This window comes from Balaenoptera musculus, chromosome 11 (assembly GCF_009873245.2).
Source record: "Balaenoptera musculus isolate JJ_BM4_2016_0621 chromosome 11, mBalMus1.pri.v3, whole genome shotgun sequence".
NCBI classification, from domain to species: domain Eukaryota; kingdom Metazoa; phylum Chordata; class Mammalia; order Artiodactyla; family Balaenopteridae; genus Balaenoptera; species Balaenoptera musculus.
In genome coordinates, this window is record NC_045795.1 from 99,652,637 (window position 1) to 99,940,994 (window position 288,358).

Consider the following 288,358-nt stretch of genomic DNA (forward strand, 5'->3'; position numbering starts at 1 on the left):
GGGCTGGGCATCTGGGAAGGACCTGAGCATAAAAAGCTTCCTGCCAGCTCAGTCCTAGGGACCGATGGGGCCAGGCATCTGTCCACCCAGAGTGTGCACATGGACTGACTCTGGCTCCTCCCTGCACCTAAATACTGCCTGGAAGTGGGGTGAGGAAAGGCTGGGAAACTGCTGGGACTTTCTGAAGGCTGGCGTGCTCTGGGTGTTTGTTCATTTGTTGAGTCAATAATCACTCTCTTGAGACATCTCCATACCCACTCAAATGGCTGAAATTTAAGACTGACAATAGCAAGTGTTGACAAGGATGAGGAGCGACAGGAACTTGTACACACTGCTGGGGCATGTGTATGTGTGTGAAATGGTGCAGACATTGCAAAACAACTTAGTAGTTTCTTACAAAGTCAAACGTAGAGTTAGGCAAAACATCAATCCCACTCCTAGGTATTGACATGAAATGAGAACACACTTGCACACAGAAACCTGTACACAAATGTGTATAGCAGCTCTATAACTGCCCTAAGCCGGAAACAACCGTAAATTCCCACAACCGATAGATTAACAAATAAGATGCAGCCCTACGGTGGAATCAAAAGGAATGAGCTATGGACACACAACACGGATGAATCTCAAAGCCAGATTCAAAGGTCTCCATACTGCAGGATTCCAGTTATGGGACATTCTGGAGAAGGCCAAGCTGTACCGACAAATGAGGGATCAGTGGTTGCCACGGGCTGGGATTGGGGGCAGGGATTGACTGGGGAGGGGCACCAGGGAATTATCTGGGGAGCTGGAATGTTCCGTCTTGTTCTGAGAGTTAGTTACAGGGTATAAACATGTGTAAAAATTAATTAAACTTCACATATTTGAGATCTGTCCATTTCCCTCGATGCAAATTATACCTCAATAGAAAACAAAAAACAAAAAACATTTTTTTAACCACCACTCCCTTTGCCGACCGCCTGCGGGGCTGGGTGGACGCTGGCCCCTAGGGCGCCGCAGTCTGGGGCCTAGCTGGGGGGGGGGGTGCGGGGGCGCGGCGCCCCGGCTCCGGCTCCACACGGGGGCGCTGCCTAGTCCCGCCCGGGCCGGGACATGCGGCACCCAAAGCAGCGCCGGCCTCCGCGGTCCCGCGTCCCGCCAGCCAGGCTGGGAAAGGCCGGAGGCTGCGCGCGGGGTGAGCGGGGCCCATTGTCCGGTTGTCCGCTCCGGCCCCGCCCCGCATTGTCCCGGGGGTGGGACCCTCCCCGGGCCTGGGCGGGGCTGGGGTCCCTGGGTCGCGGGGCGGAGCCTCCCCCGGCCCACACCGCCCCTCCTCGGTTGCTAGGGGGAGGCCAGGGCTGGGGACTTGAGTCCAGCGTCCCCCGCCGTGCCCCGTGCTCCGCACTGTAGAGCGACTGCGCTCCTGGTTCCGGCCAGCACGCTGTCCCCAGTGGCCAGGGTCACCTGAGCCATCACCCCTCATTTCCCCCTTGGGGCTTTGAGCCCCTCAGAAACCACAGACGCCGCTGGATGGGGGCGGCGGACATTCCCTCGCCGATGGTCACGTGGGCGCAATACTGGGGAATCGAGGAGGGGGACGAACATTCTTGCCCTTGCCAGAGCCCCCGCTTTGTACCAGGCGCTGGGGACACACCGGGAAACCAGACAGGGTCCCGTCTGCAGGGGCCCCCATTCCAGTGGGGGCAGAGAGGCAGAGAGCAACAAGTAGACGCCAAATAAGTGACTGCACAGTTGCACAAACGGGGAGGCCAGTGAAGGAGGGCTCAGGTAGTTGGGTGGTCGCCGAAGGCTCTTGGCAGGTGATATGCTGGCAGAAAGCACGGGAGGAAGAGGCAGCCCCGGGGGATTTCGGAGACGAGAATGTGCTGCGTGGGTGCGAGGCCGGCGGGTGGAGGCGCGTGGCGGGCGTGAGTGAAGTCATAGAGCGGCCTCGTGGGAGCCCAGACTTAAAGGGAGAGGCCGCATCTGAGTCAAATCCAGGGAGGAGACGGTGGGGTTCGGGCCAGCAGCTTGCAGAGAACAAAGAAGTCAGGAAAACTTCGGTTCTAGCCATGATCGGCGACTTGCCCTCTCCGGGCCTCAGTTTCCCTAGTCGTAGAAAGCATCCGGGTTGGAAACTCTGAAATTACGACTCTCAAACCAAGATTAACGCGACCTAACCTTGGTTGCACAAGAAAGGCGCCTGCGGTGGTTCACAGACGCGGACGGTCCTATGAAAGGAAAATCAAACCGGCACAGCCAGAGACGCCGTGGGCGGGAGGGGCTGATCCGCGGGGTGGCTGGACAGAGGGACGTCGGGAACCGCTGCCCGAGGCGGGTAGTTTAAAGGTTTCCGACACGGAGGGTGCGCTCCCCGCAGTAGCCACCAGGCGGCGCCAGAGACCGGGCTTGCGGCGCCAGAGTTTGTTTTGAAATCGTTTCGAAGTTACAGAAAAATTGTGAGAATAATTTCCAAGAGAACTCTTGGACCCCTTTCTTAACTCAGATTCATCAAGTTTTAGCATTCTGACCCCCTCTTTGCATATTCAAGTCCCCCTCCAAGCATCGGGAGAGTAAATTGCAGACGTGATGCCCCTTGAACCCTAAATCCTTCAGTGTGTATTTCCTAAGAACAAGGATATCCTATTACACAGCCACAGCAGAGTTTTCAAGATCAGGCGATTTAATCATGATGCAATACTGTTATTTACGCTGCAAAATATTATTCAAATATTGCCGGTTGTCCCAACGAGGTCTTTTATAGCATTCACCCACTCCCAGCCCCCATTCCAAATCTAGGATCCACTCCAGGATCACATTTAGTTGTTCATTTTTATTTTAAATGAAATTTATTCACTAGGCTTTCCCGGGCTGAAGTAATTGGAAAAGATGGATGTAAAGAGTTCCAGCTTCACCCTTCTAAACCGCATGAACCTGGGTAGGTCCCATTCAGGGCTTCTCCACTGAAAGGTGCCAGGTTCTGAGCAAGGGGTGTGGGAGAGGCTGGAAGGGGCAAAGAATGCACTTACATTCTGAGATGGAGTCTTTCTTTCATTCTTCCTGGTCTGACCCACTTCCCCAGGTCCTTGGCCAAGGGATCCATCACAGTCATCCACCACAGTCTTCTAATGGGGCACTGACTCCCTGAGAAAGCAGCTTCTTGCTTTGGGAAAGAAAGACAAATGCTCCCAACCGGCAAGGCCAGTTGGAAGTCCTGCTCTGGGACTGGAGAGGAAGAAGGGCTCAAGGGCTCCAAATACTGGGAGACAAATCTTTTGGCCAGTCGAGTAGTTTCTATTTTTTGCTTGCAACAAAATTGCAGGAGGGCCAAATCCTTTTGTCAGCCAATAGAGAGAAATCATAGCGTCTTTTAACTTATATTATCAAAAATGGAAACATACACAAATAGTATAAGGAACTCTCATTTACCTATCACCAAGTTGCAACAAAAAATAATTCTTGATGATGGATTACTATTGATTTTTGGCGTAAAACTCAAAGGGAGTTAAAATAACTGAGTAACATTGCTCCAATACTCCTTCCTTTCGTTTCTGTTCCTTATTTATGTGACAAGATTTGAGTGCTTATACCTGTAAAAATGAGAATGAGGAAGAAATGAAGCTGTAGAAATAAGCTTCGTATTTATCCATGGGTACACACAATGGGGGAAATCCAATCAACTCATAAAAAAATGAAATATATAGTAACATTTTGTTTAATCTGTATCTATCAATATTTGTAATATTTATAGTTTTGATCAATCACATACTAATATTTGTAATCATACCTTTCCAGAATAACATTTTAAAAACACTTAGTGACTTATGATCACAGAAAATTTAAAAATTTTAAAACCAGTTTACATCCATAGTTTTTGGTACAGAGAAGATGGTGTGATCAATAAGAGACTTTCAGGCATAAGAATATAGTACATTAGGCTAAAACTTTGTGGGGAGAGGAACTGAATACAATTTTCAGAGATAAAAAAGTGAGGTGAAACCTCATTAATAAAGAAGAGCTTGCTTGCATGCTGTTTACACAGGTGATGATGCGGACGCAATCACTATGCTCTTTAGCGTCACTGGATGCGTTACAGAGTGACGAAACAGTTCAACCTTACAGCGTCAATATTTAAAATACCCTGGAAAGTACATCCTTTGCACCCATTTAAGCTTTTTTTAAAAATTTCAATAAATTTACTTATTTATTTTTGGGTGTGTTGGGTCTTCATTGTTGCACGTGGGCTTTCTCTAGTTGCGGCGAGCAGGGGCTACTCTTCGTTGTGGCTTCTCTTGTTGAGGAGCACAGGCTCTAGGCGTGTGGGCTTCAGTAGTTGCAGCACGCGGGCTCCGTAATTGTGGTGCAGGGGCTTAGTTGCTCCGCAGCATGTGGCATCTTCCCGGACCAGGGCTCAAACCCGTGTCCCCTGCATTGGCAGGTGGATTCTTAACCACTGCGCCACCAGGGAAGTCCTCCCCATTTAAGCCTTAATATTGTAGATGTCAACTGTAGAATGTGTGAGAGGGCACAGTGTTTCCAAGTTCTTTCGGGGGAGCCACTAGCTAAACAGTTTGCAGTTCTCCAATGGGTGGATCCAGGGAGCTGGGTCTGAAGTGTGAGAACCCACCACATGCCGGCCTCCCTCCAGACTCAAGTTCCTCTGTGTACTTGTCCCGTAGCTGGGAGATTTCTATCTCAATCACTGACTGTTTCACACTTGAAACCATTGAGAGTCTGAGGTCCCCCAGGAGAGAAACTGGCCCCTCCCCAGCTCCCCTCAGAGTCCAGCGGGGCTGACAGTCATGTAAACGCACAACCACCACTCACTGTGTAGCTGTCATAGAGCCCAACTCAGCTGGCACTGGACCAGAGACACAGAGAAGGGAGCGAAGATGGCTTTCTGGTCTGTTTGGGGGATGTGGGGAGAAGGGCTGGTCAAGGAAGACTTCTGAGAAGGGGGAGCTCTTTGAAGGAAGAAGAGAAATTCCCTAAGCAGACAGAGGGAGGGCAGGGCAGTGAGAACAGCATGTGTTGAAGGTATGGCAGTGACAGTAAACATGGGAACGGCAGCATTGTGTCAGGTGTGGCGAAGGGTGTACAAGGGAGCCTGGCTTCTGATAACAGCAAGGCTGGTTGACTTTCACTGAGCATTTACTGCCTGTCAGGGGCTGCTCTGGGTACCTGACAACAGTTAACTCACGACACCCTCCTAACAACCTCCTGAGACTGGTGCCCTTGTTACCTCTGTTCCTCAGTGGAGTTAAGGAGGCGGGGACATGTGGAAGGATTTGCCTGAGGTCACGGGCGGTTGACTTGGGCAGAGACCTTCCCCAGAGGCGTGCTGCCCTTCCTGCCTGACCAGAGGGCCTTTGCAGGACGAACCGGGCGCTGAGTGAGCCCTGCCGTTCTGTCCATGGGCTGGGCTCCCAGGAGCCGCGGGGCGGGCCTGCAGCACCTGCGGGCCCTCAGCCTCCTCTCACTGCCCAGGGAGCCGAGGGCAGACGGGCAGGGCGGAGGCTCTGTTACGAGACCTCCGCTCCCTGTCTCCCCTCTCTCACTCACCCACGCCACTGAAAGTCAAGGCCTCCCCTTGCTGTCAGCTCCGCCGTTTTCTACCCGGCTTCCCTCGGGCAAGACACCAACCTCTCTGGCCTCATCAGCAAAATACCATTCGTATGACACTGGGCCATGTGAAATGGCTGTTTTTATAGCTCAAAAAACAGTTGACTATTGGAAATTTCACACAGTTCCACCTACTAGCATCCAGTAGGATCAAATAAGACACCCATACAACAACTAAGCATGGCTCCTGGGATGCACAAGCACTTGACATAAAGTCAGCGGTGTGTCCACAGAGGCAGGAGCCCTGGCAGAGCTCCTCACAGGTATGAATGATGCAGAAGTGAATAAGAAGCGGTTTGTGGCTTAAAGAGCTTGTGGGAGACATGTGACTAGGCATATTACAGAAATATGGCCTGAATTAGATTGGGCCCCCAAAGGGTGACTAGTTAGAGGCACAAGGGCATGTCTTACACGACCGAACCATGGCGAGGTCTGTAGGACCAGCATTGGCAGCTGGGCCAGGGCCTGGGGTGCTGGGGTGCGCCCTGCCTCACCTCTCTTTGCCTGCCTGAGGTCTCTCCCTGCCAACAGCTCTCACGAACTTCACACTTACCTGCTCCTATGACCCAAGAACTAGGACTGACCCTCTTTCTGGTCCCAAACTCGACAGTACCAGGCTGTGAGAATACGGTCCCTCCCATGCAGACAGCTCAGCTGAAGTGTGGGGAGGTGTGGTCCTGGAAGGGAGGGTATTGTCAGACAGTCCCTTATGAGTCCACCATCATGTGTGTCTCCTGGCTGCAAGTGACAAAACCCAACTCAAACTACCTTAGCAATAAAGGAAATTTACTGGCTCACAACACTGGGAGGTTCAAGAGATGAATCTGGCTTCAAGCATGGCTGCATCCAGGAGTCAAACTGGTTCATCAAGAACCTGTTTCTCTTGTCCATGTCTTGGCTTTGCCTCCCTCCCTCTTGACCTCATACTTGGGTAGGCTGTGCTCCTGGCAGCTCTGGGGACAAAGGGTCCTTGTAGGTAGCAAACTGAAGGAGAAGAGTCCCTCTTTCCCAACTCAGCCAGCAAGAGCCTCAGGACCAACTGTGACTGGCCTGACTTGAATTACTTGTCCAGCTCTTGAGCCAGGATCATGGGATTAGTTCACTTGAATGATGGGGAGCGAGAATGGGGGAGGGTGTTTCGTGAAAAAGAGCTCAGTTACCACGGGAAGCGATGTAGTGTGGCAAAACCACACATAAACCAAAGAAGTCATAGTGAGGTAGGTGCTGTAACAGAGAGGGTGGCAAAGCTGGGGTCACCTGAATGTATGTGGGGAAGTCGGGGCAGGCTTCACAGGGGAGAGGCTGCCTACGTCCTCAAAAGGTTACACACAGAATGACCACGCGACCCAGCAAGTTCACTCGTAGGTGTACACCTCAAAAGAAATGAAAACAGGTACTCGGACAAGTACATGTACACTATGTTCACAGCAGAATTATTCATAGTACCCAAAAGGTGGAAACAACCCAAATGGCCATCAACTGAGAAAGGATAAACAAAACCCTTCTTCTGTGGTCTGCCCCTACAGAAGGATATTATTCAGCTATGGAAAGGAATGAAGTAATGATCCATGCTACAACATGGATGAACATTGAAAACATTATGCTGAGTGAAAGAAGCCAGACAAAAGGTCACATTTTGGATGATTCCATTTATATGAAACATCCAGAATAGGCAAATTCATAGACAGAGCCCAGAATGGTGGTTGGTGTGTGTGGAAGGGGGAAATGGGGAGCGTCCGCTTATCAGGTATGGGGTTTCCTTTTGGGATGATGAAGCTGTTTACAAACTAGATAGAGGCAGTGGTTGTACAATATTGTAAATCTACCAGATGCCACTGAGTTGTTCACTTTAAAATGGTTAATTTTATGTTATGTGAATTTCACCTTAATAAAAAAAATTTGACCAGAAAAAAACCCCAAAAAGGACAAATAATGTATGTTACCTGGCATTTGTTCCAAATGGATCCAGTTTGAGGGGAGAGGGGAGAGGAGGGCAAGATTGACCACAAGTTGGTAACTGTTGATTGGGGTTTATTACCCTATTCATTTATGGCCTATGTTTGAAAAATTCCTGAATAAAGAGTAAAATAAAAGAGTAAGAGGGCTTCCCTGGTGGCACAGTGGTTAAGAATCTGCCTGCCAATGCAGGGGACACAGGTTCGAGCCCTGGCCCAGGAAGATCCCACATGCCGCAGAGCAACTAAGCCCGTGTGCCACAACTACTGAGCCTGTGCTCTAGAGCCCGCGAGCCACAACTACTGAGCCCGCGTTTTACAACTACTGAAGCCCGCGCATCTAGAGCCCGTGCTCTGCAACAAGAGAAGTCACCGCGATGAGAAGCCCGCACACCGCAACGAAGAGTAGCTCTCACTCGCCGCAAGTAGAGAAAGCCTGCGCGCAGCAACGAAGACCCAATACAGCCAAAAAAAAAAAAAAAAAAGAGTAAAAGCTTGTCAGGCAGATAAATAGGGTGGGGGGGTGTCACTGCAAGAAGAGGGAAGAGCACATGCAAAGGAGCAGAGAAGTGAAGCAGTACAAGGCACCTGCGTGAGGACTTGGGCTGAGTCCAGGGTCACATGACTAGTGGGAGGCCAGGCTTCCTTTCTTCCTTCCTCGCTTCCTTCCCTCTCTCTCTCCTTCCTCACTCTCTTTTTTTAAAAATAAAATCTTGGTTTTAAGCAGAAATAGTCTCAAAGCTGCTAGATCAGCAGTCACAAAGTCCAAGCACACATCTTACTTATTGGTGGGGACTCATTCAGAATCCAGTTAACCTTACTTTGGATATAATTCTGATGAGTTAGTTTATACGGAATCCCAGCCCACAGTAGATGAAAAGCAGTTTTTAGTGGGGAAATGAAAGGCTTTTAGGTAAGGCAAGCACAGTGGCAATAATGAAATGTGACAGCCACAGCCTGGGTTGGGAAGATATGGATAGGAAAGCTTATGAAAAGAGATATTAGCATAAAAACACATAAAATGCAAATCAAGACCATGAGATACCACTCCACACCCATGGGATGGGTATAATTAAGAAGTCAGATGATGACAAGTGCTGGTGAGGATGTGCAGACAGCTGGTAGAAATGTAAGATGCTTCAGCCACTTTGGAAACAGTCTGGTAGTTTCTCAAAAGGTTAAACATCGTTACTGTATGACCCAGCAATTCCACTCCCAGGTATATACCCAAGAGAAATGAGACAAAGGTCCATTCAAAAACTTGTACATGAATGTTCACAGCAACACTATTCATAATAGCTAAAAAAATGGAAACAACCCAAATATCCATCAACTGATGAATGGATAAAAATGTGTATCCATACAATGCAATATTATTTAGCAGTAAAAAAGAATGAGGTACTGAAACATGCTACCACATAGATGAACCTTGATAACATCCTAAGTGAAAAAGCCAGTCACAAAGGACCACATATCATGTGATTCCATTTACATAAAACGTCCAGAATCGGCAAACCTATAGATAGAAAGTAGATTAGTGGTTTCTTAGGGCTGGGAGAATAGGAGGGTGACAGCTAATGGGTGGAGGGTTCCATTTTTAGGTGATGAAAATGGTCTGGAATTAGTGATGCTGGATGCACAACTGTCAAGAAACTAAAAACCACTGAATAGAACACTTTAAACGACCGAATTGAATGGTATCTCATTAAAGCTGGTATTTTCAAAAAAGAGTAAGTACAGTAGTCTGGGTTGTTTTAATGCAGGGGCAAACAGCATAACATTCCAATTTTCCAAGTCAGTGTCTCTGGGCTGGCAACCTGGTCGTGACGATTAAATGAATTTCAGCAGGAAGTGTTTCATTTATGTTCTGGAAGATACCTAATGAAAACACGTAAGAGAGAAAAAAATGCTTCCAGTGCATAAAGAAGTGTGATTCAGGGTCTCTGAGTCCAAATCCTGACTTTGCCATTTACTAGTGAAACGACTTGCCCATAGGATAAAACCCAAACACCTATCTGAGTTTGTTTTCATCTGCAACATGGAAATTACACCATCTCCTCTTCAGAGCAACTGTAATAATTAGCAGTAAAACAAGTGGCACTGTGCCTGGCACAGACTAGGAATTCAATATGTAGCAATTTTAAAATTCCACTTTTCAAAGAGCACCCATCATGCACCAGGCACCATTCCAGGCACTGAGGACACAGCCATGAACACAACAACGTCCTTACCTGTGGTTAAGAAGTCACCAGTAAAATCTATTGTTAGCCCCTCAGCCCAGTGTATATGCATCCGTTAGCCAGCTTTTGTTCTCTATGGCTGGGATGCTCTCTTCTGTTGTTTCTATGGTCAGAGTATTCTTGACACATACTGATTACTTTTTGGTTTTCCAAACCAACTCAAGAGCCAGAGCTGGCTACAGACAGCCCAAACTCTGGCTACTGGGTCCTTCATCAGGTAAGAATGAGAGACATGATATAGTCTGAAGAGATTCAGATGAGCGAGACAGGTCCCTGTCCTCAAGGAATTCTCAGTCTATTAATAACAATAATTGAGACCATTTGTGGAGCTGGGTGAGGCACTGCACAATTATTTCATTTAATCCTCAGAACCGCTCTCTAAGGTATAGTGGTTATTATAATTTATTTTCATCATGGTTTGCTGTACATTTTAATAGAGTCTCAATAACTACTGAAATGAAGTCTTCTAAAAGAATATTCCTTTGGACAGTTTAAGCATTCATTAAGACAGAAGCCTGAATAAATTTGTAAGTACTCTCGTTGTAGAATTTAATGATTCTAATTCCAGAAGTGACATACGTTTATATATATGAAGTGAATTCTGAGCTTCCTATACCCTCACTATACCCTCACCTCCCAGATCAAACAAAAAGTTTAAGCTCCTTCCATTACAGGATCAAAAGGCAAAAGATCAAATACCTTGGACAGCATTTCTCAACCAGCCAAGTGACTTGGATGACATGAAAAGGAGGCTACTGGTTCCTTCCAAAAGGGCTATAATTGTCTTTAAACACAGGATGGGTCACTACACCACTCGACACCTTCTTGCAGCCACAGGGTAAACCTTCAGCATGGCGTTCAGAATTTTTCGCAACTATTTTTAACTTTGTCCCCGATTCACATGTTCTTCCAGGCACCCTCCCAGCCATCTGAGGCTCTGATCCATTGCTTGAACCACTCACCTCGGCCTTTGTCACCTCCGTGGTTTTGCCAATACTGTTCCTTCAACTTGGAAGGCCCTCCTCACTCATCTTCACTCGCCATAAACCCATCATCTCTCAGCCCAGACACCCCCCCCACCTCCTCCATCCAGCTTTTCCCAACTGCCCGGTCAGAACTGCTCCCTCCTCTTCGCTCCCACACATGGCTTCCAGCTCTATTACAACACAGGTTCCTCTCCCCTTGACTGAGCACGTCTCCACAGCCTGGTCTGGTACACAGAGTGGCTCTCAAATGCTGCAGGATGAATGAAGGGCTGAACTGAACAGGTGGTACCAGCTGCTGCAAGCCTACCGCCCCACGTCCTGTCTGGCACCGGGATGGCCATCTGACCACAACGCCTAGAAATCCAGGGCGGCAAGAAAGCCCACCGGGTGGTCCAAAGTTGGTCCAGAGCTCCTTCTAAGGCAATCCTAAAGCAAAAGATGTTCCATTACAGTCTGGCACGAGTAACACTGTCATCTCTTTTCCACCTCTCAAGGGACCTGTTATTTTCTTTTTAAAAAGTTTTGATTTTTTAAAGATACACAAATACATTTGTATTAAGAGATTCATACTTTATAGGAGTCAAGCATGAAAGTCCTATTTCACCACCATTCCTCCCACTCCCTTTCCCAGAAGTAATTACTGGGGACAGTTTAATGTGGTTTCATTTCTATATACTTACATACATATATTTATGCAAAAAAAAACTATTCTGAACACAAATAGACAATATACTATTTCATCACTTTTTTTTTTTTCCATTTAACGCACTGATTTACATATGAGGCCGAACATTTTCTACTGAATGCTTATTGGTGATTAATTTCTTTTTCTGTGAATCTTTTGCCTATTTTCTACTTAGTTGACAGTTTTCTCGGTTTGTATTAACTCTTTGTGGACACCCAATCTTTTGTTACGTACATTGCACAGACCTATTTTCCATCACATTCATTTACTATTTCCTAACAGTATAACTTTGGGCAAGCCACTTAAGTTTCGTTTCCTCAGCTAGACAATAAGGATGACAAGGCCTGTGTAAGACCCTGGGGAGAATTAAGTGAGAATTGCATTACGAGTACCAAACATTAAGCCCAGCATTCAGTAAGTACTCAATAAATGTTAGCTACTCTTCATTACCTAGATTTGGGGTCACAAGTTGGCTAGTTTAGTTTAGCTCACGGAGTTTTAAAACACTACAGTTGCACACTTCAGGTGAGGCCGACATTTTCTAGTTGGCCACACACCCATCCCCTGCCTCCCCAGTCTGTTGTCTACACCACAGCTTCTCAGATTTATGTTTCCAGCCTTCCACTCTCCAAAGTTTTTAATGGATGACAATAAATCAGGCTTTCAAATTATCAGCTGCGGTCAGGGCTGTTCTGGGTGCCCACTGTGCACTGTGAAACTCTAGGACGTGTCATTCACAGTGTAGTTTTCTTACGGCCCCTTGGGATTGGCTGGCGTACGACCTGCACATCTGTACGTGGCAGCCTGGTCCATATTTCAAGAAGTTTAGGGCATTCTCACAGCGAGTTTAAAAGTTTTCACAAGCGGCATCTCTTATTTTCACATCACCCACAAGGTAGGATCAAGATGGGTGTGATATCTCTAGTTTATAGATGGGGTAGGAGGCACAGAACTAGTAAGCCAGAAGTGCGGCCTAAGTAAACATCTCGACATTCAGATTGAGGGTGTGAAGGACCAAGCCATGAGGACCCTGTTTGGTACCCTGTCAAAGGCAAGATTAGGGACTTCCCTGGCGGTCCAGTGGTTGAGACTCTGCGCTTCCACTGCAGGGGCCGCGGGTTCAATCCCTGGTCAGGGAACTGAGATCTTGCGTGCCGCAGCGTGGCCAAAAAAAAAAAAAAAAATTACAAAAAGGCAAGATTAGAGCTTCTCGATTTCCAGAGACCTCCCAGAGATCATCAAAGAAAAGCCGTAATAGAAACTACTACATCTATACCAAAACCATAGCTGGAGTTAGGCTAGAAGATAACCCCTTTCATGAATGTAGAACTTCAAACCTCAAATGTTTTTATAAAGTAAGTTTTTACTCCCATCATAACACTGGTTTATTAACAAAGCCTTGTAACAATGGACAGGGATTATTATACCCATTGCGGGCATCAGATGCTGAATTTGGGGGGGTACTGCCTCTCAAGAACTCCCTCCCAAGAACTCCCTCCAAAGCACTAAAAGGCAGTCCTACCTACCAGTCTAAAGGAACTGTGGCAAAATGCCAGTCTGAAATGAAGTGTATACAATCCAGGGAGACGGTGACAGCTACCCAGCTATCAGCTATCGGTTACAGTTTTAAGATACTGGCTAAACACACACACACACACACACACACACACACACACACACTCACAAAGTTTCTAATGCACAAGCTAGTGGAAAGTTTTCAGACTGACAAACTTGTCACCGGAACTGAATATGCAAAAATAAAGAGCAAAACAAACCCGAGTCCAACCACCTCGTTAATAGCTGAGGTCTTTATTTCAATTTGTATGTACAGTAAAAGTGCTGCTGAGAATCTGCAGCAACCAGACAAAACAAAAATGTAATTCTCTCTCAACAATTAGCAGCTTAAGATCTATCAACTACAGTGTTAATGTTCACACGTTCACAAGTGTCATTTCTGTACTTTTCAATTCGTGCAAGTGAGTTTTTATTCTTACATACTTTGATAAAACACACTTACAGTCTAGTAGTCAATCCTACTGAGGGCATCACCCAGCATACACGACACACAGACAGAAATGTTAACTCTTAGAGCCACGTTCAAAATCCCCAGCTTCACGTGGGGGTGGGAACCATAATTTTACCTGTGTCAGTTTTTTGATAATATTTGGTTTTGTTTTGGATGCACATTTTCCGAGGCTGAAAGGCAGCTCCTCACTGGAACTCACTTGGAATTCAGCATTTCATCTGACTGTACCTCAAAGGAATATGAAATCAGAAACAAAACCAAATACAGCGAAGACCACACGAAAATTATGCTCATTGTTACGACATGGCTAGCAAGGAAGGCTTGATCTGAGTTTTTCTTCGTATCAGATTTTTACCTCAGTTGGGTGGAGGGGGTACAGGGGAGAGGGAAAACCCCACCCGGTCAGGGAAGTGTAAAATTTAACCTACTTTTGCTTCTTAAGGAGCCAGTGGAATAGAAAGCCTTCCTTGCTAGGATGCACTGAATATCTTTCCAAAGAACTGAAATTGGAGCAGACAGAAGTGCCGTTCAACTATCATAAAAAAGGTAAATGTTAGTCACTCTACAACCTGAACAGAGTCACCCAGGCTACCACAGTCAGCCTCATACACCAGCACTAACCAGTAATCCAGGAATGCTTCATTTCAAATGGAATGCATGTAGTCTTTAAAAGAGAAGAAGCATTAGAGTGATAAGTTTCCATCCACAGAACTGTTAAAACCATTAGAGCGAGGTTATAGAAGAGCTTTGAATAGATAAGAGAACCCAAGAACAGCCACAATGCAAAGAAGCTCAAAGGCAACAGGTATAGGCAGCACAAAGTGGAAGGAAGGCAAGAAAATAGACGCATGGTTACAAACAGCATTAAAATGCAGACAACTGTTGGGCCTGGTGAATAATCAAGGGACAAGAGATCTAGAAAGCCATTACCGTGCCTGACCTAGCCTGGAGGTCCTTCCGGGGACATTTTGAGAATGGAGGATGGACAGTCAGCGCGGGCCTGTTTGGCTGGGAGCTCAGGGGGCTTTCCAGAGGTGAAAACCTTCCTTTGACAGAAACTGTCCCGAGGCAAATGGGAACAATTTCAATCCATCTAGCCAGTGACTTCCAGTGCCCACAATACTTCGTAGCCTCTACACGGTTCAGGGGACTCAGAAGTTCTGTCTTAGAAGAACTGGAGGATTGTGGCTACAGCATCTTTCCAATAACTTTGTGGGACTGTCTTTCCCTCACTAAAGCAAAAAATTAGGAAAAACTGTGCTAGTTTGACAAGGTCATGGTGTCCTTTGGCACTTCTGCCTAAAGTCACTGCAATATCTTTAGGCAAAGTTAACATTGCAAATACATAGGCTTGCGAACAATTTGTTTTTGGCCTGAACATAAATTGGTTCCAATTATTTTTTAAAAGAAAAATCACCCCTGTGGTGCCTGCTCTGGGCACTGATTTTGAGAGGTCAACAGAGCTAACAGGTGTACTACAATCATTGGGGGATGGAGTGAAGATTGGGGTACCTGAGTTAAAATATGAAAATGATTATGGAAACAACATGCTGTTTCTGAGAAGGCCAGCCTGCCAAGCCACATGAGGCTGGAGCTGTCATGTAAGCCATCCTCTCAGACAGACAGGCAGTGTTAACCTATTCCAGAAGAATTTCCTGGTATAGGGGAGATAGGCAGAGCATGCTTTGCTACTCTTTTCAGGGCAAAGTATGTGCCCCTTGCCCACCACCTGGTTGCACAGAACAGAGGCCAAGAGGGAACAGCATTTGTGATTCAATACTATGAATACGAAAAGGTTGGCCAAGCTTTCTAGATAGGCTCTAAAAGCCCAAAGTTCCACCAGGATGGTAGAACTGGTTATAGGATGGGGAAGAAGGCTCAGTCCATTTTTCTAAACTGTCTATAAAGGTCCACTAAGCATAGTTATGTTAATAAGTCAGTCTAGATGAAGAGGACGCTGACAACATTTTATACCCCAAACTTGAGTCCTTCTAACCTGACATTTCCTTTTCTGCTCTTTAGAGAGAAATCACCTTCAGTTGATTCTCTCAGGCAGACAGAATAAAGCTTTGAAATTAAAGATGCTGGGGCCAAAATGCAGACAGAAGATTCCACATCACTTTGGTTTCAGTTATTAGGGGGTGTAAAAAAATAAACTAAGAAAACACAAGGAATTATTTATGACTCTCATAGTACAGTCTCAATTTTTCCTACAGATAATCCCAGCCCAAAGTCACTGGGTAAACATACTGTTGGGGCAAAAAAAATCTCTACCCTATCATGCTGGTTTGTGGAAACAGCCTCCCCCTCTCCCTGCGCACCCCTTTCCTCTCCAACCAAGCCAAGCCCATAAAGTGGTGGTGTGGGGTGGCAGGACACCAAAAAGCAGTAGCAGCAGCCAGAGGATGGAGTTTAAGCTGGGTCTCAAAACAAGGGTGTCAGAGGGTGGCATTTACAGCAAGTGTTCCTTTACTCAAATTGTTTCAAGACCAGAGGGAGCAGCACACTTAAATATCCACACATTTCTTCATTTAAAAACATCACTTCTTTATTTCAAAGGAAAAAATAAAAGACCCTCCCAACCCTTTCCAAAAAAACCCAATAATAATAATAACAATAATAAAAAATCCTATTAGAAACCATAAGGAAGCACTGAGAGTTTGAGTATTACATTCTTCAAGTATGCTGTTCAGATTTTTTGTTTTTTAAATTGGTGACTATACACATATTTAAAAAAACCTTAAAAGTGCGGCCACGGGATTCGCTTAAAGTTAAGTATTTAGAGGGCTACTTCAAAATACTGTAGTAGGACTGTGCAGTGATCCTTTGGGGCATGATGCTCTCACTTGTGTATCCTAGCAAAGGTTAAGGGACCAGGTTCAAAAGTGATCATACTTCCAGGGTTACCATGAGTGGCCAACTTGGGTGAGAAAGCCAGGGAGATCCATGTGTTCTTCCACGGACAAGGAAAGTCCACCCTGAATCCAGAAATTCAGACATGGAATGTGGTAGGACTTCACAGTAAAGTTAGTCTGGGAGGGGGAGAGGTGGTGAGCCCAGACAAGGCAGGGTGTTAGGTTTAACTGGTTTCCCTAATCAGGTTTTCGCATCTTTTTAGCGGATTTTAGTGCAGTCCTTCAAGCCACAATTTAAAATGCCCTTCAGTGTGCTCCAGATTGTTGGTTCATGTTAAAGGACTGTTTAAGATCTGCATCCCAAGGAAAATCATGCTACATAAAAATGATCCAAGATTTTTGCCCAAAAAACTTCTTGGATAAAATCTAAAAAATACTATTGCAATTGCGTCTTTTGAAGAAAAAAACATTATTCTAAATGTAAACAGATTCACTCAACTCTTTTGTTGTTGTAGAAAACTTCAGAGTAGGTAAGTTGCTGTCTAATTCTTCGCCGCATGCACTCGCCAGAGGGTAGGGGAGCACTGCCTTCTTGTGCCAGCATCATCTGGAGGAGGAAAAGAACCGTTCCACGTAGCTGAAGAGGGCATCCCAGTGCTTCCAGAGAAAGGCAATGAAAACCACAAGGAATAAAGTGCTGAACGTCCTGTTGCGAGTCTTCATGAGGGGAACCACGCAGTTGGCTACCGTGGAGACAAAGACCAGAAGGACTGCCATGACCGCCAGGAGGATGTTGATGAGTTTGCCCAGGAGGTTCCGGGCGGTGGCATTCTCCAGCCCCTCCAGCTGTACCACCTGCTGCTGCTGCTGCTGCAACTCCATCTTGGAGATGCGGGTCTGGCACGCCTCCAGGGCCTCCTGTGGGCCAGACAGGGAAGAGTTAAGCTTTCTGCTCACAAGCACTGAGTAGCTGACATGCCCCTTGGGCGAGCCAGATGCATCTTGAGCCACGCCCATGATTTAAAATATGCTAGAGTCTTGAATGTGAGAGGCCAAATGCATAACTCACAATTCAAGTGACTATTATTCACCTAAACTGCCTTCCATTGCATTCCTGTGGGACAGCTCACAGGAAGCAGTTGCCACAATTAGATTTGGTCTTGAATATTTTAGTAACAAGATCTCAAATATATGATTTTGTTTCTTTTTCCATTTAAAAATTATTAAGTTGCACAGGACACACGTAATTGTTCAACATAAAAACATTTCAAATAGGACACAAAGGCAGTCTCTCTTGGTATTTTCCTCAGTTCCAGTCCCTGCCCTTGACGTAACTCTGTCAATTTGGTGTGTGCTCGTCCTTTCACCCGTGTTTAAGTCTATACACATATGTCCCTAGGGATATGCATGGAATTATTTAAAAATTGTCTGCCTTAATGAAAATAGTATCATACCCTAGGACTGATCCACAGCTTGCTTTTTTCACTTGACAGCGGGTCCTGGAGATCTCTCCGTGTCAACGCGTAGAGGCCCACCTAGTTCTTTTTAACGGCTACCTAGCATTTATAGCTTGGATATGTCACAGTTTATTCAGCCAGTTCCCTACTGGAGAGACATAGGTTATTTCCAACTTTCCCACTACAACAATGGAGAGGTGAACATCCTTTGGACATCCCTGTACACGCTACCTGGTGTTTTTCAAGTTAAATAACTCCCTGACATCAGGGGAAAGGGCTCCCTGCTCTGTCTTCTTAAGAAGAGCTATCTCTGTGAAGAGGACAGACACTATGCCCAAACACTTGACCAAACATTTCAAGCGATCTGCTCCTCTCAAGGCCATAATCTTCACCCATGAGTTTATATAAAATTTACCATAACACTCAGAGGACAGAACCTAGTTCCTTAGCAATGGTCAGATACCCTCCAAAGCTCAGCAGTGGTGGGAGCCCTGGGTTTTTCTGACCTTGGTTTCAGTGGGCCCTGGTTTCCTGGGATTTGAGGTGAAGGCTAGGCAGCTTCAGACTGAAGCTAAGCTAGAGAATGGACATACAACAGATACATACCAGCCCAGAATGACCTTGGGGAAAAAAACTAAAACGTAAGCAGAATTCCAGGGCATGGAGAAGATGGCATCTGGGCAAATGATCTAGACATTCCCTTGATTCTTTGTAATACAAGTTTCCCGGACCACTTCCCTTCTCTAAGACTAGTTTATTTCAAGATGCTTTCATATGAAACCACCAACTGTTTTCTTAGAAATATCATCCCAAATGGCATGAGAAAAAGTTAAATATTGTATTTTCCCAGAGATTAAACTAGAGGAGTATTAGCCTTAAACATTATTGCCTCATGTGTTATTCTTGTAAACTGCCTGGCAATGCACCTGTAAAAGGTTTGGATTTGGCAGCTAGCACAAAAGCCCCCTTTACCATAGAAGAAGATGGGTAAGGTAGCCCTGAGACATGTCACAGCAGCTCCTGAAGCAGCAACGAACAGATGTAACACATGTGTTTTTCCATATACTGAGACAATTGTGATCCTAAGAAACATTTCCTAAGAACGCAAGCAAGCATACCACCTCCAAAAGGCACAGACTTTTGAGAAATGCACCTCATCTGAAGAGCAGGTGTATTACAGTTGGTATAAGCTTCTCAATATTCTACCCTCTCCATCCTTTTTTCCCCCTAAACATTTTTTTTTATTGTGGTAAAATACACATAACATAAAATTTACCACTTTAATCATCTTAAAGTGTTTAATTCAGAAGCATTTAGTAAATTCACAATGTTATGCAACCATCACTACTATTAAATTCCAGAACATTTTCATCATCCCCAAAATAAACCCCCTACCTTTTACCTATCACTCCCTTCCCCCTTCCCTTAGTTTCTGGCAACCACTAATCTACTTTCTCTCTCCAGAGATTTGCTTATTCTAGACATTTCCTATAAATGGAATCATACACTATGTGGCCTTTTGTGACTGGCTTCTTTCACTGAGCATAATGTTTCAAGGTGTATCCATACTGTAGTATGTATCAGGACTTCATTCTTTTTTTTTCTTTTTTTATTGTGGTAAAATACATATAACATAAAATTTACCATCTTAACTATTTTTAAGTGTACAGTTCAGTGGTATTAAACATTCATAATGTTGTGCAACCATCACCACCATTTATCTCCATAGCTCTTTCATCTTATAAAATTGAAACTCTGGACCCATTAAACAATAACCCACCCCCCATCCCCCTAATCCCTTAGCCCCTGGAAACCACCATTCTACTTTGTTAGCCTTTTGCTTTTACACCTGATCCTTCATGCTAACCTGGATGTCCCGAGCCCGTTCATAGGACTGATATGCAATTTTCTCTTCCATGCTGGCCAATTCCTGCTTCAAGTTCAAGATTTCATTCTGGTGGAGCTCTGTTAGGTCATTTAGTTGTTCTTCTAATCGTTCACATCTAAGAAGGGGGAAAAGTTAAATTTTTTATGCATTCTGTATTTTTCTTGGTATTATTCACATCCAATCCCCAAAATCCATTCTGCAAAGGAAGAAAATAAAAGCACAAAGAAATTAAGTGAGTGGCCTGAGGTAACAGGGCATGCTAGTGGGTACAGCTCTTAGTCCCTGGAATGGACAGCTTGTCACAAGGCCATATCATAGCAGCAACATGGCTCTTCCACATCTCTCAACACACGGTATTTGTAGCGAGGCCAGCAGCCCTGATTAGTTTTGAGCATATCCATTATAAACGAGGCAGTTCTTATTCTGCTCTGAGCAGTATATGGGAGAGGCAAAAACTACAGCAACATTAAGCAGGTCTTATCAGAAGATAAACAGCACATAAATGGAAACTGACCTTCTGGCAATCACCAGTGGCTTATTCCAACACCGGGCAGGTCACTCACCTGGATGTTCATTATTCAGAGCCCATCATCACTACAGCCAAGCACAGTGTCTGTGACAGTGTCAACAGATATTTACTGAGAGCCTGCTGTGTGCCCGGTATGTTCAAAGTGCTGCGAACACTGCGGTAATAAGCAAGACAGAACGCCTGCCCTCAGTTTACGTTCTGCAGTGGGGGTGGAAGGCAGGAAAACCAAGACGACCGCAGGCATGGATAAGTAAACCAGGAAAGATCAGTACGGGCATATGGCGCAGTGCCCAGCGGCTGATGAAGCTGGAATGGTCAGGGAAGGCCTCTCCCCCATTCAGTGCTCTAAACAATGAGAGCTGAAACCTGAGTGATGACATGAATAAGCCCCGTGAAGTTGTGAGGGGAAGAGTATCTTAAAGCAGAAGGAATTGCAAGTATAAAGTTCTCAAGATGGGAATTACCTTGGCAGGTTTCAGGGACAGGAAGTAGGGACAGTGTGGCTGCAGCTGAGTAAAAAACTGTGACAATGCAGGGAGATAAGGTTCCTCAGGAGGAGGGATCATTTTGTTCATCTTGCACCTCTAGCATTTAGGACTACATATGAAAAGGTTTATTCTACATAAAGATGGGACCTGGGCAGGGCATCTCAGGACCAGTAGGACTGGAACAGTTTTAAAGAACGAGATCAGAGATTCCTGGTGGAAAAAGAACACAGGTAAAGGACAGGAGGTGGAAATGTATAGGCTAACTGGAACAGTAGACCTAAGTTGGAGAAAAAAAAGGAAATCTGCCCGTAAAAGGTAGGTAGGGGAGTGGGGATTCTGGAATAGACAGTACAAGGGCCCAAAGCACACTGCTGGCGGGGGTGGGGGGGCGGTGTGGTGACATGATGAACACGGTGTTTTAAGGAACTGGGCTGTCTGCTAGCAGTGAAGCTTGGGGCAGGTTGTGGGTGGAGTTCAAGGAACCAAAAAAGGAGCTAAGTAGGTAGGAGAAAGGTTGACAACTACACATTAAGAAGCCTAGAAAGGGAAGAATAAACACAGGTCTAGCTTAGGGTGACTAGAATGGAAGAGTCTCAGTCAGACAGAGGGCTCATCCCAACAGGAGAATATATACAGTTGGGGTTCCACATCCTGCAGGTTCCACCAACCTCGGAATGAAAATATTTGGAAAAAAAAAAATTCCACCAAGTTCCAAAATGCAAAACTTGAGTTTGCTGTGTACCAGCAAATATTTACACAGCATTTCCACTGTATTAGGTATTATATGTGCTCTAGAGGTGATTTAAAGTATGTGGGAGGATGTGCATAGGTTATATAAGGGACTTGAGCATCTGCAGATTTTGGTATCCGTGGGGGTGGAGTAGGGGGAATGTGTGTCCCGGAACCAATGCCCCGCAGGTGCTACTGCTGAGCGCTGCTCAGGCAAGCACACACCTAACACTAGCGTGTGAGTCTCAGCAGACTTCGTATTAAAAAAATAAAAATGTCAGAACAAACTCAAACATTTAAAACTACCCTCCCTTTTCCTCTTGTTTTTAGCCACATGTATAGTACACAAACTTTTAAGAAATACATGGAAGTTCTCTGTTCAAGGTAATTTTTATGTGGCGGCATCACCAACATTCTCCCTTCTAATAATTGTATAATGAATAATTATATTCATTTATATCCTAAACTCCATTCCTCCTCTATGAAACAAGGATTAAAAAAAGGTGCAGCTGACCCTTTTTACTATGTTACTGAATCCTATTTAGTTCTCCTGTGTCCTCGATAAGAATCTTTGTGCTGCTTTCTTTCCCACTGAAACTGTCACTAAAGTGACTGAACAATTGATCAGAAAGGTTTCTACTTTTTGTCCGTAACTAGGGCGGATTCTCTGTGACTCTGCCTTTTCACTTTATCTGTGACCCTCGGCATGCTCAGAAACAGATGCCACCTCTGGAGTTGATTTTCCACCAAATTTTAAGTTCAACAAATGCCACAAGATTATGTTAATATATTGTCTTTTTATGATTGTCCTATTAAGCTGTTTGTGGTGTTTTCAGTGTTTGATGATTTCACTATTCTTTCTCCTCACCACAGAGGGGCTAGAGACTTTTTAAAAGTGGTGTTCCACTGTGTCAGTCCCCTGGGATTTAAGGGAAGGGCTGAGCCTGGCAGCAAAGAACTATCCTAAGCTAAGGATTGATGTGGCGTGGCAGGGAGGGGAGCCTGGTGGTAGTGGCAACCAGCCTGCATGCTGATGAAAGCAGACCCAGGTGACATCTTTAGCATGCGTTCCATAGGCTACCACCTCAACCCCTTAGCCCACAAATTGTATAGTCTTTCAGGCCTTTCAGGAATATTGGAGAATCTTATTTGATATTAAACATGGCTCACAAATACCATTAGAACAGATTAAAAAGTAATAGCAGCAGCTACCATTTATTCAGTGCCTACTATGTAAATTAACTTCCACAACCCCAAGAAGGTAGTAGGTATTATCTTCACTTTACAGATGAGGAAGCTGTAGCTCAGAGAGGTAAAGAGACTTGCTCAAGGGCACACAGAAATTAAGCAGGGGAGCAAAGATTTGAATCCAGGTTGGTTTGACCTTAAAGCTAAAGTTCTTAACCTCTGTGCTATGATGCCACTTTGAAACAATTCAAGAAGCCCAGATAAACTAATTCCCTTCATAAGTAAGAAATGTGAGTCAGGTCTAAAGCTGATCCAAATCACCTGGCCACAAAGGGGCCTGGACAGCACTACACTGACGTGATGGTTTGAAGCTTTATGTCAAGGTGGAGTCAATGGGAGGAGGAGTGTAATAAAAAGATTATGGACCTAGAATAAGAAAAAAGATAATAACAAGTGTCGGTGAGGACGTGGAGATTTTCGAACCCTGGTATACTGCTGGTGCAACTGTTTTGGAAAACAAACTTGGTAGCTCCTCAAAGAGCTAAACACAGAGTTACCATACGCTTCAGAAATCCCACTCCAGGTATACACCAAAGAGAAAGGAAGACTTCTTTCCACTCAAAATTTGTACACAAATGTTCATAAGAGCATTATTTATAATGGCCCCAAAGTGGAAACAACTATCAACTGGTGAGTGTGGTCTATTCATACAATGCAGTATCATTTGGAAAGAAAAAGAAATGAAGTAATGACACATGCTACAATATGGATGAGCCTTGAAAATACTATGTTAAGTGAAGGATGCCAGTAAGAAAGGCCTGAAAATTGTATGATTCCATGTATATGAAATATTCAAAATAGGCAAATCTACAGAGACAGAAAGATTAATGGTTGCCAGGGGCTGGGGCAGGACTGAGAAGACTGGAGACTGATGAAAATGTCCTAAATAGATTATGGTAATGGTTGCACATATCTACGAATATACTAAAACTATTGATTTGCATATCTCAATAAAGCTGTTAAGAAAGATTATGGATGCCTGTAGTTTACTTTGAAATGCATAAAAAAAATAAAACAGATAAAGGATGGATAGATGGAAAGATATACAATAAGACAATATTGTAAAATGTAGACTCTAAGAGGTGGGTGTATGGATGTTCACTGTACAATCTTTTTCAAGTCTGCAGTGTGTTTGAAAATTTCATAATAAACATTGGGAAAAAATGATTATAGGTGTTATAGCCAGGAGCACTTGGGTTTGATTCCTGGTTCTACCTCTCAAAGTTGCATAGCAAGTTCCTTCATCTATAAACTGAGGGTAATAATCTCTACCTTGTATATTGAGTATACAGGAGGTGTTAAAAAATGTCTCTCTCCTTTCCATCTTCACAGTCTACTAAGAACACACTGGCCCTTTCGAAAATGTTTCTACTTCATAATGAAGAAGGCATCGCGTGAGTACGTGCTCCCTGAAAGGAATTCATGGGCAATTTGAAAACCTTTTTAACTAACCAAATATTTCCTGTGGTGACTGACTCATGGCCTTAGTCTCATCTTAGGCTCATCGGCAGTCCACATCACTGTGCTAACTACAAAATAAATCCAATATCTCACACCCTGTTTTACATGTCTCTAAGGTGATCACTATTTCACGTACCTCCCTTCCCCTTTAGAGGTGTTAAAATCAGTAGGTTACAAAGAGAAATACACCACAAACAGTTAAAGTATTGTTTGAAAGATAAAAATAAGTTCCCTGACTATAAAGAATCTTAAATTCTAGGGATTAGAAAAAGCCTACTTAAATCTCTTTCCATCAAGGAACTATTTCTACAACATCCCTGACAAGCAATCTCTCTGTGAACACGTCTAGTGGCAGGGTATCGTTTTTCTTAAGGCAGTTGTTTTCACTGCTAGATAGATACAGCTATCCATCTAAAACTGAACTAAAACCTAGCGACTCATAACTCTCACCTCAAGCCCCCTCTCTCATCTACATTACCTGTGATACCTGCATTCAGCAATAGGAGATAGTTCCCTATGGATTTCCACAGAACTAATCCCTAAAGTCCTGACCGCACACGCATCTGTCAGTATCATTTTTGAACTCAGTCTGCTGACTGGTTTCTTTCAACTCACTCTCTCTCTTGCCTCATGTTATTTGTAAAGATAAGCCTGCCTCCTATTCCACTGTCTTCATCCTGGGTGGAAGACACCGAAGGCAGGAGGTAAGGGCAAGGCCACTCAGAGCTTAGAGTCTGCTGCTAGAGAGTATCTCAGCCCCTAAGCCTGGTAACTGTCCTTGCTAGGGTGATATACATTTTATTGTATATCATAAAAGGTCAGGTGAGAAGAAGAAAGAATAAGTCAGCCTATTTTGTAATTTTTGCCTAGGGCTCAGGAGTTTCATACATAAACCTCTAATTGAAAAGCAAAATCGCATTTGCATTTGTGTTTTATTTATCCTAATGCTCTTGTGAGCATCCATCAATTTAAGGGGACAGGAATAAAGTGAACAGAAACTTGCCAGGTGGCAAGTGACAGGCAGATTAGGGTATAAGAAATGTTTTTTCTCCCAAACTTTTAACACTTCAACATTCCTTTGAAATGCAACCCTTGAATCCTATATTCTCTTCCAGAATTTTAGATCCAAATTGATGTAGACATTAAGAATTTTCAATATATATAATTTTAAGTCCCCACTTAATTAGATTTACCAACACGCTTTATTGATTTCTTTCACCAATGGTGTGAGTTCATGTTTTTTCTTCTCGAAATATATCCTGTAGTATTTCTTTCAGCAAGGTTTTATATGAGGTAATTTTTATCTACATAAGTCTGAAAGTGTCTTGATTTTATCCTCTTCCTTGAATAATAAATCAGGTGGACAGAGCAGCCTACATGTAGTTATTCTTCCCTAGCACTTGGAAGGTATCATTCTGTTGTCCTCTGGCAGTATAATGTCTCATTTACTTCGTCTGTTTCACACTGGGTTTCTTTTATCAACTAGATTTCCTTGCGACATTTGCAGCTTTTGTTTGAGAGTATTTTATGGAGCTCCCTCCTGCATGTATCTCTTTCAGGTTCCTTTTTGGGCTGTTTCATGGCTTTGGGTTGTGACAAAACATGTTTTGGATACTTACACCTATGAACAGCTAAGATGATTTATTAAATAATACCTGAGGCTGCCCCTCAGATTTTTTAACCCATTTGTGAAAGGAGAAATTCTATAATTATTTAACACTATGCATGAGTATGTAATACTATATATAAATAATAGAGTACTTGCAAAAGTCCTCAGCACTTGTTTCTAACTCTTGAAGCTTATAAACCAATGTTTGTCATATAATGGTCATTAACATGTCACAGGTTCTGGAAACCATTTTAGGACCGAATTTTGTTCACTCCACATGATATCTAAAGGCTCTCCACCTTCACTGCTTCTGCTTTGCACCTTCTTTTGACTTAGAGATGTTTTTATGCTGTGTTATGCAGTTTGTGCCAGCCGATGTATCAGCTCATCCAGGTTTTGGACTCAAATCCTGGCTCTGCGACACACTGGTGTGAGTGACCCTGTTCATCTGTTAAGAAGAAATCTATCTACTCCAAAGGGCAACTGTGTGGATTACATAGGAGGTAGATGTCTGGCAAAAAAGGGTACAACCCCTAGGTGAGGTGGTTCAAAGGCACTGCTTGTCGACTGCCATGTGATCCCAAGTACTACTATATGGCTCCACCGTTCACGGCTTCCTACTTCTGATTTTTTCCTCTAATCCTTCATTTCTTCATCTATCTCCACATTCTCAATTTCATATATTCTGGAATTTTCATTGTTTCCAGTATATTCACGTTGTTTTTTCTATGACATCACACAAATGGGTTTACTGGGCACACATTCTGTCCTTCTCAACTCTGGGCACAAGCCTCTTCTTACTTCCTCACGAGGAGGGCCAGCACAAGCATACAAATGGCTCCTGCCATTATCTGGCTCAAGTCTGCCAGATAATTCAACTAGTTCCATTCACTGGCCTGTTCCAAGCTGTCCTTTAAATTGATAAAAACCTCCTATCTACCTTCCCTTCATGGCACGTGTTTTGTACGTGTGTGAGGGAAAAGTCTCTTAAAATAAATTTTATCTGATCTTTGTAAATCTTCAGAAAGGGTTGAGTAGAAAGTGCTAATCCTTACCATGGATTACCATGCCCTTGTAGAAAATGAAGTCTTTCAGAAGCTGAACAATTTACTCACAGTTACATGGGAATTAACAGCAAGATCTCCTCAAGCTGAGTCTTCCTAAATGGGAAAAACATAACTATCGCTCCCCAAAATAGCACTTTATTAGCAAATAGTTAAATAGCACAGTAGCATTTCGGTAAGTAAAATGAGCTCCATTTTCCCACAGATGAAACACAAACAAGTTAGGAGACTTGCTGAGGTGACACAAAGCTGCAGAACTCAGGGGTGAAGCAAAACCCACAAAGGGTCCAGATGAAACAGCCCCATTAATTCATCCACTAGTGACTACCAGCATTTACTTCCCTCTTCAAGTCATAAGAATTACCTGGAGAGTGATGGCTTTCTGAAAGAACAGAAAAGTTGAAGCTGTTATTGTGCAGCTGAAACCCTATTACACTCACACAAACAGTTGTGTTTGGGTTACCATAGTAAGCACCTCCAATCTGCAGGAAACAACAGGGAGGAGACTGAGGAAGCCATAAAATTTGAGGCTTTTGCAAAACACGCTGAACAAAGAGGTGGGCAAGATGCCCCTGGTGTCCTGCAATGCAGTCTTCTGGGTTGCCTCAGTACCCTGAAAAAACTGTACTGGCTTGTCATTATTAAAACACTTGCCCTAATTTTTTCACCTGGTTCACGGAAGTTTGTTCCTCAGCTCTTTTCACAACCTCACGACCTGCAAACTGAAAGCACAAACCTGACCATGCTTAGCAATTTCCAATCAAACATTTTTTCAGTGTTATCAGCCTGAGTGGCTTATATAATCCACGTGTGAAATTACGGTCCGCAAACAGGCTAACACAAAGAGCTCAGTGAAAATGACGTGGTGTTATTTGGGGTGGAGGGGTGTGTGTGGTGGACGAATTTAGGGTTCAATCTAACCTATTTAATCATTGTAAGCATCAAAACATCAGCACCAAAAATAACAAGAACAATGACAGCTACCCGGCCCACTACACCTTTTTATGTGAAGCGTCTGCCTCGGAGGAACTCAAATTCATGAAGACGTTTCTCCATTAATCCTCACCTCCTTCCTCTCTGGGACGTACTTCAAATTATAATTAAGAAATGGGAGACTGAGAAAAATGCTGCAACTTTCCCCTGTTAGTGAGGTGTAGGGAGGGTCTGAACTGCTTGGTTCACACTACCTGTTTTTTAGATTTGTTTTATTGTTGTCTTTTAACATCCCCCCGCCATGAGTCAAACGCAAAATCTGAACAACAAAAGGAAGAAAATACTTGCCACCAACTTCCTACTCCTCCCGTTTTTAATATTATAAACTCCTTTGCTCACTTTACTTTCTAGGGTTTACTTCCTGTCTAAATTCTAAAATGGAGAAGCCAGATACCTAGGGAATTCATAGAAAGAACACCTCCATTCTCTCATTAAATATTAACACCAAACCAGCAAAGGGAAAAAAGGGAAAGCAAATTGTGTAACAGCCTTTCATATGTGATTTTTTAAAATCAAGAACTCCCTGTAAGGGATTTTAACCCCTTCATAAGACACTAATTAAAACTCTCTGGACATGAAGCAGGGGTGTTCTTGATCCTACTAGTATATGATTTTGACTGGCACATGCTTTTCATGTCATTCCATCTGGAACAAAAAGTAGCATGAGATTAATAATCTCATTTTGAGACTTTTTACTTAAAGGTCCTTCCTCAATCATTACAACTCAAAGGGAACGAAGAGGGCTAAATATGATTTGAGCTTAACTATTAGTAAACAGAAAGCTTGAACACTGTGAGATGTTTTTAAAAGAAGTAGGTTATATTATATTTGGGCAGGTGAAATTCTTCCCCCAGAAGCAAAACCTGCTCTATCTACAAAGTATTAAAACACATCTAGATTTTGTTGTAGGTTTACCATTCATAAGTGAATATGGGTCTTGGAAAGTGAAAATTCCAAATGGTCTTAGAAATTGATCCAATTTCATCTACTGGATTAGTCAACACAGTAGTCACCTTCCTAGATCAAAGATAAGCCAGGGCTCTTTTGGGTCAAATTCCTGACAAATGAGAAATTTTGGTGAGTGCACAGGTTGGGAATGCTTCACTTAATGCACCACCTTTTGGGTGTGGCTCAAAAGTTTGCAGCCACCTCTGAGAGCCAGTGGTGCTTCCCTAGTTGGGCAATAGGTCACTAGGACAGGATGGCTGAAGAATCTTGTAGAACAGGTATTGAGAGAAACAGGAAGAACTAGGTCCCAGGGCTGACTGACACCAATAGGCAACTATGAAAGCAGTCCACTGTATTATTTCCCAAGTGCATACCGGAGACGTGAGGTAGTTTCTGCCAGTGTTTGACTAGAATGGACAGACATAACTGGGGCAGGAGATTATGACATGCAATGGGAGCTTGAATACACTCCTGGCTGAATTGGGGAAAGAAAGTGTATTTTCCCTCCTTACCTTTTGTTACCATATTTGTGCTTAAGCCCAAAAAGAGGCTAGGAAACACTGAACTAGCTAGCTTTCAGTTGAAAAGGAAAAAGCACAGAATCAGTCCCCAATTAACAATCAGTCCCCCAAACTTTCAGGAGAGGCAGGGCATTATCTTAAAGTCAAAAAGCAGCAGATGCCTAAAGCATATAGGAAATAAATGAAGGCTATAGGGGCTTTCTGGGCAATTTGGAGACTTGGTAATGACAGCTTTCTAATATTCTGCCACTTCTCAGACCATATCAGGTGCTTCCACAAACATTATCTCATTTAATAATCTCAACAACCCTGTACAATAGATACCATTACCTTGTTTTTACAGAGGAAACTGAGACTCGGGTGAGTTACATAAGGTCTCACTGCTAATCAGTATCAGAACTGGCAAGAAAATTCAGGCTTGTCCAACCTTAATTAATTAACGGAGTAATTAATTTATTTGCTCTCCTTCTCGTCCCCTGTTCCTCCTTCCTCCCTCCCATTCTCCCTCCATTACCTCTTCAGTGGCTAAAGTGGGAAGAGCCTATCTGTATGAAAGATCTCTTTGATGGAAGGTCTTACCCTTCTTATGAAGCATCTCTTATGAGCACCTCTCAACTGGGCTTTTTTTCCTCTTATAAATGAAGAACTGATTTGATCCAATATTTTCAGTTTCCATTTCAAACTTATGGCCAAACCTAGTCTACGTATCCTCTGGAGAGTCTCAGATCAACTTACAGTTGACAAACAGGTCTAACACATGGAATACGGGGCTAACATAGCTATATCTGACCATGTCTCTGTCTTATGCCCAGTGACAGTAAAAGTTCATACTTAAACAACAATTTCTTTAGTTAGAACTCCAATGGCCTGTGCCTAACTGGGTGAGCCTAGTTACTGACTGTTCTACTGCATGTGATGACTGCTCATGGTGACTGCCTCCTTCTGTATTTTTGCTCTTATGACTCAGTGCAATTTAAAATATCCCTGGGCTTAATACAAACAGTCTCAGAAGCCGATTTCCAAAGAACAGTACTCCCCTTAAAACAGAAGCTTTCAAATGGCATTACTGTTCATCAACACTAGGAGTGTTTTCAGCCTGCGTGACATGACACTGCTCTCTATACAGGCAGTAGCTGAGTAAAATTCCGGGCCAGATTCCCTAAGGGAAAAACTACAAAAGGAACCTGTAAAACTATTGATGAATTGTTTTCCTAGTTCTCTCCTACTTTCAATGCATTTTGCCACAGCTGAACTTTTTCCTACTGTAGCTCAATACAGGATACCCATTTTGGGAACAGACTAATCCTCCAGCTTTTAGCAGCAAGTTAAATATATGTTAAACCATTTTACTGTGTGACCTGGCAAAAGTCACTTTATCTTTCTGGGGCTCAGTGTACTCATCTATAGAATGAGATTAAACTAGATATCTATCTCTGAAGGGCCCCTTCTATCTCTGAAGTACTAAAGTGAACCCAGTTGCCACTAACAAATCTGTAATAATGCTCTAATGGGATGAATTTAGCTGGACAAGGAGAAACTGAAGTCAGCACAGATCCCATCACTAAAAAAAAATGTCTAATTCTTGTCTCCTACCTTCTCAAATTCGTGATCCCACTCATATCTAAGAGTCCAATACAAAGCTCAAAGACTAAGTACCTAGTTACTGCCCCAAGGTTGAGGTGGAGTTCAGATCCAAGCTCTGCTACAATGACTTCCTGGGCTAAATGCATGTGGGTGCTGAAGAAACACTCTTCCGTCATGGCGCAATCACGTGGGTGCTGAGAGGTTTCTGAATGCTTCTGATTATTCCAAAGTAGATGGTCTTGGGCAAAACTCTTTACCCTGGTGCTACTCACTGGGGTAGAGACCAATGGGAAGCACATTAAGTGAGTGACAGTGTTGAGAAGGGCCTCTGAAAAGGGGGAAATCAGGACGGGGGTGGAGGTTTACTTAAATAGGGGTCCCCTATTACTTACCTACACCTGAGAAAACTAGTGCAGATACTAGCTTGAGAAAACTTTCTAGAACTTGTGCATTCACAGAATTTTACAGAATATGTTAAAACAAGGACAACTTTTAGGAAAATATACACTGTGACCTGGAAAAGGCCCAATACCTCTTGCTATCAAAGTCAATGCTTCTTAGAGCTAGACTATAGATTAGTTTTTCAGTCATACAGATGTCAGGTTTGAGTTTGGGAAAAAACTTGTCCTGGTATGAAAAGAACACAGGCTTTGGAGTCAGATAAAACTGAGTTTGATTCCTGGCTTTACCACTTACAGAGTAATCTTTGGCAAAACTTAAAAACCTCACTGGGCCTCAATTTCCTCATCTGTAAAATGGGGTAATACAATGCACCTGCAGGGACATTGTGAGGATTAGCAAATATACATGAAGCATCTAGCACTATGCACATCATAGGAGTTTAATGAGAGAAGCTGCCAGAGGTAGAGTCCTCTATCCTCCTCATTTAATACTGTGCATTGCCTCCCTCCTGTCAACTCAGATATTAGTAAAATAAACTACAGCAGAGAAAATAAGCAGAAATGCATCTAGAGCAGCCATGTACACATTAACTGGTTTCTTGGTCACAGAAAAGTCCCTTAAGTCCATCCCTCCCTACTTCCTTCCTAGACAAAAAGCCAAGCCTGTAACAGAGTAGAAATAGAAATTAGCAAAGAGAGGCTGCTGCAGGCAGCTCACTAAGAGTGTGCAGAATATGTGGAAAGGAGAAAGAACAAACTAAAAAGGCAGACAGCAGAAGTTTAAAAAGCAAGCTGCCTAGGACCATTTATTGCAGAGGCATGTAAGCTGACACCCTCACTGAGCTGAGAGTATAAGCTCTAAGCTAGAACACTACTGTTTTAAGCTATTTCCAATCATGTTAGGTTCAATGTAACTACTCTTTTAAAAGAAGGTAGAGAAATTCTGCAAAAATGCTTAAAATGTTAAAAGTTTTGGTGCTTAAAAGAATAAACTACAATCTGTGGGGAAAATCTCACTTATGTAGAACAGTTCAAAGACCAACAAAATTAGATAAATATATTTACCGTGTAAAGACATATGGAACGGAGGAGAAATCCCTTACTGCTCTATACATGGAAATACTGGTGCGACGAAATAGCTGAGTAAAACAGTTGTGACTTTTCCACTGCTTTTCTTGGGAAAAAAAAGATTCAAGATTCTGTTTTAAGGAAAGACCATTCTCAAGCTGCAGTGATTTGACAGTCAGATTACACATTATATTATGTATTCCTCTTGCCCCCCTCTGTTTTTGAAAATTCACAAGTTTCCTTTATTCTCTCTTCATTCCATAAAACAAGTCATTCACTTACTACCAAGAACCCAAAATGCAATGAAAGAAATGCACTTCTCCTTAATGTCATAAGTGGCTTGGACATGATTCTTTTAATGAGGTAATAATGAGGACCTAAAGTTCTGTCCTGTCTGTGAATTATTTTAAATGGATACAAAGGAGGCCTTGGGAGACTCGTTTTTCCTCCCTGATTTTCTCACGCTGGCCTACACCTGACTTGAAGACGTAACAAACTATATGAATTTTAAGCTCTGGAAGAATTTAAAAACTGGAATGTTTTGCTATCCTTTCACAATAAAGGGGTCAAAGCAACTGACCGTGGAACGCCCAGGTCTCCATGTTCAGAGGGGTGTATTTTAATAGCAGCAGTAGCAGCTGCTACCTAACATCAATCAAGCACTTATGGGGCCAGGCACTGAGCTATGTGCTTTACATAAATTATTTCATTTAAATGGCACAATAATCTTATGAAGGACTATTATTATTTCTATGTTAGAGATGAGGAAATCAAGACTTAGAGAAGTTAAGAATCTTGCCCAGTTTTCAAGATTAGTAAGTGGCAGAACTAGAATTTGAACCCGGGAGTTAGGTTTAATGTGGTACAAAGGACCAGGTGTTTTATTTTTAGAGTCCATCTGAGTATTTGTTAGATTGCTCGCTGCTTTAGAAATTGTCTTCTGAGTATATTAAAGAATATATAAAACAATGAAATAAGAATAGTCATATACTTGCTTTTAGAACTTCATTTCTCTCTCCCACACTTCTCTTTTCTTCTCCCTTAAGTCTTAAGTCAGAATTGAAGGACAGAAGAGTGAAGATAAGAGGTAGGACTGAGTGATTGATTAGCATTTTCTCCACCTGAAAAGAGCCTGCTGCGGTAACTCCTTTCAGAGCTAATTGATACACACGAACAATTTATTTCAGGCCCTGAAATTATCTCATAGAAGTAAACTTAAAAAAAAAAATCACTTTTATTATATTTTTTTTCACAAGAGGTAAAGGGACCTTAAGAGACTGTCTGTTCAATCCTTGACATTATAGTAAAAGTACTGAGGATTCCCTGTAGATTGTAACTGGGACAAAAGCACAATCCAGGCCTTTCAGGGCCTAACCTGTGGCTGTTAACAGGCTGTGTGGCTCTTGTAATATTGGCCCTTAATCTGTATCAGTGAGGTGGCCTGGCTCTGGCTGGCAAAGTTTGGATCTGAATGAGTACTCCACATGGATATTATTTCTATCTGCACATGATGGAAGCAAGGGGAAGGGACACACATTTGGAGAACAGCTAAGAGTGGTCTAATATGAATACAGTTTGTAATGTGAAACACAAAAAAGAGACCAGTTTCTACCTTTAGCAGATTATGACTCAAAGCACTTAGTCCTTTGCGAATTCTCTAACTATTGTAGAACGACTTCATGTTTAAGTCCACTCTCATTCAAACATTTGCCAATTCATAAAAGTAACAGACGGGCTTATCTGGATTTATTTCCAGTCTAATCTTTCTATACCAGTTGCCCAGATAAGTGTGTTTAAAGTCAAATATCTACAAGGTTCATTACATTTTGGCTGGGCTATATCTTTGATTTCTACAGAGTTCAGAGGGTTATAGATCTTTTAAATTCAATGTATTATAACTATAGGCTGCAATTGTTTGTGGTTCTGTGATTATAAATAAGTAGGTGGAATGCCTTAGAAAGCGTGGGCTTCATTTGAAATTTGAAGACTAGAGGGCTACAGTAATCATCACCTCCTGACTGAAACACTCCACTGGTGTGTGATCTTGGGAGTCATTTAACTCTGCTTGCCTCTCTTTTGCTCTCTATGATAAGAACTCATGCAAACATCACGTAACGTATCTAAAGTGCTGTGAATACTCCAGAGAAAGACACTGTACCAATACCTTTTAAAGCTACTCCCCAGTATCCAAAGGGAGGGGAACCTAAACATAAATAATTTAGGATTTTAATTCCACGTAACTTACCTATATCGCTCCTCCTGTAAGGCCTGCATTATTAATGAATAGTCCCTCTGATAATGTTCCTTGAGGGTCTCAAAGGATTCCTCTAGTCTGGCCTGGGTTTCCCGGATCTCCTGGATCTCATGTAGTAGTGCATCAAATCCTGAGCTCTGCATGTCCAGGGTGTTTGTTTTGGAGCTGGATGCTCCTACAGCAATGCCTCCAGCGGTGCTGTTGGCTCCCACTGAGCCTGACGTGGCACTAGAACAATCTTCCTCACTACCATATTTGGGGCTGGACTGAAAGTTTGAAATTACTCCCAAAGCCTTTCCCCCATCATCCACTTGCCCTTCCTCTAAAGAGTCCTTCAGGTTAGGGATATTGTCTGCACTGCCAAACTTATTCCGAATTAGTGAAGCGATCTCTCTGGGCTTAGAGACCACGGCCCCTGCTGCTGAATGGGTTGCCTGGGAGAAGCTGGAGAGTCCACCTTTAACACTGTCCACTACACCTTCACTGAAGCCGGTCACCTTTGCTCCCACATCCTTCAGACCCTGGTGCATGTCCCTGAAGACGTCCTTTGGCTGCCGGGGGATCCCATTCTGCTCCACCTCTCGGAGCTTCCTATGGTAGTGCTCAAGCTTCTTTTGTAGTTGGAGGATGGTCTGGGCAGATTTCTGGTTCTTCTTCTCAAAGACCTGCTTGATACGGGCGGCCTGCTGCTTGTCCGCACTGTTGGCAAGCTTCAGGTACTCGGCAACGTTGTCGTCCCGGGCTGTTTGTGCAATCTTGATTTGTTCTGTGAGCTTCAGGATCTTCTGCTGCAAGTGAGCAATAGCAGCCTTTGTGCGCTGAGGGTCTGGTGTTCCATCCACAGCGTCTGTGTGGAGGCTGCCATCAGTGCTGGAGGCCACCGCACTGGAAGTCTGGGCGAGGCTGCTTACTTCCAACCGCTCGATCTAGCATAAAAGCAAGAGGCGGATGTTAGAAGGAGCCCAAAAGGAGTAGCTCTCCAGAATCAATGGGCCCAAATGTATTGAAAATTTACTTACTCAGCACAGATAGCTGACCTAATTCCTTCTGTCCTGTACAAGCCCCATCTCCCTCTTGGATACTGTCCTCGTATAAGTACACTTTGCTTTAAGCAAAACATATATATGAAAAAAGATTTGCACAAGATGTAAACTGGGGGTATTCTTCCTTTGCTAGAGGATTTATTACTGTATTTCTTTAAATAATAAACCTCTCCTAGTGGGTTTAAAGCATGAATTAATTCACAAACATTCTACACACATATTTTTGTTTAGAAGCATATCTATGTACAACAAAGTACATCTGTATTTCAATTTAATTATATGAATATCATCTTAGTATTCAGACATCACTGTATTCCAATTCATGCTTTCAGATTACGGTCATCTGAAAATGCTGGCGAGAAAAGGTAATTTAAGTGGCTAGATATAAAAATCCAATTGTTATCACAGTGTCTTTTTATCAAATCATGTCAAGGTTGATGCAATTATTCTCTCTGTTCTATCAGGGGCACTTAATGGGTAGCTGCAGACAGGTGAAGGAGGGAATGGGAGGGTATGGCTGAAAGGGCAAGGATGAACGTGGTATGCTCTTGAGAGTTAAAAACCCAAACCACAAGTAAATGTGATAAACTTAGGCAAGATAACATGGACAGTCAGGGACACAGACAGTAAGAGGTAAGTAATTAACAAGTCAATGACGAAGTTCAGGCCTTTTGAAGCTCAAATTTTGTGAGTGCTATCTAGCAAAAGGTTTTTATTAGGCAAGGGACTCCAAAACACATATAATGACTATCCTCTGGTATGCATGAGTGATCATTCAAGGAAGTTGAAGAAAAAGACAAAATTGTTCAGATTTGAGAACTTACACTATCATGCTTCAAAGCCATTAGCCAAAGCTAAGGGGTGGTCATGTTTCTCTAACTCAGGAGAAAAAAGTCCTTCAAGAAGGCGCCCCTGGGTGTGGCTTGTGGTGGTAAATTAGGGAAGGGCCCATGGAAAAAGGCTTTAGAAACTTACTCTCTATTGAGTAGTAACCGAAATAAATAATAAAATAACAATCGCAGGGAAACAAAACTTCCCAGTAGGAGTGACAGTGTACAAGTTTACCATCCTGGAGACTAAGAGCACACTCTTTTCCTTGGTTCCCACCCCTAATCTGTCACCAGTAAACAATCTGCTAGGAAGGACTATACGTAGGTTACTCTCACGTTTTAAAAAGTTGAATTAATTCTATAATGACAATAATAAAACAAATCTGAAATATTCATGAAATGCTGATAATTAACTTGTCAGTCTAGAGATGCATTCTCTGTTTTTCATCTTGGCCGTATCTCCTCAGTTTTACTGTCTGAGCAGGGACTATGCCGATCTCTAAAACACATTTAGTTCATTACTGGATTCAATATATTACTACTAATGTGAACAGAAACAATATTATTTTCCTTCTAGATGAACAAACGTGAAATACTGTACATTTAAATAAAAGCAAAAAAATAATTTAAAACTGAAATGAATAAAAAAAATGACATTATGTTCCACTAATAAAAAGAATATGCAGAATAGTTAGGGACTAGCACAGTAACTGTTTTGTGTCACTTCTCCATCTGCCCTGTTCATCTTTAGGTGCGTGCTAATAAGCAGTGAAAGGGCCAGAGGGAAGGCAGCAGAAGAGAGGATGAGCCAGAGATCCAGATAAACCAAGTCGCCAAGACTTGCAAGAGAAGCTCCTGGAAACCCACTCTCTTCAGTTCCTTCGGTTCATTCTCTTAAGCTGTACAGAGTTCCCATTGTGTGATTTTCTTTCTGAACGGAATTTCAGACCCCATAACTATAGTACGTAATATGACCCTGATTGTGTACTTATGTTTAATAGCTCAAAATCTACCACGGTACAAAAGGAAAGCAATGCGAAATGTCTCTAGATCTAAGACTACAAGCTTATGCATGGTCTAGTTTTCTTAGGTTCTTTCTTATTACTTGAATATCAACTTATATGCATTCTTGGTGTCTAAAGAATTGTAGACATAGAAATCAAGTTTAACTGTTACTCTGGGAGGACAGAAATTGATCATATTGCTCAAAAGATGGCTTTGGGACTAGAATTAAGGTTTGTTGTTGTTGTTTTTTAAATTATTATTTATTTATGTGTTTATTGAAAAATAGTTGATTTACAATGTTGTGCTAATTTCTGCTGTATAGCAAAATGATTCAGTTACACATATATAATACATTCTTTTTTTTTATTATATTCTTTTCCATTATGGTTTATCACAGAATACTGAATGTGGTTCCCTGTGCCATACAGTAGGACCCTGTTGTTAGAATCAAGGTTTGATTACATCTCTAAAATTGAAAAAACCTGAATAAAGTTTCAATATAATTATTTACAAGTCATCAGTTTAGATGTGTCTTTATTTCCCTGCACAGTAACTAAAGAAATAAACCAGACTGTCTTTACTCTGACTTCTGTCCTACCTGGCTGTTCGGAGCCCCACTATGTCCTTCCAGTGTGTGACTCCCACTTAGAATCATCAATATGGCTGCAAGAGTACAGCTGACAGAATCCACTGTCCTCGGCCTTGAGAAAGAAAGCTAACCCACAGCTTCAGCAGGAGGGTAGTTTACACTTGAAACCATGAATCACTCGATTACTCAGTAACTCCTCCCAATCTTGGCAGGTACTGTTCTTAAAAAGGAAGCAGAGAGAGCAGGAAATCGGGAGAGGAGGGGAGGGGAGGGGAGAGAAAGAGGAGGAAAGAGAAAGATATATTGAACTACAGAATTATAGGACAGGGGTTGTGCATATTCTCTCGGTATCTTTTGAACTATGAATCAAGTCCTTGGTGGCCTGAATACTTAGCACTGGAAGGGCCTGACTTAGCCTTGAGTTGTGAACGTACCAAGTGAAAAGTTCTCTTTTCCAATAGTCTTTGCTAGCATACTAGGCTATCCACATAAAACAACATAAATTTAGATTCCTACTTCACTCCAGACAAACAACTATTGCAAATTTGAAATGTGTAATTGCAAATGTGAAAAGCAAATTTAAAACCTTTTAGAAGGCAGTACTGGAAAACAGGAAAGGGTTTTCTTATACAGGAAAAGGCACAGATCAGAAAAACAAGACTATTAAGTCTGGTTACATTTAGTGTAGCAGTGAAGCATGGATTCTGGCATAAACTGCTTGGGTTCGAAACTGGCTTTGCTACTTACTAGCCATGTGACATTGGGCAAGTTATTTAACCTCTGTCTATATCCATTTCATCAACTGTAAAATATGGATAATACTAATGCCCATTTTCAGAAGACTGTTGTGAGGATGAAGTGAGTCAATTAACATAAAAGCTCTCAAAACAGTACCAGGCACAGTGTAAGCTGTTAGCACTAGCTATTATTTTTGTACCATGTAAGTGGTTCTTTTCGAAAAATTCAAATATTAAAAGATTCCAGAATATACTTCCTTCTAAGATCTTTCACATTTCAGGCATAAACTTGGGGATATGAAGAGCCTGAACCAAAGGAATAATGTAATTCAACGTTACATAAAGTAACAATAGTCATCTTTCTTGACAGTTGGTCTCGTGGCTAGGCAGCTGGTTGCCTAATCTTCCAGTTCTTACAATAACCCTACAAAGTAGACAGTGTTATCACTAATTTACAAGTGAATTGACAGTGAGGTGCCTCCTACTACCTTATCACTTGGCAATTTGACAACAGCAGCAGCAATATCACCTTCACAACAGGGTTTCCTATGACCATACCCTCTGAAGGGCTTTCAAATCTAATCATAGCCACCAAATAGCAAGCAGCAGCTCACTTATTGCTGAGGTTAGAATTAATTTGTATAGAAAAAGCTAGGCCCAAAAGTCAGTCAGTTAAACATATTTTGACTACTTATTATAAGTTAGGCAATATGCTACAAGGCTAGAGATATGGTCAGAAGCCACAATTAATATCTAACTGTTGCTATAACAAGCAGACTATACTGCTTTGTTTGTACTTTGTCTCTTACTATTAAGAATTCATTGTTGAAATTATCTATTCACTAATCTGAATTAACTGACCAGAAAAAACAGCCCAAGAGAAAATTTTCAACAGCTATACCTCAAAACACTGATTAATCAAGGACAGACTGGAGCCATCTACAGCAGAGTTTTGATAAAGCTTTATAATGGCTTTCAATTTTCATTTGTAAATATATTAAAGATCTGTCGACTTTCTCTAAGTGGATTAAAGTGTTAGAACACAGCAGGACCCAGCTCTGAGAACAGTCATATATAAAGGCAACACGGTGGAAAGGGCACTTTCAAGAGTAAAAGGACCTGGGTTCAAACTTGACTCTGTCACCTCACAGCTGTGTGTCTCTGGGCCATCTACTAGTTCTCTTTGAGCCTAAGTTTTCTCTTCCATACAATGGGGCTATCATTTTCTCATGAGATTATTTGAAAAGATGTTAAATGTGTGTTATGCCTGCCAAGCAAGGTAAGCATTCAAGAAGTTACCTTTTTCTATTCCTTACCTGGTTCATTACTCAAAATCCAAGATATGTATATTTGTAGCTAAAAAAGATTCAGAAATCCCTGACTTGACATTGCTATCTTCAATAAAAGCCACAGTCCCATTCTGCTTACCTAGTATGATGAAGTCATCTTATCTATGCTTTATAGAGTATTGTCTCTCTCACGCAATCTCACACTCCGCACATTAAATAATCCATACCTTTTCTGAGAAAATGAAGAAGGAATTTTACGATAAAAGAAGAAGGGGGTAGAGAGTGAGGAAGTCTTTGTAATTAATCTGAAAACAAATACAAGCTTGACTATTTTGGTTTTTTTGAAAGTGTATCTTTTCCAAAGCCAATTTCACAGAATGGGTTGTGCCATCGCCTGTGCAAGTTGATGCTGGGGCACCTGCAGACCACTGTTCTGCCAAATATTTTCTCAGAGATACAGTGGCCATGTTTCGAATCAAAATTGGAGTGTATGGTTCAATTCAAGTACACTTAGTGGGGGCAATAAGATAGAATATTTGATTTGGGGGAGACCACTCCCCAAATCCAATACAAATGGTAATCCCTAGAGATTCTTAATCTTGGCCCTAAGAACCACATAGGAATCTACCTTCTAATCGATAATAAACATGAAGAGGCTCTGGTTGGTTTTATAAGCTTTTCTTCTTCTGCCAGGCGGATTGTGTTGAGGATATAAAACACAAGAAAGAGTCCTGCCTTAGGTGTTACACAGCTCTGGATCTGAATTTTGCATCATCTCCTTCAGGCTTGCCTTTCCACCTCCCCCATGCCTCATCCCTAACGAAAAGAAAAGAAACCCCACAGTCTATCAGCACTCTGTGAAGAAAGTATATCTTAATCATGACAATGTTTTTTCACCTATCTCCACAGTCTCACTGTAGAAACAAATGCCCTTCCCTCCTCATAGTCAGCACAACTCTGTTGAGCAAATTTCTTCTGTGAGATTCTGACCGACGTTGAGTTTGCCATGCTGTGAAATGGAGAGGAGATCTCAAGTGGGTGTACTAGAAAATAAAAATAGACTAAATTCCACTAGCCCACAGCAAGCAAGCCTTTTCTCTAAGCATTCCATATTCTGCTTTGGACCTAAAACCAAGATTCAGGTCATAGTCTAAAAAACAGGCCTTTTCAGTTGTCATAAAACTTTTTCTTAATTTGATAAATAATTCTTATACAGACCGAAGCATTTCCTACAAGTTCTAGGAATCACCTTGGCACTTTTTTTACACAGAACTTTGGTACATGAAACAATCCTAGGTTCTGTGGAGATGTGTCTGGATCACCACAAAGGGGAATAGTGAAGCCAAGTGAGCAGGGCTCCTGGAACCCTGATTACCTCTTCTTTCATTTATTTTATATGGGTATCCTGGGAAATTTTTGCTTAGAAAAAGAAAAGGAAACAATGTTTTATCGCTTATTTTTAAAAAGTTTGACAGGGATGCAAGGATGGTTCAACATCTGCAAATTAATCAATGTGACAGACCACTCTAACAAAATGAAGGATAAAAATCATGTGATAATCTCAATAGATGCAGAAAAAGCATTTGACAAGATTCAACACTCATTTATGATAAAAACATTCTCAATAAAATGGGTATAAAAGGAGCATATGTCAATGTAATAAAGATCATATATGACAAACCCACAGCTAACATCATACTCGATGATGAAAAATAGAAAGCTATCTCTCTAAGATCAGGAACAACACAAAGATGCCTACTCTCACTATTCTTATTCAACATGACATTGGAAATCCTAGCCAGACAATTAGGTAAGAAAAAGAAATAGAAGGCATCCAAATTGGAAAGGAAAAAGTAAAACCATCACTATTTGCACATGATATGATTTTATACACAGAAAATCCTAAAGATTCCAAAAAACGACTAGAAATAATAAACGAATACAGTAAATTCGCAGGGTACAAAATCAGTATTCAAAGATCTGCTGCATTTCTATGCACTAATAAGGAACTAGCAGAAAGAGAAAATAAGAAAACAATCTTATTTTCAATCACAACAAAAAGAATAAAATACCTAGGAATAAATTTAACCAAGGAGGTTAAAGACCTGTACACTGAAAACTATAAGACGTTGTTTAAAGAAATTGAAGAAAACACAAAGAAATGGAAAGATATTCCACGCTCATGAACTGAAAGAATTAACATTGTTAAAATGTCCATACCACCTAAAGCAATCTACAGATTCAATGCAATCCCTACCAAAATCTCAATGACATTTTTCATAGAAATAGAACAAAATATCCTAAAATTTGTACGGAACCACAAAACACCCTGAATAGCCAAAGCAATCCTGAGAAAAAAGAATAAAGCTGGACATATCACACTCCCTGATTGCAAATTATACTACAAAGCTTTAACAATAAAAACAACATGGTACTGGCAGAAAAACAAACACACAGATCAACAGGACAGAACTGAGAGCCCAGAAACTAACCCACAATTAATTTATGACAAAGGAGCAAACAACATACACTGGAGAAAGGACAGTCTCTTCAATAAATGGTGTTGGAAAAACTGGACAGCCACATGCAAAAGAATGAAACTAGACCACTATCTTACACCATACACAAAAAATTAACTCAAAATGGTTTAAAGATTTGAAACTAAGACCTGAAACCATAAAAATCCTAGAAGAAAACATAGGCCTTATAGTCTAACATGGGTCTTGCAATACCTTTCTGAGTATGTCTCCTCAGGGAAGGGAAACAAAAGCAAACATAAACAAATGGCACTGCATCAAACTAAAAAGCTTCTGCACACCAAAGGAAATCATCAACAAAACAAAAGACAACCTACTGAATGGGAGAAAACATTTGTAAATGATATGACCGATAAGGAGTTAATATCTAAAAGAACTCATACAACTCTACAATAACAACAACAAAATACAAACAACCTGATTAAAAAATGGGCAGAGTGGGATTTCCCAGGTGGCGCAGTGGTTAAGAATCCACCTGCCAATGCAGGGGACACGGGTTCCATCCCTGTCTGGTTCGGCAAGATCCCACATGCCGCGGAGCATCTAAGCCCGTGTGCCACAATTACTGAGCCTGCACTCTAGAGCCCGCGAGCCACAACTACTGAGCTGCATGCTGCAACTACTGAAGCCTGCGTGCCTAGAGCCCATGCTCCACAACAAGAGAAGCCACCGCAATGAGAAGCATGCGCACCGCAACAAAGAGTAGCCCCCGCTTGATGCAACTAGAGAAAGCCCGCAGGCAGCAGTGAAGACCCAACGCAACCAAAAATAAATAAAAATAAAATAAAATAAAAATTTTAAAAAAAGTTAAAAAAAATGGGCAGAATATCTAAATAGACATTTTTCCAAAGAAGATATACAGATGGCCAATGGGCCCAGAAAAGATGTTCAACATCACTAATTATTAGGGAAATGCAAAACAAAACCACAATGAGATATCACTTCACACCCATTAGAATGGCTATCATCAAAAAGAAGAGAAATAACAAGTGTTGGTGAGTGGAGAAAAGGAAATCCTTGTACACTGTTGATGGGAATGTAGATTGGTGCCGCCACTATGGAAAACAGTGTAGATTCCTCAAAAAATCAAGAACAGAACTACCATATGATCCAACTATTCTACTTCTGGGTATTTACCAGAATAATAGGAAACACTAATTTGAACACTAATTTGGAAAGATATATGCACCCCTATATTCATCACAGCATTATTTATAAGCCAAGATATGGAAACAACCTAAGTGCCCATTAACTGACGAATGGATAAAGAAGATGTGGGGTGTGTGGGGGGCGTGTGTGTGTGGTGTGTGTATACACATACATATACATACACACAATGGAATACATACACATACATATACATACACATATACACAATGGAATACCACTCAGCTATATAAAAAGATGAAATCTTAACATCTGTGACAACATGGATGGACCTTGAGGGTATTATGCTAAGTGAGTAAGTCAGATGGAGAAAATTTCACTCATATGTGGAATAAAAAACAAAATAAAACAAATAAATGAACAAACAGAACAAAAACAAAACACCTAGATATAGAGATTAGATTGGCGGTTACCAGAGAGGAAGGAGGGTTGGGGGAGGGCAAAATGGGTAAAGGGGGTCAACTGTATGGTGCCGGATGGAAACTAAACCTTTGGTGGTGCACATGAAGTAGTGTATACAGAAGTTGAAATACAATGTTGTACACATGAAACTTATGTCAAGTTACAGACCAATGTTACCGCAATTAAAAATACACACACACAAAATCACACTCAAAAAAAGTTTGAAAAATCATTGATATACAAGTAATACTCATGACAAGAATCCTGGTCACTTGTGAATTTGGCACTACAGTCTAGTTTGTCTCAAACTTCCCTTTTCTATTGAGAACCACTTAAGGCCCCACTCTCTTTTCTACCACCAGCACTTTTCAGGTCCATCTTCATCAAAAACAAAGTTTTAAAATCACTTCATGGGTGACGTGCACTGAAATGTGAATTCTGGTGAGGTTTGCTCTCTAGCTTTGTAGCTGAAGATCCTACCATGTGCCTCAGCAAAATTTTGACAAAAAAACTATATCATGGATCACTTGGGAATAATGGAAACTTTAAATTTAAATCTATATATGCTAAGGGTCACAACTATAATTTGGTTCTTCTGACATGGCACACTGTTTCACACCTCCAGGCTTCTGCCCACACGGCTCCCTCGGCCAGTCCAGGGTATATTCTCCTTTCCTTTTCTGGATGAAGGAAACCCAGTTCAGGCATAACCTCCTTCAGGAAATCTTTCCTGACAACCTCCCTCTCCCAACTGGATTAATGGCTCCTCCTTTATAGTCTCATTTATCTATATTTCTGTATCACGTGTCCCTATCACATTATGCCGAAATGACTGCTTGAGTGTGTTGCCTCCACTGACAGTTCCTGAGGGCAGGGGTCACATCACATTCATCTTTGTGCCCCAAGAAGGTACCACAATGCCTTGGACAAAGAAGATATCAAGTAAATGTTCAATATAAATGCTCGCCAGCATCTCCTTCAAATGATCCTTTTAGATCTCATATGCCATGCAGTGACTGAGCCTATGTTACTCTGAATGGAAAAAAGGTCAGAATTTTTGTAAGAAAAATAGCTTCCAACAGATTATATTCATCCCTCCAAGGCTGCTGAGGAAAAACTGCTGACTGAGCTGAATATGAGTTTAGATTATTAACATCCTAAATGGCCAACCTGTTCCAACCCCACTGCAAAATATCCATTATGGAATCTAGGGCTGTTGCTCAGAATTGCTTTGTCACAGGAGGACTGATTTCCTGGCTTATGTGAAATACATCATTGAGGATTTGCACTGCCAGATGTACTTCAGGCCCGATGTTTGGATTTAATAGGTTCATGTGAGCCTGGGAGGGAGGGAGGAAAAGGGAGGAAAAGGAAAGAAGGAAGGGAGGGAGGGAGGGAAGAGAAAGAAAGAGAGAAAGAAAGAAAGAGAGAAAGAGAGAAAGAAAGAAAGAATGAATGAAAGAAAGTTAGTCCATAAGGAGCCTACAAAATCACAGCATCAATGGTGTTAAGTATAAAATTATATTCTGCTTTGTTATGGTTAGGAGTTTTTTTATAAGCACAGATTCTTTGAGCTAGAAAGGAACCAAACAGGTCATCCAGTTAAGAAAATTTATTTTATAGATGAGTAGCAGATTTTAAGAGAAAAATCTCATCCTGATAACTAAAAGAATAAGTGACACATACTGAAAATAAGAAGAGGTACATTGTTCAACTTAACCAGGGGGTTTCAAATATCAGTTCACGTATGTCACTGGAAATGTCCAAGCAGAGACTTCATGCCTGCATGTTAAAAATGTCATATGAGGATATACTGATTGACAGTTGGAACAGATGATCCGAGTTTCCTTCTAATTTTAAGGTTTTAAATTTTGTTAAAAAGAAATACTGACTTGGGATATGGGTTATTCAAAAATCAATCTCACAAACCTCAGAATGAAGAATGATTAGTATGAAGCACACAGATCTGCTAATACTAAAATTAGTTTCTATTTTTTGAGCAGGTGCTAACTAGTAAAAGGAGAAAGGGACACAGAAAAATGTTTTCACTACTGAGGATTTAAAAATACATATAAAACCCATGTGTGGATAGCCAATTTGTAAAACTGCCACCAATGAGTTCCCCTTTACAAGTTAATTCCCTGCAAATACTTTTTTGACACAGTCTAATTAAGACAAAAGATTTCTAAGCCTCAGCTTAATCCTATTTATTTCAAGCAATTCTGATAAAACAAAATTCTAAAAAGCAATGAAAGAATCTGGAAAGCTCCATGGGGTTTGTGATAATCTGGCTGTCTCTGAACTGGCTACTGTTAGGCTTGTTAGCTTGTGAAGAGTAAAGGCTCTAAGTAGGGGCTGTACAAACTGTATATCCCCAATTCCATTTTATGGCTTAATTACTCTTCTTTCTCTTAAAATGGTCTTAAATATCATTTATTTGCTAACGGCTTCCAAATGCATACCGCAGCCCATACTTCCCTTAACTCTAGACTCATATATCCAACTACCTACTCAATATCTCTACTTGGATGTCTAACAATCATTTCAAATTTACTACGTGCAAAACTGAGTTCCTGACATCCCGCAAACCTGCTTCCCCTGCAGTCTTTCCCATCTCAGATAACGGCTACTTCACTGATCCATGGGATCAGATCCAAAGCCTTAGTGTCATCTTCGACTCCTCTTTCTTTCTCATACCTTACCCAGTTAACATTAATAAAGATAGCTGCTAATACATACAGTGTAGTACTTACTGTGTGCCAGGCACTGTTCTAAGTTCTTTTTCAGTTTAGTAAATTGTTCAGTTCTCACAATGACACTACAAGATGAGTATTATTATTATCTCTACTTTACAGCTAAGAAAACCAAAGCGTAGAGAATTTAAGTTGTCCAAGATCACAAAGTAAAGAAGTGGCAAATCCAATGTTTGTACCCAGATAGTCTGGCTACAGAGTCTGCGTTGTTACCCCCTATGCACACTACATTACCCCAGCAAAATGTTTTGGGCTCTACTTGCTAAAGAGATGCAGAATCTGACTACTTCTCACTATATCTCAACTGCTGCCACCCTGGTGTAAAACACTATCAGCTCTTGCCTGGACTACTGCAATGGTCTCCTACACTATTATTGCAATAATATTTTTATAATCAATTATATGAAGAGCAGCCAGAGCGGTCCTTTAAAAACGTTAGTCAGATCACAACAGTCTTTTACATCTAAAACTTTCCAGTGGCTCCATAACTCAGTCAGAGTAAAGCCAAAGTCCTTACAATGGCCTAAATGACTATGATCTGGCACCTGCCCCACATCCATAATCTCTCTGACTGCACCTCCTACTACTTACTCATCCCTTCACTCCACTGCCACCAGCTACAATGGCTTCCTTGCTACTCCTAGAATGTGCCAGGCATGCACCATTTCAGTGCTTTTTCACTTCGTGTTCCTTCTGCCTGGAACGCCCCTCCCCAGACACCTGCATGGCTTACTCTATCTACCTCTTTTAAGTCTCTGCTCCAATGTCACCTTAGTAGTGAGGTCTTCCCTGACACTGTATTTAAAATTACAGCCTCTGCTTCCATTATGAACTCCCTATTCTAGCTTCCAGACTTCTTTTCTCTACATAGAACTTTTTACCTCATGACATATATTTTGATATCTATCAACAAAAACGAGAATGTAAAGTCCATGAAGGTAGTGATTTTTGTGTTTTGTCTACTTCTGTTTCTCTAACACCTAAAACTGTGCATAGCACTTAGTAGCTGCTTAAATGTTTCCCGAATGAATGAAATTATTTCCTATTCACTTATTTATTCAGAAACTATTTTGGGTACTGGCTATTTAAAATTCTCTTTCATTACAACCTAAAGTGTTTTTGTTTATTGTAATACCAAGAGGTCTTAACAAGGTTATTTATAACTTTATCTGCATTATAATAGGATCGTATTAAATCAAAGACTGACTTCTAATGCTCCTTGAAATATCTTACCGTCATACATTAAGAATATTTGGCTCACTATGGAAAACTGTGTGGAGGTTCCTCAAAAAACTAAAAATAGAGTTGCCATATGATCCAGCAATCCCACTCCTGGGCATATATCCAGACAAAACTATAATTCAAAAAGACACATGCACCCCAACATTCATTGCAGCACTATTTACAATAGCCAAGACATGGAAACAACCTAAATGTCCATCAACAGATGAATGGATAAGAAGATGTAGTATATATATATATATACACAATGGAATACTACTCAGCCACAAAAAGAATGAAATAATGCCACTTGCAGCAACATGGATGGACTTAGAGATTATCATACTAAGTGAATTAAGTCAGAAAGAGAAAGATAAATAGTGTATGATATCACTTATATGTGGAATCTAAAATATGACACAATTGAACCTATCTATGAAACAGAAGGTAGGTCTACTCCCAAGGTAGGTCTTTTTAAATGTACTAGAAACAGACTCACGGATATAGAGAATAGACTTGTGGTTGCCAAGGGGCAGGGGGTTGGGGGAGGGATGGAGTGGGAGGTTGGGATTAGCAGATGTAAGTTATTACATACAGAATGGATAAACAACAAGGTCCTACTGTGTAGCACAGGGAACTATATTCAACATCCTATGATAAACCGTAATGGAAAAGAATAATAAAAAAAATGTATATATATGTATAAGTAAATCACTTTGCTGTACAGCAGACATTAACACAACACTATGAGTCAACTATACTTCAATAAAACATTTTTAAAAAAATACTTGGCTCAGACATCAGATATTTTTTAATTCGAAAGGCTTATGAGTTAAATGCCCAACATTATTACTTTCCTATGTGAACTATTTGAACATTTCTAGGATTATCTCACTAGGTTTATTCCTCAGATAGGAATCTTTACAGGCTATGAAAGCTCAAGGTTCAATCTGCTTTATATGTAAATCTGATGATGATGGTGATAGTCTTAAATGTACTAGTAATCGAATGTTTACTATGTACCTGGTGTTGCTGTAAGTGCTTTGCTTATATTTACCTAGTTAACCCTCAAAACAACCTTAGGAAATATATGCTATTGTAATCCCCAATTTTACAGCTGAGGAAACTGAATTAGGAGAAGTTAAGTAGCAAGGTCACACAATGGTAAGCAGCAGGGCCAGGACTTAAATCCCATAGGATTTGGCTTCAGAGTCCTTGTCCTTAACTACTTCCCTATAATGCTTTTCGTAACAGCCATGATTACCACCAGTTGGATCAACATAAAAAGGAGGCACTGATGATTTCTACAAAGTCAGACTCCAGATGCGAATCCCATATTTAGGATTACAACCCCCTTCCTAAAGTCTATTAAATATATATATTATATATATGGAGCATGAAGTGAGGTACTACTGGAGCTATCCAGATAGTAGTAGTATGGCACTGTCCAAAAGCAGCTAACATAAAGGGAAGTACAGGCAAAAAGTAATTTAACATTTCCATGATCTTTAAAAACTGATGACTCTCAAGATATTAGATAGTTTACATAGCAGGTATTTAAACAAACTTTATATGTGTATCTGCTTTATTCTACTGTACAAAAAAGCAGCTATGTTCTCAAAATTAAGTACAAATTCTAAGAAAGGTAATAGCCTAGAGTATCACTTGTCAAAGATTTTATATATTTTTTAATGAACAGAATTGATCTGAGAAGAGTTTATCAAGAGTGCAATAATGATCTGTCCCTCTGTTTAAATAAATTTATCTTAAAATAATTTTTATTTAGTTGCAAGTAATCAAATCATGTTAGAACTACAGTCATTCTTTTGTGATATAATGTTTAGAGTTGCTTAGATTTTTCTCATTCAAGATCTGTAATGACAATGGATGATATATAAACCAACGTTCTCAAATAGAACATAAGGGATACAATCTAGTTCATATTTCCAAGTTATAACGGGACAACTATGACTAAAAGAAAGGTCTAAATTAAAAACACATCTATAAAAAAACAGCATAAATATGTGACTGGTATGAATTTCAGACAGTAGTCCAATTGTCTCTCAGGTTTTTAAACGGAGGTATCTATAACTCCTAAAAGGGGTAAGAAATCACTGAAATTCAGGCTTCCAAAGAATGAAAATCAATACATACAAATATTAACTGAGATAGTAAGAAGGAAATTCAACTATTTAAAGATGTCTGAAGAGACAAATTGAATGCTTAAGCCTCTGTGAAAGAATTACTTAAATGGGAAGGAGCCAACCTTCATAACTTGTTTCTGCATTTCTACACTCTGTTCCCTGGGGGGAGGCTTGCTCAACTGGGGACAGTGCTATCCTACCAGGGAGCACTAGGAAATATGTGGGTCACGCCTCCTGCAATGCACAGTCTTACCCAGTCTTAAACGCCAATAAGTGACCTCACTGAAAAAAGTACTGCATGGATTCTAGAATTATTCCAGAGAATGGGAAAAGAGGAGACACAGAGAACAAGATCAGCTATGAATTCTGGTCCTTCCTGTCTTGGTCAATTCTTTCACGTGTGATAAGCAACAGCAAGATTTCAGTTTTTCTGATAAATTACAAATAAAGTAAAAGTAAAAAAGTATATGATGAGAATGACTAGCTTAGGGATTTTGCGTATGAAAGGAAGAACTTTTCTACTATGTAGGTAGAAAAGTTGTATGTAGGTATCTATAAGGTACAAATGTAGGACAGCCTAGAGAAAATCAGGAGTAGATAGATGGACATCATGGTGCTATGAGACTAAGGAAGCAGGGTGTAGAAAAGATCAAGGCTTCTACTATTTAATTAATTTTGCAATTATCCTTTGTTCTTCTTATCTAACAAACTGAATAAAGGTGGAATCCCTGCTCTCAGGAAACACATAACCTAGTTGGTGAGACACAGAAATGAAACACAGGTCTGATTAAGTAAATGATATGGTAGATATGAAGGTAAAGTACTTCTTGAATACAGGAACGGAGAGGGAACAGGGAAGGCTTCTTGGAGGAGGTGAAAAACGAAATGAGCCTTGTAGGAAGAAGTTTTTGATAAAAATGAGAAGGGGTAAGGAAAGGCATTTCAGGTTGACCGCCAGTACGAGCAAAGGCCCAGAAGAAGGAAATGTAATAGTCTCTTCAAGACAACTGAATGGTTCATGAGACTGTAAAAGTATGGCACAGGAGAGGGCTATGGTGGGAGATAAGCTCCCAAGGTAGGTCTAAACTGTTTTGGACTTTATTCCAAGGATATCACTAAAGGTTTCCCAATGGTAAAAGTAGTACAATCTCCTTTGGAATCTAGATGTACAGATCCAAAGGGCTACTTGACTATATCAAAATCTACATGACCAAAACCAAACACTGTGATCCTTCTCTAAACCTGGTTCTCTTATAGTATTCTATATCTCAGGGAAAGCATTACTATCCATCAGGTTACACAAGCCAAAACCAAACCATGCCAAAGCCCAGGAATCATCCTTGACATCATCTGCCTTCTACCTATATCCAATCCAATACCAAGTCCTATCTATTTTACTTTCCAAATTTCTGTCAAATTATAATACTTCCCACCTATCTCTACTTATTTCTACTGTCAAACTATTAGGACAAAATCTTGTCCTCTCTGGACTTCCCTGGCAGTGCAGTGGTTAAGAATCCGCCTGCCAATGCAGGGGACACGTGTTCTAGCCCTGGTCAGGGAAGACCCCATATGCCGCAGAGCAACTAAGCCCGTGCGCCACAACTACCGAATCTGCGCTCTAAAGCCCGCAAGCCACAACTGCTAAGCCCGCGCTCTAGAGCCCACGAGCCACAACTACTGAGCCCACATGCTGCTACTGAAGCCCGTGCGCCTAGAGCCTGTGCTCTGCAACAAGAGAAGCCCGCGCACCGCAACGACAAGTAGTCCCTGCTGGCCGCAACTAGAGAAAGCCCGTGAGCAGCAATGAAGACCCAACACAGCCAGAAATAAATAAATAAATACATAAATTTATTTTTAAAAAAAGATTAAATTGAGGAACAGAACAACTATTAAAAAAAAAAATCTTGTCCTCTCTCTCCTGAATCACTCACCCTGACTGATCTAGCTGCATTCATTTAGGCCCTCAATTAAACTGAAGAATTAAAAGAAGAAGAAGAAAAAAAAGGAAATCCTAAATCACCCAATGCTTAAATTATTTTAGTAGCTTTCCACACTCTTAAAATATTAACAACAAGAATGTGAACTTGGTCTATAAAGTCCTATGTGATTGACTGGGCTCTGGACCTCTCTCTAGCTTCATCTTATAGAATGCTCCTCCCACTCTAGCCACACTGGCCTTTTTTAGACCCTGCTGCTCATCCTGTTTCTTCTCACTGTGGATGAAGAATTGTTGCTCACCATCTGCCTCTACAAGGATGAAGTCACTAGCCACCGTAATCGCTGACCTTCAACACACCCTGAAAGGAGCCAGGGCAGAGATCAGGAATGAGGCACTCTGTGCTCCGGGAAAAACTGGCAGAACAGGGCTTCAGATCGTTAGATATTTTTCAGATTTTATGATCCCAATTTCTTGCATCTTCTCATATTTAGAAAAGCACTTAAATCATTATTGGAGGCATCTGCTCCTTGTGACTAGTGGCAACTTTCTGCCAACATGTGTGCTTGACTGCATGAATCCCCCTTCACCGAAATCACATATATACTTAACTCCCCACCTACCTCTTTGGAGTAGTTCCTCACAGCTATCTGAGAGGCTGTCTCCCAGGCTATAGTCCTCATTTTGCCCCAAATAAAACTTACTTCACAACTCTGATGTCGTGCATTTTTTTTTCAGTCGACATCAGCATAGGGTCTTTACACATGTAATGCTGCCTACTGTCGTTTCTTCAACTCTCAGCCAGGCATTTTGCTAGGTGCTTGGGCATATATTGACAAAAAAATAAAGTCTCTGCCTTCATGACACTTAGGGCTGAGTGGGGAAAAGTGGTGGAAACAGAAAAACCAGTAATCAAATAACATAAATTGTGAAAAGTGCTGCAAAGAAAAAGAACACAGTGCTGTGAGAAAAGGAATAATGTAAGGCAGAGAAACCTACTTTAGATTGGGAGGTCATAGAATAATTCTTTGAACAGGGGCATTTAAACTGAGTTCTCAAAGATAGAAAAGGAAGTTTTTACTTTAACTGGCCCACAAATGAAAAGATGTATTATTACTGTAGGTTTCATGTGCCAAGAAAATACAGAATTTGGAATTTTATCATAATCAAGATGAAAATACAGTTAACCCAACAATTCAATAGAAGAAAAAAGATTTGTCTATTCACTGCTTCTTAGAACTCACTTGGTGAAAGGTTGAGACTGTGTTACCAAAAACTTAAGGAAGAAGCAGAAGGATGATGAGAAAGGAAAAGGCCAGTAAACAAGGAGGGGGCCACCTGCCCAGTAACCTAATGGAGTATATGGATAGCTGTATTTACAAGGCTTATATAACCAGTGAGTCAGCAAAAAGCCAGGTGTCAATGGTTCTCTTCTGTGCCCCTCTAAGCAGCTAGAAAACTTGGCTCTCTCCACTGGTGAGAAGGGGGGGCTCAAGGACAAGGTCTGAGGTAGGCTAATAAAAGTCACCATACCATCCAGCAACACTTGCCTAAGAAAGGATGAGGAAAAGTAAACCTTCATGCTTAGAAAAACACAAGAAACAGGATCCAACTTAAGGCAGATTAGAGCAAGGTAGGATTTCACAGACCTAATGTGACTATTTCTTTAACTTGCAATAAAATGCTTATTAAAGATCCCCAAATCAAGACTCCAGAATCTGCTGAAAGCAAACCCTAGATTTTAAAGAGAAAATATCTTTACCTTTCTTGGGGTCCATTAGTATTTCAGGGCTACTTTCTACAACCATCTTTTCTCTAATAAAGGCTAATATGTATTAATAATAACAGAAAAAGGCCTCATAATGATACAACTGGGCCTGGCAAAGAAAAACTGTACAAAATAGAACATAAAAGGGATTAAATCACAGTACAGGCAAAGAGATAAAGCACTAACAACCACTTGATAATGAACAGCAATGCTAATGAACCTAAGCTAAACACCCACCAATGCACAGCTATGAAAATAGGAGACTCCTCAACCTGCCTTCCTCCACCTCCATACTTATATTCTCAGCCTAGTACTGTTCCAGCGGCAACAATTTAATAAGAGCAAGAAGACTTTATTTTTTCTTCTCCACTTCAGGCCATAGGGAAAGCTGGGGGGAAAAAAAAAGGAGCGGGGGTAATTATGACTGTTCAAAGAAGGGAAGGGATATCTTACTGTTAGCGTTCTTTGCTCTGGAAATTCCTAGCTTCTGCCTCTTCATGGATATGGAGAAAACTTGATGATTATTTCTGAAGGTCACAAAACTGAAAGACCAGAAATAATGGTTTCCTTTCTAGCTCCCTTGGCTATCCCTCACCACTAAATGTGCATCTCTAAAATGTTTTAGTTATTGCTAAGAGACAATTCTATATAGCTGATACAGAAAAGTAAAAACAAAACAAAACAAAACAAAACAAAAAGGTGGGGGGCAAGGTGGTGGAGACCCAAAACACAAGCAACACATTTATCTTACCAAAACCCCCTGTCAGGCAGTCTGCTGATTTTGCTTGCCACAAAGCTCATCCTTCATTTGTGCACTGCCAGAGCAAGCTTGGATCGTGCAAACAATCACAACCTCTTTTGGCTGTAAGCTCTTTCCATTTGTCCCAGCTTCCAAACTGCAGAGGAGCTGTGGCATAGTCTGTCAAGGCTGCACATACTTGGTTTCCGAGAATAACTCTGTAAATGAGGACAGCTACCACTGGGAATGCATTCCCCCACCAACAGCCGGCCGAAATGAAGCTTCTAGTTGATCCCTGGGCTTCTCACCTTCACAGCCTCAGAGAAGTGCCTTTCACAGAGCAGGCAGGTACAGCCACACCACATCAACATCCCTGCATAGCCAATCCTCCGCAGTGCCTTCCTCAGCCTTCATACAGTTCCGGTTCTGTCTCCTGCATCAACTCTTAGAGCTTTCTACATCTGGGAGCCAGGGAGGACTCTGCTGAATAAACAGAAAGCTTCTGCCAAACAAGCATCCGTGTGTGTGTGTGTGTGTGTGTGTGTATGTGTGTGTGTGTGTGTGTGTGTGTGTATGCGCGCGCGCCTGGATGCGGGTGCGGTTTGCTAGAGCTGCTAATGCAAATGAATAGTTGAATAGTTTGAGAATGGAGATCACAGACAGTAGCTGCCTCTCTTCTCGAGCTGTGAGCATCTTTTACAAAAGACAAAAGCACCAAACTGGCTGAATTTAAAGCTACAGGACATTAATTCACCATCCACATTTGTATTTTCATTTAAAACCAGATAAGGTTTAGAGAATAGCTTAAAGAAGGTTAAAAACATTCTAAATAGGATAACACTGTTTAGGTAGCTTGGTTCAATAAATACAAAGAGAAAACAATCTACCCATGTTTCAACAAAGGACTAAAAGATCGCCAGGACAAATTTCTATGCTTTTCTAATGTTTCTTCTCTTATTTTCATTTTAGGTTCACAAAGTCATTTAAATGAAAACTGAGCAAGAGAAAGACTTCGGAAAGACTTCTTGTGCACAGCATGAGACCCTGAAGTCTTTTTCACTATGGACAAAGGGAGAAAAAGCTTCTGAATGAAAAGCATTAAGGTCTCTGAAGTTTAAGCAACAGATTAAAACACCACAATCGTAAACCTGAGCTCAGCTCCTGTACCATCACATACTATTTATTCAATACCCACGATACTGCATGAAAGAACTGAATGTCTTGAAGAAACTGTTTCTGCACTGAAAAAGTCACTTTGGGATTTATCCTAAAACAACCTATCAGATCTGAGCTTTATTTCTTCATTTATAAAAGTAGTTTTGGGAAATGCACACGGGAAGAATTTTAATGATTATAAAATATAGTGTAGCGTGTACAATGTATAATAGCTAGTAACATTTTTTTGAAGTTAACATGCACAAAGGTTAACATGAAGACAATTTGATATAGTACAGTATAGTCCTTTCTATGAGCCTAAAGCTGTGATCATTTCTATACTTCTATTTAAGTATGGGGCTGGAAGCTCAGGCCAGCAGAGTACTGAGAGCTCAAAGAAGGTTCTTCTATCAGCATTCACCAGCTTCATTAGCATTTTTCATTTATAATCAGAGAAAGTACTCTGAATGGAATCCAAAGTATCTTGAATGAAATTGAAGAAAATTCTGGGTTAAAACCATGGCTCCAGAAATTCCTCTTTTATCTCTAGAGGCACAGAACTCAGACCTTGACTCTCCAGAACAAATTAATAGAGAATTTTATGACTTAATACAAGTTGTGTCTTTGCTTAAAAATTAGGTTATAAGGTTTCAACAGAGTAAATATTTGTTTCTACAAAAACAATGACAAAAAACCAAAACCAAAACCAAAACCAATCCTGCACTGCTAGCATCAACATTAGCAGATGTTTGCTTAATTCTGTTTATTAGCATTTTAAATATACCTTCTCTTCAGACAATTATGTTCACTGTAGAAAACTTTGAAAACACGAGTGGGCATAAAAGAAAGCAAAATTATGTGTAATCTCATCACTTAGAAAAAACCAAACCAAACATTTCTGTCATGAGGCTCTTTTATTCTCTTTCCTTCCCACTGAGATCACTGAAGCAAGTGTTGAGACAAGGTGTCATAAGATCAAAACTGCCTTGACTGGATGAGCTGCCATATGTACAGAGCAGCGCTGAAGAGTTTCCTGGGTGTGTAAGACCTTGTGTGTAAGAAATGTTCACTGTGTATTTATATGAGTCATGATCTTACCTTACAAAAAATTATTCTCAAACAGTTTTTGAGGTTCCACCAAGATGCTAATGAATTTACCCAAGTTGTCAGAGAAGTACCCCTCACTGGCTGCCTTAGCCTGGGTACAAGTCTTCTTGGCTCCCAAAGCAAATCTCAACTGGCAACAGAACATTAATTTTGCTACTTTCTGGTTCTTTTGATTTTTTTTCTCTTGCTGATTTTGTTTGTTTCTGCTTTATGATAAATTACTCCTCATTGATGGCAGCACAGAATGAGAATTTGATTTTAATAATTTGACCATTTGGTGGTCTCTTCAGAAAAGTGATACACAATAGATCTATTTTCTGTTGGGTAATAAACCAAAAGTGAATTCAGTTTGTTAGACTTTTCTTTTTGCCCATTTGTCTATATTGAGCTCAACTCAATTAAAAATGCTGTATATATTATAAACGGGAACAGCTCTTTGAGATCTGTACTGGTAAGGTTTTGTGCTTACTTTTGATTCATGGCTGAAGGTGTAGAACTGAAGCCATGGCTCTCTGTGTGTCTGTGTCTGAAATTCAGAAAGATCTTGACTTCTTGTTGTGTAAGTGTAAAATGTTTTCCTATTTTTAGAAGACATTAAAAATTAATTATAATAGCTCTTAAATTAAGGGGTTCTGTTCTCGTTGGTTTTATAGAGCTAAATAAGCACTTACATATCAAATAGTCTTAGAAGTCCAAGAAAACGAACTGAACATGTAATACTTCAAATATGTTAGACAAAGAAAAAAAATCCTTCTTACAGAAACTACTAGTTCTGAAACATTAAAAAAATCCAAATTCATATAATTAAGTTAAATATTTTGCAAATCAAGACTAGATTTGTAAACAAACAAACAAAACCAAAGAAAAAAGACTAGTTTTGTCCAAGTATAATACTGCACACATTTTAATTTACTTGGGTTTGTTTTAATTCAGATTAAAATTAATCTGAACTTCCTAAATTTACTTATACAGGTTTACTGAACAAATAAGTTAATATTATTCTTCTTATATAATGCTGATATTTAGAAAAATGAAAATCTGTGTTCATCTAAATTGAATCGTAATACTGAATAACTTTTTATATCAATAGCAATTATGTGTCAGCTTAAATAGCTCCAAGATCTTATGGCAATTTAAAATCTTGAACTAATGTTAAATGTAGCTAATTAACAAATAATTCTTGGATGCTCAGATAAATTTCTAAGTAAACAGAATACTAAATGTTGATTATTAAGCATAGTTTTAAGTTGATATACATTTGCTTCTTATTTGTATATGCTATTAGAGTGGCTATATCTTCAGGTCATGTTACCAATCGGGTTCATTTTGCCCCTTTAAGAAGGTGTAAGAGAAATGTGGGACTGTAGAAAGTCTGTTATGTTTATTCAGGAGCCTTTCTGGTCTGCTAAAATCCTTGTGTGTGACAGATATTTCTTATTATCCACTCCCTCCACCTAATCGTCTCTCTGAAATATGTTATAATTGATATAGGAGGTTCAAACTATGCTAGGAGCAACAGTACAAGGTGTAAAGTCCTTTTGTTTTTGAAGGAAAAAGAGCATTTTTGTCCCAAAGTAAAATGGCAGTTTGTTCCAGAATTTGAAAGAAAGACAAATCTTAGAAACTGAATTTGATTTGCCTTGGTTTATACTACTGGGATCTGAAAAGAAGATATGAAATATGTCCAAATTTTGCAAAATTCAATCAGTTTTGATGGGCTAGTTTCCTTGGCTTACTGATTAATGCCTTCATCTACAATATGAAAGATTATTCTTTATCTTCTGTGTAATTTGCCTAGATAGCAGAATAACTTTCTGGCTTTATGTTGGATTTACAATGTTCTTAATGATTAAAAAAACAAAACAAACCAACCAGAAAGAACAAAGGTTTTTTACTTGTGAAAGAGCTAAGTTCTTTGAAATTGCATTCCCTTACGTGTTTATTATAATGTTTTATTGTCATTTTGATTAAATAACCAAGTACTGTTTCTCATCCATGCTCCTATCTTAATCAAGGGCCCAAATCTCTTTCAACAATTCTTTTGATTTTGCCTTCCCAAGACTGGCTCCTAAATATAGAAAAATGAAACTTTCAGGTTAACTGTTAAACCTAAAACTATCTTTAAGAGTCTCATGGAAAGGAATGTACAAGGTACTCTACAAACTATTGCTACTCCAAAGAACAGACCCTTAGGTACATGTTTCTGAGCTGACATCACTTAGATAACTTTCAGAATTTACCAGTGGACTAGACCAGGATTTCCACAATGCTTTTCAGTCCAGAAGCAGATGTTTCATGAAAGCAGACTGCTGACCCAAGTTCCATTTGAGCAAGAACTAACTACACAGGACGGAATGAACTGATGAAGGAAATTTTATTGTGGTTTTTTGTTTAGAATACTGTCGATGTTATCTTAATGTTCTACTTTTTGTGGCTACATGAGGAAGCCCTTTTACTTTCTTCTTAAACTATTTCTAACTCACATTTTAGTAGACTCTGCTTTTGTGATCTAAAATAAAACATTAAGTGGTATCTGATTTTCACTGAATCAACAGTATTCAGAAACTTACTGAGTTTTCCTTAACTTTTTATGTCAATACAGTTATTTGTGTAGGATCAATACTAGTATCTTATCTCCTTTTTATTAGGATATAATTGGATTTTGTAACCACACATACCTAGAATGTCATATTTGAAAAAGAGTCTCATTTAATCATATATGAAAAACCACATTAAGAATAGTTGACTTTATATATGGAGCCAATGTCTAAAAAGAAGCCCTCCCAGGAAAACCGACCTGATGCCTGATTTACAGGGTCCCTGGCTTAGCGGTGGTAAGGAAGGTCACTTACTTCCCGGCAAGCCTCAGCAAATGCTGGGGACCTAAAGATGAGATTAACTCACTCAAATTTATCAGCTCTGTAGATGAAATCTAGTCAGAGAGTTTCTTAGGTGTGGTTTCCTAACCTTGGGATAGTAAATAATAGAGGTGTTTAAAAGTCCAACCTAAAATTCTTTACGAAAACCTCCATACAGAAGTTAATCTTGTAGACTCAGTAATTGCTCAAAACTGTATCACTGTGGATTTGCAAAGAAAACTCAAGGATGTCTGTATGATTAATTAGCACTCTTAATGCATCTATATAAATAATCAGGTCAAACCTAAAGAGACCAACTATTTTGTGATCAAGAAAAATCTTGGGAAATTATTTATGATCACAAGAGGGATGGGAGATTGTCAGCAGACACTGTGAAAGACTAAAATGGTAAAAAATTTTACGTGCCCTTTCAAGGGAATATCTGGTGTTGTCTATTGGATATTTTGGAGTTATCTGATTGTATAAAGGTCTGCATCTTTGTCTCTGGCTAGGTTATTCTGAAACCCTGTAGAGACGGAAATTACCTTGTGGACAGCACTGGTGATGAAATACAAATCAATTTTGTCTGGTAGAGAATATAAATTTCCGTTAAGTCCAATTCTCATTTTAATATCTTCCTGGCTCCTAATAATTGGTTAATTAGTGAGTTAAATACAATCTTTGACATATGTTCATTTTGTATGAGAGTCATAATTTTACCTTTGAAAATAACATTTAACATTTGGGTCCTTAGCTTTTATTAATATTTTGTAAAGCATCTAATTAAAAAGCAATTGTTTAATTCTGCCTGTTTTAATAAGGCTCTTACAAAAGAGCTAAGAACTATTTTTACATTTTTAAAGAGTTCTAAGAAAAAAAAACAAAGAAGAATATGTAATAGAGCACTTTTGTGGCCCTCAAAGCGTAAAATATTTACTATCTGGCCCTTTACAAAGAAAAAAAAAAAAGGTTGCTAACCCTTGCTTTAGATCAAAGTTATAGTATCTCAATTGGCATAGATATTTTAATAAGTGTGATCAACATGACAAACTAGAAGACACCGATGATTTAGCAGTAAAGTTAAGTTAGGACCCAGACTGAGAAAATAGGCTCCTTTACTAAATACCACCTAAAGATGTATCAGGGATATTTTAATGATAACACAAAAAGTTTCCTTTACAAACAACTAAAAACGTTTAAGTGTTACTTTATAAAGAAACTGTTTAATACTATTTTTTCACTGAGTAGTTTTCAGACTTCTCAATACTGATTAAAGTTTACTGAACATGCCTTTAGACGGAAACAAAAGCTGAACATAAGTTTCACTAGAATCTAGTTTTTGAAATAATTTTACACATTGCTGTATAAATACAATAATCTGGACAATAACAAAACAAAAATAATAACAAAAAACCCTACTAAATTCAGAATTATATCTGACAAGAAAATATTTTTTCCCTCAGTAATACAAACCTATAATAGTATCTTTATGGTGTTCAACACTGTTGAGTATTGCGGGGGGGGGGATGCTGAAAATTTCATAAGGAAATAGATTTTATCCTTCCAAAATTCCTGGGGAAAAGATGTCTTTTAAAAACCTCTTTGTTATGCAACATTTCAAATATATATAAAAGTAGAGAGGATAATGAATTTTATGCACTCTTTATCCAGCTTCAATTATTAACTCATGGCTGGTACTTCCTCCCTCCCTTGCAATTATTTGGAAGCTAATCCCAGACAAAAGATACTCCTTATAAAAACCAAGACTAATTCCAGAGGCTTTTCTATATTATTAAAACCTGCCTCAGCTGTCAGACCTCATGGATACTACTTTATTTTTTGGATAAAATGCCTAATGTTCTCCTTCTCTTTCATGCTTTACTATATTTTATTCATGAAGGATCTACTGGGAAAAAATGTCCAAAGACCAAGGAACTTGTTCTGTTTCTACAGACTGACCTTCTTGATGCTGATGCCTGATGACTGGCTGGATAAATTTTTCCAAAAGCGGCAAAAGATGGGGAAAAGTAAAGTTGAATCAAGGAAGAAAAATGATAAATCTAATACATCAATTACTATCTGTACTTGTAGAAAGCAGAGAACAGATCTGCAAGGAAGGCACTGAAGTTAAAACCTGTCGCATCAGTTGGCTGTGCATTCCTCAAGGAGTCTCTTCTCTTGCCCTCCTCCAGCTGACAGCCAGTTCAGCTAAAAAGTCCCTAACTGTATTAACCTCCCACTGGGATTCAATAAGAGGTAGGTTTTGTTTGACTTCAGCGGCTTTCTTTATGTAAAAGTAAACCCCCATAACCAGCCAGTGGGTGGGGGAGCAGAAAAATGACAAAGCGAGGAACTGTAAAGGAGTTTAAAATCTTTTGAGATTAGTATAGTCATATGAACCTCTAAATAAGGCAAGTACTTTATTTTACTGCTTAGAACCAATTAGTTCAGAAAGGAGAGCAACAGAAGCTTTTGCTTAGTGCCAAAGCCAATACCAGAATCATGAGGTTTTAGGAAGGAAGAATAGAGGCACTGACCTTCTTTAGAAATTAGTTAAATTACCTGTCTTCCTGTTCGAGACAATTAACTGAAGAAGTACAATAAGCAGTGAAGGTTGCTTATTTAGGCTCTGCCTACCTCAAAGGAATCATGTACCACCTAAGGGGCTCAAAGGTGTTTGGGGAGCTATTTCACATCTGTAAAGTACCATAAAGCCCTGATGGGAATAGCAGCCTCCAACCAAGGAAGGGCCAGGTAACCCCCAAGCACCACCTGCAAAGCAAGTGCAGAATCATACAGAAATTTGTGTCATAAGATGAAATGGTATAATAAAATAGTATCTGTGATGTCATGAGACAGAGTATAGAACAGTGGTCTCCAACCTGAGGTGTGTAAAAGAGTCAAGCTGTTTTCCAGATTTCCAAGGGCCCGATAGAAAGTGTACATTCACCCATAATGAAGTTGTATATGCAGATTAAAATGACAAATATTTAATTTTGTGTGGAATTTTAAGTACTCCAGGTGGTATCATTATACTGGTGCTGCTCAAAAATGCTGACTGGCTCTTAGTTCCTCATTACTTTTCTTTTTTTCAGGAAAAATAATATATGCTGTTTGTAAACAAACATTTTCAAAACAGCAGGCTTATGAGGAAGAAAAAATATAGCCTTTAGTGGGGCCAGGTTGATTTCAGTTTTATTTTCTAAGTGAGGTCATACCTTCAGTGTTTTTCAAAAAATTTTTTTCTTTATTGAGGTAATATATACAAAACACAAAACTTACCATTTCAACCATTTTTTAGTGTACAATTCAGTGATATTAAGTACATTCACAATGTTGTGGAACCACTGCCGTTATCTATTTCCAGAAATTTTTCATCATCCAAAACTGAAACTCTGTACTCAGTAAGCAGTAATTCCCCATTTCCTCTAATCCCAGATCATACCTTCAATGTTAAAAAAAAAAAAAAAAAAACCAGGCATGACATGATACTATACATAGAAAAGCCTAAAGATGCCACCAGAAAACTAGCTAATCAATGAATTTGGTAAAGTTGCAGGATACAAAATTAATACACAGAAATCTCTTGCATTCCTATACACTAACAACGAAAGGGCAGAAAGAGAAATTAAGGAAACAATCCCTTTTACCACTGCAAGAAAAAGAATAAAATACGCAGGAATAAACCTACCTAAGGAGGCAAAAGACCTGTACGTAGAAAACTATAAGATACTTCTGAAAGAAATCAAAGATGACACAAACAGATGGAGAGCTACACCATGTTCTTGGATTGGAAGAATCAATATTGTCAAAATGACTATACTACCCAAAGCAATCTACAGATTCAATGCAATCCCTATCAAGTTACCAATGGCATTTTTCACAGAACTAGAACAGAAAATTTTACAATTTGTTTGGAAACACAAAAGACCCTGAATAGCCAAAGCGATCTTGAGAAAGAAAAACAGAGCTGCAGGAATCAGGCTCCCTGACATCACACTATACTACAAAGCTACAGTAATCAAGACAATGTGGTACTGGCACAAAAACAAATACAGATTAATGGAACAGGATAGAAAGTCCAGAGATAAACCCACACACCTATGGTCACCTAATCTACAACAAAGGAGGCAAAAATACACAATGGAGAAAAGATAGCCTCTTCAATAAGTGGTGCTGGGAAAACTGGACAGCTACACGTAAAAGAATGAAATTAGAACACTCCCTAACACCATACCCAAAAATAAACTCAAAATGGATTAAAGACCTAAATGTAAGACCAGACACTAGAAACATAGGCAGAACACTCTATGACATAAATCACAGCAAGATCCTTTTTGACCCACCTCCTAGAGAAAGGGAAATAAAAACAAAAATAAACAAATGGCACCTAATGAATCTTAAAAGCTTTTGCACAGCAAAGGAAACCATAAGACGAAAAGACAACCCTCAGAATGGGAGAAAATATTTGCAAATGAAACAACAGACAAAGGATTAATCTCCAAAATATACAAGCAGCTCATGCAGCTCAAAATCAAAAAAACAAACAAACCAATCCAAAAATGGGCAGAAAACCTAAATAGACATTTCTCCAAAGAAGATATACAGATGGCCAACAAACACATGAAAAGATGCTCAACATCACTAATTATTAGAGAAATGCAAATCAAAACTACAATGAGGTATCACCTCACACTGGTCAGAATGGCCATCTTCAAAAAAATCTACAAACAATAAACTCTGGAGAGGGTGTGGAGAAAAGGGAACCCTCATACACTGTTGGTGGGAATGTAAACTGATACAGCCACTATGGAAAAGAATATGGAGGTTCCTTAAAAAACGAAACATAGAACTACCATTACTGATATACATTACTGATACTATTACTGATACTATGTATAAAATAGACAACTGATGGGAACATGGCACAGAGAACTCTACCTAATGCACTGTGGTAACCTAAATGGGAAGGAAGTCCAAAAGGGAAGGGATATCTGTATGTGTATGGCTGATTCATTTTGTTGCGCAGTGGAGACTAACACAACCTTGTAAAGCAACCATACGCCAATAAAAATTAATAATAAAAAAGGCAAAATAAAACAACTCAAATTTCAAAAGTATACGGTAAACCATTAGAATATGTTCAAGCATATTCTATGTCAGAGAAACTACCACTTGGAGGAAATACATAGGTAATGCTATATTGTTTTAGAAAATGCTATTCGCCACAGTAAGGAGCTGTTTTCTTGCTATGCTCCATGAATGTCAGATCTACATAAGCCATCTACTGAAAATCCTTACTTAGTATCTATTTTATACCTTCCAATCACAGGTGAAGAACAGACCATACTGGGCTCTCAGGAATAAAAAAACAAACACATTTTTCACATTCTCAGAAAACATAAAAATTGCTGAAAGAGCAAGAAAATGACTTTCAAGGGCTATTTCAAGTCCATGTGAGAAGAACAAGGATTGACTCAATTTATTCTTTCCAAAATCTTACTAGCCATAGATGGCTTCGGCAGGGGAAGATATGAAGCTATTACATTTTTAAATAACCTGGCTTCACTGTCCTTTGTTGTTTAATTTCCCACTAAACTGCATACAGCCCTAGTGGTTCCAAATATTCTTTAAGAATAGCAAAATAAAAATACAACCAAGAAGGAGTAGGAAGCAAGTTGAAGACACGTATGCTATTAACTAGCTACTTATGGGAATATAATGCCTTCCAAACTTCTTAAAGTTTGTTATAAAAAGACAATTAAAGGGCCAATTTCTCATTCCTTTGCCCTTTCTCTTGAGATACCATCACATTATAGTATTCTATTGTTTCATGTCATTAAGCTTAGACAACAGGCCTTATTATATTAGTAAGATGGGGTTGGAAGGCTGCTGGTCTGCAGAAGAGATGGAGTTGAGTCCTTGCTTTGCCATCCATCAGTTTTGGGACTTGTGTGATTTACGGAGCTTAAAACGAATCAAGGCCTGGTACCTAAGAAACAGGACTAGAGCTTGCAAGGTTGAGGTTAAAAAACTAGAGAAAGCATAAATAGGATAATTGAAGACAACAGATCAATTGTCAAAGGAAAATGAAAAGACAATAAATACAATATTTAGCTATTTATACCAGAACATATACTTAATAAATACTATTAAATATTTATTAAATGAAGGAATAAATGAGTAAGTAAAACTCTGGGATTAGTTAAAATTTAGGACAAAAGACAAATTTTACTCTGCTGCAGATTAGATGATCTCAGAGTAAATATTCACCTGTCTCCTGTTTTTTCCTGAGACATTATGTCTTAACGCATTCTGCCATCTACTTTGGTAGTTTTAACCTGAGAAGTCAAAAGCTTGAAGAGAGGTGAGAAACTAGAGGTGTTCTTAGTGAAACATGATAAGGATTGGAGTAAAGTAGTGGCAGAGGAAATGTGAAAGAAAGGCCTAGTGATTCTTCTGAAGAAGGAACCAACAGGATTTGTTGACTACATATTGGAGATGAAAGAGAGAATGAATAAAGATGAGGCCCCTATATGGGAAAAGAATCTAAAAAAGAGCGGATTATATGTATATGTATAACTGACTCACCTTGCTGTACACCTGAAACTAACACAACATTGTAAATCAACTATACCCCAATAAAATTTTTTTTTAAAGTTAAATAAAAAAAAAAGATGAGTCCCAAGTTTCCAGTCTAAGAGAGTGATGATGCAATAGGGAAGATGAAAAACAGGGTTAGTTTTAGGAAAGACAATTATGAATTCAAATTTAGATATTTTGAATTGCAGTAAGATGATCATTTAGAAATGGTTAGAAAGAAAGTGAAGCTGGAATTCTGATCCAAAGAAAAGGGTCTCCTAGAGATATTTCTATAACTAGTGTCAACATTTAATGTGAGATGACAAATACGAAGCCAAATATTTACATGTTCTTTGGCCCAAGTGTGCTTACATTAAATAGGAACAGCGTATAAGTGAACAAGTCTTGCTGAGGTCAAAGCAACTAACTTTTAAATTCCAAACTCACATCAGGTTTATAGTAGTCAAAGTGGCTGAATGAGAATCTGTACTGTTCCTGAAAATATCACAAGCACAGGTTCACTAAGCTGAAGCTAGGAAACAACTCACTCCTAGAGCTTCAATGAACTGCATCAATGTATATACAATAGATGTATACACAGCAATAGTATACTTATGATTATAATCACAGAGGGGAAAAGGAAGAAGATAAGGAAGATAACAGCACACCTTCAACTGGGGTCAATAAATATGTTCTAATATAAAAAGTATAGAGAATTAATGTCCCTTCAGACACTAATTTATTTATTATATTAAAAAATTTTTTAATTGATGTAGAGTTGATTTACAATGTTGTGTTAGCTTATGGTGTACAGCAAAGTGATTCAGTTATATTCTTTTTCATATTCTTTTCTATTATGGTTTATTTCAGGATACTGAATACAGTTCCCTGTGCTATCCAGTAGGACCTTGCTGTTTATCTATTTTATATACTGTAGTTTTTATCTGCTAATACCACACTCCTAATTTATCCCCACCCCCACCCCCTTTCCCCCCTGGTAACCATAAGTTTCTTTTCTATGTCTGTGAGTCTGTTTCTGTTTTGTAAATAAGTTCATTTGTGTCATAGTTTAGATTCCATATATAAGTGATATCATATGGTATTTGTCTTTCTTTTTGTCTTACTTCACTTAGTATGATCATCTCTAGGCCCATCTACGTTGTTGCAAATGACATTATTTCATTTTTTATTGCTGAGTAGTATTCACATTGTGTATCTATGCCACATCTTCTTTATCAATTCATCTGTCAATGGACATTTAGGTTGCTTCCATGTCTTGGCTATTGTAAATAGTGCTGGTATGAACACTGGGGTGCATGTATCTTTCCGAATTAGAGTTTTTTCTGGATATGTGCCCAGGAGTGCGATCATATGACAACTCTATTTTTAATTAATTAATTAATTAATTTATGTCTGCATTGGGTCTTTGTTACTGTGTGTGGGCTTTCTCTAGTTGCGGCGAGCGGGGGCTACTCTTCATTGCGGTGCGTGGGCTTCTCATTGAGGGGGCTTCTCTTGTTGCAGAGCACGGGTTCTAGGCATGCGGGCTTCAGTAGTTGTGGCATGTGGGCTCAGTAGTTGTGGCTCGAGGGCTCTAGAGCGCAGGCTCAGTAGTTGTGGCGCACGGGCTTAGTTGCTCTGCTGCACGTGGGATCTTCCCCGACCAGGGCTCAAACCCATGTCCCCTGCATTGGCAGGCAGATTCTTAACCACTGTGCCACCAGGGAAGTCCAGCAACGCTATTTTTAACTTTTTAAGGAACCTCCATACTGTTTTCCATAGTGGCTGCACTAATTTACATTCCTGTCAACAGTGTAGGAGAGTTCCCTTTTCTCCACACCCTCTCCAGCATTTGTTATTTGCAGACTTTTAACGATGGCCATTCTGACTGGTGTGAGGTGGTACCTCATCGTAGTTTTGATTTGCATTTCTCTAATAACTAATGATGTTGAGCACTTTACATACTAATTTAGACATCAATGTTTCCTCAGAAAAATATCTTAGATGTAAAAGAGGGAATGGCACCAAATAAGTGCCGTGACAAGAGCATCAGGGTGCTAACAGCATACTGCTACCCCTAATATCCGTACTGCTGGGGTTTTCCCTTTCTAGTGAGAAAAGAAAAGAAGAGGGAAGGGCAGAGGGAGATGAAATATGCCTGGGGACTCTGCTTCCAACCAGGGTTACTCCTGACATTTTGGCCATTATGTCATCCATGGGCTCTATTCACTAAAGCCAGAATCACTCCCCTCTCCACATCTTTGCGACAACCAAAATACCCTCTCACATTTCCAAAAGCCAGGGTGGGCAGTGGGGTGGAGAGGTGGAGGTGGGGTAGGAGTTGATAAGTTCCTGGACACCTGAACTTTACAATTCAAGAATTTTCATGAAATATGGTTCATTCGTTAAGTATCTGTAAGCCTTCAATCTTGATTTTACTTGTCAGAATCCAGTAATAAATGCCATCATGTTCACTGGCCTGACTTCCTTAGGCTCAACCTATTTGAAATACTTCCAAAAAAAAAAATCTAATATAACAATAAAATGACTTATTCACAGAAGAGAGAGGAAACCCTGTCCCGAGGTTTCTGTATTCCGTTAGACTACGTGTAGGCTTGCTATAGTATTTGAATGGGTTAATTAACACAGGCTATCACTAAACTCTGTAATTTCACTATGGTAACAGTGAAATAAGGACTTACAGCCTCAGGTCAACAACCTGGGGTCCCAGTGAAACTACTCATAAAGTAAGGCTCCCTAAAAATTATAAGAGACCAATTTATTTATAATTACATAAAAGAAGGGGGATACATATGGTGGGGCCTACATTTGCTTCTGGTTCTCCAGGACCAGGCAGACAATGTAGGCTCAGTAAATGTCTGTTGAATTAATCCATAAGAAATAAGAATATAAATCATATCACCTCAAATATATGCTTATGCTATTTAAATCTACAGATAGTTGTGGCTGGTTTCTGAATTGGAATCTTCCATTTTTTTTGCATTCAGTGTTTTACAGAGCCACCTCTGATTGCTAGACAGTGTTTGCTTATGAATTAATTTTAGTCCTCTAAGGATTGAGTTAGTTTCTGATATTCTACAACCACATAAAAGGTAGAGTTACAATTTTTTTTTCTCCACAGAATTCCAAGCCAGAGTTGTAACAGACCGTAAAAGATAGTTTACCCCATGATTAAGTGAAATCACCCACAATTAAAATGAGGAGACAAATTTCTCACATTAAGACTAAGAAGCAATAAATATGGAAGACCTCTGTTTCCAAGCCATTATTTAGAAAATCAATATGGAACTGCCTCTAGTTTGTTCTTGACTTTGGCAGTCACTCAGGAAAAAAACATTTTCTATCTTCCCATGAATATTTTCTGACAAAATTATTTCTATCTCCTAATGATCTGATAAAAATTAATTTTCAAAACATTTTAAAGTTAAAATGTTTTTAAAGTTAACTTTAAAGTTTAGATGATCGCTAAGGCTTCACAGGGTATTATAGAATTTGTAGACAATTAATCTAGCGAGCTGGAAAGGAAAAGTCCTAATTAAAATTCCTAATAACTTAGTGCTTTCTCTTGCACATTAAGGGGAAAACTTCAGTAAGACAAATTTGCCCATGATCAACTGATAACAAATGTTCTCTGTTCTTAGTGGCTCCTTGTAAACAAAACTGAGATGGGGATATTGTTAAGCATCTCTCTTATTCTTTTAAACTACTAGGAACTCTGTTTTCTCTCAGGGTGTTTTATGTTGTAAGTATATCAACAACAATGTTTCTGTTATAACATCCTAATATTAAGGTAATATTAATAATGCTTCTTTTCTAGAATTTTAATTTCAAAGAATGACTAAGACAACCTTTTTTTTTTTTTTCCCTTTGGCCGCACCGCACAGCTTGTGGGATCTTAGTTCCCTGACCAGGGATTGAACGCAGGCCCTGGCAGTGAAAGCACCAGTCCTAACCACTGGACTGCCAGGGAATTTCCAAGACAATCTAATAAAAATGTATTGCAATGTAACAAGAGCTTTGTCTGATTTAGGTTAATTAAGATCTTACCCACTAGGTAAGATCCCACAGTATCTAAATTACTTCGAGTTAAGAGATCTGCTAGAGAACCTAGTCACAGCATCTAATTTAGTCCCTGTGTTTGCTTTCTCTTTAATTGCAAATGGTGTTAAGAACAGTTGACCTTTCCATGAATCACATAATGTGGTGACTTATGCTTTATGTCTGAGAATACCACTGGATTCCAACTTTACAGCTCAAAATTTTAATTATTCTTTTCAGCTGCTTGACATCTTCAACTCTGACTAAGTGTGGCAATGTCTTTAGCCAAGGATTAATGAAGAGGTTGAAAAGGACAGGAAGCAAATTGAAACAATTCATCAGAGACTGTGTTCCAGGATGATATTTTAGGACTCTTTTCACTCATTCATTCACTTACTCAGTTATGAACAATCAGTTATAATTTCCCCCTCAAAAGATATCGTGAAAAACTCTCTTAAATGTACTGCTGGGGCTTCCCTCGTGGCGCAGTGGTTAAGAATCCGCCTGCCAAGGCAGGGGACACGGGTTCAAGCCCTGGTCTGGGAAGATCCCACGTGCCGCAGAGCACCTAAGCCTGTGCGCCACAACTACTGAGCCTGCACTCTAGAGCCCGCGAGCCACAACTACTGAGCCCACGCACTACAACTACTGAAGCCCGCATGCCTATAGCCTGTGCTCTACAAGAGAAGACACTGCAATGAGAAGTCTGCGCACCGCAACAAAGAGTAGCCCCCGCTCGCAGCAACTAGAGAAAGCCCGTGCAGAGAAGCGAAGACCCAATGCAGCCAAAAATAAATAAATTAAAAAAAAATTTTTTTAATGTACTGCTGAAATCTAGATATGTCTTCAGAATATCCCTACTACTACAGTAATCCTGTTAAAAAAGGAAATGAGTTTAATCTAGGGTAATTAAACTTAGAAAATCTAATGCCCTAGGAACTAGGGCTTCTTTTATAAAGTACTTATTTATGTACTCCTAACCACTGGTCTTTAATAGTAACAATTTAATGCTAAGGAGACTGAAAATTTGTCTATTTTTCGAAGAATTAATAGCAACCAGAAAATACCTTTGTACACCTAATTTTAACATTAATAAGAAAACTGAGTTCGGTTCCCTGCCGGGGAGCCAAAAAAAAGAAAAAAAAAACCTGAAGCATTACAGTTTTACCTTAAGACTCTCAGTGTTTTAGAAACTTTGGATCAAGTAAATGTTTAAAGTACATATATACACCATATGGTTACACCCATTTCACCGTACATTTTTTTATTAATTTTAAATTCCAACTTATTAATTGGTAGGCTACAGAGATTAATCTCATGTAAATTAAGGTATGCCATTCTCACTTGAGGCAGATTTTGTTTCAGCAAAATAATGTGCAAATTAAGGATTTACATATAGAATGATATTTATTACATTTAAAAATATTATACTGGGCTTCCCTGGTGGCGCAGTGGTTGAGAATCTGCCTGCTAATGCAGGGGACACGGGTTCGAGCCCTGGTCTGGGAAGATCCCACATGCCGCGGAGCAGCTGGGCCCGTGAGCCACAATTACTGAGCCTGCGCGTCTGGAGCCTGTGCTCCGCAACAAGAGAGGCCACGATAGTGAGAGGCCGGCGCACCGCGATGAAGAGTGGCCCCCACTTGCCGCAACTAGAGGAAGCCCTCGCACAGAAACGAAGACCCAACACAGCCATAAATAAATAAATTAATAAAATAAAATAAAAAAAAAATATTATACTGGACTTAAAAGCGGCTATTTAAAGGAATCTAGAATGACTGCTTTTGAAAGTAAATAATCACCCTACCCAAAGTTATAAGGCTTTGTCTAAATCCAGATTTTCCTATATACTCGTAGTTCTAGTTTCAGTCCAGTAAAATCCCTCATTTAACTTCTATGAGTAGTTTGTAATCAAAGAAAAATAATCAGTTAAGAAATTGCTTTTTAAATCTAATAAACTAGAAACAGAAAATATGCTAAGTTTGAGACCTGTGTCTCTGTCCATTTCTGAGTCATAGGAAAATGTGTTACTTTATTTTTAAAATCAATCTATACATGTCTGTACCTGTAAATTCTGAATCTGCTAAAATCTAAAGATCTTGAGAGGTTATCTTGTTAAATAGTCTTATTTTACAGGTGAGGAATAAAAGCTCTTGCATGTTAATTGAATCCCCAAGTTCCTAACTAGTTGTGAAAGGGCTGGGACTATAAACCAGGTCTCCTGAGCCTCAGCCTCTGGCGGATATTATTCTCCCTTTTAGAGACAACTGAGGCTCTAGTGGCACTATAGTCTAGAACCCTTGCCTCCAAGGTGAAAATGTTCACTCTGATCGTCAAAACCACAACCACCTGGTCAGTGAGAACCAGTAAGAGTTCTGCCTTACTCTAATCCTGCTTTCATGCCCCCAAAGAAGTAATTAATTGAGTATAGTCTTTAGATCTTGCTTATTGTTTGAGGTATGAACAGCTGCCATCTGGATGTCCTGCACTTGGCTTTACTATTTCTCCCTGCCCAGCTCCAAAACTCAGAGGTAATTTTTATATAATTAACTCAGTGGAGAGTAACAGTGAGTCAAATGATGCAAGCAATTTACCAGAGCTTGTACTGGGGAAACCTAAGATAAACAGACAAAAATTAGACTGTTTCATATAATAACCTATATTTGATAAATCATGTATGATAAAAGGTATGTATGATAAATGTAAATGTAATGATGAAGAATGTAAAAGCAGCATTAGTTTAGGAAGAAGTATGTAATAAAAGTTTCATCTTCCTCTACTGCTCTTGCAAATTTTGTGACCTAGTTGGCAGTTCTCTTCTTCAAAATAAAAACAGAGCTTTTAGAAATTAAAAGAATTATCTGAATAGAGAGAACAAACTACTGGTTTCCAGTTAAGGAGAGAGGAGAGGGAAGGGGGAAGGGGCACCATGGGGAGAGGGGATTAAGAGGTACAAACTACTATGTATTAAATAAATAAGCTACAAGTATAGATTGTACAGCACAGGGAATATGCCAATATTTTATAATAACTATAAATGAAGTATAACTGTTAAAAATTGTGAATCACTATGTTATATACCTGAAACTTGCATAATACTATAAATCAACTATAGTCCAATATATATATAAAAAAGAATTATCTGAAGATGCAGAATTATGGTAAACTTCCTCTAGACTACTCACTCCCCCATTTCATTCACATACGAATCCATGTAGTCTTTACTTCTTAAAGATTTGTTTTCTAATTATCAGCTTCCTACTGTAGCCCATTCTGTTCCTAATAGCTCTTTTGTGAGAACTATCTTGGAGTATTAGATCTTTCTGAACACCTCATCTCCAGTGATGGCCATTAACAGAATAAATGAAAAGCCTTTAAATCTAGGACACTTTAAAAAATTCCTGTGAACCCACCGGACAACTGTAAAATAGGATGATATAGGATCCAATTCCCTAGTAAGGAAGAAGGCTTCACTTTGGCGCAGCAGGGGATGTCAAAGATATTTAATATTGTTGAACTTCAACTGGGTATCAAAACATATTCTTCTCATTTTAAAATTACAAACTCTCCCTCTCCCTCTCTCTCTCTATATATCTATCGGTGAACTTCTCTGGGTACACTGATAATGTAAATACCTAGCAGTGTATCAGAGAGTGTATATGTTTTATACTTTGACAGAGATTACCAAGTTGTCCTCCAGAAAGATTACAGCAATTTACAATACTACCCATAGTGTAGGTGAATGACTGTGTCAGCTCTAGGTATCAAACTTTTGTATTTTAATTAATCTGATAAGTGAATATAAGATCTCATTTTAATTATCAGTTGCATTCTTTTAATTATGAGTAAACGACCATCATTTGATACGTAATTTGACCATGCATATTCCTTTTTCTGTGAGCTCCTTGGGACCCTCATAAGAATCTCTTCCCTGAACTTGCAATCAGTCCCTAGACTGATTAAATTAAAATGTCCCTAGATCTTTCAAAAAGACAATATGTATGAGGAACCACTAAAAAAAAAAAAAAAAGCCAACTTGAATTAGGTTTCTCCACTCCCCAGGAATGATTCTGTATAAACGGCTCCTCACAAGGTTCTACCGAACAAAAAATACTGTCTTCCACCCAAGTACCAATTCTAAACAGTTTGAATTCTCTATTTATCCTCAGACTTCAAACAACCACTAAAGTTTTCATTAAGAGCAGATAATAACGTAAGGACATATTCTAATCATATTTCCTGGGCTTATATATCTCAACTTTTCTTATTTTATTTGTCTGGAAAAAGAATTCTGAATTGTTCCCCAAACTATTTAAAAATCAAAGACAGGCTCCTAAATATATCTAACTGGTAGAGGAATCCCTGTACTTTAGGTACTGAAGATGCACATGCAGTTCATACTCATACACACACATACACACGCACACGCACGCTCATGCTCTTCCCTTGCCATCAACCCCCAACCCGCCCCTTACATATGGAGGTTAGGACTATAAACAAGAAGATGACAATTATGGTAATTTACAAAGGAGCATCTCTGAAGTTGTCTTTTCCGTATTAGACCTCTTTAGACTATTTATTGAAGAGAAAAATGTTTTCCTTCCTACCTCCAACCCTGTCCCCATTCTACCTTATAACACACACACACTCCTGTCCACGCTCAAGGCGAAACGTATATGAATTTAGGTCCAAATGAGCCTACTTTTAGTTTAAAGGCCTGTTGTTATTTAATTAGAATCAAATTAGTGACATTCCTTACTCTCCAGCTGAAAGTAATCTCCCTTCTCTGAAGTTCTAAACTATATCCTTTTTATTATATATTACCTTCCTATTTTCATTTTTTTGCAAGCTTTTATACTTTCTAATAGAGACCACAAGTCCTTAAGTCAGGGCTGTGTCCTACACATCCCTGAACTCCTTATAGCACCCACCACAGTACTTTATACTGAGTGGCCAGTCACTGTTTCCATTCTTTTTTTTTTTTTTTAATAATTATTTATTTATTTATTATTTATTTTTGTCTGCGTTGGGTCTTCATTGCTGTGCACAGGCTTTCTCTAGTTGCCGTGAGCAGGGGCTACTCTCTGTTGCGGTGTGCGGGCTTCTCATTGCGGTGGCTTCTCTTGTTGTGGAGCACAGGCTCTAGGTATGTGGACTTCAGTAGTTGTGGCACACAGACTCAGTAGTTGTGGCTTGCGGGCTCTAGAGCACAGGCTCAGTAGTTGTGGCACACGGGCTTAGTTGCTCCGCAGCCTGTGGCATCTTCCCGGACCAGGGCTCGAAACTGTGTCCCCTGCGTTGGCAGGCGGATTCTCAACCACTGCACCACCAGGGAAGCCCTGTTTTCATTCTTATATTAAATGAGTTCATATTTGTAAAGCGCTCTGAATAGTGCCCGCACATGCAAGTGCCACTGAAGTTTATTAAATATTATAAATGAAAGAAACATAATTTTTCTCTTCTCTCTACTGAATTCTTCCTATCAGCATGATTTTTTTCCATTTCCCACCTTAAAGAAATTTCTTTTTGACTGCATTTCCTCTACCAGTTACTCCCTACTTCTCTGCTCCTTATTACAGTAAAATTCATAAAAATGGCATAAAACTCACTGTCTTCAAATTCCTCTCTTCCCATTCTCAAAGCCATTCAACTGGATTTTATCTCATTCTATCAAAAAGTTTTTGTCAAGGTGACCAATCATCGTCACATTACTAAATCCAAAGACGAGTTCTTAGTCCTCATCTTACTTGACCTATCAGTGTGGCACGTGACACAGCTGATGTTTCCCCCCTCCTATGAAGACTTTCTATAGTTGGCTTCCAGGACACATACTCTCATTTTCCTCCTCCCTCACAGGCTCCTCTTCCACTTCTCAAACCGGAGTGCTCAGGGCTCATTGCCTTTTCCTCTTCTCTTCTTTACACTCATTCTCTCTCTTGATGACTTCACCTAGTCTCATGACTTTAAATATCATCTAATTGTGATACCTTCTTAAATTATATTTTCAGTCTCGACGTCTCCTAAATTCCAGTCTCATACAGCCAACTGTCTATTCGACATTCCCACTTAGATATCTAATAGACACCTCAAACTGAACTCTTCCTCTTTCCCACAAAACCTGCCCCACCAGCAGACTTTTTACCTCAATGACAAATCCATTCTTCCAGTGTTCAAGCTAAAATCCTTGTAGTCATCAATTTCTCTCTTATAGCCAATCCATCAGAAAATCCTGTTGGTTCTACATTCAAAATACATCAAAAATCTAAATACTTCTCATTATCTTCACTTCTACTACTTTAGTCTGAGCCATGATCATATCTTGTCTGGATTACTACGATGGCCTCCTCACTGGTCTCCCTTGTTGCCATATAATCTATTCTCAATACAACAGCCAGAATGATCCTTTAAAAACCTAAGTCAAATCACGTCACTCTCCTGCTTAAATTTTTCTATGTGTCCTCCTTACACTCAAAGAGAAAGCTAGTCCTTAAAAATGGCCTTCAGGGGCACACCTGATCTGGCCCTCTGTGTGGCAGATTAATAGCACAAATTCATCCAATCTAGTATGCCCTTCCCTTTACAATTTGACTTTGCCATTCCTCCCATCAAGAGATGGAATCTATTTCTCCATCCCGTGATACAAGGTTTGGCCATGGACTTGTTTTGGCCCAGTGAAACATTACCAAATGTCACACAAGCAGAGACTTGAAAAGTGTTTGTGCCTGGGGCTTGCTTTCTCTTGCTATACTGAGACCTTCAGCAGGCTTTACATCTCAGTCAATGACAACTCCATCCTTATAGCTGTTCAGGCTAAAATCCTTGTACCACAAGGAGAGAGCCTCAGCTGTACCAACCGCCAAACATGTCTTGAACCACCTAACGACTACAGTGACTCCCCAGGCAAGACCAGCACAAGAACACCTGAGCCCAGCCCAAATACCTGACTTGCAGAATTATGAGCAAATAAAATAGCTGTTTAAAGTCACTAAGTTTTGGGGTGCTTTGTTATACAGCAATAGATAACTGAGGCACTCGATTACATCTTTGACACCCCAATTACTACCACTCTACACTCCCTTATTCTTACTCTAGTCACACCAACCTCTTTCCTATTCCTTGTATCCATCAGGAACACTCTTGCCTTTGTTCTGTACCCTCTGTTGGGAATGCTCATTGCTCAGACAGCTGTATGGCTAACCTGCTTGCCTCTTTCAAGTCCTTCCTCAAATGTCTTCTTTAATGAGGCTTACACTTACTATCCAATTAAAAATGGCAGCCCAGGGACTTCCCTGGTGGTGCAGTGGTTAAGAATCTGCCTGCCAATGCAAGGGATGCAGGTTCGAGCCCTGGTCTGGGAAGATCCCACATGCCACGAAGCAACTGAGCTCATGCGCCACAACTCCTGAGCCTGCACTCTAGAGCCCTCAAGCCACAACTACTGAGCCTGTGTGCCACAACTACTGAAGCCCCTGCGCCTTAGAACCCGTGCTCTACAACAAGAGAAGCCACCGCAATGAGAAGCATGTGCACCACAACGTAGAGTAGCCCCCACCTGCCACAACTAGAGAAAGCTCGTGTATAGAAACAAAGACCCAACGCAGCCAAAAATAAATAAATAAATAGATAAATTTATCCAAAAAAAAAAAGGCAGCCTGCCCCCAGCACTTCCAATCTCCCTTTCCCAGCTTTATTATTTTATAGCCCACACCTCTCTAACATACTCCTAGTTAACTTAATAGGCTTATTACTTGTTGTCATCTTCCCCAACTAGAATGTAAGCTGCATGAGGGCAGACAATCCATCCCAACTCCCAAACCCTGATATACAGCAGAATCTCAATAATTGTTTGTTCAGTGAACAAATGATTGGTCTACACCACCCTCTCTTTCAGATAGGATATACTGGAGCTCTGGCATTTAATAATTTCTGGCGTGAATTAAAATAATCAATGACAAATGTTTTCAAGCATTAGGTGAGAGTTCTCGACCTGTTTTCCCTCTAACAGTCTTAAGGGATATAAAACATTCTCATGAGGAGAAGGAAGGCATTTTGAGCACTGGGAGGAAGGAAACACTGCAACATGAAACAGTCTCCTTCTGCTGCCTTATTGTACACTTCTCATCCACCATTCAAAACCACTATTCTAGCTATTTCTTTTGAATGAAACTCAATTAAAAAGAAATCCCACAATTACAAAATAATGTGCGCAGAACTTTGCATCATTCCTATGGAATCTGACTTTTACGTGGCATTCTGAGCCCTGTGGAGTGATGAGATTTAGGTCAAGCAGCAGTTTGAGGGTTTAGATGGGAGGGGAGTTTTGTTTTATCTTTCAAAAGTTCACCATTTAATAAAGTGACAGCCTAATGTAAATAACAAATGTTTAAATGATAGCATCTATACAGAACCAAATGATTACACATGCTATGTTCTAAATTGTCACTGTAATTTCTGTGCATTTGTACAGAAAACCAAGGCAACTTATACAGATGTGTGGTGCTGCAGGGTTATTAAGAAAGGAAAGAGGAAATTATTCATCTTTAAAACTGGTCAACATCTGGGAATATTATCTTATGTATTTAAAATATAAGTTCAATATATACAATGCATTCTATAATATCCCACTTCCTGAAACTCTCCCATTTCTTTCCTAGAGTCTGATATGTTTTCCCCTCTAGAGTTTTCTTCCTTCAAAATGTTTATTCTGTAGTTTTTACAAAGTGTGTGGCAACCTCATGCAAGGAGGTTATATGTAAACCCCTATTTAGAGCAGTTTGATGTATCCAGATAGCCATATTAAGAATTTCAGGAACTGGAGCAAGTACCTCATTTCTGAACATTTTAATCATTGTTTCAATAGGAGTATTTTAGTTCACCAGATTTGACGAATAGTTTGGGTAAGTGAGACAGAGACACGGGTAGTGAAGGAAGGAAACATAATCATTCACTCAGGTACTAAGTATACACTTCTGGCAAGCTTCCTCTACTCATGGATTAATGCAATAAATGGAGAAAATAAAATCAATTATAAATATTTAGATTATGTCTTATGTTTCCCTCCTCTTTTTGGACTGTCAATAATGGTGAAAAAGGAGTTAACTTCTGTTTTACTATCAGTCTCCACCCCCTATCCTTTTAGGGTTCACCTATGAATTCTTTCCTTTTGACCACCCCATTCAACCTGGGCTCGCATTCTTAATAAAACAAAGATAAGTAAACTGACCTTTTATAACCTCAGAACAAACAGAGATGTGCCAGGGTTTTAAATTCCAAGAGACAGAACAAACAACAGAAAAAAAGGGTACAGAGCAGGGGTACAATCTGTTAATAAAGTTGGCATTTAAATTATCAACCAAAAGGAATAAGAGAGTAATTGAATACCAAACTTCAGGGTGAAAAATCTGTTTGGATCTTAAATCCAGTGGCTCACACCAAACAATATTAATAAACGTTAGCTTTAGAATCAGGTAAAACTACAAAGACTCTGCTTTGCTTTAGCATTTATCTCAGAAAATATCTATGCATCGTTTATAAAGCCAACACCAAAAAACCATGGTAAAATCAAGCTACAGGCAAGGTTTTGTACGCATGACTATGGATGAAATGTGAAAACGGTGGCTGTGTTGCATAAAGCTGGATCACCCTCCCATCTAGCTGTATCTCAGGGACTTGCTCTGGTGATCTGAAGACATGAACTTAGCACCAAGATATGTGCATACTGCTTTACAATTCAGAAAATTGCCAAGTCTTTGGGAAAAATACACTGAAAACAAGTAGCTGAGTAATTAGAACCGTTTTTGTTATTTTTTTAAATGTGAGAAATATTTCAAATGGTTTTAATCCTAATTCTCATTTGTTATGCATGCCTGGCATCTTCAAATTTAACCCAAGCTTTTCCCAAGCTTCCAAAGGCAAACGAAACTCTTTTGTTCATTGAAGAAAACACTTATTTTTGGATAACTATTTAGCCTGAGAGAGTGAGGATGACATTTACTCTGCACTGAAACAGCCCATCATACGGGAGAATGGGGACACACTGGTATGATCTGAGCATGACCACACAGCCAAAGAACACCCTGTGCATTCTGCCTAAATACCTATGGGTAAAATGAACAACTAGGAAACACATAATATGCTTCTCAGTTATTGCAGCCTCACACAAGTCAGACCCAAAATAGCGAATACCCGTGGCTGAGATCTACTGTTGAAAAATGCTAAGTTTCAGCAGCTCACAGCATTTCCTGTGTCTGTCTATTCAACCAGCCCCCACTTAAAGCTGTAGAATTATAAGATTAAGGAAGAGATTTTTAAAAAAGACAGATACACACACATATACAACATACGGTTTCCGAGGAGAGTGAGGGTTCCATGCTTGTGAGGGAGAAGGAGGAGGAATGTGTCGAATAACCCTCGGGTTTCTCCCAGATTTGAACATGCTGTACTGTGGCATGAGGTCAGCAGAGACTGACACCAGCCCTGTGAGGCTGAATTCTACCCTGACAAAGCAGTATCACTGTAATATGAAGCAAGAGGATCCAGGGCATGTTGGCTGGTGTACAGAGTGGCTGTTCTAGAAAGTAATGGCAATTCCAAAACAAGAGATCTATGCTGTCACATGAGATAATCTTCAGCCCAGTTAAGCAATAAGCACCCAAAATACTTTGAATCCCAAACACAGGCAGCTCAAAGCATCAGGAAAATACTTTTTTCCTCAAACCTATTTTGTGTCTGGAGGAAATGAACAGGAAGTGGGAAATTTGAAGAACTATTGGTTACTTTGTTTTGTATCACAAATAATATACTGATTCTATTCTAAGATGAGGCACAGTCTTTTGGCCACTGTGACCTAGCTGAGGAGCCCCAAAACTTCTCTGTGACTTTACAAGGAAGAAGGGAGAATATTCTGAAAAATATTTCTGGTAATAGATATATGCTGGAACTTAAGATATGGTTAAAAAACTTCATTTCTCACATATACCCAAAAAGCAGAAGTTGCTACGAACCTAATGCATATTATTGTTTCTTTTTAGGTCACCAAGAATGTATACAACTGTACTGTTAGAAATTCTTCCCTGAAATAAGGGGAACACACAAAAAAAGGTCCTAAATAGAAAAAGGAACCAGAAGACGGAATTTCTGTCAAGAGAAAACATAGGACAATGTATATAATCCTTTACATTTTGTGGTCTCCCTTACATTATGAAAGTTTTACTCTAGACCAAAAGTGACCCAATCCTTTTATCATTCTCAAAAAGACAAAACTATGGTGAAAAGAATGAATTATGAATTATGGATTAATGGTGGGGTTAGGTGTGACTACCAAGGCAGTCTTTCAGAGTGATGGAACACATGAACACACACATGCACATGCAAAATTAGCACACAGCATCAGCTTTCTCTCAAATGTCTCTCAAGTTTTCTTCTGAATACCAGTTCTGCCATTTCTGAGAAGCACAGCAGTATAAATGAAAACAACTCAGGCCTTCGTAATTTCTGAGACTCTTACTTCCTCTTCAAGGGCTTCAGACTGCCTCACATAAAGCATGAGCCCAATGTATATTAGCTACCTTGCCTATTCATATTTGCATCACAGATCTATTCTCATAGACACCAATCACCACGGATTTCTATGCAGAAACTAAAAGTTTGCAAAACAGAATTAGAGTTCAAAGTTCTTTGCTTCCCCTGTGCCAGCTGACGACATCTCCAACAGATAAACTGCATCAAAGAGAAGCATGTCTACTGCTTGTTAATTTAGTAGCAGCAGCAGCAGCAGCAGCAGGATGACAACTAAAGCTTGAACTTTGTACTTGTTGTCAAGAAGAAAATGGCACAGGATAAATCAATGAATAAAAACTGTTCTGCTCTTGCATTCTTTTCCGGTCTTTCTGTACTCTTCTTCTGGTCTATTAGTCTTATATTTCCAAATAATATTTCTCAACTCAACCATGGGAAGGATAAGAAGTGTGAAAAGAGCTGAGAGATCAAAGCTATGAAGCACTCAAGACCTGCTTAGTTCCATATTTGGAAATTAATCATAGACACTTTATTGGTGGGTGAGAAGGGTCTTCAAAGGGTATGAATATGAGAATTAATTCTAAGAAGTGACATCCTCTTGGTTCAAAGCAAAGTCTACCCATCTCCACAAACTATAGTACTATTTTGGCCTCTTGTACTCACCTCCGCTTTCCACTCAGACTTCATTACCTCATCAGTGTTCTGTCTTCCCTCTGTCTCCTGAAGAAAAATGTCCAAGATTCCAGAAGACACATGGATAAACTATTATATGACTGTGCTTCATAACATTTAGCTCTTCTGGGACTTACAAGTTAATCAAATGGGATATACCTATGACCTTTAACACATGGTAGTGTTCCACCTCACCACTGAGATCACCAATCTCAGGACTAATCATCCCTTTGGAATTACATCTTAAGCTTTCATATATAATAAATTAAATCTCACTGGTGCTACCCTATTCCTTCCCCCTCCTCTGCCCACTAGGATCTACTATCTTTCAAGACAAAGTCAAGGTGGTAAAAAGAAATCATGCAGAACTGTATTAGAATCACGACTCTACTGATTACTGACTGTGCAACGTTCATAACCACTGAACATCAGTTTCTTCATCAAAATAAGAATACAGCACACCCTTCAGAATTGTTTTGAGCACTGACACACATACTATCAGATGCTACTACTACTACAGTGAATAAAACCAAATTTCAAGAATAATCTCTTCTATGTACATGGCTCTTTACGGAAGTTTTCAAAGTAATTAATTCAACATAATCTCCATTTTACAAAAAAGGAGGTTGAGGCTTGCACAGGTCTGGAATATGGTAGGGCCTCTGTAAATATCACCTACTATTCTGTTTTTTTTTTAGATTTTTTTTGTTGTTGATGTGGACCATTTTTCAAGTCTTTATTGAATTTGTTCCATTATTCCTTCTGTTTTATGTTTTGGGTTTTTTGGCCCCGAAGCACATGGGAACTTAGCTCCCTGACCAGGGATGGAACCCGAACCCCCTGCATTGGAAGGTGAAGTCTTAACCAATGGACCGCCAGGGAAGTCCCTATCAGCTACTATTCTGAAGGCTGACTTACTCCAGGTTACATAACTAGTGTAGGTTAGGATTAGAATGGAGGAATTCTGACTCTTCACTAACATTCTTTTTGTTTTTGTTTTTTTTAATTGGTTTTTGGCTGTGTTGGGTCTTCGTTGCTGCGCGGTCTTTCTCTAGTTCTGGCGAGCAGGGGCTACTTGTCGTTACGGTGCGCAGGCTTCTCATTGCGGTGGCTTCTCTTGTTGCGGAGCATGGGCTCTAGGCGCGCGGGCTTCAGTAGCAGCATGTGGGCTCACTAGTTGTGGCTCACAGGCTCTAGAGCGCAGGCTCAGCAGTTGTGGTGCACGGGCTGAGCTGCCCCGCGGCATGTCGGATCTTCCCGGACCAGGGCTCGAACCCGTGTCCCCTGCATTGGCAGGCGGATTCTTAACCACTGCGCCACCAGGGAAGCCCTAAAGCACCTTTTAAAAACTGATTTTCTGTTACTCATGGCACCCATTTCTCTTTCCGTTTTTTCTGTGTGGCCATTGGGACTCTCTTTCCAGTGCCAGTGTCGGGGGTGGGGGGGGGTACGGCTTGCTTTGGCTTTGTGTCTGTGACATGAGTGGGACCAGGAGGATCCGAGCCTGGCAGCGAGGTCTGGGTGATGGGGGTGGTGGTGCAAGTTCAGAGCCCAGTCAAGGTGGGGTTGGGGTTGGTTTGCGCCGCTATCCGTGATGACGAGTTCCTTGGCCAGCAGGACGCGGCGGTTCAGCTCCTCTCAGCCCTGGGAGGCGCCCGCATCCTGCAACCACTAAGGCAGGAGCACCGGGGTCCCGGGTCCCGGCTCCCGCCGCCCGTGAGTACAGGCGTCCTCTGCCTTCACTAACATTCTTTTCACTATTTTGCCATTCAGTTATGTGCATCCATTTCTGTGCTTCTGTGTTTACTTGGAGGAAATAAAATTATAAATTATATTTCTCATGCTCTAGCTCTGTCATTTATTTTTTTTACATTGGCTTTCTTTATCTTATAAATTTACAGCAGCTTTTGCATACTTAAAGTTCCCTCAACGTTCCTCTGTACATTCATCTTAATAACTGAAGATTCCATGACTTATTTCAACAAAAGAAGTTAAGACCATCAGATCATTTCTTGATAGACTTCTAACACTACAACTTAACTCTGTAATTCCAATACTGTAATTCCTCCTCAGCAGATGTCTCATCTATTACTTACGGTTTCCAACGGTCTGCCATGGGGAAAGGACTCTCTGATCTAAATATCTTTTTTAAAAAAATATTTATTTTACTTATTTATTATTTTTTTGGCTGCGCCAGGTCTTAGTTGTGGCACACGGGATCTTTGTTGCAGCATGCAGACTTCTTAGTTGTGGCATGCATGTGGGATCTAGTTCCCACACCAGGGATCGAACCCAGGCTCCCTGCATTGGGAGCGCAGAGTCTTACCCACTGGACCACCAGGGAAGTCCCTGGTCTAAATATCTTGACCTCACACTCTTCACATAATATACCTAGAAGCCAGATCAGAATTCTTTCATTTCTGCCATTTACATCTCTCCTTTTAAAGCAATGCTTAAGAATCATTTCCTTTGCCAAGACAACTCAATAGTCTTTTCAACAAATGATACTGGGACAAGTGGCTATCAACATGCAAAAGAATGAAGTTGGACTCTTCCTCACACAGTATACAAAAATTAACTCAAAATGAATCGAGGATCTAAATGTAACACCTAAAACTATGAAACTCTTAGAAGAAAACATGGGTGTAAATCTTCATGATCTTGGATATAGTCAATGGTTTCTTAGATATGACACCAAAAGCATAAGCCACAAAAGAAAAAAAAATAGAAAAAACAGACCAAACTTCAAAGGACACCATTAAGAAACTGAAGAGACAACCCACAGAATGGGGAAAAAATTTTGCAACTCATAAGCGTTATAAGGGACTTGTACATAGAATATATAAAGAACCATTACAACTAAATATTAGAGAGAAAACCCAATTTAGAAATGGGCAAAGAACCTGAATAGACATTTCTCAAAAGAAGACTGACAAATGGCCAATATGCACATGAAAAGATGCTCAACATCATTAGCCATTAGCGAAATGCAAATCAAAACCACAATGAGATACCACTTCACACCTAACTAGGATGGCGATAATAAAAAAGACAGACAATAACTAGAATTGGTGAGAATGTAGAGAAAATGGAACCCTCATAGATTGCTGGTAGGAATGTAAAATGGTGCAGTCCCTTTGGTAAACAGTCTGGCAGTTCCTCAACTGATTAAACAGAGTTACCAAATGATCCAACAATTCCACTCCTAGGTACATGCCCAAGAGAAATAAAGACAAATGTCCATACAAAAACTTGTACACAGATATTCACAACAGCATTATTCTTTGTATCAAAAAAGTAGAAACAGGGCTTCCCTGGTGGTGCAGTGGTTAAGAATCCACCTGCCAATGCAGGGGACACAGGTTCGAGCCCTGGTCTGGGAAGATCCCACATGCCGCAGAGCAAGTAAGCCCGTGCGCCACAACTACTGAGCCTGCACTCTAGAGCCCGCGAGCCACAACTACTGAGCCTGCGTGCCACAACTACTGAAGCCCACGTGCCTAGAGCCCGTGCTCCGCAACAAGAGAAGCCGCCTCAATGAGAAGCTGAGAAGCCTGTGCACTGCAAGGAAAGAGTAGCCCCCGCTCTCTCTCAACTAGAGAAAGCCCGTCCACAACAACGAAGACCCAACACAGCCAAAAATAAATAAATAAATATATATATAATTAAAAAAAAAAAAAGGAGAAACAACTCAATGTCCATCAACTGATGAATGAACATATAAAATGTGATATATCCATATAATTGAATATTATTTGGCAATAATAAGAAAATACTGATAAACAACATACAGTATAATCTTATAAATTTATTTATTTATTATTTTTGGCTGTGTTGGTTCTTTGTTGCTGTGCGCGGGCTTTCTCTAGTTGCAGCAAGCAGGCGCTACTCTTGCGGTGTGCGGGTGTTGCAGTGCACAAGCTTCTCATTGCGGTGGCTTCTCTTGTTGCGGAGCACAGGCTCTAGGTGCGGGGGCTTCAGTAGTTGTGGCTCGTGGGCTCTAGAGTGCAGGCTCAGTAGTTGTGGCGCATGGGCTTAGTTGCTCCGCAGCATGTGGGATCTTCCCGGACCAGGGCTTGAACCCGTGTCCCCTGCATTGCCAGGTGGACTCCCAACCACCGCGCCACCAGGGAAGCTCCACACAGTATAATCTTGAAAACAGTATGCTAAATTAAAGAAGTTAGTCACAAAGGACCATACATTTTATGATTTGATTTGTATAAAATGTCCAGAACAGGCAAATATATAGAGACAGAAACTAGATTAGTGGTTGCCTAGGGCTGGGGTGAATGGGAAGATTGGGCAGTGATGGCTAAGGTGTATGGGGTTTCTTTTTTGGGTAATAAAAATGTTCTAAAATTAATTGTGGTGATGGTTGCAAAACTCTGAATAAGGTAAAAATCATAGAATTGTAGAGCTTCAATGGGTGAATTGTATAGTATGTGATTATTCTTTTAAAAAACTGTTAAAACTTGTTGAAAAGCTGTTAAAACTTAAAAATCATTCCTTGATGAAATACTTCTAACAGGACTTGTGCCCTCCTCGGCCACCCCAACTCTTAAGATCAATACAGGTTTACTGCATAGATGGTACTTGATTACAGACAGAATGGTATATACCAAAGAAAGAGTCCTAGCCAGGGAGAGAAGAAAACAGACTCAATCCCAGTTTTAGCACAAATAACCTGTGCAGACAAATCTCAATTAGCCCCAGTTTCCTCATCTCTGAAGTCTCTTATGATAAAATTCTTGGCTGAATCAACTCTCTTAGAAAGATTTTCTTGTAGTTTGCACAAATTTGAACTTAATGAGCAGTTGAGAACTCTAGGGAGGCTGGGATAAGGGATAAAAAAAGAATTAAACATTCCCATAAAAGGCTTCTGTAGAAAAGTGCCATTGTACTTCATGGTATCTATTATGGTGAATCTCTGGAATATGCAGCTACTCCTCTACATATATAAAGTATTCAGAGTAAAAAATTTTATCATGAAATAAGAAAAACAAAGTTGTATTTACATTACACAAATGGCACTGTGAAGTATATGTGATTGACACCAGAATTAGAAATACTCATAAAGCTGTTATGCTGTAATGCACCATTGATTCTTTTGGATAACGAAATGTCTTTTCATCCCAAACAACATGTTACTATTTTCATTACAACTACTACTTTCGGGATTTCCCTGGTGGTGCAGTGATTAAGAATCCGCCTGCTAATGCAGGGAACACAGGTTCGATCCCTGGTCTGGGAAGATCCCACATGCTGGGGAGCAGCTAAGCCCATGCACCACAACTACTGAGCCTGCGCTCTACAGCCTGCGAGCTGCAACTACTGAGCCCATGTGCTGCAACTACCGAAGCCCGTGCGCTCTAGGGCCCACGTGCTGCAACTACTGAAGCCCGTGAGCCTAGAGCCTGTGCTCCGCAACAAGAGAAGCCAGCGCAATGAGAAGCCTGCGCACCACAACGAAGAGTAGCCCCCGCTCGCTGCAGCTAGAGAAAGCCCGCGCGCAGCAACGAAGACCCAACACAGCCAAAAACAAATAACTAAATAAATAAAATTTTAAAAATATATATGTATATATAAACATATATACATATATAATATATACAACTACTACTATCAATAACCACCAAAAGAACAGTGACCTTCTAAGTACTAGGCTCTTCATATACATTACTTCATTTAATCCTCAAAATACCCCACACTCTACTTATTCATTGGCCTCATTTTTAAAGATGAGGAAATTAAGGCTCAGAGAAGGTAAGCCACTTGGTTACCTTTGCTATTCAATCTATCTTCGATGTTCTCATAGAGGGGCCTACTTCAAATGACAAACCAAATCCCAAGGGAGAGGCTTCATTTTATTCTACCTATCCTAAAGGAAGGTAGCTACCTTGCTAGCTTCATTTTTGTTCCAATGTCTTTAGATTCACATTGTGACAGCAGCTCAAAAGAACTGGATGGTTTGTAAACAATGTATACATTAGCATGGTATCCATCACCCTTGGGCCTTGGCTCCTGAACCTCTCTCATCCTGGAATGCCCTTCTAACTCTCTCTATATCCCAGATCACCATGATCTTAAAGGCCCAAATGCCAATGCTCCCATGAAGCTTTCTCTGAGTTCCCTTTGAGGAAATCCTTTTCCCAACTCTCATAGCATTTCACGAATGAATAATAAAACACCTACTCTGAGCCAGATATTGTGATAGGCACTGAGTTAGTTATATTTACTTTTTTATTATATGGTGCAGACCAAGGAAATTAATTGTATGTATGTTTCGCTCAGTGTATAAAAACTGGTAAAGAGGCTAAATGGTCTGCAAAATGCACTGCCCTGATAAAGAAAAAAATCTTGATCATAGCTTCAAAAACATGGATAGGGACTTCCCTGGTGGTGCAGTGGTTAAGAATCCGCCTGTTAACGCAGGGGACATGGGTTCGATCCCTGGTCCGGAAAGATCCCACATGCCTTGGAGCAATTAAGCCCATGCGCCACAACTACTGAAGCCCGCATGCCTAGAGCCTGTGCTCCGCAACAAGAGAAGCCACCACAATGAGAAGCCCGCGCACTGCAAACAAGAATAGCCCCCGCTCACCCCAACTAGAGAAAAAAGCCCATGCACAGCAACGAAGACCCAACGCAGGCAATAAATAAATAAATAAATAAATAAATAAATAAATAAATAAATAAAAACATAGACAATGGAGGGTGAGAGAGGCATTTTTGAGTTCAGTTTCTAAACTCTAAGAAAAACTTAAAACTCACAACCTGGTTGCTATTTATTAACTTATTTTCTTAACTTATTTAAAATTCAGGTTTTAAAAAATACTTTCACTGTTTCATAAAACTTAAATCAAAGCTTTTCTTGCACTTTGGTAGGTTTTGACTGCCAAGTTTCATTTGTTTAAAAAAAAAATTACAGTCATAACAGCATCTAATGAAGCTGTTCACAGTGAAAAGCCTCTTTAATTCTAGTAACACCAAAGAGTATGACTTTTAAAAAGTTTCTTTGAAATTATCCAAATCTCTAGAGTAAATATGACTAATGTTATGTTCCATGTACCAAATTAGGTGCAAAATGGATGCTTACACTGCTGATAAGATATTTAAACCTTAATTTCACCTTGTAAGTTTAACACTGGTACCAAGTAGGTATCTAAAGGTGAGAGAGCTCTTGTAGCAACTTCAGGGAAAGAGGTAGAAGGTGGCAATGAGGCTGGTTTGTTGTAGAAGTTTTTAGAAAATCAAGTATTTTTAAGTTGAGACAACCCACTTATCTTCACCACTTTCTAAAAAAAATAAGAATAGCATATTATGTAATCTTCGTATACTACTATATTGAGAGTTTTACACATATTCAGTATAATCTCATAACAGCCCTAGGAGGAAGTTGTTACCACCACCATCTTCAACTCAAAGATGAAGCTGAGAGGATAAGAAACTTGCTCAAGGTAACAGAACTGATAAGTAAAGAAGAAGGGATTTGAATCTAGGTTTTTCCAGCCTACAAAGCCTATCTGTGCTTTCAACTTGTATGATAATTTTTGGTAATCATTTAGAACACAGCACGAATCTTCAAGACTTCCCCATTATCACACAATATAAAGAGAATAAAATTTCTTAGAAAACACGCACTTCACTGTCATGTGTTAAATCAAATTAAACTAGATTTCAAGGTACCAGCTATTAGCGCTGGAGACACTGATCTCGTAGGAAAATTCTTTTTATTTTTATTTTTATTTTTACTTTTATTTTATTTATGGCTGTGTTGGGTCTTCGTTTCTGTGCGAGGGCTTTCTCTAGTTGTGGCAAGCAGGGGCCACTCTTCATCGCGGTGCGCGGGCCTCTCACTATCGCGGCCTCTCTTGTTGAGGAGCACAGGCTCCAGACGCGCAGGCTCAGTAATTGTGGCTCACGGGCCCAGCTGCTCCGTGGCATGTGGGATCTTCCCAGACCAGGGCTCGAACCCGTGTCCCCTGCATTGGCAGGCAGATTCTCAACCACTGCGCCACCAGGGAAGCCCCGGAAAATTCTTCTATTCAGGAGTACAAAAACAAAAAAAAAAAAACAGAGAAAACAAATTTCCCAACAGTTTTAAACATGCATTCACATTTCTTGAAACTCACTCTTCTCTTTGGCTTGTATGATGAGATTATAAAACATTTTGTTGTCACGTCCTGCACCAACTCCACACCTTCTCTTGTGGGCTCATAATCAGAGTAACATCAACAGCTTCTCAGCCACAGTGCCAAAGCCGAGCGCTTCACTCTGTAGCTCGACCTCTTCCAAGAGCAGCTTCACATTTCTCTAACCCTAGCTGTTGCCACAAGAATCCTCCCCCTTCAAAGCAAATGCCCTGATGGGAAACCTTGCACATCTACAGTTGTGGTGTGTGGCCTCTAGGGCAGCGTTGCCAGATGTTCTGGATCCTAAGGGTATTGGTCTTTCTTTCTCCACTTCAGGAGCACAAAGCATGTCCTCGCTACTCAAAGAGACAGACATGGCTGAACCCCTCTTCTTTTTGTCTATTTTTTAAATCCCTGAAAGGGAGGAAAAGAAATTAAGTACTCTTAGAGAAGATTTAATGAATATAGATGTAGCTCTAAAAACTGTTTTAATTTTCAATAATATGCAGACTGATGACTACTGTGTAATATCAAGTGTTAGAAAACTTGGTCCTAAAGTGATTCCACTAATAAACTCGATGATAAGGAGACAATCATAATTACACTCAACGCTACTTGTGCATTTGTATAATAAATGTTTTTTCCATAAGGATATTGGAAGGCTAAGGAAATTCAATAAAGCATTCCCAGCATTCTTAAAAGAGAAAATGGACCACTGTAAGGAATATCTGAAATACTTAGATTCTCACTAGTTTTAAAATTAGATGAAGTCACACCAGGTTTATTATTCTATATGCTTAGTCCCCTCACCTTCTTTTTGAGAGAGAGGGGGACAGGGTCAAGTGTCTGCTGTGTTCAACACTGTGGCAACAGCATCTGTGCAACGCCCAGCACGTCACCAGTACTCAGTTGGAGATAATAGTATGGAGGAGCAGAAAGAACACCTACTTACTTTCTTACTGTTTTGTAAACTTGGGCAAGCTTTTTGAATCTCAGTCTCAGTTTCCTCATCAGTAAAACAGGAATAATATTTACTTTGTATAAATGCTGTGAGAATGAAATGAGTTAATGTATGAGAGCTTTTTCTTCTAGGCACATAAAAGGCATTCAATAAAATGTTAATCCCCCATATACTTGAAGCCTAATCTAAAATATAAATTTAACCCTGAACGCATGCTCCATTAATGCAGGCTGCAAAAGGATTCTTAAAAATGAATTTTTACAGGCTGCTCAGTTACCCACCCTCTTTTTGTTTTATTTTATTTTATAAATAGTTTATTTTCCCTACAGTTCAATTGTTTTTTTTAATGGCACAATGATTTTTTTTTAACATCTTTATTGGAGTATAATTGCTTTACAATGGTGTGTTAGTTTCTGCTGTATAACAAAGTGAATCAGCTATACATATACATATATCCCCATATCTCCTCCCTCTTGTGATTTTTTAAATTATTATTTTATTTTATTAATTTTTGACTGCATTGGGTCTTCATTGCTGCGCACGGCCTTTCTCTAGTTGCGGTGAGCGGGGGCTACTCTTCGTCGCAGTGTGTGGGCTTCTCACTGCGGTGGCTTCTCTTGCTGCGGAGCACAGGCTCTAGGTGCGCGGGCTTCATTAGTTGTGGCACGCGGGCTCTAGAGCACAGGCTCTGTAGTTGTGGCACACGGGCTTAGTTGCTCTATGGCATGTGGGATCTTCCCAGACCAGGGCTCAAACCCGTGTCCCCTGCATTGGCAGGCGCATTCTTAACCACTGCACCACTGGGGAAGCCCCCAACCCAGTTCTTAAAAAATATTTTTAAAGATGGTTTACAGTAAGAAACAGGGACATCCCTAGTGGTCCAGTCCTCAAGACTCCACGCTCCCAATGCAGGGGGCTCAGGTTTGATCCCCCGTCAGGGAACTAGATCCTGCATGCCGCAACCAAGAGCCTGCGTGCAGCAACCAAAAGATTCCGCACACTGCAACGAAGATCCCGCGTGCCGCAACTAAAGACCCAGAACAGCCAAATAAATAAATATTTAAAAAAAAAGAAGCAAAACAAGAACATTGAAACAAGGATAAGTAAATATGTACTACCATATAAGTAAGTAGAGAAATAATTCATAAACTTAGACTAAATATTATAGCATTTGCTAAAACTAGACCTGAAGTTTAAGTCGAAGTCTTCCTGGTAGACAAAAAAAGTAAAAGCAAAATATGATGAGCAACTTTTCTTTTCTCATACATAAAAACTAACACGGATTCTTTTAAACTGGTTTTTTTTTTTTTTTTTTTACTCTGTAATGTTTACCATCTCCGCTGTTTGCCATACCATCATTACTCAGCCTCCACTGCTGATCAGTTGAAAGCACAAAGACCTGGTGATTTTCTAGGCCTCAAAATAAAGATTACAAAACATTCTCTCTTCAGGCTTTAAACATGACCAGCTATCATAGTAAATTAAATGTTGAACCAAAGTTTCCCTTCATCAAGGCTATGACAATTTCCCCGAAGCCATTATATGGTTAAGTGCTTCCTTTCAGTTTGGTTGTGACAACAATGGTCAAACTTCTCACTTCCTTATGATAATAATAATTCATGAGATGCTAAAGGAAAAGTAGGCTGATACAGTTCCTGCAGGCAGAACTCTAATCAACAGGTGGGGGTGAAAACTGCAAATGGGGGCTTCCCTGGTGGCGCAGTGGTTAAGAATCTGCCTGCCAATGCAGGGGACACGGGTTCGAGCCCTGGTCTGGGAAGATCCCACATGCCGCGGAGCAACTGGGCCCGTGAGCCACAACTACTGAGCCTGCGCGTCTGGAGCCTGTACTCCGCAACAAGAGAGGCTGTGATAGTGAGAGGCCCGCGCACCGCGATGAAGAGTGGCCCCCGCTCGCCGCAAGTGGAGAAAGCCCTCGCACAGAAACGAAGACCCAACACAGCCAAAAATAAATAAATAAATTTATTAAAAAAAAATCACAGCAGAAATTTAAAAAAAAAACTGCAAATGGAATTATAAATCATTTAGCAATTCAAGCACAAAAGAAATCATTCTTTTCAGATATTCCAAAATATTTTTTGGAATAAATAATTTTTAAATTATCTCTGGTTCGCTTGGTCCATTTTAGGTGAAAGGTGGATAAAAGTTGCAGCCTGCAGCACTGTACTACTGATTCAATTCCAAAATTTCAAATACTCAGGAAACAAAACAAAAACCTGGGCCTCTACTTAAAAACAGAGGAATTTTATGACACTGAGCAAGAGTTTTAACGATTCAGCAATCCCACTCCTGAGCACATACCTGGACAAAACTGTAATTCAAAAAGATACATGCACCCCTATGTTCACAGCAGCACTATTCACAATAGCCAAGTCATGGAAACTATCTAAATGTCCATTGACAGATGAATGGATAAAGAAGATGTGGTACATATATATATAAAATGGAATACTACTCAGCCATAAAAAAGGATGAAATAATGTCATTTGCAGCAACATGGATGCAACTAGAGATTATCATACTAAGTGAAGTAAGTCAGACAAATACCATATGATATCACTCATATGTGGAATCTAAAATATGACACATATGAACCTATCCACAAAACAGAAACAGACTCAAAGACATACAGAATAGACTTGTCGTTGCCAAGGGGAAGGGGGGATAGGAGAGGGAAGGACTGTGAGTGTGGGATTAGCAGATGTAAACTATTATATATAGGATGGATAAACAAGGGCCTACTGTACAGCACAGGGAACTATATTCAATATCCTGTGATAAACCATAATGGAAAAGAATATAAAAAAAAGAATGTATGTGTATAACTGACTCACTTTGTTGTACAGCAGAGATTGGCACAGCACTGTAAATCAGCTGTACTTCAATAAAAAAAATAAAAGAAATCAGGCACAAGTCTTATAATAAGTGATGAAATGGTTATGAGCCTGTTATGAAAAATAACTGCTTTAAAACTCTAAGAAATGGAGAGGAAAAAAAGAAGTAATGGGTAGAAAAGAATGCTTTTAATATTGATATTTTTCAGCATAAGATCCAGTATTTATTGGCAAATAACTTTCTTATAAAAATAATTATCGGGGTGGGAACTGGGAGAGATCCTATGGTCTAAGTGTTTGTGTCCCCCCCAATTCATATGTTGAACCCTAACCCCCAAAGTAATGGTATTAGGAGGTGGGGGGTCTTTGGGAGGTGATTAGGTCATGACGGTGTAATCTTCATGAGTGAAATTAGTGTCCTTACAAAAGCAGCACTGAAAAGAGGCCAGAGAAAGCTTCCTTGCCCCTTCCATCACTTAAGGTTATAGTAAGAAGATTCCCGAATATGAGGAAGCAGGCTCTCACCAGAAAGCCTTAATCTTGGACTTCCCAGACTCTAGAACTGCGAGCAATAAATTTCTGTTGTTTATAAGCCACCCAGTCTATGTTTTTTTTCTGGTATAGCAGCCTGAATGGACTAAGACAGAGGGCTTTATAATCATCATCGTAGTATGCAAGATTTTTAGAATTCTAGAAAAGGAAAAGTTTACTTGACTCTTAATAAGTGACGCGTAAAAGACTGGCAAGTTTGGATTAACTATGAGTAATGAATAAAACTGTAATTGCTCATAATTCAGTAATTATCAGCACAGGCTGTGGAGAGAGGCACCTTCTAGTTGACCCAGAATTCGAAGGAATATATATATTACAGTATTAGAGCAATCTCTACCAGGATATGAGGTCATCAGGATTCTAGACGGTCCTGGGTTGCAGAGCTGAACTATATTATTCGTGTATTTAGTCAGCATCCAACTAATTATCCTAATTCAACTATCTAAAAGTAAGAAGAAATTGTGACCTTCACTGTAAGAGTTTGGCAATCTCTTTTCTATTCTGAAACTGAAACAAAAAAATAGAAATATCACCTATGTAGAAGATTTTGAGAGGCATTTTCCTGGACTCTGATTCAGGCATACTTGAAGCCAAATTTGTTTGGGCTAGTGTTCTCCTTAAAAGATCTGCAGGAAGATTAAACCACTCCTTCCAGAAGTAAATATAAAGACTGAAAGCTAAAGATGGGTTGCTGACTACTCGAAATAAGGAACAAATGGAAGGAGGGCAATGCAATAAATGCCCTCTTCTTCCTTTACTTCTGTGGAAACGGCAAAACCAAATCAGAATAATTCCTCCATTTGATACAATCATTAATCCCTATGTGACCTAAAACTGCTTGCTAGGTCTGAGACTAGACTGACAAAAAGAAAAGGAGAAATCAAAACTCTGATGGTCCTGGGATGCCAAGCCAGAGTGCTAAATTCATTCGTTCATAAATTCATATATATCGTCATTCATCCAAATGTTTTGAGCTTATGGCATTTGTAAGGCTTTGTGCTAGTATGCATGGAGAATACAAAGATGACTGTGTTGCTGAAAAGTTGTATGGAAACTAACACCTAATGTAAGAAAATGTAGGTTTTCAAGTATTTAGCACAATGCCTGGCACATAATAAGCAATTAACAAATGCTAGCTATTATTCTCAAAAAATCAAATGGTTATTTAGATGATATAACAATGTTCACTAAACAATTCTTTTGATAAATATTTTTTAAAAAATAACTTTGAGATATAATTCACACATCATTATAGTTCACCCATTTAAAGTGTACAATTCAATGATTTTCCTTATATTCACAGAAATGTGCACCCATCACCACAATTAATCTTAGAACATCTTCCTCACCTCAAAAAGGAACCCTGTACCCCTTAGCCATCACCCTCCTATTCCCCCATCTCTCCTGGCCCTAAGTAACCACGAATCTACTTTCTGTCTCTATAGGTTTGCCTATTCTGGATATTCCATATAAATGGAATCATACAATATGTAGTCTTTTGTAATTGGCTTTTTTTCCTTAACATATTTTTAAGGTTCATTCTTGTTGTAGCGCATATAAGTACTTCTTTTGGATATTTTCTTAAAGTGAAGCCTTCTTTTGAAAAGCAAATAATCACTCCCTAATTTTAAGAATAAATAAATATTTCAGTTTGCTTGGGGTTTGTTATAATAGATGCCAGGACACAGCTCTTCCTCATAAGTTTGAAGATATTTCATTACAGTAAAATTTTAAAGTCCTCAAATCTAAACAACTTCTGAAAATCATTTTTTTAAATGCCCACATATTTAGACATAAGGACCTTAATGTGTCCATGAGTTTATTATAAAACAAAAAAAAAGTTTAGTGAGAGGTGCCTAGTGAGAGATAGATGATTTAAGCAACTAGGTTTAGGTATTTTGTTTTATCATAAATCCTACTGAATAGATATTTCTTTCCCTCTCCTATTGTCCTCTGCCCTGAGAAACTTAAACCAGCCATTCTTTTTCTAACTCAAGAATAAGATTTGAGGACTAAATTGCAAAGGAAAATGGATCTGGTTTAAGGCTTTACACCACAGCCCCAAATGAAATTAATCTATCCCACAAGAGAAAATCAGGATAAAATATAACACAGCTATTTATTTAGTTCAAAGGATTTCTATTCTCACATTTAGAAGAGCCAGGCAGGCAGGATTTTCTCATCCACAAAATAAGGGGTTGGATTATGTACTCTTTAAGGTCTCTTCCATCTCTAAGAGACTATGATTTTCTCTTTACTCCTTTTGAAAACAGGCATAAGGACAGAGCTGTACTATGACTTGCCTGAGGCTAAACAGAAGCTTGTCAGCATGGCTAGGGTTAGACTTCCGATTCATCCCTGCATTCACTGGGGATAAACAGAGAAGTCAGACTCATTTCTGACCTCACAGAGTTCACAGTCTAGTAGGGGAGGAAAGACAAGTGAATGGTAATGGATGTGACAGATTTTTAGATAGAGAACCAGGGGTAAGGGCTGGGAATTTTGTCCTTTCTTCTTTCAAGTACTTCACATCTCTCTGCGAAACATGATTCTTTTATAAAGCAGTCTAGATTAGACCTCATTCACTTATGTTCTTACACTAATCTCTGGAAATGCTGTAAAGTTTCACATATTTACTCTTGACCAGGGGTAAAAATAAACCAAGAATAATTAAACCACTTTTCTTCTTATGGCACATTAAGTTATACTGATTTAAAGAGGGGAACAAAACTGCAAGATTTATTTTTTAAATGCTCTTTATTATTAATCAGAAACTCTGCCTGGATCAGAAGCAACAAAGAATATTTTGCCTACCTTTTCCTTTAGCAATGAAAGGTCTTTCTATAAGGTGATAATTACCAAAGGATTATTTTAGCCAACATACTCTTTACTTTCTCATCTTATTATGTTTGTCATGAACTCAAATGGACCTATCCTGCACTGCATTTTTGGTGCAAAATGGAACTTTCAATTCCCTTATATTATTAAAGGGAAACATTCTGTCCTTGGCAAGCAAACAATTTTGCCTGAGGTTGGTAACTATTTGGGGCTCCAAGGGATTCTGTAATTATCTCAGGTCCAATTAAATGAAAGAGCAAAAAATTTAAAATTGTAGATGTATTTATTGAGGCATTAAGAACACAGGTTTGATACAATACTTTAAACACTATCAAAATACTCCTAAGCTACAGATTTTAATTCTAAAATCTATCAACTTAGAGGTTATCTCTAGAGAGTGTGAAAAATTTCCCACACCTATAGGGAACCCACTCTGAATTTGAGTTCAGGGATACTACACAGTAAAACTGAATTTGCAACTGCAATTTGTACACTTGAATAAAAAGATGGAATATAGTTAGGTTAAATCTAAAATTAAATTTCTGGTCTCCTAAGCACGCTAACAAAAATGAAGAGATGTGGATAACAGAAGTATCACTGGCACTGCCCTTGGGAGATTAGAAGAATCAATTAAGAAAGTGTTTGCGCTGTTAAGTGTTCTGTCAGTGTGATACTACTAGAATACAATTTATCAAAATCTCTGGATCTCTGATGACTTGCTCTAATACTTAATTCTAATGGTCCCCGACTAGGATACTCTCAGAAATCAACATGTCTGTAGTAAGAAATGTGAGAATGGTAGAGGAGGGGTATTATAGGAAGGAAGCATCTGATCTTGGCTTAAAGAATGGGTAAGATCTGGATAAGGTGATTGGGGGTGGGCTACGAAGGGAAGGGGACGATAAAGTGACCCAGGCTGTAAGAAAAATCTGAGTGAAAAACAAGAGTGAACAAATATGGGAGCCTGTATAGGAAACAATAAACAATTCAATTTGACTGAACATTAGGCTCACTGGCTAATGAAATTAGGTTAAATGGTGCTATGTCATGAGGGGAGTTAAACAATAAGCTGAGGAATATTAATTTCACTCCAAGTACAGAGGGAGCAAATGAAGATTGTATGGCATGATTAATAAGACTATGAGGGCTTCCCTGGTGGCGCAGTGGTTGAGAATCTGCCTGCTAATGCAGGGGACATGGGTTCGAGCCCTGGTCTGGGAAGATCCCAGATGCCGCGGAGCAACTAGGCCCGTGAGCCACAGCTACTGAGCCTGCGCGTCTGGAGCCTGTGCTCCGCAACAAGAGAGGCCGCGATAGTGAAGAGGCCCGCGCACCGCGATGAAGAGTGGCCCCCGCTTGCCGCAACTGGAGAAAGCCCTCGCACAGAAACGAAGACCCAACACAGCCATAAATAAATAAATAAATTACTTAAAAAAAAATAATAATCTAGAAGTTGGAAGTATAATGGTGAACATGGAAGATTTCACCCCTGCCCTCATGAAGCTTACAGTCTAGTGGAAAACAACGGCAATTCAGAATACTGAGATAGTGGCCTGGTGGGAGGTAGTACAGGGTGCTAAGAGAACACAAAAGAGGGGCAACTGGCTTACAGCTGGTGGGTCACAAAGTTTCTCTGGAGAAACGACATCTAAGCTGAGACCCAAAGGACATTCAGGAGTTTTTATACATTTGCTTGTTCCTTGAGAATGGAAAGTGGAGAGTGAGTAGCGAGAGAATTAGGAAAAGAGAGGGAAAACAATGCAAAAACAGTCACAGTGTGGCTCACTGAGGAAATATAGTAGTTTAGTGTGGCTGGTGGAGAGCAAGGGTGGGAAGTGTGAAAGATGAGGAAAAAGAGGTGAGCAGAGGCCAGGTCATAAAAAGTCTACAGATTATGTTAGGGGAGTTTTAACTTTATCCTGAGGGAGCCAATGAAGAACTTTCAGCAGACAAAAGCTTTAATTAAATCTGTCTGCAGCATCCAGAATAGATTAGAAAGGGGAATGATACAGGACGCAAGGAGACCAGTTACAGGTCTGCTGTTGAAATTCAGGTGCGACACTGGGCATGGAGACGTGCACTCAAATGCTTGCAATGTGAGAGAGATTTAGGAAGCGGAATCAGTGGCTTTTATTGGTTGGGGGTGGGTGTGCCGGGGAAAAGATAAGAAACTGAAGATAATGCCTAGGTTTCTGTCATAAGTAACTGGGTACATAGGGGGTGACATTTAATAAGAAAAACACTGGGAAAGAAGTAACTTTGGGGGAAGGGGAGGGGAAGATGACCTCAGTTCTGACCATGTTAAACACTGAGTGACTATGAAAGATCCCAGAAGAGACATCAAGTAGGCAATGAGCTCTTCTTCTCATTCCCCACATTTAATCCACCACCAAATACTGTCAAGACCACTTTCAAAAATCAAAATATAGTACTAATCTGTCCACCTCTCTTCATCTCCACTGTTAACCACCCTACTGCAAATCATCAGTATTTCTCTCAATGGTCTCCATATATCCACTTCTATTATCTAGTCTCCATACTGTAGCTAATCTTTCTAAAATATAAATCACATCACATTACTCCCTATTTTAACCCTTGAAGGGATTCCTATTGAATTTTAGAATGAAATCAAACTCCTTACCATAGCCAAAAAATTCCTCCATGATATGTACCCTTTTTCATCTTTTATCAAGTGCTCTCACTTATTAGGCCTTACCTACACTGGCCAAGTTCTCTGCTTTTAGAATCCTTGCACTAGGGAACTGCCTCACCTCCCTTTATTCCCCTTTCCTCCCTCAACACACAAGTCTTGTTCTTTGCCTTTAGCTCTCATCTCAAATACTGATATCATCTCCTCAAAAAGTCCTTCTCTAACCACTCTTTACCACATTGCCATGATTTACTGGACTACAATCTGTAATCCTGTTTGTTTACCTATTCCCTACAACATAAACTCCATGAGAATTGAAACCATGTTTACCTTTTTCACTGCTCTACTTTGTATAGATGGTACAGAGTTGACCTTCAATAAATGTTTGCTGAATTAACAAATGAATAAACAAATAAATGGAACTGAAGCTCAGTTCAGAAGGAAAATCTCAGCTGGAGCTACTAATTTGGGCATCTTCCACATGTGCATGACAAATGATACCAAGGAAATAGGTATTTTCCATGGGAAGAATAGAGAGAAAATAAAAGAGGGCTTAAAACAGAGCCCAGAGGAACATCAACACTTAAGGAATGAGCAGAAGAAGAGGGGCTGTACACAAAAAGGAACAAAAAGGAAGAACCAGAGATGAAGAAGGAAAACCAGAAAATATTCCCAAAGTGCTGAATGCTGTAGGAGAGCATTCTTTATTAGAAAGGCAGCTTGGCATTAAGGAAAAGTATGTATCATTGAAGTCAGACATATGTTCAACAAACATATTAAGTGCTTACCATGTGCCAGGAACTATGCTAGGAGTTGGGACATAAAATTAAACAAGAAAATAGATCAAATGCTATTTGACGACTATTCAAAGACTGGTACATGGTACAATCTTCTCTAAGCGTGCTATGAGAAAGTCCCAATCTGAATCTTAATTATCACAACTGCTTAGAAGATTAAATGAGATCTTGTTGGTAAAGTGCTGAGTACAATTTCTGCTACACAATAGGCACCCATTCAATCACAGCTGGCACCCATTCAATCACAGCTACTACTATAAAACTATCTTCCCTTCACTGATTAAAAAAAAAAAGTACAAAAAATTACAGCACACTATAGCAAGTTACAGTAATCTTCCTAGGGGAATAATTTGATTTAAAAATTCCTATCTATTCTGAGAACACTAAAATAAGCAAAGGGACAGGATTCTTTATAGGGAAACAACTGATAAGTACCAACTCAAGGTTTTTTCCAAGATTCCAGTTTGGTTTTAGCACAGGTACAGAAGTATTTAAGTGACTTAAAAGTAGGTCAACTGACTCACTTCAATACACAGCTATGTTAAGTTCCCCACCCTTCATGCACAACTCAGAGAACGACCATATACCTGCCTTTCCCCTCAAAACACAAGCTCCTTGGGCTTATCTTATTCCAAAACAAGACTTCTTGACTTTTCTAAAACTAGACAGATTAGAAGGAAAAGTATCATAGTTCAGTTATATCTCATTTTTTTTTGCTTTTATTTTGTTAGATTATATTGTTTAGTTATCCCCTTTAGAGTCAAGAGGTTTGTTTGTTTTTAGATAAACAACAAAAGTCAACTGAACTGAAAGAACATAGATTCCTCAAAAACACTAAACAAGATAAAAATGCCAGAATATTTCTCACTTAAATTCCAACTGGGAACATGAGGCTGAAATACCATTGACCAATAGGAACCTTTATTCTGCATGCCATGCAATCCAACCCCCAACCAGAATGCCTCCTTCCTACCAGCACACACTATTTTCCATTGATTTCCCTCTACTTCAGTGGTTGTCTAAACTCTAGAGATCAAGGCTTCAGTGATATCTTCCAGCCAAAGGAAAATTATTTTCCTTGCTTCTCTTTTGTTCTTCTCTAACAGACTGCTACTTCTTTTGTCCAGACCATGTGGGCAGCAGGGCTAAACAACTTCTGCCAGTCATACATGCTTAGCAAGCAAAAGGCAAACAAGACACATTCTTCTAAGCTGAAATGTTTTAAAAGCAAACTACAGCATTTAAGTTTCCGAATATTCCCAGGTAAACAGTCTATTTACTAGGGTATATTAATAGACTAAGGTCTGGAATTAAAAAAAAATTCAAAATTTAAACACAGAGCAAAATTTTCATTTACTATTAAGGCCAAAAGAGCATGAAATTGGAAAGTAACACAGAGAAATCCTAATCATGATTGTATCACTATGCAACTGTGCTTTTGCCTTTATTTGCTCATTGATGAAATAGGCTAAAGTTACTTTCCCCTTTTCTGCCTTCAAAACAGGTTGAATTTCACAATATCTGATCTCCCTGTAATACAGCATAATTGCCAGAAGTGTACTACTTTCTCAAGGTAATACGCTCCCTTTTAAAAAAGTTAATGAAACAGCCTAACTCCATTCTAACAGGGCTTTGTTTTGAGGGTGTGTGTGTGTGTGTGTTTTCTTCCGAGAATCTAGCGTCAAACAACTGTATCTTGATTTGGCAATTCGTTCGGAATTCAATGACTTTGAGCAGAAGCACAGCATTCTCCATCATAATATACAGAGACTATGTAGCAGCAGTAAATCAACTAAGAGTGGCCATGTGCTCTCAGAAATAAATTGGTAGCAGAAATTAAACACCAAGATGTAATTTCTAGCTTCAAACTCCCTTGTCAGTTATTTCTAAGACATCATTGCAATATTAAAAGAATTCCTATATTTTACCTTTTAATTTTCTACATAAGGCTAAAGCCTAGGAAGTCTAAGATCATTTTTTTCTAATAACAACCATAATATAAATCGATATTCTGGGTCCTTAACAATCTTCAATTGTTTCTCTTTCTCCAACTTATATTCTCAGTGTCTGTAATCACCATTTCAGTAAAAGTTCTCCTTCTAATATGACATCATACTTTAAAGCTGTAAAAAAGTATCATTTGAGGTACCTTTTTGGAGTGGAGGGAATCAGGGAAACTTCTTCTCCCACACCCTACCTTTACTGAGATATAACTGACATACTGAGGCACATTTAACTTACATAGCGGTTGGTTCTTTAATATCATGGGAAATATCCTCAAAGAGTGGTGGTTAGGTAATTAAAAGTTATAAAAAAAAAAGTCCTTAAAGTATTCACGCTAAAAATTTGTCTCTCTGAATTCCTTTTAGATCTTAGTGGATCAAGTGGCCTGAAGAACAGGAAATATTATGAAGTCATATCTTTCCAAGTAAAATGCCAATCACACCAACAACCAACATCTTAAACCAAAACAGAATAATGAATAACATGCAGTAAGGCATGACTCTTTTTCTGTGTACACACAATCAGAAGGTTTGGTCATCAAATAGTTTCAGTAGATCTAAGGACTATTTATTTCCGGCTCCACTGATGATAATCTTGAGTCAATTACTTCATATTCCTAGGCAGCAGTAAGAGGAAGGTAAGACTACTTTGTCACTTTTATCCCCTGCCTCTCATGCCAGAATATTCAGTGATATTTCTGTAACCAAAAAAACTTTGGTTTGATTTTACTGCCTCTTCCAATTGCATCCCGTTTCAATCTCTTTTTTCTTCACTGCCAGGCTTCTTAAAGAAGCTGCCCACACTTACTAATTCCATTTCTCTATCCCATATTCCACTTTCTTACCACTGTGTTAGCTTCCAACCTGCTCTACTGAAATTATATTCCTCAATAAGATTTTCCTGTTTTGCCAACACAATGGGAAAAGGAGTACATTGAAGGGGTCAGCAGAGAATTTAGGTTCAATACTTCCCTTTGACATTTACAAGCTGTGTATATTTAAACATTTCATTTCACATCACTGAGCATCACTTTCCTCATCTGTAAATTGAATGGACTGATTAGATGACAATCTCTAGGGTCTCTTCCTCTACGAAACCTATAGTTTTATGACTAAATTTAATCAGTCTTCATCTTTTTCTCTTTGCCATATGACTCTAATCACCTTCACTCCTCTTTTATTTGCTCAAAGCTCTTCCACTCATGACTTCAGGTATTAACTCTAAGCTAATATCACCACCATTGCTAACCCCAAATTCTGTTTCCAAATACACGGTCTCTCCACTTAGTCACTCTACCTTCACCAAAGACATAATATACCCAAACTTGTATTTACATCCAAACCAACAAACTACCCTTCAGCTTGCTCCAAATGTCCTATTTCCTTAATAATTCAATTCCTCATTACCCAAAGTCTTGGCTTAAAAGGCAAGTCTGAGTCTTCCTTCTTTCATCTCATTTTCATTAAATCCTGTTGTTCCTTCTTTCTAGATAGCAGATATTCTCCCTTTTAAAATTTATCATTCATGCCTGGATTACTCTAAAAGCTTACTATTTGTTTTCTCAGTCCTACTCTGTTCACTCTCCAAACCATCCAATATTCTCTTGTACTGTCCAATATGGTAGCCACTAACTGTGGGTGGCTTTTTAAATTAAAATTAAATAAAATTTAAAATTCAGTTTCTCATTCACACTAGCTACAGTTCAAGGGCTCAACAGCCACATGTGGCTAGTGACTATTACATTGGACAGCACAGATACAGATACATTCCCATCCTCACAGAAAGTTCTACTGGAAGGAGATGTAATCTTAGACAACACTTCTTAGCACCCTATTTACATCATGGGTTTTCTTCCATTTAAGAACACGGGCTGGATTGCTAACACAATCAAACCGAAATCTTTCAGACAATCAAGTCCGAAATCTTTATCTGGGCATCTAAACCTGCCAGGCTTGGCTTCATCAAACGTCTTTGTATATCTTCTTTGCCAACACATACTCTGTTGGCCAAACTGTTCTCACTGATCATGTAGGGGATAATGCTCTCATTATCACATTCATTCATTCTTTTATTCAATAAATAAACAAACTACCTGTGAGACACTTCCAGGTTCCAGGAATAATGCAGAAAAGAAAACAGACAATAATCTTCCGGCTGGCTCTTTGCTTCCTCTCCTCTCACTGGCTTTCTGCCCATCTATCTTTCAAAGCCCATCTCCTTCAAGCTCTCCTAGCTTACCTTCCCCTCTGTAAGTTCTCCGAGCACTAGTATATAGCCCACATTTGGACACAATTAAATAGAACTTAGTTTTGTCTTCTTTCATGCTTTATCTTCCCAACTAGAATTTAATCTACTTAAGGAATTTGGCATTTACTACCAAAACAGGAGATATTTCTGTGTTAATATGAATTTAACTAAAATCAAAGAGTTATAAGAAACACTGAAATCTTATTTTATATATCTACTAAGTAGGACAATAACATTTGTTCTATCTATTTCATAGGATCAAACTAAATAAGACTGAATAACTTTGATTTTTCTTGTTGGCAAGAAGAAATCTCTAGGGATTTATTATTTATAAAAAAGCTAAAAAATAAAGACTAGGCAAAAGATTAGTTTTGCTGTTGTAACATTCAAGGGAAATGATGAAATCACTTTTAATAAGTTAAACACTAAGATTCCTGTTCGATAATAAAATACAATGATCCATGGAATATTATATTCTTAATTCAGGATGGCTCTTTTCTTTCCTTCCATTTCTTCAAATAAATGACTCATTCATGTATTCAATAAATAGAAACTAGACATCTACTACATTCTAGGTGCTGAAGATACATTAATAAAACAGACAAAAACTCTCCAAAGAATTACATTCTTGAGGTGGGCGAGGGGAGGCGGAAAGAGAACAGACAAAATAAATTAATAAATTATATAGTATATTAGAGTTATTATATACTAGAAGGTAATAAATGCTAGGAATAAAAAATAAAACAAGGAGATGTTGTAATTTTATATTTTAGAGTGCTCAGAGAAGGTCTCACTGAGAAGATCTGAGAAGATGACATTTAAGGTAAGATTTGAAAGCCATGACCAAATGAATGATGTAGCTACCTGGAGGAAGAAGAACCCAGGCAGATAGTAAAGTATACTGCAAAGGTACTGAAGAAGGAGAATGTTTGGTATGTTCCAGGAATAGCTAGAGGGCCAGTATGGTCAGAGAGTTTAATGAAGAAACTGATTGTGTAGGGCCCTAAAGGCCATGTAAAAGTGAGTGAGAGAGGAAAACACTGGAGGATTTTAATCATATGAATAATATCATCTGGCTTAAGTTTTATTAGTATCATTGTGTTTCTTGTGATAAGGATAAATTCTAGTGGGGCAAAAGTTGATGCTAGGACACTGGTTAGGAGGTTAATACAGTAATACAGGTGAAAGAGGGTGGCAGCAGAGAACAGATATTGGCAAATTTTAGATACATTTAAAAGTGGAGTCAAGAGGATTTGATGATATATTGGGAGTGAGAAAGAGGCACCAAAGATGACTCAAAGACTTCAGGCCTGAAGGGTGGAGGTTCCGTTAACTGAGAAGGGGAAGTTCAAGAGAACCAGGGAGGGGAAAAGATACCAGAAGCTTAGTTTTGGACATATTAAGTCTAAAATGTCCAATAGACATCCTAATGGAGATGTCAAATAGGCAGCTGAATATACAGGTCTGGAATTCAAGGGGAAGATCGGGACTGGGAATATACATTTGAGAACTGTCAACATATAGATGGTATTTAACACTGTAAGACAGGATGAAATCACCAAGAAAGTAGTGAATTGGACTAAGTCTAGGCCATAGCTACATTAATTAAAAGATCAGCAAAGGAGATTGACTAGTGAGGACTAGTGAGGTGGGGGAAAAACCATAAGTGTGGTATCCTGAAAGCCAAGTGAAGAAAGTGCTTCACTGAGGATAGACTGACCAACACGCCAAATGTTAAAATCAAGATGAGAACTAAGAACTGATGACTGAATTTAGCAACACAGAGGATGCACTGGAGATCTTGGCAAAGCATATGCGGGGAAGTGACACAGGTGAAATTAACAACAATGCCAGAGTGAAGGTCTCTATTTCTAAGTCTTCAAAGCTATACAATTAGAGTGGTACTGACAGACATAGTCTCCCTCACTGCTTACTCCTCCTTTGACTCTCACGGGGAACTACTTTTACTTGAGTAGAAGGACTTGGGAGAAAAGGGAGAGGGGCATCTATTGGGAATGTGTGCCATCTTTTCTATGACTTTCAGGTGGTTGCTGAGTACAATTTGATTACCATATGAGTTGTAATATCTTATTGTAATATGTTATTACAATATAATATTGTATAATAGTTGTAATATGTTATTTCCTTCTTTTTTTTCTTTTATTTGAGGATAGACACAGGAAATACGGAGGGTAGTGGTAGAAAGAGCTTCCACTTATCAGCTAAAGCACAAGTATTCCTGACAACTTTAGAAGTTGGTAGAAGATGAAAAGTTGTTTAAAAACTCAGCTAATTTAGAGACGAGAATGGGGAATTCCATTTAGCTTGTCCTATAAGATAAGCTATTTTATAACAGCCTTTTGCCCTTTCCCTTAAATTGAAAAACAGGCAAGGTGACTCTTGAAGCCACTATATATATTCAAACACAAATGTGTTTTGTGGTTAATACAACAGCTGGGTTAGGTTTGTCAAACCTAGTGACAGCTCAAGTGTTGGCTCACTATTCTCTTCAGCAGAATGAAGTATGAGTCCTTTTTCTCAGTTTAGCCAGACTGAAAGATGTCAGGTCTCTAAAAGTCTCTACATTATGATGTCTAAATACCTAAATGTATTTGTTCATTGAATAACAGAGAAAGGAAATTTCATTAGGATTCTAGTTTCTAAGTAGTGATGCTTTTATGCAGGAGTCTATATGACAAAATCTATAGAGGAACAATTTCCTAAATCTCAAAGTCTAGGAAAAATGCAGATATAACACAGAATACTTCCCAATAGTCAGTACAGCTCTAGCATTTCTTTTGTGATCATTTTTCATACGATGTAGCACTTAGTAAAGGTGGCTATCACCGCTTGACACAGAGCTTTATTTATAAAGGTGGGGAGGGAAAACCTCTATTTTCCAACATGCAACCAAAGAGAGAGAGAGAAAAAACAAAAGACTGAAAGCCACATTAGTGGTCTTGACTATTTAGAAGTATTTGATAGTTGTAAAATGTGATTTGGAATATTACCTTATACTTAAGAGTTTTAAATGCCATTTCAAACATATTCAATGTTTACTTGTTTCTATGAGGTAGTAAGAGTATCATTATGCTACTTTAAGATTTAGGAACAGAAATACAGAAAAATCAAGTGATTTGTCAAAAATCACACAGAACAGGAAACCTGTGGGTTTCTACTTCTGGGCTCTTTTCATCATATCAAAAAGATGAATTTTAAAATGTGGATACCTATAATTCAAGAACTAGAGTGAGGTTGCCAATTTATTGCCATTTCTGATTTTTAGACTTGTCTGATATCTGGGAGGGAAGATAATATTAGCAGAGATTCATCAAATATTTAGTTGGTGTCTACTAAGTGGCAAGTCTTATCAGACATGAGATTACTCTGCAGCAGAAGGGAGGCTGGATTAGAAGCAGCCTGAGGTGGTGATGGTGGTAGTAGTATGGGAAGAGATGGAAGAAAGTAGACTAGCCACTTTTTAATTATTCTTTATACTCAAATTCATTCATGAAACAAATATATATTTAGCACTTACCATGTACCAGACACTATTCTATGTTCCTGTATATAGACATGAACAAAATAGATAAATATCATTATCATAAAGTTTACATGATTGGGGGGCAGAGTAAGAAAAATATATAGCACATATATCAGATGACAATAAATAAATTGGAGGGGTAAAAGAAAAGAAATGAGAAGGGAAATAAGGAGAGCTGGGGAACAAGTGTGTGTGTAGGGAGTAATTTTGCTATTTTAAAGAAAACAGTCAGCCAAAGCCTTGCTGAAAAGGTGACCTCGGAGCTGAGACTTCAAGGATATACAAGCCAATATTTGGAGAAAAAGGATTACAGGCAGAAGGAAGGACAAGTGCAAAGGACCTGAGGCTGTGGTGCATTTGAAAAAACAGCAAGAAGGGGGTACAGCTCGAGCACCTTGAGTAAAGGAAAAGAGTAGTAAGATGTGAGGGAGACGCTCATCTACATGCACGACCTCCATTTACTGTGTTCCAAGTTCTCTCCAAGTTAGAATATACATAGAATTTCTACTATATGCTCTAAAATTTCTTGAAGTCCCAAAGGTTGGGTGTTATCTCAATACAGTGATCAATAACATCATTTCCTAAGACTCAAAACTAAAATAAACACTCATCACTAGATACTGAATAGCCTGGGTCAGATTTTCAATTTTGTCCAAAGAGAATTTGTTAATTGAGACCAACCTTTGTGGCTAGTTTCCTAAGTCTCAACACACAGACACACACAAAAACACTCGGCAACAAAAAGAGAATGGGCAATTATACTCAGGTGTTGTTTGTATCATTTCAATGTACATTTCATCAAATGATTAGAAGACGGAAAGAATGTTAGAGAAGTATGCTAAGACTTTGCTGTTAAAATTCCATACACTAAGTGGTAATATTAAACAACCCACATACATTATCTAGAAGACAGCTTCCTAGTTTTACCCCTCTGTTCATTTAGGTTGGCAACCCCACTCATTACCTTGGTTAAATTTCCCCATGGAAAATATAAACTCTTGGATTAGATTTTTAAAGGATGTTCACATTAGAACTCCCTAAAAATAACAGATATTGAATATGACATACCTCTCCCTCTCAACAAAACCATATCTGGTGATCTTGCCCCCTTCCTGGAATATTTTCCTCTTGTCCTTCATCGACATCAATGATTTGCAAAGGAAGGGGTTCTCCAGGAGTATGCATCAGAAGGGTGAAGGATTTTGCAAGTCACCTTCCAAATGACTACTACCTTAAGCCTAAGTCACATTTTTTTTTTCAAAACCAAATGATAATTTTATTAGAGATGCAACTAAAATACCTGGAATATATAATTCATATCAAACTATAAAGTTCAATATAACTTCCAGGGACGTAAAAAAGACTAAGGAATCTTTCAAGTTTAGGTGATTAAAATTAATGAGAGGAAACGTTCATTTCTTTGTTCACTACAAAGAGTCATTGGACTAAGTCGCATTTTTGAGGTATGTTGGGGCTAACGGGAAGGGAAAGTCGAGAACCACTAATCCAAATCCTTTAGGTCCAGCTAGAATCCCACTTCCTCTACAGGGCTTTTCAAGCCCACCTCAGGTTCAAAGGACGAGTTAATTTGTAAAAATAAAAAGCTTATATTAGCTTTTTACCTTTCTCCCCCCTCCCCCCCAGTTATGATTAACTTTTCCTTAAGAGTAAGAAAAGTGTGTTTTGTCCAAGAAAAAGGACTTGGATTCCAATATACCATCGTAAGAAGAAAATTCTGTTGTGTATAAGGTAAATTTCCATTATAAGGAATATCTGTTTCCACAGAGAAATTTTAAATTTTCTCCTGACAAAGAAGAGGTAGAAGAAATGTACATCATCTCAGCGCTCGGTCTCTAATAAGTGTATAACTAATCTCTTGCTATTCTCAAATCTGAATTATCCAGAGCCGGCTAGAATCTAAACTCTAAGCCTATCCATTAAAGTCATGAATTTATTTACTTTAGCTAAGAACAACTGTATAACATTAGATCCCTCCTGGTATAAAACTACATATTTTCCCTGGTGTTTGCTATATAAAGTCATTTTTCTTAGGACTATAATCTGGCTCACAAACAGATCACATAATTTTACAACTCTCAAGGATCCATCTCTTTACATCTCTCAAGGATCCTCGATGACACTTTTCAGATGAGGAGAAAGCTTCAGACAGGTCAAATTACTTGTCTAAAGTCATACAGCCAGCCACAGTTTACTTAATTTCAGTGATGAACACCTTTGGGATAAATTTTATTGAATGAAAAGGAAAGCTATGAAATGTTTATTGTATGTGTTACCTTTGGATTTTAGACACTGCTGGCTTTAACATGGATTCTTCTCAAACACTAAATTTCTAATAAAGGCACACAAAGTAATCTGCTTCTTACAAAACTTTTGATGGAAACAGGTTGAAATTTAATGGCAATTTCCTGTGCTACCACAAGGCACATTCAATTTGCATTGTTTTCTTTTTAAAAAAAATAAATAAATTTATTTATTAAATTTTGGCTGCGTTGGGTCTTCATTGCTGCGCGCGGGCTTTCTGTAGTTGCAGCAAGCGGGGGCTATTCTTCGTTGCGGTGCACGGGCTTCTCATTATGGTGGCTCCTCTTGTTGCGGAGCACGGGCTCTAGGCACGCGGGCTTCGGCAGTTGTGGCTCACCGGCTCTAGAGCACAGGCCCAGTAGCTGTGGTGCACAGGCTTAGCTGCTCTGTGGCATGTGGGATCTTCCCGGACCAGGGATTGAACTCGTGTCCCCTGCATTGGCAGGCGGATTCTTAACCACTGCACCACCAGGGAAGTCCCTGCATTGTTTTCTTATTCAACATGTTTTGCAGTAGGACTGTTACAGGTCCATGTATATAGCAGAGGTTAGTCGTAACTAACCCCAGGGTATCCAAAAGAGCAAATTCTTCTAATTTTCTCATGTAAGCCAAAATGATTAAGAACAAATCAGAATATTTTATTAAGTATTACATGCCACTTCTACATACAGATATAACAAGTAAAATGTCTTCTTGCCTTTATACACCATTCCCAAAATGTGCTTTCAGAATAGTATGGTTAACTCACGCCAAACAGGTCCATCTAAAAATTTCTTAAAGGGTTGTTAACTTTATACTACAAACTTATGTGTTACATGCAAAAGTTATCTTCAATCTGTGAATAACATCTATGGTTGGGAGAAAGTATCAAGCCCAGAAGAATATCATCTTCCAACCATTAACGTTTAAGTAAACTATCAGCGATGGTTTTCACTGAAGAACAATGAGGCTGAAATTCTACATTTGATCTTTTAACACATTTGACTTAGACTATTATTTAACAAAGTGTACGTACATGGTAAATAATTTTTAAAAAGCAAGTCTCCCAGGCTTACCTGGTGGCGCAGTGGTTAAGAATCTGCCTGCCAATGCAGGGGACACGGGTTTGAGCCCTGGTCCGGGAAGATCCCACATGCCGCGGAGCAACTAAGCCTGTGCGCCACAACTACTGAGCCCGTGCTCTAGAGCCCGCGAGCCGCAACTACTGAAGCCCGCGTGCCTAGAGCCCGTGCTCCACCACAAAGAGAAGCCACCGCAATGAGAAGCCTGCGCACCGCAATGAAGAGTAGCCCCCCACTCGCTGCAGCTAGAGAAAGGCTGGGCGCAGCAATGAAGACCCAATGCAGCCAAAAATAAATAAATAAAGTAAATAAATTTATTAAAAAAGATCTATAACACTAAAAATGGGGATATCAATTTATTTAAAAAAAAAAAAAAGCTAGTCTCCCTCCCACCCCCAACCCAAGTCTCCCAGGTCCAATCTTCTCAGAGGCAATCAACCGCTACCTATCCAAAGACAGCCTATGTGTATGAAAAAAAAGGTGTGTGTGTATATGTGCATATTTCAAAGTGTAGTTTTAAAGTACAGTCACTTCTTTGCAACAATGCTTACAGAATGACAGAATAATAAAAACACCATAATCTTAAATTCTTAAATTAATATAGTGCTTCATACTTTTCAAAGTGCTTTCAAGTATATCACAGCTCATTGATCTTCAAAACTAACAGCCCTTGGTAAACATATTCCAACTTCAAAGAATCTAATTGAGTCATTTCATATAGCCATCTCTTTCAGGAAAATGATACTCAAGTCAACACCAAATGAAAGTTGTGTACTTAAAAAACAAAAAAGCAACACCCTCCAAGGAGATTTTACTGTCTTCTCTTGGTAGCATATTCCAGGGTCTCAAATCTACAGTCAATAACTTACTGTTATTGACTATTATTTTTAAATAATAAACTGGCATCAACATCATGAAAACATTTCAGAATTACAATACACATATTTTTAAATTAGTTTCTTTATTTCAGCCTATTATTGCCAATATAATTGAATAGGAAAGCCATTCTCTATTCCTTATCTATTCCCACCGCATCCACAATATATGGAACTGATTTTACTAGGGTCTCATTTCATATAACAGAAGAGCAGCATTCATCAGTCTTCCTATTTTGGTTATGTAATGTATCAGAATGACCTTATAACGTTGATGACATTACTACCTGACTTAAGCCTCCTAAAAGTGGGTTAATGATTAACATGAAGATGTAACATTTAACTGATAGCAAAATATAAATATAAAACATTATATTTACAAGTATGAAACTAGTTGATGTGCGAAGAACTTATAGAAAATTAAATTTTAAAAGCATGAAAAAGAAAAAAAAAAGCCTGAAAGAGATGTTGTATACATTTCCATTATTTAAAAGCACCCATCTGGTACTGACTCCCTTGCCTATGTATTTGAGTTGTTTAATTACATAAAATACTACTTCATTGTACCCATATGGTATTTATCATTAAAAGGGTTTGAAATATTTTCTTTTTAATTGTGGTAAAAATACATAAAATTTACCATTTTAGCCATCAAAATACTTTTAAAAGACCCTAATTAATTTACTTAAAATGGAAATGAGAGATCCCTATTCCTTTTACTAATAAGAGTACATTCATTGAAAGATTAAGTCAATCATGTATATTATCACAGGTCATAAACCCAAAAGAAATCAGGTGGAAATTCAAAGGAAACTACGTTTGAAAATGTAATAGTTTTTATTAAGAATTCAGATTATGATCAACACTTCTCTAAATCTTAAGTCTCTTAAGCTGGTACCAAACTGACACCAAATAATAGGACACTATCAAATGTAGGAAGGGCAAGAGTAACATTTTTAGACAAAAATATTTTCAAGTGCTCTACAAGTCTGAATGAAATTATTTCAATAGGTCAATAGGTGAATTGGGGGGCAAAAGTCCCACAACTCCTATTTCTCGGCCATTAATCTCTTCACAGGCCAACCCAGAATATACTGGTATGGTTTTTATATTCTACGTTTTTCACCATATGAAAAATTTTAATATAGCCAACGAAAGCTCTCCAACTGAGTAGGAAAGAAATGTGATATGAATGAAAAAAGAATCAAGTCATCATTGATTTGCTGTTATTTTAATTATCTTTGATATAGAAAGTAGATTCTGTGTGGCTATATCTGTCCTAAAGAAAGTAAGCCTCCTGTGAAAATGTGAAAATAAATGTGAACCCCAAACCGAGATAACTATTGAGCATCCATTCCTGGAAAATTAAAGTTCAAGCTATTATCTTAGAACAAACTGTATAGCCTTTATCTTTCATTTTAGAAAGGTCAGAAAATACATGTTCACATTTTCTTACATGTGAGTAAAGAAACAATGGAAGGCTAAACAAGACACTGGTTACCTATGGAGGCAGGGATACGAAACCGTTGAAAAGACATGGAAGCAAGAGTTCACAGTTATGTAATTTTTTTATTTCTGAACTACAGAAATGATTACTATTAAAAAATAAAAGAGTATAATATTCTTACTGAAACAATCGATCTTAAAACTATTTTTCTCAAGGCCTCCTCAGCTTTTATCATACCTTCTAAAAAACTGAAATTCCAGAAAAGAAGAAAAAAACTATTTTCTATTACCCACTTAAAAGATTTGAGGGGGTTGGCGGGGAGGGATAACAGAGCCAGAGTGAGTTAAAACAAGACTTTCTGAATTTTTAATTCATTGTATTTCATCCCTTAAACATTATTATAGAAACTCAAGAGTAAATTCTTCTCCTTAATAAAGACATTTTCTAAAAGGCAATACAGTTTATAAACTTTCATGTAAGTACATGCAGTTAAGCTTCAACTACATTTAATATGGCTTTATTAAATCAACTATCTTACTCAAATTGATGGTTCTCTGGCCAAAGAAAACAACTTTGTGGAAAACACTTAGCAAGTTTGACTGACATATTCAAACCCTATCAGACATTAATTTCAGCCTGGGCTTCTCCAAAGAAGTTACCTAAGTTATTTACTACACTGTTTTCTATAAGCATGGAGAAATATCATAGTCCATGAGAGTAAACTGATTAATACAACAGAAATTTAGGGAGGCAGTTGGTGCGGGGAAGCAGAATGGGTTTGGAGTTAGACCTAAGTTTGAACCTGAGTCTGCCTCTGGCTGATCTTGGGAAAATTAACTTCTCTGAACCTGTTTCTTTCTTTCTTTTTTTTTTTAAGTAATTTATTTATTTATTTTATTTTTGGCTGCGTTGGGTCTTCGTTGCAGCGAGCAGGGGCTACTCTTTGCTGCGGTGCATGGGCTTCTCACTGGGGTGGCTTCTCTTGTTGTGGAGCACAGGCTCTAGGTGTGCGGGCTTCAGCAGTTGTGGCATGCGGGCTCAGTAGTTGTGGCTCACACGCTCTAGAGCGCAGGCTCAGTAGTTGTGGCGCACGGGCTTAGCTGCTCTGCGGCACATGGGATCTTCCCCGACCAGAGCTCGAACCCGTGTCCCCTGCATTGGCAAGCAGATTCTTAACCATTGTGCCACCAGAGAAGCCCCTGAACCTGTTTCTTTAATGACAAAATGAAGCTGATACCACCTAACTTTAAGGATCATTAGGAGAATTAAATGTAACATCCAAACTGGCAGGTTTCAGACTATTTCGGCTGGCTCATGAAGAGGACTTAGGGAAGAAAGAAAAAGCTTTCCTTAGTGAATATTTTGAAGTCACATGTGAGAAAAGTATAAAGGAAGAAAATAATCTAAAATGGCAAGGAAAAGGAACTTTTCTGGGAGTCAGGTAACTGGGATCTGGTCATAGAGAATAACTGAGCATCTCGCTTTTAAAATGAAGATTTTTACTTCATCTATTTAATTTACTTCCTCCTTTTTACTTAGTTCAGATGTCAATATCCATTAGCCTGAAGAAATCATTTGAATATTCTAGGGGAAATATCCAGTGTAAGTAAACATGACTATCAAACTTAAAGATAAAAAGCAGCTAAGGAATAAATAGAAGTTTGTTGGTGGAAAAAAAAAATCTAAATTAGATACTGGGTTTTAAATCACTGCAAAGATTTATAAATATTTTCTTTCAGAAAATTTCCAACAAAATTTAAAGATGATCACATGAGTATTTCTTCTCATCAAAATAGGAAATTGCTTTATAAATATGAGATCATCTTAAGACAAGGCTACATTTGTGGGAGATTATCTCTTATTGGCAAAAACACTTGTTCGAAAAGCTGGAATCATATGAAATTGCCATTGTTCAACTGTTTTTGACCTGCAAAAAACCAATTTCACTTTAAGTGTTCCACGTGTGCCAGAAATACCATGCACTGGGGTACAACAGGGCCTCTGTTTTCAGGTAACATGGATTTAGCCAAAAAGACAGAATAGAGGCACAGTGCATTCACTGTAGTTTAAAAAAATTTTTTTGACATAACTATTCAGTTTCTCCTCCATATTTCAGTGCCATACAGACTGAAACAATTAAGAATATTATTTTTTCAATTCATTACTGAATTTTTTTTCAATTCATTACTATGCTAAGGACTCTTGATAGAAAACAAATTTCCTTCGATTTGGTCCTGACCATCCAGTTTAGGACCCAGAAACCATGTTAAAATGGAGAGGGATGTTAGAAAAAGGAATTAAAAGAGGTTACCTCTTGGAGTCTTTTTACATAATTTGCACCTTTTATTTCTTCATGTTATAGAGAAGATGTGCTCCTAATCCCCCTAAAAGTGTTTTTTTCCCCCCTATAAAGCATGGTCATGCATACAGTACAGAGTGAAAAGAGTATTAAAAGTTCACAAAATAATTGGGAGAGAAATACCTAGAAAGCAGTTATTTTCTACTTAGAAACTTATCACCTAGCTCTCAGTTGTTTCAAACATCCTTATGCAGAAAGGTCACTGCCCTGACAATCTACACAACTTCTGCCATTTAATTGTACTATATATTTGAAAATACGTGATCAGAGGTTCATGTGAAGGAGAAACAAAAATGACTCTCTTTATTGTTTAGGAGAAATGTGGAGGCTTCCCAGCCCCCTCACCCCCACCCACACACCTGGAATGAGGAGAAGGGAAGCAAGGAAAATTTATTCTAATACTCCTAAAAAGTCCCTGTTAGGCTTGGAGATCCAAGAAAAAAGATGAAATTTGACATGGGGATGAAGGCAAGAGCTTTGCTCATTTTTGCTTGAATGCACACATCCTACACTGAGGTCACCTGTGAGCAACTAAAGGTTTCCCCTTAAGACAATAACTCATTTCAGGATTTAACAATTCTGACTAACAACCAAGGAAGTGTAGAATGTCTACTGATTTACTATTTGTTTAAGCTTCTGTCTGCAGAGAATGAACTGTGACACAATTTAGCCACCAACTGCTACATTTTAAAAAATAGAGCTTTTAAAAAACAGAATGGGTTTTTGAAATAAGCTCAACTCTCAGCACATCTCTTTCCAAAGTAGTTTCTGCACTCACTTAAAAAGAGAGCTCAATGACTGCCTCAACAGAGGTCCACTGCCAAGGCTGATTCATAAAATCAGCAGCCCCTCTTCTAAGAGGGCTTTGCTTTCTTTCTTTTTTTTAAATTTAAGTTTGATTTTCTTAGTTTAAAAGAAGTTTTCCCCCAAAGCTGCACACATGAAACCTGTTTTTGAAGCACAACTCTGTAGAAATTGATTCCTGAGCCTTCAGGTTACTGCTTTTCACACACTCCTTAATGAAGGAATATGCGAGTTTCTTAATACAACCACTCATGTTAACATTTTCAAGCCGGTCATGCTTATTGAACTATTTTATGGTAGTTTTCCCCAGTTTAATATTAAACTCTGTATGAAAGCACTGATTCCAAAGACCAATAAAGCTTTCTCATTTTGGTCAAAAGCTGCTACATGAATTGCTAATTAAACATGCACTTTTTACCCACTATTCTCTCCTTCACTCACACCCTCTGGAAACTGTAACTGAGAAGCAGACTACAACTTCCTGCAAATTCACAGATGATAGCTCTAGTTTTAGGGGAACAAAATCTGGGGTTTCCAGTGCAGTCAGCCTTAAACCTTTGTGTCTGTCTGAGGAAAGAACAAAAGGCGGCGCTTACTCCCTCTGTCCCTCCTTAGCACCGGAGGAGGCAGGCTTGACAGAACAGTTCTAGAGAAAAAGGAGACCACGCCAAAGCTGCTGAGTTTCCCCTAAACACACACACAAAGCTACCCAAGGTACCCACCTTGGATAGCTGCCTCCTGAGGCTAAAGCGCTGAACCATGGTCACCCTGAGTAATCTTCAGACAAAGCAATCCACGAAGGGAAGGGCTTTTTAAAAAACAGCTTCTTGTAAAAGTCGGTGGCAAAACATTTTGAAGACTATCACAGAAGTCCAAACAATGTGCCTGGGAGTCTTAGCAAACTTGGAAGCCCTTCATTGTTCTACGGGAGATACGGCAAAGCCCACGTAGGAGGGAGAGGGCGGCAGCCAAGGCGGGGAGGGCGGAATCCTGGAGCTGCTGCGCCCAGTGCCCGGCTCTGCTAGCACTTCCTGTGAGTCAGCCGAGAGGGGTCCAGGCAGAAGGACCACCCCTTCCCTTTCCACCAAATCATTAGCCTAGGATGCCGCCGTGGTGCCACCTGAGACTCCGGGGACTGACCTGATTGTCTGTGTGGGAGGAGGACCGGAGCGCTGGGGTCAGAAGGCATCTGCCTCCAGGAGAAACTGGCAACCGCGACGATTCCTCCCACCCGACCCCTCCCAGTGGAGGGGGTCCGCGGCAAAGACAACAACCCCTACTCAACCTCCGCCGCAGGTAATCTTGCTGGGCGAAACCGTGTGAACGAAGCCCTACTCCGAGAAGGAAACTCCTCCCCGCCGGCTCGGCAGCCGTCCGGCTTTGTCTAAGTAATTGGCCAAGCCTTTCCTCTTACTCACAGGGAGGGGTCCCGGCCGGCCTGGGGCAGGAATGTCAGGTGCAGAGACGCCTATTCCGAGGGTGACTTCAACTTCTTTAGAAAGTTAAACAAATTGAAACTGCCTCCTGAGATGCTTTCCCTCTCTCATTAGAACAATGTAACTTTAAAAAATCTACACACAAAAGGAACAGCTCAGACTGAATTAATGCAGGTAAAAAAGGTATGAAAAAATATCAATTGTGAGGGCAGTTCCAAAGATAAAAAAATATTTAGTTATCATTTACTAGTCTCTTCCTATCTATTTGATTCTGCTTCCAGACAGCAAATTTAAGGATAAAGCTTCATTTTAATGAAACTGTCCACTCTATATGCTCCTCTCCAAATTTTTCATTACTTCTGAATGAATTTAATAACTGACCAAGGCAGAACTTTTTGGCATATATTAATTTTTTCCTGCTCCAGTGACTCTCAGTTCTCTGTGAGCATGACGACGTGTTAGGCTACATACAGCCTTTTTGAAGTGAACCTACTCTATATGCAGTTGTTGTGTTGAGTACTTAACATCTTTCATCCCACTGATTTCTCAAACAACCCTGTGAAATATGTATTAATATCCAACTCAGATAAGTAAAGCAGGGATCTTCTCTCTAAAATCTCAATATTATGAGTAAACCATATAGTGTTACTAAATTTTTTCTTCAGGTGAGAAAAATGAAAAATGATTTTGAAAAGATAGGTCTTGGGGCTTCCCTGGTGGCGCAGTGGTTAAGAATCTGCCTGCCAATGCAGGGGACATGGGTTCGAGCCCTGGTCCGTGAAGATCCCGCATGCCATGGAGCAACTAAGCCTGTGCACCACAACTACTGAGCCTGCACTCGAGAGCCCATGAGCCAAAACTACTGAAGCCCGCACGGCTAGAGCCAGTGCTCTGCAACAAAGAGAAGCCACCACAATGAGAAGCCTATGCACAACTACGCAGAGTAACCCCTGCTCACCGCAACTGGAGAAAGCCTGCGTGCAGCAACGAAGACCCAATGCAGCCAAAATTAAATAAATCAATAAATAAAATTAAAAAAAAAGATCTTTGAGCAATGGTTATTCTCAACTATGCCCATATCACACACTACTGTTTCCAATTATCACCAAATATGATGCACAAGTTTAAAAAATTCACCTAAAATATGACACACACATTTCACAGTACCTTAGGAAGAGAAAAGAGGTACCAAATTCAAACAAATAGCAGGTGCCAAGTCTCCAAAAAATTACTCTAACCAAAACGCATATATGAAATTTTTATTCCAAAAAACTTTAAATGGAAAAGAATTGCACATATTTAACTAAACTTTGTGAAATTCCAAAGCTTACAAAAACTATTAGATGAACAGGTCTGAATGAAAGTGAAGACTCCTTCATATCTGGGTTCAGAGTATGCAATGTAACCTGACAGTTAAACTAACTGATTGAAATTTAATTCGAAGTGGAAAGTAGGTTGATAGAGAACTTGAATTCTGTGTGTTTTCTTTTTAATGGTAAGAGTACCAGTACCTCTGTTTTTCTCCTACAAAGAAAGAAACCAAGTATTCAGAAAACTTCTCCTGGGAATGCAGAAGAATTAATGAGATGCTTTCGGCTTGCATGATCTTAGTTCCCCAACCAGGGACTGAACCCACACCCTTGGCAGTGAAAGCGTGGAGTCCTAACCACTGGACTGCCAGGGAATTCCCAAGACATAGTGTCTTTAAACATAAACATGAGGTGTTTCTGATACAAGCAACCAGAATCCCAGATCATTGCTGTAAGATTCTTTCTAACCCTACCCCCACCAAAAAAAAAAAAAAAAAAAGGAAAGAGGAAAAGGAATTAGAAAAAAATGTCAAAAGTCTACAGACTCAAGTACTCATTAAATATCAATCATAATTGAACAGGGTATAAATCCTCAAAGTGCCAGATACACATAAGAAGACTTAAAAGGATGGTGTCTTCATTCTAGGAGGAACCTACTCAGTTTTTGCCTATTAAAATAAAGATAAAACTCGAATTGTTTAAATGCAATAAAACCTGTTACAAGTAATTCAAACACATGAATCCAATTCATTCCTTGATAAAACAAAAAACTGAAAAGATACTCAATAAATTGAGCTGTTAGGGGAAAGATTAGAATCTCTAAATTTTATCTATTTTGAGGAGTCTGGCATCTTTTTGGATGAGAATAGCAGACCAAGATCAAAGGTTACAAAATAATAACAGGAAACATAAAAATGCATAACCGAGAGAAAAATCAACAGCCCTGTAACATTCCCTATTACTCCAGGACCCAAATATACAATGCCATTTTCAGTAGTCTGTGACTAAAAATCCACATCTTCTTTTTTTTCTTTTCTTTTTTTTTAATAAATTTATTTATTTAATTTATTTATTTTTGGCTGCGTTGGGTCTTTGTTGGCTGCGTGCGGGCTTTCTCTAGTTGCGGCGAGCGGGGGCTACTCTTCATTGTGGTGCACAGGCCTCATCGCGCTGGCTTCTCTTGTTATGGAGCACGGGCTCTGGGCACATGGGCTCCAGTAGTTGTGGCACATGGGCTTAGTTGTTCCGCGGCATGTGGGATCTTCCCGGACCGGGGCTCGAACCTGTGTCCCCTGCACTGGCAGGCAGATTCCCAATCACTGTGCCACCAGGGAAGCCCCACATCTTCTTACACTCTATGCAGAAGCAGATAAGAACTGTCCATAGTGTTCTTCATACTTTTTGCATCATGTACTCTTTGTGAATCTGTTAAAACCTATGGACTCAGTCACTGGAGTGACATACAGGAAATGCATGAATGGACATACTCATGGACATACTCAGTGTTTTTGATACCATTCCAAATGGTTCATGGATTCCACTAAAGCTTGTTGATAGACGCTGTATTAAGAACTCTTGGAAAAGTGAACCCTCATACACTGTCTGTGGGAATGTAAATTGGTGCAGCCACTGTGGAAAACAGTATGGAGGTTTCTCAAAAGACTTAAGTAAGTAATAATAATAAATAATAGCTACCATGTAAAAAAAAACTAAAAAAAGAACTACCATATGACCCAGCAATTCCACTCCTGGGTATATACCCAAAAAAACCCAAAAAACACTAATTGGAAAAGATATATGCACCCCAATGTTCATAGCAGCATTATCTACAATTCCCAAGATACAGAAGCAACCTAAGTGTCCATCAACAGAAGAATGGATAAAGAAGATGAGGCAAATATATATATCTCATTCTTTTTTACGGCTGAGTAGTATTATATATAATGGAAAACTACTCAGCCATAAAAAAGAATGAAATCTTGCCATTTACAGCAACATGGATGGACCCAGCGGCTATTAATGCTAAGTGAAATAATTCAGAGAAAGACAAATACTGTATGATATCACTTATATTTAGAATCTAAAAAAAATACAACAAACTAGTGAATATAACAAAAAAGAAGCAGACTCACAGATATAGAGAACAAACTAGTGGTTACCAGTGGGGAGAGGGAAGGGGTGAAGGGCAATATAGGGGTAGATATTTTATAATAACTATAAATGGAGTATAACCTTTAAAAATTGTGAATCACTATATTATACACCTGTGACTTATGTAATATTACTGTACATCAAGTATACTTCAATAGAAAAAAAAAAAAGAACCCTTGTTACTGTCATGACTGAAAAAGAGCTGATCATCATCAATCACTAAGCCATCTTGTTTTCTGCTTTCCCCCATAGGTAACAGTTCTTAGTAAAACTGGGAAACAGAAAGAAAAAAAATAGCCTGTTCCTTACATTTTCCTTACTGTATGTCATAAGATAATCTACTTCCAAAGCCACAAATGGTCTTTATAAAATGGTCTTTTATTTTGTTTTAATTTTTCTTCATTACCATTATAGAAAAAAAAAAGAAAAGAAAATTATTTTATTCTCCTTGTTTTATCCATCATATACAACTCCACACTGAGCATAATATTAAAACTTATTGAACTGTATGTTTTCCTGCACATGTATAAACATATTCATGTCTGTTTGTTTGACAAAACTAGGACTGTACTGTTACTACTGAAAAAAAAATTCAGAAACACCTTGGATGAAAACTTATGAAATTTAAGTAATTATCCCAATTTAGCTGGTTTCTATATTCAAAACACGTGTCCCTCCCTTTACACCAGCTTAATTCTTAAAATTCCCTGTAAACACATTTTAAAAATAAACTGATATTAAAGTTTTGTATTTACTATTGAACATCATGTATTACAAGTTACACTTTTACAGAGAAGGAAACTAAAGTTCAAAGAGATTTTCAAACTTGCCCCAAATCACAAAATTGGTATTAGAATTGGGACTAGAACCCCAAATACCCAGATTTCACTACACTGCTTTTCCCATTACATCATGCTTCCTCCTATTGGGTTAGCCCAAAAAGTTCATTCGGTTTTTTCCGTAAGATGGCTCTAGTAGCACTTAGTTGGCTCTAACTTCATTCGAAACAATTTTGTTAGATTGTATTGTGACAGCTGTCACATCAGCATGCATTAAAAAAAAAAACAACTCATCAAAATTGGTGAATTTTTGTGTAGCCATTTTAATACTGAAGATGGAAGAAAAAAAGCAACATTTTCGGCATATTATGCTTTATTATTTCAAGAAAGGTAAAACCTCAACTGAAACACACAAAAAAAGATTTGTGCAGTGTATGGAGAAGGTGCTGTGACTGATTGAATGTGTCAAGAGTGGTTTCTGAAGTTTCATGCTGGAGATTTTCTCGCTGGACGATACTCCATGGTCAGGTAGACCAGTTGAAGTTGACAGCAATCAAATCGAGACATTAATTGAGATCAACATCATACCACAGGGGAGATAGCCGACATACTCAAAATATCCAAATCAAGTGCTGAAAATCATTTGCACCAGCTTGATTATGTAAATCGATTTGACGTTTGGGTTCCACATAAGTGAAAAAAACCTTCTTGATGGTATTTCCGCATGTGATTCTCTACTGAAACGTAACGAAAACGTTTCATTTTTAAAACAAATTGTGACAGGCAATGAAAAGTGGATATTGTACAATAATGTGGGACGGAAGAGATCGTGGGGCAAGTGAAATGAACCACCACAAACCACACCAAAGGCCGGTCTTCATCCAAAGAAGGTGATGTTGTATATATGGTGGGATTGGAAGGGAGTCCTCTATTATGAGCTCCTTCCGGAAAACCAAATGATTAATTCCAGCAAGTACTGCTCCCAATTAGACCAACTGAAAGCAGCACTCCACAAAACGCATCCGGAATTAGTCAACAGAAAACTCATAATCTTCCATCAGGGTAACGCAAGACCGCATGTTTCTTTGATGACCAGGCAAAAACTGTTATAGCTTGGCTGGGAAGTTCTGATTCATCTGTCACATTCACCAGACATTGCACATTTGGATTTCCATTTATTTTGTTTTTTACAAAATTCTCTTAATGGAAAAAATTTCAATTCCCTGAAAGACTGTAAAAGGCACCTGGAACAGTTCTTTGCTCAAAACGATAAAAAGTTTTGGTAAGACGGAATTATGAAGTTCCCTGAGAAATGGCAGAAGGTAGTGGAACAAAATGGTAAATACGTTGTGTGATAAAGTTCTTGTGCTATAATACAGGGACAGTGGTGGCACAAAGGAGGGAAAGATGAACTTTCTGTGGGACAAGAAAAAATCTTGAAGTTGCAGTCTTTAAGGCTGGATAGAAATTCTGCAAATGGACAAAAAAGGGGAAGGGCATTCCAGGGAGTACAAAAAACACAAGTTAAAGACACAGAGGCGCAAATCAAGTGATAAGTAAAATTCAGTTTTTCCACACTAACAAGGCAACATGTTGTAAGCCTGAATATTTTTCAGAATATTTTTTCTTTGTGGAATGGGAATGTAGATTATAAAAAAATTCATTTATTCTTTCTTTCTAAATTGCACGTTTGTTAACTATTTTGCTATAAACTGCCCAAACGGGTATAGCCCATCATTAACGAATAATAATGTGATAGGTTCTTTCTTTACAGAAGTTACGATTGTTTCAGTTATTGTCTGTCTTTAAAGCAAAGAGAGAGAAAAATCTATTTTCAAAAAGTTTAGTAAATAACATCTCCAGTTTCAGGATTCCCTATGGCAATTCAGGCCCCTTGAATGATATGAGCATTCTGTCTTGCAGAAATAAATTTCTTTTGGGAATCCCACAATAGATAACAATAAGATACCATATTTTATCTACCCAAGAACAGATTAAGTAACTTGTGAAGTTATTTACAAAAGTCCAAGCCACTGTCAATATAAATAACCCTGAAAGTAGTATAATTTATTAAGTAGTAAGATGTTAAAAGATACTGATGATTAAAAAAATTTGAACATCTGGGCTTCCCAGGTGGTACAGTGGTTAAGAATCCGCCTGCCAATGCAGGGGAAACGGGTTTGAGCCCTGGTCTGGTAAGATCCCACATGCCGCGGAGCAACTAAGCCTGTGCGCCACAACTACTGACCCTGCGCTCTAGAGCCCGCGAGCCACAACTGCTGAAGCCCACACGCCTAGAGCCTGTGCTCCGCAACAAGAGATGCCACTGCAATAAGTCCGTGCACCGCAACGAAGAGTAGCCCCCGCTCTCCGCACCTAGAGAAAAGCCAGCGTGAAGCAATGAAGACCTACCACAGCCAAAAATAAAATAAATTAAAAAAAATTTTTTTGAACACCTAATTGTATTCAATTCCATAACTCATTGTAATGGCTGATTTAAACAGCAGCCAACCATATCAAATTAACATTTTTATTTTGATGAACTGGACATGGCTCTTTTAAATATGCTAAATTAAGGCTGCCTCCTTTTATTACATCAGCAATGTTTTAGAATTTGCGTTTATTTCTCCCCCCAGAAACCCATGCTGTGCATCACCTGCACTGAATGCATACAAGGGGGAGAAAAGTAAAGGGAGAAGAGAGGGAGGGAGGAAGAGTTTATAATGTGCCTACTAAGTACCAAACAACCAACATGATTATTGTTTGCTACGATGCAAAGAACACCCAGCAAGATTATGTATTTGAAATACTTAAACACTATAAAATCAAGTTCTTAAAACGGTTTACAAGGTGTTTCCTGTGCTGGTCCCTGCTTTCCCTCTCCAGACATCTCACATTACTTTCAACTTAACTCCAAATCTCAGCTTAGACTTCTGCTCCTTCAGGAAAACCTTCTCCATCAACCCTCAACGACCTCTTTCTCCACCTTACTAGCTGATTCTTCCTTAATACACTGTAATTTCCTTGTCTGCATCCCCTTCATCAAAACATAAGCTCCTTAGGGCAGGGATCCTGGCACCTACTAGGCCAAATATTTATTAAATATTTACTGAATGAATGGCTTAAAAATATAATGACTCTATAAAACTTTAAAAGTTTCTAAGACATTCTGGATTTCCCTCTCTCTCCCTCAACCATCTCCCTTACCCATAAACTCCCTGATTTTTCCACCTAATTCTACTCGTTCTTCTATTCCACTTTGTGAAAATTAATTTTATTAACTATTTGTCAATTACTTATCTCCCACTTATGATTCTTTATAATTTAACATTTTCCAATAAAATGTTTCCTGTAAAAATTCAGAAAATACAGTAAAATATAAAGAAAATTTGTTAATAATCTCACCATACAGAAGTAACCACTAATTGTGTTTAGATAAATTTTCATCTGGGCCTTTTCTTTATTTTTAATTATACAAGTAATTTATAAATGCTTAATTGTTGTAACCACTGTTATCAGTTTAACCTTCCTTTAGTATGAATTTATATATTATTTACTTATAAAAGTACACAGTATTATTTGTAGGTTTGTTTTTAGCTTGGTTTGTTTTTTAACCCAACTAATATCATACCATACATATTATTTGAAACCTCCTTTGCTGTGGTCTGAATGTTTGTGTCCACCCAAAATTCTTATGTTGAAATCCTAAAACCCAGTGTGATACTATTAGGAGGTAGGGCCTTTGAGAGGTGCTACAGTCGCCATGTGGGACTAGTGCTCTTATAAAAGACACCCCAGAGCTCCCTAGTCCCTTCCAACATGTGAGGATACAAAAAGAAGTCTGAGACCCAGAAAAGGGCCCTCACCCAACCACACTGGCACCCAGATCTCGAATGTCTAGCCTCTGGAACTGTGAGAAATAAATTATTGTGTTTATAAACGTCTCAGTCTGTGGTACTTGGTTACAGCAATGCAAATAAGCTAAGATATCTGTTTTTAAAAACTCAATTAACTTAGAAAATTTTGTCAGTACATATGGATCTCCACTATCTAATTGCTACACAGCATTCCACAGTATAGACTGAACAGTTTATTTATCCATCCTCTTTTTAAATTAATTAATTAATGGCTGCGTTGGGTCTTTGTTGCTGCGGGTAGGCTTTCTCTAGTTGTGGCAAGCAGGGGCTACTCTTCGTTGCGGTGCGAGGGCTTCTCATTGCAGTGGCTTCTCTTGTTGCAGAGCATGGGCTCTAGGCGCGCGGGCTCAGTAGTTGTGGCACACGGACTTAGTTGCTCTGCGGCATGTGAGATCTTCCCGGACCAGGGCTCAAACCCATGTCCCCTGTATTGGGAGGTGGATTCTTAACCACTGCGCCACCAGAGAAGCCCTATCCATTTTCTTATGACCATTTAGATTATTTCTACATTTCTGCTAGTACAAACATACTGCCTATACATGCCTGCTTTGGGATGTGTGATTTTTTTTTTTTCCCTCCAGGATAGACACTAAGATAAGATCCTACCTACTGAAGGTCCATTTTTTTGGAAGCCATTCCTGTTCACTTCAGTTCACTGTCACTTCTGCTTCTGCATAGCTCACAGTGATAGTTCTTGTACTTTTATATTTGGTATGCAGATCTTGTACTGTTAGTTTTTTCTGCATTAAGGTTGTCTTTCATCAAATTAAAAATGAGCACCTTGAAGGATTACATCTCATACTTTCTGTATCCCAGTTGCATAGTACCTTACACATAGTAGACATTCAATTAAATATTTGTCAAATGCCCTGAAAACCATAAAAGAAAACATGGTCTTATCTGATAGGATTACCTTATTTCTTTATTCCAAAATAAAACATTACATAGGATATCACTGCTTTAGATTTCATCTTCTCCATTTACAGACATGAACCTCACAAAGAACAAATCACCTTACTCAAGTCCAAAATATTACATCTTTGCTTCCCTTTTACCTACATGTCTTATAAAGAGACACATTATCTGGCAGAATTTATACTTCAAAAAATGATACTAGGGAGAGTGATGTCAGCAAAATGGCAGACTAGGAAAATACAGGCCCTCCTTCCCCTACGGAGACACTGAGTTAACAACAAAAGACAGACCAGAATATCACTGCAAAAACTCTAGAGAACAGTTAAGAAGCTATAGCAGCTGGGCTATTGTAAACCCAACACAAGATTCCAATGAAAGGGGTAGGAAAATTTGTGATGTTTGGCATCCCATTCATGCCGCTTCCCCTGCAGAGCATAGTGTGGAGCAACCAGGAAGAAACCCCTCATGCCAGGCTCTTCCCTTGGGAACACAAACAAAACAGACAATACATCCAATTCTGGCTTGTCTGGGAACTGCCTGAGGGACTGGCTTCTGTCTTAGGCAACTCAGAGCCCTAAGAGAATAGGAACCAGAGTTGCAAGACACTGTAAACAAGATGCAAAAAGCACCTTACAACTGCAGTTCTGTAGGCAAATCCCAGGGGAAGCTAAGATCAGAAAAGGCTTGAGAGGTCCTAGAAGGAATCCAGTATGCAAAGGCAGGGGGTAGGTGATTGTTTTTTTCAAATGCCCAAGCAAAAAACCACGAAGCATATAAAGAAACAGGGAGGTAGGGCCTAATTAAAGGAACAAAATTAAACTCCAGAAACCGACTCTAAAGAAAAAGATCTATGACTTGCCTGACAAAGAATTTTAAATAACTGTCATAACAGTCACTTCAATACATGGTATTGGAAAAACTGGACAGTCACATGCAAAAGAATAAAACGGGACCACTAACACAAAAATTAACCCAAAATGGATTAAAGACTTGAATGTAAGACCTGAAACCATAAAACACCTAGAAGAAAACATAAGCAGTAAGCTCCATGACATCAGTCTTGGCAATGATTTTTTGGATTTGACACCAAAAGCAAAGGCAACAAAAGTAAAAATAAGCAAGTGGGAATACATCAAACTAATAAGCTTCTGCAAAGCAAAGGAGACCATCAACAAAATGAAAAGACAACCTACTGAATGGGAGAAAATATTTGTAAGTCATATATCTGAAAACGGCTTAATATCCAAAATATATAAAGAACTCATACAACTCAACAACAGAAAATCAAACTGATGAAAAAATGGGCAAAGGATGTGAACTGACATTTCTCCAAAGATGACAAAAGACAGCCAACAAGCATATGAAAAGATGCTCAACATCACTAATCATCAGGGAAATGCAAATCAAAACCACAATGAGATATTGCTTCATACCTGTTAGGATGGCAACTAACAACAACAACAAAAAAACAGAAAACAAGCGTTCGCAAGGACGCAGAGAAATTGGAACCCTTGCATACTGATGTAAAATACAAAACAGTGCAACTGCTGTGGAAAAGTGGTATGGCAGTTCCTCAAAAAATTAAAAATAGAATTAACATATGATCCAGCAATCCCACTTCTGGGTATATATGCAAACGAATTGAAAGCAGGGTCTCAAAATGGTATTTGTAGGGCTTCCCTGGTGGCGCAGTGGTTGGGAGTCTGCCTGCCGGTGCAGGGGACGCGGGTTCGAGCCCTGGTCTGGGAGGATCCCGCATGCCGCGGAGCGGCTGGGCTCGTGAGCCACGATTGCTGGGCCTGCGCGTCTGGAGCCTGTGCTTCGCGGCGGGAGGGGCTGCGATGGTGAGAGGCCCGCGCGCCGTGATGGGGAGTGGCCCCCGCTTGCCGCAGCTGGAGGAAGCCCTCGCACAGAAACGAAGACCCAACACAGCCATAAATAAATAAATTAAACCATAAAAAAAAAAAAAAAAAAAAAATGGTATTTGTACATCCATGTTTATAGCAGCACTATTCACAATAGCCAAGAGGTGGAAGCAAACCAAATATCCAACAGATAAATGGATAAACAAAATGTGGTCTATACACACAAGGGAATAATATTCAGTTTTTAAAAGGAAGAAAATCCTGTAACATGCTACAGGATGGATGAACCTTGAGGACATTATGTTAAGTGAAATAAGCCAGTCAGAAAAAGACAAATACTGTATGATTCCACTTATATGAGGTACCTAGAGTAGTCAAATTCAAACACAAAGTAGAATTGTGGATACCAGTGGCTGAGGGGAGGGAAGAAAGGAAGAGTTTTTAAATGGGTATAGATTTTCAGATTTGCAAGATGAAATGGTTTGGAGATCTATTTCACAACAAAGTGAATATATTTAACACTACTAAATTGTACAGTTAAATAGTAAATTTTGTTACGTGCTTTTACCACAAATTTTTTAAAGTTACACTAATTGTATTTCTATTTCCAAGTATGCTCTTTGATTCAGCACTTTTGTTTCCTTAAACGTCTCTCCTTTTCTTACATTTAGGCATGAAGATCAACCAACAGATGTCTTTTTCCAGAAAAATGGAATATTCTCTAAATAACAGGACATTCTCTCCAGACAGAAATGAAGACTTTTGACAATAACACATCACTGCAGGGCTTTAAAGACCTAATACCAAAAAAAAAAAAAAAAAAAAAAAGGCTTACTAACAAGAATCCAGCTTCTCCTTTCTGATTTGTTCCTTATAGTACCTTATTACTCATAATCGCACAATGTTAAAAAAGAATTCTTTGAAACATAACTTCTTTAGTCCTCATCTAAATTCTATTTCTCATGCATGGCATGTTTTAAAGGACAATAATTACATTAAAAGTAACTACAACACTAAATGAAATAATTATAATTGTGAGGCTTTGTTCTCTCAGGTGGTACCCCACACAATCGTTTACAATGCCCAGAGCATGTGCTAAAATGAACATAACCACAGTCAGAGAGACAAAGCAACAACAACTCTTCCCTCACAGACTAAAGAAACATCTCTAGCAGTGAAAAATGACAACACTCGTGAAAAGAAAAGACCCAAACACCACACATGTATGGTCAGCAAACCAAGCAACAACAGAAGGTTGTTTAGGATTGTTATGTCTTTCTACTGAGAGGACCATTTTAGCATTATGAAATGTCATTCTTTATCTTTAGCAATACTTCCTGCCTTAATGTCTAACCCATCTGATATTAACAAAGCTTTAACAACAGCTTTCTTTTGGTTAGTGTTTGCATGGTCTTTTTCTGTCTTTTTACTTCCATCTTGTTATTTGTTTTAAATTTGTCCCATGTGTTCTTTATTCCTTTATTCTTCTTTTCTATTCATCAAGTATTTATAATATTCCGTTTAATCTCTTCTATTAGTTTTTTATGCACTTTTGTGTTATCCTTTTAGTGGTAACCCTGTAAATTATAGGGTTACAGTCTACCTCAACCACATTCCAAACAAACCAATCCTCCCCCCAGTCCTTTTTGCTATTGTTGTTGTATATTTTATCTCTACAATGTTTTAAACCTCACTGACAGTCGTATTATCATTTTAAAGTTCAACTTTTAACTAACTTAAGGAAATAACACATAAAGGCTGTATACAGAATAAACAAAATTAAGTGATACTATTCCAGCTAAATTGATATTTGCTGAAATCCTCTACAGATTTGTAGCCTGGCAGCCAGGTACTCAGGGAGTGTGTGTTAGTGTCCAAATTCACAGGCATTGTGTATCTAATTGGCACTCCATGGAATTTATAGCCTCCAGCCTCAGTAGTGTGGAGCTTTTAGAACACCATAGGAACCCTGATGCAACTCTTGGACGTACAGTTATACTGAATAGGGACCTCAACTCTTCCTCTTATTTAGCCTGACATTATCATTTTATCTCATCCTTTCCTCCTACTGGAATATTTCCAAAAATGCTATAAAACAAATTCCTACATTGGACAAAAAGGACTGTTAACTAAACTATTAAGATCTTTTAACTTTATTATGTTGAATCACATAAAATTACCATTTTTATAGGCTACAACTGCTCAACTATTGGCAATTTCATATGGCTCAAAGTACTATTTAAGTATAAAACATAATAAAAACCACAGTTTGGTTAAACTTAATCTAGATTTCCTTCACCCAAATCAGGATTTGGAAAACTAAGCTTTAATATCCAAATTCAAATTTTAAAAAGATTATTCTGTCTATGACACTCTAGGTCAATGAAAAGAGAATGAAGTTCATGTTTAGCTGTCCGGTAAAAAGAATCCGAGACAGACGATAACTACAAAATCACTATAGGAATGCTATTTTTTTAGTAGCTACAGGAAGAAACAAATGGATCCTAGTCTTTTCTACTTTACAAGAGTGGCCCCCTATATTTCAAAAGGCTCTGTATGGGCTGAAAAATAGACTAACCTGGATCACAACCAGTAGAAATGAAATTTTTGCTGATTTCTACTTTGAGGACAAAGAAGACTTTAGAAGGCAAGTCTATATCAAAGTCCCTCACATTTCTGTTGTAATAAAAGCTTCCTTAGAGAGGAATCATGGATTAAACATGAAGAACTGAACATATTTATCTTGGCTTTCTACTAAAATTGAATAACAAAAGGCATATACCCAGAAAGGCACAGCAAACTTGAAAGGAGACAACAGTAGATAAGAGATGTCAATAAAACTCTCTGGGAGGTGAAAAAACGATGGTCTGGTAATAAATGACAGCTTTTGGGTTTTCTCCATTCAGATAAGTACTTGGCAGGGTAGTGGGTGGTGTGAGGAAACCAACAAGAAGCAAGCCTATTTATGCCAAAAGTATAGAAAGGTCAAGACTTAGAAGTATCAGGGGCTACTCAAAAACAAGGGCATTCGGTTGGGCCTGAAAACAGAAGGACTGGTTATAAGTATTTATAATGAACACTTAGATCAGCAGCTCATTCTGCTAACTCACAGGAAGGTGATCGGTCCAGAGGTTTATTTTCTGGGGAAGACTGAAACAAGGGACGAGAAGGATTCTAAACTGAGAGACTCTAGACACAGCTGAGGGCTGGAATGAGGTACCATTCTAAGGACATAAGGATTAAACTGATAAATGAGAATTTTAGTCCTCTTCCTCCCAGTGGAAGGCACTAAGCCACAAGGCAGCCAGGCTATTACCACCACCATCATTCATCCACCAGCAAATGCAAAAGTTTGAATAGTCTCTCTTGAAAAGGTGACTGTAGAACTGAAGACAAGACCTACAGATACTGACAAGTGGAGGGGTCTGCAATAAAATGTGTCTCTGCCTAATTACTCTTATAGTAAAAAACCATCAACCTACAAGCCTTTCACAAAGGAGAGCTTCCCACAGCATTTTAATGCCTCCCTCAAATATGAAGACAAAGCCATGGCAAGAAAGATACTTGAGAAAAGCCTGTAACAAAAAAGACAGAGACTAAAACACCCAGGAAAAAAGAAAAAGGGAAAGAAACTCTGAAGAGACAGAGACTATATAGGAAGCAAAAACAAAAAACAAAAAAATCCTTCGACACAAAAGAAAACATAACCTATAAGAATAGGTTATTATAAAAAAGTTTTCATAGAAGAGAAAAATCACTTCAAAAATTTAAAACATGATAGAAATAAAATATTTTAATGGAAGTACTGGAAAATAAGTTTTAAGGAAATTTCCCAGAAGTCAGGATAAAAAAGAGTCAGAAAGTGAGAGGATTAACAAAGATGGCGGAGTAGAAGGACGTGCTTTCACTCCCTCTTGCGAGAGCACCAGAATCACAACTGGCTGCTGGACAATCATTGACAGGAAGACCCTGGACTTCACCAAGGAGGATACCCCACGTCCAAGGACAGAGGAGAAGCCACAGTGAGACGGTAGGAGGGGCGCAATCAGAGTAAAATCAAATCCCATAACTGCTGGGTGGGTGACTCACAGACTGGCAAACACTTATACCACAGAAGTCCACCCACTGGAGTGAAGGTTCTGAGCCCCATGTCAGGCTTCCCAACCTGGGGGTCCGGCAACGGGAGGAGGAATTCCTAGAGAATCAGACTTTGAAGCCTAGTGGGAATTGATTGCAGGACTTCGACAGGACTGGGGGAAACAGAGACCCCACTCTTGGAGGGCACACACAAAGTAATGTGTGCATCAGGACCCAGGGGAAGGAGCAGTGATCCTGGGGGAGACTGAACCAGACCTACCTGCTGGTGTTGGGGGGTCTCCTGCAGAGGCGGGTGGTGGCTCTGTTTCACCGTGGGGACAAGGACACTGGCAGCAGAGGTTCTGGGAAGTGCTCCTTTGCATGAGCCCTCCCATAGTCTGCCATTAACCCCACCAAAGAGCCCAGGTAGGCTCCAGTGTTGGGTTGCCTCAGGCAAAACAACCAACAGGGAGGGAACCCAGCCCCACCCATCAACAGTCAAGTGGATTAAAGTTTTACTTTAATGCTGTGACCGCCACAGCAACAGTCAGCTCTACCCACCACCAGAGCCTCCCATCAAGACTCTTAGATAGCCTCAACCACCAGAGGGCAGACAGCAGAAGCAAGAAAAACTACAATCCTGCAGCCTGTGGACCAAAAACCACAGTTACAGAAAGATAGAGAAGATGAAAAGGCAGAGGGCTATGTACCAGATGAAGGAACAAGAAAAAACCCCAGAAAAACAACTAAATGAAGTGGAGATAGGCAACCTTCCAGAAAAAGAATTCAGAATAATGATACTGAAGATGATCCAGGACCTCGGAATAAGAATGGAGGCAAAGATTGAGAAGATGCAAGAAATGATTAACAAAGACCTAGAAGAATTAAAGAACAAATAAACAGAGATGACCAATACAGTAACTGAAATGAAAACTACACTAGAAGGAATCAATAGCAGAATAACTGAGGCAGAAGAACGGATAAGTGACCTGGAAGACAGAATGGTGGAATTCACTGCTGTGGAACAGACTAAAGAAAAAAGAATGAAAAGAAATGAAGACAACCTAAGAGACCTCTGGGACAACATCAAATGCAACAACATTCGCATTATAGGGGTCCCAGAAGGAGAAAAGAGAGAAAGGACCAGAGAAAATATCTGAAGAGATTATAGTCGAAAACTTTCCTAACATGGGAAAGGAAATAGCCACCCAAGGCCAGGAAGCACAGCGAGTCCCATACAGGATAAACCCAAGGAGTAACACGCCAAGACACATAGTAATCAAAGTGGCAAAAGTTAAAAACAAAGAAAAATTATTGAAAGCAGCAAGGGAAAAACGACAAATAACATACAAGGGAACTCCCATAAGGTTAACAGCTGATTTCTCAGCAGAAACTCTACAAGCCAGAAGGGAGTGGCATGATATACTTAAAGTGATGAAAGGGAAGAACCTACAACCAAGATTACTCTACCCAGCAAGGATCTCATTCAGATTTGATGGAGAAATCAAAAGCTTTACAGACAATCAAAAGCTAAGAGAATTCAGCACCACCAAACCAGCTCTACAACAAATGCTAAAGGAACTTCTCTAAGTGGGAAACACAAGAGAAGAAAAGGACCTACAAAAACAAACCCAAAACAATTAAGAAAATGGTCATAGGAACATACATATCGATAATTACCTTAACGTGAATGGATTAAATGCTCCAACCAAAAGACATAGACTGGCTGAATGGATACAAAAACAAGATCCATATATATGCTGTCTACAAGAGACCCACTTTAGACCTAGGGACACATACAGACTGAAAGTGAGGGGATGGAGAAAGATATTCCATGCAAATGGAAATCAAAAGAAAGCTGGAGTAGCTATACTCATATCAGATAAAATAGACTTTAAAATAAAGAATGTTACAAGAGACAAGGAAGGACACTACATAATGATCAAGGGATCAATCCAAGAAGAAGATATAACAATTATAAATATATATGCACCCAACATAGGAGCACCTCAATACATAAGGCAACTGCTAACAGCTATAAAAGAGGAAATTGACAGTAACACAATAATAGTGGGGGACTTTAACACCTCACTTACACCAATGGACAGATCATCCAAAATGAAAATAAATAAGGAAACAGAAGCTTTAAATGACACAATAGACCAGATAGATTTAATTGATATATATAGGACATTCCATCCAAAAACAGCAGATTACACGTTCTTCTCAAGTGCGCACGGAACATTCTCCAGGATAGATCACATCTTGGGTCACAAATCAAGCCTTAGTAAATTTAAGAAAATTGAAATCATATCAAGCATCTTTTCTGACCACAATGCTATGAGATTAGAAATGAATTACAGGGAAAAAAACGTAAAAAAGACAAACACATGGAGGCTAAACAATACGTTACTAAATAACCAAGAGATCATTGAAGAAATCAAAGAGGAAATCAAAAAATACCTAGAGACAAATGACAATGAACACACGACGACCCAAAACCTATGGGATGCAGCGAAAGCAGTTCTAAGAGGGAAGTTTACAGCTATACAAGCCTACCTCAAGAAACAAGAAAAATCTCAAGTAAACCATCTAACCTTACACCTAAAGAAACTAGAGAAAGAAGAACAAACAAAACCCAAAGTTAGCAGAAGGAAAGAAATCATAAAGATCAGAGCAGAAATAAATGAAATAGAAACAAAGAAAACAATAGCAAAGATCAATAAAACTAAAAGTTGGTTCTTTGAGAAGATAAACAAAATTGATAAGTCATTAGCCAGACTCATCAAGAAAAAGAGGGAGAGGACTCAAATCAATAAAATTAGAAATGAAAAAGGAGAAGTTACAACAGACACTGCAGAAATACAAAGCATCCTAAGAGACTACTACAAGCAACTTTATGCCAATAAAATGGACAACCTGGAAGAAATGGACAAATTTTTAGAAAGGTATAAATTTCCAAGACTGAACCAGGAAGAAACAGAAAATATGAACAGACCAATCACAAGTAATGAAATTGAAACTGTGATTAAACATCTTCCAACAAACAAAAGTCCAGGACCAGATGGCTTCACAGGTGAATTCTATCAAACATTTAGAGAAGAGCTAACACCTATCCTTCTCAAACTCTTCCAAAAAATTGCAGAGGAAGGAACACTCTCAAACTCATTCTATGAGGCCACCATCACCCTAATACCAAAACCAGACAAAGACACTACAAAAAAAGAAAATTACAGACCAATATCACTGACGAATATAGATGCAAAAATCCTCAACAAAATACTAGCAAACAGAATCCAACAACACATTAAAAGGATCATACACCACGATCAAGTGGGATTTATCCCAGGGATGCAAGGATTCTTCAATATACGCAAATCAATCAATGTGATACACCATATTAACTAATTGAAGAATAAAAACCATATGATCATCTCAATAGATGCAGAAAAAGCTTTTGACAAAATTCAACGCCCATTTATGATAAAAACTCTCCAGAAAGTGGGCATAGAGGGAACCTACCTCAACATAATAAAGGCCATATATGACAAACCCACAGCAAACATCATTCTCAATGGTGAAAAACTGAAAGCATTTCCTCTAAGATCAGGAACGAGACAAGGATGTCCACTCTCACCACTATTATTCAACATAGTTCTGGAAGTCCTAGCCACGGCAATCAGAGAAGAAAAAGAAATAAAAGGAATACAAATTGGAAAAGAAGAAGTAAAACTGTCACTGTTTGCAGATGACATGATACTATACATAGAGAATCCTAAAACTGCCACCAGAAAACTGCTAGAGCTAATTAATGAATATGGTAAAGTTGCAGGATACAAAATTAATGCACAGAAATCTCTTGCATTCCTATACACTAATGATGAAAAATCTGAAAGAGAAATTATGGAAACACTCCCATTTACCATTGCAACAAAAAGAATAAAATATCTAGGAATAAACCTACCCAGGGAGACAAATGACCTGTATGCAGAAAACTATAAGACACTGATGAAAGAAATTAAAGATGATACCAACAGATGGAGAGATATACCATGTTCCTGGATTGGAAGAATCAACATTGTGAAAATGAGTATACTACCCAAAGCAATCTACAGATTCAATACAATCCCTATCAAATTACCAATGGCATTTTTTACGGAGCTACAACAAATCATCTTAAAATTTGTATGGAGACACAAAAGACCCCGAATAGCCAAAGCAGTCTTGAGGCAAAAAAATGGAGCTGGAGGAATCAGACTCCCTGACTTCAGACTATACTACAAAGCTACAGTAATCAAGACAATATGGTACTGGCACAAAAACAGAAACATAGATCAATGGAACAAGATAGAAAGCCCAGAGATTAACCCACGCACCTATGGTCAACTAATCTATGACAAAGGAGGCAAAGATATACAATGGAGAAAAGACAGTCTCTTCAATAAGTGGTGCTGGGAAAACTGGACAGCTACATGTAAAAGAATGAAATTAGAATACTCCCTAACACCATACACGAAAATAAACTCAAAATGGATTAGAGACCTAAATATAAGACTGGACACTATAAAACTCTTGGAGGAAAACATAGGAAGAACACTCTTTGACATCAATCACAGCAAGATCTTTTTTGATCCACCTCCTAGAGTAATGGAAATAAAAACAAAAATAGGGCTTCCCTGGTGGCGCAGTGGTTGAGAATCTGCCTGCCAGTGCAGGGGACACAGGTTCGAGCCCTGGTCTGGGAGGATCCCACATGCCGCGGAGCAACTGGGCCCGTGAGCCACAATTACTGAGCCTGCGCGTCTGGAGCCTGTGCTCCGCAACAAGAGAGGCCACGATAGTGAGAGGCCCGCGCACCGCGATGAAGAGTGGCCCCCGCTTGCCGCAACTAGAGAAAGCCCTCGCACAGAAACGAAGACCCAACACAGCCATAAATAAATAAATAAATAAACCCAAAGTTTAAAAAAAAGAAATTATATTTAAAAAAAAAAAAAAAAAAAAAAAAAAAAAAAAAAAAAAAAACAAGTGGGACCTAATGAAACTTCAAAGCTTTTGCACAGCAAAGGAAACCATAAACAAGATGAAAAGACAACCCTCAGAATGGGAGAAAATATTTGCAAATGAATCAATGGACAAAGGATTAATCTCCAAAATATATAAACAGCTCATTCAGCTCAATATTAAAGAAACAAACACCCCAATCCAAAAATGGGCAGAAGACCTAAATAGACATTTCTCCAAAGAAGACATACAGACGGCCACGAAGCACATGAAAAGATGCTCAACATCACTAATTATTAGAGAAATGCAAATCAAAACTACAATGAGGTATCACCTCACTCCTGTTAGAATGGGCATCATCAGAAAATCTACAAACAACAAATGCTGGAGAGGGTGTAGAGAAAAGGGAACCCTCTTGCACTGTTGGTGGGAATGTAAATTGATACAGCCACTATGGAGAACAGTATGGAGGTTCCTTAAAAAACTAAAAATAGAATTACCATATGACCCAGCAATCCCACTACTGGGCATATACCCAGAGAAAACCGTAATTCAAAAAGACACATGCACCCGAATGTTCATTGCAGCACTATTTACAATAGCCAGGTCATGGAAGCAACCTAAATGCCCATCGACAGATGAATGGATAAAGAAGATGTGGTACATATATACAATGGAATATTACTCAGCCATAAAAGGGAACGAAATTGAGTCATTTGTTGAGAAGTGGATGGATCTAGAGACTGTCATACAGAGTGAAGTAAGTCAGAAAGAGGAAAACAAATATCGTATATTAATGCATGTATGTGGAACCTAGAAAAATGGTACAGATGAGCCGGTTTGCAGGGCAGAAGTTGAGACACAGATGTAGAGAATGGACATATGGACACCAAGGGGGGAAAACTGCGGTGGGGTGGGGATGGTGGTTTGCTGAATTGGGCAATTGGGATTGACATGTATACACTGATGTGTATAAAACTGATGCCTAATAAGAACCTGCAGTATAAAAAAACAAACAAAACAACTAATACTAAACTTTCATTGGGTTATTTGTATGGAAATATGTTAATATAAATGTTTCAGACATTACATGAAATTTCTAAAAATCTTATATGTTCTGGTATAATGTTATAAGTAATAATCCTAGTTATTACTTTAAAATGTATATCTCAGAAATAACTAATTTTCTTGTCAACTGCATTATTATGAACTTTCATCAAATCTTTAACTGTGGTCATTTTTAAGTCTTTTGTCATTTACAGACAGTTCTGGGTGTACTCTGATGCTTTTGCAAATATGTTCCTATAAAAGGGTTTCATCAAAAAAAAAGAAAAAAAAAGGGTTTCATCTTCAAGAAATTCATGGAAAAGACTGACAAGTACAGGTTTCTGGTAACTGACTGTACTGCTGAACTGAATGAATAAGCATTTTCAGAACTCTAATGAAAAACTGATGAACTCATAAAAGTGCTAACAAAAGATCAAGATGAAAAAAAAATTAATTACATGGGACTGAGTGAACTGATGAGGATGAGTATAATTTTTGTGACTTTCTGTCTGAATTAAAAAAAAAAAAAATCCCACAAGGACTCAGAGGCAAAGAATATACAAATCAATTTTCACTGCAAAGTAAAGGAGCTGTTACAGTGGAGGATTACTGGACTGAATGTCAATATTATGACATAGTATGAGTGTGTTTCATGTTTGGTAATTGCAATCATTGTTGCTTTTCTTGTGGTCATCCATGTACAATGCTTGGTGTCAGTCTATTTATCTCTTGTAAAAATAAAATACAGTGTGTGTGTGTGTGTGTGTGTGAAAAAAAAAAAGAGTCAGAAAGTAAGGAAACAAAACAAAATAGGAGATCCAACCTCTGACTAAGAAAAAGAGAAATGGGGGAGAAAATTAAATAAACAGTACAAATGAACTACAACTGTATGCAATAACATGGACCAACCTTAGAAAAATATTTCTGTGTAAAAAGCAAGTCACAGAAGACTACATAAGCTATAATATCATTTTATAAAGCCCCCAAACAAGTATAACTAAACAGTGCCACATACAATATGTAATTAAGTATTTTTTTTTAAAGTAAAGTGAGTGAAATAAAAAATTTTCAACAGTGGGAGAATCCCATACAGTTCCAAGAACATGGTGATGGTAATGTTCTAATGTTCCCATCTTTACGTTACGTGGTAGGTTCACAGGTCTTGTGTGTCACAGTACATAAGTTTATTTTTATATGAATAAAATATTACATAATAAAAATTTAAAACAAAATCAGCTTTTCTCCCATCAGGTAAATGCTTGGCAGGTTAGTGGGAGGTGTGGTGAAAACAAATTTGGGAGGTTTGATGGAACAGAAATTAATATTGTAAGATAGTTTTCTAAAACTACTGTTCCTAGATCCAGTCTTTGAGTTGTCCAGATTGAAAGGACCCACAGTATCCAGACCAAAAAATGCCAGGACTCACACCAAGGCACATCATTGTAAAACTTCAGGAAAACAGAGATAAAGAGAAGACTTTTTAAAACTGCTACCCAGAGGACTGCGAATCAGTATGGCACCAGAAGCTAGTAATACTAGCAGCTAGAAGATAAAGACACAATGCTTTACAAAATTCTAAGGGGAAATTATTTCCAACCTAAAATTCCACACGCAGTCAATGAAGTATTAAATTAAGTATTAGAGTAAAATAAAGAAAATCTGAAATGAGCATAATTTCTGAAAAATGATCTCCTATGCATCCTTCTTCATAAGGCTCCATGGAGAATGTGCTTCATAAAAAGGAAGGAATAAGTCAGTAAAGACAACAACATGAAACCAAGGAAACAGGGATCTTTTATTAACAGAGGAAGGAATTCTGACAAAAGGTGTGTGGTCTTGGACAGCAATCAATTCAGACTATAGGAGAAGTGAGGGCTCCAGGAGGTATAACACCAAGAAAAAGATAAAGCAGAAGAACAGGGCTTCCCTGGTGGCGCAGTGGTTGAGAATCTGCCTGCTAATGCAGGGGACACGGGTTCGAGCCCTGGTCTGGGAAGATCCCACATGCCGCGGAGCAACTAGGCCCGTGAGCCACAATTACTGAGCCTGCGCGTCTGGAGCTTGTGCTCTGCAACAAGAGAGGCCGCAATAATGAGAGGCCCGCGCACCGCGATGAAGAGTGGCCCCCACTTGCCGCAACTAGAGAAAGCCCTCGCACAGAAACTAAGACCCAACACAGCCATAAATAAATAAATAAATTTTTTTTAAAAAAATGTAATTGTCAGTTCTTAATAAATATCTGACTTGATCTTGGGCTGAAGATATGAATATTTTTATAATATATAAACCAATAAATCCTTGCTAATCCTTTTTACAAAGGGATTTGTCATAATATTAATTTTTGAAATCAAACATGTTTTATATATTTTAAATGATTCTATTTAGGAAAAAAAGATGTTTTCAAAGTCTAACTATACATAAAATGAGAGACACAAATTAATGCATAATAAATATACGCTGACCCTGAAGTATGAAAGCTCAAAAGTGAAATCCGGTCTGCTCCCACTGACTGACAAGATCACAGGACATAATGAGGTAACATCAAAATAAGTCAATTTTTAACAAACACTTACTAAAGCCCAATATTATGCTAACTTGCCAAAGTTGCCTATCTTTCTTTAGATAAAATGCTGTACTATGATCGCTGAAGAAAAACCAATCTGTACTAGTGATTATCTTCTATAATACATGATCCTGCTCTGTCCTTCTGCCTATTTATTTACCTATAAGGCTTTGGAAGCTAACAGTCACAAGACAAATCCTTGTAACAGTGTTCTGGATAAACAGAAGAGTAGTGGACTTTGAGTGCTAAAATTCTCCCCCACTCCTAAGATTCAAGGCTATTGATAAAGTACTCAAATCGCTGGTGAATAAAAGGGAAAGCAGAAGTTAAGTCACATACTACAATACATTCCTTTACAGGTCTAATTACTCTAAAGACTCTATATATTTTGCAATATAAAGGAAAAGGAGGTTAAATTTAACTTAAAGAGTGAACTTGACTTTGCATTATGTTGAGCGTTCTCACAAAAGCTGCTGCTTGGAACAGAAGGAATACAACTCAGATTTAAAAAACAAAACCAAACAAAACTTGAGGAGGCATCCCAATGATGATAACTGTGCATGATAAACTTAGCAAGGTCAAGGACATCCTATCTATACCTTCAACTGCACTCTTAGGACAACCATATTAAAAGTCAACATAGGATCATTAAGGATAATAAAGATATCTTTTGGGTCACTACATAAATATACTATATTAAAAGAAACATACACATTCTGGACGTCTAAGCTAGGGTCAATAAACCTAAAAGTTACTTCCTTTGGCACGCAAGTTTTGTTCTATAAAGTACCTTTACTGGAGAACAACTAAAAAGCCAAAATACATCTTCATCTCTAACTTATTCCTACTTTTGCATTCCCATATGATTCCCTTGATAGGGAATAAAATATTCCCTTAACAGCGTCAGCTACCTGACACTAAATACACAAAAACGAGAGCTCTGTATTGGTTTTCATTTAAAAACTACAATTTTCAACTGTTTTTTAGGAAAACAGACATTATTTTACTAGTTCTCCCAAGCATATCTTTGGGTTTTAAATTTTGTCTTTAATTATTTTAAATTCTAACATTGTCATTAAATTCTACCTACTCTACTATTGTCTATTCCATTTCCATAGTTATCAATTCAGTTCAGTATTTTAAAAGAGCACCTACCACTACATGATAATCACTACTCAATCCAGCCCATATCCTAACGATTCCCTGTACTAGTTACTTCTCAAGGTATAATCCCCTCATTATTACTGGCCTGTCAGTAGGAGTCATCCCCTCACTTCCACCTACTTCTCCTGGTCTACGGGCACCACCCTGTGGTCAGCAACAGGAATTACCCTTCCCATCATCTCATTTCTTCCCCCGAAGGAGAACATTACACCTGGGCTTTCTGGTTTTGCTCGCAGCTCAATTAATTCAATCTTACAAATCTCCCTTTCATTTGAACAGAGCAGAATATCATCCTGGTGCAATTTACCACAGAGCACAGAGTTCCTTATTTATAAACGCTGGGTAATTCACAAACTCTAAGTCTACAAATTATTTGTTACTGAGTAAGAATGAGAAGGAATGGGTTTTTGCGAGGTAATTCAGATGAACTCGAGACAGCAGCGGGTGCTGAGCTCTGCATGCCTTCTCCAGTGTTGGCCTCAGCTGGAAGCCCTTCCGGGCCTGCGTGGGCCCGACCTCCACCTTGTGGAGATACGGGCCGAGGGGAAAGAAGTCTGAAGCTCCTGCTGCTCCTGCTGCTCCTGAGGTGCCAGCCTGGAGGCAGTGTGAGCAGCTGGGGTGCTGCTGCATGGGACCTCCAGTACAGGAGAAAGGTGACAGGTGGTGCCTTTCCCTTGAGCCCTGCCCACAGCTATGTAGTCCCACTGCATGGAAAATCCACATGTAGGCCTGGAAACCATGATTCTATCAAAGGTGGTTCAGACTATTCAGTGTGAAATCATCCCAACATTTTGGGCTCTTAGCTACCAAAAAGTGGGAATTACAACAGGAAGAGTAATCCTACCTCTCTCCTTCTACCTCACCTGCCTGCCTCAACCCTTTCCTCTTTTCTCTAATTTCCAGATTCAGCCAGGCATTACAAGAAAATTCCCTTTCTTGAGAGAAATGTGCTCTCATGCACCTCAGGAGATTTGTCTGTGGCCTATGGTTTTAAATAGCCCATTTATTTCCCAGTGGGTAGAAAATCAATTTTATGGATCTTCAAACAGATGTAATAGCCATCATGAACAATAAAATTAAATATTAAAGTGGCAAAAAAAACTCCCTTTCTCTCTGTCCAAACTGAAATCAGCCCACAAAACTTCCCTAACTGCAGCCTAATAAAGGTATATTACTTTTTCTAAATTCATCTATAAACAGGAAAGGGATACAGTGAGCTCTGAAGTGATACTAACCTTTAAATAGAGAACCAGGATCACTAACCTCAAAGTTTCCCTTCACACTTGAATGTTGTCTTAGAAGTTGGTGGATGCTTATAATACAAGGCAGTAACTTCTTAGCTGAGCTCCCTGATACCTCAGCTTTTTTTTTTCTTACTTCATTCCACCTTGAACATAACTATTTAAAAAAATCGTATATGATATTTTCAACACGCAACCCCCCTTTCAGAAATATATAATGAGGGGTCCCTATATCCAATAACATCATCAAAATTAATTGTTTCACATTCATTATGCTAAATCAAAGACCTCTACCCTAAATTGAAATTTTAGAAATCAGCTATATATAATCATATGCTCTTCCAATCTTATCTCTCATTACTTCCTCTAATTTCTTACTGGTCCTCATACTGGTTAGGCCCTAGAGTTCTATGTGGGGTATAAATAAAGATAACTAGCACATGGTCCTAGCTCTTGAGAGGCTCACAATTGGGGTTTCTTCTTTTCTTTTTTCTTTTTTTTGAAAGGTCTCACATATTTATTACTGAGCCAAACACTAGTGCAGAAACACTGACACAAAGAGAAAAATCATTTTCCCAATAAAATACATCCAGCTGTTCTGATGGTGGTGATGTTTTCAGAGTGATATGGTAAGATGCAAGTGACCCTGACACAGCATAAATATGTGTGCCATCTCATGTGCGGGGCTCCTTACAGACCCAGCTTGGTTCTTCTCCTATGTCTTCTCTTGGAGACATACCTGATTTTATTACCAGCTTTCATTCGAATCCTTTGGGGAATGGGACGATTCTGCTTTTGTTTCTTGGCCAGGAATCGCATGACCCTGAAAGTCTGTGAGAAGACATGGCAAGGAGCAAATTCAACCGCACACAGGATGGCGGAGAAGAAAGAGGAATTGATTCTTCTTCTTTTTTAAAGCACATCTCAGCTATTTTGAAACGTGAAATCTGCATGTATTGTGTTGTCTTACAATGGAGAAGATCTATACTGAGTGTGCTTCATACTCCTAAAACATCTCCAAGGAGTACATTCTCTATAAAGCCCCTGTCAACAACTTGACCCCATACTTATCTCTCCCTTCTAGGAACTTCTACTGTCCTTAATTTCAGTAACAGCTGATTACACAGTGTTCTCTAACAAAGCTTTTAACTGCTAAGAAAGGGTTATAATATGCTATAGATATTAGTAGCCTCAGCCCTCTAGGTGGCCAAGTAGAGCCTACAGTGATTGGATCAACCACCTCACATGTCATCACTTTATCCTGCTTCTAATTTTCAAATTAGAAGTAAATTTAAATATTATTTAGTACAATGACCTCATCTTGAAAATGAAGGAAATGAAATCTAGAGAATTTAATTTGTTTAAGGTCACGCTGATATAAAAAAAACAGAAATAAGGCATTCTTAGAACCCAAAACTGTAGGCTCCTGACTCCTGGGCTTGATTATACCACATCACACTGCTTCTTTAATTGCCACTTACATAAATCTTGCCGTCCCAACAAGACTGTGAGGTCTCTGAAAATAAGGTTGTTAACATGATTTATATGTAGCTCTCATCTCTCTCAAAGTGCCAATCTCCAACTGAGGAATACTTAAGGGATAATTATTGGTGGGATAAAAGTATCTGTTGTAAAGAAAGGTCCCATTTAATAAAAAAGATAATTTTAATTTACATATTTAGAAATGTGTTTGAATAGTATAAACACTTGTGTGTATTCATATATGTACATAAATAGAAAATAAGAAACAGGACAAATACACTTTAGAAGAGTGCCCTGAAACTACACCTTAGACTAGGCAACTTGACATGACGATTCTAAAAGCTACATCTAAGCACAGTATGCTTGTTAAAAACAAGACAACAGGCCCCAAATGGAGTCACTTATGCTAATCCTCACATCGTCAAACTGAGAACTAAATTACAGTTTTGTCTCTCCCAGAAATGGACTCAAACCAGCCAATCAGGAATTGCTTGATCAGCATTAGTTAGGTAACCCCTGCCATCCTCTACAGGGAAAGTAACCTAGCAATAACCAATATACTTTTTTGCCTAGGATAACTTCCTTGTTCCTGCTCCCTTCGGCCTATAAAAGTCTTTCATATTGTACAGCTCTTCAGAGTTCCTTCTATTTGCTTAGACTGAATGCTCTCCAATTCATGAATCGTTGAATAAAGTCAGTAAGATCCTTAAATTTGCTCAGTTGAACTTTGTTTTTTAACAAGATGAAAAGTACTAACACTTAAACCATACAACATAAGTTTAAATAATGCATACAGACCAAGTTCTCATTAGTAAGAACTATTCTAAGTATTGCTCCTCACCCATCTGGCACATGTAGACAGGAGGCTATGACTTACGGCCTTGATGTGCATTATCATTTTCTCCCCTTAACAATGCCCCCAAAAATCCAATTTCAGTAAAATTTCTTTATAGTACAGGCTTTTGGGACCTTCCCCTTTGCTCTTCCCTCTGCCTGGTCTGCTCTTTCCCTAGTTATCTCCTCACATCCTTCAGGTCTTTGCTCATGTATCAGTGAGGTCTTCCCCGATCACTCTGCTTAAAATTTCCTGCCCTAGAATTCTTTATCTTCTTTTGCAACTGTCATATTGTGCATTTTACTTATATGTTTTGTTTACCTCCTCTTAAACTCCACCAGGGCGAGTATTTTTGTCTGTTTTATTCACTCATATATTCTTAGCACCTAAAACTGTGGTGGGCAAAGTATGGGCCAAGGCCCAGATACTGTTCACCACAGTCAAACCCAGGCATGCCCATTCATTTACATATTATGGGTGACTGCTTTCATGCTACGACATGGTTGAGTAGTTGCAAGACAGACCATATGGTCAAAAATATTTAAATGACTGTTTACAGAAAAATTCTGCAGATCCCTAACCTAAAACAATGCTAGGTCAAACACTCTATAAACAATATTGAACAAATGTATGAACAAACATACATAGGGGGAAAACATTTCTGATCCCACGGTATTTTATAAAAGATATAACAGAAGAGCATCTAAACTGAGATATCACCATGAAAGCCTTTAGTATGCTTAACTAGGTTTGCACTTTCATCTATACAATTTTTCATATTCCACATCATAAACAAAGAAAAAAATGGGCAGGAGCGCTGAAGATGAGATAGTTAAGTGACTTGCCTAAAATCACTTGCTAGTAAATGGCAAATCAAGGACAGAGCTTTTTTTTTTTTTTTTAACACTATTTTCCATTATAATCAAGCACATTTTAATCAATTATTTTACACTCTTCTATTTGAGAATGAGGTATAAAATCTGGCTTTATAATGTTACAAGTAACCTGAGTGTTTAGAAGTTTGACTCATCATAAAACAACAATTACAATATACAAAAACTTGAGGGAACTGAACCAAATTAAACTACTCTGAATTAGCAGGCCTCCTTTCTCCTCTAACTCTACTGTCCATTTCTCCCCTGATGTCACCACGTTATCTTTAAACAACACTAGCCTAATACTGTGGCACATTTATATACAATTGACCCTTGAACAACATGGGTTTGAATTGCACAGGTCCACTTACACGTGGATTTTTTTCAATAAATATAGCACCTGTATTTTCATCTTACAGATCTTTAACTAAGTGTGGGGGGAAAGTTTGTGTTTGATTAGAGATCACAATAGTGAATTCAAAAGAATTAGGGTTTGAGTCCGGATTCTATCCAAACCAAACTGTTTCAGCTTCCTGTTCTTGGGTGAGTAATTTATCAACTCCTTTGGGGGTTTTTTGGGGTTTTTTGTTTTGGTTTGGTTTTTTAGGCAGTTCTACACTTTATAAATCATTTTCCCTCCCTCAAATTATTTTCCCAATCAGGTTGCCACACAAAACTGAGCAGAATTCCCCGTGCTACACAGTAGGTCCCCGTCGGTCATCCATTCCAAACATAGCACTGTGAACATGTCAATCCCAAACTCCCCAACTATCCCTCCGCCCCACCCTTCCCTCCCTCCCAACCATAAGTTCGTTCTATATCAATTTCTTTGTTTTTGATGCAGAGATGGCAATATGTGGATTTTCAGCTGGGTGGGGGATTGGCACCCTGAACTCCCACTTTGTTCAAGGGTCAACTGTACTATTCTGAAATTTCAAAGCATTTACTTAAATAATCTCAATTTACACCATGAAATGTATACTTGACTTCTGAACCACTATGAATCTTACCATTGCTTCAAAACATGGCTTATCTCTAACCTACTGTCATGAAAACATGTATTCAACTGCCAACTCCTTAAATTTTGATTCTTTCATTGGGCCTCTGCTGCAATAATTTAGTAGTTTTTCTAAAATGTTTTATGATGTTGCATAAAATCTACATCAAAGCTCATTATTCTTTTCTTCATAGAGAATCCCTTTCTTGACATACTGCTAATTAACTCCACTTGCCTTCCAGGGACATACTATTGGGACTTTCAAAATCTTTCAAACCGACCACTGTTATTCTCTTGCTTTGATCTCTCTGACTGCTCTATTTAAGGCAGCTAAGACCCTGCTTTCAGTATCATCCTTTCTTGCCTAGATTCTACAACAGACTCCTAACAGGTCCTCTGAGTATCCACCCTCGACCCCTGCAGTCTATTCACACAGCAGCCAGTGATCCTTTTTAAAAAGTAAGTCTTTTTTTTTTTTTAGATTCCATATATATGTGTTAGCATATGGTATTTGTTTTTCTCTTTCTGACTTACTTCACTCTGTAGGACAGACTCTAGGTCCATCCACCTCACTACAAATAACTCAATTTCATTTCTTTTTATGGCTGAGTAATATGCCATTATATATATGTGCCACATCTTCTTTATCCATTCATCTGTCGATGGACACTTAGGTTGCTTCCATGTCCTGGCTATTGTAAACAGTGCTGCAATGAACACTGTGGTACATGACTCTTTTTGAGTTATGGTTTTCTCAGGGTATATGCCCAGTAGTGGGATTGCTGGGTCCTATGGTAGTTCTATTTTTAGTTTTTTAAGGAACCTCCATACTGTTCTCCATAGTGGCTGTATCAATTTACATTCCCACCAACAGTGCAAGAGGGTTCCCTTTTCTCCACACCCTCACCAGCATTTATTGTTTGTCGATTTTTTGATGATGGCCATTCTGACTGGTGTGAAGTGATACCTCATTGTAGTTTTGATTTGCATTTCTCTAATGATTAGTGATGTTGAGCATTCTTTCATGTGTTTGTTGGCAATCTGTTATGAAGAACCTAGGGGCAGGACAGGAATAAAGACGCAGACGTAGAGAATGGACTTGAGGACACCGGGAGGGGGAAGGGTAAGCTGGGACGAAGTGAGAGAGTGGCATGGACTTATATATACTACCAAATGTAAAACAGATAGCTAGTGGGAAGCAGCTGCATAGCACAGGGAGATCAGCTCAGTGCTTTGTGACCACCTAGAGGGGTGGGATAGGGAGGGTGGGAGGGAGATGCAAGAGGGAGGAGATATGGGGATATATGTATATGTATAGCTGATTCACTGTTATAAAGCAGAAACTAACACACCATTGTAAAGCAATTATACTCCAATAAAGATGTTTAAAAAAAAAAAAAAAGGTAAGTCAGATCATATCACCCTTATGCTCAAAACCCTCCAATGGCTCCCTGTCTCATTCAGAGTACAGCCAAAGGCTTTACGATATCTGAGGCCCTACCCGATCTGGCTACCTGTGACCTCTCTAACCCCATCTCTTACTACTGTCCCCTGCTCACTCAGCTTTTCCTCACTGGCCTCCTTGCTATTCCTTGGACATGTCAGGCAGGCTGGAGTAACTCCCACCCTGGAGTTACTTCATCTGCCTAAGTACTTATCCCCCAGAGGGCCAGCCTCGTGACTTAACTCCTTCATCTCAAGTCTTCACTCAAATGTTACCTTCTCAGAGAGGCTTACCCTTATCATCCTACTTTATACTGCAACTCAACTCCCCTCTATACACACTCCTGATCTCTTATCTTGGTCTAATTTTGTTCTTTTTTTCCATAATACTTATCATCTTCCAATATAACATACCATTCATTTATTATATCTATTGTATGCTATCTCCTTCAATACAAAGTAAGCTCCATCAGGACAGAAATTTTCGCCTGTTTCATTTTTTGGTGTATTCTAACTACCTAGAACATTGCCTAGTGCATAGTATGTATTTAATAAGTATTGATGAATAACTGAATGAAAGCTTACTCCATTTCAGAAACTTATCCATGTACATTCTCAAACTCACTAATTAGACATCCTGTCTTGCTCCCTATCTCTATTTACTACTAATTCATCAAACAAATAATCCAAGGGCCAAAGTATTAGGCATGGGGAATTCAAATATGAATAAGGCACACTCCTGCCCTTAGGTAATTCTTCTCTCCACTCCCACCATCACTTCTTTGATCCAAACTACTGTCATCTCTCACCTGGACACGACAGCCTTCTGGCTCATCTACCTGCATTCCACCTGAACCCAGTCAATCCATTCTCCATGCTATAAGCATAGTGATATTTTCTAATCACAAAGTTGAAACTGCCCCCCTCGCTTAACACATTTTTGACCGGAGATGTATTACGGCCCCAGGTGTTAGTTTCTGCAAAAATCGCCCGGTCAATAACGTGTTAAAATGCTTTGATGCTACTCATTCCTCTTAGGTAGAGAAAAACCCCTTAACACTCTCTGCAAACCTCTGTATGAACTGCTTCCTATCTCTCTCTCCAGACTTAACCACTGAGTGCGTCCATGTGCACACACACAGACATACACACCTGCCATCCTATCCCTCATACTCAGTAAACTTCCTTCTATCTTAGCACCTTTGCACCTGCAGTTCTCACTCCATCACCTAATTACCCCCAGATTATCCTATAGATCTCTGTCACTTCCTCATGGAAGTATACCCTGACTTCCTTAACTAGGTCAAATGTTCCAATAACAGGCTCTAGTAGCACTTGTCACAGCTGAAAATTTAGATTTGTTTGAATGATTTTTTTTAGTTTAGTTTTGTTTGTTTTGGCCACACTGTACAGCATGCAGGATCTTACTTCCCCGACCAGGGATCGAACCCGCCCCCCCTGCATTGGAAGCATGGAGTCTTAACCACTGGACCGCCAGGGAATTCGCCAAATGATTATTTAATATGTGTACCCATCTGATAATAAACTCCATGAGAGTAAGGCTCACATCTGTTTTTTGGTTTTTTTTGTTTTTATTATTTTTATTTTTGGCTGTGTTGGGTCTTCGTTTCTGTGTGAGGGCTTTCTCCAGTTGCGGCGAGTGGGGGCCACTCTTCATCGCGGTGCGCGGGCCTCTCACTATCGCGGCCTCTCTTGTTGCGGAGCAGAGGCTCCAGACGCTCAGGCTCAGTAGTTGTGGCTCACGGGCCCAGTTGCTCCGCGGCATGTGGGATCCCCCCAGACCAGGGCTCGAACCCGTGTCCCCTGCATTGGCAGGCAGACTCTCAACCACTGCGCCACCAGGGAAGCCCTCACATCTGTTTTTGTTCATCACAGTATCCACAGTGCCTAGAACATATCAATATATGTTTGCTGAATGAATGACTGAATGAAAGCATAAGCCAAAATATGGAAATAGGAAAAACTTTAGAGGAAGAATAAAAAGTATGGGAAAGGAGTGCTACTTGCTGTATGAGCTGGGAGTGGTATGAGGTAAAGAAGTGCACATGGGCTAAATCATGGAAGGTCTTGCATGTCATTTCAAGGAACATATGCCTCAGGAAATGATGGAGCCAGTGAAGGGTTTTTAAGCAGCGGAAATGACAATGATTTGTTTTGATTTTAGACAGCTCTCACAAGCTGTGCGCAGCATGGAGAAAGGTTTTGAAAGGGCAATGAGATGAATGAAGGCCTAAACTAGGACACTGATTTAGGAATGGAGAATGGGGGCAACCTTGGGGATCATGTGATTAAAGAGTAGGAGGGGTCCAGATAACTCAAAGCTTGCCAACCCGGGTGACTGGTGGCTCCAGAAATTCAGATCCAGTAATTCTCAAACTCATGGGCTGACTGCACTAGAATCATCTGAGGCCTTGATTAAAAATATACGTTTCTATACTGAGCCTGTGCTCTAGAGCCCGCAAGCCACAACTACTGAGCCTGCATGCCACAACTGAGGCCCACAAGCCTAGAACCCATGCTCCGCAACAAGAGAAGCCACCGCAATGAGAAGCCCACGCACTGCAACGAAGAATAGCACTCTCTTGCCGCAACTAGAGAAAGCCCGCACGCAGCAATGAAGACCCAACACAGCCAAAAATAAATAAATAAATAAATTTATTTATTTTTTAAAAAAATACACATTTCTAGGCTCCATACCAGATCTTCTAAATCAGAAATTCTGGGAATGGGGCACAGAAATCTTATTTTCAACTAGTGTCCAAAGGGATTTTTACTGTATTCACTCGAGTTTTGAAACAACTGAGACAAAAAACACACTAGAAGGCAAAAAGGTTTATGAGAGATGATGATGATGAATTTAAATTTGTAAATGATGAGTTTGAACTGTCTATGCAGACAACCAACAGATAAATAACCAATTCTGAAGATCATATAAGATTGGTCAGGTTGGAGACCAAAATTTTGTGGAAGCATTTAAGTTCACAAAGGAGTAAAAAGACTGGTACAGGCTATGGTTAAAACTTAGAAGGACACAACACTTAAGATGTAGACAGAGAAGAGGATTTGCTCATTAGTTAGTAAATACCCTAAAATGCTATTTCTGCATGAGGTACTTGTGTGTAAAATGTTGTCCTTTTAGGTGCTCGGAGGGATACAAAGCTAAGACCTGGCGCCTGTCTTGCAAGCCCTGTGGACACTAGGCATTCTCTCAACATATCATCCAAAATGTCACCAGCCTTATTGTTCAAGTCCATAATATACCTTGAAAGACTGTAAGTTTACTAAGAAAACATTAGTTTTATTCCAAAACGTCTTTAACGTAGAGGATATCCTTACTCCCTATTATCTACAACAAAATCCTGTTGCCCTTCCTTCAAAGCTTTCCCAGATTCCTCTGACCAATGCCCAATACATAAAAATGGAGAGAGAGTTTGGTATGATAAAAGAGTTTTCGAATCAGATAGTGTCTAGCACACAGCAGTTACTAAAACATATCTAATCAAAATATAAATGGCCTAGACTTATTATTTTAGTTCTGAAACACTCTAGTTGGAAATATGCTAGCTGTGAAATCATGGCATACTTAACTGTTCTATGCCTCTGTTATTTCATCAACAGAAAAGGGAAAATACAAAAGAGAGGGCTGTTTTAGAATTAATGAGAAAATTACATAACTTGTGTAAACACACTGTCTGCCACATAATAAGCACAAGACGAATGGTAGCCTATCATTATCATCACTACCACTAGGTACTCCTAAATATCTCTTGATTAATATTTCATATAGTTTTACATAAAGGAAATTATATTGAAAATTTAAATATATTCATTTTCCCATCTCCAACTGAATATCTAAAAATGGTTAACACAAATTATGGCATTACAACAAAATATGTTATAATATTATGCGGTCAGTAAAAATCTATAAAGAATATTTATAAGTATCTAAAAATGCTCATGATAGAACTTTAATCAAAAATAATAGAAAAACAAAAAACAAAAAAAAACTGTGCATTTAATAAGATTCTGGTTTTATCTTAAAATGTTAATCTTAATAAAACTAAATAAATTTAAATTTTCTTCGATATGTTTTTCATATGTAAGTAATATATTGAGAAAAAACACCAAAATATTGGCAATAGTTTTTTTCTTCTTTTATTTTTCTGTATTTTCAAAGGTTTCTACACTGGACATATTTCTTTCAAATTCAAAAAAATTAACTTTTTAACTTTCAAATCACAAAGCACTTATAGATAAAACTGCTTATGACTATATCAATCTGCCTTTGTGAATTTAAAGATGATCCTTTAAATAATGTAATTTGACCAAGTATATACAAGTACTGTAGCGGACTGTATTTGTCAATAAGATTTTTCTGTGAGAAAAAGATTGACGTTAGTAAACCTGAAAAGAAAGGGAATACAGAACCTTTGTATTCAACATGTCATGACTGTTCCAACCAGGTCCCATTTCCAATATTAGGTCAAAGCCATGGTCTGCACATATTAGCCACAAATAAATACTTGCCAAATCTGATTTTTTTTTTTTTAAAAAGGAATCGAGCTTAAAGGCCAAGAATCTAATTTTAAAACTAGACTGGTTATGTGGCAGATGGCTAAGGCAAAAGCAGGTAGCTTTCAAGCACAATGGATACACTTGAAAATCAACTCAACATTTGTCTTCGGGTCATGTGTGCACATGGTTACATGCACGTGCAAGTCTATAAGAATGCTATTAACTCCATGGGACAGAAATATCAGTGTACTTAAATGTTGATAACCAGTACTGAAACATTTTCATACTCAGAACTTTGAGTCAAGAGAGAAAAAAAAAGATATAAAAATAGAGGAGCCAATATTTAGAATTCAAAACGATCAATCTCACATACTAAGATACAGCAGAGTAGAAGTTCTCCAGACTAATCTCTACTTAACCAACTTGTCATATTATTCTTAAACTCTCTGTTTTCTTCAAAAGACATGTGGACTTTATGCCTTCATGAGAATCAATGTTCATGGCTAGTACTTCCATACACATCTTGCTCCCATATCAGTTTCTTATACTCATTATAATAATTTAACTAAATACTAAATAAACCAATCAGATATGAGTAGAAAAAGGGCTGCTGTTTCTATGAAAACTAAGTAAAGCACTTTAAGACTCAATACAGGTAAGCTGCTTTTAAAAAAATGAATTTAAGGTGGGCAAGATATTTCAAGAGATTATTAAAACCTAAGATTCAGACCCCAACTGCTTCACAAGTGTCATTAAGTTATCACTCCACTTTATAAAAATTAAAACTAGAAATTACAGTCTATACAATGAGTACAAGAAAGGAACAGAAGTCCAATAGTAGATTTATGTTTTTAAAACGTTATGCTCTTTGACATCAGTCTTAGCAGTATTTTTTTTGGGATCTGTCTCCTCTGGCAAGGGCAATGAAAGCAAAAATAAACAAATGGTACTACATCAAACTCAAAAGCTTTTGCACAGTGAAGGAAACCATCAACAAAACGAAAAGACAATCTACTGAATGGAAAAATATATTTGCAAATGATATATCCAATAAGGGGTTAATATCCAAAATATATAAAGAACTCACGCAACTCAATATCAAAGAACCAAACAATCCAATTTAAAAAATGGGCAGAGGACCTGAAAAGACATTTTTCCAAGGAAGACATACAGATGGGTCAATAGATACATGAAAAGATGCTCAACATCACTAATCATCAGGGAAATGCAAATCAAAACCACAATGAGATATCACCTCACACTTCTCAGAATGGCTATCATCAAAAAGACAACAAATAACAAGTGTTGGCGAGGATGTGGAGAAAGGGGAACCTTCATGCACTATTGGTGGGAATGGAAATTGGTGCAACCACTATGGAAAACAGTATGGGGGTTCCTCAAAAAAATTAAAAATTGAACTACCATACAATCCAGCAATTCCACTTCTAGGTATTTATTCAAAGAAAATGAAAACACTAATTCGAAAAGATATATGCACCCCTACGCTCACTGTAGCATTATTTACAATAGGCAAGATATGGAAGCAATCTAAGTGTCCACTGATAGACAAATGGATAAAGAAGATATATACACAATGGTATGTTACTCAGCCATAAAAAAGAATGAAACCCTGCCATTTGCAACAACATGGATGGACCTAGAGGCTATTATGCTAAGTGAAATAAGTCAGAGAAAGACAAATACCATGTGAGTTCACTTATATGTTGAACCTAAAAAACAAGACAGAGAGTCCCATAGATAAAGAAAACAAACTGGTGGCTGCCAGAGGAGAGAAGGGTGGGGAGGTGGGCAAAATGGGTGAAGAGGATGTAATGTACAGCATAGGAAATACAGTTAATAACATTATAATAACTTTGTATGGTGCCAGATGGTTACTTAACTTATTGTGGTGATCAATTCATAATGTATGTGAATGTCAAATCACAGTGCTGTACATCTGAAACGAATATAATATTGTATGTCAACTATAGTTCAATTTAAAAAGGAAAATAAAATGTAAGACAACCTTAGTTTTATGTTAAAATAAAATATTCAAATATACTTCAATAAAATTTTTAAAATAAGGGAATTCCCTGGTAGTCCAGCGGTTAGGACTTGGTGCTTTCATTGCCGGGGCCCGGGTTCGATCCCTCGTCAGGGAACTAAGATCCCACAAGCCACGCAGTGCAGCCAAAAAAAATTTAAATTAAATTAAAAAATAAAAATAAAATGAAATATTCAAAGTACGTATCTTTTTAAATAATTTTTTTGATAATAAAAACTTTTACTGACTGTCTGTAAGACCTATATCCAAAAGTTCACAGCAGTTCATTTCATTACAGCCAGAAAATGGAAATGATCCAAATGTCCATCAGCTGGTGAATGGATAAACAAATAGATACACAATGGAATACTATTCAGCAATAAAAACGATGCAAGAACATAGCTGAAACTCCAAAGCATTATGCTAAGTGAAAGAAGCCAAACACAAAAGACTATGCACTGTATGATCCCATTTACATTAAATTCTAGAAAAGGCAAAACAATAGTGATAGAAAGCAAATCAGTGGTTGCCAGGGGCCAAGGGTTGGTTAGAGAACAGAGGACTTACAGCAAAGGAGCATAAGAAATCATCCTGGGGTGATGGAGATGTTCTATACCATGATTGCTGTTACATGACTATTAATTTCTCAAAACTAATCAAACTGCACACTTAAAATTACTGGGTTTTATTGAAGTATATGTCAGTAAAGTTGACAAAGAACATTAAAAAAAACAATTTTATGAAAAAAGATTCTCCCTTGGCTTTGTTTCTATGAAGTTTTCAAAACAATATAAATGCATACAGTAAGCTTTACTTATGCTCTTTCATTATAACATAAAAGTCTGTAATCCTAGAATCGCTACCAATAAATTTCTTAATGTTCTCTGGTACAGATTAAGACAAATTATACAATTACATTGTTAGTTTGTATTGCCAAGTAGATTGCATAATTGATGATCGAATGTCCTTTTTACTTGAATTATAGCATAAATATATGCTACTTTTCCTCATTTATACTTTTAATTTTAATGAAGTGAATCATTATTCTGATGATTCTGTAATTCTGGTGGATCTGTTTTTCTGACACGTTTAACTTCTTAAAGAGATTTACTGTCCACTATCTGTTTGTTTCTATTTAGTGTCTTTTTTATTTTATTTATTTATTTATTAAATTTATTTTATTTATTTATTTTTGGCTTGTTGGGTCTTCATTGCTGCGTGCAGGCTTTCTCTAGCTGCGGAGAGTGGGGGCTGCTCTTCGTTGTGGTGCGCGGGCTTCTCATTGCGGTGGCTTCTCTTGCTGCGGAGCACGGCTCTAGGCATGTGGGCTTCAGTAGTTGCGGCAAACGAGCTCAGCTGTTGTAGCTCGCGGGCTTCTCACTGTGGTGGCTTCTCTTGTTGCGGAGCATGGGCTCTAGGCGTGTGGGCTTCAGTAGTTGCGGCACACGGGCTCAGCAGTTGTGGCTCGCGGGCTCTAGAGCAAAGGCTCAGTAGTTATGGCGCACAAGCTTAGTTGCTCTGCAGCATGTGGGATCTTCCTGGACCAGGGCTCAAACCTGTGTGCCCTGCATTGGCAGGCGGATTCTTAACCACTGTGTCACCAGGGAAGCCCCCAGTGTCTTCTTTAGATAGGAGAGGTTTAAAGGTCCTAGACTCAATATTTAGATTTGTAGGCTAAATATGCTATAAAATAAACTTACTGGTGCCAGAAGCAGACAGAATGAAAGTGATTTACTATCATAAAAGCCCTAAGGAATACATAAAAGTAAAGCCAAAAGATAGCAAGATGGTGACACTAAGGGACAGACCTCACCCACAAATGTGTTCTGTTTTGGCTTGCACAGTATGTTAAAAATCAAGAGATTATTCATTTAACTTTCTAGCTCTCTTGAAAATTCAGAAGCCCTGGCAAGACTGGGCTCACAGTCCTAAATTAAAACAATCAGCTAAAGCTAAGAAGACACTGTCCCTTTAGACAAGGCACATACTCTTTTTTTTTTTTTTTTGGCTGCGTTGGGTCTTCGTTGCTGCATGTGGGCTTTCTCTAGTTGTGGCGAGCGGGGGCTACTCTTTGTTCCAGAGCGTGGGCTTCTCATTGCAGTGGCTTCTCTTGTTGGGGAGCACAGGCTCTAGGTGCACGGGCTTCAGTAGTTGTAGCACGTGGGCTCAGTAGTTGTGACTCGGCTCTAGAGCACAGGCTCAGTAGCTGTGGTGCACGGGCTTAGCTGCTCCGCGGCATGTGGGATCTTCCCGGACCAGGGCTCGAACCTGTGTCCCCTGCATTGGCAGGCAGATTCTCAACCACTGAGCCACCAGACGAGTCCCATAGACAGGGCACATACTCTTTCTTCAGTCCATCCAATCCTCTAACACTTGAGTTCCCTCATTGTCACTACGTACCTAGCTACATGTATCTGAGTTCTCAAAACCTAGTTTGAAACAGTTTGAGGTTAGTGCCTCAATTAACCATAACTGAGAGATGAAGTTAGAGTTATATGAATGGAGTTCCCCCTAAATTTGTTATGCTTAGCTCTCCTTCCAGGCAGACCAAAAAAAACTGTTCATTAAGAATAAATGATAAGAGTCCCTCCCATCAAGAAACTTACACAAGCCTCTTAGATAGCCTCATCCACCAGAGGGCAGAGAGCAGAAGCAAGAAGAACTACGATCCCGCAGCCTGTGGAACAAAAACCACATTCACAGAAAGATAGACAAGATGAAAAGGCAGAGGGCTATGTACCAGATGAAGGAACAAGATAAAACCCCAGTAAAACAACTAAATGAAGTGGAGATAGGCAACCTTCCAGAAAAAGAATTCAGAATAATGATAGTGAAGATGATCCAGGACCTAAGAAAAAGAATGGAGGCAAAGATCGAGAAGATGCAAGAAATGTTTAACAAAGACCTAGAAGAATTAAAGAACAAACAAACAGAGATGAATAATACAATAACTGAAATGAAAACTATACTAGAAGGAATCAATAGCAGAATAACTGAGGCAGAAGAACGGATAAGTGACCTGCAAGACAGAATGGTGCAATTCATTGCTGTGGAACAGAATAAAGAAAAAAGAATGAAAAGAAATGGAGACAGCCTAAGAGACCTCTGGGACAACATTAAACGCAACAACATTCGCATTATAGGGGTCCCAGAAGGAGAAGAGAGAGAGAAAGGACCAGAGAAAATATTTGAAGAGATTATAGTCGAAAACTTCCCTAACATGGGAAAGGAAATAGCCACCCAAGGCCAGGAAGCACAGTGAGTCCCATACAGGATAAACCCAAGGAGAAACACGCCGAGACACATAGTAATCAAAGTGGCAAAAATTAAAGACAAAGAAAAATTACTGAAAGCAGCAAGGGAAAAACGACAAATAACATACAAGGGAACTCCCGTAAGGTTAACAGCTGATTTCTCAGCAGAAACTCTACAAGCCAGAAGGGAGTGGCATGATATATTTAAAGTGATGAAAGGGAAGAACCTACAACCAAGATTACTCTACCTGGCAAGGATCTCATTCAGATTCGATGGAGAAATCAAAAGCTTTACAGACAAGCAAAAGCTAAGAGAACTCAGCACCACCAAACCAGCTCTACAACAAATGCTAAAGGAACTTCTCTAAGTGGGAAACACAAGAGAAGAAAAGGACCTACAAAAACAAACCCAAAACAATTAAGAAAATGGTCATAGGAACATACGTATCAATAATTACCTTAAACATGAATGAATTAAATGCTCCAACCAAAAGACACAGGCTTGCTGAATGGATACAAAAACAAGACCCATATATATGCAGTCTACAAGAGACCCACTTCACCTAGGGACACATACAGACTGAAAGTGAGGGGATGGAAAAAGATATTCCATGCAAATGGAAGTCAAAACAAAGCTGGAGTAGCAATACTCATATCAGATAAAATAGACTTTAAAATAAAGAATGTTACAAGAGACAAGGATGGACACTACATAATGATCAGGGGATCAATCCAAGAAGAAGATATAACAATTATAAATATATATACATCCAACACAGGAGCACCTCAATACACAGGGCAGCTGCTAACAGCTATAAAGAGGAAATCGACAGTAACACAGTAACAGTGGGGGACTTTAACACCTCACTTACACCAATGGACAGATCATCCAAAATGAAAATAAATAAGGAAACAGAAGCTTTAAATGACACAATAGACCAGATAGATTTAATTGATATTTATAGGACATTCCATCCAAAAACAGCAGATTACACTTTCTTCTCAAGTGCGCACGGAACATTCTCCAGGATCGAACACATCTTGGGTCAGAAATCAAGCCTCAGTAAATTTAAGAAAACTGAAATCATATCAAGCATCTTTTCTGACGACAACACTATGAGATTAGAAATGAATTACAGGGAAAAAAACATAAAAAACACAAACACATGGAGGCTAAACAATACGTTACTAAATAACCAAGAGATCACTGAAGAAATCAAAGAGGAAATCAAAAAATACCTAGAGACAAATGACAATGAAAACACGATGATCCAAAACCTATGGGATGCAGCAAAAGCACTTCTAAGAGGGAAGTTTACAGCTATACAAGCCTACCTCAAGAAACAAGAAAAATCTCAAATAAACAATCTAACCTTACACCTAAAGAAACTAGAGAAAGAAGAACAAACAAAACCCAAAGTTAGCAGAAGGAAAGAAATCATAAAGATCAGAGTAAAAATAAATGAAATAGAAACAAAGAAAACAATAGCAAAGATCAATAAAACTAAAAGCTGGTTCTTTGAGAAGATAAACAAAATTGATAAACCATTAGCCAGACTCAAGAAAAAGAGGGAGAGGACTCAAATCAATAAAATTAGAAATGAAAAAGGAGAAGTTACAACAGACACCGCAGAAATACAAAGCATCCTAAGAGACTACTACAAGCAACTCTATGCCAATAAAATGGACAACCTGGAAGAAATGGACAAATTCTTAGAAAGGTATAACATTCCAAGACTGAACCAGGAAGAAATAGAAAATATGAACAGACCAATCACAAGTAATGAAATTGAAACTGTAATTAAACATCTTCCAACAAACAGAAGTCCAGGACCAGATGGCTTCACAGGTGAATTCTATCAAACATTTAGAGAAGAGCTACCACCCAATCTTCTCAAATTCTTCCAAAAAATTGCAGAGGAAGGAACACTCCCAAACCCATTCTATGAGGCCACCACCACCCTGATACCAAAACCAGACAAAGATATCACAAAAAAAGAAAATTACAGACCAATATCACTGATGAATACAGATGTAAAAATCCTCAACAAAATACTAGCAAACAGAATCCAACAACACATTAAAAGGATCATACACCATGATCAAGTGGAATTTATCCCAGGGATGCAAGGATTCTTCAATATATGCAAATCAGTCAATGTGATACACCATATTAACAAATTGAAGAATAAAAACCATATGATCATCTCAATAGCTGCAGAAAAAGCTTTTGATAATATTCAACACCCACTTATGATAAAAACTCTCCAGAAAGTGGGCATAGAGGGAACCTACCTCAACATAATAAAGGCCATATATGACAAACCCACAGCAAATGTCTTTCTCAATGGTGAAAAACTGAAAGCATTTCCTCTAAGATCAGGAACGAGACAAGGATGTCCACTCTCACCACTATTATTCAACATAGTTTTGGAAGTCCTAGCCACGGCAATCAGAGAAGAAAAAGAAATAAAAGGAATACAAATTGGAAAAGAAGAAGTAAAACTGTCATTGTTTGCAGATGACACGATACTATACATAGAGAATCCGAAAAATGCCACCAGAAAACTACTAGAGCTAATCAATGAATTTGGTAAAGCTGCAGGATACAAAATTAATGCACAGAAATCTCTTGCATTCCTATACACTAATGATGAAAAATCTGAAAGAGAAATTAACGAAACACTCCCATTTACCATTGCAACAAAAAGAATAAAATACCTAGGAATAAACCTACCTAGGGAGACAGAAGACCTCTCTGCAGAAAACTATAAGACACTGATGAAAGAAATTAAAGATGATACAAACAGATGGAGAGATATACCATGTTCTTGGATTGGAAGAATCAATATTGTGGAAATGACTATACTACCCAAAGCAATCTACAGATTCAATGCAATCCCTATCAAATTACCAATGGCATTTTTTACGGAACTAGAACAAAAAATCTTAAAATTTGTATGGAGACACAAAAGACCCTGAATAGCCAAAGCAGTCTTGAGGGAAAAAAATGGAGCTGGAAGAATCAGACTCCCTGACTTCAGACTATAGTATAAAGCTACAGTAATCAATACAATATGGTACTGGCACAAAAACAGAAACATAGATCAATGGAACAGGATAGAAAGCCCAGAGATAAACCCACACACACCTATGGTCAACTAATCTATGATAAAGGAGGCAAAGAGATACAATGGAGTAAAGACAGTCTCTTCAATAAGTGGTGCTGGGAAAACTGGACAGCTACATGTAAAAGAATGAAATTAGAACATGCCCTAACACCATACACAAAAATAAACTCAAAATGGATTAGAGACCTAAATGTAAGACTGGACACTATAAAACTCTCAGAGGAAAACATAGGAAGAACACTCTTTGACATAAATCACAGCAAGATCTTTTTTGATCCAACTCCTAGAGTAATGGAAATAAAAACAAAAATAAACAAATGGGACCTAATGAAACTTCAAAGCTTTTGCACAGCAAAGGAAACCATAAACAAGACGAAAAGACAACCCTCAGAATGGGAGAAAATATTTGGCAACAAATCAACAGACAAAGGACTAATCTCCAAAATATATAAACAGCTCATCCAGCTCAATATTAAAAAAACAAACAACCCAATCCAAAAATGGGCAGAAGACCTAAATAGACATTTCTCCAAAGAAGACATACAGATGGCCAAGAAGCACATGAAAAGCTGCTCAACATCACTAATTATCAGAGTAATGCAAATCACAACTACAATGAGGTATCACCTCACACCAGTTAGAATGGGCATCATCAGAAAATCTACAAACAACAAATGCTGGGGAGCATGTGGAGAAAAGGGAACCCTCTTGCACTGTTGGTGGGAATGTAAATTAATACAGCCACTATGGAGAACAGTATGGAGGTTCTTTAAAAAACTAAAAATAGAACTACCATAGGACCCAGCAATCCCACTACTGGGCATATACCCAGAGAAAACCATAATTCAAAAAGACACATGCACCCCAATGTTCACTGCAGCACTATTTACAATAGCCAGGTCATGGAAGCAACCTAAATGCCCATCGACAGATGAATGGATAAAGCTGTGGTACATATATACAATGGAATATTACTCAGCCATAAAAAGGAATGAAATTGGGTCATTTGTTGAGACGTGGATGGATCTAGAGACTGTCATACAGAGTGAAGTAAGTCAGAAAGAGAAAAACAAATATCGTATATTAATGCATGTATGTGGAATCTAGAAAAATGGTACAGATGAACTGGTTTGCAGGGCAGAAGTTGAGACACAGATGTAGAGACAAACGTAAGGACACCAAGCGGGGAAAGCTGCAGGGGGGGTGGGGATGGTCGTGTGATGAATTGGGTGATTGGGATTGACATGTATACACTGATGTGTATAAAATTGATGACTAATAAGAACCTGCTGTATAAAAAAATAAAATAAAATTCAAAAATTAAAAAAAAAGTGTAAATGATAAGAATGCATACGTTCTACTGTAGAAAGCAAAATGTATACTGAATGCTGATAATGTGGTACAGTGTGTAATGAAATTATAAGCAATTTAGTATATTCCCATGCTAAGCACAAACCCAGATACCAGAACTTTATTCATTATCTTCACTAATATTAAGAAAGCCAGTTCATGTGTAAAACTAAAGCAACAAGAACAAACAAAGCATCTTTATTGCTCTGCCATAAAACTGAGCCTTTTAATATAATACATGAAGAGCACATGAAGTATACTGAAGGTTTCAGCAAAAGGATAAAATAAATAAAATATAGCAATATGTTAGGAAGCAAATAGGAATATAATTATAAGCATTCATTATTAGCTATAATGATTATTATTCAACTCACTTATTTAATGAAAAGGGAAACTATCTTTTGCCACAACTTTGAGGTACTTGATGAGATACCTGTTTTTAGTCACCAAAGCAAAGTTTGCAGAGTCCTAGATACAAAGAACAATAAGTTAACAGATAATCTAACAGACTTACCCGTTCTGCGGATGCCTCATCCCCTGGCAGACACGCAGCAGCAGCAGCAGCAGCAGCACAAGCTATTTCCATCACAGTGGAGCTGGTAGGAGCATCAGTAGTGGATGAAGATCTGGGTCGGCCGGACTGCATAACAGTTGCCATCTCCTGGCCAGACTTCCTGTTGATTTGGGGACTTCCCTTTGGGGCCTCTGGCTTGCCCCGCCTACTGTGCAAGCTCGTCCCTCTCTTCATCTTGGGTGGCACTCGGATCTGCTGCAGGACACGATTCAGAGCTGTGGGGTGGGTGGGGACACCATCAATCTCAGCACACGCGTTCTGGCCTTCCAGATCCATTTCGGGTTCTGGATCTGCCTGAATTTGTTGCACATCATGTGGAGACACTGATGACCTCCTGCGCTGGTGCTGGAAGAGATGCTTCAAGCCTTGGCCAATCACATTAATGTTCTCCAAAGCATTGTGGGTCATTTTAGACAACTTTTGTTCTGATTCTGTCTGCTTTCTGGCCTCTGCATCTTGGGATTTGCCTCCAGGATCAGGGTCCTCAAATAACTGTTCACTGCCCGAAGGCTCCATCAGTAGACTTAATACGATTATTTGCAAACTCAAAAATTTTTAAACACACCAAGACTGTCAAATTAGGTAGGCATTGCTTCAACAGTAACTACACATGCAGCTTTGAGACGAAGGCTTCATGCCTATCTAATGTTAAAAAAAAAAAAAAAAAAAAAAAAAAGAACCTCATATTATAAATCCATGCAGAAACTCCAGGGTTAAAACAAAGAAAAACATGCCACTAGCCAAACAACTAGGCATTATCATTAAACAATCTTTAATCAGAAGATTAAAAGATAGTTTTCCAGATAGTGGGTAATGATTATTTTCTAGAATAGGAGAAAAAGCTCAGAAACAAGTACACGGGAAATGAAAAGAGCAACGTTTTAAAAAATCCCTACAAGTTTCAATATGAAGAAGAACTGAATACTAGAGGAGTCATCTTGGAATGGAAACCATAATATTTGAGAGAACAGCCATTACTTGGGGAATAAGAGAGAACAGAGCACAGAGCATTCAATATATACAGCCTTGCTGAGGCAATTTAAATTATTCCTCTCATTCATAACCACAGTTAATTATCTGTATGCTGAAGCTCAGTAGAGTAAATTCAAAGAATAATAGTGAGAAGTGAATATTCCAACCTAACTGTACGTGGATTTTAATGGAAAAGAGGAATTTCTGGTTAACTTTCATACTCATCAAGGTCACTGGCAACTAGAAGTTACAGGTTTGCACTTTTGAGAAGAAAATGGAAATTAAAATCTTATAAGCTGAATTCTCTGCTGAAGCCCAAATGATCTTTTGGCACCATATGAGTGAATGATCCAGAGAGAATCTGTCTTCAGAGAGACTAAAGCTTTGCTCAGTACCAGCTATCAAGAAAAGAGACTCAAAGAAATCCCTTTCTTTGAACAGTGTCAACCCTGACAGAGGCTTCTCATACACAGTCAGTCCTCCATATCCACAGGTTCCACATCTGCAGATTTAACCAACCTCAGATGGAAAATATTGGGGGTGGGGGAGTTCCAGAATGTTCCAAAAAGCAGAACCTGAATTTGCCATGTGCCCAGCAACTATTTACATAGCATTTACATTGTATCTATAACTATTTTCATAGCATTTACATAGTATTAGGTATTATAAATACTCTAAAGATGATTTAAAGTATATGGGAGGATGTGCATAGTTATATGCAAATACTATGTCATTTTATATAAAGGACTTGAGCATCTGAGGATATCTGTATTTGCAGGGGTCCGGGAACCAATCCTCCAAGGATACCAAGGGACAACTGTATTCACAAAAACTCAAAAGCAAAGAAGTGACACAGTAACTGGGTATGACTGAAAGTAGAGAAAAAGAAAGGTCAAATAGCAACCACATACCAATATTAAATGCAGGAAATTAAAAGGAAGTTGAAACTAAGAGATGCAAGGTCAGCACAACTGCCATGGTTACAGAGATCACATGCCAAAAAAAGGGGGGGGATGGTAAGGATGAGATTTTTCATAATAGAAAGTGTGTTTTTTTTTAATTGAGTTTCTGCAAATATATAAAACAAAATTGTATTAATGTACAGAACCTGCTAGGGAGGGCAAAATATGGTGTAGGAAGGTCTTTATTTCCATATTTTACCTCAGACTTTCGTTCAAACAGCTTTAAAACTCCATACACTACACCAAGTACTTTGAACAGTCTAAGTCACTACTAGTGAAGCACCTAAGGCGGTCATGTTCTGGGGATATGCAGACCCCTGGCCACCAAGTAGCAATCTAAAAGGCATAAATTAGCTGGATTTAAGAGTTCACTGTGACCTCCAGGCTACTAGAGTTCAAAGGGACAGGAATGCAAACCCACTAGACCTTTCTTCCTGGTAACTACTCTCAGAAGACCTTCTCACCATGTATATGGACATTGTCATTGTGGCTCTGCTGACCATATTCTTTCATGCTTATTTTCCCATCTCCTAACCTCTTCATGACTCAGGAGAGTAAACTGTGTTGACAGGGTTAAAGACCTTTGTCTCTCACCAGTACCTTCCTACTGTCTAAATACCACAAAATTCTTTGCTCCCAAACTAAGCAAATGAGTACGAGCCATGAGAATGGGAAATTTCACTGCTTTTCACTCAAGTTCTTTGTGGCCACACCGAAATCTTGCCACACCACTGGGGCCTCCTACCCTTTTCCTGGCTGTGTATTGCTTTATTTTTCCTTTTCCCTTTTCAAGAGCCAAGAAAGAAGCCCTTAATCCTTACTAGATTAACAACTGTCTTGGTTTGTACTGGAGTTTTCTGGGGCTCCTTGTGGGCAAAAATGTTGCCAATAGTGTATGTATTTAATTATCCTCATCTTCTCTCATGAGTTTGTAGCACAGACTAATAGTTATTGAATTATTTTCACTCTGCAAAGCATTAAGCTTCTCAGAGAAAAAGGGCTATGTAACCAAGATAATCCAGTAACAGTGTATATCAAGTAATCTCTTCTTGCACTGTGAAAGCAGCAGGCTGATAATGAGGAAGTAATTTACTTTTTTTCTTATTTATATTGCATTAGCTAAATAATACAACTGATTATTTTTTTTGGTTGAATTTGAAAGTAAATATGTAAAATAAGTTTCTCCCATGAGAATAAAAGATACCATAAAGAGAGGAATGGCGTCAAGGTAAGCTGGAAAACCAAATGACCCACTTGTCTCATATATAAACATATCAGGAATTTATTACTCAGCAAATCAGTTTCATTAGGCAGTGTCATAAACTAATCAGGTGGTCACCTGCTTCATATTTATAAAAAAATGGAGAATCTGGTACATTTTAAATGTCAGTAACTTCATTTGAGATTTCACTAGCATGTCTACATTATTTATTTTCAAACAATTCAAAATGATCAATTACAAGGAAATGCCAGCATTCCTAGGAAAACCTAGAAATAAAGTGTTAATTTCCAAGCCAAAGTTTGCACAGGATATCGACACAGCTGCAAAGATTACCTAGTAGAAGAGTAATAAATTCTGGGATTTCTAAAGGCAAAACGTATATTAATGATACTAACAGAAGCTTACCTAACATGGAACACTAAAGAAACCTAAATTGAGCTTTAAACATCAAGTTGTTAGATAAGAATTTTGAAAAACAACATGTTGCACTGACTATAAAATGTAATCTGGTACTTGTACCTATCATCTGCATTATTGCTGTGATATCAACACAAACAAGAAATATTTCTTGTCCAAAAAAAAAAAAGAAAAAGAAAAAGAAAGAAAGAAATATTTCTTGTCAAATACTGTGAAACTTGGTAAAACTTTCTGTAGGCCAAGAAAAAATCTTTAAGGCCACCTTTCAATTTGTGACAAATATTAAGGAAGGTCAAATGCTATGCCAAAAATACCAAAGACAGTAATGCTATAATAATTAATTACATAAAACTTGTGACAGTAAGAAAAGCAAGCACTAAAGGAATTCAATAATGTGAAAGTTTTTTAGGACTCCCCTATTTTCTTCTGTAAGACAGCAGTAAAATTCAAATTAATAATAACTGTTGCTCAGTTTATAAAATTTCCCAAATAACCATATTGAGGTCTCTGGTTTAACACAAACAAGTACAACAGTAAAGCTAAGTGTGCTTTCGTAAGAAGGAAATGTTAGCTTCTCTTTTATTCATTCAGCCTCTCTGAAAAGTAAAGTTCTTTTAAGTAAGCCAGAGGAAATGGGTAAAGAGCAAAGGGAACAAAAGGACATGGGAGAAAGGGGGCAGGGGGAAGGGGTGAAAAGTGGGGAAAAAAGAGGAGGAAAACTGGTAGCCACCAACAAACCAGGTATTTCAGATAACTCTGTTAAATTCTCAGAATTTTTAACAATTTTTCTACAACAGTTTTGCAAAAAAATTCCAAATTATATATGAATTATCTTTCTTTTTTTCCTTTAAGTTTTTCTTCCCAACGTTTTAGTTTTTGTGATAGGTACGGTGACCAAAGCTTTCTGGTTTGGCTATGAACCAAGTTATTTCACTGATGATAAAGAGTTGGATACTTGCCTTTATCACTCTTCCTCAAGCACTTCTAAGGTGTTCTGGAATCCTTTTAGGAAAAGCTGAAAAGCAAACATTAAGAATTACAAAGTGAGAAACTTACAAGAGGGAAACATCTACATAAACAAAGAAAAAAACTAAGTATACACATAACAAAATGTTAACATTTATCTCTCACTGGTGGGAGTAGGGTAATTTTTTCTAGTGTTTTTTAGTATTTTCTAATTTTGCAAAGGTATAATAAAAAACTGTAATCAAGGAAAAATACCTTGGAAAAAAAGAAACTTGTCAATACTTAAAAAAGAACGTGGCATGTTTTATAAATCGCAATGAATATTTTTACACTATGATACTGAATTAGGAATGGATATTCCATTAATACTGATCTTAAAGTAACATGAAATGCAAAACAAGTACATACATGAAAAACAGCACAATTTTATAAGCAAATATTTTTCAAGTAGCTTCCAATTGTCTATCTGCAATTTTATATTTAAAAGCAACTCTTAAAAACTATATCTACCGTGAACAATTGAGGCTCAAGATGCACCAAAATTGAAAATTTCCTGGAAAACAAGTTTCTGACAGCCATTACCAGAGAAGCAATTTACTTAGGCACATATTTGGGGGGCATCTGCTTTGTGCTCAGCATTATACAGACCAAATAACGTATCCTATCTTACCCTCAAGGAACTCACAATCTAGGATGGAAAGTAAGATTTACATACTTGCAACTTAAGGAAAACAGCACAAAACAACATAATTAAGTGCTAAATTGTGGGAGGAAAACTGTGATTACCATCAGAAGCAGAAGATCAATTAGACTAGATTTGTTCAGAAAAGCTTCAAGAAGGAGCAAGAAGCTTTAATGAAGGATGAGAAGATGGATGAATAAGCAGGAAGATATAGGCCAAGATTCCCAGCTAGAGAGCAGTAAACACAGCACAGATCAGTAAATACAGTATACGTTTGGGGGCTAGTGAAGAGGCCAGATGCCTGTACTGGTGGATACTCATTTCTGAGTCATCTGGAGAACTAAGCGGCTGGTGGGCAGATGTGAATGGAGGACTTTCCATCTTTAAACTTTTTCTACCTTTTGAATTTTGTACTTTATGACTATTATTATGTTGAGAAAAAATAAACTTACATATTTGAAAAAAGAAAGTAAATACATGTTTACATGTTTTAATCTCTAGGGTAAACATTTAAAAATAGTAGAAGAGTATATAACTGCTAGGCTAATAGAAAGGAATAGCAGAATTAAAATACCCAAATAAGTGCAAAAAGGAGGGAAAGCAAGATCACAGATAAGTTAGAACATATAAAACGCAAAATATAAGATGTCAAATGTAAACCCAAATAGTCCAGTAATTACATTAAATGTAAGTGGACCAAAAGAAAAAAATCATCATACTAAATAAAAAACAGGGAATTCCCGGGTGGTCCAGTGGTTAGGACTTGGTGCTTTCACTGCAGTGGTCCGGGTTCAATCCCTGGTCTAGGAACTAAGATCCCACAAGCTGCGCAGCATGGCCGAAAAAAAAAAAAAATTTCAGTCTTATGGTGCCTAAAAGAATCACACCAAAAATATAGAGAACAATTAAAATAAAATGTATGGAAAAGGTCACATAAACATAAACTAAACAAAAGCTGCTCTAGCTTTATTAATAGTACTCAAAGTAGATTATAATGCAAAAGCATTAACAGAGGAGTAATTCATAGGATTAAATGTAGAATTCATCAGGACGACATAATTTTAAATTTGTATGCATGCAATAACATAGCCTCCAAATACATAAAGCACAACTTAGCAGAACTATAAGGAGAAGTGAAATATATCCATAATCATAATGGGGAAATTTTTAACATCTCTCTCAGTAATTGATAGAATAAATGACCTAAATAGGAGGAAATAAAGAGATAAATATAGATTTGAATAGCATGGTTAACAAACTGGAACTAAACAGACATTTATATAACACAGCACCCAGTAACTGCAGAATAAATACTCTATCAAGCACAAAGAGATCACTTACAAAAATTGATCCATATACTGAGCACTAAGGCAAGTTTCACAAGTTATTCTCTGACCACAGTGTGGATTCCTAAGGTTTAGAAAGAGTAGATGAAACCGCATTCTCCCCACCACCCACACTGTCTCCTGACCCAACCTGTCGGCAATACAGATGGGATGGAGCAATACAGAGGCTGGACAAGCACCTAAAACCCTAAAAGAGAGAAAGCTTTCTCTCTAACCAAAGGAAATATAGCTCCAAGAGCATGAAAGAATCCCATCGCTGTCAGGAAGATTAAACCACAAATTATGACAAATTGCTGAAGACTGAATGTGGGCTAGCATGAGAGTGTAAAGTCTCTGGGGGCTGCAATCATAGGAGAGTTTCCACCCTATTACAGGCTTTTCCTCCAGAAACCCCAAACGGCTCTCTAATGCGGGGGCAGGGGTGGGGGGAATCTGAGAGAATGCAAAGAAAGTTCCTCATCCCTGCCCCCACCCCTGTGGAGCTTGGCAGCCAATGCCAATCAGCCCAGATCTATTTCCCCTATCTCCCTATGGAATGAAAGATTTAATCTGCAAGAAAAAAAAAAAATCACCAAGGCCTGTACCCTGAGAACACTGGTAGAATCTCACTATAGCTGGAAGAAAGAAAAGGAGACTACACCCAATCTTCACTATTTCTCTAAAGTGACAATCTTAATACAGGGGGAAAGGGCTTTAAAAACTTTAACTTAGGGGCTTCCCTGGTGGTCCAGTGGTTAAGACTCCATGCTTCCACTGCAGGGGGCACGGGATGGATCCCTGGTTGGGGAACTAAGATCCTGTGGTATGGCCAAAAAAATAAAATAAAATACAGGGGCAGAGAAGGCTGCTTTAAATAGAAAATTCAAATAAAGAATAAACCACTATTGGTTAAAATCTATTTTTTAAAAAAAACTTTGCCTTAAAAAAAGGGGGTGGTGGTGTTAGAAAACCTAACCCAGACGCAGCAGTTGGGGAAAAACAAAGAAGGGAAACAACCCCACTCCTAGAAGTAGAAGGTTTTATGAAGGACACAGCTCCGAGACCCAGGTTCTAGTGCCTGCCAAAATCTGAGGTTTAACAAACCACCACAGAACTCCCCCCACCCTCCACCACCAGGCTAATAAGCTTTGAGTAAAAATAACAATGGAATATAGCTGCAAAAGACGAACTCACTGTGTGAAACAGCACAAAGGGAAAACCCAAAGCCAAGCAGGGAGATAAGAGACACTAGGGAAATCTGAAGTCTCTGGTTTCCATGGCAACAACAAATGTCAACTCTGGTAACCATAGGAATAATAATGTTTAAACATAGCTCAACCCCTAACAGATTAATTCAAATTCCACCCTAAAGGACTAGCAGAAGGAAACTTGCAGTGTTCTCCAAGCATATCAGATATTTACCTCAGTATTTCCTGTTCTATACAAAATGGTCACATTTCAACAAGAAATTATGAAGCATGCCAAAGGCAGTAATAAAAACACAGTTTGAGGAAACAAAGCAATTATCAGAACTAGATTCAGACATGATATAGATTTTAGAGTTATCAGGGAATTTAAAACATGATTAACATGGTGAAGACTCTAATGGAAAAGGTAGACAACATGCAAGATCAGATAGGTAATTTCACAGAGACGTGGAAATCATAAGAAAAAATCAAGTGGAAAAAACATGGTAATAAATAACAAATGCTTCTGACAAGCTTATTAGTAGATTTGAAACAGCTAAAAAAAGAATCAGTGAACTTGAAGATCGGATAATAGAAATTGCTCAAACTGAAATGTAAAGAAGAAAAAGAATAGGAAAATAAAACAGAAAAAAAACATCCAAGAACTGTGGGAAAATATCAAACAGTGTAACACTCAGAATGCCTGGAGAAGAAAGAACAGAGCAGAAGAAATATCTGAATGGCTAAAAACTTACCAAAATTAGTAACAAGACACCAAACTACAGACTTAAAAAGGTCCAAAGACATCAAACAGGATAAATAACAAAAAAACAAAAAACAAAAAGAACTAAGCATATCATATTCAAATCGCTGAAAGGCAAAGAGAAAAGCTTGAAGGCAGCCAGAGAGGGGAAAACATATTATATACAGAGGAACAGGATAAGGATTATAATAAGCTTCTTGTCAGAAACTGTGCAAGCAAGATGATAGTGGAGTAGCAACTTTAAAATGTAGGAAAAAACTGCCGAACCAGTATTCTATATCCAGTGAAAATATCCTTCATAAATGAAGAGGAAATAAGGACTTTCCCAATGTAAGTAAGCTGGTGCAGCCACTATGGAAAACAGTATGGAGGTTCCCTAAAAAACTAAAAATAGAGTTGCCATACGATCCAGCAATCCCACTCTTGGGCATATATCTGGGAAAAACTCTAATTAAAAAAGATACATGTGGGCTTCCCTGGTGGCGCAGTGGTTGAGAATCTGCCTGCCAATGTAGGGGACACGGGTTCGAGCCCTGGTCTGGGAGGATCCCACGTGCCGCGGAGCAACTAGGCCCGTGAGCCACAATTACTGAGCCTGCGTGTATGGAGCCTGTGCTCCGCAACAAGAGAGGCCGCGATAGTGAGAGGCCCACGCACTGCGATGAAGAGTGGCCCCCACTTGCCACAACTAGAGAAAGCCCGCACAGAGAAACGAAGACCCAACACAGCCATAAATAAAATTAAAAAAAAAAAAAAGATACATGCACCCCAATATTCATAGCAGCACTAGTTACAATAGCCAAGACACGGAAGCAACCTAAATGTCCATCAACAGATGAATGGATAAAGAAGATGTGGTATTATGTATACAATGGACTACTACTCAGACATAAAAAAGAATGAAATAAACTTATTTACAAAACAGAAACAGACTCACAGACAGAGAAAACAAACTTACGCTTGCCAAAGCGGAAAGGGGGTAGGGATAAACTGGGACTTTGGGCTTAACAGATACACACTACTATATATAAAACAGATAAACAAGGCCTACTGTATAGCACAGGGAGCTATGTTCAATATCTTGTAATAACCTAAAATGGAAAAGAATCTGAAAAAGAACAGATACGTGTGTGTGTGTGTGTGTGTGTATAATTGAATCACTTTGCTGTACACCTGAAACTAACACAACACTGTAAATCAACTATACTTCAATTTTTTAAAAATCCTGATTTCAAATTTCTTACATCATCAAGCAGTCACAATATGTCATTCAAAAGAAAAAGGAAAAAACACTCATAATAAACATATAACATATGTTACATTTCAATACGCCTTCAGAATGTCAAATTTTGCTCAACTGCCACAGAGCCAGTCGTAAATCTCTCTAGAGTAAATGGATGAACACAAAGTTTAGAAATGAAACTTAGTCATGTTTTTCAGATTTTAAAAAAGTCTCTAACTTATGCTCTTTCTCCTTCACTGTAGGTCACTTGAGATGGTTTCAATGGTAACACACACTTTATGCTTTGCTACACTGCAAATTTATTCAACAGTTCTATTCTTGAAGTCATTATTTCTTCTCATGCTTCTATTTTATAAGGGACAACATTTTTCCAGCTACCTCCTAAGGGGATTTGTGATTTAGCAACATCTTTTCCCAGCCCAGTCATTCACACTCAAAACAAATCTTTCTCTTGAGACAGAAATGAGAAAGATATAATCAAGGAAGTTCAATAGACATCTACTACTTTGAAAAATGTAATCTCTTCAGTCACAAATATAGTTTTATCACACGTCCTTGAGTTTATTCAGTAAATACGGCCAAAGCAAGAGGACCTTACAGTGACTACAAAGAACAAGTAGTTATAGTGCCTTAGCTTAAACTGTTCTATGAATGAATGAACACGCAAACATGAGAATACAAAATACTAAGATACAGTGTTTCATTAAAGTGAGAAATATGGTCAAAGTGAGACTGTCCAGTAAGTAGTTGATAACTGCTAGACAGCAAATGCACTGGCAGACTCTATCTGATGTATTTTGGAACTATGGAGTCTATTTAAGGCTTGGATCTTCCAGGGGGGAAGGCTTGGACAATAAGTTGCATTTAATTTCAATTTCAACTCTTAGCACTGTAGCAGCTACACAGCTTCCTCCAGCAACATGGACGTGAGCTGAGCAAGGTTCCTACAACAGCTTGGACACAGCTTGTGGGAGCTAGGGTGGGCAAAAAAAAAGACCCTGTCTTCCAAATATCACAGATCTATGTATGCCCTGATCACTGATTATTGCTTTTGATCACAAAGATGCAAAGAGACAGGTGCCCATTTTTGTTGCACCTTACCTCCCCACCCCCCCAACCCCCTGCAGTTGCAAGGCCCTCCCTCTCCAGCTAAGTGACTTCCAAGGGATTTATTTAAAGGACTGGTATCCTGTTCTCCCAATCCTTCTCCCCCCTACCGGGAGCAACACACTAAAGACTAGGACATCCAAAAGCAACTGCATACACATTCTTCTCAAGTTCACATGGGACATTTTCCAGGACAGACCATATATTAGCTCACAAATTCCTAGAAACACAAAATCTACCAAGACTAAATCAAGAAGAAATAGAAAGGGACTTCCCTGGTGGCGCAGTGGCTAAGAATCCGCCTGCCAATGCAGGGGACACAGGTTCGAGCCCTGGTCCGGGAAGATCCCACATGCCGCAGAGCAACTAAGCCCATGCGCCACAACTACTGAGCCTGTGCTCTAGAGCCCACGAGCCACAACTACTGAAGCCCGCGTGCCTAGAGCCCGTGCTCCGCAACAAGAGAAGCCACCGCAATGAGAAGCCCACGCACCACAACGAAGAGTAGCCCCTGCTCGCCACAACTACAGAAAGCCTGCACACAGCAACAAAAGACCCAACACAGCCATAAATAAATAAATAAATTTATATTAAAAAAAAAAAGAGGAAATAGAAAAATAGACCTATAAAGAGTAAGGAGATTGAATCAGTAATCAAAATCTCCTGACAAATAAAAGTCCTGACTTGATTTGCTTCACTGGTCAATTCTACCAAACATTTAAAGAACTAATACCAATCTTTCTTAAACTTTTCCAAAAAATTGAAGAGGAGGGAATACTTCCTAATCATCCTATGAAGCCAGCATTACTGATACCAAAACCAGACAAAACCACCTCAAGAAGAGAAAACAACAGACTAATAACCCTTATGATAATACTGAGACATTTTTTGCCTTTTTCACTTTCACCCTCTCATGAAGATAACATGACGTTCTCATGGCTCTTGGGGCTAATGGGATATAAGAATCTAGCTGTCTTGTATGAAGTCAGACATTAAAGAGATTGGCAAAAATGTAAAATAATCCTACTCTTATTAAATATTATTTTAGAAAATGACGTGTTATTTATATTAACATGTAATGGGTTTATTATTTTTAAAATTAAATATTCTTTAAAATCTGTTTTGATTGCTAATACAGTAAATATCAATAAACATAACCCAAATAAACAAAAGCTTTTTGGGGTCCTCAATAATCTAAGTATAAAGGAGGCCTAATACCAGTTTAATACTGGTCTAACTCACGAAACTTAAAGAAAGACTGAGGAACCGTCCCAAATTAAAGGAGACTATACGGACTCTGCCCTGGATCTGGGGCCGGGAAACAAAAGAAAAGATAACTGGCAAAATTTGAACAGGATTTATAGGTTAGATAACAGTATTGTACTGATGTTCACTTCCTGATTTTGGTAATTGTACTGTGATCAATAAAATGTGAACTTTGGGGACTTTGGGTGAAGAATTCGGGGTATTCTTTGTACTAGTTTTGCAACTCTTTATAGATTTGAAATTATTTCAAAATGAAAATTAAAATTCTTTTAATTAAATTGATTTAAAAGATCACTCAACTAAGTATCAGAGAGGATGTGGAGCAACTGCAGCTAGTGCTAATACTAAATGGTATAACCTCTTTGGAAAATGTATGGCAGTATGGTAGGTAGAAGGGCCCCCCAAAGATGTTTCTATCCTGTGAATATGTTGCCTTACCTGACAAGAGAGACTGTGCAGACGTGATGGAGTCAAAGATTTTGACACTGGGAGGTTATCCTGCATTATCCAGGTGGGCTCAATGTAATCACATAGGTCCTTATAAGTGAAAGAGGGAGGCAAGAGAGTCAGAGTCAGAGGCGAAGGGACACAGAAAGAGAGGTCGGTATGATTATATTTTGAAGATGAAAGGGGGTCATGAACCAAGGAGTATAAACAGCCTCTAGACGTCGGAAAGAGGCAAGAAAATAGAATTCTCCCCTAGAATCTCCAGAAAAAATACAGCCTTGCCAACATCTTGATTTTAGCCTAGTGAGATCCATTTCAGACTTCTGGCCCCCAGAAATGTAAGATAGTAAACATGTGTTGTTTTAAGCCATTAAGTTTGTGGTCATTTGTTACAGTAATAGGAAGCTAACAGCACTTTCTTAAAAAATTTAACAAACACCCTCCATATGACCCATCCATTCCATTCCAGATTTTTACCCAAGAGAAATGAAAACATACATCCAAAGACTTGTACATAGACGTTTACAGCAGCTTTATTTATAATAGCCCCCAAACTAGATGGATAACAACCCATACGATAGAACAGTGCTCAGCAATAAAAACTAAAAAAAAAAAAAAGATCAACACATGCAATAACATCAATGAACTTCAAAAGCATTATGCTGAGTAAAAGAAGCCAAGCAAAAATACAAGCTTTATGATTCCATTTATATAAAAAATTATATATAATATACATATATACATATGTATGCATATAAAATTAACCTACAGTGGTTGCCTGTGGATGGAATTGGAGGGAAAGATGGATTACAAGGGACAAGGGGAAACTTTGGGGGGTGATGAAAATATTTATCTTGATTATGGTGATGGTTTCAAAAGTGTATACTTATGTCAAAACTCACTAAATTAAAAACTTTATGTGCAACTTACTGCATGTTAATTATACTTCATTAAAATTAAAAAATTTTTAATAAAGTGATAAAGAAACAAACATTAGTTTTGAACACGTACATACTCAACACTGAGCCAAGAACTGTGAAACAATCAGGAAACAAATGCAAGGAGTATGAAATAGTAGATAAGAATCTAGGCTTTAGAAACAATCAGTCCTAAATTTGATTGTCAGTTTCAATAACTGGTAGCAAAGGGAGTCTTGGCTTTCTAAGCCTCAGTCTCATTTTCTATAATAACATCTAATTCATATGGTTGTTGTAAGAATTAAAAGAAATAACACATGAAAATCATCTCTGCCAAATTTGGAAGTACGCAATTAATGGTAGCTATAAGAATACTATCTTTTTTTTTTCCCCCCCAGAATCTGGTGAACTGAATGCTTCTTTACAGGTGAGGCCAATCTAATTCTTGATTTACATATTAATTCTTACATTTATTTAAATAAAAGAATTATAAGAAGCAGTGTGCACAAACAATAAGAGAACTTAGAGCAAGGGAAAAGAAAAAAAGTAGTGCATTACAGTGAAATAAATTAACTGATGGTCCTAACAAAAGCCCTGAGTTATCAAGAACAGATTCATTAGGGACTTCCCTAGCAGTCCAGGGGTTAAGATTCTGCGCCACCAATGCAGGGGGCCCAGGTTCGATCCCTGGTTGGGGAACTAAGATCCCACATGCCACGGGGTGCAGCCAAAAAATTAAAAAAAAAAAAAAAGAACAGATTCATCATACACAGAAAACTGTCTTTAAGAGAGTGAAAACTTTTTTCTTACAAGGCCAAAAAGGAACACACATTTCAGAAAAATTACTATTCTAAAATGGTTAATTTCTTTGAAAGCTACGTTTCTTCAACAAGAGGTAAACTTTACCAATCTGGAAACATTTATAACTCTTTATCCCCTTTCAATATTAAACAAATGAAATATTACCATATATTACAAAACATTTTCTGTAGCTCTAAATAATTTACTTTGTATGATTCTCAACAATCCTAAAGATATAAATTCCTCAAAGCTGAAACAAAATGGTCTACTGAAATCAGACTTTCATACAAAACCTTTCAGTATTTCTTAAATGAAGTAAAATTTTAAAACGTGCAGTACATGCTATTATGGCTCACTTGCCTACTAACTGTGGGTCCTTGAGCAAATTACTTAATTTGATTTCTAAAGTATGGATAAAAATATTTCCCATCTCATGGGGTTACTGTAAAGAATAAATGAGACAACGCATGCATGGAAAGTACTTTATATAGTGCCTGGCAAGAAGTAAGCAAATACTCAGTAAGTGTTAGCTGCTTTTTTTTTTTAAACTACTATTAAACATATACCTCCAACCTCGCCTTACACCTAAAGCAACTAGAGAAAGAAGAACAAACAAAACCCAAAGTTAAAGTTCTCAGAGCTCCTGGTACGAGCCTCTTTCCTTGGGTGGATTCTTGGCTTTTCTCCCAGCATGGCCCCCAAACACCAGTTTTCACTTCCACCCCAAGCAAAGAAACCGAAGAAACCGAGACTGACTCCTGCCTCCAGGCCAGAGGAAACATCTGCTTCTCCGAACCTGCCGAAGGAAGAAAAGGAATAGCAAGAAGCAATTGAACATACTGATGAAGTACAAAATGAAAATAGACAGACTTAACCAACAAGCCAGTGAGGAGATTTTGAAAGCAGAACAGAAATATAACAAACTCCGCCAACCATTTCTTCAGAAGAGGTCAGAATTGATTGCCAAAACCCCACATTTTTGGGTAACAACATCTGTTAACCATCCACAAGTGTCTGCACTGCTTGGGGAGGAGGATGAAGAGGCGCTGCATTATTTGACAGGAGTTGAAGTGACAGAATTTGGAGATATTAAATCAGGTTACAGAATAGATTATTTTGATGAAAACCCTTACTTCGAAAATAAAGTTCTAGCCAAAGAATTTCATCGGAATGAGAGTGGTGATCCATCTTCAAAGTCCACTGAAATCAAATGGAAATCCGGAAAGGATGCGACAAAACGTTCAAGTCAAACGCAGAATAAAGCCAGCAGGATGAGACAGCATAAGGAACCAGAAAGCTTCTTCACCTGGTTTACTGATCATTCTGATGCAGGAGCAGATAAGTTAGGAGAGGTCATCAAAGATGATATTTGGCCAAATCCATTACAGTACTACTTGGTTCCGGACATGGATGATGAGGAAAGGGAAGGAGAAGAAGGTGACGATGATGATGAAGAGGAAGAAGGATTGGAAGATATTGATGAAGAAGGGGATAAGGATGAAGGAAGATGAAGGAGAAGATGACTAATGGAACACTGATGGATTCCAACCTTCCTTTTTTAATTTTCTCCAGTCCCTGGGAGCAAGTTGCAGTCTTTTTTTTTTTTCTCCTCCTCCTCTTGTGCTCAGTCGCCCTGTTTTTGAGGTTTCTTTTCTCCTTTATACCATGGCTCACAACTTATTTTGGGGGGAAATACCTTGAACAGAATTCAGTGGGAAAAGAATCTCTACGCCTTTCTGTTCCAAATTCATTTTTATCCCTTCTTGTCTCAACAAAAACTTTATGGAATCAACACCACCATGCTCTGTGGGAAAAAAGAAAAACCTTCTGCTCCCTTAGCTCTGCTGGAAGCTGGAGGGTGCTAGGCCCCTGTGTAGTAGTGCATAGAATTCTAGCTTTTTTCCTCCTTTCTCTGTGTATTGGGCTCAGAGATTGCACTGTGTCTCTATGTGAATATGGACAGTTAGCATTTACCAACATGTATCTGTCTACTTTCTCTTGTTTAAAAAAAGAAAAAAAAAACTTTAAAAAATGGGGTTATAGAAGGTCAGCAAAGGATGGGTTTGAGATGTCTGGGTGGGTTAAGTGGGCATTTTTTTTTTTAAACCTTTTTTTTTGTTGTTTTGTTTTGTTTTTATTAATTAATTAATTTATTTATTTTTGGCTGTGTTGGGTCTTCGTTTCTGTGTGAGGGCTTTCTCCAGTTGCGGCAAGCGGGGGCCACTCTTCATCGCGGTGCGCGGGCCTCTCACTATCGCGGCCTCTCTTGTTGCGGAGCACAGGCTCCAGACGCGCAGGCTCAGTAGTTGTGGCTCACGGGCCCAGCCGCTCCGCGGCATGTGGGATCTTCCCAGACCAGGGCTTGAACCCGTGTCCCCTGCATTAGCAGGCAGACTCTCAACCACTGCGCCACCAGGGAAGCCCTAAGTGGGCATTTTGACAACATGGCTTCTCCTCTGGCATGTTTAATTGTGATGTTTAACGGGCATCCCTGCAGTTTAAGATGACACTTTTAAAATAAAATTGTCTCCTAATGATGACTTGAGCCCTGCCACTCAATGGGAGAATCAGCAGAACCTGTAGGATCTTATTGGCAATTGACATTCTCTATTGTAGTTTTGTTCCTGTTTGTTTTTAAATTTTTCTTTTTGTTTCACTGGGAAGGAAAGATGATGCTCAGTTTTAAACGTTAGAAGTGTACAAGTTGCTTTGTTACAATAAAACTAAATGTGTACACACACACAAAAAAACCCTAAGTTAGTAGAAGGAAAGAAATCATAAAGATCAGAGCAGAAATAAATGAAATAGGGACGAAGAAAACAATAGCAAAGATCAATGAAACTAAAAGCTGGTTCTTTGAGAAGATGAAGAACATTGATAAACCTTTAGCCAGACTCATCAAGAAAAAAAGGAAGAGGACTCAAATCAATAAAATTAGAAATGAAAAAGGAGAAGTTACAATGGACACCGCAGAAATACAAAGGATCATAAGAGACTACTACAAGCAAGTATACACCAATAAAATGGACAACTGAGAAGAAATGGACAAATTCTTAGAAAGGCACAACCTTCCAAGACTGAACCAGGAAGAAGTAGAAAATATGAACAGACCAATTACAAGTACTGAAATTGAAACTGTGATTAAACTCTTCCAACAAACAAAAGTCCAGGACCAGATGGCTTCACAGGCATGTGCTATCAAACATTTAGAGAAGAGTTAACACCTACCCTTCTGAAACTCTTTCAAAAAATCGCAGAGGAAGGAACACTCCCAAGCTCATTCTACGAGGCCACCATCACCCTGATACCAAAACCAGACAAAGATATCACAAAAAAAGGAAATTACAGGCCAATATCACTGATGAACATAGACACAAAAATCCTCAACAGAATACTAGCAAACCGAATCCAACAACACATTAAAAGGATCATACACCATGATCAAGTGGGATTTATCCCAGGGATGCAGGATTTTTCAATATCTGCAAATCAATCAGTGTGATACACCACCTCAACAAATTGAAGAATAAAAACCATATGATCATCTCAATAGATGCAGAAAAAGCTTTTGACAAAACTCAACACCCATTTATGATAAAAACTCTCCAGAAAGTGGGCACAGAGTAAACCTACCTCAACATAATAAAGGCCATATATGACAAACCCACAGCAAATGCCTTTCTCAACGGTGAAAGACTGAAAGCATTTCCTCTAAGATCAGGAACAAGACAAGGATGTCCACTCTCACCACTTTTACTCAACATAGTTTTGGAAGTCCTAACCACAGTAATCAGAGAAGAAAAAAATAATAATAAAAGGAATCCAAATTGGAAAAGAAGTAAAACTGTCACTATTTGCAGATGACATGACACTGTACATAGAAAATTCTAAAGATGCTACCAGAAAACTACTAGAGCACAACAATGAATTTGGTAAAGCTGCAGGATACAAAATTAATACACAGAAATCTCTTGCATTCCTATACACTAACAATGAAAGATGAGTAAGAGAAATCAAGGAAACAATCCCATTTACCATGGCATCAAAAAGAATAAAACACCCAGGAATAAACCTACCTAAGGAGACAAAAGACCTGTACTCAGAAAACTATAAGACACTGATGAAAGAAATCAAAGATGACACAAACAGATGGAGAGATATACCATGTTCTTAGATTGGAATAATCAATACTGTCAAGGTGACTAAACTACTCAAAGCAATCTACAGATTCAATGCAATCCCTATCAAATTACCAATGGCATTTTTCACAGAATTAGAACAAAAAATTTTACAATTTGTATGGAAACACAAAAGACCACAAATAGCCAAAGCAATCTTTTTTTTTTATTTTAACATGTTTATTGGAGTATAATTGCTTTACACTGTTGTGTTAGTTTCTGCTGTATAACAAAGTGAACCAGCTATATGTATACATGTATCTCCATATCCCCTCCCTCTTACATCTCCCTCCCACCCTCCCTATCCCACCCCTCTAGGTGGTCACAAAGCACCAAGCTGATCTCCCTGTGCTATGTGGCTGCTTCCCACTAGCTATCTATTTTACATATGGTAGTGTATATATGTCAGTGTCACTCTCTCACTTCGTCCCAGCTTACCCTTCCTCCTCTCCATGTCCTCAAGTCCATTCTCTATGTCTGCGTCCCCAAGCAATCTTGAGAAAGAAAAATGAAGCTGGAGGAATCAGGCTCCCTGACTTCAGACTATACCACAAAGCTACAGAAATCAAAACAGTGTGGTACTGGCACAAAAACAGAAATATAGATCAATGAAACATGATAGAAAGTCCAGAGATAAACCCATGCACCTATGGTCACCTAATCTATGACAAAGGAGGCAAAAAGATACAACGGAGAAAAGACAGCCTCTTCAATAAGTGGCGCTGGGAAAACTGGACAGCTACATGTAAACAAATGTAATTAGAACACTCCCTAACACCATACACAAAAATAAACTCAAAATGGATTAAAGACCTAGATGTAAGACTGGATACTATAAAACTCTTAGAGGAAAACACTCTTTGACATAAATCACAGCAATATCTTTTTGGATCCACCTCCTAGAGTAATGAAAATAAAAACAAAAGTAAACAAATGGGACCTGATTAAACTTAAAAGCTTTTGCACAGCAAAGGAAACCATAAACAAAACGAAAAGACAACCCACAGCATGGGAGAAAATATTTGCAAACGAAGCGAGCAACAAGGGATCGATCTCCAAAATATACAAACAGCTCATGCAGCTCAATATTAACAAAAAAACCCAATCAAAAAATGGGCAAAAGATCTAAATAAATATTTCTCCAGGGCTTCCCTGGTGGCGCAGTGGTTAAGAATCCACCTGCCAACGTAGGGGACATGGGTTCGAGCCCTGGTCTGGGAAGATCCCACATGCCGCGGAGCAGCTAAGCCCGTGCACCACAACTACTGAGCCTGCACTCTAGACCCCGTGAGCCACAACGACTGAAGCCCGTGTGCCTAGAGCCCGTGCTCCGCAACAAGAGAAGCCACCTCAGTGAGAAGCCCACGCACCACAACAAAGAGTAGCCCCCGCTCGCCACAAGTAGAGGAAGCCCACGCAAAGCAACAAAGACCCAATGCAGCCAAAAATAAACAAATAAAAAAAAAAATTTCTCCAAAGAAGACGTTCAGATGCCTAAAAAGTACATGAAAAGATGCTCAACATAACTAATTATTAGGGAAACACAAATCAAAACTACAATGAGGTATCACCTCACACTGGTCAGAATGGCCATCATCAAAAAATCTACAAACAGTAAATGCTGGAGAGGGTGTGGAGACAAAGGAACCCTCCTACACTGCTGTGGGAAACTGCTACAGCCACCATGGAGAACAGTATGGAGGTTCCTTAAAAAACTAAAAATAGAGCTACCATAGGATCCAGCAATCCCACTCCTGGACATATATCCGGAGAAAACCGTAATTCGAAAAGATACATGCACCCCAATGTTCACTGCAGTACTATTTACAATAGCCAAGATATGGAAGTAACCTAAATGTCCATCAACAGAGGAATGGATAAAGAACACATGGTATATATACACAATGGAATATTACTCAGGCATAAAAAAGGAATGAAATAATGCCATTTGCAGCAACATGGATGGACCTAGAGATTGTCATACTGAGTGAAGTCAGAGAAAGATAAATATCATATGATATCATTTATATGTGGAATCTAAAAAAAGGGTACAAATGAACTTATCTGCAAAACAGAAACAGAGTTACAGATGTAGAAAACAAACTTATAGTTACCAAGGGGTAAGGGGGAGAGGGATAAATTGGGAGACTGGAATTGAGATATACATACTACTATATGTAAAACAGATAACTAATAAGGACCTACTGTATAGCACATGGAACTCTACTCAGTACTCTGTAATAACCTATATGGCAAAAGAATCTGAAAAAGAAAAAAAAAATATATATATATATATATATATGTATATATATAACTGAATCACCTTGCTGTACACTTGAAACTAACACAACATTGTAAACCAACTATAAAAAATGCAATAAAAATTATTTTTAAAAAAATGTACCTCATCATGATCATAAAGTAAATTTAATAGTAAGATTTAAGAAGGATTACATTTAATGCAAAATTGTAAATTCTTTTCTAATTAACACTCAGATTAGGTCTCATCTGAAAACTGTTAGTACTTTACTGAAATGTCTGCATTTCTTTTGTAAATATAATTGCATAATCTGTAACAAAATCTAAATCCTGATAGTCAAAAATGTAGAAGGATACAACTACCTCACCAATTCATGTTCTTCTACTTAACAATGTTCAAACATAGAATGTCCTGTTCTTCTGTCTATCCTTTTCCCACAATTCAACTGAACAAATGTTTCAATGCCTTAAAAACGCAAGACATAATATCCTAGCTGGATCAACAGAAATTAGAAAAGAATCCTACATTTTTTTCCACTATGCTTTCCTGAAACCAGAAGAGAAAGCTTATTTTATATCCAACTCACTCATGTTTAACAATATCTACTTAGGCCAGAGCTAAGATATATTTAATTTCACATTTTGTCTTCCTATCACACAAAGTCTCTTCCATGAACTAACTTGCATCCAAAAAACTGGCAGTTGCTGCTGAGATGAGGCAAAGGTTTAATCACTGGACGGCACTCAGAGAAAATTAAACCAGTGAACCCAAGACCTGTTCAACAGTGGGGTTTCTCGGGTGGGTTTTTTTTCCCTCCCTAAGCAATCGATACAACAACTTTCCAAACTGTACTCATAATGCATTCATTCCCAAGATCACTACTCAGAAGCATATAAATAAACCATGGCACAGCCAGAACCAACCAAACCTGTTTTGACAGATCCAGGCCAACCAACTGCAAAGCTTCTGAATATGCACCCCCACAGGCCTATGCAACACCAGCCTTTGGCTCCGGCTTACGTTCCTTTCCTTCCTGTAGGCCTAGTTCTGGCTTTTGAGGAAAGAAAAATAAAGCTGTCAGCTGAGTGGATCAAAAACAGAAAAAGCTTGTCATTTAAATCCCTTCGAACAAGCATCTGCTCAACAGAAATGAAGGCAACTTAGTTATAAAAGACAACAACGAGGGGACTTCCCTAGTGGTGCAGTGGCTAAGAATCCGCCTGCCAATGCAGGGTACACAGGTTCGAGCCCTTGTCTGGGAAGATCCCACATGCCGCGGAGCAAATAAGCTCGTGCACCACAACTACTGAGCCCGTGCACCTAGAGCCCATGCTCCACAACAAGAGAAGCCACCGCAATGAGAAGCCCACGCAACGCAATGAAGAGTAGCCCCCGCTCACCCAACTAGAGAAAGCCTGTGCTCAGCAACAAAGACCCAACGAAGCCAAAAATAAATAAAATAAAATCAATAAATAAATTTTAAAAAGACAACAATGAAAATTCAATATATTTTAGTTTTTTTAATGATCAAAAGAATAAGAAAATACTCAAATATGCTACTTTCATCAAATTATAAACCAGCTAGCATAAGTAGAGAACAAAATAACTCAAAGCTAAATAATACCATGCAGATAGCTATTTTTAATTTTCTACGTTGATTCCATTGGGTAACATGCTTCTGAGCAATCAAGTCATGGCTTATAGAAGGGGAAGGGGTTGTTGGGTAGGGAGAGTACACTGTTATTAATTGAGTGCAAATATCAATTAATAACGCAGCCTTAATTATTTGCCAACATGAGAAACATGAGCAGGAGAACACTATTTCTGGAAAGCATTAAAATTACTGATCTAGTCATTCATTCAGGAAATATTATCTAATGCCTACTCTTTGGTTAAAACTGCAGTACACATCAACACATGTAAAAACCTACAGGATGGGGAAAGTACTGATAAGCATACCAGTATGGAAAAGCAATTCTCACATATGTATTTATTTGCATCTTAAGAACAAAACTATCGAACTAAACACAATAAGAGGGTATATCTAAATTTAACCAATGAGTTCTCTCCTGCACTAAGACATCTCCTTCTGTTTGTACTTTTTCACCACCTTCATCCAATTCCCCCTCCCCCCACCTCTGGTAACCACAAATCTGATCTTTTTTTATATAAGTTTGTTTGCTGAACTATAGTTGACCTACACTATGTAAGTTCCTGATGTACAACATAGTGATTCGATGTTTCTATACATTACAAAATGATCACCACGTCTCCTAAACATTCCTGAATTAATTCCTTTCTATCCTCTCCACCAACACCACTCTTGTCTAAGTAAGTCATCATTATCTCTCACCTGAACTAGACTAAGTTCCTAACCAGTATCTCTGCCTCCACTCTGGTGCACCTCAATCTATTCTCTGCCTTGAGGTAAAAAATGTTCACATCAAAAAGCAAGTCTGGGGAGTTCCCTGGTTGCCTAGTCATTAGGATTCCAGGCTTTCACTGCAGTGGCCCCAGGTTCAATCCCTGGTTGGGGAACTGAGATCCCGCAAGCCATGTGGCACAGCCAAAAAGAAAAAACAAAACAAGTCTGACCTTGTCCTTTCTTGCTTAAAACCCTCTAACGGTTCCTTGTTCCTCTTAGAATAAAGGCAAAAACTTAACATAACCTTTAATAAAAACCTGCAAGAGCAGGCCTATCTCTCCACCTCAAACCATTTCATTCTCCCTCTAGCTGTCACTTCTCAGGCCACACTAGCCTCATTTCACCATTTTCCCTTCTACCACAGGGCCTTTGCACCTGCTGTTCCTTCTGCCTGGACAACCATCCTTCCTCTCTTTGCCAAGTCAATACCTACTCTTCCATCAAATCATAGCAGAAGTATCATTTCTTGAGGATGCATTTTCTAACCTGGTCAAATTTCACTAATATCACTTATACCACTGCTGCAGTTATAATTTTACATTTAATTTAATATTAATATGTATTTCCTCCACTAGCCCATAGGTTCCATGGGGGATAGTATCACATCAGGTTTTCCTCCACATTATATCCCCAATGCCTGGTTAGTTCAATAAAAATATGTTGCATGAATGATCAAATGCATGAACCACGCTCAAGAACCATCAAACATGGTCCACATTGCCTAGGTCAAAGTTCAGGTGCCTGGAATCACAGAACATTCAATACTAGGTCAAGCTCCCATCATCAGGATCTTTACTACATCTAATTTCCTTTAACAAGGTCCCTTTAGCAGAGATAATGAAGTTTATTCATCACAGGCCTCCTTCTGCTGGCTTCCTATTTACATGAGGAAACCATCAAAAAATCAAACTCCACTGAATACTCTAAAATAAAGCAATCTAAATCTAAGTTTGATTACAATTTTCAAAACAAAATTATTATTTTTTTAACATCTCGCTGTCAAGTCCCAAAGCAAAGATAAATCCCCGGTTTGTCTTGGAATCTGAACCTCTTACTCAACTTATCTCAAAACAAATTACTGAAAATAAAAGTCTACCAAAAAATAACATTTAAACAAGTTTACCCATACATCTATGGTCAATTAATCTATGACAAAGGAGGCAAGAATATACAAGGGAGAAGAGACAGTTTCTTCAATAAGTGGTGGGAAAACTGGCCACATGTAAAAGAAAGAAATTAGAACACTAACACCATACACAAAAATAAACTCAAAATGGACTAAAGACCTAAATGTAAGACTGGATACTATAAAACTCTTAGAGGAAAACATAGGCAGAACACTCTTTGGCATAAATCTCAGCAATATCTTTTTGGATTCACCTCCTAGAGTAATGAAAATAAAAACAAAAATAAACAAGTGGGACCTAATTAAACTTAAAAGCTTTTGCACAGCAAAGGAAACCATACCCAAAACAAAAAGACAACCCTCGGAATGGGAGAAAATATTTGCAAAAGATGAGACCGACAACAGATTAATCTCCAAAATATACAACAGCTCATGCAGCTCAATATCAAAAAAACAGCCCAATCAAAAAATGGCCAGAAGATCTAAATAGACATTTCTTCAAAGAAGACATACAGATGGCTAAAAAAGCACATGGAAAGATGCTCAATATCGCTAATTATTGGGGAAACACAAATCAAAACTACAATGAGGTATCACCTCACACTGGTCAGAATGGCCATCATCAAAAAATCTACAAACAGTAAATATAGCTCGAGAGGGTGTGGAGAAAAGGGAACCCTCCTACACTGTTGTGGGAAACTGGTACAGCCACCATGGAGAACAGTACGGAGGTTCCTTAAAAAACTAAAAATAGAGCTACCATATGATCCAGCAATCCCACTCCTGGGCATATAACTGGAGAAAACCATAATTCGAAAAGATACATGCACCCCAATGTTCACTGCAGCGCTAATTACAATAGCCAAGACATGGAAGCAACCTAAATGTCCATCAACAGAGGAATGGATAAAGAGGATGTGGTACAGGGACATCCCTAGTGGCGCAGTGGTTAAGAATCCACCTGCCAATGCAGGGGACATGGGTTCCATCCCTGGTCCGGGAAGATCCCACATGCTGCGTAGCAACTAGGCCCGTGCGCCACAATAACTGAGCCTGTGCTCTAGAGCCCGCGAGACACAACTACTGAAGCCCGCGCGCCTAGAGCCCGTGCTCTGCAACAAGAGAAGCCACGGCAAGGAGAAGCCTGTGCACCGCAACTAGAGAAAGCCCACGCGCAGCAACGAAGACCCAACGCAGCCAAAAATAAATAATAAATTTTATTTTTAAAAAGTTGTATATATATACAATGGACTATTACTCAGCCATAAAAAAGAATGAAATTATGCCATGTGCAGCAACGTGGATGGACCTAGAGAAGATCATTACTAAGTGAAGTCAGACAGAGAAGGACGAATATCATATGATATCATTTATACGTGGAATCTAAAAAAAAATGATACAAATGAACTTATTTACAAAACAGAAACAGATTCACGGACTTAGAAAACAAACTTATGGTTACCAAAGGGGAAAGGAAGGGGGGAGGGATAAATTAGGAGGTTGGGATTAACATATACATGTCATCATATACAAAACAATCAACGAGGACCTACTGTATAGCACAGGGAACTCTACTCAATACTCTGTAATAACCTATATAGGAAAAGAATCTGGAAAAGAATAGATGTGTGTGTGTGTGTGTATAACTGAATCACCCTGCTGTACACCTGAAACACAACATTGTAAATCAACTATACTCTGATATAAAATTAAAATTAAAAAAATATATATTTTTAAAAAAGAAGTTTAAATCTCTAGACATAAAAAAAAAAAAAAACCCTCAGTAGGAAAAGGAAAAAACATTGGGGCAATGTTTGGATGAAAAACCCTCTTCCACCATACAAAACAAGAAGAAAGACAACTTCCCCATGAATTCTGGCAAAGTCAATACTCAGCCTTATTCACAAAATTCTTGGATAGCTTCCTTGGCCTAAAAACCCCATGCTATTTCAGTGACTGAGTAAAGCCTGTGCATAGATATGGTTGCATAGGGGAATTGCCTGTTTTGATGGTAAGCAAACAGTTCTCAATGGTGTTTCAACAATTCAAAGTCATTAAAAACAGTGGATAAAATAATTCATGACAAAATAAAAAGGCAAATGAATGAAAAAAATGTAAGGTAGCCTGTAATAAACAAGGGCTGTAGTATCAGAAATTATTAACAATTTAGAAAAAGATAAACATTTCTAGAGAAATTAAGAGAGTTAAAAAGAAAGAAGCACTGGTTCTTTAGATTCCAAAACAGCCAAATGACTTAGCATGAAACTTCAGTAAAAAACCTGTCTCATTCTTCAAAGTTATTAATCTCTTCAACAGGATCAACAAAAGACTGCCAAAGCAAACAATCTAGAACTATTAATTTTAATCTCCTGAATAAAACTGTATATTCTGCTAAAATAACTATGTCAATGCATAGACCTTATTTTTTATGACTTTTCTCACATAAAATTTTCTTAAATTTTCGGCATCTACCACCACTAATATGACAGCAAATGAATGAACAAGCAATAAGAAAATATTAGTGGACTCATTACACTGCTGGTAGGAATGTAAAATGGTACAGCTCTTACGGAAAACTTTGGTAGTTTCTTAGGAAATTAAACATTTAGTTACCATACACCCCAGCAATCATACTCCTTGGCATTTCTCCCAAAGAAAGTAAAACATATGTTCCCGTAGAAACTTGTACTTGAGTGTTCATAGCAGCATTACTGACAATACCCCAAACTGGAAACAAGGTAAATGTCCCTCAATAGGCAAATGTTTAACTCCAGTACATCCATACAATGGAATACTACTCAGCAATAAAATGGAAAGAACTATTGATATTGGTACACATAACAACTTGAATAGATTTTAAGGGGCATTATGCTTAGTGAATGAAAAAAAGCCAATCTCAAAAGGTTATATACTATATGATTCCATTTTATATAGCATCCTCAAAATGACCAAACTACAGAGATGGAGACCTCATTAATGGTTGCCAGGGAACAGGGACAAGGACACAGGTAGCAGTGGGTTCCCAAAATAAAACAATGTTTTGAATTTACCCAGTAAACATTAACTGCCCTTGGACTTTCAAGTTTTAATTCTGGCCCTGTCCCCAGTGAAATTATTTGCTAACTTACCTCTTCAACTAGCTGATTCACTAAATTAGCAGTAGCTAGTAAGGCAAAACACGTAATGAGGTACTTCTGTCTCTGAGTGATCAAGATATCCTTACAAGAAGTCTAAAAAGAAGAGTGAGGATACAAAGTCAAGTCTCAGAACCCATAGCAACTGCAATCTTAGCCGGCTAAAAGAAAATCTAGCTCTTAGTTACCTAATATGCAAAGACTATGTATGGGGCTAAGAATGGCGCACTGATAGTGCCTGTTAGCTAAAAAATAAAGTCAAATGGTCTAAACACTACTGTATTTTCTTGATTCTAGATGTCATCAACTGATTAAAAGGCACACCTATACCTAAATAACCACTTTTTGAAGGGAAATGCTACCATATTAAATGCACACAATGTCAACACATTAAGATGAGAAAAAAAAAAAGCATTCCTCTTAGAAATAGGGGATTTATAAAATACCACCAGTGTGCCTAACCAACACCTACCTTTGTTCCAAATTTTTCTAATGAAGAGTTAGACTGGGGCTTCCCTGGTGGCGCAGTGGTTGAGAATCTGCCTGCCAATGCAGGGGACACGGGTTCGAGCCCTGGTCTGGGAAGATCCCACATGCCGCGGAGCAACTGGGCCCGTGAGCCACAACTGCTGAGCCTGCGCGTCTGCAGCCTGTGCTCCGCAACAAGAGAGGCCGCGATAGTGAGAGGCCCGCGCACCGCGATGAAGAGTGGCCCCCGCTTGCCACAACTAGAGAAACCCCTCGCACAGAAACGAAGACCCAACACAGCCTTAAATAAATAAATACATAAATAAAATTTCAAAAATAAATAAATAAAATAAGTACTTAAAAAAAAAAGTTAGACTGAAACACTACTCCTGGGACCTTTACTTATCCCCAAATCTATCATTGCCTTGTAGAGGTAATCAAAGCTAAAATTTACAATAACCTATTGCTGAAACCTGACAGAAGTAGTCTTTTGCAAATATGTGGTAAGCCTGCAAATGTATGAAGTGCAAACATAACGAGACTAAAAAGAAAAGGTTTCAAAGTATTGCAGCACCAATCACAAGTTATTTGTTAACCTTCAATTTCCTCATGGGTTACAATAGTACCTACTCCCATAGAGTTGTTGTGAAGATTAAATGTAAAACACTTAGAGTGGAGCTTGCTATGCAATAAGCACAACATAACTATTAGGTTAAAAAAAAAAGCTACAAGGATATATTGTACAGCACAGGGAATATATTCGATATTTTATAGTAACTATAAATGGAGTACAACCTCTAAAAATTTTGTATCACTGTTTTATGCCTAATATAATACTGTAAATCAGCTATACCTCACTTTCTTTTAATGCTAAAAAAAACCCAAAAAAAACCCAACTCCTTATTTTAGGAAATGCCAGGCACCTACATATGTAGTGGTTCCCACTGGGAATGCTGCAGCAGGTGTTTCTCATCACCCTGGGTACAATAACCTTACTTTCTATGTGGGAGGTTCTTGCCACTCACACAGTTTTTTGCTGAATCTGGTAAGAAAAAGAAATCACCAATCAAGTCTAATTAAAAACAAATCTATAGGAAGCAGGAAGAAACAGTAAATTGAAGACAAAAGCTAATGATATGAAACTACTGCTCTTTATATATTAAGATGTGGAGACTTCTTTTCTCGCCTCACATTCGCACATCACATTGCAGTTTCAGAGTACTTAACACATTATCTCATTTGATCCTCACAACAATCCTGTGAGGTTCTTGCTGTTACATCACATTTTACAGATAAGTAAAATGAGGCCTGAGTGTCATGCTGAAGGTCACAGAGCCAGCAAGTGGAAGAGCTGGAACCTAAATCTCCAGACCACCACAGCTGCCTCTAAACCAGACACGTTGTACAATGCAAATACAATTTCTGCACACCATCCTCCAGGGTATCTCGGTAAACCATTAACAACTTAAAGATACTGAAAAAGTAGAATAAATCAAAGAATTACAAGACCTTAAGCATCTGTAGTGTAATCTCTCATTTTACATAATGCTCTTATAAGAGAAAATAAGAAAATGTTTTCAAGTGTGTGTGTGTGTGTGTGTGAAAAAAAAAAGGAAAAAAAAAAAAAAAAGAAAATGTTTTTAGTAGTCAGAATCAAAACAAAAATTTTTTTCTTGTTCTCACATTTAAACATCCGCAAGCATGTGTGGAGATTAAGTGGCTGAGAAAAAATAAAAGGGTTAAAACATACAAACCCCAAACTGTCCCGTTTTGCCTGACTGCATCTTGGTTTCCAACATATCTATTGGAAAAAACAGACTTTCTTATTCAGAGGTACAGGTGAAATTTAAGATTTTTTTCTGATAGCTTTAATGACTTTTTACTTTTAGTAACTAATTATAAAGAATCTTGCACATGATTTAAATATATATCTGCAAAAAATTATTTCATCATTTCTTCTCACACAAAGCAGTTATTTAATGTCAATATAGTACACGATAAAGTGACAGAAAAATAATCTGATAGCAGTAATTTAAAGGAACAAAAATAATCTTGTAGACCCTATTTTAAAATTTTTATTGAGGTTCTGACTTGCTCATAGTATAATTTCCTTCACTTTGCCATAGACATTGCAAAATTTTCATAGACAATCTATTATTATAACCATATTAATGTCATAAACACTCAAGGAGAAAAAAGTGATGTTTCAAAGTCACATTTCCTTGTTATTATAGAATCATTTTTTTAAATATGCAGATACATTTTTATCGTTTAAATGTATTGCAAATAAGTCATTATGAAACAAACATGGAAATGCAAGTAATTTGAGTATAAAATAAACCACAAAAATAAATTAGCATTTTAGGAAATCTACCTTTTGACTTCGCTCTAATGCAGTTTGGCACTGCCTCCCTCCCCATCCCTGCCTGAAAAACAAACATATCTAGGACTTCGATCATTTTTTCCCCCTTTACAGTGCCTGACACACAGTTGGTGCTCAATAAATATATGTTAAACTTTCCAAGAGATTTCAAACTTTCCATTAATAACTATCAATACCATAATCCATACTCCAGAATTATGAAGGTACATGGCAGTTTATCTCCCTACATTAGGACAGTTGTACAATTTTTCATCGATCCGTCACCAATGACAACTGAAAAAAACTATTTTTTGGACACCAAAAGCAGGTATTCCTTGACATAAAGCAAAGTAGGAAATAATTCCCCTAGTTAATTCAATCTACAAAAAATCCAACAACTTGAAAAATACATAGGTTAAACATTTAAACATTTTCCACCCTCCTATCTTCAGAAATCGACTGATTCTCATTAAGAAACAACCACAGAAATAGATGTTTCATAACCTGATGTCAAAATTTAACTCCACAAAGTATTATGTGGATAGAAATCTGTTCATAATATATTGTTAAGTGCAGTAGGGGAAAAAACTTGTAACAAAACAGTATATATACTCTTATCCAGATACACATATGTATTTATAGGTATGTTTGCATCAGCCTACAGTGCACATATATTAAAATTATAACATTGGTTATCACTGTAAATTATCATAGAAATTATAACTTTCTGGTTTATATTTATCTGCGCCTTTTTCATATTTGCTATACAAATCTGTTAATTTTCTCATCAAGAAAGCAATAAAAGCATTTTTAAAAAACTTTACTCCACTAACCAAGGAATGTGTAGACTATCTAGGATTTGAACAAACATGCTTTCCCAACCATCTTTGTTTTTCTGTGTAGTCAAATAAGGGAAAAAATAAACCAAATGTGCTTACTATGGGACTTCAACTTGCATGACATTCTCTTACTGTTTTGAGAAAAGTGGGAGGAGTAAAGGCAAGCAGAAACACCAAATAATTATTATTTTTAAAATTATTGTTTAACGCTAGAGGTCTCTGGGCTCGGACCGAGGTTGCAGCGACATGGCTAAACGCACCAAGAATGTCGGAACTGTGGGTAAATACGGGACCCATTATGGGGCCTCCCTCAGGAAAATGGTGAAGAAAATTAAAATCAGCCAGCACGCCAAGTACACTTGCTCCTTCTGGGGCAAAACCAAGATGAACAGATGAGCTGTGGGCATCTGGCACTGTGGTTCCTGCATGAAAACGGTAGCTGGTGGTGCTTGGACCTACAACACCACTTCTGCCGCCACAGTAAAGTCTGCCATCAGAAGACTGAAGGAATTGAAGGACCAGTAGCAGCACCACCATTTGAAACGTTGCTAGCCTATAATAAATAGGTTAATTTTTGTAACAAAAAAAAAATTACTGTTTAAGGCTAGAACCTTTCAAGTGATTTATAATCTTTCAAGTGACTTATAACCTCATTGGTGAAACAAAACTTAAAATATAATTAGGATAACCCAATTAAAAAATAGAGAAAGAATCTGAAAAACATTTCTCCAAATATACCACTAGCTGATAAACACATGAAAAGATGCTCAACATCACTAATCAATAGGGAAATGCAAATCAAAACCACAGTGAGATACAACTTCATGCACAGTAGGATGGCTAAAATCAAAAGACAGACAATATAACAAGTGTTGAAGAGAAGGCAGAGAAATTGGAACCCTCATACATTGCTGGTGGGAATGTAAAATGGCCCAGGCAGGCAATTACTCAAAAATCCTTACCTTAAAAGAGTTACCACAGGACTCAGTAATTCCATTTCTAGGCAGGTACATGTAGTCTACACAAAAACTTGTATACAGATTTCACACCGGCACTGTTCATAATGGCCAAAAAGTGGAATCAATCAAGGTTCATCAACTAAAAAATGAATAAACAAAATGTGGCACATCCATACAATGGAATGTTCTTTTTTTTTTTTTTTTTAATTTTATTTATTTATTTATTTTTGGATGCATTGGGTCTTCATTGCTGCTTGCAGGCTTTCTCTAGTTTCGGCTAGCAGGGGATGCTCTTCATTGCGATGTGCAGGCTTCTCACTGCGGTGGCTTCTCTTGTTGCAGAGCACGGGCTCTAGGCACGCAGGCTTCAGTAACTGTGGCACACGGGCTCAGTAGTTGTGGCTCGCAGGCTCCAGAGAGCAGGCTCAGTAGTTGTGGCGCACGGGCTTAGTTGCTCCACGGCATGTGGGATCTTCCCGGACCAGGGATCAAACCCGTGTCCCCTGCATTGGCAGGCGGATTCTTAACCACTGCACCACCAGGGAAGTCCCTACAATGGAATGCTATTTGGCAATAAGAAAAAGAATGGATACAGGCTGCATAATGGATAAACTTTGAAAACATGCTATGTGAAAGTAACCAGTCACAAAAAACCACATATTATATAAGTTCATTTATATGAAATGTCCAGAAGAGGCAAATCCATAGGGATAGAAAGTAGGTTAGTGGTTACCTAGGACAAGGGCGGGGTGGGGGGCAAAAACGGGGAATGACTGGTACCTTGGTACAGAGTTTCTTTTGGGGGTGATGAAAATATTCTGGAATTAGAGTGCAGTGATGATTGTACAACTCTGTGAACACACTAAAAACTGAAATGTACACTTTAAATGGGTGAATTTTAAAATATGTTAAATACACCTCCATAAAACTAACAAAACAAGATGTTACCAACAGGGAAAATGGGTACATGATATACTCTATATATTATCTTTGCTTAACTTTTCCATAAATCTAAAACTTCTAAAATAAAAGAAATAGATATACAAATTAGTAAACAAAATCACATAATATATAGCTAAACTATGAGGTAGGCTAAAGCACAACCACAGCACTTTACTTATATATTTATTTTTTTAAATAAATTTATTTTTTATTTTATTTATTTAATTATTTGGCTGTGTTGGGTCATCGTTGCCGTGCACAGGCTTTCTCTAGCTGTGGTGAGCGGGGGCTACTCTTCGTTGCGGTGCACAGGCTTCTCATTGTCGTGGCTTCCCTTGTTGCAGAGCATGGGCCCTAGGCATGTGGGCTTCAGTAGTTGTGGCACGTGGGCTCAGTAGTTGTGGCTCACGGGCTCTAGAGCACAAGCTCAGTAGTTGTGGCGCACAGGCTTAGTTGCTCCACGGCATGTGGGATCAAACCCGTGTCCCTTGCATTGGCAGGCAGCTTCTTAACCACTGCGCCACCAAGGAAGCCCAGCACCACAGCACTTTAGAAAGACTCACACACAGTGCCTCAGACAAAAAAGCGCTGCATAAATATTAGATGTAAAAAATAAGGTTAGGCCTTATTCACAGGGTTACACAATGGCACAGGTAGAAGGAAGGCTGGAACTCACAGACCTGGAACAACTTCTTCATTCATCTGGCCAAACAGCTTTCCTTTTCCCACTTACTTACAACTTTCCAAATAAACTGACTTTCAGACAACCCAAAAATTTTCAGGAAAATGTCTACACAGAAAAAAAAATGCTGGTAAATAACACTGCCCCTTTATCAGTGTAAAACTACTCCCTCTGGGAACTTCCCTGGCAGTTCAGTGGTTTGCGACTCCCCCTTCCAATGCAGGGGCTGTGGGTTCAATCCCTGGTCAGGGAACTAATATCCCACATGCCTCACAGCCAAAACCCCAAAACATAAACCAGAAGCAATATTGTAACAAAATGGTCCACGTCCAAAAAAAAAAAAAAAATCTTAAAAAAAAAACTACTCCCTCTGTAGCCTGGATTAAAATTTTATTAGAAAAGCATTTTTACACAATTATGCCTTATCTATTTCTAAAAGGCTAAAGACCTTACGATCTACAGATCAGACATTATTACAGGTTTCAAGATTCAAATTACTGATGAAACATGAAAGATTTGTCTTCACTGGCTTCTTAATATGAATAATAAAGCACTCAAAGTGTTCAAAAAGAGGGTACTGACTGGAAAGGGGCATAAAGGAATTCCAGGGGGAGGAAAATGTTCTACGTCTTGATCTGACTGGTAGTTATAATTATACACATACAGCAGCATACATATGTAAAAATTCATTAAACTACATATACATCTTAGATTTATGCATTTACTAGAAATTGTACATCAAGTTTTTTAAATGAAATTTTTAAAAAGATTCCAAAGAATTACCTCATTATCCCAAAGCACATGATGTAAGAAGAGCCAGATTTTGTCTTCTATTAGTAAAAAGAATCAAGCATGGAGAAGTAAAGCAATTTGCTTTAACTCAAAATGAAGAAGGAAAACAAGTCTCCCAACTCTTTTCTATCACTGATCTAACCTATGTGTGTCACAGACAATGAGAATGAATCTCGAGATCCTTCTACTGAGAGTAAAAAAAAAGTCAGAGAAAGAAAGAGGACATAATCAATCCTAGTTCACCAAGTTACCCAGAATAAGGCTAGAAAACTGAGGAACCAAATCGACATCCTCTCCATCCCCAAATGACATATTATTATTCACAAACAAGATAATTATTTTTATCTAGAACTGGTTGTGAAATAATGCAAAGAATGCAAAAGAAGTTCTCAGCTTCGTACTTCCTCTAAAAACTATCACAGTGCTACCTCTTGCTTCATTCTGTAGTATTTCTAAGGGTCTGAGGCACTATACTCCCTGGCCTTTACTTTTGGCCATTTACATGTCTTGAGGGAGATAGTAAGAAGAGTATACAGGTTAGGCTTCAATGGACCAAGGTAAAGTATGGCTCTTATTTCATAGTCACAGAGTTTTAGCGTTGGGCTAGATCTGAGCAGCCAGTTATTCACTTAACGAATAAAGAAACTAAATCTTAAAATGGTTAAGGGACTTGCCTAATATCTCAGAGCTAATAAGTGGCAGAGTCAAAGTTGAATCCAGCCTTCTATTCACCAGACCACACCTATATCTCCGCTCAAACAGAACCTGGATACCACCTTATCTAAAGGAATAATTATACTCTGGGGAAAAAATGGTTCATATTATGCAAAGTCTCATACTCATCTGTCCCACAGCACTATTATTTTAATTTATAATCAGAATTATAACTGTCAACCAGGTTACAGTCGGTACCTTCTTTTCTCAGCAGTAAAATCCCTGGTAATTAATTGGTAAACTGAATTAATACCAAAACATTACTTGGTAAATGAATAATCAAAGCAAACAGAGATAAATGGCTTTAAAGAATACATGCAGCAAGTTCTTTTCATGGCAAACCACCTTACTTCACCTAAGACATTCATACGGTCATTCATTCATTCAGCAAATACTGAAATGTCCACTAGGTGTCAGGCACTGTTCTGGGCTCAAGGAATACAAAGAGACAGATATGGGGGACTTTGGTTTAAGTAGACAGACAAACAACGGAATGCAGTAAGCGCCATAATGGGACAACCAGGGTGCTGTGGAAGCCCAGAGGAGCAACATCTACTCTAATCTAGAAGGTCAGGGAAGTCAGACCAGCTTCTTACTCTCTCAAGCAAGCAGGCTTCTCATCATTCTTGAAATATACCATTTTGGGAACTGCCTGGCCGTCCAGTGGTTAGGATTCCGCCCTTTCACTGCCAAGGGCCTGGGGTTCAATCCCTGGTCGGGGAACTAAGATCCCCCAAGCTGTGCAGTGCGGCCAAAACAGAAATATACCATCTTGAACACTGGTCTCTTATTGACACAAAAATCTCCAAAACCTATATCTGAGGCAAAAGAAAAACAGCATTATAATATTATCCTATTTATATACAATTACTTCATATTCATACATCTATATGTGTATATATACTTTCAAAGACACATGTATGGAAGAATATTTACAAAAATTTTAATGGTAATCATCCATGTGAGATGGAATTTCAGATTGTTTCAACTTCTTTACACTTTTCTGCTTTAATTTTTAAGAATACTCCTGTAATTTTTTCTATTTTCCTGTAAACAAGGTGAGTGGGAGAGGGCAAGCACACAAAAGAAAACTGAATAAATTATTACTATACTTATATCAACCTGTCTCCCCTATTCGGAGCATTATTTGTCACATGGGGGACACTAATGCAGCACACTTGAGATCTTTTATTTACACTTGTAAGAAGGGCTACTTCTGGGAAAGTTTCTGGAGAAACAAGAAAGTTAGATGGTAGAAACCTAATGGGTGGTAATCACTACGTTAAGGTGTTCAGACTTCATTCTGTGGATGAGAGAAAAACACTGAGGGGTTTTTGAACAAAGGACTAACAATCAACTCTGTTTTTTAACAAGATATCTTTGGTAGCATTTATAATACAGACAGACAAGAGAGGGAGTAAAGGCAAAGAGATGTGTTACAAAGTTTTGGCTACATTTTTTTTTCTAATCTGGAGAAATGATACCAAATTTTTATTAGTGGTATCTCTGGTAGATGAAAATATAGGGAGTCTCCCTCTTTTGGTGTTTATACATTTCAATAACTCTTGCACTTCTTAGAATAGAATGTATTATACTTATAATCAGAAAAAAATAAGAATGGCTAACACAGGAACTCAAAGAGGGTGAAGGGGAAATGATGAAAGCTTGGACTATAAGCTCTGTAAGGGCAGGAAACTGATCTGTCTTATTTATCACTATATTCCTAGTACCTTGCACACTGCCTAGCACATATGAGGTGCTCAATAAATGTGTCAGAATAAACAAAAGAGTGAATGAGTGAACAAATGAATATCCTGAAGGTTCAATGAAGAAGACACATTTCAGAAGTAAAATATACGTTTGTTGATCAACATAAAGGCCAGGAACAGGAAGAAATCAAAGATAACCCTAAGTTTTTTGGACTACTTGACTAAGAGAATGATGAGCCATTAATCAAGATAAGTAAATCTACAGGAGGTATAGGTATAGAGAAAAGCAAAGAGATCATGGCAAAATGTCAATGAATTTGGAAGACATTAAGTTTCAGGAACCAGTGGGGAATCTACCCTGAAGATACAAATTTGGAAGTCACTCCTAGAAGTTTATATCAGAGATCAGAGCTACCACACACCATAGTTTATGGACCCTCATGCTCTTTGTCAATGGCAGAGTAGGACATGCAGATCAAAACGGAATACACCACTCTTCTGGGTGCCCTGATGCCCTAACCTGATCTTTTTGCCTAACCGATTTTTAAGCACAGATTATGAATAAATATACTTTATAGAGTCTTCATCTCTCATTTGCTTCCTAATAGGATACAAAGGCCCACAGCTATATTTCATATCTTCACTATTTGCTACAGACAGAATTCTGGGTTAACAGATACAGGGAACATAAGAAATTCAATACACACAGCAATATTTACCATAAACACACAAAATTTATATACTTATTTTATTCAACATTATTCACTGGCAAACTGTCATAATATAATAATTTTCCACATACTACTGACTTTTTAAAGTTTCAGTTTGAAACCTGAAATACTTTTGAAAAAAGTGTTTTGAGAGAGCATCCTTTATCAATAGACAATGTTTTTACAGATGTTTATTCACATGATAGGGCAGGAAAAGTTGTTTTTTGATACTTTTTTCCACATTATTCCAGGATTACAACATGATACTTCCAACTGTCCTCACCTATGCAAGTCTCTTCCCCCTCCAATTCATTCTACCTATGAACTGAAAACAAAATCAAAAGCTTCTCATTTCCTTTGTTTCAACTCTACCTCTCAAAATCCATCCTTCATATCTTAAACTGACCTTACTCTAAGCTCAAAAGGTCAACAGGTAGGTTAGGCTATACTCTAAATGCAGAAACACACAACATAAGGCTAACCTGAATTGGAAAGGAAGAAGTAAAACTATCATTGTTTGCAGAAGACATGTTATTATACAAAGAAAGTCCTGAAGACACTACTAAAAAACTACTAGAGCTCATCAATTAATTCAGTAAAGTTGAAGGGTACAAAATTAACATAAAGAAATCTGCTGCATTTCTATACACTAACAACAAACTATCAGAAAAGAATTTAAGGAAATAATCCTATTTACAATCGCATCAAAATGAATAAAATACCTAGGAATAAGGAGGTAAAGACCTGTGCTCAGAAAACTTAAGACACTGATTAAAGAAAATGAGGACAACACAAACAGATGTAAATATATACAGTGTTCATGGATTTGAAAAATAATGCATAATATGCATAATAATTTGATTTACATACATCATGAAGTGATTATTACAATACGTTTAATAAAAATCCATCATCTCATATAGGTACAAAATTAAAGAACTAGAAGAAAAAAAATTTTTTTTCTTGTGATGAGAACCCTTAAGATTTACTTTCTTCACAACTTTCATATATAACACAGAGCAGTGTTAATTATATTTATCATGCTGTATATTACATCCCTGGTATTTCGTAACTGGAAGTTTGTATCTTTCCACTGCCTTTATCCAATCCCCCCCTCGCCCCATCCCATCCTCCCACCTCTAGTAACAACAAATCTGATCTCTTTTTCTATGAGCTTGTTTGACTCTTTTGATTTTTCCTTTTAATTAATTTTTGGTCTGCGCCAGGTCTTAGTTGTGGCCTGTGGAATCTTTTAGTTGCGGCATGAGGACTTCTTAGTTACAGCATGCATGCGGGATCTACTTCCCCGAACAGGGATTGAACCCGGGCCCACTGCATTGGGAGCGTGGAGTGTTACCCAGGGGACCACCAGGGAAGTCCCTGTTTCTCTGTTTTTGAAGTATAATTGACCCTTAATACTATGTTACTTCCTGTTACACAACAAAGTGATTCAATATTCTATACATTTCAAACTGATCACCATAATAAATCTAGTTACAATATATCACCATAAAAAGATATTACACAGTTATTAACTATACTCCCCATGCTGTACATTTCACACCCATGACTCATTTGTTTTGCAACTGGAACTTTGTACCTCTTAACCTCCCTCACCTATTTCTTTCTTCCCTCTCCCTTCTAGTTTACTTTTCAAATGGCCAAGTCTGTCATCTCATTTTAGGACCACAAAAAAGAAAAGCCTAATTAACAAAACACAGTAAAAGAAACAGTTGTTTCTGCAAAGTAAAAGAGAAAAAGGCAATTCTTATTTCAGAATACATGAAAGAGCAATGCAAATTCTCTAGGTACAGAAAGAAATTAAGCAGCAGAGGGCAGACAGCAGAAGCAAGAAGAACGACAATCCTGCAGCCTGTGGAACAAAAACCACATTCACAGAAAGATAGACAAGATGAAAAGGCAGAGGGTTATGTACCAGATGAAGAAACAAGATAAAACCCCAGAAAAACAACTAAATGAAGTGGAGATAGGCAACCTTCCAGAAAAAGAATTCAGAATAATGATAGTGAAGATGATCCAGGACCTAAGAAAAAGAATGGAGGCAAAGATCGAGAAGATGCAAGAAATGTTTAACAAAGACCTAGAAGAACTAAAGAACAAACAAACAGAGATGAACAATATAATACTGAAATGAAAACTACACTAGAAGGAATCAACAGCAGAATAACTGAGGCAGAAGAATGGATAGGTGACCTGGAAGACAGAATGGTGGAATTCACTGCTACGGAACAGAATAAAGAAAAAAGAATGAAAAGAAATGCAGATAGCCTAAGAGACCTCTGGGACAACATTAAATGCAACAACATTCACATTATAGGGGTCCCAGAAGGAGAAGAGAGAGAAAGGACCAGAGAAAATATTTGAAGAGATTATAGTCGAAAACTTCCCTAACATGGGAAAGGAAATAGCCACCCAAGGCCAGGAAGTGCAGAGAGTCCCATACAGGATAAACCCAAGAAGAAACACACCGAGACACACAGTAATCAAATTGGCAAAAATTAAAGACAAAGAAAAATTATTAAAAGCAGCAAGGGAAAAATGACAAATAACATAGAAGGGAACTCCCGTAAGGTTAACAGCTGATTTCTCAGCAGAAACTCTACACGCCAGAAGGGAGTGGCATGATATACTTAAAGCGATGAAAGGGAAGAACCTACAACCAAGATTACTCTACCCTGCGAGGATCTCATTCAGATTCGATGGAGAAATCAAAAGCTTTACAGACAAGCAAAAGCTAAGAGAATTCAGCACCACCAAACCAGCTCTACAACAAATGCTAAAGGAACTTCTCTAAGTGGGAAACACAAGAGAAGAAAAGGACCTACAAAAACAAACCCAAAACAATTAAGAAAATGGTCATAGGAACATACGTATCAATAATTACCTTAAACATGAATGAATTAAATGCTCCAACTAAAAGACACAGGCTTGCTGAATGGATACAAAAACAAGACCCATATATATGCTGTCTACAAGAGACCCACTTCAGACCTAGGGACACATTCAGACTGAAAGTGAGGGGATGGAAAAAGATATTCCATGCAAGTGGAAATCAAAAGAAAGCTGGAGTAGCTATACTCATATCAGATAAAATATACTTTAAAATAAAGAACGTTACAAGAGACAAGGAAGGACACTACATAATGATCAGGGGATCAATCCAAGAAGAAGATACAACAATTATAAATATATATGCACCCAACATAGGAGCACCTCAATACATAAGGCAACTGCTAACAGCTATAAAGAGGAAATCGACAGTAACACAATAATAGTGTGGGACTTTAACACCTCACTTACACCAATGGACAGATCATCCAAAATGAAAATAAATAAGGAAACAGAAGCTTTAAATGACACAATAGACCAGATAGATTTAATTGATATTTATAGGACATTCCATCCAACAACAGCAGATTACACTTTCTTCTCAAGTGCACACGGAACATTCTCCAGGATTGATCACATCTTGGGTCACAAATCAAGCCTCAGTAAATTTAAGAAAACTGAAATCATATCAAGCATCTTTTCTGACCACAATGCTATGAGATTAGAAATCAATTACAGGGAAAAAAACGTAAAAAACACAAACACATGGTGGCTAAACAGTATGCTACTAAATAACCAAGAGATCACTGAAGAAATCAAAGAGGAAATCGAAAAATACCTAGAGACAAGTGACAATGAAAACACGATGATCCAAAACCTATGGGATGCAGCAAAAGTACTTCTAAGAGGGAAGTTTACAGCTATACAAGCCTACCTCAAGAAACAAGAAAAATCTCAATTAAACAATCTAACCTTACACCTAAAGGAACTAGAGAAAGAAGAACAAACAAAACCCAAAGTTAGCAGAAGGAAAGAAATCATAAAGATCAGAGCAGAAACAAATGAAATAGAAACAAAGAAAACAATAGCAAAGATCAATAAAACTAAAAGCTGGTTCTTTGAGAAGATAAAATTGATAAACCATTAGCCAGACGCATCAAGAAAAAGAGGGAGAGGACTCAAATCAATAAAATTAGAAATGAAAAAGGAGAAGTTACAACAGACACCCCAGAAATACAGAGCATCCTAAGAGACTACTACAGGCAACTCTATGCCAATAAAATGGACAACTTGGAAGAAATGGACAAATTCTTAGAAAGGTATAACCTTCCAAGACTGAACCAGGAAGAAACAGAAAATATGAAGAGACCAATCACAAGTAATGAAATTGAAACTGTGATTAAAAATCTTCCAACAAACAGAAGTCCAGGACCAGATGGCTTCACAGTATCAAACATTTAGAGAAGAGCTAACACCCATCCTTCTCAAACTCTTCCAAAAAATTGCAGAGGAACACTCCCAAACTCATTCTATGAGGCCACCATCACCCTGATACCAAAACCAGACAAAGATACCACAAAAAAAGAAAATTATAGACCAATATCACTGATGAACACAGATGTAAAAATCCTCAACAAAATACTAGCAAACAGAATCCAACAACACATTAAAAGGATCATACACCATGACGAAGTGGGATTTATCCCAGGGATGCAAGGATTCTTCAATATATGCAAATCAATCAATGTGACACACCATATTAACACACTGAAAAAGAAAAAGCATACGATCATCTCAATAGATGCAGAAAAAGCTTTTGACAAAATTCAACACCCATTTATGATAAAAACTCTCCAGAAAGTGGGCATAGAGGGAACCTACCTCAACATAATAAAAGCCATATACGACAAACCCACAGCAAACATCATTCTCAATGGTGAAAAACTGAAAGCAGTTCCTCTAAGATCAGGAACAAGACAAGGATGTCCACTCTTGCCACTATTATTCAACATAGTTTTGGAAGTCCTAGCCAAGGCAGTTGGAGAAGAAAAAGAAATAAAAGGAATACAAATTGGAAAAGAAGAAGTAAAACTGTCACTGTTTGCAGATGACATGATACTATAATAGAGAATCCTAAAGATGCCCCTGAAAACTACTAGAGCTAATCAATGAATTAGGTAAAGTGCAGGATACAAAATTAATGCACAGAAATCTCTTGCATTTCTATACACTAATGATGAAAAATCTAAAAGAGAAATTAAGGGAACACTCCCATTTACCACTGCAACAAAAAGAATAAAATACCTAGGAATAAACCTACCTAGGGAGACAAAAGACCTCTATGCAGAAAACTATAAGACACTGATGAAAGAAATTAAAGATGATACAAACAGATGGAGAGATATACCATGTTCTTGGATTGGAAGAATCAATATTGTGAAAATGACTATACTACCCAAAGCAATCTACAGATTCAATGCAATCCCTATCAAATCACCAATGGCATTTTTTATGGAACTAGAACAAAAAATCTTAAAATTTGTATGGAGACACAAAAGACCCTGAATAGCCAAAGAAGTCTTGAGGGAAAAAAACGGGAGCTGGAGGAATCAGACTCCCTGACTTCAGACTATAGTATAAAGCTACAGTAATCAAGACAACATGGTACTGGCACAAAAACAGAAACATAGATCAATGGAACAGGATAGAAAGCCCAGAGATAAACCCACACACACCTATGGTCAACTAATCTATGACAAAGGAGGCAAGGAGATACAATGGAGAAAAGACAGTCTCTTCAATAAGTGGTGCTGGGAAAAATGGACAGCTACATGTAAAAGAATGAAATTAGAACACTCCCTAACACCATACACAAAAATAAACTCAAAATGGATTAGAGACCTAAATGTAAGACCGGACACTATAAAACTCTTAGAGGAAAACATAGGAAGAACACTCTGATATAAATCACAGCAAGATCTTTTTTGATCCACCTCCTAGAGTAAGGGAAATAAAAACAAAAATAAACAAATGGGACCTAATGAAACTTCAAAGCTTTTGCACAGCAAAGGAGACTACAAACAAGACAGAAAGACAACCCTCAGAATGGGAGAAAATATTTGCAAATGAAGCAACGGACAAAGGATTAATCTCCAAAATATATAAACAGCTCACGCAGCTCAATATTAAAAAAACAAACAACCCAATCCAAAAATGGGCAGAAGACCTAAATAGACATTTCTCCAAAGACATACAGATGGCCAAGAAGCACATGAAAAGCTGCTCAACACCACTAATTATTAGAGAAATGCAAATCAAATCTACAATGAGGTATCACCTCACACCAGTTAGAATGGGCATCATCAGAAAATCTACAAACAACAAATGCTGGAGAGGGTGTGGAGAAAAGGGAACCCTCTTGCACTGTTGGTGGGAATGTAAATTGATACAGCCACTATGGAGAACAATATGGAGCTTCCTTAAAAAAACTAAAAATAGAATTACCATATGACCCAGCAATCCCACTACTGGGCATATACCCAGAGAAAACCATAATTCAAAAAGACACATGCACCCAAATGTTCATTGCAGCACTATTTACAATAGCCAGGTCATGGAAGCAACCTAAATGCCCATCAACAGACGAATGGATTAAGAAGTTGTGGTACATATATACAATGGAATATTACTCAGCCATAAAAAGGAACGAAATTGAGTCATTTGTTGAGACGTGGATGGATCTAGAGACTGTCATACAGAGTGAAGTAAGTCAGAAAGAGAAAAATATCGTATATTAACGCATGTATGTGGAACCTAGAAAAATGGTACAGATGAGCCAGTTTGCAGGGCAGAAGTTGAGACACAGATGTAGAGAACAGACATATGGACACCAAGGGGGGAAAACTGCAGTGGGGTGGGGATGGTGGTGTGCTGAATTGGGCGATTGGGATTGACATGTATACACTGATGTGTATAAAACTGATGACTAATAAGAACCTGCAGTATAAAAAAAAAACAAACAAAACAACTAATACTAAACTTTCATTGGGTGATTTGTATGGAAATATGTTAATATTAATGTTTCAGACATTACATGAAATTTCTACAAATCTTATATGTTCTGGTATAATGTTATAAGTCATAATCCTAGTTATTACTTTAAAATGTATATTTCAGAAATAGCTAATTTTCTTGTCAACTGCATTATTATGAACTTTCATCAAATCTTTAACCGTGGTCATTTTTAAGTCTTTTGTCATTTACAGACAGTTCTGGGTGTACTCTGATGCTTTTGCAAATATGTTCCTATAAAAGGGTTTCATCTTCAAGAAATTCATGGAAAAGACTCTGACAAGTACAGGTTTCTGGTAACTGACTGTACTGCTGAACTGAATGAATAAGCATTTTCAGAACTCTAATGAAAAACTGATGAACTCATAAAAGTGCCAACAAAAGATCAAGATGAAAAAAAAAATTAATTACATGGGACTGAGTGAACTAATGAGGATGAGTATAATTTTTGTGACTCTCTCTTTGAATTAAAAAAAAAAAAAGGGGGCTTCCCTGGTGGTGCAGTGGTTGAGAATCTGCCTGCCAATGCAGGGGACACGGGTTCGAGCCCTGGTCTGGGAAGATCCCACATGCTGCGGAGCAGCTGGGCCCGTGAGCCACAACTACTGAGCCTGCGCGTCTGGAGCCTGTGCTCCACAACAAGAGAGGCCACGATAGTGAGAGGCCCATGCACCGCGATGAGGAGTGGCCCCCACTTGCCGCAACTAGAGAAAGCCCTCGCACAGAAACGAAGACCCAACACAGCCAAAAATAAATAAATAAATAAATAAAATTTAAAAAAAAAAAAAAAAGAAAGAAATCCCACAAGGACTCAGAGGCAAAGAATATACAAATCAATTTTCACTGCAAAGTAAAGGAGCTGTTACAGTGGAGGATTACCGGACTGAATGTCAATATTATGACATAGTATGAGTGTGTTTCGTGTTTGGTAATTGCAATCATTGTTGCTTTTGTTGTGGTCATCCATGTACAATGCTTGGTGTCAGTCTATTTATCTCTTGTAAAAATAAAATACAGTGTGTGTGTGTGAAAAAAAAAAAGACACATGCACCCCAGTGTTCATCACAGCACTATTTACAATAGCCAGGTCATGGACACAACCTAAATGCCCATCGACAGATGAATGGATAAAGAAGATGTGGTACATATATACAATGGAATATTACTCAGCCATAAAAAGGAACGAAATTGGGTCATTTGTTGAGACATGGATGGATCTAGAGACTGTCATACGGAGTGAAGTCAGAAAGAGAAAAACAAATATCGTATATTAATGCATATATGTGGAACCTAGAAAAATGGTACAGATGAACTGGTTTGCAGGGCAGAAATTGAGACACAGGTGTAGAGAACAAACGTATGGACACCAAGCGGGGAAAGCAGCGGGGGGGGGGGGTGGGGGGGTGTGATGAATTGGGCGATTGGGATTGACATGTATACACTGATGTGTATAAAATTGATGAGTAATAAGAACCTGCTGTATAAAAAGAAAAAAAGAAAGAAATTAAGCAAACTCTCAATAAAATCAGATTAGAAATCTGACAATCATAATACTACACTTCTTCAGTACACTTATATTCATTGTCCAAAACATGACATATTTAAACATGGGACAAATTTATGGAATTCTTTAAAAAGTTTGGTCAACTGGCCAGATTTTTCTAAACCTATCTTAAGAAAACAATTTAAAAAATAAAAAAATAATAAAAAGGCTTAAATAGTATTCCTCTGAACCTGAACTATACTGCACATGGTACCATTTAGGGTTCTATATGACTGGAAAAATGATCAGTCATTTTATGAAGCTTCCATCCTCTTTGGATAGGTGCTAAAAAAATCTAGTTATTGATAAATATCTAGTCCCAACTGAGTATGAGTAGAAAATCTAAGGTAACTCTACTAAAGAAAGAACATGTGGCCAAGCAAATATGTGAAGCCACAGAGGGTATGTTATTTCACAACACTTCCCAGTTCAGCCTATCTGGTAATTCTGTGTTTGCTTGTTTTCAAGAAACTGACTTCAAGGCCATACTGAAACTAAATTTTTAAAAATAAGGTTAAGAATAAACTGAGTCGCAGAATCAGAGCCAGAAGGGGTTCTAATGATTTTAAAGATAAAAAATGATATTCTACTTAGTTTACACAGGTAGTTGGTAGTAAAGGTAGAACTGAAGCTTCTAACTCCTGGAAGAGCAACAGGTGTATACTGAGTGCCTAAAACGTGTGGCGAACTCTGCTAGGCACTGTGTTAGACCAGTGCCCACTACTGTATACCAAGATACCTCCTGGAGACATTCAAAAACATTTAAGGGTTACATTCTCTCTAAGTAAATTTCTGTATGAGGACAAGGCCAAGCATATTAAAATAAGCAGACAGAGGGAAAAAAACCTTTAAAGTAGGAACGAATTTGGAACTCAAACAATTTACCCTTCCTTCCTGGCTACGAAAATTCACATGCTGTTTACCACTAAAAAGATTAAAACCATCAAAAGACATCTCTACCCAAATTTCATGACCCAATAGTCTAAGAAAAATGAGCCTTATTCCTGTCAGAAAAATGATCTGTTTTTATTACACTAAAGAATTAGCTCTGTCACAGGATTAGAGTACAGCCATCTGAGGACAAAAGTCTAGGCAGAAAAAGAACTGATACTGGAATTTGATAAAGACCCCTCCGGAAAATGACATTTAGCTGTTTCAATGGCACCTTTCATCTAAGGATCTCAAAACAAATGTTATTTATATTACCAAGAATCAAAACGGTGGCTCCATGGCCCAATAAAGAAACATATCAATGACCTAGAGGTAATTCAATGCTGATGTTCTGAAACTCAGCCTTCTACTCTAAAAACAAAATCTAGTTTTATGTAATCGTACTATGGTATTATAAGAAATACATATTTGGTCTTTGTCTCCAGTTCCTGACACAGAGCTCCTAAAACTCTTGGAATTTCCTGAGTTACAGCAGTGTCTTTTGTTATTCAAAACAAGTCTCTTTCAACCATACCTGAGTTTATGCTAACAAGACGACTCTTGGTGGGACCCCTAGATAGCTTCCAGATGGAAGCTGGTTGCCAGAGGAACTATCCCTGTGATTACAGGTTTGGAACTTTCAGGCCCTGCCCCCAATCTGGGGAAGGGAGAGAGACTGGACACTGAGTTAGGCACCAATGCCAATGATTTAATCAATCATTCCCAGGTGATGGAAACTCCACAAGACCCCCTAAACAATGGGGTTCAGGGAGCTTGTGGATGGGTGAACACATCAAGGAACTGGGAGGGTGATGCACCTTCAGAGGGCATGGAAGCTCCCCATACTGGCCCTATACATCTCTTATATTTGGCTGTTTCTGAGTTGTATCCTTTATAATAAATCTGTAAATGTAAGTGAAGTGGTTTTTCTGAGTTTTGTGAGTCATCCCAGCAAATTATTGAACCTGAGGAGGGGGTCATGGGAATCCTAGAATTTGCAGCAAAGTCAGAAAGAAGTACAGGTGGCCCAGGGCTTACAACTAGTGTCTACATTGGGGGCAGTCTTATGGAACTGAGCCTTTTAACTTATGGATCTGACACTAACTCCAGGTAGACAGTGTCAGAACTGAATTGAATAGTTGGACACTCAGTTGGTGTCACAGAATTGGACAAATGGTTGTGGTATGGAAAAACCCAGACAAAAGTAGTTAATTCCTAGTCTATATTTGTAAAGCTTGAAGATACAACTGGATTTGCTGATATAATCTCCCAGCTTACCTTGCTGCACACACATGAACAGAAAACCCCAAAATTTAAGCAATGTTGTCAGAATAGTTGCTACTAATAATAATTAGCAGTAATTTTATGCCATCTATGTGCTTTGTACCAGGCATTAAACTTAGGATAAATTATTTCCAGTGTATGCAATTCTGAAAGGTAGACATGGCCCCCAATAGCAGATGAGAAAATTAAATCTCATCGTTAAATTTCACACTGTACACAGCAAGTGGCAGAGATGGGGACGAAATCTAGTTTTAACACACACATCCCTGCCTTCTTCTACACTACAGCAGCCTTTACTTTTTATTATGCAGAGTAAAATTATAAACTCTCTAACAATCCTTGAGGATAACATCTCCCAAATTATGCCCTTGAAAGACTAGTCTTAAGAGATGCTCTGTTGAAAAAATAATTATAAAGTAAAAATGAAATTCCATGTACAGATCTAGTATTCTACTTTACATACTTTTTAAAAAACTGCCTTTTTAAACTGTACTCTCTTGCTGGTTGGCAAACATTTCTTTTTTTTTTTTCTTGCCCTTATTAGGGAACTAAGTCAGTGAGACTTTTTATAACCTTCTCATCATTACCAATATTAGCACTAAGGAGAGAGACCATTTGAAATTAGAAAATCTTAAGAGCTCTGAGGGATGAGAAAAACCATGCAGTCCAAACTCTTGCAGGAACTCCTCTCATATTATCTCCAGAAGACAAGGATCCAGCCTACATTTGAATATGTCTAATGACAGAGACCTCATAATTTAGCTATTCCATTGTTGGACAGATCTTATGTTTGAAAGGTCTTCCCCACAGCGGGATGAAATTCACCTCCACTGATGTAGCTTCTACCTGATGTCTGTCCTCTGGAGCAATACAGATGAGAAGTCCGCTCTCTCTTGCTTAAAACTCTTCAAATATATCTAGATAGTTAAGTTTCCAAGTGTTATCTTCTATAGCAAAATAGCTCCTGACTCTTCCACTGTTCTTCACTAGATAAAGGTAGCTGGAGCTCTCAGTAGTATTCTGGTCACTTTAATCTGGACAGTTTAGATTATCATTGTCCCACTGAAGTGTAAAATCCATAAGTGGACAGCATACTCAAGACATAATCTGACAGTACAAGAACAAAGGGACTATTACTTCTTTTAATCTAACACTACATCTATAAATGTTCATCAATGTTAGCCTCTTTTCACAGCTACATCATATAACTACTTTATAGATTACGGTGGCTTTCAAATGAAAAACAAACAACTATTTGGGGCCAGATCATTTCTGTTAAAGAGTAGGACCTTCCATTTCTATCACACCTACCTTGCCACTTTCATACTTCATCCTTAGACCACCTTGATTTTCTCTGATGCAACATATTAGATAACCCTCAAGAGTTTTAGCATCATTTACAAAATTTTTGGTAAGCATGCATGTTATACCACTATATTCAAATCCAAATCCATACAGGTTGGCAAAAGCAGAACTTAACAATCCCGTGTAATCACTGTGCTTTGTAACAAAATAAATAAGCAAATCAAGTTTAAGAGACAAACCAGGAAAAGATATTTGCAATACATAGTAACAGGCTGATTTCATTACAAAAAATGGCTCCTACAAATTCATAAGGGAAAAAAAATCAATTAATCAATGAAAAAAGAACCAGGACTTCCCTGGTGGTCCAGGACATAAGACTCCGCGCTCCCAATGCAGGGGGCCTGGGTTCGATCCCTGGTTGGGGAAGTAGATCCCACATGTATGCCGCAACTAAAGAGTTCGCATGCCGCAACGAAGATCCCGCTAGCCGCAACTAAGACCCAGCACAACCAAAATAAATAAATAAATATTTTTTTAAAAAGAAAAAAGAAGCAAAGTCTAACATGAACAGCCAGTTCACAGAAAAAGAAATACAAATGATTATTATATAGATGAAAAGATCTTCAACCTCTCCCCTCATAAAGAGCAATGTAAATTAAATCTATCAATACAATGTGATACTATTTTTTACCTGAGTGGTAAGATCAAAATGTCTGATATTGATAACACATCTAATTTGTAAGGAGTGTGGGGAAATAAGCACTCTTACAGATTGCTGATGGGAATGTAAACTGATTCCAGCTCTTTAGAGTACAATGTGGAAATATCTATTAAAAATTTAATTACACCTATCTTTTCTTTGGAACATGGATATTCAGCACAGCATTATTTGTAATAGCAAAAGTGCTAGACACTGTTAGTGGTCCACCCAACGTCCATTTTTCCCTTCTACCTCCTTAATCAGAACTCAAATTTTGTTCAGGGTGGTTATTTGCCCAACCCCAAAAGATGACTCCTAATTGGCTGAAGCCAACTATGGCTATCATATTCTCTTTGCCAGATAATCACTTTCCCAGACACGCTGGGGGTCAGGGGCAGCAACATGACCCTCACTGAAATGTAAGAAGATGTCGTACACAGCAGTGTTACTCAAACTATGGTCTGCTGACAAACAGCATCAGCATCACATGGGACCTCATTAGAAATACAAATTCTCAGGCCCCACTCTAAACCTACAGATTTCAGAATCTCTGTCAGTGGATTGCAGGAATTCATATTTAAGAATCTCCCTAGGTAAGTCTTACACACACTAAAATTCATGAAACATTGTTTAAGAGACTTCTGGGAATTATTTCCTTCCCATTTAAAATGACAGTCTTGGACTTCCCTGGTGGCGCAGCGGTTAAGAATCTGCCTGCCAATGCTGGGGACACGGGTTCGATCACTGGTCGGGGAAGATCCCACATGCCGCAGAGCAACTAAGCCTGTGCACCACAACTACTGAGCCTGCGCTCTAGAGCCCGCGACCCACAACTACTGAGGCTGCGTGCTGCAACTACTGAAGCCCACATACCTAGAGCCCGTGCTCCGCAACAAGAGATGCCACCGCAATGAGAAGCCCGCACACCACAACAAAGAGTAGCCCCTTCTTGCTGCACCTAGAGAAAGCCCGAGCGCAGCAACAAAGACCCAACCCAGCCAAAAATAAATAAATAAGTATAAAAAATTAATAAAATAAAATGACAGTCTTCCCAGCAGAAAAATATTTTGCCCTCCATTTCCTTTCTTTAAATGCAGCTAGTTGTACTGCTTAGAGCTGAGGTGGCCATCTTACACCCATGAGGCTACACGGGAAAATGGAAAAGCCAACATACTGAGGATTAACTGAGTTAAGGACTGGAAAAATGTGGGTCCTAAGTATTACCAAGCTATTGAACTAGCCCTGAGCCACGTATCTCCTTACTTCTGTTTATATCAGACAATTTAAACTTTTTACTATTTAAGTCAGTGTTAGATATTCTGTTACTTTTACAACTGAATGTATCCTAAATGATACACTTCATGTCTATCCATGGAAACTAATGGAGCTTAAATACTTGTGGAAATAAAGTAGCAGATTTGGGGCCAAGACTTGCTAGTGGTCTCAGACTAGCCCTGGTTGTCTTAATGTTGGGCATATGGGAAACCGAAAGAAAATTATAGTAAATACATGACATGGATCACTATGCAGCTGTTAAAAAAAAATGACAAGGTTTTAAGTAGTGATATATTTTATGAGAAAAAAGCACTGCACACAAAAATGGAACTGTTGTAATAGTAGGGCTCCATTTGAGTTTTTAAAAGGTGAGATATAAATAAATACATATACATACATGCATGTAAAATATCTCTGAAAGGATATACAAAAAACTAGTAAAAAAATAAATGGTCATTTCTAGGGAGAAGAACTGGGGGTTGGCCATCAGAGATTAAAGGGACATTTTTTTTTCATTCCTAAATTGTTGCAACATTTGAGTATTCCTATTCAAAAAAATGTTTGAAATAAAAAAATTAAAATTGCTTTTAGATTTACATTATGCAAGAAAAAAAAAAAGAATTAAAAAAGTGGGTCAGGGGCTTCCCTGGTGGCACAGTGTTTGAGAACCTGCTTGCTAATGCAGGGAACACGGGTTCGATCCCTGGTCCGGGAAGATCCCACATGCCGCGGAGCAACTACGCCTGTGCACCACAACTACTGAGCCCGCGCACCTAGAGCCCGTGCTCCACAACGAAAGAAGCCACTGCAATGAGAAGCCCGCGCACTGCAACGAAGAGTAGCCCCCGCTCACCGCAACTAGAGAAAGCCCGCGCGCGGCAACGAAGACCCAACAAAGCCAAAAATGAATAAATAAAATTTAAAAAAAAATACACTTTACTTTAAAAAAAAAAAAAAGGGACTTCCATGGTGGTCCAGTGGGTAAGACTCCGCACTCCCAATGCAGGGGGCCTGGGTTCGATCCCTGGTCAGGGAACTAGATCCCACATGCTGCAACTAAGGCCCAGCACAGCCAACATAAATAAATAAATATTTAAAAAAAAAAAAAAGTGGGTCAAAGCTTATATTTATACAAAATCCCTAAAAATTACTGTTTGACTACTGGTCCCTGGCACAGGGCTTTCCTTGCCTATAATCCATGTTCAAATGTCTGTGACTTGAATTGTTACGGGATGAATCTCATATACCACTTACGGATCTAACAATCTAAAAAGAAAAAAATAAGTAGACAAACAAAAAACTATTTGAACCTCTCTCTTCACCATCAAGGTTGGTCAGATAATGGCTTAACTGTTTTCTATTGATATATTCTCCACAAAATTTGTGCACTGTGTTGTCAGAAAGGAAAGCTCAGCTCACAATAGCCCGCTCTGGGTTTTACATGAACCCACACAGCATTAAGACAAGCAGCAGTCTGAGTCCACTAACAAGTCTTGGCCCCAATCTGCTACTTCATTTCTACTGGAACATACATTTCATTCAGGCAGAAACTTTTATCCAGTATATCTCCAGCACATACAACAGAGCCAAACATACATGAAAGTACTCAATAAATACCTTTTAAATAAACAAATGAAGAAAAAGAGGTCTTCCATAAATGCCAAGACCAGAGTATATTATATCTAATTTTGGTTATTTGCATTTGCACAAGCTCATCTAGCTGAGGATGCTACAAAGACTGGATACTTCTACTGAAAAACAGATAGGAGTGTGAGGAGATTCTCACAAGCCCCTTTGACAGCCCAAATATTAATGTTTAAAGTGTCTTTCAGCCCTACACCCTAGGAAAGAGTAGCTGATAGCCAGTTGGTTCCTAACCAATCCTCACATTTCTTCTTTTTCATAGTAACTGCTAAGGATTATTTTTAAACCCTGAAAGCATGAAACAAAAATTTAGGAACTAATAATCAACGGTTTAGGATACTCTGAAGATCTCAAAGTACATTTTCCAAAATTATTTAAATGAACAATTAATCGAGCCAATTGTACTTAAACATTTTAAATCCCCTCCTATCACAGTCATTTATCTAGAGTTATAGATTTTTACCTAAGTGTCCAACCTTTACAAGGTTTAGGACAGTTTAGCTGTTGGAAAGGCAACATCTCCAGCCAGACTTCTACCCCCACTGCCTCAATGAAACTATTCTTTTCAATGTTACCAGTAACTTTCACTTTGCTAAATCAAATGGTTAATTCTCAACCCTCATCTTTTTTTTTTGAATTTTTGAATTTTATTATTTTTTTTTATACAGCAGGTTCTTATTAGTTACCTATTTTATACATATTAGTGTATATATGTCACTCCCAATCTCCCAATTCATCCCACCACCACCCCCTCCCCACCACTTTCCGCCCTTGGTGTCCATACATTTGTTCTCTACATCTGTGTCTCTATTTCTGCCCTGCAAACTGGTTCATCGGTACCATTTTTCTAGGTTCCACATAAATTCACTAATATACGATATTTGTTTTTCTCTTCCTGACTTACTTCACTCCATATGACAGTCTCTAGATCCATCCATATCTCTACAAATGACCCAATATCATTCCTTTTTATGGCTGAGTAATATTGCATTGTATATATGTACGACATCTTCTTTATCCATTCGTCTGTCGATGGGCATTTAGGTTGCTTCCATGACCTGTCTCAGCCCTCATCTTAATTGTAGTATTTGACACAGTTGATCACTCCCTACTCCTTGAAACATTTTCCTCCTTTGGCTTCAGGATACCTCTTACGTAGTTTTCTTCCTACCGCTCTGGCTGGTGCTACTAAGTCTCTTCTGATTGTTCCTACTCGTCTCTCTGACCTCTAAAGACCTCTAAACTCTGGTCTACTCCAGAGTTAATTAAGTTCTTCAACCTCTTCTTACTTCTATCTCTACTCACTCCCTTGGTGATCCCATCCAGCCTCCTGGCTTTAAATACAGTCTATTTGTCAACAACACCCTGAGGTATACCCAGCAGATCTTCTCCCCTGAAGTTCAGATTCATAAACCCAACTATCTATTCAACATCTCCACTAAGTCTAATAGGCAACTATAATGTATGTCCAGAACTGAGCTTCTGTTCTTCCCCTCCAAATGCGTTCCGCTTTCAGTCTTCCCCATCAATAGGTGGCAAGAGCATCCTTCCAGGAACTCAGAGCAAAATCCCTAGAGTTGTCCTTAACTCCTTCCCTTCTTTCACAGCACACGTCCAATCTATAAGCAAAATCAGTTGACTCTACTTGAAAAATACATTCAAAATCAGACCGTGTGTCACCATATTCACTGCTACCCGCTAGGGCAAACTGTAGACTTCTCTCACTTGGATTACACCAACAGCCTCCTAACTTGCATTCCTGCCTTTGCCCTTGCCCAACCCACCATCCGTCTATCACCAACAGCAGCCAGAGTAGTGATAATGTCAAAATGGAAGTCAGATTATGTCACACCACTGCCCAAAATCCTCCAAACACTTACTTCACTCAATATAAAAGCTAAAGTCTTGGGCTCCCCTGGTGGCGCAGTGGTTAAGAATCCACCTGCCAATGCAGGGGACACGGGTTTGACCCCTGGTCCGGGAAGATCCCACATGCTGTGGAGCAGCTAAGCCCGTGTGCCACAACTACTGAGCCTGCAAGCCACAACTACTGAAGCCCGTGCGCCTAGAGCCTGTGCTCCGCAAAGAGAAGCCACCGCAATGAGAAGCCCATGCACCGCAAAAAGCAGCCCCCACTCGCCACAACTAGAGAAAGCCCACACGCAGCAATGAAGACCCAACGCAGCCAAAAATAAATAAATAAATAAATAAAGTTATTAAAAAAAAAAAAAAAGCTAAAGTCTCAGAAGGACCAACAGGACCAGTAGCAACTGGAAGCTTAGAAATGGGCCCCACCTCAGACCTAAAAAATCAGAATCTGAAGTTTAACAAGAACACCCTAGGTAATTTATGCGCACATTAAAGTTTGAAAAGCACTTCCATAAGGCACCATAAGATAAGAACCTACCCTCCCCAACCCTTGCCATTCCTCATGCAAGCTTGTGTCTCAGGACCTTTACACTTGCCACTTGCTATGCCTGGAATGCTCTTCTCATATTTCTGTATTTCTCTCTCACCTCTTTCAAGACTTTACTCAAATGTGACCTTCTCTGTAAGGTTGTCTGTGACCACTAAATCCCTCCCCTCAATAAGCCCTATTCCTCTTTCCCACTTTTACTTTTCTCATCAGAACTTGTCATCATAGGTTAAAAAACTATTTTTACTTATTTATTTTGTTTATTCTATCTCCCCATATAACATATAAAATAAGCTCTATAAAGGCAGAGATTTTTGTCAGTTTTCTTCCCCAGTGCCTAGAACACAGTAAGCACTCAATAAATATTTTTAAGGCATAAAATAAACAAATGAGGTCTCTCTTCAAAAAAACTACCCAAAAGATCTTGTAAAATGGTTTCTTACCACACAAACCAACATTTTCTCAGCATTACATTACACAGATCCAATTTTTATAATATAATGAGCACCTACTATATAATTAGGCACTATGAACACTAATGTCCAATCATGATTAAATATGGAGATTTAAAAATCTGATTCATGACTGGGCTGTACCATCAAAGAGTTTGCAGAAATAAAAACTGAGTCTTTGAGGGAAAATAAAACAGATATGCCTACAGCTCTCTCAATGCAGTAACAATGCAATAACAATCCTTTATATTGATAAAACAGTCTTCCACACAAATTTTTTCATCTGATCCTCAACAATCCCATAAGGTTTGTGTAAAGCAAGCACCGATAACACATTTTAGAGATGAGAAAACAAACACTCTTTAACTCTCAAAGTATGGCCATAATAATGTCAAAACTGGGACTGAAGTTTCTCAATATTTAGTTCAAAACTCTACAATATCACACCTCCTCCTGTAAATGATACTGAACCAGACTATAAAATCATACAGCCATATATTATGCTGAAGACAGTGAGCTTTCCCAAACCACCCAGTGCTGATGCAGAATGGGAGCAAACAAACTCATCAAAGTCACAACCTCAACTTGAGGAATAAGGATTCGGACTGCTTCTTCCTGTTACTTATAAGGTTAACCCAGAGTCCAATGACATTCACCAAGAATATAAGAAATGAGCTTGTTATATTGCACATCAAGAAAGTTATTCCTGGGACTTCCCTGGTAGTCCAGTGTTTAAGACTCTGTACTTCCACTGCAGGGGGCACAGGTTCAATCCCAGGGAAATAAGATCCCGTATGCCTCGCAGCACAGCCGAACAAAAATAAAGTTATTACTGAGCTATGACGACTGCTAGATAAAAGGAAGAATAGGAGAAAGTAAGATGGAATAAATGAATGAATGAGAACTGAGTTCTACTGAGGAAAGAGTCAGTGTTATAACATGATGTCATACTGCTCTGAGTGCCTAAGTGATGCAATTTTGCAACAGAAGAAAAAAGACATACCTCCTCAAAATCCCAGCACAATGGCTTTCTTTTCTTTGCATAGATGAGGATCAACAGTTGTAATCCAAAATGTTTCCCAAAAATTTATTTTTAAAAAAGACAAAGAAGTAGAAGATCCATATAAAAAGAAATTTAATCTGGGAAGATCGAGACTGTCTTCTAAGTCTTATGCTCAAGAGCAGCTGTTCACCAACTGTCAGCATCTTAATAAAGTGCTAACTGTCGGTGTGTCTTCTCAAGAGAGTAATACCTGCTGGAACAGAGGAGCTAGAAGAGAAAAAAATACTACTGAACGCAAACATCTGGCTAGCAAACAATTACCAGTTGTTAGTCTGCAAAATTTTTCAGGTTGATACAGTGAACATCAGAAGATCACATGGAGGTAACACAGTGACCTAGCCCAGTCAGACTGGGGTTATCAATGACAGCAGCAATCCAGCTCTCTGATTAATAATAAATAAGCAATAAAGAAAACATAAGAATCTATTTCATGTTTTTTATTGCAAGATGATGGTCATATCATACAACCAAACATAGGCAAATAATATTGCCAAAAACACCAAAGCACTCTAGTGCCTTATAAAACAAATACTGTAGAACTACCAACGCAGATGTCTATGTCAGCAGAAAATACAGAATAATCATGCAAAAAATACATATTTAGGTCTCACAGAAAAGCAAAGTTAATGTGGAAACTGAGGGACATCAAAGTTAATTTGACACATAGGGTGATTTTGTGTACCCCTGTTAGGTATCTTACAGAATTTGTTATATTTTGGAGGCAAATTAAGGTAGTGTTTCCTAATACCTGCCACATCACCACATTTCTATCAAACTACAAATTATAGAATATATAGAAGGCGAAAATGAAATACAACTGACCCTTGAACAACACGGATTTCAACTGCACAGGTCCACTTATACATGGATATTTTTTGATAGTAAATATTACACTATTACACAGTTCATGGCTGGTCAAATCCGAGGATGCACAGGAACCTTAGATACAGAGGGCCAACTATAAATTATATGTGGATTAACTCCTGCATTGCTCAAGGGTCAACTGTACATTGAATGGGATTAACAGCAGATAGGGACAATGCATTAGAAAAGATTAGTGAATGTAAAGACATAACAACAGCAACTATCCAAAATGAAACCTGGAATACAAGAAGACAGAAAAAGAGCACAGCATCAGTGAGCTATGGGACAAACTCAAGGAACCTAACAATATACGTATAATTAGAATCTTGGGTGTGTATGGGAGTGGAGGAAGTTTGAAAAAATAATATACAAAAATTTGCCAAATTTGATGAAGACCATATACCCACAGAGCCAAGAAGCTCAAGAAACACCAAGCACAAGAAACATGAAGAAAATGAAAATTCCAACAAGGAATAACCATAGTCAAAATGCTTAAAATCAGAGATACAGGGGAAAAAATCTTAAAAGCAGCTAGAGGAATACAGAATGGGAGAAAACATTTGAAAATCATATATCTGATAAGTAATTAATATCCAGAAGAGAGAAAGAACGCCTACAAATCAACAATCATAAAAAAAAAAAAAATCCAATTCAAAATGGGCAAAGGACTTGAAAAGACATTTATCCAAAACTATATGCATGGCCAATTAGCACATGAATGATGCTCAACATAACTTATCAAGAAAACACAAATCAAAACCACAATGAGATACCACCTCATACTCATAAGGATGGCTACTATCCCAAAACAAACCAAACAAACAAACAAAAACAGAAAATAACAATGTTGGCAAGGATGTGGAGAAACTGGAACCCTTATGCACTGTTGGTGGGAATGTAAAACATTCCACCTTTCCACAGCCACTATGGAAAACAGTATGGCAATTCTTCAAAATTTAAACACAGCATTATCATATGATCCAGCAATTCCACTTCTGGGTATAAAGTCAAGAGAATTAAAAGCAAGATCTGAAATAGATATTTGTACATCTATGTTCACAGCAGCATGAAGCACAATAGCTAAAACATAAAAACAAGCCAAGTGAAAACAAAACAAAAAAACAACCCAAGTGAAAACGACAGATGAATGGATAAGCTAAATGTGGCGTACACCTACAATGGAATATTATTTGGCCTTAAAAAAGGAAGGAAATTCCAACATATGCTACAACATGCATGAACTGTGACAACATTATGCTAAGTGAAACAAGTCAGTCACAAAAAGTCAAATACTATATGATTCCACTTATATGAAGTACTTAGAGTACTCAAAATCATAAAGACAGAAAGTAGATTGGCAGTTGCCAGGGGCTGGAGGGAGGGGGAATGGGGAGTTATTGTTTAATAGGTATAGCATTTCAGTTCTGCAAGATGAAAAGGGTTCTGGAGATAGATGGCTGTAATGTTCACAAAATGATATAAATGTACTTAATACCACTGAACAGTACTTAAGATGATTAAGATGGTAAATTTTATGTTATGGTAATTTTATGTCATACCAGAATTTTTAAAAATTGAAAGAAGAATGAAAGGTAGCCAGAAGAAAACAATCACACATTATGTACACAGGGATAAAGACAAGAATGACAGCCAACTTCTTATTGGAAAGAATGCAGGCCAGAAGACAGTGAAGCAACATCTCTAAAGTACTGAAACTAAAAACAAACCAAAAAAAAAGACTGCCAGCCTAGAATTCTATATCCAGCGAAAACAGCCTCTATAAATCAAGGCAAATTAAAGACTTCTTCAGACATACAAAAATCCATGAAAAGGATTCATTGCCAGCAAATCTGCACCACAAGAAATGTTAAAAGAAGTCCTTCTTTCAGAAGGAAAATGTACCAGGTAGAAATCTATAACTACAAAGAAAAATTGAAGAGCACTGTAAATGGTAAATAGAATACACATACAGTACTTGACAAAGGCTTTAATTACAATGAGACAGCAGATTCACCTACATTATTAAAATAAAGGGTTAGGGTTAACACTAACAAGATACACATATCATAATACACATATCTTCCAAAATGCCTGTCTTCCAAAATAAAGTACCTTGATTAACCAAACTCATTTCCCATCACACATTCCTGTAAATTACAGAGTCAATATTATCTTTTTTATAAAAAGAAGCCCCAAGATACAAGTTATTTGTCCAGTAATAATGAGTCTTTTAGAGAAGTGAAATTAAAATATTCTTGGCTCCAGTCCAGTGTTCTATTACACAAACCCTTTTAAAGGGCCTGCCTACAGAGAGTTCCCTGGAATAAAGTATGATGGCAGTTAATATATAATTTATCTATTTTCCATCATCTCCAGGGAACCCCAAAGTCACTTAGAAGCTACAAAGACAGCAAAGAACGTTCCTTGCTTTCAAGAAGTCTGAAAAATATTAGCTTTCAATAAATTGGTCAGCTTACCCCAAACTGGCAAAAGAAGAAAACATTTGCCGAGTCTTCTTGAGAAAATGAATTTATCAAAGCAAAGGTGTCAAAGCAATAACAGCAAAACAAAGCTTCAGGGTTGGGTGCTGAAATAGGAAAAAGAAAACACTAATATTTAATGCCACTCTATTATAGTCCAAACCTCAGAGGGAATGTGGTTAGTAAGAATAAAACCTCTGTAAAATCACTGATGCCAAACAGACTACAGAATGGGGATCTTGCCTACTATCCCTCTGAATACAAAATGTTAAACACAATTCATACACTCAGATTCCTTGAGACCACAGGCAGATCTTATAATCCAACTTCACAGTGAGTGAATCTCACTCTCAGAAAGACTAAATGGTACACAACATAATTCAGGATATTCCTCTAACAGAATTCTAGGGGAAAGCTACTACTGTTACCCTATCTGGACCAACATTCTTTACTCTGTAAAGACAAAAGGAAAATTATGTGATTTCATAATGAATATCATGCCAAGAGAAAGTAGCATTCTTTCAGCACTTTATTCCAAGTAAGCCGTCAGGTAACTTCCCTCTTAATATAAAAATAAAATTTATCAAAAGAAATATTATTAGTTATAAACCCAAGAGAATTTAAAACATATGTTCAAACAAAAACTTATACACGAATGTTCATAACAGCATTATTCATAATAGCCAAAAAGTGAAAACGCAAATGTCCATCACTGATGAATGATTCAACAAAATGTGATCTATCCATACAATGAATTATTATTCAGCTATAAGAAAGACCTTAAGTACTGAAACATGCTACAACATAGATGAACCTTAAAAACAGTAAGTAAAAGAGGGCTTCCCTGTTGGCGCAGTGGTTAAGAATCCGCCTGCCAATGCAGAGGACACGGGTTTGATCCCTGGTCCGGGAAGATGCCACATGCCACATGCCACATGCCACGGAGCAACTAAGCCCATGCGCCACAACTACTGAGCCTGTGCTCTAGAGCCCGCACGCCTAGAGCCCGCGCTCTGCAGCAAGAGAAGCCACCGCAATGAGAAGCCCGCGCACAGCAACGAAGACCCAATGCAGCCAACAAAAAATAAATAATAAAAATAAATTTTTAAAAAACTAAGTAAAAGAAGCCAGAAACAAAAGGCCATGTTATATGATTTCACTTAAATGAAATGTACAGAACAGGCAAATCCACAGGGACAAAAATCAGACTAGTGATTGCCAGAGGATGAGGAAAGGAACTGCTTAACGGATACGAGGTTTCATTTTGGGATGATGAAAATATTCTGGAACTAGACAGTGGTGGTGGTGGTGGCTGCACAACATTGTGAATGTACTAAAAGCCTCTGAACCACACATTTTAAATGGTGAAAATGATGAATTTTATGTTATGTGAATTTTACCTCAATAGAAAAAAAGAAGTATGTTTCTAAGTGTTAGTTATCTAGTACCTGTACCTCTCACTACTTAACAAAATGCTGTGTTCATAAAAATCTTTCAAAAACACTTTTTTAAAATTTAATATACTGACATTCTAGAAAAGAATAGAGACAGTACACAGATCAGTGGTTGTCAGGGGCTGGTGAGGGGGGAGTTAAATAGGTGAGGCAAAAGTTTTTTAGAGCACTGAAACTACTCTATATGACACTGTAATGGTGAATATAAGATATTAAAAGTTTGTCAAAACCCATAGAACTTTAAAGCACAAAGAATAAACCTTAATGTATGCAAATTCTGAAACAATCATTTGAGAGATAAAGAGATCTCACCATGGAATACAGAATGCAATAAAACAATCTAAATCTATTACACATATGAAACAACCTCATTTGGGGGTGGAGGAATAAGGTGCTGACCCCTAAGTAATGCTGGAAATAAGTGGAGTCTATCAGTCTAAAGGCAAAAGGAACTATCCATAAGCACTGTACTCTAGTTGATAAAGTGTTTTCCCACAGGGGGACAGATTAACAATTCTCAAACCAGTTCACATGAATACTGGAACTGAAGAATTAAGTAAATGGATGCCAGAAGGTGGGAGCCAGGTTTCTCATTGGTGGAGTGGAAGAGGTTAGAATGATCCATGTGGTAAGGAATTAGCGCTGGAAATATCAGTATGAATTCATGTTTAGCTTAATAGACAAATGGCTACATACAGAAATATTTATAGATATGTGTATATACACAGCTTAATATAGACACCCATCTCCTTGCTCTGTCACTCAGAGTGCCTAGAAGCAACAACACTCTGGTAGCAACCAGCACATCTAGCACCCAAATCTTGGTTTCAAATACCATTTTCCAACACAAGGAACTAGAGCTCCTTAGAAAAATGACTGTACGACTGAGGCATGACATATAAAAGATGAGCCTGAAGCATTTTATGTTGCCAAAAAGAACGTACTCACACACAAAGGGGAGGGATACAGGAGCCAACTGAAAGGGCTCCCAGTGGCCAAAGCTGGACAATTTGAGCAATGATATTTATGTAGATACTCTACCTTTAAGGAGGTAGAGCATAACTCATCACTCACCAAGTGTGGGCTATGCACAGTGACTTTCTTCCAGAGTATAGTATAGAAAGGGAGGCACAAAAGGGTAGCTTTATAGTGGAGAAAACAAACACTAGCACAAGTTAAGTGAGCAAGGTTAACAGTAACACTGATAAGTCATATGTACTCTTGATATGTGATGAGAATGGAACTTTACCTCTGTGGTCTTCCTTCCAAAATCATATTACGTCAGTCTAACCATTAGAAAAACATCAGACAAATGTCCAATTGAAAGACATTCCACAAAAATACCTGACCAGTTATCTTCAAAATTGCCAAGGTCATTAAAAACAAGGAAAGTCTGATATATTGCCTCAACCAAGAGAAGCTAAGGAGACATGACTATTAAATGTAATGTGGCATCCTGAATGGGATCCTGGAACACAAAAAAGGACATTAAAGAAAAAACTGGAACTCTGAATAAAGTATAGACTTAGTAATAATGCAACAATACTGATTAATTGTGACATATGTAACACACTAATGTAAGATGTTAATAATTGGGTGTGGGAAACTGGGTGTGCGATAGGCAGGAACTCTCTGTACTATCTTTACAATAATTCACTAAATCTAACACTGCTCTAAATAAAACATTTATTTTTAAAGTTTATTTTTATAAAGTTGTAAACATTTATACATGGTCTTGGCCCTCAAGAAGCTTGCCGTCTCATTGTGAGGTAAGATACATGCTCATGAAAGAAGTATAAAACACAAAAATAAGAAAATATTAAATTGAGAAATACAGATAAAAGTATTTAGGAATATAGAGAAGGTCTAGAAGTATAAGGGAAAACTTCATCAAGGAGGTAAAACTTAAGTTTGTACCTTAAAATGTACTTCACGGTACCAAAGTAAAAAAGAATGATGATAAATTGGTACACTTACAAGAAACAGAAGGGTGAAAAAACAAGGAAAAACTAAAAGAAATGAAAGTATTTAGCCCTGAAAAGTGAAGACTTAAATAAGAGGCATAAGAGCGGTGTTCAAATACTTTAAGGGTCATGTAGCAGAACTAACAGAGTTACATCATATGCCCATTTAACTTACTAGCTGACCTCTGGTAAAATGTGACCAACACTCAAGGACACAGAGAGTGACAGCTGCTCTACAGAGCCACAACAGGAAATGCCAATTTGGAAAGACAGGAAGCAGGTGGCCAAGTTCTTCTCTACAACTTTTCAAAGGACAGTGTGCATGTGAGCCCAACGAAGCAGAAACTTAGATTCAAATCCTGCAAACATTTATTGACCACCTACCATATGCCAGGTGCTTCCATGTATATTATCTAATTTAATATTCATAACATATCGATAAACGTTTATTAATGTTTTGTATTTATACATTGAGCCTTAATGTACAAATACAATAAAATTAATCCTGCAAGAAAGCAGGAACACATTAAAATTCTCCACCATCTCCCACTCTCTGATAAGGATTTGATAGCTCTTAAAAGGCAAAATTTTTTTGAAGGCCTACATATCTACATAATTTTCTCCCTCTTGCTCCTTCCTTCAGTCAAGCTTAGTGGCTCTCGGTCTGTAAAATGCTTAAGAACTAAATAATTATATACGCAAAAACACGCACACTACGCTTTTTAAACAATTTAAGGGATTTTCAAGTACAGTTTTCATCTTATGTAATTTTTGTCTGAAGCACTGACTTTAGAGCCAAATCCTGTGGATGAGGTGCAGCCCCACCTCAGGATTATTCCACGGGCACTGTAAGGCAGCATCAGGGGAAGGAGGTAGAGAGGCTGACTCCTATTGCAACATGAAGAAGAACATTCTAACAACAATCAGAGCTATCTAAAAATGGCACGGGCTACCTCAAAGTAATGAATTTTCTGTCATCAAAGGTGTTCAAACAGAGGTTGAAAAATCACTGAGAACATTTGAGAAGAGAGCAATTGAGTAAGAAGCTAAGCTCTCTTCCAAATCTTAGATTCTATAATGGGTAGACTTTTAAAACCTGACAGGCCGGCAATCTAGTTGAGAACAACAAAATGAAGAAAGACACCAAGGCAAGAATGACATGGTATGTGGAAAAGCCCAATGCTGGGGAAACACAGAAGCTCATTTCCATCGGCAGATGTCTGTATTTGCTATTTCATGTGCCAGGAAAGCTCTTCCATCTCTTAGGCCACAGCTCAAACATCTTCTCCTCATTGAGGCCTCCCCACCACCCCCACCAGTCACTCACTTGTCACATCAGCTTGTTTTATTTTCTTCATGGTTCACATTAGGAGTCAGCTAACTTTTTCTTTAAAGGGCCAGACCACAGGCCAAATCCAGCTTGCCCCATGTTTCTGTATGGCCTATGAGCTAAGAATGGTTTTTACATTTTTAAATGGTTGAAAAAAAATCAAAAAGCAGAATTCAAACATTTTGTGACACAGGAAAATTGTATGAAATTAAAATTTCAACGTCCAAAGTTTAATGAGAACACAGACACACTCGTTTATGTACTGTACTGCCTGTGGCTGCTTTTGCACTAAAACAAGACAGATGAGTAGCTGCAACAGAGACTGTATGGCCCATAAAGCCTAAAATATTTAGTTTCTGGTCTTTTACAGAAAAAGTTTGCTAATCACTGATTTGTAGCATTACCTGAAATTATCTCTATTTGCTTATTTGCTATCCTCATTCTCACACACACAGAATAAAGCTCCATGAGGGCAGGGACTCTGCCCCCCACTGTCGCTCAGTACTTACCTAGAAAAAATCCTGGAACAAAATAAGGGCTCAACAAATAATTGACTGATAAATTAATGAGTGATCCATAAATGCCACTCTGAGGAGTTCAAACTTAAGCCTTCGGCCATTATAGGTTTTGTATATATATGACAGGCAAAAGAAAAGGGGAAATATTCTAGTAGAGAGGAGCAAAGAGTTTAAAGTAATGGTGGTCATCAATTAGTCCAGGTCACTGGGTTTCTTCATCAAATTGTACAGGTTTTTTGTGCGCATAAAAGATTCTCTCAACTACTGTGTCACAACACTGCCAGCTGATTGTGCTTCTGTTTATCGTACGATGCAAATACTCTGAGAAATCTCATTTCCTATACCTAGTACACAGCAGCCACACCATGCCAAATCTTAATAAGTACTCATAATTTTAATAGATCTAGATCATGTGCTAATGAACTTTTAATATCTGAATCCTTCCTATGCTGCTGATCAGCAATCTATTCTGTAAGCAGCTGAAAACTCTTCAGAAATTAAAAGGTTACCGCCCACAGACCAGAAGCAGCTTTATAATCTTTCTATACTAGCCAGAGAGTGGGTGTGTGATTTCAAAAAAAAATACAAGCCAACTCTGTCGGTAGAGGACAAGGTATTGTTGCATTAAAATCCCACCCATAAGCATCATTTGTTACACGACACTAGTAGAACTACCACCTACTCATAATCCGAGTCTCACTCTTCTAATACAAGTGAAGAAAAAAATGTATCTACCTCCTGGAGGAATCTTGTCATGAACACATTTTCATAAGGTTCTCTCCTTCCAGGCTTTGCAACAATTTCCATACACAGGTACTTCAAAGACAAGGATTTGGTTTAGCCAATAACTTCCAAATGTAAGATACTGGTCAGACGGCATAAACAAGTCAAAGTTCTGCTTTATTCTAAAGCAGCTACCTGCTTTTTAATTTAGGAATTCAGACCTTTCATAGAGATGCTTATGGTACAGGTACCTCTGATAAGTATGTCAGACTTAATAGCAACCATTTTGGATTAAGACAAGTGTGTGTTCATCTTCCTTTCCTCTATGACAAGTCAGGATGAAAAGGCAGCCTGCAAAAGCACTGGCTAAGATCTACCAAGACTAATGTGTAAGGTGTCACCAAAGAAGAGGGGGGAAATCAGCCAACAGCTTAAGTGGGCTGCTTCGAGAAACTACTGCAGATTCACCTGGGGGATGTTCACCATCAATGTTAGGGATGAACCAAACCAACCCCTGGACAAACACTACACACACGTTTGCTTAAGCTGAAAAAGCTGGGGTCTGCAAGCTATAAATGGATCTCTGGCCCTTTAGAGAAGGTGCAACTCACTGAGCCCCTCTTCCCTTCCTAAAAGGGTTAATAAAAGGCACCTGGGACCAAGCCCAGCCAGCCCAGACTCGCATCCCACCGCGCACCACCAATTCTCCCCGTTCCCAGAACTGCCGGCTCCCTCCTCCCCTCAAACAACAAGTTCAAAATCAAAACAAAAGGTGCAAAACTGCTTTCAGGTGGCAATGGCTAAGCCCCAGTGGCCAACTTCTGGGGACGCCAGGGCGAGCGAGGGCTCGTAGGATCCCCGACCCCCCTAGAGCCAGCTCCCAAACAGTCCTTCGGGCCTCGGCCCACCTCCTCACACGCCCCTCCCTCCCCGCGGCCCTGGAGGGGGTGCTGGGAAGGGGGCGAGGCGAAGGGGAGGCGAGAGAAACCCCAGGGTCAAAATGACAGCGGAACGGGCCGGGAGAGGAAAGAGGCCCGGAGGGATGCTGGGGGTCGAGCCCTAGGCCCAGGGCTTCAGCCCCTCAGCCCCGAACGGTGGCGACCGAGGGTCCGACCCGCGCCAGGCCGCGAGCGGGAGGCCCGGGCCGCGTCGGCGGCGCCGCCCGGCCACGCTCCCCTCACGACTCTCCCCTCCCGGGCCACAGGGGCCGTGAGGGACCGCGACTGCCGCCAGCGTCGGGGGCGGGGGCACTCACTCACCGGCGGGGAGGGGAGGAGCAGCCGGCGTCTCCGCCAGCGCCGTCGCTCGCGCTCAAGCACCGGCTCCTGCCGCTGCGGCCGCCGAGCCCGGTCCATCCCCCCCCCCAACCACCCCCCTCCCGGCCCTCCCCCCGCGCCGCCTCAGCCGCCTCAGCCGCCGCCTCCGCCGCCGCCACAGCCGCCACAGCCGCCTCAGTCCCAGCACGGGAGCGCGAACCGGCGCGAGGAGGGGAGAGCGCGCGCGCGCGCCCGCCGCCGCCACCCACAACCTCCGCCCCCGGCAGGCGGCGCACGCGCGAGGCGGCGGCGGGCGCGCGCACGCTGCAGGGGGGACGGCCTCGAAAGGCGTGGCCCCGCCCACCCACGCGGTCGCCGGGTCCTGGGCTGTTCCGCTGCAGGTTCGCTCTTCACCGCGAAAGGTCCGAGAACCGAGTTCCTCTGGCCAGGCCCCGTTTTCTGAGAGCGAAGGCCCAGGGCAGCTGAGGTGTGAGCGGATTTCTGACCGCCGCTCCGGGTTCCTCACCTGTTCTGCTTACCTTCAGTCGTAAGGCCTTCTTTCCTCCTCCGATCCAGCAGGTTTTCGGCCGCTGCTGGCAGGGGCTTATTACTATTTCACGTCCGCTTTTACCACTCAAGGGAACACAAGCAGCCATCAGCCTATCCCTTTATTACTGCATTTTCCTAATTCATTTATTCGTTCATCGCTTATGTATTGAGGCTCCTTCCGTGTGCTAGGCCCTGTATGAGTTACTGGAAGTACAACGTGGGGTTAAAGAGTCATGAAGTTAGAACCGGTGGAGAAGGAAAACGTTAAAGGGAGAATCACAAAAAATTAAAATTTGCAAATAGCAAAATCTCTTCTGAGAGGGGCATGGTGCTAAGAGAGCCTGTATTAGGGGGAGGAGGGAAGGAGATTGATTCAGGCAAGGATTTTCAGGCTGGAATCTGAAGGCTGACTTGGAAGGACTTAATTATGTCCAACGGATGAGAGCTTGGCGTGGCCGGAATGCGGCACTGAATGTGGAGTGGAATGTGAGTTGGGGCAGGGGACCAGTTAGGAGGCTGCCTTAACAGTCAAAGCAAGGTAGACTGGTGGTAGAGAAGAGTCCTTTTTAGGGAGTATAATGGACAGGACTTGATAGACTGATGAAGATTGAGGCCAAGGAGGTGGCAAGGTTGACTGTTAGATTTGAGGTTGGTGGGGATGCATCTGTAGATCTCAGGAGCTCTTGAAGGAGGCCGTTGAGGAAAGTAACTCAGAATGGATGATAAACGTAAAAGCTAAAACTATTAAGTAAATTTCTAGAAAAAAACAGAGAGAAAAAAGTCTTTGTGATTTTGAGATAGGCAAAGATTTCTTAGGACACAAAAACGTGAACCATAAAAGAAATGATTCATAAGTTGAACTTAATCAAAATTTTAAACTTTTGTTCTTTGAAAGACACCATAAAGAAAATGAAAAGGCAAGCCATAGATGGCAGGGGGGATTTGGAATACAATATATTTGACAAAAAACTTGAATCCAGAATATATAAAGAACTCTTATAAATGAATAATAAGACAACCCAAAAAACAATGGGCAAAAGATTTTAATAGACACTTCACTGAAGAAGATATAAAAATGGCCAATAAGGGACTTCCCTGGTGGTCCATTGGGTAAGACTACGAGCTCCCAATGCAGGGGACCTGGGTTTGATCCCTGGTCGGGGAACTAGATCCCACATGCATGCCGCAAGTAAGAGTCCACATGCCGCAACTAAGAAGCCCATGTGCCGCAGTGAAGATCCCGCATGTTGCAACTAAGACCCGGTGCAACCTAAATAAATAAATATTTTCTTTAAGTGGCCAATAAGCAACAAAAAGATGTTCAGTATCTTTCGTCATCCAGGGATTTGCAAACTAAAACCACAAGGAGATGCCTCTACACCCTCATTACAGTAGCTAGAATTTAAAAGACTGATGACCCAGCAACCACATTCCTACACATATCCTTAACTATACTTAAGCTCGAAATAAAGATGATAACAAAGTCATACTTCCACCTAACATGACACAACTAACCTGCATACAACCAAAACACATATAATACTTTCCGCAAAAGAGGATGCAGCGCTTCCCTGGTGGTGCAGTGGTTAAAACTCCGCCTGCCAATGCAGGGGACACAGGTTTGAGCCCTGGTCCGGGAAGATCCCACATGCCACGGAGCAACTAAGCCCGTGTGCCACAACTACTGAGCCTGCGCTCTAGAGCCCGCGAGTCACAACTACTGAGCCTGTGTGCCACAGCTACTGAAGCCTGCGTGCCTAGAGCCCAGGCTCCGCAACAAGAGAAGCCACAGCAATGAGAGGCCCGCACACTGCAGCGAAGAGTAGCCCCTGCTCGATGCAACTAGAGAAAGCCCACGTGCAGCAACGAAGACCCAATGCCACCAAAAATAAACAAATAAATAATTTTTTTAAAAAAGTTTATATGGAGAGACAAAGACCCAGAATAGTCAATACAATATTGAAGAAGAGCTTAGAAAACTGACACTATCTGACTTTAAGCCTCACTATAAAGCTACAGTAATTAAGACAGAGTGGTATTGGTGAAAGAGTGGACAAATAGATGAATGGAACAGAATACAGCACCCAGAAATAGATCCATATAAATATAATCAACTTTTCTTTGACAAAGGAGCAAATTCAATGCAATGGAGAAAAGCAGTCTTTTCAACAAATGGTTCTGGGACAACTGGACATTCATATGCAAAAAATGAATCTAAATACAGACTTTATACCCTTCACAGAAATGAACTCAAAATGTATCATAGACCTAAGTATAAAACACAAAACTTGAAACTCCTAGAAGATAACATAGGAGAAAATCTAGACAACCCTGGGTATGGTGATAACTTTTTAGATACAACACAAAAGCATGACCTATATGTCTTAGTCCATTCAGCCTGCTATAACAATGTACCACAGACTGGTTAGCTTGTAAACAGCAGAAATTTATTTCTCCCAGATCTGGAAGCTGGAAGTCCAAGGTTGTAGTGTTGGCATTGTTAGGTGAGAACCCTCTTCTGGGTTTCAGACATCTTGTATCCTCACATGGTAGAGGGGCTGAGAAATCTCCCTGGAGCCTCTTTTATGAGGTACTAATCCCATTCGTGAGGGATTTAAAAACCTCTTACAGGCCCCACCTCCTAATATCATCATCTTTAGGGGTTAGGATTTCAACATATAAATTTTGAGGGGACACAAACCTTCAGACCATAGCACCATGAAAGAAATAATTGATAAACAGAACTTCATTAAAATTAAAAACTTCTGATCTGTGAAAGACACAGTCAGGAAAGTGAGAAAACAAACCACAGACTGGGAGAAAATATTTGCAAAAGACATATCCAAAATATACAAAGAACTCTTACAACTCAACAATAAGAAAATGAACAACTGATTAAAAAATGAGCAAAAGATCCAAACAGACACCTCATCAAAGAAAATATACAGATGGCAAATAAGCATATGAAAAGATGTTCCACATCATCTGTCATTAGGGAAATCCAAATTAAAACAATGAGATACCACTACACACCTATTAGAATGGCCAGAATCTGGAACACTGACAGCACTAAATACTCTTGAGGATGTGGAGCTGCAAGAGCTCCCTTTTTATCGCTGGTGGGCATGCAAAATGATACAGCCACTTTGGAAGAAGTTCGGTGGTTTCTTACAAAGCTAAACATACTCTTACCACACAATCCAATAATTGTGCTCCTTGGTATTTACCCAAAGGAGTTGAAAATTTATGTTCATGAAACAAACCGCATACAGATATTTATAGCAGCTTTACTGTTAACTGCCAAACCTTGGAGGCAACTAAGATGTCCTTCGGTAAGTGAATGTGTAAATAAACTGTAGTACATCAAGACAATGGAATATTTTTCAGTGTTAGAAAGGAATGAACTGTCAAGCCGTGAAAAGACATGGAGGAACCTTAAATGCTTATTACTAAGTGAAAGAAGCCAACCTGAAAAGGCTATACACTGTGTGATTCCAACCATATGACGTTCTGTAAAAGGCAAAACCATGGAGACAGTAAAAGGATCAGTGGTTGCTGGGGGTGAGGGGGAGGAGGAGCTGAATCCGCAGGGCACAGAGAATCTTTAGGGTAGTGATAATACTTTATATTACACTATAATGGTGGATACACGTCATTATACATTTGTCAAGACGCATAGGTTGTACAACCCCAAGAGTGAACCCTAACATGAACCATGGACTTTGGGTGATAATGATGTGTCAATACAAGTTTATCAGTTGTAACAAATGTACCACTCTGGTGGGGTATGTTGATATGGTGGAGGTTGGGGGTGAGCAGGGAATATGTGGGAAATCTCTGTAACTTCTGCTTAATTTTGCTGTGAACCTAAAACTGCGCCAAAAAATAAAATCTATTTTAAAAAATACATTAGCACAGTGACACATAGTAAGTATTCAAAAAGTGCTAGCTATTATGATTATTCCCATTATTTCATATGTCCTATCCAGCACTGACATGTAATGATTCTATGACAGTAAATGGGTGAGCACAGTAAGAAAAAAAACTGTAAAAATATGCCCGGTTCCTATTTTAAGTCCCCAAGTTTAAATCCCCAAGTGTAAACTGACAGAGAAGGGGACACTGGAAAACATAGATAGTGAGCACTTATTGAGTACCTACTAGGTGCCAAACAGCTTTATTTATTTACTCATATCACCCTCACAACATCTGCTGATGTAGCTTCTGAGAGGCAGTAGAATCCCTCTGCAGTTGGGCTGCATGATTTTGAATACTGACCCTGCCACTTACAAGCTGTGAGACCTTGGGCCTCAGTTTTCTCTCTCTCTTTTTTTTTTGACCAAGTCGCATGGCTTGCAGGATCTTAGTTCCCTGACCAGGGATAGAGCCCTGCCGGGGCCCCGGCAGTGAAAGTGCCAAGTCCTAACCACTGGACCACCAGGGAATTCCCAGTTTTTTCATTTGTTTAAAATACAAATAAATGGTTTTCATACCAATCTTATAGGGATGTTGCATGGATTAAATAAAGCACATAAGACAGGGACTGGCACATAGCAAGCATTTTGTGTTGCTGATACTATTTTAGAAATGTGGAAACTGAAGCACAGAGAGGTTAGGTCACTTGCTCAGGGTCACACAGCCGGGAAGCGGCAGAACTGGAATTTAAACTCAGGTATTCTCTGATAATAGACAAACAAGTGTAGAGGCAATTACAAAGGTACTATAAGTGCTGTGATAGGAGTTACTTTGTAATTTGTGGCAGCCCCAAGGAGGCCTTTAGGCAGGTCTGGGACAGGTCTGGAAGGCTTCCAGGAGGAGATGGTGCCTGAGTTGTGACTTAAAGGATGGGCTGAGGTTTGCCAAGTGACCAGGTGAGGAGGTGGAGGATAGCAGGGATTATGTGCAAAAGCCTGGGATGAGACAGGCTGGGGGAGCTGCAAGGTGTTTAGGGCAGATGGATTGAGGGGTGTAACTTGGGTGTGACAGCAGCTGAAGCTAACCACAGACCACGGGAGCCAGAAAGAACCTTCACACCCTTGAAACCTCTCTACTTTAGTAGCAGAACCCTTTTTCAGATGAAACCTTATGATTCCTAGGATAGAAAATAGGTGAAAGAAGAAGAGCTTCAGGTGAAGTGGGGATGGTTCCCAGGGACCCCCCCACCCCAGCTTTCCTGCCAACTTCCCTCACATCTTTGCAGAATCCCACAGGGCCTCACCCCTCACTCCTACACCTGAAGGAACTGAGGCCCAGAAGCAGGTGACAAGTGAGGGCCCACCTCTCCTGGGAGACTGGAGCCAGGACTTTGAACTCGAAGTGCAGCCCAGCCCAGGGACGTTTCTTCTCAGGATCCTTAGAAGCTTTTGTGGGAGATAACAGCTTTGAATAAAGTTGGGAAAAGGCAGGGGGGTGGGGGGGAAAGGCAGTGCAGGCAGCTCAGAAAGCCACAAAGCCTCCCCTTTTGGGGACTCATTGTTTCCAACTCTACAAAGGGGAGGGCTGGCCAAGATGACCTTGGAGACACTGTCCATCCCTGGATCCTGAGGCCATCGGCTGGGCCTCAGCCCCTCTTAAGGAGACCCCCACCCCTGAGCCCCAGATCTCAGGCTCTGTCCCTCCAATTCCCACTCCCCAGTCTCGGAGTGGGGAGTGGGTGCCCCAGAGATGCCAGTGAGTGAAGCCCACACGGAGCGCCGAGCAGAGGCCGGGCAGCCTGGCGGCCAGAGGCTGATGTGATCCAACTTGGCGGCTCACAGTATTTTTAGGCCTCTGTGCCCCTGTCACTGGGCTGGAAGCATATTGGAGAAAAACAAAAATGGAATGACCTCCTCCTGACCTGACAGTGCCACCAAAGGGAAGGAAAGGGTTTGAGAAAAAGCTAAACAGCCTTTTTTTTTTCTCCCTCTACTCTCAGCAGTACGAGCAAGGCTGGGACACAAGAGGGGTTTCAGGGGCATGGGGAGAGCCCCTCACTCCTGCAGATACCTCACTGGAGACCAGCAATGTCCTCCCATCTGCCCTCAAAACCCATGCACCTGCCTTCACTCCCCTTTGCTTAGGGCCTTGGGTGGGTCTCCAGTGTGACTTACAGGAGCCTCTGTAACCTGCCCACGCTCCCCAATCTCGCCCTCACTCAACACCATTTATTTACTTCACAAACACATCCCAGGCTTTACACTCTGCGCTTCCCACTACCCACTCATTTAATCCTCACACAACCTCACTTTGACAGACGAGCAAACTGAGATCAGAGGGAGATGGACTGATCTGCGGAGTCGGAACTCACAGCCGGGCGGTCTGGCTGCAGAGAACCCTGTGAACATCCACGCTGCACCACTTCTCCAAAGTCTGATTCGCGCCAGGCTGCAGGGCACCACGTGCCCCACCTCTGAAGTAGCCCCGAGAACCCTCCAGCCCCCCACCATGACCCCTAGGGTCACCCAATCGCAGTGGGAGCCCGTGGTCACAGAGTCATCATTAACAGATGAATTGCCTGTTCACCCCGTCCATCAGCTGCCTCTGACCTGCTGCTCTGGGCTGCCCGGCAGTTTGTTCTGGGACCTTCCCACACTGCTCCTCTCCAAATTCCTCTGAGGAGCCCGAGTCCAGCCTGGAGTCCTTACCCAATCTTGCTGAAAGCCCGAGGGAGTGAAAGGAAAGCTGAAACCCAGTCCGTAGATATCCGCCCTGGCCGGCTCCTGCCCTGGAGAGCCCTGCCCTGGGGGCCCCTGTTGGCTGCTTCTCTCCTCAGCCCTTTGCCTCTGATTTTAGTGAGCAGCCACGCCATCAGAACCCCTTGTTCTCTTCCCAGAGTCCAGGAATCCTCACTTCCCAGGCCAGGCCCCAGCCAGAGCAGTAAACCAAGAAAAGAACCCCACAGTCTCTTCAAAGTTGCCGCCTCCTTGCTCTGGCAGAACTCTGGGGCCAAGGTTCCTTCCTTCTAGAAGAGGGCTCTCACTTTATCTTAGATAATAGAAGGGCCCTGGGAAGCGCTTTTCCAACTAAAAGAGCCATCTTTGCCCAAAGGGTAACTCTAGTGCCACCAAAGAAATGGGCCCCTATTAAGAACAGCTTTTCCCCTCCACTCCCTGACAAAATACAGCTAACAGCTGTAACGACTGAGCAATCTACTCATGGGGTAGAATCACAAATATTTATTTTGCTTCCCATTACCTTTTTAAAAGGCATTCAGTGGAGGAAGCTCCACCCCTGTCCCTGAGTGAAAATTTGGACACTCCCGGAGTTTTTCTGATCATTCCCAGGTGTGATGGTTCATTTTATGTGTCAATTTGGCTGAGCCACTGGGTGCTCAGATATTTGGTCAAACACTATTCTGGGTGCTTCTGTGAGACACCCAGATGAGATTAACATTTGGATGAGATTAGCATTCAAATCAGTGGACTCTGAGGAAACAGACTGCTCTCCAGAATGTCAGTGGGCCTCACCCAATCAGTTGAAGACCTGAATAGAACAAAAAGACAAGCCTTCCCTGAGCAAAAGAGAATCCCCCCCCAAAAAAAGAGAGAGAGAATTCTCCAGCAGACAGTCCTGGACTCTAATTCCTTATAATAAATTTCTCTCTCTCTCTCTCCATAGAGAGATAGATTGATTGATTGATTGATTAATAGATAGGCAGAGAGAGAGAGAGAGAGAGAGAGAGAGAGAGGGATTTAGTTTCCCTGGAGAGCCCCAACAAATACACCAGATTAAGCAAGCAAACAAATAAAACTCCATATTCATTTTAGGTTTGTAAACACAGTCTAAGTCCAGAAGTTAGAATGTCCAGTCTGGGAAATAGCCAAAGCTTCCAACTTTTTGAAAAGTTACAGATGGCCCCTCCCCCTACTAGAGTGTGGATGGATCCTTCTTTCTCTTTTCCCACCTTAAAGCCTCCTCTATCTTGCTCAGGTGGTTTCTAACCCCTGCCATGGGGCAGGGGTGGAGAGGCAAGGAAGAAGGAAGGGAGGAGATGTTGGGGAGCGAGAAAGTCCTTACCTGCCTGATGCTGCTACACGGGATGGTTTTGTCCTGACCTGTGTGTAAAGCTGATCCCTCTCAGGAGGTGCTTTCGTAGATGCTAGAGACCCTTGAGAACATTTCATTTTACCTTTTTGATTTGGGCAACACATTTACCTCCTGCTGGTGACTCTCAGCTCCTGTTTTTATTCTTCCCTCCCCACAACCTGGACATAAACAACATGGAATCTCTGTTAACATGACATCATTCCTTAGATGTCCTCTGGGGCATGATCAGGTCAGCTCTCCTGAGGGGCCCACATCTCATCTAGGGGAAATCCTCCTCAAGTTTGCTCATTCTTCTGACAACCTGCAAGGCAAGGTTTCCCTCTCAGCCTCTTCTCTGAAGCTCTTTTTCTCCAGCCCTTTAGATTGCTCTCCCCCTGGGTGGGGCTGGACTGAGGGAGAGGAAAGTCAAAGTCCTATTCTCTCCAAAGAAGTTCTCCTCACAAATTTATTTAATCTCCAATAACTAGATCATTAGATCCTCAATGCTGGGAAGACCTTTTAAGGTCTTATAGCGGGTTTTTGCTAATTTCCTCTGAACATTTACATCTTGGTGTGGAATGTCTTATCTATTTTATCTTGGTGACTGAGTAGGAAGTTGCAATTTAACATCCTGTTACACACACAATTACATGTGCAAAGAGATAGAGAACAGTTTATACTACTTTATTTTTGCAGGGAGACCTCCATGTGTGTCTGGACAGGGGCAGAAAGGAGAGTTGGCTTGGGGGTAGAAGTTGAGGGCTCTGCATTCTCTGATTCTGGTGCCCCCCCCTTCCCATCCTACCCTTTTACAACTTCCCTGCCCTACCAGCCCACCCCCACCCCTAGCTCCCAGGTCAAGAAGGTGAGAGAAAATGCTTTGCACGATGAAGAAAGAATTTGAAGAGCAAAAGTAGGGGAGGGGAAACAGAAACAAGGGGGAAAGTGCAGTGCAGAAAATGTGAAAGATGGCCTGATACCTAGAACTCTCTCCCTAATGCCAAAGCCTGACAAAATTCTTCTAAAACTCACAAGCAGAATGAACAGATGCCGAACCATTCCTTCTCATCCCTTCTGCGGGGCCTGCAAAGGCAGGGACGACTGGGTCTGCCTTGGCTACCACCAGATCCCCCAGAGGAGATCAATAAAGGTCAGATGATTGACTAGGGAGCCAGGGCCGAAACCGAGCTTTGGGATGGGCTGAGATTGCCGACCTGTGTGCCCAGAACGCCTATATATTTCTGTTCCCTCTCCTTCTTTGTTCTCCTATGGTCATACAAATTATATCTTCATGTATTATAAACTCATCAACACAGTCTTATAATTATTGCTTTATGCAACTGTTCCTTAAATTAGACAAAAGAAAAAAAGAGCTTACAAACCAAAAAATACATTTATGCTGTCTTCTATATTTACCAATATAGTTGCCTTTACTGGTGCTCTTTATTTCTTCAGGTGGATTTGAGTTACTCTCGAGTGCCCTTTGATTTCAGCCTGAAGGACTGCTTTATGTAAGCATTAAGCAATAACTTTCTATTAGCCCCTCCTCCCTGCATCTAGGAACCTCTAATCTACTTTCCACTCTGTGAATATGACCACTCTGGGTACCTCATATAATTGGAATCCTATAATATTTGTCCTTTTGTAGCTGGCTCATTTCACTTAGTATGATTTCAAGGTTCATCTGTGTAGTAGCATGTGTCAGTACTTCAGACCTTTTTATGGCTAAGTAATATTTCATGGTATGTATATATCACATTTTGCTTATTGATGGACATTTGGGTTGTTTCCATCTTTTGGCTATTGTGAATAATGCTGCAATGAACATTGGCATACAAGTATCTGCTTCATTTTTTTTTAAATTACTTAATTAATTTATTTATTTTTGGCTACGTTGGGTCTTAATTGCTGCGCGCGGGCTTTCTCTAGTTGCGGTGAGCGGGGGTACTCTTGGTTGCAGTATGTGGGCTTCTCATTGTTGTGGCTTTTCTTGTTGCAGAGCACGGGCTCTAGGCACACAGGCTTCAGTAGTTGTGGCACGTGGGCTCAGTAGTTGTGGTCTGCAGGCTCTAGAGCTCAGGCTCAGTAGTTGTGGCACGCGGGCTTAGTTGCTCCACAGCATGTGGGATCTTCCCGGGCCAGGGCTCGAACCCGTGTCCCCTGCATTGGCAGGCGGGTTCTTAACCACCGTGCCACCAGGGAAGCCCTATCTGCTTCATTTTTGAAGGATAGTTTTGATAGGGATAGAGTAGTGTAATCAAAAAGTTAGTCCAGAAATCCCACTGGGGGATTGTAGATAGAGAGGGAACTTTAGGGGGCTTTGGGAGACCACAGTAAGTTAATGATCACTCAAGAAAGCAATGGGAGGGGACTTCCCTGGTGGCCTAGTGTTTAAGACTCTGCACTGCCAATGCAGGGGATGTGGGTTCGATCCCTGGTCAGGGAACTAAGATCATGCATGTCGTGCAGCCAATAGGTTAAAAAAAAAAAAAAAGCAATAGGAAAATCCTGAAACAATGTGGGCTTGCTTGACTCATGAAGCAGAGCAAGTTGCTTAGCATCAAAGCCAGACAGGCTTGCCTAACAATAAAACCAAGCTAACTTGCTTAGCAACAAAGCCATGCAATGAAGGCACGAGTCATGCCTCAAGATAATAAAACAATGGTGGAAAAATAAGGCCTACATCCTGCCCAGTGATATCAACAAGTTAATGACCCCTAGGAAATTCTCTCTGCACACACACAAAACAATAATTTAGGGAAATGTGACACTTGAAAGTGAAAGACCCTCATTACACTGAGACCTGAAATAATTTTTCCATAGCACCATGATAGTCCCAGATGAGCCATATAGGGTCAAAAACTCCCCTGCCTGACATGTAGGAGGAGTTAATGATGGAAGACTTGAAGAACAAGGAAGAAGATGGTCTTCTCCCACTCCCCTCTTTTCCTTTGATTTTAAAAATGTAACCCACTAAGTACTCGGGGCAGTGCAAAGCTTGTTTGCCTGCCTGCTTGTAAGCCTCAAAAGCATCCTATTCTAATAAATCACTTCTTATCTGTCACTTTGCCTCTTACTGAATTCTTTCTGCGCTGAGACATAAAGAACTGGAGCTCCTCAGAGCCCTGTGAAATGCCACCTAGTGGTTTCAGCTTTGCTAGGTATAGAATTCTTTGTTGACAGTCTTTTTCTTTCAGCACTTTGAGCATGTCATCCCATTGCCTTCTGTCCTGTATAGTTTCTGAATGAAAAATTATCTGTTAAGCTTATTAAGGACCACTTGTATGTGATGAGTCGCTCTTCTCTCTCACTGCTTTCAAGATTTTCTTTTTGTCTTTGTCTTTCATCATTTTGATTATTATGTATCTACGTGTGGATCTCTCTGAGTTTATCCTACTTTGGGTTTATCTCTTTGAGTCTGTTGAGTTTCTTTGTTGTGTAGATTACTGTTTTTTCATCAAATTCGGGCATTTGACATTATGTTTTCAAATATTCTTTCTTCCCCTTTCTCACTCCCCTTTCCTCTCCTTCTGGGATTCCCATTAAATGTATTTTTGTGTCCTTGATGGGGTGTGTCCTTGATGGTCTCTAAGGCTCTGCTGCTTTTTCCTCATTCTTTTTTCTTCTCTTCCTCATTCTAGATAATTGCAGTTGATCTACCTTCACATTAACTGATTCTTTCTTCTGCCAAGCTCAGATCTACTGTTGAGCCTCTCTAGTGATTTTCCATTTCAGTAATTATAGGTCTCAATTTCAGAATGTCTACTTGGTTCTTTTTACCTGTCTTACTTTATCATTTCTAACTCTTTATTTATATTCTCTGTTTGGTGAAACATTATTCTCACGCTTTCCTTCACTTCTTTTGACATGGTTTCCTTTAGTTCTTTGAATATATTTAAAATAGCTGATTTAAAGTCTTTGTCCACAGTACCATATATAAAATAGATAACTAATAAGGACCTACTGTATAGCACAGGGAAATCTACTCAATATTCTGGAATGGCCTATATGGGAAAAGAATCTAAAAAAAGAATGGATCTATGTATATGTATAACTGATTCACTTTGGTGTACACCTGAAACTAACACAACATTGTAAAACAACTATACTCCAATAAAAATTAACAAAAAAATAATAGTCTTTGTCTAGTAAGTCCACAGTCCAGCCTTCCTCAAAGACAGTTTCAATTGGCTTCTTTTTTCCCTGTGTATAGGCCATACTTCCCTGTTTCTTTGTGTGTGTTGTAATTTTGCTGGAATGTTTACATTTTAAATAAGTGTGGCAGTTCTAGAAATCAGATTTTGCCCCCTCCCCAGGGTTTGTTGTTGTTGCTATCCATTGTTGCTGTTGCTGTTGCTGTTTGTTTGTTTGGTGACTTTCCTGAACATATTCTGTAAAATCTGTATTCTTTGCCATGTGTGGCCACTAAAATCTCTGCCCGGTTAGCTTAGTGGTCAGCTAATGATTTAACAGAGATTTCTTTAAGTTCTTTGAGCCAATAAGTCTCCCAGCCTTGGATGAGAGGCTCTGTGTGTGTTGAGACATGCTTTTAATGTTCCATCAGACAGTTTTGCAACCTTCACTTTCTGCTTCAGCAGAGCCTCAAGGTCAGCCAGAGGTGAGGGATTAGGGCCATCTCAGGTATTTCCTGGGCAGGTGCCCAGCCCAGCCCATGTGCGTGGCCTTCTAGATCCCCAACAATATATTGGAGCTTTTCAAAGCCCTCTATGGATAGCCCATTCCCCAGCTTTTCTTTTAAATTTTTTTGTTCAGCTTCTTGTTTGTTCCATCTGTTATCAGTGCCTCAGGCAGCTTCAATGTTAAATTATTGCTGCTGATCTTTTTTTTCTATTGTGAAAAAAGTCCCCCAGGGAAAAAGCTGTTCACACTGACAGAGATAAATCAGGTCAAATAAAAACAAACTCTGGGAGTGGGGATTACCAATTTACTTCCAGAAGGTCAAATAATGACAATGCTCTGGAGATAGGGCATTTTAGGGAGCACTAAGGCCTTCTTCCTCCTCCAGATGCTGCTAAGTTGCTGGTTTTCCTGGCTATTATGATCGTAAAACTATTGGTTTTCAAGGCTACTGCAGAGCTGGGAGAGGAGAATGGAATAGGATAATAGCCACAAAGCTCACTGTTCTTACTGAGATTCAGTTTGTTTTTCTTAAAGTAAATGTTCCTGCGATTGTTGTAAGCCTTTGGTTAATTTCCAGAGTACTGAAAAAGTTAATTTTGACTATTTTTGCCAGCATTCTCATTGTTCTTATGGAGGACTGGATTTTCAGAGGTCCTTACTCCACTATTCTGGAAGGGCTCTCCCCTCCCATAAAGACTTTTAAATATAAAAATGTTAAATGTGCAGCCCAAATTAAAGAGCCTGCAGACTGAGACAGTCTGTGTGCCATCAGATTTGTGGTCTCTGGCCCCTAAAACAAACCCTCTAATGTTTATTTATTTGTACAAAGTTGTAACACTTGGGGTGGGGGGGAGCAGTAAATGATTTCATAGCATGTGGTCCCAAGACTCCCTATGTCCCTTCCCACCTATCACACCACACGCCTGGCTGTTGGCTGGGATCCATGACAACTGTGGCTATTCCCAGTGGGTCTGGCCCCTGCTCCATCACTTTTCAACCCAGGACTTTTCTCAGGCCCCCCGAGGTGGGCAGTGAGGGGGCTGGTCCTTGAGGGGAACACTGTCCAGGGGAGATGCAGTGGGTACAGAGTCTGGCAGAGTCCAGGACCTGTTCTTGGGCAGTTTCTCATCATTTGATCAGCACACTAACTCCATGACACAGGTGGCAGAGAAAGGACCACAAAGGAGATGTCTTTTGGATGCTACTGACTGGTTAGACAATTGGGCACATCTCCCTTATTTGAGCGAGTGTGTGACCTTGTAAATGTTTGTCTATATGTAGCTATGTGAATGTGTGAGTGTGTGTGAGTGTGTATAAATATGTGAGTCTGAGTATGAACATGTGTGAATGCTCGAGTGTGTATAAGTGCATGACTCTGCGTGTAAGTAAACATGTCAGCAAGTGTGTGTGAATGTGCATATGAGTGTGTGCAGGGATGACTGTGTGGAATATATGTATATTAGGGAATGTAGTGTGGGTGTGTGAAAGTGTAAGTGTTGTGAATACGAATGTGTGCGAGGTATAGAACATTTGAGTATATGCGTAAGTGTATGAGTGTGTGTTAATTAAATGTGTGAATCAATGTGTAGATATATCAGCATGTTTGAGTGTGTGTGTGTGTAAGTGTATGTGTGTGAATGAGTATGAGTATATGTGAGAGGAAATGTGTGTAAATGCTTGAGTGCGTATGTGTGGGAGCAGATTTAAGTATGTTTGAGTGTAAAATTGTGTGACTATATTCTTGAGTGTGCATTTAAAGGTATGAGTGTATAAGTGTGAGTGTATATGTTTGAGGGTATGTAAATATGTGGGTGAGTGAATGGACATGTGGATATAAAAGTTTGAGTGTGTAAGGTATGAGCACATATGTAAGTATATGTGTCTGAGCACATGAGTCTGAGCAGGTGAATCGTATGGGGGTGTGAACATGTGGATGTAAATGTTTGGGTGAACAAGTGTGTGCATGTATGAGTGTGTGTGTGTGTGTGATGAGTGTATGTGCAGAGGGTACCTGCAGGTCTGGAGAAGCAAGCAAGTGGTCAACCACAGCTTGGGGATAAAGCCAAGCTTCTCCCCTGGGATGTGCAGGGCAGCTGTCCCCAGGCAGTGTCTTAGGTCACACTGGGTGGAAGTTCACCTGCCCAGTGCCAGCCCCTGTATTGGACCCTAATGCCCCTGGCCTCCTGCTCCCTCCTCACCCACACTCCTGAGGGGCAGGCAGGGCTCCCAGGCACTGGTCTCCTGGCTGTGGCCTCATCTGCCCCCTCCAAGTTGAAGAAGTCTGGAGTTTACAGGTCACTTTTGCCTCCAGGTTTGCTATCTGGGTAATGTAAGTAAAGCACGTCTTATTGGCACTGTTATACTTTTCCCAGCAGCCTCATTGCAAAGGCTCTGAGGCAGGAAAGGCAGATGTGATCTGGAGGTTGCTTTTAAATTTATTTATTTATTTATTTATTTTTGGCTGTGTTGGGTCTTTGTTGCAGTGCACGGGCTTTCTCTAGTTGCGGTGAGCAGGGGCTACTCTCCGTTGTGGTGCACAGGCTTCTCATCGCGGTGGCTTCTCTTGCTGTGGAGCACGGGCTCTAGGTGCGCCGGCTTCAGTAGTTGTGGCACGCAGGCTCAGTAGTTGTGGCTCGCGGGCTCTAGAGCACAGGCTCAGTAGTTGTGGTGCACGGGCTTAGTTGCTCTGCAGCATGTGGGATCTTCCCCGACCAGGGCTTCAAACCCATGTCCCCTGCATTGGCAGGCGGATTCTTAACCACTGCGCCACCAGGGAAGCCCTGGATGTTGCTTTTAAAAGCCTGCTCCTATTTGAGGAATAATAGGGTAGCTCCATTTTTTAGAGCCAGACACTACACTGAAGGCTTTGCGTATATTACCTTATCCAATCTTCCCAAATACCCATTAGGAAGCCCCATTCAGATTCAGACAGACTTGTGATCCTGGTAGTAGTCAGCTGTGTGACCTTGACAACCAAGAGTCCCTTCTCAATCTGGAAAGGGTTGCTGGGGTCCATCTGGAGGGGGGCAGCCTGTTCTCATCTGCCAGGCCTCCCCCCGAAACTTCACCTCCTCACCTAGTTCCCTCCCTCCATTTTCTCCATCACACAATCCTGTTTGTTTCCTTGATCACACAATCTACAATTATCTTAGTCTTTTATTTGTCTGTTGACGTTTCCACCTCCAAACTCCTCTGAGGCAGGTACCAAATCTGTCCTGGTCACAGCTGAATCCACAGCACTTAACACAGCTTGTGGCACATAGTAGGTGCTCAATGAATAACCTCACTGACTGGCAAGGAATTAACTCATGTATATGCCATGGAGGTAAACACCTCTTGAAACCAGTTACCCACTGGAACCTCCCATTCGCAGAGCTCAGGTGTGGCATTTCCTTAGTTTTCGAATTGGCTGATCCTAAGATTCTAGAATTGTACTTTTACACATTTCAATTATTTGAAAACTCCAGTTCTTGGTCCTGGGTCCACAGGCCACTGTCTGGCTATTTCTGGCACTGCAGTACCACCTACTGGCTACAGATGGATCTGCAGTCTCTGGAACAGTCCCTATCCTGCAGGCTTCAAACTAGGAATGGAATTGCGGGGGGACTCAAACTGATGAGAAACATAAAGTGAAGCAATGACCATGGAGGATTCTGAAAAGCAACTTGGTGGTAAAATATAGGAAACTTCTCATCTCCCTCTGCCCACTTTCTTGAAGCATTAAATTCCTCTTAAGACCAATTCTCAGGTTCCAGGGACCTCAGAATCCAACAAAACTCCTCGCCCTCCTTTCAAGTCGGCATCCCCGAAGCCTTCCCCATCTCAGTAATTGCTCTGGCCAAACCACTGGAGAGATCCTGGGAGAGTCTTTGACTCCTCCCTTTCTCCCATGCCCACGTGTAGTCCATCAGGAAACCCTGTCAGCTCCATCTTCAAAAAATATCTAGAAGCTGACCACCTCACACTACCTTCCCTGATCTTACTCCGGTCTGAGCTGACATCATCTCTCTACTGGAAATGACTCCTCCACAGACATTTCTCCAAAGAAGATACACAAATGACCACCAAGCACGTAAAAAGATGCTCAACAACGTAAGTCGTTAGGGAAATGCAAATCAAAACCACAATGAGATACCACTTCACACTCACTAGGATGGCCATTATAAAAACCATAAACACAAGTGTTGGCGAGGATGTAGAGAAATTGGAACCCTCATACACTGCTGGTGGGAATGTAAAATGGTACAGGCACTGTGGAAAACAGTCTGGCAGTTCCTCAAAAAATTAAATATAAAAGGTTAGTTCTTCCTCTCACCACAGTTGGTTGGAGTTTGGATTTTTCTCGCTCTTTCTGGGCTCTATAGTTCTTTCCAGGCTACTTCGTAGCAATTTGAGGGTCTTGAGCATCACCTTCTGGGGAACCCAAAGATCCAGGAGGAGTCAAGCTGTGACTAGACTTCCAATAGACTCATCACAGAAGCTGAACCCAACCTGGATCCTGGCGTCTTCTCAGATGCCCAGTGAAGAAGATTCCTGGGAAGATTCCTCACAACATATCTCAGGACTATTAATAAAGAAGCTTAGTAACTTTACTCTCAACCCTAGTACCAAATTCCCTTCTTTTCTACTGGAATGTCCACCCCAGCAGGGCGGACAGGACAGAAAAAAGAACTTACGAGGGTTTGGTGGAGACACAGTCTACAGGAGGAGGAGTGGGGTAAAGACAATGATAACTGCTTGGAGAGAAAGTGTGGAAAGGGTGATACAAATCCAATCATTAAATACCACTACCTCAGCCAACTTCCTCCACTTCAGAGAACTGTGGGAGAAGGAAGTGGATGTAAGTAGAAATTTTATGTGGGTGGGTATCTGGTTTGCTTTTTTGGAGACGAGGAAAGGGGAATTGGCTTGGACTACCTGAATCTCCAGGAACTCTGGAGAAATCACTTCATGTTGCAATTAAAAAAAAAATAATCTATTGTTTTTAAAGAGAAGTTTTAGGTTCACAGCAAAATTGAGCAGAAAGTAAGTAGAGTTCCGATGTACCCCCTGACCCGACACATTCACAGCCTCCTCACTATCAACATCCCCCACCAGAGTGGTACATGGTTACAGCTGATGAACCCACATCGGCGCATCATCACCTAAAGCCTATAGTTTACATTAGGGTTCACTCCTGGTGTTATGTTTGTACTTTGTCATGTGCTGTCACAAACATGATGCTCGTGACAATGCCATGTAGTAAGGGAGCAAATACCTGAGCACAGAATGTCCCGTAGCTGAATGAGTCACATTTAAGGCATTCAGAGAACTGACACTAGGAACATTTCTATGGACTGACAATCAGCAGCTGTTACCATTACAAAATGACCCACAATTTGGCATTCTCTGGTACCCATACATTTCAATCCTGCCTCTTCTTTTTCACCAAAACGTTTTTGGTTTTGGTGTTCTGTGTTCCAAAGGTTATTCTTTTCTTTTTTTTTTAATTTTATTTTTGGCTGTGTTGAGTCTTCATTGCTGTACGCGGGCTTTCTCTAGTTGCGGCGAGCGGGGGGCTACTCTTCGTTGCAGTGCGCCGGCTTCTCATTGCGGTGGCTTCTCTTGTTGCAGAGCACAGGCTCTAGGCACGCAGGCTTCAGTAGTTGTGGCACATGGGCTCAGTAGTTGTGGCTCATGGGTTCTAGACCGCAGGCTCAGTGGTTGTGGCAGACAGGCTTAGTTGCTCCGTGGCATGTGGGATCTTCCCGGACCAGGGCTCGAACCCGTGTCCCCTGTGTTGGCAGGCGGATTCTTAACCACTGCGCCACCAGGGAAACCCCCAAAGGCTATTCTAATAACCAACATTAGATTTGAGGATTATTATATCTCTTTGGGGTAAAATTAATCCATTTCATTATTTTAATTATTAACCCAATTTTTTCCTGACAATCAAGAATGGAAAGATTCAGATGTAGCTGTCATTAGTGCCTTTATCATAGAGATATCTCTGAGAATTCTGGTATGGAGAATAATGATGACACAGACTCTATTTAGCCAAAATCCTTATTCTTGTACTGTTTTTTCTTGCTAGCAATTTTAGGATCATTATGGAGCAGGCTGGGCAAGCTACTCTATGCTAGAACAGACTGTATACCAATATTTTGAAAACCTACAATATAAATTCCGTGATATTTTTTTCCTGCATCTTTTTTCTACCTTGATACCAGTAACTTATAAGGAATCTATGTATTTTGCATTTGAATGACTTCAAAATACTATACTTCCACTTTTTGATTTGACCCAAAGAAGCACAATAGATCTCAATTATTGCCTGTTTTAGAAGACTGAAGTCAGTAAGATAAAACCAAAAACCAAGAATTTGAAGCAAATTCTTAATTTGTGTGGAGGGAAAGTAAAGAAAACATTGGGTGGTTTGGCTAGAACATAATTAGGGCAGGGTGCATTAACTAGATTCTCTGCTTTCAAAAATTTGAATTGTAAAAAAAAATTTTGATGTTATTTCACTTTTCAGTAGCAAATAAATGTGTGTACAGAGGATCTTATTAAAATTTGAGGCATATTTGAGTACTTTTAAAAATTCTTGTTCTTATTATTTTAAATTTGTTTTTGATAGCCATGTATTCAGTGAATGGTAATTCTTATCTTCATAACATTTCTAGTATATAATTATCTGGCACTCTAATATTTTGTGATATTGTCCTACTGGTAAGGAACTTTATGCATTTGGGTTAGGAAAGCGCACAGATATTTGCATGTATCAACTTCCTGGAAGAGATGTCAAAAATGGAGCGAGGTATGGTATAAATACACAATGGAAAGTTATTCAGCCATACAAAAGAAAGAACGCCATTTGCAGCAACATGGATGGACCTAGAGATTATCATACTAAGTGAAGTAAGTCAGACAGAGAAAGACAAATACCATATTATATCACTTACAGGTAGAATCTAAAAATTGATACAAATGAACTCATTTACAAAACAGAAACTGACTCACAGACATAGAAAACAAACTTACGGTTACAGAAGTGGAAAGGTGGGGTACATAATAAGGGAAGATGCAATCCAATGGTGTTTTACTTCAGTTATTTTCTCTCATAACCCATCATGTACACAGACCTGAATTTCTTTGTGGAATACAAAAGATATATGAACTTTATCTTCTATCCTCCAAAATAATTAAATATAGAATTACCATATGATCCAGCAATTTCACTTCTGGGTATACACATAAAAGAATTGATAGTGAGAGGCCCGCGCACCGCGATGAAGAGTGGCCCCCGCTTGCCACAACTGGAGAAAGCCCTCGCACAGAAACGAAGACCCAACACAGCAAAAATAAATAAATAAATTAAATTAAAAAAAAAAAGAATTGAAAGCAGGGAATCAAAAACAGATACTCAGATCAGTATTCATAGCAGCATTATTCACAATAGTCAAAGATAGAAACAATCCAAATGTCCATCAGCAGATGACTGGATAAACAAATGTGATATATACACACAATGAAATATTATTCGGCCTTAAAAAGGAATGAAGTACCGACACATGCTACAACATGGATGGACCTTGAAAATACTATACTAAGTGAAGTAAGCCAGGTACAAAAAGACAAAGATTGTACAATTCCACTAATACGAAATATCTAGGATAGGCAAATTCATAGAGACAGGAAGATTAGAGACAGATTAGAGGTTACCAGGGACTTGGGGTGGTGGAGAGAGGTATGGGGAGCTGTTGGTTAATGAGTACAGAGTTTTTGTTTGGAATGGTGAAAAGTTCTGGAAATACATCGTGGTGATGACTCCACAACATTGTGAATGTACGTAATGCCACTGACCATACATTTAAAAGTGGTTAAAATGGATCATCAAAAAGACAAGAGATAACAAATGCTGATGAGGAAGTGGAAAAATGGAAACCTTGGTGCACTGTTGGTGAGAATGGAAATTGGTGCAGCCACTGTAGAAAACAGTATGGAGATTCCTCAAAAAAATTAAAAATAGTACAACCAAATGATCTAGCAATCCCACTTCTGGGTATATATCCAAAGCAAATGAAATCACTATCTGGAAGAGATATCTGCATCCCATGTCCATTGCAGCATTATTCACAACAGCCAAGACATGGAAACAACCTAAGTGTCCATTGATGAATGTAAAGAAGTTGTGATATAGGGAATTCCCAGGTGGTCTAGTGGTTAAGACTCGATGCTTCCACTGCCGGGGGCCTGGGTTCAATCCCTGGTCGGGGAATTAAGATCCCACAAGCTGTGCAGCGTGGCCAAAAAAAAAGGTGTGATATATGTGTATCCATGAATATTATTCAGCCATAAAAAAAGGAGGAAATCCTGCCATTTGCAACAGCATGGATGGACCTTGAGGGCATTATGCTAAGGGAAATACCTCAGAGAAAGACAAATACCATAGGATCTCGATTGTATGTGAAATCTAAAAACAAAACCCCAAACTCATAGAAACAAAGAACAGATGGGTAGTTGCCAAAGGCAGGGATTGGGGGGTGGGTGAAATGGGTGAAGGTGGTCAGAAGGTATAAACTTCCAGTAATAAGAGAAATAAGTCCTGAGGATGTGATGCACAGCATGGTGACCATATAGTTAACACTTCTGTATCATGTACTTGAAAGTGGCTAAGAGAGCAAATCCTAAAAGTTCTCTGTACAGGGAAAAATAATTTTTTGTAACTATGTGAGGTGATAAATGTTAACTTGTTGTGAGCATTTTGCTATATACACCTATGTCAAGTCATTATGCTGTACACCTTAAACTTTCACAGTGTCAATTATATCTCAGTAAAACCAGGAAAAAAAATGGTTAAAATGGTCCATTTTATATTATGTATATTTTACTATGATTTTAAAAAGTGAGGGACAAGGGGAAAAGAGACTCCCCTCTGGTGTCCCTCCTCCCCCTCCCTTCAGCCTCTCCCCAAATAGGAGATGGAAGGCTCCTGTTGGGTCACCTCCAGCCTCCACTCAGAACCTCCCATGTCCCCCCCTTCCTCAGAGTAAAAGCCAAAGTCCCCACTGTGGCCTGAAGGTCCCATGTGATCTGGCCCAAGGTCACCTCCTTACCCCCTCCCCACACTGGCCTCCTCACCACTCCCCTAACTAGCGAGGCGCACTCTCTCCCAGGGCCTTTGCACTGTTCTGACCTTTATCGCTGTAAATGAGTCAGGCCACTTCTGGAATTTCACACAAATGGGGTCCTGCGATAGGTAGTCCTTTATGTCTGGCTCCTTTGCTCAGTGTAATGGTTCTGAGATTCAGCTGTTGTATGAATCAGCGGTTTGCTCCTCTGATTGGATGGACGGTCACTTGTAGATGGATGGTGGGCTGTTTCCAGGTTTGGTAACTATGAAGAGTGAACCACAAACCTTGCTGTCCAAGCCCCCGGTGGCCCTGAGTCCTCATGTCTGGGGACATCTACCTGGAGCAGAATGCCTGGTCAAGTGCAGGCTTACCTTCCAAGTCAAATGGCAGAGGAAAAGCGGCTGGACTTTGCATTTTCCCTCCCTCTAGTAGCCCAGGAGGGTTCCAGGTGCTTCCCATTCTCACCAACAAGTGGCATAGTCAGCCTTTTTGACTTTACATTGTCTGCACAATCAAGGCTTGTTGTGGCTGGAGATTCTGCTCACCTGCCCAGTGTTGGCCCCCGTCCTGCTCTTAGACCTGTCCCTGTGCTCTAGAGGCTCCACACTGGAATCTTCTCCAGGTGCTCCTCCCTCCACGGGGCAGGGAGCTCTACCCTGCCCCCTTCTAGGCCACACCGCAGGGATTCAGGGCCTGGGAATCTCTGTCCCAAGGTCCTGGAGCCCATTTCCAGGGCCTGCGCTTCCCCAGGAGGAGCGAGTGGGTGGTGCAGCTGCAGCGGGATCTGCTCTGGAGAAAATGGAAGCTGAAGAAGCTCAAGAGGGCCAAGCAGATGTTACAGAACCAGACTTGGGTCTGCTTGCCCTCACGCAGTAAAGCCAATCTACTGACACTGTGTTGTGGCACAGAAATGCTCGTATTTATGGCAGGGTGACAAGCAAAGAGTCCAGGCGGCTAATGCTCAAAAGACCCAAACTCCCTGAAGGCCTTCAGGGAAAGGTTTTTAAAGACAGGGTGAGGGAGGGGTGTGTGTGATTAGCTCATTGACATTCTTCTGATTGGTTAATGATGAGGTAATTGGAAGTCAACATCATCAACCTTCTGGTTCCAGCTGGTCTGGGGTCTACGTGCTTGTGGGCAGCATACAGTTAACTTCTTCCACCTGGTGGGGGTCTCAGTATCTGCAAAACAGCTCAAACGACATGGCTCAGCCTGTTATCTATAGCTCTTGAGGAGGAGCTAAAGGTCCTCAACTTTGTTTTATGGCTAAACTATTATTATTTTTTCTTGCTTGACTGTTTTCCTTTCTTTCTTCATTCTCTCACTTCTCTCATTAAATCTGCTCTTTGGAACTCGGGGAAGGCCTAGGAAGCGAAAGTTTTTCCACAGACAAGAGGCAGTCAGAGGACATGGGGTGGGAGGATGTGTTCCAAGAAGATCCCATAGGGTCCTGCTTGGTTATACAGAGGGCAAGAACTGGGCTGGGCCCTAAGATGACACTTATTGGCCTTGTGACCGAGCAACACCATTCCCCTCTCTGGGCCTCAGTAGCTTTGTCTGTAAAATGTGAGAGTTAGCTCCGGAGGTCAAAACCTGGCTGTTGTTTTCCTGACAAATCTGCCCCCCAGACACGCTTTGCTTGACCCGCATAGTAATTTATGAACTTTGAATTAGTTGTCAACCTGTAGAAATTGGGACATTTCATCTAAAAGCACGAGGTGGGCCTCTTTTGAGAAATGAGTCCTTCCCTCATGGCTGTGGTGGGCTAGGTGAAGTGGAGGCTACCCCCTTTAGAGGTCTCCTGTCAGCCTCAGGGGCTCAGCCTATGTAACTCCAAAGGCCTGTCTGAAAAATCTAAGCTTCTATGAAGAGGATCTTGAGATGGGGTGGGGATGAGGTGTTAGGGTTGCCAGATTTAGCAAATAAACATATAGGACATCCAGTGTGGCAGCCCCGGGCTACATGGGCTTTTGCCCCTCCTGGGAGCCTGACTGCAAGAAATGCTGCAAGGTTAAAGTGCAATTCTGATTCTTACCACCAGGGGGAAGCAGAGCTGCAAAGTTGACCTGAGTCTTCCAGGCTCAGGAGTTTTCCTCTGCTGGGGGGTTAGGGGCGGGGATGGGGGAGCCGGAAGCTGAAAGGAAAAGGAGGAGGGAGGAGCCGGGGACTGTGCCTGACCCAGTGTCCAGCAACAAGGGGAGGCCAGAGGGGGAGAAGTAGTAGTGGGTGTGATCAGTGGAAAAGGAGACTGGATCCAGGCCTGAAAGACAGTCAAGGTTTGGATAGTAAAGAAGTGCTCTCTAGCAGGGAGGCATGGCTTGAGCAAAGGCATGGAGGGAGGAATAAGTTTGCACAGGGGGTGTAACCTGGCTGGAGACAGTATGACAGTGTCAGAAATTCTGAACTACTTCAAGCATTGTTTTAGTCGTGATTTATGGATACAAGTGATAGAAACCCACCTCAAATTGACTTAAGAAAAAAAGAAGAAATTATGCTCTCATGTAACTAAAAAGTCCAGGAGAAGGAAGACTTCAGGCATGGCTGCCTCCAGGAACTGAATCTAATGATGTCATTGTGCATTTGCCCCTATCTCTTGGCTCTGCCTCTCCCTGTGGTGGTTCCATTCTCAGGCAACCTGCCTTCTCCGAGTGGCAGGATGGCTACCAGCAGCTCCAGGCAGGCCCCCTAGAACATTCTAGCAACCACAAAGCAAGGAGAAAACTTTATTCACAATTCCACCAGATGTCCTGGGGCTTACTCTGGTTGGCCTGGACTCTGTCATATGCCCATCCAGAAACTAGTTGCTACAACTCTGATTGACATGGTCTGAGTCAGAGGCCACCTCTGGTATGAGGGGTGGATCCTTCTACCTCTAGGAATTATACCGAGGAAGGGGATAGTCTCCAGAGGAAAAGCAAGAGGGTTTTCTCAGAAGATGGGACAATGGGTCCTGGGTACCAGGTTCTCATCTGAGAGATGGTAAATCAGAAATTGTGGGGCAAGGAAGGGTGGGGCATGAGATTCATTTTTGTTGTCTGTTTATTTGGTTTTTTTGCTTATTAAAAGCATGGTTGTTTCAAAGCCATGTCTACAGCTTCCTTATTGACCCAGACCTCCAGTGTGCCTTACCTAGAGAGCTGCAGCCTGAACTCACTCATGTCATAACTAGTTAGTGGAATCCACCATGTGCCAGGCACTGGGCCAGAAGCTGAGGGCAGAGCAATGAACAAAAGAGATAAAGTCCGTGCCTTGCTTTCCTGGAGTTTATAATGTGGTGGGAGAAATGGATAAAAACAGAGAGACAACTAAATACATAATATGTCCACTGCTGATTAAATGCTGTGAAGAAAAATAAAGCAGAGTAACGGAAGGTCGATTGGGGTGTGTGTGTGTGTGTGCATGTGTGTGCATGTGCATGTGTGTGTGATATTTCATACAGGATGGTCAGGGGAGGAATATTTAAACAGAAACCTGAAGGCAATGAGGAGTGAGCCAAGCAGAGATCTGGGGATGAGCATTCCAGGCAGAGAGATAAGCAAGTGCAAAGCCCCTAAGTCAGGAATGAGTTTGGTGTTTTCAAGAAACAACAGAGACTTCCCTGGCAGTCCAGTGGTTAAGACTCCATGCTTCCACTGCAGGGGCATGGGTTCTATCACTGGTCAGGGAACTAAGATCCCGCATACCGCCCAGTGTGGCCCCCCAAAAATGAAACAACAAAAGTCCTCAGAGCTCTAAGTGACGGGGAGTGCGGTAGGAGGGGAGGTCAGAGGAGTGGAGGAGACAGAGGCAGGAGGTGCAGGGCCTTGTGGGCCACGATAAGAACTTGGGTTTTTACTCTCCCTAAAGCAAGGAGCCATGGAAGGGTTCTGAGAAGCAGAGGGATATGAGCTGACTTTAATTTTTGAAAGAACCACCTGGGGACTTCCCTGGTGGCGCAGTGGTTAAGAATCCGCCTGCCAATGCAGGGGACACAGCTCGAGCCCTGCTCCGGGAAGATCCCACATGCCGCAGAACAACTAAGCCCGTGTGCCACAACTACTGAGCCTGCGCTCTAGAGCCCGCGAGCCACAACTACGGAAGCCCGTGCACCTACAGCCCGTGCTCCGCAACAAGAGAAGCCACTGCAGTGAGAAGCCTGCGCAACGCAACGAAGAGTAGCCCCCGCTCACCGCACCTAGAGAAAGCCCGCACGCAACAATGAAGACCCAATGAAGCCAAATAAATAAATAAATAAATAAATAAATAAATAAATTTATTTATTTTTTTTAAAAAAAGAACCACCTGGTAGAAGATAGCTCACAGGGGACCAGGGTGGAAGCAGGGAAACCGGTGGGGAGGCTGTAGCAGTTGCTGCGGTGAGAGGAGATGATGGCTGGACCAGGGTGAGGAGGGGGGATAGGGTGGGATTCTGAGTACATTTTGAAGGATGAGCCAATAGGATCTGCTGCTAGATTGGTTGTGGGATGAGAGAGAAAGAGAAGAGTCAAGACTGACCCCGAAGTTTTTGCCCGAGCAACTGTTAGGAGAGGGTTGCCTTTTCAGAGGCAGAAAGCCCGCAGGAGAGCAGTCAGCACGTGTTAGAGAACCCACTTTTTGCGGCTGAGCCAGCCTTGTCCTGGAGCCTGGCGAGAGAGACAGACAGTAACCTCTCACAAGCAAATAAAGGAAGATGCCAGCTGGTAGGAAGGGCCACGCAGATCAGAACAGGGTCATGGAGTCTGCCTGCTATTCGGAGAGCAACCAGAGGGCACTGGACGTCTTTCAGCGAGAGTGACAGGGTCTGCTTGATGCTTTAGGAGACCACTCTGGCCGCCTTGGAGAGAACAGAGGGCCTCACCTTTGTTCACTTAGAAAATAGGGGTTGTAGACTGTGTACGTTAGGGAAAGGTGAGGATTAAAATAATTCATATTCTTAGAACAGTGCCTGACACATGGTAAGTGCTTTGGAAATGTTAGCTTATTACTAATTACCTCTGGGGCCCCGGTGGGTGTAGCAGAGTCTCTGAGAAGCAGCAGGGCTCAGTCTCAGCCAAAAGACTGGCCCCTGCTCATGCTCCTGGCTGATTCAAAGAAAACCTCAGAAGACTTAATTCACCACAAACAAAATCACAGAATGAGCCTTTTAAGGCCATCCAATTCAGTCCTCTATGACCATTTTGCAGGTGGGGAAACTGAGGAGCAGCAAGACACTTACCCAAGTAATAAATGGGAGGCAACGTTAAGAGAAATATTTGGGAACAGACAGATTTGGGCTTGAAGCCCAGCTGAGTGACCTTGGGTCAGTACATCTGCCTCTCTGGGCCTCGGGTTTCTTTCTTTTTTTTTGGCCATGCTGCTTGGCATGCAGGATCTTAGTTCCGCAACCAGAGATCGAACCCATGCCCCCTGCAGTGGAAGTGCAGAGTCTTAACCACTGGGCCTCAGGTTTCTTGTCTATAAAATGAGTCATCGCTGCACCTATTGAACATTAAATGAGGCTCCCTAAATGCTTATTAAATGTCAGCTCCTGTGTCACATCGACATTATCATGAAACATGGGCACTTACGTGGTCATTCTGGAGGGAGGGGGCCTTCCTAGCCCAGGCCTCCAGGACCCTGGCCCCGGGGGGGTTTCAGCCCCAGCCCTTCCTCCTAGTTCTGGCCCCGCACGCTATCTCCCATCTCAGCAGAGGCCCCCACTGGCCTGGGCTGTGGTCCCACCAGGAAATCGATCCTGGTTGTCTGTCACTCACCTCCCCAGCGCCATGGAGCTGCTTAATTGCATAGATGGTGGTGCTGTCGCCAAGGCCTCATTCGTCAGAGCCACGTGGTCACAGCCGTGCTTGGCTGAGAGGTACATTCATTATGCAGACAGCTTTTATCGGGACTTCCAGACGGACGGGCCGAGGAGTGCGGCAAGCAGGCAAGCTCCATCCCCGGGCGCAGCAGGCCTCTCATCCAGGCTGCTGATTGACACTCACGTGGGCCCACTCTGTGCCAGGCACCATCCTAAATGCTTCACGAATATCAAGTCACAACAGCCCTACGAGGTAGGTATGATGGTTATCATGCTCGTCCCCATTTTATAGATGGGGCAACCGAGGCCCAGAGAAGTGCAGTGATATGTCCAAGTTCACTCAGATAATAAGTGGGGCCAGTGGCTCCAGGGTGGCCTCACAGTGACACGGGTGTTGATAAGTATGACATCACTGGCAGCTTCCAGGTCCTGGGAGTTAGCAGGAGCCAGGGGTGGTGCTAAGCACCTTTGCGGACCTGCTTTATTTCACTCAGACTCTCTGAGATAAGGATGAACAGCCCTTTTTATAAATGGCGGCGGAGGGTGGAGGAACGTGCCCATGGCCACACAGCTGGTACAGGAAACAGCTGCTTTGTCTTGTTAAATGAGGCAGTTCTGACTCCAAGCCTCAGCTTTAACCACCCCCTCTCGTGTGTGGCTCTGGGGAGGTCGCTGGCCCTCTCTGGGCCTCAGTGCACTTTTAATCCGTCAACGAGTCTTTACCAAGCTCCCTAGACTGGGGTTGGGGCAGATACAGAAGAGAGAGGGGATGCAAGTCTCTGCCCTGAGGGTGTCAGGTACCTGCTTCCAGCCCCAAGGAGCGTGTCACCAGCGTTTCTCTGGGTGGGCACAGACCACCTGCAACGCCATGATGGGGGGAGCTTATTAGTAAGGTGGTGCCAGCCCCAGAAATTCTGATTCAGGAGGCCTAGGGTGGGACCTGGGAACCTGCACTTAAAGAAACTCCCACAGGCTGCATGGAAGCAGATTCTGCACTCTCCGCTCTTAATCAAAAAGGCTTATGAAGAGAAGGCGTTCTCTATCCAAAGCCTCAAGAAGGTTGAGTCATTTAACCAATTAATATAAAATTAAACAAGTTTTAAAAATCGGAAAAGTCATAAGTATACATATTAAAACATTCAAACAGCACCGGAGGGTGAAGTAAGAGCTTCAGCTCCTCTCCCTCCACTCTGCACCCCCGGGGCTGCCCGAAGAAAACCGCTCTCCAGACACTATTGATCACCTTTTCAGAGCCAAACACTGAGCTGGGCATTGGGGACAGCAGGGGACCGGACAGACACAGTCCCTGCAGAACCAGTGACAATGACCTTGGCAGTTGAAGTTTATTGAATGCTTGCTTACAGGGGCCAGGCCCGATCCTGATTCTTATAACGGTGCTATGATTATTCCCCTTTTATAAAAGAGGAGAATGGAGCATTTTGTCCAAATCATGATATCCCAGACTTTGTCTGAGTTCAGCCTGTATCAGAAGTACTTGGATGGGCCATGCTGAAATGCAGATTCCTGGGCTTGCACTCACCTGCTTCCTGGAGCGGGGCCAGGAGCCTGCATTTTATGCACATACCCTGGGAGTCTCTGACCCCTGTTTGATTTTGAGAACTACTGCCCCAGCTGTCCTGGGAGGCGGCAGGATGAAGAGACCACGGAGGTGGTGGGACTCTGAAGAGGAGGGAAGCAGCCCCTGAGAGGGTGCACCCAGGGCGACGGTGCAGAGCGGGGTGGGTTCACCTGCTGCGTATCTCTCAAGCTGAGCCTCGTCCACGTCTAACCACCCCCCCCACCAAGGCCGCCAGCCCCCAGATTTCTCTCCCCCTCCTTCCCAAGATGTGCAATTATCCCAGCCTCCAACCCCCAGGCAATCCCAGCTGCTTTTTTTATATCTTATTAGTCAAGTGGAACATTAATTAAATGTGAGAATAATAGACCCAGAGATGAAAAAAAAAAAATTGTAAAGCCGAAGAAAGAAAAGAAATCCATTCACAGGGCTCTGTGGCAGCTGGAACCCTTAACTTTGTGACAATGAGGAAAGCTGTCACCCTGATGTTCGCACTCTGCAAGGTGACTCAATGCAGCACCTTTAGGTGTGCGTGGGGAGGTGGAAGGCATGGAGACGGTGAGTCCAGGGAGCCTGCAGAAACCAGGGCCACCCAGGCCACCATGAGGCTCTGTGAGGGAGGGGCACAAGGCGGGCCACCACACTGGGAGAAACCAGACCCCATGGGAAAAGAAGTCCAACTGCCTCCCTTGACCCCATCCTCACCCTCCTGCTGGCTTCCCCTGGTGAGCTCCTATTCATTCTTCAAGGTCCAGCCCAAAAGTCCCTGCCTCTGGGAAGCAGAGTTAATCCTTGCATTTACGGGGCTGTGGCAGCACTAGGAGCAGCTCTGTCACAGTTCAGGTTCCTATTCCCATGTCTGTCTCCCTTGGGGTCCTCAGAACAAGGCCTGGCCCTTAGCAGGTGTTGATGACCATGTATTTTGGTAAGACAGGGGCTGGAGCTGGTCAGTTCTGGTTCCAGACTCCTCCTTTCAAATTAAGTGTTGTCCCAACGTCCAGCCAGTACAGAACAAGTAGACTAGAGTTGTGTGGACTTCTTTAAGTGACATTCAAGGTCCTTTGTGACCTCAGCCTCACCTCCCTCTTCAGCAGGTCTTCCCAAGCATGTTCCTGGGCCGCCTGCGCCCGAATCACCTGGGGCCCCACCCTGGACCTATCGAGTCAGAATCTCATGGAGTTTGAGGAGCCCCAGTCTGCAGAAAGCACTGGGCAGTGGGACAAGATGGTGCTGGGCAAGGTCGCTGGAAGCCAAGTAGACTCGCCTCTTGCCAGCCCTCACCCCCACCCCTTTGGCAGTTCTCCTTTGCCAAGCAGTACAGTTATCTAAATTAAACACATTGCTCCTAATGAAACAATGAGAGTTATTACACACTCCGCTACCTCCTGGCAAAGCCTCTAATTGACTCAGCCACCCCAAGAAGGCACCGAGAATGGGAGTATGGTCCACCCGCACCCTGCCAGAGGGAAGGGGCTTGGAAGCTGGAAGGCAACTCAGCAGAGCCTGCCTACCTGCTTTGTTCACCGAGGTCCTAGAGCTGGAGCACCCACCCTGGGGGGACCGGGGTGTGGGGAGTTCAAAGTGGACCCATGGAAAGAGTGGACTCTTCTCCAGCCTGCCTTCCTTCCTGGCTTTGTGCACAAACAACGCCATGGCTGGGCAGCTGGGGGCTTCCCAAGCAGCCCCAGTCTGAGGCTCGGGCCCCTCCGGGCTGAGTGACAAGATGCCCTGCGTGCTCTGCTATGTGCACCCTCACACTCTCACACCTTTGCCCGTCTCTGTCCCTTGACAGCCCCTCCTCTCATTCCCCCAGCTGATAAAATCCAGCCTCCTCTCTAAGACTTGCTGTAACCATTCCCACACCCCCAGCAGGAGGAGCTTGCCCTCCCCGTGCTCCCATGGTAACTTACAGGGATCCTATGAGCAGAAGCTAACACTTACTGAGCACTTACTGTATGCCGGGCCTCTGATTCCTGTCTGGACTGTCCCTGCAACAGGCCTTCAGGCCCCACTCTTTCCAGCCTGGGGAGGGAGTGGAAGAAACAGGGAGAGGGGTTTGGGTTCCGAGGTGACCTCGTGAGGTCCCTGGGTGTTCCTGTTTGGTGTGAGAAGCAGCAAAGCAATGCCCATATTCCAAGAGACATGGTGTGGCCCAAGAGGCCCAGGCAAGGGGATCTTGCAGTGAGGACCCAGGGGTCTCGGACCATGTAGACCATGACTACAGAGCACATGGGGACAAGGCTGGCACGAGGGAGAGAGTGTGTGGAGGATTCTTCAAGACGGCCACAGGCTGGCCCATCCCCCAGGCTCATGTTGTAAGATGTCGACACCCTTCATGGAGAGGGGGACCTGGCTTCCCTCCCCTTGAGTGTGGTGTGTGAGTATAGCACAAGCATGCTTTGTGACTTCCAAGGCCATCATAAAAGGTGGCACAACTTCGGCCCGGTTCTTTTGGGTCACTTGCTCTTGGCACCCGACCACCCTGCCGTGAGGGAGCCCAAGGGGCTTGGAAAGGCCACGTGTAGGTTTTCTGGGCCACAGACCCAGCTGAGGTCCCAACCAACAGCCAGCATCAGCTGCTAACTGAGGGAAATTTCAAGATACCTCCAGCCTCAGCCACTGTCTGACTGTAAGAGCACAAGAGACCCTGAGCAGGAACCTCCCAGCTGAGCCCAGTCTGTCCCCAGAACTGTCCAGAGAATAACAGACTATTCTGTTATTCTGTCAGTTATTGTTTTAAGCCACTAAGTTTGGGGATGATTCCTTGTGCAACGACAGAAAACCAGTGCAGGGACTTCCCTGGTGGTCCAGTGGTTAAGACTCCGCGCTCCCAATGCAAGGGGCCCAGGTTTGATACCTGGTCAGGGAACCAGATTCCGCATGCAGCAACTAAAAAGATCCCACATGCCGCAACAGAGATGTGGCACAGCCAAATAAATAAATAAATATTTTTAAAAAAAAGAGAGAGAGAGAATACCAGCACAGATGGGGACTCCTGGGATTGAGTAGTAGGGGTGGGAGATTCTAAAACGACTAAGATTAAGTTTCCACTTCTTAACAGAAAGAGAGCTTGCGATGGAAATGAAGTGCCAATCTGGAGAGTCAAAATTTTTGCATGTTTAGCTTTTAGGCTTTTAGACACAGAAGTCATATCCTTCATGCCAGCTGTGCGACCTTGGGGAAGTCACTTTCCCTCTCTGAGCTTCAATTTTATGAAGGACATGATGTGCTTGGCACTCAGCTGGCTCTCCATGTGTGCTCATCCCTGCTCTCACCTCCACGGGGGATTGGGTGTCCTGTACATCTCCCTTGCCACCCTCCATCTCCACTCTCAGGTCATGCCGCTCCTGGGGACACACACACTCCCCCTCCTGCTTCCCTCGGTGCTGGAGTGAGCTGTGAGCCAGGCGATCGATAGCCAGACCTGCCTGGATGAGTTCTCTGCTCATTAGAAGGACCTGCCACCTCTGCCTCCCTCCTTTCCATCTCAGCAGGTACCTGATTCAGGGCAGGAATAAAACAACTAGAAATCTGCTTCTCACCCCACCCCCCACCCCATCTGCCCAGAGCCAGAGACCTGGCTGCTTATCCTGGCCCCCTGTGCCAGGGCAGGGCTTGGATGGAGACATAGACCTTCTAGGGGATTTTGAGGCTTCTGGCCAGTTACCTCTCCCACTGGTCATTTAGCCTAAACATTTACCATTAGTCCAGATAGCAAGACCTGTTTATTGAGCATCAGCTGTGCATGTATATATATATATATATATATATATATATATATATATATATATACATATATCTCGATCAATCCCAACTGAATCTCTGTGGTAGGCACTATGATGAGGTCAATTTGATGGAGGAGAAACCGAGGAGCAGATTAGTCAATTTTCCTGTGGTGCAGTTGGCTACAATCAGGCCAGTCTGACTCCCAAGGCTCCCTACACTCAAGGGCTATCAAAATAGCCTCCAAATTCAAGCACCATCTTGTCCAGAGATCAAAGGAAGAAATCATCCTGTGGTTATGATGAAGAGATAGGCAGACAGACCTATTTGTTTATTTGAGGACCTATTAAGTACCAGGCTCTGTTTCAGGGAAAGGGATAGAGCAATAAACAAAAGGAAATCCCTGCCCTCACAGGATTTGCAATCTAGTAGCCCAGGGAGGTGACATCACTTGTGTGAGGTCACACAGCCTGCAAGTAGCCATATCTGTGGGCTAACCAGAAGCAGCGGGGAGGAGGTCATGGGGTGAAGTCCCATCTGATGACCCAGGGTCAGGCCAGCCAAAGCACAGAGAGCAGGAACTACTTTGGCAACAGACCAGCCAGAGTTCCAATCCCACTACTGCCACATCCTCACCTTGCAACCTGGGCAAGTCACTTCACCTCTCTGAGCCTCTGTTTCCGCCTGGGTGAATGGGGATGGTGAGGCCCATGGTGAGATATTTGGGAAGGTAAAATGAGAGCTGGCAAGTGCTTGGGACTGGCTCATCCTCTTCCCCTTCCAGTGAGGATTCAGGCCTCTTCTAATTCCTCTGTATGGGCCACCTTGGCCTTGGTCGACCCTCATGAACTTGGAAGAGATCTGAGCATACTATGACCTGATCAGCAACAACTGCTTCCTGTACTTTCAGCGGTTCATTCATGGGGTCCTGGGGCAGAAAGTGGCAAGGCCTTGGTGTGGGTAGGCAGATTAATGGTAAAAAGTTACAGCACACAAAGCACAAATTATAAAAGAAAATATTAAAAAGATAACTCCATCAGTGTGTGGAGAATAGATTAGAGGAGGGTGTATCTGTCAGCTATTGCCACAATAATGCTGCATAACAAACCACCTCCAAACTCAATGGCTTAAAACAATGATCATGTATTCTCACAGGCCTGCAGTTGGGCAGCTCTGCTACACATGCCTCTCATGCCCCAGGAGCAGTGGAGTTGAGGGCTGTTCTCATGTTGATGGCAGAGGCACAAGAGGGCAGATCCCAGGCTTGGAACTGACCCACTTCTGCTCTATTCCATTGGTCAAACCAAGTCAATGGCCAAGACCAAAGTTAAGGGGCAGGGAAATCCATTCCATCCATGATGAAGCCTTGGCAAAGGTGTGGCTGGAGGAAGGGGAGAAGAATTGGGACCAATTCTCAGTATACTGCAGGAGGAAGTGGGGAGTAGTGTATCCAGTTGAGAAGCCTCTGCAGACATCCAGCTGAGCAATAATGATGACACAGACCAGAGTGGTAGCAGTGGAGGTGATGAGAAATAACTCTTGGGTGAATGAATGCTCGTATACCTTCCTATGGTCTGAATGTTTGTGTCCCCACTAAATTCATATGGTGAAATCTAATGCTCAGTGTGATGGTATTAGAACGTGGGGCCTTTGGTAGGTGATTAGGTCATGAGAGTGAAATCCTCATGAATGGGATTAGTGCTTTCATAAAAGAGACCACACAGAGCTTCCGTGCCCCCTTGCACCATGTGAGGACACAATGAGAAGTCTGCAATCTGGAAGAGGGCCCTCACCCGACCATGCTGCCACCATGATCTCAGACTTCCAGCCTCCAGAACCGTGTGAAATAAATTTCTGTTGTTTATAAGCCACCCAGTCTGTGGTGTTTTACTATAGCAGCCCGAACAGACTGAGACACGCCTTGAGCATTAATTTCACTCCTGAGAATTAAGCTAAAGACATAATCTAAAACATGAAGATATTTGTGGCAGCATTGCTTAGAATAATGAAGTGCTGGAAACTATTTAAATGTGCATGAAATGTGACCCCTGATCTCTAGGGCCTTAGGGAGTATAGCAGAAAGAGACTGGGCTTTGGATTGAGATAGACCTGGGTTCAAATCCCAGCTCTATCACTGTTGAGATATGTGACCCTGGGCAAGTCACTTCACCTGTCTGAGCCTCAGGTGTGAAGGAAGGAAAGGAAAACGTAACTTTGTAGAACAGGAAAGAGAGAGGTCACTGGTGTCAGGAAAGGCCTCCTGGACGAGGAGGGCTCAAGTGGGGGGAGGGGGTGTGGTTTGCAGAGGCGGAGGGAGAAGGCAGGCACTCTCAATGGAAAGGATGACACGGCTAAAGGCTTGGTGGCAGGAACGACGTGGCACATCTGGGGAAGCGGGAACACTGCAGGATTGGAGCTGAGGCACTGGGAAGAGAAGTGGTGGAGATGGGGTGGGGTGCGGTTGAGGGGCACGACCGCAAGAGACTCTGAATTCTGGGCCTGGAGACAGAGGATTGGGGGGTGGGGTTGATTGAGTTGTAAGTATGGCCCCACTTTGGGCTTGACCCTTGCTTAATGGGCTGTAATCCAACAAGTGCCTCTCCTGGGATAGTCCCTGTTGGACCACTAGACACCCTTTTGTTTAAAATACGGTTTGCTATTGATCTTACGGAAAAAAACAGAACAAATTTTTGGCCAACCCAATACATAGTCCATTATGTTGTTAATGGACCACCCTTCCTTTTAGTTTTAGGGAACCAGCAGACATTGGGTGCCCGGACCTCTTGGTGTCTGTGACTCTGCGTGTCTATGTGTGTCCCTATTGAGTGTTCCTGTGTGTCTGTCTTCATGTCCTGTGTCCTTGTGTGTGTCTGAGTCTCTGTATTAGTCTGCACATGTGTACATCTGTGCGTTCTGAACGTGTGACATTTTCTCCACCACCTTCCCCACGCCCCACCTCCTTATCCACTCTATCCCATCTTAGGAGCTGGCAACCCTGGCCTCTGTCCACCATGGACCTCTGTCCACCTGGTGGCTGTGACCTGGCCAGTCTCAGCACTCAGTCTTCCATCCCAACCCCAGTGGAAGTGTCAGACTTTGCAAAGGGTGCTTGAAACCCAAGCCCCCATCATCCTAACAGCTGATTTGTGACTCTCTGGTTACGGACTGAAAAATGACTGGCGATAATTGCAAGACGAGGGTGTCTCTTTCTTCTAGACTCCAGCTAGAATTTATTAAATGTTCTTCTTACAACTTCTTTTCATTTCCTTACCTGTTGGACTCAAGTGGCTCATCAATCACGGGACGTCTTCGGTGTGAAGTGCATCCTCAGTGTTCCCACTCGACATCCGGCCCTGCCCATTCCTGCAGAGCAGGGAGCGCCGTGTCCCGTCCCCATTCTCAGGCTGCGTCCCTGAAAAGACCAAGCTTATCCTTCATCAGAATGTTGTCATCATTGCATTCCTCTCTCCACATTGAGGAACATTGGCTGAGATTGCAACTGGAAGGGGGGGCGGCTTGAGAGCATGTTTATGGGGAGGCGTCTCCAAGTTTCTTATCAGCAGGGCATTCCGAAACCCCTTGACTGGATCTCTCTATTTGACCATCTGTATCCACTCTCCCAACTCCCCTCCCTGCTCCGTGCTTGGGAAGCCAGCCTTCATCAATGGCTTCCTTGGCCCCTGGTTTACTTTTGGGTTCAGCCAATGGTGAGTCCCAGAGAAGATCAGAGGGTGGGAAAAGAAAGAGGCCGTGGTGTCTAATCCCCTGGCTTCTCTCTGTGGGGTCCCTGAACTGAAGGCTACAACTCCTGCCAAGACCCTCTCCATCCAGCCCCTTCCTTCTCTGGGCTCTGGTGACTGCTGCCTACTTTCCCCTTTTAGGCTCAGAGGTGCTATCAGGTGTCCTCCACCTTCCCCAGGTGCAACACTATCCCTTGTACACCTTGCCCATATTTTTATAAATATTCCTTTTTTTGAATTATCCTCAAACTATCCAACTAGAAGATGCCATCTATTTCTTGGCTTAACTCTGACCAATACACTTTTTCTACCCAGACCATAAGCAGATACACTTCAGTTGTTTTAAATTTTTAAAAAATTAACTATATTTTTTTCTGATAATAGAAGTGCCCATTGGGGAAAAGTCAGAAAAATAAAAAACTATCATTTTCCAAATACCTGCTCTGTTTCAGGCAAACATGGTGCCAGGAACATTCCACATTTCCTCACATCACCTCCGTGAGGTATGTTTTACTACCCTTGTTGTACAGATGAGGAACCTGAGGCTTGGAGAGGTGATGCTACTTGCCCTAGTCACGTAGCAAGGTAGTGGTGGTCTGAGGAATGGAAACCAGGTCTATGATATTCCAGAGCGCTTTCTGCAACCCTGCTCCCCTCCTCAGAAGCCCTTGTTTATCTGAGCATCATTCAAAGTGTCCTGAATAGCTCTCTGGGCCCAAAACCAATAAAGGAACATCTATTTGCTGCAGCCAGCTGAGTCCTCAGAATAGCCCTGGCGATGAGGGCAGTCTCGGCCTTTGGCATGGCCAGACCCAGGATGCTTGTTATGGATGGCTCTGGCTCACCTCTCCACCCCAGCTGTGGGCTAGTGTTAAGAGAAGCCCTTCCTTGTGATTTCTCCCCCCAGAACCCATGTCCTAGATCTGCACCCACAAATTACTCCTGGATAAGTGTTGATAGAGGCATCAGAAGTGCTGAGGGCTCGGTGGGTCTGCAGGGAGGGAGCAAGTCTCCTGCACTTGGCCAGCTCCACTTCTCCACCTGCACAAGGTGACCTCTCCTGGTGCCTTACCCTCTTTTCTCAAGCTTTTCTAATATTACCCATTCTTCAGCACCCCAATCAGCCCCATCTCACACTTCAAATTTGACTGAACATCTCCAGTCCACAGGGACATCTTCCCATGAGACACATCATTGGTGCTACCTGTCTTGGCACATAATTGTTCTCTAGTTGTTTATACTGTTTTTGTCTTATCTCCCAGTTGCCCTAGGAGCTCCATAAGGCAGGAAACCAGTTTGCTTCTATCTTACTCACTTACTCATTCACAGATTTACTCACTTATTTATTCACTCCTTGACTCACCCATTCAGTCACTCACTCAATCACCTAAAACTTTATTATCCTTAAAATTTTCTGGTCTCCCTTTGGCTACATACGAATGAGACCACTGGAAATGACCCATCTTTTGAAAGTCCTGGTCAGATGTTGTCCACAGGGCCAAGCTGAGTCCCACGACCCTGACCTTGGGAGCACAGAGTCTTTTTTTTTTTTTTTTTAGTATTTATTTACTTATTTATTTTGGCTGCACCGGGTCTTAGTTGCGGCATGCAGACTCAGTTGCAGCATGCAGGCGGGATCTAGTTCCCAAACCAGGGATTGAACCTGGGCCCCCCGCACTGGCAGCACGGAGTCTTATACACTGGAACACCAGGGAAGTCCCACATCATTCAGTTTTTATGAGGATTTAACGTAATAATGCATAGGAAAAATAATTTGCATAAGGACTAGCATGTAGTAACCAATTCGTTGGCTGAAAACTTTTTATTATTATGAGTGCTCAAGCATTATTTTCATCTTCATTTTACAGAAGGAAAACTGAGCCCTAGAGATGTTAAGTAGTGTACCTAAACCCCCCTCCCCTCCAGTGAATCAGTGACTGAGCTGGTACTTGAATGCAGGCCTCCAGAGTCTGAGGCAGAGGCTAAGACGGGGAATTTGCTCCGGTGCAACATGGTCCCTCTTCCCTGTCCTGTGATCCCTTTAGTTTTTGAGTTTCATCTGTTGTCATTAGGTTGCAAGTGACAGAAAGGACAGCACAGACTGACCAAAACAGAAAAAGAACTTATCAGCTCTTCCAGTGATATGTTCAAACAATGTCATGAGACACCAATTTACTTCCCAGTTCTTGGTTCAACTACCTTTGTGGTGGCAACATTCACAAGCAGAATCTTTCCATCAGGTGGTAAGCATGGCCCCCAGCAGTTCTGGGCTTGCATCCCACAACCCCAGCCTGAAAAGAACACCTCTTACTTTTAGTTTCAGTAAAAGTCTCAAGTTTGAGTCTCATTGGCCCAGCTTGGCCATACCTCTGTCCCTGAACCTGGGGCGATTCACACCTTGATTGGCCAGGCCTTGGTCACGTGGGTCTCAAGGTGGTGCTAGCCCTACCCAAACCAACAGGCCCGAGGGCAGAGGAGGGTGGTTCTCCTCTGCAAACCTGGGGTCCTGTCATAAGAAAAAAGGGGACCGGAGCTGACCAGATGAATATAATAGCCGCCTATACAAATGAAATAAGAAGACTTTCTTTCAAGTTTGTGAGAATTATTTATGATCATGCTGAGAACATTTTTGGTACACCTTTGGGCCCCTGCATGGGATTTTTTTTTTTTCTTGCTGTCCTCAACATCCATTTGACCCAGCTGTATCCCCTTACCCTTCCCAATCCTCAGCATTCCTCTTCCAAACCTTCCCTCCTTCTAGCTCTCTTTCCTGAAATCACAGCAGAATCTCGAGAGATGCTGGTACAGAGGAGGAGGCCTTATCAGTCAGGATTGCAAACAGCAGACCCCAACTCTAGCTACAGGGGGATTTATTTCTCAGCAGGAAGACCAAAGGCTTGAAGCAAAAAGGAGGGCCTTGGAGGGTCCAGGCAGCAGAGACTTTCCAAACATCTTATCCCAGCACTGTCGCTGCTACTGACATGAATGCCTCCCACCCCCCAACAACTCTGCCATCTCTCCACCCAAGAGTCTAAGTCCCAGGAGAGAGTGGGTTCCACAGGCCAAGCTTGGGCCACATGCCTACCCCTTGCACTGAGACACGGTGGTTTGGCTTGTATCCCATCAAGGCCACGCTGGATGGGGATAAGGCAACTCCCCAGGAGGAAAGATGGCTCCTTCTGCTTACTGGAAGTCAAAGGATGGATACAGGAGGCCAAAGCGCAATGGTGTCCACTCCAGACTCACAAGTGAGTTCTCATGGGGCAATGAAAAGGAACACTTGACTCTTAGAAGGGACAATGGGCATCTCCTTGGGCCAGAGTAACTGGAAGTCTCCGTCAGCACCTGCTGGGGCCCTCTCCCTCCGTCTGTTGTCACCCTGACTCATGCCCTAGTGTTAGTAGCAGATTAATACCTGCTCCCCCACTTGCAATATTCAGGGTTCAGACTCCATGTATTTTGAGGACAAGCTCTAATTAGCCAGGAACATTGGGAAAGAGCCTGCTTGTGGCTGACAGCAAGATAAACATACCTAAACGGCCAAGGTGATTTGCAGTTGGTTTTCATTTTTCTCCTGTAATAAGAGAAGTGATGGCAGGGGTGGGGGCTTGTTATCTCTGGCAGGTCTGATGGATGATAGGTGTCTCATCCGCCAGTGATTGTGGCTCACAGACAGCATGCGGTTTATCACCCATCCCCACCCCAAGCCGCCCAAAGCACTTCCGTCCTCATCAGAATCAGCAGCGTGAGAGGATCCAAAGATAAGCTTCACGATATTTCAAAAGTCAGAGTCTCACTCTTTGTTATGGGCCTTGAGACATCAAATAATACTCCCTTTAATGTGGTGAGGAGAAGAGGTAAACAAAACATCAAAGAAAATTTTGTAAAAGGAAGAAAAAGTCTCCATATTCGTCAGCATCCTAACTCTAGCTATTTTCATCTGGTTAGATGCCCTTCCAGTGGGATAAAGTGGAAAATCTTTGGAATAACGCAAACCTGAGTTCAAATCCATGTTCCTCTATTTCCTGGCTGTGTAACTTTGAACAAGTCACTTCACCTCTCCGAGTCTTGGTTTCTTTAAAGAGGCAGAATAATTTTGACCTCATAGGACTGCGTGCATTAAATGAGAAAAAATGTGTGCAGGGCACCCAGGAGTTGGTTCCTACACACAATCTTTTTCTGCTGTCCCTCTCCATACCCATCTCCTCCTCAGCACCCACTGTGTGCTAAGCTCTCTGGGAGATGAACACACTCTGTCCTCAAGGAAATTCCTTCTGTTACATTAACACATGTTAACTTACCAGACTAGCTAGCAAAGAACAGAGAATGAAAGAGTAAACAGGTCAGTGCTGAAGGAGGCAACGAGGGTGGTTTATTCACAGGAAAAACGTTGGATCTAGAGCCTTGTGCCTTCACTGGATGGACTCACCAGGGACCAGCTGGACCCTAGGATGATCACTAGACCCTGTCCCAGACTAAGCCACAGATAGGTGTGCAACGCATGTGCACGCTGACTGGTACACCTGGGCACAAACACACATGCATACATGCACACCATACAGACAAGGACTGCACATATATACATATACACACTCAAGGTGAACGTGTGATTCAGAGACGTGCATAAACACATATGTGTATGTGCTCCATGTCACCTAAATGCATCAGATAACACTCTCCAGAACCGCCCACGTGCATCAGCTCCATGCCAGCTATGTCATTGGCGGCATCTCAGCAACCACCGGGCCCTCCCTGAGCACAAGCTCCATTCAGCAAGCTCCAGCTGGGCAGAAAATTGCTCTTTGGAAACAATCTGGACCACACAGATCTGCAATTGGCCTCTCGGCATGAATGTAAGACCTCATGGCGGCACAGGGCCTGGGTTGGTGGGGCTCAAGCCTCCAGCTTGTCGGTCTAGGCTGTGAGTGCAGACTCCTGGACTGGCCCTGAGCCCAGACAGGGACAGACTCTGCCTGGCATCTCACAGTGAGTGGGAAACCTCAACAGTCCCTGGACATTATCCATCTCTGGACCATGCTGCTCTGGCGAGGGGAGGTTGGGGATAAGATGTCTCTGCTCAGGAAGGGAAGAAAAGCAGGTCCTCGAACAGCGTGGGCTCACCTGTTTCCAGTTCTGCTTGTCCTGACTACCCTCATCCTCCTGCCCATCCACCTCCAGGAAGCTTTCCCTGATTGCTCTTGCCTTCGGGTCACCTCCAAAACTGCTCCCCACAATGTTTGTTCCTCCTTCTGCTAAATGTCTTGACCCTCTCGTGCACGTCCAGAGATGATGGAGGGAGGCTGCCTTTGTGCCACCTCAGCTCGTAAGACAGGGCCAGGCAGCTTGTGCTCAATCTCTCTGGGCTGAACGCGTTCATTCATGCAGTCAGTCACTCAATAACCCTTTACCAAGTGCCAGCTCTGTGCCAGAAACTGAAAACAGCAGGGAACAAGAAGCTGTCCTCATGAAGCAAGGTTCTGGTATGGGAGGCAGACAATAGACAAGGGGCAAGGAAATAAATACCTGGTGGCACTTAAAGATAAAGGCTGGCAAGGAAGAGAAAGTGAGGCGGGCACCTGTTTCAGCCAGGGTGGCCAGAGAAAGCCTTGTGGCAGGTCCTTTCATCCAAAGTAACTCCAAGTCTTGTCCAACACGCCATCCCTGACCCTATGGGCTGGATCTATGGCCCCACGCCAGGGCTTTTGAGCACTTGGTACCCTGCAGTGCAATGTATGTGGACACATCCTCCTCCCCTCCCAGACTGCTAATATCTTCAGAACAGTGTTCCTTTCTGGATCCTCTCAGTGACCCTAACACTCAACACATGACTTGCTCAGGAAATGTTTATTAAATGAGCAAATAAATGGATGAACGGATGAATTGATGAATAGGCATTTGCAGCAGGCGCTAAAGATTAAGTAAGTAGCCCACAGGTGGCAAGGGGTAACATGGAGGTGTGAAACTGCACAGCGTATCTGTAAAATGCATTCCATTGCTTGATGTGGTGGGCGGTGTCTGGATGTGGACTAAAGGGAGAGCTGGCAGGGGAGGAGCTTAGATTGTGCCCAAATTATGAAGGGTCTTGAATGCCAGGCTAAGAATTTAACCCTATAAAGAGAGAAAACCATGCAAAGTTTACCCTTCTCTGAATTGTCTACGTGGAGGTGGCACTCAATAAACGTGTATGGAATTGAAGGGTTCTGGACAGAATGGACTGAGGTAGCTCTTCTTTGCCGGCAGCTGGGCAGTGACCAAGGGTGGCTTAAGTGGAATAAAAATAGCAACTGTCAGGAATCCTCCTGGCACTGAAATACAACTCTTTTCCCATCATGGTGTCTGAAATCCCTCCATTAGAGAGTCATTTATTAGGGGCTTAATGTTTTGGGGGAGCCAGGATCCCCAAAGTTTCCAGAAAAGATGATACTCCTATTTTATTTTTTTTATTCAATAAAGTGTTTATTGAACATCTACTATATATCAGGTACTCTTCTCAGTGCTAGGGATAGAGCAGTGAACAAAATAGACAAATATTTTTAAAAAGTCATTTATGGGCTTCCCTGGTGGCGCAGTTGTTGAGAATCTGCCTGCCAATGCAGGGGACACGGGTTCGAGCCCTGGTCTGGGAAGATCCCCCATGCCACGGAGCAACTGGGCCCGTGAGCCACAATTACTGAGCCTGCGCGTCTGGAGCCTGTGCTCCGCAACAAGAGAGGCCGTGATAGTGAGAGGCCCGCGCACCGCAGTGAAGAGTGGCCCCCGCTTGCCACAACTAGAGAAAGCCCTTGCACAGAAATGAAGACCCAACACAGCCATAAATAAATTAATTAATTAATTTTTAAAAAGTCATTTATGGATTTTATGATGCATTCCTTGGAAGGTTCTGCTGTATGGTTCTCATTGTAGAATGCTGGCCTGGTCTTTCTCAACATTGCTTCTGTTGAGTTCAGAGTAGACGATACTCTTTTAATGGCAATTTGCTGCCAACAAAACCAGAACAAGATCCTGGGGGTGGGGTAGGACGTGGGGTGGAAGGCTGAACCCACTCTGCCAGCCAGAGTTTGGTCATTTCCAGCTCCTTTAGAGAAAACCCTGACCCAGGCAGCGTGAAGGAAAGACACTGGGTAGAACACTGATCTTGAGGTTGTTGCTAATTCACTGAGGGACTCGGGCATGCCTTTCCCCTCTCTGAGTATTGGTTTTGTCATCTGTGCAATGGGGACACAGAAGACCTGTGTTGTCTTATTATGTGTTTTTTTGTTTTTTTGGGTTTTGTTGGCCTCGCTGCATGGCTTGTGGGATATTAGTTCCCCGACCAGGGAATGAACCCAGGCCCTCAGCAATGAAAACGCCAAGTCCTAACCACTGGACCGCCAGGGAATTCCCTACCTGAGTTTTAAGAAATAATACAAAGAGGTCATAGGTACCCTTTCCCCAGCTTCCCCTAATGGTTAAAATTGTAAAATTATAGTACTATATTCCAGCCACTGATACAATCCACTGAACTTTTTCAGATTTCCCATTTTACTTGTACTCATGTGTGTGCACGTGTACAGACAGTTCTATGCAATTTTATCCTGTGCAGGTTTTTGTATCCACCACATGGTGGCTTTTTAATTACAGAAAATGGTACCTTTTATATATTCAGTTCTTTCCTTTGTATTCTGCTTTTGCTGTCAAAATAATAAAGGTCCTCTCTTCCCCAAGATCATAAAAATTATCTCAAGGATTCCAGGAAGAAGAGTCCATTTAGTGTCTGTCTTTTCTCCATATAAACTCACTCCAGAAACCTCCCTAGTCAGATTCCATTGGAGATTTTTGACCCAGTTGATCGATGACTTTGTTGATGATGAATCCACGGCAAACTTTTCAGTTCTTAATTCAATCATGGATGTATTTCTTTATTCAACAAGTATTTCCAGTATATGTCCAGGTGTCCAGCACAGTTCCAGCCCAGGCACACAGTGGGTGTGGGGCGGGGAGAGGGTCATACACAATAAGAGAAAGGGGGGAAGGGGTCATTTTAAAACAGGGACCCAGCCGGACAACAAGTTAGGGTCCTCCTTTCTCTCCCGTGGAGCTAAGAGTCCAGTCATTATATTGCATATACTTTTCTAACTTGCTTTTTTATTCATCTGATGACAAAAATGTGCTTGATTTCAATACCCTGCTTTCCCTGCATTCCTCTGTCCTCCTCTCTCAAAAGCCCTCTGCTCCCCGTTCAGAGATGTCCCACAGATATTGCAGGGCTTTTATCAACCCTAAGCTGAAGGAGGTCTGAAGCAGCCTCACCCAGCCTACCTTTTCATTTTTTTTCATTTTTTAATAAACTTTTAAATTTGAGTGAGGCTGCTTCAAACCCTCCCAGGGACTCAATAGCCCTCCTTCAGAAAGACGTATGTGTGTGTGTTGGGGTGGGTGGCGGTGGTAGTTGTAGGCACTGGGAGTTAGAAATAGCATACAAACTCACCATTAAATTATCCCATTATTCATTTTCACAAGCATAGCCATATTAATTTGAGAAGCAACTACAGTTTTGAAATCAAGCACATTTTTATCATCAGATGAAAAAATAAAGCAAGCTAGAAAAATACATGCAATATATCGACTGGACTCTTAGTTCCATGAGAGAGAGAGGAGGTCCCTGACTTGTTGTTCTGGTGGGTCCCTGTTTTAAAATGTAATTTTTATCATTATTCAGGTATGGTAAGGCCAATAGATCAGGAGACGACTGTCACTGAATTACTCACAGTTCCTAAGAGGGGGGCAGACCACACCATGCAGGGCCGCAAGGGGAAGCACCAGGGTCCATCAGGAGGCAGAGGGACCAGGGAGTGGGGGAAAAGTGGGCAAGCGCCTTTATTGTGGTGTCTCAGGATGGAACAGGTGAAGTGGGGTAAACAGGTTTAGGATTGGCTAGTTTGAATAATTCTAGTGAGCTCTGGGGCATCAGGGCTGTCCCTACTTGTCTGGCACCTGACCCTGGGGGATTAGGGCTCTGGATTGGTTAGTTTGTATGTGTTCTCATGGGAGTTCTTTACTATCTCTAGGAATTGGCTACCCAGGGAGGGGCAGGCCCTCCAGAGTCAGCAAGACCGCAGAAGTCAAAACATCAGAAACACATCATTAATACAGTGCCCAAGGTCTTGAACAGGTCCTAGTACCTACTAAGGGCTCAGTGGATATTTGCTGAAAGAAGGAAGAGAGGGAAGGAGGAAGGGAGGGAGAAAGTTGGCTTGCTGAGGACACCTCAGATGCCTGTACTATCCTCTCTGGTCCCTTGGGCTATGTGGGAACTCCTTCCCCACGCCCCAGACACCCAGGAACTCTCCTGCTAACAAGCATCTCAGATACCTGATTATAGAAATGCATCGAATGGGCTCACCAGGGGGCAATGTTCCAGCCACTTCACCCTCGGAGAGGCAGATTTTCTATCCATCCACGCATCATTCCTTTCCAGTCTCAGACTCACACGAGATTTTGTTGTTTTGTTTTTTGGTGCTGTTTGTTGGTTTGCGGATAGGTAATCCTGCACTTAGAAAAAATCCAAACACCACTAAGGGCTGCCAGTGAAAGCAAGCCCCCAACTGCCCTCCCCTTCTCCGGCTCCCCAGCTTGCTGGCACTGTACTCCTGCATCCCTCCGGAGGGAGTCTCTGCATAAGAGCATCACGGTCCATCTCCTGCACCATCACACAGTCCATCTCCTGTACAAATTGTTCTCTTTTTTCACTTAACAATATATCCTGGGGGCTTCCCTGGTGGCGCAGTGGTTAAGAATCTGCCTGCCAATGCAGGGCACAGGTTCAAGCTCTGGTCTGGGAGGATCCCACATGCCACGGAGCGACTAAGCCCGTGCACCACAACTACTGAGCCTGCGCTCTAGAGCCCGAGACCCACAACTACTGAGCCCACACGCTGCAACTACGGAAGCCCGTGTGCCTAGAGCCCGTGCTCCGCAACAAGGGAAGACACCCAATGAGAAGCCTGTGCACCGCAACGAAGAGTAGCCCCCGCTCGCTGCAACTAGAGAAAAGCCCGCAGGCAGCAACAAAGACCCAACGCAGCCAAAAATAAAAATAAATTAATTAAAAAATATATATATATCCTGGAGCTTATTCCACATCCACACATGTGACACTGCCTCATTCTTTTGAAAACAGCATAGTACCCCCCATAGTTCTGGATGGGCCCCAGTTGATTTAAGCAAACTTCTCCTGATTGACAGACAACCAGGCTGTTTGCAGTTCTGGCTTCTATAAACCATGCTGTACTGAATACCCTGTGTATACAACCCATGCACAGGTGTGGGTATCTGTAGGATGAATTCTGGGAAACGGAATTGTCTTGTGGAAGGTACGTATGTGTTAAATTTTCAGGCTGCCAACCAAAGAGATGGTATCGATTTACACCTCCACCACTGTATATGAAAGATAACAGGTCTATGTGTCTGTCTGATTTAATGCTTAGCTAGGATGGCAATTCTTCAAATCCTGGGGTCTGGCTGTGAGATCAAGCCTGGGGACATGAAGTGTGCCTGGGAGTTGGGAAGGTGATCAGGCCATCTCGCCAGACCTCAGTTTCCTCATCTAAAAACAAGGAGCGGACTATAGCTGGTGATCTGAAAGTTCCCTTCCACCTCTAGCTTTCAAAGTCTTTCTGACTCTCCAGGCCTCTGTGTCCCGATCTGTAAAGTGGGACTAATAGTCCCTATCTCACTTATCTTGAGATGTAAGGATGATGTAAGGGTGATGTAAGGATGCAGTGAGATGGTGGAGGTACCTGGAAAGTTGGGTGCTCTGCCAAGGAAAGGAGTAACAATGAAACACTTTGCATTCCCTTGTCAAACCACCGGCGTGGCCTGAGACATACAACAGGTACTCAAAGTTTTAGGCTGAAGAAATATCGTATGGGGAGAGAGAATAATGTTGAGACTGTCCAGAGGTAGGAGATGCCTTCACTGATGTTGTTTGCTCTGCCTAAAATGTGGTTCCCTTTAAGTATGCCTGGCACACTTCTGTCTCTCCAGGAGGGACCAAGGAGCCTGGCACACTGTGGGTGCCCGTTAAATGTTTCAGTAGGGAGGCTGTGCCTAGTACTAGATATGGCAACGCTCCCCTCCAACGCATCATCTGACTTTGGGGACTGATTGGTGGACAAGCTCCTCGGCATCTATGCTTTTCTCTTCCCTGTATCCCCTCCCCTCTTTTGCCTGGGTGAGGTAGATCCAAAAAAACTTCTCATCCGGGAGTCAGAAACTCCAATGTCCCTCCTCCGTGACTAGAGCCTCACATTGGAAGTAGAAAGTGGTGGAGTTCCCTGGTGGCGCAGTGGTTAAGAATCCGCCTGCCAATGCAGGGGACATAGGTTCGAGCCCTGGTCTGGGAAGATCCCACATGCCGCGGAGCGGCTAGGCCTGTGAGCTACACCTTCTGAGCCTGCGCGTCTGGAGCTTGTGCTCTGCAACGGGAGAGGCCGCGACAGTGAGAGGCCCGCGCACTGCGATGAAGAGTGGCCCCCGCTCTCCACAACTGGAGAAAGCCCTCGCACAGAAATGAAGACCCAACACAGCCAAAAATAAATAAATAAATAAATATAAATAAATAAATTAAAAAAAAAAATAAGAAAGTGGTGGAAAGTGTAGTGACCAGGATCGGCCAGGCTCAGCTCCAGCTGGCTGTTGTCAGGAGGAAATGCAAGACCACATTTTTCCAAGAGATTTTCAAGAGAAGCCATAAATCCATATTTTTCCTGAGTTCTCCTGGTTTTAAAATGTTGGTTAACCAGATTTTTTTTTTCAAAAACACTATGGGAATCAAACAAAACCAGTTATGAACTAGTGGTAGCCCATAGGCCATCAGTTTTGGAACTCTGAAAACTGTCTCCCTCCCCCACTGTACGGATGAGGAAATTTGGCCAGAGAGGGGGAGGCATTTTCCAGAGGTGACATAGTCAAGATCAAAGCCCAGGTCCACTTGCCCACTTTCTTCCCTTCTCAGTCTCTCCCTTACTCTCCCTCCCTTCGCCACCTCCCGTCCTGACTGTCTCTGTGTCTTTCGGTCTCTCTGGTGTATGACTGCTCTGTATCTCTCTCTGTATGCATCTCTCAGTCTCTGTTTCTCTCTATCTCCGATTTTCTCCTGTGTGCACCTTTGTAATTGTGTGATTCTCTCAGCAACTCTCTCTTTCTCCCCTACACGAGTGTTCTCGAAGACCTTCGAAGCTGGGTGCAGAAACCACCCGGCACCAGCCCCCTATTCTGCCGCTTATGCCTCCTCGCTCCCCCTCCCACCCTCCGCCGCCCCCGCCGTCCCCGCCCCATATTTCCGGCGGAGCTGGCGGGCAGGCGGGCAGGCGGGCAGGCGGGGTACCCACGGGGCCGGCTGCCGTCAGCGTCCCTTCCCGGCGGCCGCGACCCCTCCCCGCTGACCTCACCCGCGCCGCCGCCTCGCGCAGATATAAGCGGCAGCCCCGCCGAGAAGCTGGCAGCCGGCGTCCCGGGTCCTGCGAGCGTTCCCCGACTCCTGACCCGCCCACTCCAGACCCCAAAACTCCGGATCGGAGCCCAGGATCCCGGACCAGTCCGCGGAGCTCGCGCCGGGCAGGTAACCACCTCTGTCCCTTCTCCCCCGCAGGCCGCGTCTGGAGCCCTGGAAAGGGGGCCCTCCGCCCGCCTTCGGGTGCGCCCCACGGAAAGCGGCGGCTTTCGAGCCCGGAGCGCGCCCAGGAGGGGCGCTGCGCTCGTACCCCCGGCTCTTCCACAGCTCAGGCCGGGGCCCGACGGAGGCACGGCGCGGGCGCAGTGGTGGCGGTCCCTCCCGGGTGGGCACGCACGTCCCGGCCTCTGCAGCGCTCGCGCAGCGCGTCGTGGGAAGGTTCGCATCCTACCCCTGCCGGGGGGCCAGCTGGGCAGGACATCGGCGGGAGATCTTGGGAGTTAGAATTCGAATCCGGACGAATCCGCACGTTAGAAACAGAATTTTCGCGGTGGAATCGAATCTCAGCCTTAGAATCTCACTCTCAGCGCTAAAATAGGATTTTAGCGGTGGAATTAACGTTGAAATTAGGATTTTAGCGTTAGAATTAGATTCGTAGCCTAGCCATAGAATCTTAGCATTAGAAATAGAGTCCGCGTTGCAGTCAGAACGTTGTAGAAGGAGTGTTGGAATGAGAGCGTTGCGCTGGGAAACTTGGGGAGAATTTTAGCCTGCAACGCTGCAATTAGCATCCTGGCCGTCGGGCCCGCGCTGCAGTCTTGGTGCTTACACTCCTGGAGAGTCAGCCCCAGCTCCGCGCAGCCTTGAGAAGTGGCGGTGGCGATGGGGCTCCCACGGCTTCCAGGCTCGCGCAGGCAGAACTGGGCGCGGGCAGGCTCTCCAAGCATCCCTACGGGTGAGGACGCCCAGGACCCGAGGGAGACCCTCCGGCTGTCCCCGCCCCGCCCTAAGGTGGCAGGTGGTCCTGCTCCGGAAGGGTGTTTGAACGGTTGGTTCCCCCTGGCCTCGGGGTTCCGCTAGGACGGGAAAACGGGCGATAGAATGGGCTGGGAGGGGAGCGCGGCGCACCTATGCTCTCTCCCTGTCCTCCCTACCCCAGGCGCCACGATGTCCGGCCCTTGGTTTCTGCTTGCCATGGTTTTGACCCTGACCCTGACCGGTGTCCGCGCACAGCCGGAGGTGGCCCAGCAGGAGGCGGCTATAGCCGCCGAGCAACTGGGCCTGGACGACCTGCTGCGGCAGGCGGAGCCCCTCCTCCTCCTCCGGGAAGACCTCCAGCGACTCCGAGAGGACCAGGAAGATAGCGAATCAGGTGAGGGGCAAGATTGTGTGGGGCTGCGTGTTGAGAGGAGGACGCCCAAGAGGTTTAGGGGAAACTCGGCCGCAAAGGGGAGGGAGCGACTTGGTCATTCAGCCTCTTGCCTTTCAGAAGCTCAGAAACTCCCACTGGCCACACCCTCGGCAGGTGGTGAGTTGACCCTTTCCTGGGACCAGACTCCTTTTCCATCGCAGTTTCGGGAATATTTCAGAGGGCAGACCTTCAGTGGAAAAGATTCTGTGCCAGGGAGAGAGAGTCTTTTTGTATGTGACAGTGTTAATTACTACCTACTATGCCTGGCACTGTTCTAAGCACTTCAAACACCTTATCACACGATAGGATCTTCCTAAGCATCAGATAGGTACTGTTATTACCCTCGCACACCCCATTTTACACAGAAGAAAACTGAGGCTCAAAGAAGTTAAGTGAGTTGCTTACGGTCACACAGCTAGGGAGTGGCAGAGCTGAGACTGGAACCAGAGGCCATGCCCTTGACCATCTGTGTGAGTGTCTATGTGTCTGTGAGACCTGAGAGGCAGGTGCAAGGCCATGAATCTGGGTGAGTGCTGTGGGGATCTGCCTTGACTGGGAGGAAGGCTGAAGTGGGCACCTAGGGGTCAGGGGGTCCCTCACTGGCCTCTTTCCTTCCCCAGAGTCCCAGATCTTTCAACCCCATTGGCTCTCCAAGCGTCAGCATCCAGGCAAAAGGGAGGAGGAGTTAGAAGAGGGAGTTGAAGAGGAAGAGGAAGAAGGAGGGGCCGTGGGACCCCACAAACGGCAGCACACTGGCCGGCAGGAGGATGTGGCTGCATGGTCAGAGGATGTAAGCCAGCAGAAGCGGCAGCACCCTGGCCGGCGCTCCTCCTGGCTTGGGTACACTTTCACCAAGAGGCAGCACCCAGGCAGACGGCTGGTGGATCCCCAGGCCCAAAGCAGCTGGGAAGAGGAGGAGGAGGAGGGAGAGCTGATGCCTGAGAAACGCCAGCATCCGGGAAAGAGGGCCCTGGGAAGCCCATGTGGGCCCCGCGGATCCTGTGGTCAAGCCAGCCTTCTGCTGGGCCTCCTGGATGACCTGAGCAGGGGCCAGGGGGCTGAAGAGAAGCGGCAGCACCCTGGGCGGCGATCAGCCTAGGCCAGGGAACCCCTGGAGGAGTGAGCCCCGTTTCCTGTAAAATCAGTTTGGGGTCTAAGAATGTCTTGAGCCCTGTATGCCCTACTCCTTTGTGACCCCCTTTTTCCCTCCTCCTTAGATGCCTGACCATACACCTGAGCCCCTGGTATACATACACATCAAACCCCTGGCCTCACCCGCCTACTTCAGGGATGTGAGAAAGCCAGCCTATGAGTTAAAACCCCATATTACCCCACTTTGCGCCACTGGCAAGGGGGCAGATCCCAGAGTCCCTCTCCCCCCACACCCCTGCAGGCCTGCTCCCCTCCCTAGCCCTGGCTAAGATGACCCTGCTGTGTCTTCTAAGGGATCCCCAGAGTGGGGCAGGGTGCCTCTGGTGTGAACAGGCAGTGAGGGTGGGTGGGATTGAAGCCATGATGTCCAAATCCAGCTTGCATCCCTTGCCCATGGGTCAGGGTTTGCCATGTGTAAACTTCACCCCCAGTACCCGGGTCTCCTCCTCTTCTTGGGCATCCTTTTGTGGGTGGGAAGAGCCCTGACCCACAGCTGTGTTCTGCTGGGGGGAAGCATTGTAGGTGCTGCTGTGCTGTGTGGTGGCTGTGGGAATAAACATGTGCAGGAATTTGTAAACATCACCTTGGAAGTCACAGCTTGTATGTAACCCTCTAGGCACCTTTCCCCTATCAATGATAATAAAACCTGCACCTGGATAATCTCGGTTCGTCGCAGTTCTGTCTCAGCTGGTGTGGGATTTCTCTTTTCAGCATCGAGAGGGGACAGGCTGAGAGCTCCCCAGCTCTGCTGAGAAGGGAATCAGGGACCTTGGCGGGGTGAAAGGTCCTCTTCACTGTCCCCGTCTCAGAACAAGCCTGGGAGGTGGACTGGAGCTCTGGAGCCCATTTGACACCAGGGGAGACTGAGGCCTGGAGGTGAGGAAGGGCTTGCCGGAGGACGCACAGCTAGCTGAGGTGGAGCCATGGGCGTGAGAGGCAGCTCAGGACCCTGCCTTGAGTTTGCCTGATTGTTAGAGGGCTGGTCTGGCTCAGGTTTGTAATCGTCATTGTTCTGTGGCAGGAACCAACAGCCTGTGTTATCTGGCAGGCACGATGAGGACAAAGGAACAGGCTGTGGTTGGCAACTCAAACCAGGGACCTTCGGGGGCCAGGCAGGGAGGCCGGCTGGGTGTAGGACAAGAGGGAGTGGTGGAGACTTGGGCTAACATGAAGAGGCCATCTGAAGACACTTGAATCCAGAATCTTTGACATCCGGTGAATCAAATAAAAATAATAATAATAATAGTAACATATAGCCAACACATATTATGTGTCAGGCAGTTCTTATGCACTTTACATATATTAATTCTTCTACTCCTCACAATAATCCTAGGCATTACTATGATTATGCCAAATTTCCTAACAAGGAAACCAAGGTACGGAAAGGTTAAGCGACTTGTCTGAGGCTGAGTTTGGCTTACTCGTTTCCACTTTGCTACCTCTGACTCCATCTCTGAAATTGCCTCAGGCCTTAGACTCTGCATTGGACACCCTCTTTTTGGTGGGCAGATGGGCTATTTGGCTTTTCTGCAAATAGCTTTTGGTCACCTTCTTGGGGAGGGAGAGGAGGGGCTGGAAGAGAGTCTGAGACTCTGCTCCTCTCCTCAGGGAACCGCAGTTCAGGTGAGGTGGGGTTAGAGGGAGACTCGGGGCTTATAAAATACACTCACACCCACCATCTCCATTAATATTCTCAGAAGCCTGCTGAAAAATTGAGCATTTGATGGATATTTCTATTTTCTGATGAGGGACCTGGCACAGAGGTTAGGTGCCCCGAGGTGCCTGAAGGTAGAGCTGGCCTTTCCTCTAGGCCCTCTGGCTTTCTTCACTGGCACCATCAAGGCAATCAGGGCCCTAGCAGGAAACCCTCTGCTCACAGACTCCCCCTGAAGGCGGACACCCTAATACAGGTAACATGGGCCACTTACAGAGCACTTCCTGAATGCTCAGTGCTTACAGACACTTTCTCATCCAATCCCATGGCCACCCCAAAAGGCTGGCTGTCATGTCCTTTTGAAGTTGAGTTGCAGTTGAGTGTGGAGGAGTGAAGTACTTGCCCAAGAATACACCCTACCCTCTCCTCCTTCCAAACTTGCCTGGTGTGGCTACTGTTGTTACCTCCTCAGATATGGGACCATTTGAAGAGTGAGAAGTCCACTCCCCCAGCCATTTAACATTTCCCCTCTGCCCCTGAGAGTGATCAGACCAGTGCAGCATGATGGAAAGGGTCTGGGCATTGGCTTCAGTCCTAGACAAATGATTAAACCAATTTGAGCCTCAGTCTTCCCATCTGTAAAATGGGCACAGTAATCCCCACACCTTTCTCGGAGTTGTTCTAAGGAGTAAATGAGATGGAGCAGTAGGTGTCCAGCTCCAAGCATAGTGCCTAGCACCAAGTAAACC

At 40.4% G+C, this 288,358-nt stretch overlaps 2 protein-coding genes and 2 pseudogenes across 8 annotated transcripts; 3 read left to right on the forward strand and 1 right to left on the reverse strand.

Annotated features, from left to right (window-relative positions):
* Nucleotides 1-13,247: 13,247 nt before the first annotated feature.
* On the reverse strand, nucleotides 13,248-233,934 carry TMCC1 (transmembrane and coiled-coil domain family 1). 7 transcript variants are annotated; one of them, XM_036870626.1, is made up of 7 exons: nucleotides 233,841-233,934; nucleotides 170,671-170,726; nucleotides 166,079-166,353; nucleotides 34,582-35,516; nucleotides 27,186-27,203; nucleotides 19,673-19,808; nucleotides 13,248-17,266 (listed from the first exon to the last, which is right to left on the reverse strand). In XM_036870626.1, the coding sequence occupies exons 3-7, from the start codon at nucleotides 166,310-166,312 to the stop codon at nucleotides 16,952-16,954; spliced, it is 1,638 nt and encodes a 545-aa protein (XP_036726521.1). In that variant the 5' UTR covers nucleotides 166,313-166,353; nucleotides 170,671-170,726; nucleotides 233,841-233,934; the 3' UTR covers nucleotides 13,248-16,951. The 7 variants fall into 7 exon arrangements, 6 of the variants coding, with proteins under 6 accessions (XP_036726521.1, XP_036726522.1, XP_036726519.1 ...); XM_036870627.1 differs by lacking the exon at nucleotides 233,841-233,934 and adding an exon at nucleotides 178,689-178,754; XR_005021999.1 differs by lacking the exons at nucleotides 170,671-170,726; nucleotides 233,841-233,934 and adding an exon at nucleotides 17,803-17,953 and having other exon boundaries at nucleotides 17,142-17,266; nucleotides 166,079-166,776.
* On the forward strand, nucleotides 181,107-182,022 carry LOC118904464 (annotated as a pseudogene).
* Nucleotides 197,431-197,792, forward strand: LOC118904466 (annotated as a pseudogene).
* Nucleotides 233,935-283,458: 49,524 nt separating the features above from the next.
* TRH (thyrotropin releasing hormone) lies at nucleotides 283,459-286,612 on the forward strand. The gene is made up of 3 exons (XM_036869692.1): nucleotides 283,459-283,560; nucleotides 284,552-284,764; nucleotides 285,424-286,612. Exons 2-3 carry the CDS (start codon nucleotides 284,560-284,562, stop codon nucleotides 285,900-285,902), a joined length of 684 nt encoding a protein of 227 aa, XP_036725587.1. The 5' UTR covers nucleotides 283,459-283,560; nucleotides 284,552-284,559; the 3' UTR covers nucleotides 285,903-286,612.
* The last annotated feature ends 1,746 nt before the right edge of the window (nucleotides 286,613-288,358 follow it).

Bases quoted from the DNA above. Each gene is read 5' to 3' on its own strand.
- TMCC1 (XM_036870624.1), bottom strand. From the start codon at position 166,654: ATGGAGCCTTCGGGCAGTGAACAGTTATTTGAGGACCCTGATCCTGGA. The intron at 35,517-166,078 runs GTAAGTCTGTTA...CTTTTATGCTAG, and splicing joins ATGAGGCATCCGCAGAACGG to ATCGAGCGGTTGGAAGTAAG. The intron at 17,267-19,672 runs GTTAGCATGAAG...TCTGGCCCACAG, and splicing joins AACGGGCTCGGGACATCCAG to GAGGCCCTGGAGGCGTGCCA.
- TRH (XM_036869692.1), top strand. From the start codon at position 284,560: ATGTCCGGCCCTTGGTTTCTGCTTGCCATGGTTTTGACCCTGACCCTG. The intron at 284,765-285,423 runs GTGAGGGGCAAG...TTCCTTCCCCAG, and splicing joins CCAGGAAGATAGCGAATCAG to AGTCCCAGATCTTTCAACCC.